At 38.9% G+C, this 248,927-nt stretch overlaps 3 protein-coding genes across 10 annotated transcripts; all 3 read right to left on the bottom strand.

Annotated features, from left to right (window-relative positions):
• Window positions 1-17,887: 17,887 nt before the first annotated feature.
• STON1 (stonin 1) lies at window positions 17,888-70,232 on the bottom strand. The gene is made up of 4 exons (XM_036263210.1): window positions 70,198-70,232; window positions 27,946-29,922; window positions 22,746-22,948; window positions 17,888-19,223 (listed from the first exon to the last, which is right to left on the bottom strand). The coding sequence occupies exons 2-4, from the start codon at window positions 29,873-29,875 to the stop codon at window positions 19,149-19,151; spliced, it is 2,208 nt and encodes a 735-aa protein (XP_036119103.1). The 5' UTR covers window positions 29,876-29,922; window positions 70,198-70,232; the 3' UTR covers window positions 17,888-19,148.
• A 7,015-nt stretch (window positions 70,233-77,247) lies between these two features.
• On the bottom strand, window positions 77,248-139,861 carry PPP1R21 (protein phosphatase 1 regulatory subunit 21). Of its 4 annotated transcripts, XR_004959668.1 has the most exons (23): window positions 139,662-139,820; window positions 130,270-130,338; window positions 126,806-126,952; window positions 124,917-125,018; window positions 123,603-123,767; window positions 123,373-123,431; window positions 122,333-122,427; window positions 117,814-117,866; window positions 117,166-117,315; window positions 114,590-114,691; window positions 114,416-114,504; window positions 111,644-111,780; window positions 107,140-107,232; window positions 102,721-102,848; window positions 99,906-100,058; window positions 97,217-97,309; window positions 93,134-93,373; window positions 89,982-90,014; window positions 88,135-88,251; window positions 84,966-85,064; window positions 83,537-83,665; window positions 80,909-81,066; window positions 77,248-77,343 (listed from the first exon to the last, which is right to left on the bottom strand). XR_004959668.1 is itself a non-coding variant. In XM_036262539.1 (22 exons), exons 1-22 carry the CDS (start codon window positions 139,716-139,718, stop codon window positions 81,037-81,039), a joined length of 2,340 nt encoding a protein of 779 aa, XP_036118432.1. In that variant the 5' UTR covers window positions 139,719-139,861; the 3' UTR covers window positions 80,409-81,036. The 4 variants fall into 4 exon arrangements, 3 of the variants coding, with proteins under 3 accessions (XP_036118432.1, XP_036118433.1, XP_036118434.1); XM_036262539.1 differs by lacking the exon at window positions 77,248-77,343 and having other exon boundaries at window positions 80,409-81,066; window positions 139,662-139,861; XM_036262540.1 differs by lacking the exons at window positions 77,248-77,343; window positions 139,662-139,820 and adding an exon at window positions 133,720-133,921 and having other exon boundaries at window positions 80,649-81,066.
• Window positions 139,862-170,425: 30,564 nt separating this feature from the next.
• FOXN2 (forkhead box N2) lies at window positions 170,426-232,532 on the bottom strand. 5 transcript variants are annotated; one of them, XM_036262870.1, is made up of 6 exons: window positions 232,411-232,532; window positions 202,020-202,573; window positions 188,339-188,445; window positions 185,607-185,671; window positions 172,481-172,549; window positions 170,426-170,998 (listed from the first exon to the last, which is right to left on the bottom strand). In XM_036262870.1, exons 2-6 carry the CDS (start codon window positions 202,557-202,559, stop codon window positions 170,475-170,477), a joined length of 1,305 nt encoding a protein of 434 aa, XP_036118763.1. In that variant the 5' UTR covers window positions 202,560-202,573; window positions 232,411-232,532; the 3' UTR covers window positions 170,426-170,474. The 5 variants fall into 5 exon arrangements, with proteins under 5 accessions (XP_036118763.1, XP_036118761.1, XP_036118762.1 ...); XM_036262868.1 differs by lacking the exon at window positions 232,411-232,532 and adding an exon at window positions 221,262-221,325; XM_036262869.1 differs by lacking the exon at window positions 232,411-232,532 and adding an exon at window positions 212,762-212,876.
• Between the last annotated feature and the right edge of the window lie 16,395 nt (window positions 232,533-248,927).

Here is a 248,927-nt window from a genome sequence, read left to right as displayed (position 1 = left end):
ATCTTTATCATTTTAAGCAGTTAAATTTGGGGATAATTTGTTACATAGCATGAGGTAACTAATATAGGGCCCATTATCTGATTGGACTGTGACTAGTGAAAACTTGGTTTTCTTTCATTGTAATCTCAGCATTTAAAGTTTTATTGAATACCTTCATCAATCACAGGAGCATTTGAAAAGTATGTAAAGGATTCTTTTTTTTTTTTTTTATCCTCACTCGAGGACATTTTTGCATCCATCTTCAGATAGAGCAGGAGGGAGAGAGGGAGAAAGAGAGAGAGAAACATCAATGTGAGAGAGACACATCGAGTGGTTGCCATCCACTTGACCCCAACCAGGGCCGGGGACAAACTGCAACCGAGGTACGTGCCCTTAGTGGGAACCAAACTTGGGACTCTCTGGTCCGTGGACCAATGCTCTAACTGCTGAGCCAAACAGGCCAGGGCTGTAAAGGATTCTTTATAGACTATTATTTGATGGCATTGACACCAGGTTATCATCAAACAAGCAGACTGTTATAATCGTGTAATGGTCACATTTCTTTTGTCAATAATTCAAACAGAGGGAAAATGTGTTCATTCAAAAAACACTTTTGATGTTAAAATCGAAATTTCAAGATTCCAAAGCCTCAGTGAGGCAATTTTACAGTGACTATTTTTTATGTTAGTAAATAGAGAATGAAAAAGGAATGCTGAGTTTTGGCCCTTCTCTGAGTACTGAGTTCTTTGAAATTATACCTGTGGTGAAGCATAAAACTCTCCCCCAACTTCCCATCACAATTCAGACCATCAGATTTTCATGTTCTCCTGCTTTGTTTAAAGACCACAGTATAGCCCTGGCCGGTTTGGCTCAGCGGTTAGAGCGCCGGCCTGCGGTCTGGAGAGACCCGGGTTCGGTTCCCGCTAAGGGCATGTACCTCGGTTGCAGTTTGTCCCCGGCCCTGGTTGGTCGTGCGGGTGGCAGCCACTCGATGTGTCCCTTTCACGTCGATGTTTCTCTCTCTCTCTCTCTCTCCCCCTCTCTCTCCCTCCCACTCTGTCTGAACAAAAATATGGAAAAATGTCCTCGGGTGAGGATAAAAAAATAATAATAATAATAAAATAAATAAAGACCACAATATACATTTAATATATCACTTATGAACAATACCGGTTTATTAAGATTTGCTTAAATGTTACAAATCAGATTAATTTCTTTGCATTCGTGTATGTTCTTATTACTTTTGCCTAGAGGTTTCAATGATACTATTACAAAAGTAAAGAAACAACTTCATTTTGCTTATTGTGAGAAAAGGCCATATGTATGAAGTCCTTTCTTTGAATAAGAATTTTTCTAATCTGTTTTAGAGGTAGCCCATTATCTTTAACATATTAAATTTTACAATCAAATTCAGGGCATTTCAGTAACTGTATAGACTCGAAATAGTATATTTATCACTAATGAAAAATACAAGTTAGTCTATGAGCATATGGCTTAAGGCAGCAAATATTCATAATTAGTTTCTGAGCATTTTGCAACCAAGGCACTAAACCCAGCAGTATTGTGTTTCTCTGCCTCTGTTTCATCCTTCACATCTTCCAGGAAATGAAAATCCTGATAATCTCTGCCTCACCTTGTAACTATGAAATAGTTACAATGTTGGTAGTTCTGATTTATTTATACACTGCACTTTTGTAACATTTTCCATTTTCTAATACAACTCCAAAGTCAACTTACATTATTTGAACATCAGATACTATTCCACCATGATGAATCCCTCCCCCTTCCAACCCCAACAGGATTTCAATTAAAATGCCCATGTGACACAATGCTATGGCCAACTGGTGACTATCACACAGTGAAACACTGTTAATGATCACATTATTGCCTATTTTAAAATGTTTAATATTAAAGAGATGTATACATTGTGTACATATGAAAATTAGTGATTACAATTAACTCATGGAAAGTATGGCAGGTGACTTCAAACACAATTTTCCCCATGGCTACTTTTTCAATATTCTCATCAGGGTCTTGATAAGGATTCAGTAATTTCCTAGCTAACAAATTATTCCATTTTCATTTCTTTAATCACAATGTGTATAATCATACATGAGCATGAAATATTAGCAAAGATAATGTCCATTGTCTCCAGTTAATTTTCCAATCTAAATTTCTACTTAGAGAAGATGGAGGTAAAGACCAATAAACTGATCTTAAGGCTCTGACCTGGAAAGGACCAACCAACTTTGTTCTCACAGTAATTGTACTTTACTTTTTTCCTAATTTTTCTCATTCTATAAGAGGTAAATGGAAGCATCTTGCATATTCTATATCTTAGGTTATCCTAGGTGTTCCAAATATCAGGAGAGGCAGGGACAACATGGAACAGACACTTCTTCCCATTCCTTCCACTAAGTACAGGTGAAAACTCTGAATATTACATCTAAAACAATCATAAGAAGACTCTGAAAGGTGGAGAGAAGAACACAGAGCAGTTAGGAACCTCACAACAGAAAGAATGATACAGCAGTCAATTCCCTGGTTTTCTCTTTGCCTCACGTATACTGGACTGGGTGCTGGTGAAGCTGGCAACCCAGAAACAGCAATGGTCACAGACAAAAAAGAACAAAAGCCTTTTCTCTAGCCAAAGGACCAGGAAAGGGGTCGCAAGACAGAAAACTTTTGGACAATAACTGCTCTACTCCAGTCAAACACCACAGAAAGAACTGGCCCCAACCCAGCCCAGTCAGCAAAGAGTGGTAGAGAGTTTAGAGTTCCAATTCTGCCCAGCTGCAATATGGTGCAGCCATCCCCACAACGTCACTGGAGATGCAATGCCTGGACTTGTACTCCACCCTGCTATACTGAGGCATCCACACCACCTGCTGGGCTGGTGGTAGAGATGACCAGAACTTTCATTCCTGCCCAGTGCTAGTGAGACCTCCCCCTGCAGTGTCAGTGGAGGCCCTGTGAGAAGGAATAACAAGTATCCCCGGGGAAGCCTGGTGGGGAGCTTGAACTTCCACCCTCCCCAACAGTAATAAGGAGCTCCTCCCTCCCTTAGTGTATTAACAGACATTGAGCCAGAACCTGGCCCTTCACCTCCACCTGACAACAGCAAGATGGCACCCACTATCCCCCACTGGCCTGGTGTCAAAGAAGACCCACTAAAACAGAAGATTTAAATAAGATACAGAGTATCATAATAGCCAAAATGTGCAGGATACAAATGAAAAGTATTTGTCATACCTAGAACTAGGAAAATCTCTACTTGAATAAGAAAAAAATCAATAGAAACCAATACAAAGATGACTAAGATGTTGAAAGTATCTGACAAGGATTTTAAAAGAGCCTCATAAAATAATTTAACAAGCACTTTAAACAAATGAAATAATAGAAAGTCTGAACAAAGAAATCGAAGATATAAAGAACCAAATGGAAACTATATACTGAAAAAAATGCAATAACCAAAATTTAAAATTCAATGAATGGGCTTGTTATAAGTTGAACTATGCCTCCCCGCCCCCCCAAAAAAGATATGTTAAAGTCCTAATTCCTTGTACCTCCAAATGTGACCTTATTTGGAAATAGGGTCTTGCAGATGTAATTAATTAAGATGAGGTCATACTGGAATAGGGTGGGCCCCAATCCAATTTGAATGATGTTTTTATAAGAAAAGGACAAAGACACACAGAAAGACAGCCATGTGACAACAGAGTCCGTGATTGAAGTGATGCGTCTATAAACCAAGGAACACCAAAGATTGCCAGCAAACACCAGAAGCTAGAAGAGGCAAGGAAGAAATTCTCTCCTACAAGTTGCAGAGCGAGTATGGTTCTGTCAGCACCTTGATTTCAAACTTCTAGCCAAACTTCAAACTCAAGGCAATAAATTTCTGTTATTTTAAGTTACCTAGTTTATGGTAGTTTATTATGGTAGCCCTAGCAAACATACAGGCTCAACAGCAAAATGGAGATGACAAAGAAAAGAATCAATGAACTTGAAGATCAAACAATAGAAATAACCCAGTTTGAACAACAGAGAGAAAAATAGACAATTCAACTCTAAGTGGATTTCTCATCAGGAACCATTGAGGCCGGAAGAAAGTGGCCTGAAAGAAAAGAATTGTCAACTCAGAATCCCATACTCAGTGAAAATATCCTTCAGGGGGAAAAAAAATATCAAAACATTCTCAGATGAAACAAAACAGACTATTTGTCACTAGTAAAACCACTCTAAGGAAGTTTTTGAAATAGAAAATAAATAATAAAAGAAGGGATATCAAGAAGAAATAAAGAATGAAAAGTAAAAATATGGGTAAGTATAATAGACTCTCCTTCTCTTGAGTTTTCTAATGTATTTCACTGTTGAAGCAAAACTTATAACATTGCCTCATGTGGTTCTCAAACTCTATTATCAGTGGGGGAGGATAAAGTAAGGTAAGGTTTCAATTCACTGGAACTGGTAAAAGTGTTTACTGTGATAAGCTATGTATGTATAATGTAATACCTAGAGCAACCACAAAGAAAAGCTACACAAAGAAATACATTAAAAAATACTATAGCCCTGGCCAGTTTGGCTCAGCGGTTAGAGCGTCGGCCTGCGGTCCGGAGAGACCCGGGTTCGGTTCCCGCTAAGGGCACGTACTTCGGTTGCAGTTTGTCCCCGGCCTTGGTTGGTCGTGCGGGTGGCAGCCACTCGATGTGTCCCTTTCACGTCGATGTTTCTCTCTCTCTCTCCTTCCTCTCTCTCCCTCCCACTCTATCTGTACAAAAAATGGAAAAATATCCTCGGGTGAGGATAAAAAAATAAAATAAAATAAAAACATTAAAAAATACTATAGACAAATCAAAATGGAATTCTAAAAAATGTGCAAGTAACCAACAGGAAGGCAGGACAAAGAAAAGAGAAACAGAACAGAGGGAATAGACAAAGCAAAAAGACAGACACAAACCAGTGTTGGCAAAAATGTAAAGACAGTGTAAAATAGTACAACTCTTTTGGAAAACAGTTTGGCAGATTCATGAAAATTTAAATATAAATTTACCTTATGACCCAGCAATCTCACTCATACCCCACAGAAAGGAAAACATATGTCCACGCAAATACTCATAACATGGATGTTCATAATAGCATTGTTGATGATAGTGAAAAGTTAGGGAAGACCCAAATGTCTATCAATTGCTGAATGGGTAAATAAAATGTGGTATAGCCATACAATGGAATGGAATATTATTTGACAATAAAAAGGAATAAAGTTCTGATATGCACATGAACCTGGATGAACATGGATGAACAATGTGATGAACCTCACAAACATTACACTAAGTGAAAAAAGCCAGAAATCATTGTGTGATTGATTCTATTTATATGAAATGTCTAGAAAAGGTAAATAGAGACAGAAATCAGATTAGTGGTTGCCTGGGGCTGGGATGAGAACAAGGAGTGACTGAGAATGGGCTTGAGGGATCTTTTGGGGGAGATGGAAATGTTCTAAAATTGATTGTGGTGATGGTTGTTCAATTGTGTGAATATAATAAAAACGATTGAATTATACACTTAAGATAGATGAATTTTATGATATATAAGTTAGTCCTCAATAAAGCTATTAAAAGGTCTCAGGAGAGGCTCTCCTCTTTAGGGTAGACTTAATTTTTTTTTTTTTAATTGTGGTAAAATACAATGTGAAAATTGCCATCTTAACAATTTTTAAGTATAGTTCAGTGGCTTTGATTATATTCACATTGTTCTACAACCATCCCCATACCTCTTTTCATCTTACGAAACTGAAATTCTATACCCATTAAACCATAACTCCCCATTTTAATATGAGGTTACATTTTATACTTATGTGGGCAGGTCAAGGGAATGAAGCACCTTCTGCAGCTACAGAATGCATCCAAAACACTTGGAACAAGGCAGGTATTCTTATTTCACAACCAGAAATAATACTGACTTTAACAGATGTTAAATATTAAATGAAAAACACAACTCCTGGTACATAGTAAGTATTAAAATGCTAACGGTGCATTCTCTTCACTTGAATAGCTTTCACAAAAAAGATTAAGTCGCCCTGGCTGGTTTGGTTCAGCGGTTAGAGGATCGGCCTGCGGTCCAGAGAGACCCAGGTTCAGTTCCCACTAAGGGCATGTACCTCGGTTGCAGTTTGTCCCCGGCCCTGGTTGGGTTGTGTGGGTGGCAGCCACTCGATGTGTCCCTTTCACATCGATGTCTCTCTCTCTCTCTCTCTCTCTCTCTCCCTCCCTCCCACTCTATCTGAACAAAAAATGGAAAAATGTCCTCGGATGAGGATTAAAAAAAAAAAAAGGTTAAGTGAAATTTAAAACAAACATTATAACCTTTTCAACCCCTTGAAGATATGTATTTATTAAGAAAATGTGTATTTGTAATTATGTGTGATAGACTTTAGATGTCTTAAGGACTGGGGCTGTGTATTAGTCATCCTTATGTGTCCCTGAGTTCCTAACACAGTGCCTCCAATACAGAAAGCATTCACTAAATCTTATTTATTTGAATTTATTTACTTGTTTTTAAATTTTTTTCTTTATTGATTTTGGAGAGAGAGGGAGAGAGAGAAATAAAAACATCGATGAGAAAGAACATCTATTGGTCGCCTCCTGTATGCTCCTCACCGGGGATTGGGCCCACAACCTGGGCATGTGCTCTGACCGGGAATCAAACTGGTGACCTCTTGGTTCATGGGTCGATGCTCAACCACTGAGTCACACTAGCCGTGCTGATTTGAATTTCTTGTTAAAATGCTATGAAATGGAATTTCTAGCCCATTTGTGGGGGGTGGGGGGAATTAGGGACTAAGATGCATCTATCCTTAAAAGAAGCAGTACATTGACCTTAATTCATCCTGTCATTTTTTCATTCATTCAGTATTTATTATTTAACATATAGGTCATAAGCTCTGGCCTAGGAATCATCACCTACCACCACCTCTACATTTGGGCCTCTTTCCAGAAATTGGGAAATCACTGTGAGCAGAGCCACCCCAATCAGAATTCCAGATGGGGAAGAGGGAAAGGTGAATACACAAGCAATTACAACATAAGATTAGTACTGAAAATCATTTAGGAGGAACACCTAACCTGAATGGGGAGAGCGCTTTCTGCAGTGGGATCCATAAACTCTGATCTGCGGGATGAGTAAGGGACAGAGGAAAGGGGCCGGGAAATGTTCCAGGGAGGCAGAATGTGGGGCACGAGGGAGAATGGTGGGTTTGAGGAAACGAGAACAGTCCGGTTTGGCTAAAAGACGGAGAACCAGGCAAGCGTGGCGACACTAAGGCTGGCTGGTAATACATGCCAGGTCACTGACTGCAGCGTGGAGCACGGGCTGGAGGACAGCCACGCTGGCAGCACCGCAGTGAGAAGTCCGTGGGGTTAGGAAGATTGAGCAGCCCTGTTTGGAAAGGCTGCCGCAGAAGCAGCGTCTACAGGGAAGGACAAGATCTACGTTACTGATGGATATGCTTTCCTGGCACTCAATCAAATAAGGCAAACAGGCAGAGAGGCGGAGACCCGAAGGGACTTGAGGAAGTTCAGACAGAAGGGGACAGCACATCCACGGATGGAGGAAAAGGCAATAAAAAGAGGGCAACAAACATCATCTTGTTCACAATTTTACCCAAGGCCACTTCTGGTCCCAGTGTGAGTTTAATATAGAATCTGTCCTTTTCCACAATGAGTACTTAGCAAAGCCTTTGAAAAGTGTTTCAGAATATCTCAAAATTATCCACTGGAGAGGCAGGCTCTTGGCATTTAACAATGCCACTGTTCAAAGATGCTCTTTCCTTGTCCTTTTCATGGCACTTGACCTTTCGGTGGAATTCTCTCTGAGTGGTGTGAAAATATCAAAATAAAACCCTACAGAAAAGGACAAGCACTGCGACTGGGTGCCATCTCCCACCCACCACGCAGCCACTCACAAATCTGAGGTGTCTCTCAGAGATGAGAGGCAGAAAAAGAGACTTGATTCTATAGTGTTTACAAGTGGGTTTACCAAATCAGAACCTTTATTTCCTGTTAGAGGGAATTAATAACGTCACTTCCCAAATCACAAGCGTGTCTTTGTTTGGGTCAGCATAGTTGATATTCAATCAAGCATTAGTATCAGTAAAGAGTACATAAATTGAAAGACACGACCAAAATATTCAAGAAATAAAATTAGCGCTGGCCAGTGTGGTTCAGTTGGCTAGAGCATCTTGCCATATACCAAAAGGTGGCGAATTCCATTACCAGTCAGGGCGCATATCCAGGTTTCAGGTTTTGATCCCCAGTGGCGGTGTGTGGAGGCAGCCAATCGATCTCTCTCTCTCCCGCCCTCCCTCCCCTTCTCTCTCTAAAAAAAGCAATAAAAATAAACAAATTTTAAAAAAAGAAAATTAAGCCCTGGACAGTTTTGCTCAATGATTAGAGCATCAGCCCACGGACCAAAGAGTCACAGGTTCAGTTCCAGTCAAGGGCACATATCTCGGTTGCAATTCAGTCCTAGCCCTGGTCGGGGTCATGCGGGAGGCAGTTAATTGATGTGTCTCTCTCACATCAATGTTTCTCTCTCTCTCTCTCTCTCTCTCTCTCTCTCTCCCCTCCTTCCTCCCTCCCTCCCTCCCACTCTATCTGAAGAAAATTGGAAAAAATATCCTCAGTTGAGAATTTAAAAAAAAAGAAGAAAATTAAAGTCAGTCACAAACACCCACCCTCCGTGAGAGGGTGAAAAGTCTCTGAACCCAATTCCATTTCTAGAAAAGAAACTAAGAAATAATACCTTGGATATATAGGTCTGCCTGCATCTGTACCTATAAACTCTGCCTTTCTGCCACTGCAATGAGTGAACTTTTCATGCCCTTATCTAAATCAGCCCCTCCAATAGCACCTCCAATCCCATCCCCTCATCTACTCAGAGATATAGCCCTAGTATTTTCTCTCTCTCTGTCTTCTGCACCATCAGTTTTCCTTACACTACTGGGTAGTAGCAGCATGCAGAGATAGCCACCACCCAGTGGTACACAAGAATGGGGAGGGACAGTCAGTCTTGGGTGCAGGTAATAATAGCATGCATTGTCTGTAAAGAATTTAAATACAATAATGAAACTGACTAACAGTCAGCCTGCTATAATCACCATATGCTGGCAGTTCTAAGCCATGTCTGAAATAAAATGTCCCCCAATTTTTTTATTGGCAGAGTATTCTAAATAATTGCCAAATTGCTGTTGTTTTAATGCACATGTAAGCTTCAAATCAGCACATTCTAATTTCTCAGCATTTAATAAATAGTGTCTTCTATAGAGAGGTTAATTTGACAACTCAGTTATACAGTTAGACTCAGGACATATGTGGATTCAGATACACATGTTCACTTCGGGAACACCTAACGGTCCAGAATCGTGCAAACGTCGTTCAGGTGCAGTTCTTGTTCCCTCCCCTTTGCTACTACACATTCCTGTGTTTAAACCACAGATTCAAAATAAAGACTGTAAAGATAAGAAGTAGAACCTGAGTTACTTCAACTCTGTCATTTTATGTGACCATTTGGAGTTGCTATTTGTGTCTTTAAATTTTTAAAAAGTGAAATAGAAAGCGAAGGGCAAGATATAATATTTTTGCTTGGTAATTTTTGTTTGGTTACTTTACACATGAAATATTTATTGTATTTGAGTAATAATATCTTTAAAATTGAAGTTTATTCTTCTATTTTAATCACTGTTTTAAAACTAAAGAAGAAATAAAAAGATAAAACATTACATTAGCAGATGCTTAAATTGTACCTTTTGCATATATTTTTATTTTATTAAAATTCACTTGTTAGTTACTGGACAACTACTTAAATAGAATGTTATTACACTAAACTATAACAAAGAACTGAAGTACAGACTGTTAGGTAAATACAAAAACTATTGACTCAATAGTTGTGGTTTTCTTTTTATCCTGCAGAAACTTAGGAGGAATTTACAGGTGTTTGCAAGATTGTGGAACCAGCAACTAGTTCATAATTATTCTAAATTTCATAACAAAATCTAAAGTGAGATCTCCCTACCAACATGAAATAACATTGACCAGTGAAGCTCAACCAAGAAAAAATTTAAAAGCAAAACAAGAGGTGACTGAAGCAGTGGCTGAGTTTATAGTTAAAGAGAACTCTGGAGCAATGCAAGCTGGCACATCCAAAGCACACTGTGATAGAAGCAACACGAGGTTCGGATGGCATGGGGCTGAAAGATGACAAGGTCCCTACGTCTATATGCATGGACAGTGAGGAAGAGAAGGAACATCAATAAGATTAAAAAACAAAAAAAATGGAGAGATGCTAGTAAACACCAAGACTAAGACTTTTCGGTCTTAAGCTGGGAGTGGTGTTAAAAAAGATCTCATCCGCCCTGGCCGGTTTGCTCAGTGGTTAGAGCATCCGCCTGTAGTCCAGAGAGACCCAGGTTCGGTTCCCGCTAAGGGCATGTACCTCGGTTGCAGTTTTTCCCTGGCCCTGGTTGGTCGTGTGGGTGGCAGCCACTCGATGTGTCCCTTTCACGTCGAGATGTTTCTCTCTCTCTCTCTTCCTCTCTCTCCCTCCCACTCTGTCTGAACAAAAAATGGAAAAATGTCCTCGGGTGAGGATAAAAAATAAATAAATAAATAATAAATTTAAAAAAAATATCTCATCCTCACCAGCTACTGTACCAATGTTCTTATTTACAATAAAGCTCCTCAAAAAAGCCAACTACTCACTATCTCTACACCCACTTGAGTTGTCTGTCAAGGTCACCCACAATTTCCATCTTGCTAAATTCAATGGTCAATTCTTAGTTCTCCTCCTACCCTATCAGCAACATTTGAGGCAGCTGATTACATTTACTCCAGCTAGCTACTCATTTTCAGTCTCCTTTACTGAATCCTCCTCCGCTTCCTGACCTCTAAACCTCGGAGTCCAAAGGCCTAGTTCTCAGACCACTTCTATTCGTTATATTCACTCAGGTAAGCTCATCCAGTCTCACAGCTTCTAATACTTATATCTCTAAACGTTACATCTCCAGCCCAGTCCTCTTCCCAATTACACACCCAATTGCTACCTGCTGTCCCTACTTGAATGTCTAATAAAGCGTCTTAAAGTTAATATGTCCAAACCTGAATTCCTGATCTTTCCCCCCAAAACCTGCTCCTACAACAGTCTTCCTTTTCTTCATAAAAGACAGCTTCATTTTTCAGTTGTTCAGGCCAAAATTCTGGGAGTCATTTTTGGTTCCTTTCTTTCCCTCAAGCTGAGAATCTCATCCAATCCATCAGTACACCTAGCACCTCTGTATGCCCGATGGGGTCTGAGTCCAACCATTCTTCATTTCCCATCACCATTCCTAGTTACCATCACCTCTCACTTGAGTTATTGCTAAAGCCTGCTATCTGTTTTCTCTACTTCTGTCACTGTCCCCCTTCTATGGCCATAGCATCATCTTAACATGTGATTCAGTTCATGTCACTCCTTCACACAACACCTTCTAGTGGCTCCTATCTCTCTTGGAATAAGGTCTAAAGTCCTTACCACAGCCTAGAGCCAACATGATCTGCTCCGCTCACCTAGCCACGACCTCTGTCATGTCCCCCCAACCATCCTCCTTGCTCACTCTGCTCCTGCCACCCAGTAGCCATCTGCCTGCCTTGCTGTTCCTCCAGTAGGCTAAGCACACTGATTTCAGCACCTTGGCAGTAGCAATCCTCTTGGGACACACTCTATGTGTCCTTGGTGGCTTGCTTCCTCACTTCTTTCCGGTGTCTGCTAGAATGTCATCTCATCAGAAAGGACTTCTCTGACCAACCTATCTAAAATCGCACTCTTTTGCCACTCTGATGCTTCCCCCATGCACTGCAATGATCACAACTTGATATCTATCATCTGACTTCCTCCACTATTCTATATCCCTGTGAGAATAGGAATTTACTGTTGGTAATTGCTTATCCTCAGTGCCTAGAAAAATGCAGACACATAGTAGGCACTCAGTAAACATTAGAATCAGCAACACAGTTATTTGGAACAATGGTCATATAGCATTTTGAGGTAATTCAAGTTCAGGCAGCCAATGTCTTAAGCAAGCTCTATTCTTCCGAGTGTGGAAAACACCTTTAGGAGTGCCTTATGTGTTTAGCCACATTCATAGACTTACTCATGCTATAAGATTTTGGGAGGCATATTGTTCTAACAGGCTGTATAAAAGAGATCCACCTGGAAAGATTTCTGACGGGAAGATAGCACCCACCTTGGAAAGACAATGCTCATTACTGATTTCTGAGGACTAAGAGTGAGAGGTGGCATGAAATTTTCTCCTGAAAGCATATATTTGCTTGTTCTTACCTAAGAATCTGAAAGTATAATCCTAGGCTGAAGCTTTTTGGAGACCACATTGACCTTGATACATGCAATAAGAGCTCAGAAGTCAAATAGGATGGATTCATTGTAATAGTTTATAAATCTTTTAAGTAAGCAGATTAAAAAGTTTATTAACTCTCATTAGAAAAAGTGTGTTTGAAATCTGTTGAGAAAAAAGGCACTATTTTTCTGTGCCTAGCCAGTACTTAGAAATGTTTAGAGATAAGCATGGTATTTAAATCTCCGGGATGTATAAAATTGTATTCAACAGCATTTTTAGACAAAGCATTACGAATACTTTTAAATGTTTGTCTAGTGCATTAATTTTAATTATACTCCACTGGACTTACAATGCTTTGAAATGCTTTACAAAATGCCCCCAAGATCTTGTATTAATCATTATACAAGCACCACAGAATTCAAATGCAGTTTCTAACGCTGAGGAGCAGCAGCTTGCATGTGAGCGCCCTCTTCTGTTTCCAGAGTATACCGCAAAGTGCCTTACATGGAATTCACAGTTCTGGGTAGTACAAAATGGGCTTTTCAGGAAAATGTCAACACACACAATCATGTTTTTTAAATAAATTATCCTCCCACTGAGGGTTGGAAGGCTTTTCTGGAGCAGATACAGGAGGGGAAGATAAGGGAAAAGTTTAAATCCCAGAAATCTAATGGTGATTTGCATTTCTTCACCAGAAAGTCTCATAGAAATGAACTTCATTCAATCTTTTAAAACATAGCCTTGGACAGTTTGGGGAATGACTTACCTAGATCTGGCTGGCAATATAAAGATAAATGAGATCTTTAAAGTATGTATATATGAAAAGGACTAAGGACAGATTTTTAGCATTCATAGTTAGGGGCTAGGAAGAAGAAGAGAAACAACCAAAGGAGGTAAAGAAACAGCAAGGATATAGAATGAGGGACTCCAGAAAGGGGCCGTTGAATAAAGTCAAGAAATAGAATATTTCAAGGAGGGGAATGAGTCAAAAGTAGCAAAAGGCAACTAAAGATCAAAGAGAACGAGAACTGAGAAAAGGCTCATCTTTTCCGTCCTTGGCGAAATATATAAGGGTAATAGTTTCAAGCATAGAGATGGGGAAACATCATTTGTTTTCTAGGAATAACTGATTCCTAGGAAGAAAAGATTCCTTTTCTTTACAGATAAAACGTGACTTTAAAACCTGCAACTTCAGCCCTGGCTGGTTTAGCTCAGCGGTTGGAGCATCAGCCTAGAGACCAGAAAGTCCCGGGTTCATTTCCTACTAAGGGCACGTACCAGGAAAAAAAAACAAAAAAAAACCTGCAACCTTATCTGTTATTTTTGTAACTCAACTATTTACTTTCTGACCAGCAATTCTGCCTTGCTGTAAAAATTAATTTACAGTCAAATTCATATTTAGATACCAGTTCAAAGTAGAAACGTTTACAATGCAACTGTAACATGAAAAATATTTTGTTTCATATACACTGGGAAAATATGTAGGTAATTAGGTTGTGCCATCAAGCATCATTAAATATTGGCCATTTCATAAGGTTTAATCCGATACACCCAACCCTATGCCTTAGGACCCTGGGAAAGGACATAAAAGATGCTTGGAGTAGAGTAGCTCCAGAGAGTGGGAGGGGTTGGGAGAGACAGCAAAATCGAGTGTACACAACAGGGGTGAAGTTGAGACAAAGCAGGAAAGAATTGATGGATGAGAATTTGAGGAATTCTGTTACAAATATGATCAGTTTTAGGGTACTTATTAATCCTTTGTTGTTCCTTAGAAATTAGAGCCATGCCCTAAAACAGTGCTTAATGATCTGGCCTCTATGAAGTTTTATTTCATAATGCAGTTTTGAAATTTAACTTTGATATCTACATCAAAGTTAAATTTCAACACATGGCAGTGAGGGGAGCAGAGTCTGCAAACCCAAATCATGCCTTTTGGGGGGGGACAGTGATTATTTTTTAAATTTGTTTTTATTGATTTTTAATTAATTTTTTAGAGAGGAAGGAAGAGAAAGATAGAAACATCGATGTGAGAGAGATATATCAATTGGTTGCCTCCTGCATGCCCCCCACTGGGGACCGAGCCCACAACCCAGGCATGTGCCTCAACCAGGAATCGAACCAGAACCTCTCAGTACATGGGATGACGCTCAATCCACTGAGCCACACAGGTCGGGCTTAAACTGATTTTTTATAAGAAACTATTTTAAACTTGTTATTTTTAAGAAACAAGACTCAGGAATAACCTCTGACCTTCCCCCTGCCTAAAATAATTTAAATAGAGGACCCTCTCCAGGAAGGGAGCTATTATCATAGATAATTATAGTTTGATATGACCTATGTGTGATGGACAGGGAGGAATCCAGCAAGTCCTCCATCCATTGTTAAAGTCCTCTGTCCATTGTTAAAGATGGCCCAGCAAACATTTGCTTTTCATCTCCATGTGAACTGCCTTCCTCCCCACTGGAGTTCCAAACCAGGACCTCAACTGCCCAAATTGTCCTTGGTTCCAAATTCTTATGGAACCCATAAGTACATAGGCAATAAACTTGGTTGTTTTCTCGTTAATCTGCCTCATCTCAATTTGTTTAGAAAAATTTAGAAGAGTAGAAAAAAATTATTCTCTCACCGTTCACAGCAGCTTTTTCATAAAAAGGGCAGGTAGGGAGGTTGTTAGATTGGTTTCTATTTAGAGCTGATTTATCTTCACATCTTTTATGGCCTCTCCCTTCAACATACACCTTATCTGATATATATTCTGCACAATTATATAAAAAGTTTTCCGAACTTTTAAAAATTTGTTTTAGCCCTGGCTGGTTTGGCTCAGCGGTTAGAGCATCGGCCTGCGGTCCCGAGAGACCCGGGTTCGGTTCCCGCTAAGGGCACGTACCTCGGTTGCAGTTTGTCCCCAGCCCTGGTTGGGTCGTGCGGGTGGCAGCCACTCGATGTGTCCCTTTCACGTCGATGTTTCTCTTCCTCTCTCTCCCTCCCACTCTACCTGAACAAAAAAATAAATAAAAAAAATAAAAATTTGTTTTAAATGCACAACATATCTATAATACTAGTTGCCATTTGAAATTCTTTAGAATTCTCCTGTGGACAAAGTTTGTCCTGTTGTCAGAAAAAACTGTGAAAGGCTTTGATTAACAGGAGTCCTACCTAGATCATTTGTCCAGGGTATCAACCCCTTTCATTGTCTTTGCATTATTTTACAGCTCTGTATGTTTTAGAAAACTGATAATACACATAATATGAGTCCACACAAATGCAAATTAATTGTGGGGCAGTAGGGGAAATTGATTATTGATTATCGCCCTGTGGATCAGTTCATTTTACCTCTATTTGGAAATTCATTTCAGAATTCCTTTTTTCCTACATGTCTCTCTGCTCTTTGAATCCTCCTTGGAACCAGCTGCAACATCTTAACAGTTCCCTGATAAGATAGTGAGTTAAGTAAAACCTTGGGCATATACTCACATTATTTCTTTAGGAGCATAATGATTATATCCTCTCTTAAAAGTCATCTTTAACATCACAGATTATAGTTTGGTGGTGTTATTTTTCCAGGATGTGCCAAGATGTCATGTTCACTGACTCCTTAAACAGAAAAGCAGTATACGCTTGCCTGACAGAGAGTCAATTGTTTAAGGTTATTGAAATTGATTTCACACCTTTAAGAATATAGTCCCAGACCTTGCAGAAGAAGATATAAGTCCATCCACAGCAAGAATCATTTGAAATACATCTTTAATTTTGAAAAGTCAATATGCAATCTACCAAATACTTTGTTACACAATTATTAAAGCTCAATTTGTTATATATTTGTGTTGCTATGACATAAAGTAATATTTTAAGTAAGATATAATAATTATTAAGGAAGGATTTCTAACTGAACTTATAAGAAAAGGCTATATCATAAGCACAGTTTCAGAAGGAAGAAAACTAAATCCTAAAACTGTTTAATATATAAATCAGGTAAAAAACAAAAACAAAAAACAAAAAAAACAAACATAATGTCCTGGTCAGTGTGCTTCAGTGGATAGAGTATTGGCTGAGCACGGAAGTGTTGCAGGTTCGATCCCTGGCTGGTTGGGGCAAGTGTGGGAAGCAACCAATCAATGTTTCTCCCTCCTTCCCTTCCACTCTCTCTAAAAATCAATGAAAAAAATATTCTCTGGTTAACAAAAAACAAATACAACCTTTATTTATGTGTTGAAAAGTATATTTTTTCATACCTTTTTAAGTGAATAAACTATTTCTATTCCCATAGAAAGAGAAAATGTTCTAAAATTCAGATCTGTACAATTGATCAAGTAACCGTCAAACCATTAATCCATTTACACAGTTAATATGATCCTTTGGTAAGGCAACCAGACCTGAAAAATTAGAGCAGGACCACTAGTCAGAAACTGGTCAAGTCCTTGGAAGCCTGATGTGTTCAATAAAATGACTGACCCCTAAAAGGTCAAACTCAGAAAGGATTGACCTAAATTACCTAAATTAAAATGCTGGAAACCCTTCCCAACCTTGAAAGCAGGGGTTTTTCTTATTGTAGTTATTGTCTTTAAGATCATCACTTACTTTCTAGTAAAGGAGATTCTACTTCTTAATTTGTAAGTTTAAGTGGACCCTACCTGAGTTTTTACTTCCAGCACCAAGGTCACAGCTGACCTTCTGCCATTCTGAGGTCAGAAGAATTGTATTAAAAAGCCTCTCCTCCCTCCACAGAATGTTAATTTAGCGCTAAGTAATGAATATTTAAGGATCCTAATAGATGTGCAAATTAACAATTATGCCATAGCACCCCACTGTTAACACTATCAACCTTTGCATTGCAGCAGAAACTCCACTTGGCTTTAGTCAGCAGTTTGTTACTGTTTCCAACACTGAATCTTGAGATGCTCCTGACGGCTAGGTGGCTGGTAAATGAGTGACCCCAGCAGTGAGGCAGTCACAGAAACTGGGCAACGTATGAAGCACAAGAAGTGATTAATTGAACCCTTTGCTGACATTATTCTGAGGTGTAAATATTTATTAAGTTCAACTGAATCAGACTCTGAGTTCTTTATGGGCAGAATGCCACAAAACAGATTTGAGAAGAATGGCAGTAATTAACCCAGCTGCTTCTCTGGGATCTGCAGCAGCATCACGTCCAGCCGCCTCCATATTTGTGTTGAGCAGACCGAAGTCCCTCCAGAATGTGCTGCACCGATGACGGGGAACGATGGAGGATTTGTTTTTCAATGGCGCGCACACAGATTTGCCCTCCTATACATCAACAATGAGTCTCAAGCATATGATATTATGAGCAATGCATCAAGTAGAGTTAAGAAGAGCAATAACAATTCATTTTAACAGTCAACTTTTGCCTTCCTTGCTGTTACAGCAAAATAATGAAAAGCAATAAAATCTGCTGATTGATACAAACCATCATACATGTTCGTTTTAATCTGGTTTTAGAACAGATTACAATGAATGTAACACAATATTAAATAAAACATAAGATATAAAATCTGGGCTGACAAATAAATGTTGTTGGGAAGAACATTATTATATCAGTTTTGACTCAAAACAAATCTAGTAAATAGAGAAAAATACCTCCTAATCATATTGTAGACTCAACATAAATTGAAGGTGTGTTAATACCAAATGAAGGACTTTGTTTTTCAGACTAAAAAGTACCTAGAATATAGATTTCATAAATTTTAGAATCTGACCTTTCACTATAAACACTGAAAGGAAATTATAAACAAATTATAACCACTAATGCTACTGGCTTTTCATTAGAAATCAAACATTTAGCTGACTGACGATCAGAAATGTCAAAAATCTAGGGAAAATAACTAGTGTGTTTCATTTAAAGAAAAATACCCTAAATTTAGTAGAACTGGCATAAAACAATCATGAGTTAGACTTCTACTCAAGAGAGGCTTGTATTAATCACAAATAATACTTTATCAAAATACATTCTCAGAGTCTGTACTTTTGGGAAAGAATATTCATGAACTTTAAACATTCGTCTTTAATGTACATAAATATTTTAATGAGTACCCAATACTGGGATTCCATTTTAAAAGAAATCTCTCCAAGCAAAAGGCAATAGGTCTTAGTAACTTGTACTAAAATGTGTATATCAACAGAAATAGCTTCTTTGCAACACGCACCAGAATACAAATGCATGTGGAGAACAATAATGCCATGAAGGAAAGACAGGTACCAAATACAGCCCATGATGACTCGCAATGTGGTAAGAGGACAGATTCGTCCACGACTCCATTTTAGCCTGTGGTGTCAGCATCATACTATACCTGGCCACATTTCAGAGATAAGCAAGTGGGAAAATTAAGTAATTTGGTCTATGTTTCTTTTGATTGCCTCACCCTTCAGTACAGGTGCTAACATAGCAAGAAGAAATAGAAACTGGAGGATAATAAATATGACAAGTCCAAAGCACAAAATAATAAGCCAGTGAGTAATCAAAAATCAAAAACCCGTTAGCCAAACTGGCGGTTGGGTCACACACTGAATAACAGCACCTTTGAGTTTCAATAGGAAGCAGAAACATCACGTAAATTATAGACACATTTTGGATTAAACTCCTGGGGAAAAAAACATATCAAATATAGATTGTTTGGTTTCAGGCCTAAACTTCTCTAAAACACAGCCACTGGACCTGTCCTAAGCCCTCTGTTCAGAAGTCATTTCCACTACACAGTAGCAGAGCTGTGTGTGGTTTCTATAAATTACATATTTGAAAATGGGTCGTCAGCATTAACTCTTGCTACTCCTACTGAGTTATGCAGTCACCAGCTTTATCTGGGTCTTCTCCATCGATTTTAATCCACTTCTTTTCTATTTCAACCTGTTATGCAAAAGCAAAACATGGGCAGCATTAACAAATGCAACACAGCACAAGCACCTGTTCAGTCCCATTTCATACATGAGGCAAAGGCTGCAGCCACATCACCCTTTGGACACAGACACAGCCCTTCCATCCTCTCAGGCTAGCTCTGCAGGGAGGCACTCTCCTCTCCTTTAGGCAACAACCCCCACCCCCACCCAGTCCTTCTCCTTCCATCTATAATTTTTATAGATTTAACCATCTAAGGTTAAATCTTGAAAAGAACTAAAATTCTCTCCTCTTCTAAGATATGTGTGTGTGTGTGTGTGTGTGTGTGTGTGTGTGTTGTTATTAATCCTCACCCGAGGATATTTTTTTCTTTCTTTTTTTTTTTAATGTTTTTTGTTGATTTTTGAGAGGAAGAGACAGATAGAAACATCGATGTGAGAGAGAAACATTGATCAGCTGCTTCCTGCACGCCCCCTACTGGAGATCAAGCCAGAAACCCCGGCATGTGCCCTGACTGAAAATCAAACCAGGACCTCTAAGTCCATGGGCCGATGCTCAACCCACTGAGTCTCACTGGCTGAGATGAAGGGAGGGATTGAGGGGGAGAGAGAGAGAGATCGATGTGAGAAAGACACATCAACCGTTTTGCCTCCCATACACACCCAAGACAGAGCCTAGGATCAAACCTGCAACCGAGGTATGTGCCCTTGACCAGAAATCAAACCCTCGACACTTTGGTGTGTGAGCTAACACTCTAACCACTGATTCACACTGGTCAGGGCAGTTAAATGTATTGTTTATAAAATGTATACAGAATACATATATTGATAAGACAGACCTCTGGCTAGGCATGTGATCAATTATACCCCCATATAATAGATCCAAGCTTTGGCCCACCTGAGACTTATAACACTCCCCAAATAATCTCCCCAATAAACTAATACAAACTAGGTTACAAGCTAGTAAACTAGCTCGGCCAAACCATCTGCCTGCCCCTTATCTTTTTCATCTCAAGTGTTACTTTCCCCTGGACCACTCTCAATAAGGAAGCCCCCATCACTCTCAATACTATTAACCCATTTTATTCTCTCCTTAGAATCTGTCACTATTTGAAATTATATTATTTATTCGTTTACTGATTATTTTTTGTTCCCCCACTAGATAAGCTGCATGAGGACAGGGATCTATTTCTTATTCACGCTTGTGTCCCCAGCATCCAGAGCAGCACCTGGCATTTTGAAATCACTCAATAAATACTTATTAAATGTAAGGTAACATTTTGAAACCGACTGCCACCAAGTGCAGATCCATTAATGCTATTAATGCTATTAAACTAGAGACTTTATTACATAATTTTGAGCTGTCCTCTAAAACTATGAAACTGGCACATCCCGTGAATAGGAAACAAGGTACGAACAAAGTCTCCGAGTGCACTTGACCCACATTTCAGTCACACATAATACTTATACACCTAGTGTTACAGGTCAGGTCTCCCAAGATGCAAACTCTGGGATGGAGAGTGTTATGCAGAAAGTCCACTGGGGAGAGCTGTTGGGGTGGGCACCTGTTGGGGAGGGGAGGAAAGAAAGCAGAACAGGAAGAGGGAGAAGTTGGGCTACAATGAGGTCACAATAAAGGCTTCAGCTGATCCCCAGGGAGAGACTCTGCAGAGTTACCAAGCTGAGGCAAAAGGGTCTTCACACCCCCGCATTCACCAGTCACTGGACGAAAGCTGCCCCAGGAAGAGGTCAGGACCTGGAGCTTTCTTTAGCCAGGGCAATTCCCAGCTGCTGGGGGAATAAGTGCTCAGGTCTCCAAGGGGCTGCGCAGGAGAGCAACCACCCATCATTCATTTACTTTATCATCAACAATAACAAGGAAAATCACTGGATCCAAACATATACACTTCTAAACAGATGGTCCAAAATAAAGAAAAATCCTGACATATTACTGTATTATTGAACCACCAGTTGGTGTTTATGAGTAGAAAATCAGAATGGCATTCATCATAGCTGAGATTCAAGCAACATAGATTTCAAAATGATATTAGAAAGTATAAAATGCTACTCATGTGCAAAACAAAAAGAAAAATACATAAATTCTAAATGGAACCACCTGCTTGTTATTTGTTGTTTATGTTTTCTGGCTTTGGAAATATTTTCTAATGAAATAATATATTTGTAAACAAAATCAGTAATATATCACCATTTCAAGATACAATGGGAGCCCTGGCTGGTGTGGCTCAGTTGGTTGAGCATCGTCCCATGAACCAAATCGAACTGGTGAGTTCGATTCTCAGTCAGGGCACATGCCTGGGTTGTAGGCTCAATCCCCAGTGGGAGACACGTAGGAGGCAGCCAATTGATGTTTCTCTCTCACATCAATGTTTCTCTCTCTCTCTCTCCCCCTTCCTTTCTCTCTTTAAAATCAATAAAAACATTTTTTTAAAAAAAGAAAGAAAGAAAAGATACTATGGGAAATATATGGCAAAGGTTATCTCTATATCTACTAACTTCAAAGATGAGAAGGAAAGCCAGTTTGGAAACAGGTGCAAATGTATGTCACTCTTTCATTCACCTGGCCTAAGAATGCAGAAGCACTGATGGCGAACATTTAAAATTGTTGTAATATCCCTGGCCAGTTTGGCTCATCAGTTACAGTGTCGGCCCATGGACTGAAGGGTGATGGGTTCGATTCCCAGTAAAAGGCATGTACCTGGGTTGCAGGTTCTATCCCTGTCCCCAGTCGGGGTCATGTGGAAGATAACCAATCAATGTGGCTCTCTTACATCAATGTTTCTCTCTCTCTCTCTCTTTTTCTCCCTCCTTTTCATTCTTTCTAAAAAGAAAAAGAAATCAATGGAAAACTATCCTCAGGTAAGGATTAAAAAAAACAATAATAGTAAAAATAAAATAAAATTGTTGTAATAGAGCAACTCAGCATTTCCCAAGGGGTGCTTCACAGAATACTATTTCAGAAGATATTGATATATGTTTTACATACACATACACTTGCACATGCCCACAGAGACCAGATTTCATAATCAATAAGCTGGGGAAAACTGTTAAGGTTTAACAAGTTTCTTGATTGCAGAACTTCTCAGAGCCTTTGTTTAACATTAATTTAGTGTACAGCATTCCTGAACTTACTTTATCCTTGGATACATGTTCCACAGCACACATATTGGAAAATGCTATTCTAATTTAATTTTTATTATAAATATGCTTCTGAAATGTTAATTCATTTCTAATGCCCTGTTTTCCATTGAAAGCTGATTAAGTATGTGGCACTATGTGCTCAGGCTCTTAACATTCTCTAGAACTGAGGGGACAAACTAGGATCACTGATAATCATAAAGTTTCCATGGTTGAGCTCTTTTCTAAGTCAAATACACACACACACACACACACACACACACACACACACACACTCATACATATACATGGTCACATAAGAGGGCAAAGCAAATATTTAAAATCAATCAGGTCACAGCTCTAGAAGCCTCAACAGGAGCCAAAGAGGTTTGGGACATACCTGGATGTTGTAGCAAGCTCGCTGATGAATGTGTTTCTGTGGCTGAACATCACTCTCCACCCCCAAAGACCTGACCTCTGTCCTTGAGGCACAGGTGTCAAGCATCCCAAACTGAACAGTAGCAAATGGGTACCAATCAGAGGGAATTTCTTGGTCTGATCCAAGTTCTAGTTTGTATGACAAACAATGGGGATGATCGGGACCTTGAAGAAAAAATCAAATTGTCAGTCAAAGTATTTCAATGCCATCAAACATTTCTCTTGACTGTAAAAGGCTCTCATCCCTCTCTTTAACAAGTAATTCCATTAGCACTATGGCAGTGTGAATTCCATTTGAACAAAATACCACCAGAATTCACAATTCTGCACTAACTAGGGGGAAATCTGCGATTTTTAAGTACTAGCTTTAAAACAAATACAACTTTATTACTGTATACATGCATATATTAACTCCTAAAAACTGTTTTCAGTTAGAAGTACACTAAGTTTCTTTAATTAAAAGATAAGTAGTACTGCCCTGGCCGGTTTGGCTCAGCAGTTAGAGCATCAGTCAGGGGGCCAAAGAGTCGCAGGTTCGATTCTGTCCAACAGCACATACCTTGGTTGCGGTTCAGTCCCTGGCCTGGTCAGGGTCCTTCGGGAAGCAACCAATCAATGTGTCTCTCTCACATCGATGTTTCTCTCTCTCTCTCTATCTCTCCCTCCCACTCTGTCTGAAAATAGATGAAAAAATATCCTTGGGTGACAATTAAAAAAAGATAAATTATATTTATATTAAGTATCATTATTTGGCTACCACTGTGTAGGATCTGTAAAAAAAAAACTCTCATAAGCAGACTGAATAAGCTCTTATACTAATTCTTAATTAATTCATTTTCTTACTACTTTATTGATTGATACTTAATGTAAAGTTAAACTTCAGCCTAATTTAGGTCACCTTATTAAAAATTCTGATTTTTTTTAAGTTAAACCTAAAGAAATTTTACTACATTTCAGAAAATATCCTATGCCAAAAATTCCTTCTTCAGAAGAAGAGATTTTAATACATTAATTTCCACTCATTCTTCTTAAAGCTTTGATGAAAACAGATGTACAGTGTTGGGCATATTGGCTTTCAATGTTTCAATCTAATATTTGTTTTCACTTAATTCAATGTGTCATTTATTGAGCATCTATTCTATGCCAGGCCAGGCTCTGTGCCAGATGCAGGGATATCAATTAAATGCAAAAATTTTAAGTGTAGTCATGTAAAGTACGTGTGTGTGTGTGTTATAATGGAGTAAAAAATATTTTCATTGTAATCACTATAGTAACTCCTTAAATGTTCCATGATTCCGTTGTACTGTCCATAGCATCTACATATCCAATGCAGCTATCTTTACTTTAAAAAATATATGAGGTGAAAGTAATTTCAAAGCCAGATTAAATTCCTATAGCACTGACATCGCTTCAGAAAGAACATTTTCATCAGAATATAGCTTTAGGCACAAAAACAAGAGTTTAAAGGATTTTCACTTAATTCTTAAAAGATAAATTGCCTTTCATTCCTTACCATCTGTTTCTTGTAGAAAGACTAATAGAATTCTAAGGTTGTAAAGGCCTTGAGACGTCATCAATCAATTAGCCGACAGAGGCTCACTAGCCATCTGCAGCACTTACACGTAGTGGACCACCGTGGCCTCTGAGGTGTTCTAAGCCACCCAGATCACTGCAGGCAGGTGACAACTTTATTCACACACACATATACCCAGGGGAGATCCCACAATCCACTACCGTTCCTACTCTTCTGCCTGCGGTGAGGATACAGTAAGTTCAAACTGAATTCAGGAACTTGTATGTCCTTTATGACACACAGTGGTTAAGAATACAAACACTGGACCCAGATGGCCCAAGGTCCAGTCTCAGCTCAGCTACTTAATAGCTGTGTAGTCCTAGGCAAGTTACTTGATCTCTCTGAGCCTCAGCTTCCCCATCTGAAAACAAGGGTGATGGTGATGATAACAACATAAACCTTATAGGATGGTTGTGAGGATTGAACAAAGCAGTCAGCAGACCTACAGCACTAGAGCGGTGGTATACTACAGCGGCAGAGATAAAATTACTTTGCAAAGTACTATTCAATTATAAACCCAATATTATTATCTAATTAGTATAATGTTGCTAATGAAGTGACTGTGAATGCTACGCTTTTAGAGCTAAAAATTATACTAGAGATGACCTAATTTGGTATTCACGTTTTAAAAGAAAAAAACCTCTTTTGGAATATTTTGCAATCAAAATTACCCAAGTTGAAGACCTAGTACTCCAAAAAAATGTTAGAAACAAACCTTTCTCCTTGCTTTTCTAAAAAACTGTTAAAAGGTAAAGGAGCCCTGGCCAGTTTGGCTCAGCGGTTAGAGCGTCGGCCTGCGGTCCGGAGAGACCCGGGTTCGGTTCCCGCTAAGGGCACGTACTTCGGTTGCAGTTTGTCCCCGGCCCTGGTTGGTCGTGCGGGTGGCAGCCACTCGATGTGTCCCTTTCACGTGGATGTTTCTCACTCTCTCTCCCTCCCACTCTATCTGTACAAAAAATGGAAAAATATCCTCGGGTGAGGATAAAAAAAAAAAAAAAAAGGTAAAGAAGAGCATTGTTCCTTGAGGTTTCCTGGCATATTTTCCTTGACTTTTAAAAACTAAATACTCTACAATGTTTAATAACATACTGCACCTTTAGACTTTGATCTCCGTGAGGAGAGGTATCATGTCTGTCCCTAGGACAATGTCTGGCACGTTGGGGGCTTAATGAATTTACAAATAAATGAATAGAAGAGGAAAATCATTATTTATCTTAGTACTGACCAGCAGGGGGCACTCTCAGGCTTTGGTAATTGTTATCTCTCACCATCACTTTCTCAGGACAGGGAATGCAAATCACACCTAAATAAGTCTAGTCTTGAACCAAAATATTTCCCATCTGAAACAAACTGTTGAGGGTATGAATGAAAAGAGAATGATGCCAGTGGAGAAGGAGAAAGCAACCGATGTGCTGGTGACAGAGAACAAAGAGAAAAAGTAAAGGCAAACTGGGAAACAGAGATACAGTAGATATATTTGTTAATTGACCCTCCACCACTCCCTCTGCTTTCTAATCCGGTGCCACCACCTATACCTCCTTTGGTTAACCAGCAGTTCTCATTTGTTCCTTCTTTTCCTCTTCTTCCTTTCTCCCCCCACCCACCTCTTTCCCAAACCCCCAACCCCCCAAACCCCCACCAAAGCCTGCCCTCGGGAAAGGCTCCTCTGTTCCTTTGCTGTCACCACACCTTAGTCTGATAGAACTATCTGAGCTTCCTGCCCAAGGCCAACTTTTGTTGTAAAATGAAAAACCTGCCCACTCTTAAAGAAATATTAAGCATTGACATGCTAGGAGAAGAGACGTTTGAGGGTCCAGCAGCCTTTCCCACTTCCCCTGGAATCACATGTATGTGAAAAAGAAGTCAATCCTGACCTCAGAATTCCCCAGGAAGGAAAGATATAATTTTTTTTAAATTTGCACCTAGTAGACTAGTTTTTATTTCTTTTTCATTTTCCAATTTAAGTATTTTTTTTCCCCTAACAGTACATAGGTTTTTCAGAAACTAACTTGGAAAGGGTAAAGTTTTAAAGCCTTTTTTAAAATCTGCTGTTCTCTAAACACCAATTGATTTAAAAATCATATAGAAAAATAGAGATGTATTCTAAGACCCTGTTATTCTATGTGTGGTCTGTGGGCCAGCAGCATTGGTATCACCTGAGAACATGTGTGAAACACAGTTATCGGGCCCCACCTGTTGAATCACAAACTACATTTTAACAAGGTGATTCATGTGCACACAAAAGTTTGAGAAGCATTGCCTTGGACATAGATTTCCTCCCCACCCAACTTTATTATTCCTATGCTTCTTCTCCCCCAGAGGCAAGTTGCCAGGCACCCTCTCACTCTTTGTATTCCCGCCCCCACCTCCACAATGATGAAGGCACAAGACAGGACCACAGCATCCCACCTGCCAGAGCCACACCCTGCCCCCTAGACTCTACCTAATACAGTCTATTTGCCTTTTCCCTGGGCCTCTTCTTTGCACACAGACCTGATCTGAACAAAGCAGTTTTGACCTCAAAGGATTTATTCAGTAAATTATCAATGGAATGCTTGTAAAATGTTGTTCTGTGTGGGCCTGGTGCTATGAACGTCTTCAAAAAGAATTCCCAAAGACCAAGATCAAGTCCAGCCCCCTCTCTGGGAATACCCACTCTTGTAATTGTTCTTAGTGAGCTCAACTGCTAGTAAATACAGGTACGAGGGTAATAACAGAGTTCTAGAGACACAAGGACAGACAGCGCAGGGAGGGATGATCTCTGCCTAGGGGACCATAACAGGTCCCACAGGAGAGCTCCCAGGTCAGTAGTTCTCAACCCTGGATGCCTGGGAGAGCCTTTTATCAGCATCCATACCTGAGCCTCCCCCTGCCAGAGAGTCATGGTTGGGATGAGGCCTAAATATGGTATGATGTTTTTAAAGATCTAGTGATTCTAGGGACGCTGACAGGAAGCCAGGGCTGGGAAACAGACAGATTTTAAAAGGAAGAGTGATGACAGGAGCCAGGCTATTTCAGCTAATGGCACCACTGCCGACCTGTTCGCCAAAACCAGAGACCTCAGCCTCCTCCCCCTCTCCCTCCCCCAGGCCCACAGGTAATCTGCCATTGTCTTGGGGTAGCTCTTCTGAACTTCCTCAGCCATCCTTCACCTCCCCAGTGAAAGGCAGTCTTCTTTCAAACCGCATGGAGCAAAACTGAAGGAAGAAGAGGTACTGGCTAAGAAAGTGAAAATGTTCAGGTATACTCATGGATGCAGGTCTTTACAGGTTAACTAGGGAAGCTAATGTCAAGAAGTCAACTACAAATTTTCCCTCGATGTCACCATCTACAACTAAATCCTAGTCTAGGATAATATTTATGATATATATATTTTTAATTTAAAGTTAAATCTATCTGGTAGAAACAGGCCCCAGAGGATGAAATCAGCGAGCTTTTTAACTAAATGTCCCATCTCCCACCCAGCAATGTATAAGCAGTCCTCAGCTGACTGAAGTTACCATCTGCCTCAGCCTGGTTTCAGTCCAAGGAAGATGAAAACATTGAAGCTATTTCACATCAAAATCAACTCAGGGTGTTGAATATTTACTTGAATGTTTATCAGGAAGCCGGTCTATCTTCCATACCACGGCTCGGTAGGCACTCTCATATTTCGCTGACCCCACAGTGACCTGTATGACAGGTTCAGATTCAGGTTCATGCAAACTCCCCAGACATGCCCGACGGTTCATTTTGGCTTTCAGGGACTTCTGCCTCTGAAGGTTCATGGTCCAGAGAGCCTTGATCCACTGCGATGGGACGGGAAAGTGTATCATTATGTTGTCACAGGACCGCAAGGAACTGGCATGGGATGACCTCTGAAGCAATGGGGCCATGTTGACAAAGGCCTGAAGCTCCACATAGGCCCCCTGGACAACCACCATGGACTTCAGGGAAAAGGGAAGATCTTCCCCATTATACAGAGTCTTGAAACGCATCAGCTCAAACCGGCAGGCATCCAGAGGCAAAAACTTAATGATTCTTGATCGCTCAAATTCTTGTGCTTTCACACACTTATGAAAATGATATTCAAGAATATCAATCCCCTTCTTCTCTGGGTCTGTTTCAAAGTAGTGTTCATTTCGCTTCTGCAGCTCAAGATCGTTCAGTGTCAAGAAGCACTCCGCACTCCCGTTCACAAAGCAGAGGCAACACACCTGCGTTACCACAGCACTTTCAACCAACCTTCCTTCTTCTTTAGTGATTTTACCCCAAAAGTTGTCCACAATTTCAAGGGAAATTTCTTGTTCCTCATAATTCTTTTTTGGTTTTGAAGCCGCTGGCAGCTTCAGCAGCTCCTCCTCCACCGTAGTCAGAAAGTCGAGGAAGTCGCGGTACTCTGTGGACCCCAACTTGAGCATCTGTTCTATGTCTGGCTCATGAACGACTTCTGTCTTAGAATGGTATTTTCTTTTTTCTGTGTAAGACACGTGTTCAATCTTCACAGTATGGATTTTTCCCGCCACACTGAAGTTCTCAAGTTTGGGTTCAGAAAGCCTGCACTGTGGATCAAGCTGCAACTCTTTAAATGGTTTTTCTAACCCCTTCTCATAATACATTTGTAAAATCCCTCCAGGTAAGACTTTTAAAAAAATGGGTCCCCACTGACGGGAAGACATCATGTTCTTCTTCTCAGGAATTCTCAGCATGAAAGACCATCCAGGTTTGGGCTGACTCCTGAAAAGCGTGTGGGGGACAAAGGAAGAGGCTGTATCTTCAGCATACAGACATTGCATCGACAAATTTCCAAATGAGTCTTGGTTCTCAGCTGATTGGAGATGTTCAAGCTTCTTACAGATGTAGTTGAGTGAACACTGATTTAAGCTTTTTTGATCAATTGGCATTTCTTTGTCTCTTGATGGGAACCCCTTTCTACTTCCTGCAGGGTCAAAGGTGAACTGGGAAGCACTTCCTTCTTCTTTCCAAAATGGACTTGAAAAGGCACAGTCCTCCTGAAAATACTGAAACTGGAGAGCATCGCTTTGGAGACCTGGGCTTTCAGCCTGCGGAGAACTAACTCCATCTGGAAGGTCCACTTTGGGAGCTGGAAGTGTACATGAGGTGTCACTGGGTAAGGAAGCATGGGATAAACATGTTGGTTTAGTAGGCGATACAGAAGAATCTGCTCCAGGAGTTGTGAGTGGACTGTTTGAAGATAATTCTGGAATAGGATAAAGCATGTGAGTCCCTGCTTTGGGGATGCCAGGAATTCCTGGGAAGTCTTTGGTAGGTGTAGAAAGAGGAGAATTACTTGGAGGTCCTGGACTGAAGTAGAAGTCTATGATGGGAGAGGGGAGAGGGGTACTACTGGTGGAGGAAGACCCACTGGGTAATTCCTTAGGACCGGAAAGGTTCAGCTTAAGTCCATTTGGCCTACAGATGCCTTGATTCTCCCGAGGAAAATTCTTTGACTTTTGAGAAGACTGAAATGCAGGGTCATCATCAAATGTGACCCAGTTGCCTGGGTTTGTAGAACACATCTTCGAAATCAGATTGTGATGTTGTCAATGAGTCAAACGTGTTGCCTCTGTTAAAGGAGAAAAAAGAAAATAAGAATATAAAATGAGGAAAAAATTTCAAGCTACTAGAGGTCTTTAGTTGTGAGAAATACTTGGATTTAAAAGCATCCAGATTTACAGATTAACTGGGTTTAAAGAAATGATTAAAAACTGTAACAATTTTGATGGTTGAATGGATTTAAAAATATAAGATCTAACCATATGCTGTGACAAGAGATTCATTTTAGATTTAAAGACACACGTTGACTGAAAGCGAAAGGATAGAAAAAGGTATTCTATGCAAAAAGAGAGCAGAGATAGCCATACTGATATCAGAAAAAATAACCTTAAGTCAAAAGCTGTCACAAAGGACAAAGATATTATATAATGATAAAACGGTCAACTTACCAGAAAGATAAAACAATTACAAGTATATATAAACTCAACACCAGTGCACCAAAATGTATAAAGCAAACATTAAAATACTAAATGGAGAAATAGACAGGAAAACAATAATAGTAGAAGATTTCAATACCCCACTTTCAAACAAATAGGACATCCAGACAGAAGATCAATAAGGAAATACAGAACTTGAACAATGCTATAGATCAAATGGACATACCAGACACATACAGAACATTCCTTATAACAGCAGTAAAACACACATTCTTCTCAAGCACACACAGAACATTCTCTAGAATAGATCATAGGTTAGGCCACAAAACAAGTCTTAACAAATTTATAATTAAAATCACACCAGGTATCTTTTCCTCACGCACACACAAAATCCTGGATATCAATAGCAGAAGGAAAATTGAAAAATTCACAAATATGTAAAAATTAAACACTTCACAGTGGGTCAGAGAAGAAATCAAAAACAAATTTAGAAAATATCTTGAGACTTCCGGTCAAGATGGCGGCGTAGGTAAACGGTATCACGTCCTCCCACAACAACATCAAAGTTACAACTAAACTACAGAACAACCATCATTCAAAACTGCCTGAAATCGAGCTGAATGGAAGTCCTACAACTACGGAATTAAAGCAGCAGCCCCACCCAGACAGCTCCTTAAAGGGCCCGCGCACGGACTTATGGGACTCTCTCCCTCTAAGCTTGGAGGGGAGGCGGCTCGAGGGGCACCAGAGACATACAGGGAAGAACAGTTTGAACTGTTTGGCACTGGAGCGAGGGCTGGAGAGGGGGCTTTCTCCAGGAAGGGTGCTGTCAGAGGCCTTTGTTCCTTTGGTGAGCCCTTCCCTGGGGCGACACAGAAGCCATATCTGGGACTCCGGCAACCTGGCTCACACGGGTAGCCCCGCCCTGGTGACTCCCTGAGGCCCTGCCCCACCCAACTTTCAGGCCCACCCAAGCTGTTGCCACTTGCTTAACCATAGGATCGGCCTGTCTTGGATCCTGCTTCAGGTTTTTCCTAAATTCTTTCAAACAAGCAGCATCTGGTCTCAGCTAGCCCCATACCGCTCGTTAAGTAATACGCAGAAACAAACACAGAGAGGCAGCCAAAATGAGGAGACAAAGAAACAGGTCCCAAATGAAAGAACAGAACAAAACCCCAAGAAAAGAATTAAGCGAAATGGAGATAAACAACCTAACAGATGCTGAGTTCAAAATACTGCTTATAAGGATGCTCAGCAAACTTAGTGAGGGCCTCAAGAGCATAAAAAAGGACCAGTCAGAAATGATGATGCACAGTCAGAAATGAAGGAGGCATTAACTGAAATAAAGAATAATTTACACAGATTCAATAGTAGAGTACGTAAATCCAAGAAGCAAACCATCGATTTGGAATATAAGGAAGCAAAAAACACCTAATCAGAACAGCAAAAAGAAAAAAGAATCCAAAAAAATGAGGATAATATAAGGAGCCTCTGGGACAACTTCAAGCATGCCAACATTCGCATCTTGGGGGTGCCAGAAGGAGAAGAGAGAGAACAAGAAATCAAAAACCTATTTGAAACAATAATGGCAGAAAACTTCCCTAACTTAGTAATGAAACAGGCATACATGTCCAGGAAGCACAGAGAGTCCCAAACAAGATGAACCCCAAGAGGCCCACACCAAGATACGTCATCATCAAAATGCAAAAGGTTCAAGACAAAGAGAGAATCTTAAAAGCAGCAAGAGAAAGGCAGCTAGTTACCTACAAGGGAGTTCCCATAAGGCTGTCAGCTGATTTCTCAAAAGAAACTTTGCAGGCCAGAAGGGGGTGGCAAGAAATATTCAGAGTGATGAAAAGCAAGAAACTACAACCAAGATTACTCTATCCTGCAAAGCTGTCATTTAGAATCGATGGCCATATAAAGACTTTCCCAGACAAGAAAAAGTTAAAGGAGTTCATCACCACCAAACCGTTATTATATGAAATGATGAAGGGTCTTTTTGAAGAAAAAGATAAAATATATGAACAAACAAAATGGCAATGAATACATATCTATCGACAATGGAATTTACAAACAAAATGAACAGGCAGAACAGAAACATTCTCATAGATACAGAGAACATTTTGTTGGTTGCCAGATGGGAGGAGGGTTGGGGGAATGGGTGAAAAAGGTGAAGGGATTAAGAAGTACAAATTCATTGCTAGACTGACAGACCTCAAAGGGAAAGGGGTTGGGGAGTGGGAAGAAATAAACCAAAGAACTTATATGCATAACCAATGGACACAGACAACAGTGTGGGAAAAGGCAGGAGGGGGCAGGAGTGGGGAGGAGGGAGTCAATGGGGGCAAAATGAGGAACATCTGTAATACATTCTACATTCAACAATAAAGATTTAAAAATAAATAAATAAAAAGAAAAAAGAAAATACCTTGAGACAATAATTAAAAGACAACATGCCAAAATGTATGGGATGCAGCAAAAGTGGTACTAAGAGGAGAGTTTATGGTGGTAAATACCTACATTTTTAAAAAATCTCAAATAACCAACCCAACAAGCAAATAAATAAAAAAAACAAAGCTCTAAGTTAGCAGGAAGAAAAGAATAAAGATAAGAGCAGAAATAAATGATATAGGCACTAGAAAATAGAAAAAAATCAATAAAATATCAATCGACTGGTTGCCTCCCCAACCGTATGTGCCCCAACACCAGGGGTGGAACCCACAACCTGAGCATGTGCCCCAACTGGGAATTGAACTTGCAACACTTCAGTACACAAGACAATGCTGCAATCAACTGAGCCACACTGGCCGGGGCAAAAATTCAACACCTTTTTATGGTAAGAAACCACTCAACAAACTAGGAATTGAAGAAAATTACCTTGCCCACCCGATGTGGCTCAGTGGTTGAGCATTGACCCATGCACCAAGAGGTCACCAGTTCAACTCCCGGTGAGGGCACATGCCCAGGTAGTGGGCCAAATCCCCAGTGGGGGGCAGGGTGCAGGAGACGGCCAAGGCCAATCGATGTTCTCTCTCATCGGTGTTTCTATCTCTCTCCTCCTCTCTCTCTCAAATTAATAAAGAAAAAAAAAATTAATGAAAGAAAATTACCTCAACATAATAAAGTTCATTATATATAATATTCATTTTTGAAAGACCGAAAGCCTTTCCTCTAAGACCAGGAACAAGACAAGGCAAGGATGTCCACTCTTGCTACTTCTATTCAGCACAATACTGGAAGTCCTAACCAGAGCAGAGGCAAGAAAAATAAATAAAATGTATCCAAACCAGAAGAGAAGAAGTTACATTATGTCTGCTTGCAGATGATATGCTCTTAGATACAGAAAACCCTAAAGATTTCACACAAAAACACACACAACATGTTAGAATTAATAAGTGAATTCAGCAAAGCTATAGGATACAAAATCAATATCCAAATGTCACTTATATTTCTTTATACAAGAAATTATCAACCCAGAAAGGAAATTAATAAAATAACCCTGTTTACAATAGCATCAAAAAGAATAAAATACTTAGGAATAAACTTAACAGAAGAGGAAAAAGAATTCTACATTGAAAACTACAAAGTATTATTGCTAAAAGAAATTAAAGACACAAATAAATGGAAAGATATCCCATGTTCATGGATTAGAATACTTAATATTATTATGATGTCCTAGAAGAAAACACAGAGGAAAGGTTCACAAAATTGGTCTTGGCAATGATTTTCTGGATTTCACACCAAAAGCAAAAGCAATAAAAGCAAAAACAAACAACTAAGACTACATCAAACTAAAACCTCCCGTATATCAACAGAATGAAAAGGCAATCTACAGAATGGGAGAAAAGATTTGCAAGTCATATATCTGATAAGGAGCTGAATAATATCCAAAATATGTAAGGAATTCCTATAATTCAATAACAACAAAAAATAACCCAACTTAAAAATGTGCAAGACTTGAATAGACATTCCTCCAAATAAGACATACAAGTAGATAACAGGTACATGAAAAGATACCCAATATCACTAATCACCAGGGAAATGCAAATCAAAACCACAATAAGTTATCACCTTACATATGTTAGGATGACCATTACTGCAAAGAAAAGAGAAGGGAAGGAAAGAAAAAGAAAGGGAAAGGAAAAGGAAACAAACAAACAAAAATAACAAGTGTTGGCAAAGATGTGGAGCAATTGGAACCCCTGTGCACTGTTGACAGGAATGTAAAATGAAAAACAAAATAAAGGTTCCTCAAAATTTTTCAAATAGAACTGCCATATGATCCAGCAATCCCACTTTGGGATGCTTATCCAAAAGGGTTGAAACAGGATCTTAAAGAGATATCTGCACTCCCACATTCATTGCAACATTATTCACAATAGCAAAGAGGTGGAAACAACCTAAATGTCCATCATCCAATGAATGTATAAAGAAAATGTGGGCCCTAAAATGTGGGCCCTGGTCGGTTTGGCTCAGTGGTTAGAGCGTCAGCCTGTGGTCTAGAGAGACCCGTGTTCGGTTCCTACTAAGGGCGCGTACCTCAGTTGCAGTTTGTCCCCAGCTCTGGTTGAGTCATGTGGGTGGTGACCACTCGTTGTGTCCCTTTCACATCGATGTTTCTCTTTCTCTCTCCCTCCCACTCTATCTGAACAATATCAAAAAATATCCTCAGGTGAGGATAAAAAAAAAAAGAAATTAAAGTGGTATATATAGGTACAATAGAATATTATTCACTCTTAAAAAGGAAGAAAATTCTGACACATGCAACAACAGGGATGAACCTTAAGGATATTATGTAAAATAAGTGAAGTAAGCCAGGCACAAAAAGACAAATATTGTATAATTCTACTTATATGAGCTATCTAAAGTACAGTTGTGCAACACTTATCGACATTTCAGTCAGTGATGGATGGCATATACTGTCAACAGAGTAGAATGGTGGTTACCAGGGGCTAGGGAGAGAGGGAAAAGGGATGTTGCTGTTCAATGGGTATGGAGTTTCAGTCATGCTAATATAAAAAAAGTTCTAGAGATCTCCTGTACAACAATGTGCATATAGTTAACAACATTCTACCATGTGCCTAAAATTTTGTTTAAAAGTTGTTTTTATTAAGTGCAACACTTTTGAATCATTTCAAAAAGTCTATTTGAATGACTATTATGTAGCCAGACCCTGATAATGGTCTAGAAAATACAGGAGGAGTAGATAAAACCCAATTTATAATGAACTTATAACCCATTGACAGCCCCAAAATAGGTAATGTTTACACTTAAGAAGCATTTCAAATTCATGATCTCACTTATCAAAATGACCCTGAGAGGTGTACATTATTATTCCCATTTCATAGCAGAGACTACTTGGGTTTAGAGTCATTCTCTACAGTCATCCAACTGGTTATAAGGCAGAACTAAGATTTTTTGTTTAAATAATAGCTTTATTGACATACAGTTCACATACATAAAATTCACCTTTTTTTATTTTTTTAAAGTTATTCATTTATTTTTTTATTTTTTTATCCTCACCTGAGGACATTTTTCCATTTTTTGGTTCAGATAGAGTGGGAGGGAAAGAGAAGAAGAGAGAAACATCGATGTGAAAGGGACATATCAAGTGGCTGCCACCCGCACGACCCAACCAGGGCCAGGGACAAACTGCAACCGAGGTACATGCCCTTTGCGGGAACTGAACCCGGGTCTCTCAGGACTGCAAACCGATGCTCTAACCACTGAGCCAAACCGGCCAGGGCTCACCCTTTTTAAAAAAAAAAAAGACAATTCGGTGATATTTACTATAGTCGCAGAGTTGTGCAACTATCACCACTACCTAATTCTAAAACATTTCTATCACCCTCCCACCCCAAATAAACCCTGTACCTATTAGCAGTTACTCCCCAGACCCTAGAAACCACAAATCTATTTTATTTTTCTGAATTTGCCTAGTCTGAACATTTCATATAAATAGAATCTCTACAACACATGGCCTTTTGTGCTTCCTTCACTTAGCATCATATTTTCAAAACTCATCCATGTTGTAGCACATATCAATCAGTACTTCATTCCTTTTTGTGGCTGAATAATATTTCATTGTGAAGATATTCCATATTTTGTTCACCGGTTGATGAACATTTGGTTTGTTTCTATTTTTTGGCGATCATAATACTGCTATGAACATTTGTGTGTAAGTTTTCCATGTAATCATTTCTCTCGGGTATATATACCTAGGCTTGGAAAGAACTCGAATTTGAAAACAGGTCACTTCATGCAAATCTAATACAACATAAGTTATTGAAATTATTCTAATAACATCAGAGACGACGAGCTGTGTAGAACACAGCACTGCCCTTAAGGTTGGCCACTCAGGATATTCAGTGGTTAGACTAAAATCTTCTCTGAGTTTCTTTCCAATTCTAAAACAACGCTATGGTAGTTGACATTCAGTTAAATTTTTTTTCAAAAGCAGAAATTGTGTAACCACTGGGATTTCTGACCAAACTTTCCAAACTGACAGAAAGTAAAATTTCATAAACTCTACTGGTGTGAAAACTCAAAACCCGCTGGAATAAAGGCCATGAGAAAGGCCCGTTTTCCTCCCTCCAGCCCACCTTCTCGCCTCCCCTCGTGGAGATGAAGGCTCAGCCAATGCAATCACTGGAGCTTGGAAAAGAGCCCACACACAGGGGGAGACGGCGTGGGGCTCCTCTGGGGACAGTGCGCGCTCAGTGTTGTCATTTGCTAAATCCACACATTCCTGAAGGCACAAAAACACACAGTGGAGCAGCAGCCCAGGCCAGCTGGCTTTCTGGACAGCATTTCACTGTCACTGTCCTGGGGCTGGAGATGCCAGAAAGCAGGTTCCATTCTGGGCGGGAGGAGCGCTGTCTCAAGGGACTCGCCAGGAGCCTCAGAGGCAGGAAATCAGCAGCATTTTTTATGGACCCATCCCATCTCACCCTCTTCAGAAGGAATCCAGCCCAAACAATACTTCTGTAGGGTGGGAGATCGTGTCAATATTTCCTTTATTTGGGTTTATTAGAAAGAAAGAAAAATTAAAAACCAAGAGAAGAAATAATTCAGCTTCAGACTGACTCCTATTCTGATCTATACCAAATGTTCTGCCTCATCCGTTTTTCATGGGTAGCTTCAAAATGTGGATATACTGGTTTCTTCAGATTTTTGCTTATTATAGAAAAAAGAGGAGACCGAAAAATGGCGGCGGAGTGAACGGAGCTACACAGACCGTCTCCCAGAACCAAACTGGAATTACAACTATAACACAGACAAATCGACGGGAAAAACCAACAGAAAAGCAGCTTGCGAGGACCATACAACGAGGGACACTGACTGACTCCATCCCGGTAGGCTTGCGAAGGCGCGAGACGGGGCTGGGAGCGCACGGTCGGCAGCTCGGCAGCGGCCTGAGCTATAAGCGGCGCCCGTGGGTTACACTCCCAGACGGCCCCGCAGCGCAGCCGGGACAGAGGCTGAAACAGCCACAGCCACTCACCTTGGGCTCCGGCGGAGGGAGGGCGGACTGGACTGGAACTGTGTCGGGACACTCGGGGTTTGGAGGGCGCTCGGAGCTTTGGCTGAGTGCAGCCACTCGGGACCTCTCCACATTGCTCCTTCCCAGGGCTCTGAGGAGAGGCAGCAGCCCCTCCCTCGGAGATCCAGCCCCACCCTGTGGGCCATTGAAGTGCTAATTGAGGCTCACTAACAACCAGCATCTGCCCCACCCTCCTGAAAGCCCCTTGGCTGAGCACCAGAGGGAGTTTTTCAATCAACTGACAACCCAAAACTGATCAATTAACCTAGACTGCTAGCCTCCAGGCAAAAAGCTAGAGGATAACAGTACGTTTCCTGGGCTGGCAACTTTAACCAGGAAAGTAAGACTTGACAGTGGTGTTCAACGCGGGTCCTCCCTCGCTCATCTAAACACAGGAGAGGGAGCCACAAACAGCAGAACACCAACACCCACAGGGAGAACTTGACAGGCTCCAAAGCCCACAGTGATAGCTAAAATGGTGAAACACAGAAACAGAAGCCAAATGAAAGAGCAAGACACCTCCACCGAAGATGAGATCAATGTGGAGCAATTAGGCATGTTAACAGAGCTAGAATTCAGAGCCATGATCTTGAGGAAGCTGAACAGCATGAGTAAGGACATAGAGACACTGAAAATAAGCCAAATGGAAATTAAAAACCAACAAGAAGAGATAAAAAATGACATATCAGAAATGAAAAACACATTGGAAGGTTTAAAAAGCAGAGTAGGGGAAGCTGAGGACCGGATCAGTGAATTAGAAGACAGGGTAGAAAAAATCAACCAATCAGAAAAACAAAAGGAAAAAACTATTAAAAAACAGGAAGACAGCTTAAGAGAACTATGGGACAACTGGAAACGTAATAATATTCGCATCATAGGAGTCCCCGAAGAAGAAGAAAAGGAGCAAGGGATAGAGAATATATTCAAAAAAATAGTGAGAGAAAACTTCCCTAATTTGGTGAAGGAAGAAGGCATTCAAGTTCAAGAAGCACAGAGAGTCCCAAGTAAGAAGAACCCAAACAGGCCCACACCAAGACACATAGTAATTAAAATGCCACAAATTAAAGACAAAGAGAGAATCCTAAAAGCAGCAAGAGATAAGCAACAGGTTACCTACAAAGGGAACCCCATAAGGCTCTCAGCTGACTTCTCACAAGAAACACTACAGGCCAGAAGAGAATGGCATGAAGTAATCAAAGTCATGAAAACCAAGAATCTGAATCCAAGACTACTCTACCCAGCAAGGCTATCATTCAAAATAGAAGATCAAATAAAGAGCTTCCCAGACAAAAAAAAGCTAAGGGAATACATTAGCACCAAACCAGCACTGCAAGAAATGTTAAAAGGACTGCTGTAATTAGCAGTAGAAATGGGAAGAAAAATAGAACCACACTAAACAAAAATGGCAATAAATAAGTACATATCAATAATCACCTTAAATGTAAATGGATTGAATGCTCCCATAAAGAGACACAGAGTAGCTGATTGGATAAGAAAGCATGACTCATCTATATGTTGTTTACAAGAGACCCACCTCTCAACAAAAGACTCACATAGGTTGAAAGTGAAGGGATGGAAAAAAATTTTCCAAGCAAATGGAAAGCAAAAAAAAGCTGGGGTAGCAATTCTCATATCTGATAAAATAAATTTCAAAATGAAGACCATAACTAGAGACAAAGACGGCCACTACATAATATTGAAAGGATCTATCCAACAGGAAGATATAACCTTGATAAACATATATGCACCCAATATAGGAGCACCAAAATATATTAAAAATCTTCTGGAGGACTTCCAAGGAGAAATCGACAACAATACAATCATAGCAGGGGACTTCAACACCCCGTTGACAGCACTGGATAGATCCTCTAGGCAAAAAATTAGCAAGGAAACAGAGACTCTAAATGAAGCACTAGACCAAATGGATTTAATAGATATCTACAGAGAATTACACCCCAAAACTACAGAATACACATTCTTCTCAAGTGCACATGGGACATTCTCAAAGATAGACCACATGATAGGACACAAACTAAATCTCTACAAGTTCAAGAAGATTGAAATCATATCAAGCATCTTCTCAGATCACAATGGCATGAAACTAGAAATCAATTGCAACAAGAACATGCAAAGACATTTCAACACATGGAGGCTAAATAGCATGTTATTAAACAATGAATGGGTCACCGAGGAGATCAAGGAAGAAATTAAAAACTTCCTGGAAACCAATGAAAATGAACACACAACAACACAAAATCTATGGGATGCAGCGAAAGCAGTTCTGAGAGGGAAGTTCATAGCACTACAGGCCTACCTCAAAAAACAAGAAAAATTTCTAATTGACTGTCTAACCTCACAGCTTAAAGAATTAGAAAGCAAACAAAAAGAAAACCCCAGAGCAAGTAGAAGGAAGGAAATAGTAAAGATCAGAGCAGAAATAAATGACATAGAGACCAAAAAAACAATTCAAAGGATCAATGAAACAAAGAGCTGGTTTTTCGAAAAGATAAACAAGATAGATGGACCCTTAGCTAGACTCACCAAGAAACAAAGAGAGAGAACCCAAATACACAAAATCAGAAATGAAAGAGGAGAAGTAACAACCAACACCACGGAAATACAAAAGATCGTTAACAACTACTATGAACAACTATATGGCAACAAATTCAACAATCTCAGCGAAATGGACAAATTTCTAGAAACACACAGTCTCCCAAAACTATTCCCAGAAGAGATAGAAAACTTGAACAGACCAATAACAACTAAGGAAATTGAAGAGGTAATCAAGACTCTCCCAGCAAACAAAAGCCCAGGCCCAGATGGTTTCACAGGGGAGTTTTACCGAATATTCAAAAAAGAACTAACACCCATTCTCCTCAAACTATTTCAAAAAATTCAAGAAGAAGGAAGACTTCCAACCACATTCTATGAGGCCAGCATAATTCTAATTCCAAAACCAGAAAAAGACACTACGAAGAAAGAAAACTACAGGCCAATATCCCTGATGAACATAGACGCCAAAATCCTGAACAAAATACTAGCAAATCGGATCCAGAAATACATCAAAAAAATTATTCACCACGACCAAGTGGGATTCATTCCAGGGATGCAAGGCTGGTACAATATTCGCAAATCAATAAACGTGATACACCATATAAACAAAATGAAGAATAAAAACCACATGATCATATCAATAGATGCTGAAAAAGCATTCGACAAAATCCAGCATCCATTTCTGATAAAAACACTCAGCAATGTAGGAATAGAGGGATCATATCTCAACATAATAAAGGCCATATATGAAAGACCTACAGCCAACATCATACTCAATGGACAGAAACTAAAAACATTTCCATTAAGAACAGGAACAAGACAGGGATGTCCACTTTCGCCACTCTTATTTAACATTGTACTGGAAGTCTTAGCCACAGCAATCAGACGTGAAGAAAAAATAAAAGGGATCCAAATTGGAAAGGAGGAAGTGAAACTGTCATTATTTGCAGATGACATGATATTATACATAGAAAACCCTAAAGAATCCATCAAAAATCTATTAGACTTAATAAATGAATTTGGCAAAGTAGCAGGATACAAAATTAACGTCAAGAAATCGACGGCATTCTTGTACATCAATGATGAGCTCACAGAAAGAGAAACGGAAAAAACAATCCCATTTACCATCGCTCCAAAAAAATTACGATACCTAGGAATAAACTTAACCAAAGAAGTAAAGGACCTATTTGCAGAAAACTACAGGTCATTGAAAAAAGAAATAGAGGAAGATATAAAAAAGTGGAAGCACATACCCTGTTCATGGATTGGAAGAATTAACATAATTAAAATGTCCATACTACCCAAAGCAATCTATAGATTCAATGCAATCCCCATCAAAATACCAACGACATATTTCATAGAACTAGAACAAATACTTCAAAAGTTCATATGGAACCAAAAAAGACCCCGAATAGCCACAGCAATCTTGAAAAAGAAGAACAAAGTTGGAGGGATCACAATACCAGATATCAGGTTATACTACAAAGCGACTGTAACCAAAACAGCCTGGTACTGGCACAAGAACAGGCATATAGACCAGTGGAACAGAACTGAAAGCCCAGAAATGGACCCAAGGCAATACGCTCAATTAATATTTGACAAAGGTGGCAAGAGCATACAGTGGAGTAAAGACAGCCTCTTTAATAAATGGTGTTGGGAAAATTGGACAGCTACATGCAAAAAAATGAAACTAGACCATCAACTTACACCATACACAAAAATAAACTCAAAATGGATAAAAGACTTAAGTGTGACCCGTGAATCCATAAAAATTCTAGAAGAAAATGTAGGCAACAAAATTTCGGACATCATACGGAGCAGAATTTTCACTGATACATCACCTAAGGCAACAGAAATAAAGGAGAAAATGAACACATGGGACTACATCAAACTAAAAAGCTTCTGCACAGCAAAAGAAACAATCATCAAAATGGAAAGGCAACCCACTGTATGGGAGAACATCATTGCCAATGATGTATCAGATAAGGGGTTAATTTCCAATATATACAGAGAGCTCATACAACTCCACAAAAGGAAGACAAAGAACCCAATTAAAAAATGGGCAGAGGAGCTGAATAGACACCTTTCCAAACAGGACATACAAATGGCCAAGAGACATATGAAGAAATGCTCAACATCACTAATCATCAGAGAGATGCAAATTAAAACAACAATGAGGTATCACCTCACACCTGTCAGAATGGCCGCCATCAACAAATCATCAAACAAGTGTTGGCGAGGGTGTGGAGAAAAGGGGACTCTAATACACTGCTGGTGGGAATGCAGACTGGTGCAGCCGCTATGGAAAACAATATGGTGCTACCTCAAAAAATTAAATATTGAACTTCCATTTGACCCAGTGATCCCACTGCTGGGAATATACCCTAGGAAGCCTGAAACACCAAGCAGGAAGAATATATGTACCCCCATGTTCATAGCAGCACTATTTACAATAGCTAAGATCTGGAAACAGCCCAAGTGTCCACCAGTAGACGAATGGATCAAAAAGCTGTGGTACATATACACAATGGAATACTATGCAGCGGTAAGAAAGAAAGATCTCTTATCCTTTGAGACAACATGGAGGGACCTGGAAAGTATTATCCTAAGTGAAAGAAGCCAAGCAGAGAAGGACAAATACCACATGATCTCACTTATATACGGAATATAATGAACATAACAGTCTGAGGAATACAGTAGACCCAGACACATGGAAGTGGGGCACAGACTGACATCCCTCAGAAGAGGGGATGGGGGGTGGGGGGGTGGGAAGGGATAAACCACAGAACTTATATGCATGTATGCATGACCAATGGACATGGACAACTAAGCCGGGGACAGGGTAGAGGGAGGGTGGGGTGGGGGGTGCCAATGGGGTAAAAAGGTAAAATATCTGTAACAAAAAAATAAATAAATAAAAATTTCAAAAACAAAAAAAAAAAAAAAAAAAAAAAAAAAAGAAAAAAGAAATATTTCCATAAACCAGATTTTTAAAAATCAATGACATTACTTTTTAAGTGACCCCTGAACTTTGGAAAGTACACCTTGCAAAATTGCTCCTACCTTGAATGCAAAAATCTATGCAAAGTACACTCTTCCCCCCATGCAAGACTCTTCCATAGAAGGCACTCAGCAAATGTAATGTCAGTTAAATGCAACCAAAAAGAAGTCTGTATTGTGCCCACGAGAGACCAAACCTTCACCCCAGTTTAAAAGGCAGGAATTAGATGCTTCTCTGGAGTGAGTGGCTAAGAGTCCAGCTCCAAGGTCAAGGGCAGGTTTGTCTCCTGTTGTGCTCCTCTTTCTCTCCATCTCTATCCTAGCTGCCCTTCTTTATCAATATTTTTTACACTCATTTCCATTTCTCTCTTACCTCTTTTGCCCCTGTCCTCTCTATGACCTCATCTTTGTAGTTTAACCTCAAAGCAGCAATCCATCAGTTTTCCCAATGTAAACAACTAGAATCAACTCTATCCAGTGCTTTCCTTCTCCTTCCTTCCCTCCTAACCATCCCCACTCCCATCTGGGGCAGGAGGCCACATCCTGTCCAGAGCCTTGGCCCGTCCAAGGCCCACTGGGTCTCAGGAAGGGATAAGAAGAGAAAGCTCAGAGTCTAGAGGTCTTTTGGTCATCAGCAAATTCACCCCATCTACTTCAAGACTTTGGGATCTAAAAGTATTCAAGCAGCAGCATCTATTTAACCTCAGTATGTTTTTTCTGCACTGCAATTTGAGTAGGATCTAAATATGAATCTGTGCCTCCCAGAGGGCCCTGAGTCCTACCACTTACAGAGCCTTTTCACAGGAAACATCTCATTTAAATTTTATGACAATGCAGAGTGGACCACAGCATTTGAGAGCTTTCTCCAAAGCCCAGGATTCAATTAGTGCAGAGCTGGGAACCCAGGACTCCTGGCACCGAGTCCCCAGCTGCCTTTCTCTGAAGTAAAGATCCTCTAGTTCAGCCTGGCTGGTGTAGCTCAGTGGCTGAGCATCGACCCATGCACCGAGAGGTCACCAGTTCAATTCCTGGTCAGGGCACATGCCCAGATTGTGGGCCAAATCCTCGGTGGGGGGAATGCAGGTGGCAGCCAGTCAATGTTCTCTCTCATTAATGTTTCTGTCTCTCTCTCCCTCTCCCTTTCTCTCTCTCTAAAATCAATAAAGAAAAAAAATACTTTTTTAAAAAAGATTCCTCTAGTTCAATTCCCTGGTTTTTTCCTCAGATGTGGATTCCATCCCATCCTACATGCCCTAGTTCTTCCAGGGATCTGTTTTCAGTCAATCTGGATTATTCAGCAAACTTGCAGAATACAATTCCAGACAAAAGTCAGAGACAGGGCAAGACACCAAGACTGAGTGGGTGACAGATAGAAAAGGAAGCTGGGTTATGGTAGAAATTTCTAGACATCGATCTCTGAAGTTTGAAGGTTTCTAGGGGAGTGTTGGCTTCCCCTGAAGACTACTGGACATTCTTTTTACCTCCCTATTTTCAAAGCAGCATCAGAATACACTGAACTCAAGATCCGGCTGAGAGCAGAAGCACATGCCTACTCTCACTGGTAATAGCAAGGATATAGGTAGACCATGGTTTCCAGCCTCTTACAACACATGTGACAGATGGCATTCTGAAGCCTAGCATCCCTTGGATGTACCCAGGTTTTAACAACTCCCAAAACTATTTAGGGAAGCCTTAAAATAATTAATTATCCCCCCATGCTAAATGTTGAATCAGCAAAGGAATGGCCCAGGCCACGGCCAACATGAGAAAGTTCCTGCATTCCACCCCTTCCTTCCATTTAAGACATCATACTGGAATTCTTAAAAGTACTATGGAGATTATAATAAATGTATTCTAAATTGTCTTAAAAATAAAATATCTCACAAATAGCAACACCTTAAATATTAATAATACCACAAATTACTTGCAATAGGCCTATGAATAAGACACACTGGTATGAAAAAATGGTCTCACCAAAAAGAATTTGGGGATAAAAATTTTCAAGTTAGCAAAGAAAAGAAAAAAATCATATAGTTCTTGAGAGTCAGAGTGAAGCTTTTCCAGGGAGGGATCATGTCTCATTCATTAGGGCATTTTCCACATTGCCTTCAAATGTCTGACACAAGTGTTCAGCTCAAAACATTTTTCATTGAATCATTTTAAACGGTCTATTCAGTTTTCCACAAAGTAAACCTCTATACTGCCCTCCCCAGTTCAAAGAATCACTGGATTTTAGACTGAGGCAGAAATTGGAAGTATTCTGTTCAATTAACCACCCCAACAAACATTGACCAAGACTACGTGTGCATGGTGTGCTAAGAGCTCTATGTGCGTGATCTCATTTAATCCTTACAGCCTCCTTGGGTAATAATATCATCATTTTGTAGAAAGGGAAAGAAGGCTCAGAGAGGTTAAGCTACTTGCCTGAAGTCATCCATCCAGCCAGGCAGATCTGCACTGTGACCAAGTCTATCTGATCCCAAAGTTCATGTTCAGTACCATGCATCACCCTAAAGGTCTCAAGAGATCTGAGGACTGACCGTGTTGGTGTCCTAACGGCCACTTCCAAGTACTTCCCACCACTCCACCCTTCCCTAAGGAGAAAGCTCCAGGGTAGAAGCCACCATTTCCTGGAGCTGGGAGCTCTCTAAACTGGAAGGGTTCTGTTGTTCTCACCTGAAAGAACCTATTTCTCCACAAAGCCCACCACACCTGGGGTGTCAAAGCCCCTTGGACACCCCAGGCTGTGAAACCGGCAGACTCTGAACACTTTTCCCCATGACTGCTCAAGAACAATAGTTCATTAGCAATTTGGGTCAATTCTGAGACTGGCTTTTGTCATTCAGCCAGCCCTATTTCCTGTCCCTTCTTGTCTGCATCAACTGGCCAGCCCACCCTTAGTGATGAACAATTTTCCAGACTTGCTGCCCAACAAATGCATTTATGTGCCACCTGCTGTTTGAGTGGCAATCTTGGAAGACTAATTCCCCAAACTTTGTGTAACTCCCTGCACTGTCCATTCCTCCCATGCCAACCCCCAACCCCTCTCTTCTCAGTTGTCTACTGCTGCTGCTCTCTGAAGTTTTCCTTTGCTTTTCCCCAGAAACCATTTAAATAAAGTATAAGTAGGAAGTTCTACCTTATCCTGCAGATTGTCAAAATCGGATTAGATGTGCTTGGTTGTTGAATCAGCATTCCAGAAGACTGAAGACTGTCCCCACTTCAGAGCATTACCTGTGGAGAACACCACCCTCCAGGATGACCCCAGGTTCAAGCTCTTCTGTACTGCGAGATGCTGGGGGAGGACTGTGCTAACGGGGTATTCAGCAGAGAGCGCTCAAGGAAGCATCAGCACGCTGAGCAGTAGCCTCCTGACATGAACCCCACCAGAGCTGGCACTGTGGAGCTGACTCCTACACAAGCCACATGGACACATCTGGATCCTCAGCGAAGCCCTCGCCTTTGCAGAGGGCTGAATTTAGTCCTTTATGCCTGTGACTTTTTTGCTCTATAACAATGCTGCATAATCTAGAGAAAAAATGTCTTCATGTCAGTGTCTGTGTGGTTTCCTTGGCTGTCCCCCAAATAAGGAATTCTCCAATCCTCCTCAGTGCTGGACTCCTCAACTGCCACGCTGAAACGAGTCTGGAGATGCATTTGTAAAGCCTCCCTGATGTTTTGTATGGTTAGGAGTCTGCAGAAGTTACCCTCCTTGTTATTTTGGGATGTGTACCCCAGAAACAAGGCCAAAGTCAGGAACAGCCCATGCATCCATGAAGGATTTTCTTAAAGCTGTGCTATGAAAATATTTAAAATATCATTCCTATAAAATGTCTCCCTTTAAAGGGAAAACTAAACATTTGAAACAGAAAGGAATCATAAGACAACACAAAACCCTAAGTAGGATGAAAACTCTTGCAGCGTTCTTACCTTAGCTCATAGGAGGAATGCCCACTACATGTACTGGATGTATTATTAACACATATGTTCTACAATCCATAACATTTAATCACAAACATGTGTGGTATTTAGTTCAGCTCTGTGACAGGAAATACCATTTGTAAAATATTAAACTACAGCAAAACCTATCCAGGCCCTCAAATATCATCTGTGCTGCTTCTAGCTGAGCTCCCCAACCCCACTGCTCCCCTGTGGCACTTAACCTCCACTTCTCCATGATGAACTTGGTTCCCAGCTATTATTTTAACCTTGTTTTAATAATCTGCTCATTTCCTAAATATAGAGGGTAGTAGAAACAGATACCAATTCAAACTGGCTAGCCCCAGGAGACAGTCTTTACATGAACAAAGAAAAGATTTAAGGTTGGGTAGGCATTCTAACTTCAGAATTTTATTCTTCTCACCATGAGTTTCTGTTTGTTTTTTTTGTTTTTGTTTCTTTAATAAAGCAAGTAAGAATTCATTGGCCACAGCAAAAGCTGTGGGACGTTTTCGATGGGACGTTTATTAAAACTGGGGACAATGAAACGAAGACGGGCTTAGCATAGAAGAAGCAACAGGAGAGCCTAGGCTGGTCTGCTTTAGCTCACTGGGAAGTCAGAGAAAAGGGGGCCTTGGAGACAGCTTCAGGGAGTTAGCCAGGACAAGCTGCTGCTGCCCATTGCTCCCCTGGTTGCATGTCTCATGGAGTCCCTCGGAGTTCAGGTGATGGGTGCTTTCAGGGGAAGGAGAGGGGAAGGGACTGGCACAGGCATGCTCCCCAGAGGGAGAGTGCACCACCATGACAATTTTATGGAGTATCCAAACCAGGTTCATGTCACTGTCATAGATACTATGGAAATTTGTTAAACAGAGGTCTCTGGGCCTCAGTTTCTTTATCTGTAAAATGGTGATAATATTCGTTTCATATGCATATTACTTCATAATAGGCACTCAATAGATAGAGTAGTTTTCCTTCCTCTTTCTCTCCCTCCTGTTTCCCATCCCTCCAATTCTAGCCTTCAGCAAGAAATAAAGAGCCCAGATTCTGGAGTCTGCTTTTGCATCGGGCCAACTTGTTACAAATCCTTTTCTGGAACTCTGTCTCCATTCTGCCTGGCCTCTGCCCTATCCCCTAGATGGGATCTGTGCCTGAATCCCTGCTCAGAGCTTCTCCTTGAAGACAGCATCTCCCACAGTGGAGAGAATAGTGTAGGAAAAAAGACCCACGGTCAAAGGTATTTGAGAAATTCTCGTTAAACAAGGTTTTACAGGTTTCTTTGTGGCAATCCTCGCAAGGCCTGCAGGATGCTCATGTTTGCATGCGCTCCAGGAGGGAGTCACAGGCAGCTTTCCTTATGGAAAAGACACATATGGAGTGTGCCTCAGGACATCTGGAGCTCGCTCCTCTAAGAGAAAGGACCAGGGGCTAGAGAACACATAGGGCTCTCTTGGCCTTTTCATTCTGCTGCCAGCTTCTCTGCTCTGACCATGAGGACTGGCTCCTCTGGGTTAGTCTCAGCTTCGTGCTCAGGACAAGCAGCAGCCATAGGTTCTTTCCCTGGGACACCAGCAGTCCTCACAGTTGCTTTCCCAGGCAGGGAAAGAGCTTCCAGAAAGGCCATGCCAAAGAGCTTCCAGAGAGGCCATGGCTGGAATGAACTCTTGCCTTTGACCTCCAAATACGCAAGGGCTTCGTTCCCTAGGGCATCTTCCAGGAATTGAGGACAACATCTGGCAGCTCCCTTCCTGCCCCTCTGACTGTCAGCACTAACTTCCCACCCCCAGGTGCCCACCCCTCCTGGCTAAGGCAGGGAGACCAGCAGGGGGCTCAGACCCTCCCACAGGATGGAACTCTGGAATACTGCAGGATGCCCAGTGCACTGTGCTTGGAGCCACGGGGCCACAGCCTCTCTCTCCACCCTCCCACCCCCCCAGTCCCAGCTCCTAGTCATCCACCCCTCTGAGACCCTCCTCAGTCTCCCACTATAGAGGGTCGGGGACGGAACTGTGCACCCAGCACACTCCGCAGCCAAGTCTTGTTCAAGCTGTGAAGGAAGGAAACTACCTTAACTGGGGTCTTCTTTGTGCTGGACACAGTTCTGGGACTTATGGTCTCAACCAGCCAGCCATCTGCCTGGCCTAAAGGTCTGCTCTCCATTCTCAGGACCTACAGGTGGCAATATGGGAACCTTTTGAGGCACGATTAAGAGGAGTTCCTCCTTCACAGACTCCTGGCCTCTGGTCATGGCAGAGACTCAACCACGAAGACAGAGAGCCCCAATGTCTAGAGAACAGGCTTTCATGCCAAAGTCACGCAGCCTTAAATCCCAATTCCTTTACTTATTAGCCCTGTTGCTTAACATCTTTTGGCCTCAATTTTCTCATCTATAAAGTGAATATAAATAACACCTACTTGCTAAGGGTCAAATACATTAATGCTGAATTAATAAGTAAAATGCTACATAGTAGGCACTCAAAAGGGTAGTAGCATTGTGCTTACAAGCACAGGGCTCTTGAATCTGCATTGACCATTGCTACCAGCCTGGGGTGCGGGGGATAGCAGGCAGGGCCAGACCTGCAGGGGATGCTGCTGAGAGTCCTGGGGTGCCTATGCAACCCTAGCAAGAGAAAATCAAGGAGCAAGCCCTGGCTGTGCTGAATTGAGGTGTGAAATTACTCAATCAAGCAAGTCAGCACAGCACCTGGAGTTGTCAAAATAATCAGAAAAAAAGAGCCAGACCAAAACTGTCGTGCATGTGGCTGACACGTAAGGGGAAACCTGAAAGCCTGGGACCATACTTGTCACCCACAACCCCAACTCAGCATCACTCAATGCCACTGGTCTCAACTAGAGTGATTTCACTCCCAGGAGACATTTGGCAGTGTCTGGAGACATGGTTAGCTGTCACACCTGGGGGTAGGGAGTGCTAATGGCATCTAGTGGGTAGAGGCCAAGGATGCTGCTGTACATCCTGCAATGCACAAGAAAGACCACCCGGCCCCCACAACAAAGAATCATTCAGCCCAAAACATCTCTAGCACCGAGGATGAGAAATCCTGCTCTCTGGTGAGAAGGTCCACAGGCTGAGCGTGCCTAGCAGGGTGTCACCCTTCTGCATGTGTCTACTTTGTAGACAATGAACTGGAGGCACAAGGTTGGCAATCTGCCTGGGTGGCACACCCAGAAAAAGGTGCTGTGAAAATTAAACGCAGTCTCGAGCCCAAATGTCATGCTCTTTCCACTAAACCACAGTGACTACCAGGGTGGGAATCAGAACAGGAGAGAATGCAGATAAAGGAAGATTTGACAGGACTTGGACACCAAAAGTGATCTAGAAAACAGGGGAAAAGGGGAGTCTGGCACTTAGAAAAGTGGAGACGTAGGAGAGGCACGAAGAGGAGCAGGTCAATCACAGGTGAGTCAAGTCTGAGGTCCACCCCAGCAAAAATATCTACCGAGGAGCTAAAACACGAGACCATACCTGGAGAGAAAACCAGAGGCTGCACCTGTGTAGCTGGAGGATCTTTCTCAGATAGGGGAGAACTGAATACAGGAGAGAATGGGAGAGGCCACAGGGCATTCAAAGCTAAGGACCCTGCCGTTTTACAGGAGGAGGAAGAGAAAGGGAGAAAGTAAGTCATAGAAAAATGCCTAGGGAAAACCAGGAGATGCAGGGACCCACAGGCAGGAAGCGTGTTTTGGTGGGTCCTTAAAGAGCTAGGGAGGGTGGAGACGATGGAGACAGATGATCTCTAGGTTGGGGGCAGTGACAGGACTGGGGCAACTTCAGCAGAGGGTAGGGATGAGGCAAGGCTGCCAGTCGGGAAGCAGAGGAAGTGGGGATGCTGAGGACAAGAGACAGAGGCCTGGCTCAGCTGTCCATGTCTTGGCAGCACCGCCCCTACCCTCCAACCCACCAATTCCCGGGTTTCTGCTGCTCTGGAGCGGAGTTGTTTCCCGGTGGACTGGTTTCTGGCAGCCCTCGTAACAGCCTGCCTCTTTGTACCCTACCTACCTTCTGGTCTCAGGAGCACAAAGGGACCCCAGGGCTTCCCACTCTCCGAAAAATCCTGCCCACCCCCCTACAGGGGGCAAAGGGGAATGAAGGGGGCAGACAAGGGAGCCCTCGTGCAGGCTGAGGGCCGGCAAACAAGGCCTGCTTTCAGGGCTGCCCCTGGTATTTATATTCCTGTGGGTTCCCCGTGGGAGAGCAAGGCACTCCGACAGAAATGAGAAAGGGCATTATATTCTGAGGGGCCCCCAGGGCTGGGCTGGGGTGTGGGACCCTGCGGTTATTACATGGCAGCTCCTGCATTTTGGTTCTGAATTCTCAGAGGAAACTTATGAAAAAGATGTAGGAGAGTTAGCTGAAGGGGCTTGGCTCAGATCAGGCACCTAAAATATGCAAATCTCCTTCCCCTCTTCCCTGCAGGCCCAGACCCTCCTGGCGATAAGTGTAAAGTCCTGGAAGGTTAAAGGACTAGAAAGAGGGTCTTTCTCTGGATTTAAATATTTAGTGAGAGGGTGGGGGGAGGGGGGGCCAAAATTGGCCACTTTGCTATGAAAACTGGTCAAGTAATTTATCTTAATTACCATGTAACTGCTTTTAGTGTTTTGAGAGGAGGCAGTAGCTAAACAGCCCAGAAAGAATATTTAATGCTTTAAAATGTGATTCCTACCCACACACTTATAGTGCTGCGTTTAGATTGGAATGGTCTGCGTGAGGAGTTAAGGACCAACGTCTGCCAGGAAAGGCCCTCAATTCCTTCACGTTGGATGTGCTGGGCTTTGCCGAATGTCTTCCAAATGTTCTGGTACAGATTCTTGTATCACACAGCCGCTGCTCATTCATTCAGTGAATAGTTACATTGTCTTCTATGGGCTGGGACCTGAGTGAAGCACCATGCAGATCACAGCAACAAGACCTGATTCACTGGCCAAGTCCCAGCCCAGCCACCGACTAGCTGAGCAACAAGGGGCATGTTACTTTAATTCCCCCACCCTCAGGTCCTCAGATGTGAAACGAGGACAATAGTGAACGTTTAGAATTTGTTATGAGCTGAACTGTGTACCCCTAAAATTCAGCCCTAACGCCTCAGAATGTGACTGCATTTAAAGGCAGGGCTTCTAAAGAGCTGGTTAAGTTCAAATAGGCTGGGCCCTGAGCCAGTCTGACTGGTATCATTGTAAGAAGAGGTTAAGACACACAGAGAGACCCAGGGAGACGAACACACAAAGAAAAAGCCATGTAAGAACACAGTGAGAAGGTGACCACCTGCAAGCCCAGGAGAGAGGCCTCCGAGGAAACCAGACCCGCCCACACCTTGATCTTGGACTTCCAGCTTCCAGGACTGTGAGAAGTACATTTCCGTGGTGTGAATCAGCCAGTCTGGTGAGCTGTTACCACAGCTCAGGCAAAGTGAGACGGGGTTCTTCACATACTAAAGTAACATCTGTAATTTGGCAGATGCAGGGGGAGATCAAAAAAAGGCTGTTGTTACTATAGAGTCCTGTTCCTAAGGTGGTAGAAAAGACCAGAGAAAACCAAAAATGACAGACAAATGTGCTGTCTCCTGTGCTAAAGTGCACTGGGAGGTTCAGAGAGGACAGCCTTGGCTCAGAGGCAGGGAAGCTCATGGGGAGGGGCACCTGCTTGGGCAGAGACACGGGGCAGCAGATGAGGCTTCGGTGACCACACCCTCTGCTCATGTTTCTGTGCATTTGGGTCACGTGCCAGTTAACACCAGCGTAAGGGAAATTCTCCCGCCTGGCTTCATTCCCTCCACTAAGAGAACACGGGAAACCAGTTACGCACACGTGGATCATTGATAAACAGGTCTCCTCTCTGGCTGCCCAAACTGGGCCATAAGCCACAGAGACAACCTCAGATCAGGGCTGTGTGCAGACCCCAAATCAAATCCATTTTGGTTTATCTGTGGCCAGTCCTAGCCTGTCACTGACCAGCAAGCTCACCTGGAAATGTCTACATCACTGTGAATACAGAGGCAGGAGCCTGTAACTTACAGAAAACAAAAACATACTGGCCTTGATCCTAGCCATCCCTGGAAACCCCATGAATGTACATGTGTAGAAATATGTTAACAACTTGAGCAATTCCAAAAGTATGGAAAGGTTTTTAACATGATTTATGTAGGTCCTGTTTACAAACCGAGTATAAAAGATCAACATTTACTTGGGCTCTTGGTCTCAAATGCAGATATCACAGACAAAAACAATTACTTGTGTTCCTAACTCCACAAGGGGTGCTTGCAAAATAGTTGTGAATTTCACTGCAAAGAACTTTTCAATTAGTCTGATTAGAAATACGTTTAAAGTTGCAAATGAATGGATTTGCCAACTAACATTCTCAGCGATGGGCATTAGTTTATATTTAAATTTACAGATCTCTAAGTCTCAACCTGGGGCGATCAAGCCTATGGCAGACTGACCTCCTTTATCCCAACTGTGAGTACACATTTAAATGAGTCAATCCCCAGCCTGCTCAAGGAGCACCCCAGGTGCCTCTGCATAGCCCTGCCCAGCAAGGCCCAGGAGCTCAGGACAGATCCCGCCCAGCACAGGAAAGGGCACACCTGGCCTCTACGATGCTGGCAGGTCTCCACTGGATACCACCCAGGGCTCCACTCTCCCACCACACCCATCTCTCCATCAGACCTTTGTATTACTGCTCACAGAACTCAGAGGTGCCACAGCTGTTTGCCCAGCCTGGGAGCCAGGAAGCCAGTGTTTGGGAGGTTTTGTTTCAGCTCTCTCTGGCTCTGTATGTTAAAAACAAAGGCCTTCCAAGATCTACCAATGTAGGATCAATTCTTCTGAAAGGGGTCTGCAGAGAAGTACCTGCCTGAGACTTTCCTACTTAAACTCTTTAGGACTCCTGCAACCTGCTTCAGGCTGGAAGTTTCTGAAATGTAACCCTGTCCCTCCTCCCTTGAGAGAGAGATGCATTTCATTTCCCTGCCCTTGAATGTGGATAGGACTGTCACTGCACTGATGGACATGATGCGGCTAAAGTGACAATGTGACAATTCTGGGCATAGGCCAGAAGTAACCTAGAAGCTGCCATTCCCTGCTTGTCAGAGTCCTGAGCCACCATAGAAGAAACCCAGGTTGCACAAAGGAGCCACATGGGAGAGTCACACCAGGGCACAGTCGTGGACATCATGAGAAACCCTAAGCAAGAACCACCCAACTGAGGCCAGTCAACCCACAGAACCAGCAAAGATAACATGAAATTGTGGTTTTAAGCCTCTACATTTTTTTGTGTGGTAAAATATACTTAAAGATAACATTTACCCTTTTAACCATTTTTAAGTATCCGGATCTGTGGCATTAAGTAAATTCCCATTGTTGCAACCATTACCTTCCTCCAGCTCCAGAACTGTCATCTTCCCAAACTGAAACTCTGTCCTCAGCCAACACTAACTGTCCATTCCCCTCCCGAGCCCCAAGCAACCACCCTTCTACTTTGTGTTTCTATGAATCTGACTACTCTAACTACCTCCTAAAAGTGGAATCATTCAATATTTGAACTTTTGTGACTGGCTTATTTCACTTAGCATGTCACCAAGGTTCATCCATGTTGAAGCATGTGCCAGAATTCCCTTCCTTGTTAAGGCTGAAAAATATTCTGTTGCACATGCTATACCGCATTCTGTTTATTTAGTCACCCATCAATGACAACCTCTGCGTTGGAGGGGTAACTGGAGCAGTGGGCAATGCGGCCCCAGGAAAGCAGGGCAAGGCTCCCAAGGCATATGTTAGGACCTGGTGAGGCTGGCAGAAACACAGAGTGCCAGGGCATTAACCCCCCACGGAGGTGACAGGCCAGTGATCCAGGCTGGAGCTCCCAATAGCATTTGTCACAGAGGCTGGGTGTCTCCTGGGGTCTCCATTCTAGGCTGGGAGCAACCTCCAGGGAGGGGCTGGCAGGATCTTATTCATGCCTGGGAGCTCTGCCCTGACACAAGCTCACAGGCCCAAAAATGTTTGGTGAATGAGTGAAAAATACACCTAACACTGAAGCCAGGTTCTGACTTATTCCAGGGTTTCTTACAGGCTCCTGTAAAACAAAAAAAAAACAAAAAAAAAACCGTGTCAAGGGAAGCACAGAAGAGCAGCTGCTTCTGGCTGGAAAGGAGAGGGGATGCAGCAACAGCAGGGTATTCTCACAGGGAAAAATGTATGGCCATGCCCAGGTTTCCAGGGAGCTCAGGATCTCCATCGAAGCACCCACCGGACCAAGGCAGCCCAGCACAGGCCTCATCTAAAGGTGAGGAAGGCACTTTAGGAAGGGTGTGCCAGGCAGCAGGCTGAGCCAACAGAATGAGGCCTCTCAGGGATCATCCTTGCTCAGCTTGTTGGGCCCAATTCCCAGGGTTCAGCGTCATAGAGCTTCATGCCCCCATTACAGGGGCATGGGCAGGGCTTAGAGGGTCTCTCTGTCATGATACAGGATGCGGGATGTAAGAAAGAGAACATATCTGAGCCCTGAGAACTTTGGAACGGCAACCTCCCTCCACTGCCAGAGGACCCAGGTTGGTTGCCCTGTGACTCCAGTCCTCTTACCCATAACCACTTTCCATAGGAAATCCAACCCACTCTGCCTGCTGCTCCACTTGGCCACATAACTGAGGTGCCCGACACAGGTCAGGTTGCCCCAGGGCACAGACAGCAATTCCAAATCTAAGACAAGGACTTGTTTTTGGTTGACTTTAAGTCTTAAAGAGTGAATGCCAACCATATGAATGCCCACATGGCGGCTGAACAAAAAGGGCTCAAGGTGTGTTTCAACTCTGCATTGAGGTTGTCTGGCCTCTAAAGATGAAGTGAAACCTTAGGCAGTAACTCCAAAAAGGAGCTTTCCCTTGTTTCTCTTCAAAGCATCCACCTCGACATTGGGAACTGCTTACCATATGGGAAACAGAAGCACCAGTAAAGGAACCCAGAAAATATGGATTTTGGACTTAGCTCAGCGTCTAAGTAATCGTAGGACTTTGAGCAAACCAATTGCCTCTCTGGGACTCAGTTTCCTAATCCATAAACAGGAAAATACTTTGCATCCCCACTGGTTATATACATTAATAAGAATAAATATAAGTGAGGTGATATAGAGAAAGATATAGATATATATAGATACACATACACACATATATGAGGTCCTCATAAGAAAAACTATAAATATGTTAGAGATTTACTTATGTTCAATGGGTGCTTGCTGATGTTTGCTGAATAAATAGATGAATAACCCAAAATTATAACAAGACTCAGATTATAACCAGTGTCCCTCTCCACATTTCAGAATCCCCAGCTAGAATATCTACCAGATCTTCGAAGGCCACCTCTCCCCTCAGGAGGCTGAAGCCAGCTCGCCCATGTCTTAACAACCAACTCACCAAGCCCGCTCACTTCTCTCCCAGCTAACCTTACATTCTCCCAACCTGCTGGCTCTGGCTGACGTTCAGGGTCCGAATCTATCCTACTGGTCCTGCCCCAGCCCCTGGCCCAGCTCCCATCTTCAAACATGACATGAGACTGTCAAGCCCAGAACCCTAGGTCTCCATTTCCTTTGACACTAGATAGAAAAAACTCATTCCCTTTTCCTAATTTTCCTGAAGCATGGGCCAAATGTAAGATATGTGGACCAGGAGGTAGCATGTCTGCTCATGGTCTCCTCTACCCATGACCTTCACCTGCAAAATGAGGCTCACATGGGCTCTTCCACCTCAGTGGACTCTGGGGAACATCATAAAAAGTGAGGGACTCAAAGTTTCTTTGAAAAACAAGAAGCACTCTATAAATTCCTTTGCTCTCATCACTCTTGCTTGTCTACTTCAGTGTGATCTCAGACTCTGATGTCTAGAGGCCCAGGACTGGCCCGAGTAAATTTTTTCAGTACAGTGCACACACACACAGAGAAAAGCTTGATGATCCTGGTGGCTCCATTGTTACGAGCAAATGCATGTGATCTCCAGGACAAGGGCTGGGAGGGACGTTGTCGGGAAACCCTGGCTCTGCCAGTAAATTAAATGCATCACTTAACCTCTGGGCATTTTCTTCCTCTGCATAATGAAGCTGACAAGCCACCCGCATTCCTATTCACCAGGTTACCAGGAAGCCAAAGAATTTGAAAAGAAAAATATTGGAAAGGAAAAACAAGTAGAAATGTAGTATTCAGTGAGCACAAGAGTTGAGAAAGAGACATGGGAAGAAAAATGACCAGGGAAAAGAAACATAAAAAAGAGGGAGAGCGAGCATTTGGGTGAAATGGGAGGCTCTTGAAAGGCAAAGATGGAATGCCGTGGAAGTTTCCAGTACAGAAAATGTCCCCCAAGTGGAGAGTCACCCTAGATTAGAAGATTTACCACCAAGGCATCAGAAGTTCAACTCCAGTGGAGAAAAGGAAATCAAGTCTGTCCCTCCCCTGAGGTTGCATGAGCACATACCAGAGGAACTGAGACTCACTGATGCTTGTACAGATCAGCTCACAGCAAGACAGATGAGGAATTAATAGGTCCATTAACTGTAAAAAAAATGTATAATGTCCCAAGAGAGACCCTGGCTAGGCCTCATGCTGGCCCATGCGGTCCAATTCAGGGTGCTCCACTTTAAGGGGAACATTCAAAGACTAAAGAGTTCTCAAAGTGTAACCGTGCAGAAACTCCATTTCTTTAACATGACCCTTACTCCTTTCTGTTATCTACCACCTTCCTTAATCATTAAGCCCTTAGGACATCAGATTCTCGTATCAAACTGTCTTAAAAACTATCTGTTGACCCACAGAAAAAGAGTTTGGTTGCACTAGAGATAGTATCTGGATTTCAGTTGTGTTTCAGCCCCAGGCCCATGAAAATGGAAAGACCCTACAGACCACACCCTTGTGAAAGAGAACAGTGCCATGGGTGACATCAGGACCTGATGCAATGATCAACTATTTCCTATCCTGGCCCCAACCAATCAGTAGACCCCAGGACTCCAATTCCTCAACCACAGTGATTAATGATTTCCCCCCTATATAACCCATCTCCGAGGAGCCAGGTCTTTTAGCACTAATTTAATTGAAACTCTTGACTTGGCACCATTTCCTCAATTAATAAACCTCTACTTTCCTTGCTGCAAACTCCTATTTGCGTTTGATTGGACTTTGATGTGCACAGATGAACAAACCCCTTTAGACTAGTAACAAAAGGGTGGCTGAAGAAGGGCTCTGAAACCTGAAAGAATTTCCCTAAATAAGATTTGGAGAGCAACTGAGAAGCAAAGGCTCTCCTAGAATCAGAAGAAAGCTGTAAACATCACCTAGCCCAACCTTCCCAACTGAGGAATCCAGGTACAACTCTGCGGAGGAATTATCCAGCTGCTGCACAAACACTTTCAGCAGTGGAAACCTCATTACTTTACAAGCAAGTTCATCTCATCATTTGGACAGGATTAAACTCTTCTCTCTCCAATGAACCCCAATTTAACTTCCTCCTGGCTTCCATCTACGCTCTGGGGGATACAGACTAAGTCTAAACACCCTTTTACCTACCTGCCCTTCAGACAACTGAAGCTCGTCTTGATGACTTGCACTAGGTCTTCCCACAGATGCTCCTGGGAGGGGGACACATTTTCAGCTTACCCCTGAGAGCCCAATGTCCAGCTCCCTCCCAAGCTCCTTTCCTGGGTATCTGGCCACCTTTGACCTCAGACTGACATGAGACACTGACTGCTGCTCCCGCCTGGCTCAGGGCATCTCACCCTGCGTTTGCTTTCCAACTAGGTCCTGGCCTCCTGCCACAGTTTGGAAAAACTCTGGTCCATCTGCTGGTTTCAGCTTTGCTGCTCTGCCCAGTGCTGGAGGGCTTGTCATGAACATGCTCCATGATGAGGCTGAAAAATGAGTCCCACATTCATGCCACTTAATGGAAAACAGCTGTTCGTTTGACTTTAGGCCTTCTAATAAAAATGGAATCTAGACTATTCAATAGGCATTAAATACCTTTTCTAACACCTCATATGACAGATGAGAAAATAGAGGTCCAAAGAGGTAAGATGATCCACTCAGGGAAACAGCCGAGAAGATGAACACGAACTCTGACCTTTGATTTTCCAGTCCACATTCTTTCTATGGTGGTTAAGAGGAAGCAAGGCTACATGGGGGCTCTCTTTTTAAGACATTTTGGAGTAAATTTTCCATAGTTTGCATGTATATGCACATGTCTTTCTTTGACTCAACAAACATTCACTAAGGACCTACTATGTACTTTGTAAAGACTCTCAGTAAGATTTCAAGCTTCCCATAGGGATCTACATCTTGGTGTGTGTGTGTGAGTGAATTGATTCTTGCATGCATGCGAACATTCACCCGGCAAGGATAACTGAACACCCTTAACACTATGTATACACTGGTGCAAGTGAAAACGAAACACAGTTCATTACCCCAGGCATTCTCTGTCTAGCAGGGACAATTCGCAAATGTTATGTTAATGTGACAAAGCCAAATGCAGGGCACTGTGGCACTTCATTAAGCCAAATAGTTAATTAAGTTGGGTGACAGTGATGGTGGCCATGTCCACAGTTGTGGTAGGGGAAATAAAGCTGCTGGTCCTGGTGGTTTGAAAAGACCTCAGGAAGAGCGGGCTTCCAAGCTGAATCTTGAAGGCTGATATGAATTGACCAGGCAGAACAGTGGAGACAGGAGTGTGTGCAAAGACAAGAGGGCAGGAGAGAGCCTGATCCTGCAGGTAGAGGGGCTGGAGCCAGGAGATAACAAGGGTGACACAGTGAAAGAGGCAGACAGGTGAGTGAGGTACAGAAGCCCTTCTGTATCATGCTAAGCAGTTTGATTTCACCCTAAAAGCAATAGGATTCCGTGAAAGAATGTAGAGAGAGAATAAACAGGATCGGATAAGAATTTTAGAAGGAAAGCTCTCACAGTGAAGGATGCACTGGAAGGTGGTGAGGCCAGGAGCAGGGAAGAAACCAGGGTTAAACCTGATGGTTCTTGCCCACACACACTTAGTTTTAAAGTCTGAAATATAAGGGGAAGAGGGATTGTTTTCCATGCACATCTCTTATGGCATGGGACAATTTCCCCAAAGCTTTGCAGAATGACATCACCTTCATCATTCTCCACAGTGACTGGATGGCACAAGAGTGATGTCAGCCGTGGCATCACGACTAATGGTGATGTGTAGGACCTCAAACAGAGCAGCCGCTCAGTAAGTGGTGGCTGAATGCATGAGCCACATATATCAAAAAGAGATGGGGGTAGACAAGCTCTAAACAAAGTAAGTTCAGGGTCTCAGAAGCATGAATAAGTCCAAGCAAGGCAACAGAGAAACAAGACAAACCAAAGTTCCAGGTGGGAAGGGGTTGAAGACACCAGTTCTCCCCAAGAATGGAGGGTTAAAGGCACAGACAGAATCGGAAACCAGTCAAGAAGCCAGCACCTGTCTCAGTTGGGGTGGTCCATGCAGTGCCCTTGTTGAGAATCCAGGAAAGATGCTCCCTCTGGCAGACAGACAGACAACAAGCAGGACACAAGCGGCGGAGCTTGCAGCAGGGTTCCCACCCACGAGTGGCCGAAGCCTGTGTATGTGTGTGGAAGGGCACGTGCGAGCAGTTAAGGAGAAACATCGGTGGGAGAGGGGAATGTGTGGGTGAGGAGGAGGCAGATCCTGACAAGCAAGGTGTATCTAAAGCCAGGTAAATCCCATCCCGTGTGGTACAGAGCCATTCCTACTGGGAGTGTACAGTCAAACGATGAATGATAAAGAGGATGAGGTCGGAAGCCTTTCCTTAAGGGGGAACAGTTCATCTAGGCAAGTTTGAGCCTTCTTAGAACTGAAGGATTCTGACATTATCACCCAGTTCCCAGGAAAGCCTGATCTTTTTTCCTCCAAGATAACTTTTCTAAAACTCAAAAGCACCTGACTGCCAGCATGCTACTTAGCATGACCCCAACTAGGCATCTTCCACTGAGTTCACGACCCGCAGAGGAACTGGCAATTTTCGCAAAATTTATGAGGTTCTGCTTCAAGCCACAAACGAGCAACAGGACTGCAGCTGTATTAGAGGAGGTTCTCGGTTATAAAGACATGATATTAGAGCATTTCTCTGTGTTTGTATTAACACTAAACTAAGGCCAACAAAAGCAAGGTTTGTAGCATCAATTACCATCTTCTAGGCCCTCCAAATTGGCCTTGAATATGAGTTACCATGAGCTAGAAAAAAACATTCAAAGGAATGAGCAGAGGCCAACGTGTCAGTCCCATCTCCGAATTTCTGGGCCACGGCTGTTTTAAATTAGATTCTCAGTGCTGATTCCATGAAACTCTTGGCTTAGTTCTCCAATGGAAAAGTTATTTTTATGCTCTGAGCCACAGATATTTATATAGAGGCACATCCATAATTACAATTATGTTTTGTTTTCATGTTGCTCTTTTCCTCTATTTAAGAACAGTGATAGCTATCATTATCATTTCGGATAAGACACTTGCAAAAAGCTCTGGGCCAAGAACAGATTACACAGGACCCAGATAAACGGATATAAAATAGGCAGATTTTAGGTCTTGGGAAATCCTCAAGGAATACCTTCAGTTCTACTCACCATGGCTGCCTCTTCTTTTGCAATTCCCTACCCACCCAATACCCTCAATCATTGCTCAGGGCCTTAAGGATCCCTCCTGGGGAAACCTAGTCCCAGAAGTCATTCTGTTATTTACTCCTTACATTTGCTCTCTGGGGTCCTGCATTTAAAATGTTATCTTCAATAATAAAGTTTTTATCTTCTTAAAGGAAAGAGCACCAACTAATAGAGCAAAGAGATATTTCTGGTTACGAGGAGCATGGTTCTTAAGTAACAAAATAGTTATTCTATAGAACAGTTTGATCAATAGTCTAGAAGGGACTACTAAGGAGGTGATATAGAAACAAAACCAAAACGGCGGTCCAAAGCTTTCAGGAAATTCATCCAAGAGAAATCTAAATTGATTACCAAGGAAACAAGAGATATCAGGAGGTGGCCTCTTTGTAGATGTCTCACTGATTAGACCTTCTGAAGCAGGGGCGGGGAGATGATGGGAGGAAACTACATTTGTGAGCATTAACATATGCCACACGTTTGACCCATATTACTCCGTTATCTCACTTAATCTTCAAAACAGTTTCTGGGGGTAGGTTTCATTATTATTGTATTATAGAGAAGGAAATTTAGCCTCAGAGATATGAAGCAACTTGCCCCAGGCCACTGCTATAGTCTAAATGTTTGTGTCCCCTTCAAATTCATGTTGAAATCTTAACCCCCCACCCCCACCCCCCGCCAGGTGAGGGTATTAGGAGGTGGAGCCTTGGGGAAGTGATTAGGTCTTGAGATTAGAGACCTCATAAATGGGATTCGTGCATTTATAAGAGGCCACAGAGCGCTAGCTCACCCCTTCCACCATGTGAGCACACAGAGAGAAGACAGATGTCTGCAACCAAGAACAGGGTCCTCATCAGAACCATGCCAGTACCCTCATCTTGGACTGCCAGTCTCCAGAACTGTGAGAAATCAATTTTTGTTGTTTGTAAGCTCCCCAGTCTGTGGTACTTTCTGATAGTAGCCTGAACACACAAAGAGAGCCACACAGCTAGTTAGTGGCAAAGCTTGGATTCAAACCTCGATCTTCCTGACTCCAAAGTCCTCTTCTTTTCCATTATCACATAGGGCTGATGTGAGGGCCAGAGGAGAAGGCCAAGAACAATTGCTGGTTTGGTTTCCTTAAAAGAACAGGGTTTTTGAGGAGGGTATGGGGAAGATATATGTTTGTATAGATTTTTTTTATATGTTATAAACAGGCTTTGCTGATATCAATCAACATTCCCAGAGATGGCTGTCAATCACCTGTTGAATGTAACCCTCTCTGTACTACTAGAGACACATGTAAACACTCAGGCAAGCAGAGAGAGAATATCATCCCCATGATCAGAGGAAACAGGAACCTCTCCTCAAAGGCTTTTTTTTTCAACATGAATGTGAGTAAGGATTCTGGTTGGTCATGAGAAGGTTTTATTTAATCTACCACAGAGAATCTAAAGTACAGCATTTAGGGACTGGAGCAGTGTGTTTGGGAAATTCAGAACTCTTCTAGACTGAGAGCAGAAACGCAAATTCATTAACAAGCATTCGTGAGATGGGGTTGTCAAAAACCTGACACACATACCTCTTAAGCAGTGCAGATAATTTTACAATAAATTACACCAAACTTTTAAGGAATAGTCTTTATCCCTTAAAAACTGTTTAAGAAAAATATACATTAAAGAGAAAAAGCTACCCAACCTGTTGATCAGGCTAATATAAACTTGACACCAAATAATATAAGAATAATATCTTTAAAAAAAATTTTTCTTTATTGATTTTAGAAAGAGAAGAAGGGAGAGGGAAAGACAGAAACATTGATGAGAGAGAATATTGACTGGCCGCCTCCTACCTGCCCCTCACTGGGGATTTGGCCCACAACCTAGGCATGTGCCCTGACCAGGAATTGAATTGGCGACCTCTTGGTGCATGGGTCGACGCTCAACCATTGAGCCACACCAGCCAGGCCAGAATAATGTTTTTAAAGAGAAAATTATAGACCAATTGTTTCACTTATAAACATTTACAAAACTCCTAAATAAAGAATTTGCAAATTACTTTCCACAAAGAATGTATTACTTTCCATAAAAGAATGTATCTGTATATGTATATATATGCAAGTATGTTTCAACATAATTAAATATACTCATATAGCCCTGGCCGGTTTGGCTCAGCGGTTAGAGCGTCGGCCTGTGGTCCTGAGAGACCCGGGTTCGGTTCCCACTAAGGGCGCGTACCTAGGTTGCAGTTTGTCCCCGGCTTTGGTCGGTCGTGTGGGTGGCAGCCACTCGATGTGTCCCTTTCACATCGATGTTTCTCTCTCTCTCTCTTCCTTACTCTACCTGAACAAAAAATGGAAAAATGTCCTCGGGTGAGGATAAAAAAAAAATATATATATATATATATATATATATATATATATATATATATATATATATATACAGTGATACCTCGGTTCTCGAACGCCTCAGTTTTCGACCAAATCGGTATTCGACCAGGAGATTCGAGAAACTTTTGTCTCGGAATCCGAACAAATATTTGGAACTCGAACTTCCGAGATGAGCCGAGTTGAGCCGAATGGCGTTCATTCGGCCCAGCGCGCCTTGCTGCGTCATCAGTGTGAGTGCAGAGAGAGAGTCACGCTTTGTGGAGTCACGCTTTCCTATTGGGTTTCATTGCTTCGGTTCTCGAACAATTCGGTTCTCGACCGTCCTCCTGGAACGAATTATGTTCGAGAACCGAGGTATCACTGTATGTATATATAATATATATATATATACTCATATATATTACATTTTAATATTATGAAAGAAAAATATGATTATCTCATATAATTTACATTAAGGCATTACAAAAAATCAACATTCAGTCATGATAAAAATTTTAACTTGTTAAACAATATTAACACAGGAAAAGTCCTTAATTTTATAAAGACTATATACCAAAACCTTAAGCAAACTTCATGCTTAATGAAGAAACTCTAAGAGCACTCTTCATAGACAGTAGGAAGAAAAGGGTGCCCACTGTTATTACTAAACATTGTACCGGAGCATCTATCCAATGCATTGATACAAGAAAAAGATATGAGTCAGAAGGAATATAAAAAAAGACAAATTAATGTTTTATGATTGTCTACCTAGAAAATTCAAGAATATCAACACATAGATTCTTAGATCTAATAAGAGAAATCAGATGGAATGCTGGATACAAGATCAAAATTCAAAAATCAGGAATGTCTTTATGGGCCAGTAAATAACCAGTTTGAAAATATAGTAAGGATAAAAGATATGTAAAATATCAACAAAACCTATTGGATATAAATACAGCAAAAGTTGTGTTAAGAGAATTATAGGGGAAATCAACAATCATTCACCTGAATAAAAGGAGAAGACCTGATATTGTAAAGATGTCAGTTCTCCTAGAATATAAATTGAATGCAATTTTAATAAAATTCCCAACAGGATATTTTGTGTGTGTGTACATGTGTGTGCATGCGCACACGAACACGTGTACACAACTAGACAAACTAACGTTTAGATGAACTAGTAAAAATCAAGAAAGCCAAAAAATCCTAAAAAGATATAAAAGTAATCATAATAGTTCATAATTATTGTGTGCTTCTTTATATGGTAGGCACTATTCTAACATTTCCTCCTCACAATTATCCTTAAAGTGTATACCAGGATCTATTTTACAAACCAGGAAACTGAGAGTAATTAAGTAACTTGTCCAACATTACTTGATACTCAGGAGAAGCAACAGATGCAGGATGATAAAGGTGTAGTATCTTCCAAGTACTGAGGAGAAAATAATTGAGTCCAGAATTTTACACTCAGTCAAACTCGTATTTGTAAGAGCAAAATAAAGACATTTTCTGGAATACAAATACTTTAAAGTCTACCAAAGACCTTTTATGAAAGAACTTCTAACTTTATGTTGACATGAAGAAAAATGAACTCAGAAGGAAGGAGTGGGTGTCAGAAGTAGCAGCCTCCAAAACACATTGAATGAAACAAAACAATGTTAAGTAGATGAGAAAACTGGGACTCAATGAAAAGCATAGGTAGGAAATAAAAGGTGTGTAACAATATTATTAGTTATTAAAAAATAGAAGTCATAAAGTCCTATACCTATGCTAGAAGTGGGCCACTGAGTTGGACCTGTGCTTCCTTTTGGCCAAATAAGAAATGGAAACCATCAACTAAAGGATTCGCAGCATCCACAAAACAAAACAAACAAGTTGATCACAAGAACTTTTCTTGGCACTGTGACCAGAAAGACATTTCTCATATGGGAAATGTCTTTGACTCTTACATTTATTTTTCAATAAAGAGATGATTTAGATACATCAGCCTTCTTGAAATCTCTGCCTTGTAGAATAGAAAAGACAAAGCTTCCTTCTGCAGGTGTATAATATGAATGATCAGGTGCTTTAGAAAAGCCTATCCTTCTGGGATATTTAGGTGTATTTCTGGAAGAGGACGGACAAAGTGACCTCTGGAGTCCTGGTTGCCTGTGAGGGCACAGGGTGGTACAGGATGTGGGCATTTTTTTCCCCAGAGCTATCCCAGAATCACTCACACTGAATATTTCCACCTCCACTACCCCAGTTCATCTTACCAACATATGGGATCACCCATATAGCCAATCTTCTTAAAAATAGTTCATTATTGTATTTTCACAGTAATAAGCATCAAAAAGCAATTAGCTTTCCTCCCCCTCCTCCTTGTTCCACGGTAAATCCTTGACCTTCCTACTCTGACATTCCATAGAACATGTTGGTAAATGGGAGCCTAGGAGCTTTCCCTAGGTCTTTTCTACCCATCACACTCCCCAGACAATGCCAAGAACAGTGTAAGCCCATACGGGCAGAACTCTGAAGACATAATTTGCCTGATCTACTTAAACATCCTGCCTTCTACCAGGAATGCTCCAGAATCTCATGGGGCTCCTGGAACTCCAGGCTGGCTGGGAAGCCTCCAAGGAATGCTGATATTTATCGGTACAGCTGGCTCCCAAGGGAAGGTGTACCTCTGGCTAAGTCTGGAGCAATTCCCAAGGACTTACAAAGAGAAGTGAGAGTGGAAGAAAAGAAAAAGAAAAGGGAAGTGACAGTGGGAGATGGGAGAGATGGGGAACAGAGGCATTTACAGTTAATCAAATTATCAGTTATTAAAGCACAAAATACTCTCCCTCTTCCTTTTTCTATTTTTTTCTTATAATTAAAATAATGATAATAATACATGTGCAGGGAGATTGTAGAGAGTAGGGTGGAGATGCATAGACTTTGGCCACTGATCTGAATTCAAATGGCACACAGTGGCTATGCGTCCTTGGCAGATTACCCCTCTGATTCTAGTTTCTGAATCTGGTATCATGAGAATAATAATGGTACATACTTCAAAGAGTTTTTAAATGAAAAACCATATGTATGTGCTTTATACTCAATAAATCTTAGCTATTACTATTGTAAAAAGTTAAGAAATGCAGGCAAGCACAAAGAAAATCAAAAGCACCTATAATCACACCATTCATTTCACTGCATACAATTCTAATTTTTTTTAATGTATTTTTAAAGAGATTACAGTGCTTTCTATTTCATAGCCTGCTTTTAACATTTAACATCATACCCTACGCATGTCCTATATAATTCAATATTCTTATACAATATGATTTTAAAAGTCCACATCCTTTTCCTTTGATTTATTTTACCTCTTAATGACACTTGCCCTCCTTCCTCTCTGCAGGCTCCACACTTTGTGTATTTACCTCTCATCTGACGATTCAGATGGATCATTTGCTGATTTCCATTTGGCTTGCTGGAGATGCAGCCTTCATCTCACCATCCAGAACACCTGCTCCTCAGGTAAGGGACACATTGCGAGCACTCATTTTATCCCCAGTGTCCAGAGCAACCTATTTGGGGCTGCACAGTAAACCCTTGTGACTTACGGCAAACCACCCAGTTTAACAAGATTCCATGAAGCGTTTATGAAAAGACTGAACAAGGTAGAAGGCGAGTTCTCTCCAAAAAGCATAAGGTTGATTTCTGGGGCATTGAATACACAATTAAAAATTCTCAGGAAAAGGAAGAGACTGAAGATTTTTATCTGAGTACATTGTGTGTGTGTGTGTGTATGTGTGTGTGTGTGTGTTGATTTTTAGAGAGAGAGGAAGGTAGAAGGGGAGAGAGAGAGAGGCATCAATCAGTTGCCTCCAGTATGTACCCTGACCAGGGATCAAACCCAAAACCTGGGTATGTGGTGCCCTGACCAGGAATCAGACCAGCAACCTTTTGGTGCATGGGACAACACTCAACCAACTGAGCCACACCAGAGAGGGCTGAGTACATTGTTTTTCTAAGCAACAGGGCAAAACAAGTTAAAAACTTATGAGCTTTCTTTCTGAATGGAAGTCACAACACTTCCTTATCAATGACACATTGAGACCACAGTAAAACTTTACTACTTCATACAAATGGGAAACAGTCAAACTCAATCAGCAGAGAAAGGGGAATTACATCATTTTTTAAATAGAGGAGCTTATTTCCAATGAATTTTATTTTTTTAAAAACTCATTTCCAAATAGTTCAATATACCTTGACCCGTTCTGATGGGTTGTTCAGAACCTGATCTGGTACATATGTTAACAACCACATCTATCGTTTGTATAGAAATGGGAATGGCTAAAGTTCTTCAAAAGTGTGTTCTCCCTATAAACAACAAAAACTTCAACACCCCCTAGGATCATGCCCACTCTTTGGGAAAGATTTTCCTTCCTAGGTCATGTGGAAGCAAGCCCCAGCTCAGGCTGCCCCCTGCTGCTCCAGTTCTGAGTGGGCAGAGGCTTGCGATATCAACCCAGATCAACCCTCCCCCCAAAAGACTCCAGATTCCAGACTTGATCTGTCCAGACCCATCTGAGAATTAACAAGTTCCGTCTAAGCACCCAGAGAACTAGGCCTGTCATGGAAACACTGATTCAACCGTAATTAGAACCGACATAAAACCACACAAATGAACTAAACATTCTTCCACCCAATTGGAGTCAAGTTGAAGCAACAGCCTCAAGAGTAAAAGAAGTGAGTCTGTTTTTTCTTTGTGGTCCTGCTCATTTCAGCCTATTCCACTGCCTTGTTTTTATAACTTCTGTTTATGAGAAAGTTGGAGTGGGGGAGTTGGGAGAGAGACTGAGAGAGACTGAGAGCTAGCAGGAGGGGAGAGAAAGCAGAGGGAATATGCCAGGGTGAGGAAAGCCAACAAACACTGTGGTTTTTGTCTGGCAAATTAAAACTTCTAGCCCCAAGGAGGCCATAATGGTCTGTTTGGGGTAGTCTGAGAACAAGCCACACTGAAATCCCATCTCCCACTGAAAGTGTGGAATGAAGTCTTCACCTTCCAAAGAATACTTTGTTTTTCTTCTGTTTCTTTATTTTTTCTTAGGTTTTTTTTTTCCCCAGAATTAGAAAGGCTAATTACATAAAGTATCATTATTGGAAAAAAAAGCAGAATTGAATAAGTTTTTTAAAAGGTGCCCAACCAATAGAAACAGTATAATCCTAAGAAGGAATATACTGTATTTAATTTCCCCATGGACGCACAAGGTACAGTGTGTGGGTCCCAGGAACCCAACACCAAATCCCAGGGACGGCCGTTCCCGCAGGAAATGTCTGGGCCAGTGTGGAGGGCACTGTGGCTGTCGCCCGCTGGCTTGGGTCATCGCCTTTTGAGGCTGCACAGGGCACCGGACCGGAGACACCGGCAGTGGCCGGAGCCTGGGGACAGGAGCCCCCACGGAAAGGAGGGGCAGAAGCGGCAGCAGCACGAACAACGGGCGCCAGGGGAAAGGAAGGTGAGGGTCGGGGAGCCCCCGAGAGAGGGCGAAGGCCGGAGGCCGGTGGCCCAGGTCGGAGGGCCCCACCGTGAAGGTTTGCACAGCCCCGGCCCTACCCCCAGAACCGAGCCTGGAGTCTTCTTTGCTCAAGTTTTCTTTCTCTTCAGAGCCGGACCCAGGTCACAGTAGCCCCGGAGCTGAGGTGCGGAGGGGAACCCCGTCGGGGCCACCCCGCGGGCCCTGGGCAGCTCGGGGGCAGCGAGAGCGGTCGGGGGGAGACGGGGCACAGCGCGCCCGGCCGCCCAGGAGATGCCCGCGATCCGGGCGCCCGCGCCCCCCGCCCGCAAACTTTCCCCCACCCTGCAGAGGGGGCTCCCCCGCCTCCCTGTCTGTCCCCTGGGGCTGGTCACTCACGGACAGCGCAGCTGGGGCTCCGACTCCGGCCGCCGCCATCCACACCAGGACGAGGGGTGGGAGGAAGAGGGAAGGCGGAGGAGGAGGGGGCGGAGGGGGCGGAGGGGGAGGGCCTGGAGCCGCGAGGGGAGGGGAGGGGAGGGGTGGGGCGGCCACTCCTCAAGGACTATCCTGCCTCCCCCACCCCCGCCCCGTCCCCTCCGGATCCCCCTTCGCTCCTCACTCGCTTCCAGCCCTGGGTCCCCCAACGTTTTTCTGGTGTCTAATTCTCCATTATGTTCCTCCTGCTGAGTCTCCAGCCCCCAAGGTGGAGGAGAGGGTGCTCCCTCCAGCAAAAGTGAAGGGCGAGGGGGGTAGTATATGTTACCTTATATGTCCCCTTGAAGCAGATGGCTGGCACCCTTGGCAGGTCTAAAGCCAACCTACATCCCGAGAACCTTGTTGTCATCTCTGAGTAATAAGATAATGGGGTGGGGGGACCCCTTTGTGGTCATGCTTTCACTTTGCTTCATTGAGATTTTTTTTTTTCTTTTGCTTGTGATTAGGGGAACTGCAGAATTATTTTAGAAGCTTCTGATTGCTTCCTTTTCCTTCAGAAGTGCGACCAGCCCTGGTGGTAGAGTAAGATGAACCGCAAAGACGAAGCCTCACCTTCTTGGATGGATCAGTACTCTGGAGGAGGATGGGATGGCTTGGTGAAGGGCCAAGCCGTGTGGATGGGGCCGGAGATGCATCTTCACAGTGGCCTCCTGTGTGCTGCCGGCAGAGTACAGATGAGAAGGGGAGTTGTCCTCTGAGCAGAGGTTAGGGAGTGGCTTTTAGCCCTTACTCCATCACCTTCTGGGGTGATTCTGGGCAAATCTCTTGGCAGCTCAGCCTCTTCCAAAAGTGGGGCTGCCTCACTGGTAGGGAATCAGAATGAAGAGATCTGCTTGTGCCTTTTTTTTTTTTATCCTCACCCGAGGACATCCTTCCATTTTTTTGTTCAGGTAGAGTGGGAGGGAGAGAGAGGAACAGAGAGAGAGAGAAACCTCGATGTGAAAGGGACACATCGAGCGGCTGCCACCCGCACGACCAACCAGGGCCGGGGACAAACTGCAACCAAAGTACATGCCCTTAGCAGGAACCGAACCCGGGTCTCTCAGGACCACAGGCCGACGCTCTAACCGCTGAGCCAAACCGGCCAGGGCTGCTTGTGCCTTTTAACCTGGAAAGACACCCAGCCCCAGGGTGGGAAGCTTGAACTGGGTTTGAGCAGACTCAGAGGAGAAAGGAGGGCATTCCGGCCCTGGGTCATGGGGTGCTTCGGAGGCTGGCAAGACTTAGAGGAGGTGAGAAATGTTTGGATGGGAATGTGTAACGACATTAAGCAGAAAAAAAGGAAATCCATGAAAGTTTTTAAGCAAAGGAATATTTTGGCCCAAGTTACTTTGTATTCCCAGAGGCTGGCAAACGGACAGGCACCAAAATCCTTGTGGCCTCAAAATGGTGACTGAGGAATACTAGTGGAGCAGTCTGAAGATGAACTGTCTGGAAAGAGAGGGCTCAGGAAGGGATGAGAAGGCCCTAGAGAACATCTCATGCTGAAGAGCTCTGCCTGGATAGTAGGAAGGAAATGAGGGCTTCTGAATGCAAGACAATGTGATTCTCTTTTAAATGCTCTTTCAGGTATTTGACTTTGGAGTTCCTTGTGGTGAAATGAAAAAGATAATTCAGTATCCTACTCAACCTTCAACCAGGGTTTAGAACCTGTGCTGAGGAATACGAGGAAGGAAACATTCTGAGAGGGCACAGTTGAAGTCACACAGCCAGGATCTAGTTAGGGTGTTTTTATTCTCAGATAAAATTTCTAATTGTGTTTACCCTTAAGACACCCTAAACAAATGGTAAAAGGCATCGGGTCTGCCTCCCTTCCCCACTTCCTCCAGCTAGCTTCCCAGTGATGGTCAAGGGTTGAGGAAGGGTAGGAGGGAGACTGGAGAACAGAAAGTCAACTCACTGATAACTTTACAGAGACACTTCTACAGAACCAGACAGGTAGTAGGCTGAGTCAGGCTTTTTGTAAGGAGCTGAGAGAGGTGCAGAGCAGGAAGGACAAAGGAAGAAAAAGGCAGAGGAAGGGAAGAAAAAGAGGGGGCCTTGACCCCATGCCTTCTGGTTCAAGCTCCAACTGAACCTCCTATAACCTGTGTCCAGCCGGTGGGTCTCCTAAGGTGGCCAGCCCATCTCAGAAAATGCCACAGGTTACAACTGGAGAAAGGACTGACTCATTCAAGAAACAAATACTTGACAAATAGCAATCATCATTGCATTTAAACAGAGTTCTGAGTGCACCATTTAAATTCTATCATCTTTTAATAAGCAGTATGCCCTTGATTATTAGGTAGCCCTTCTAGTGAATGAAATCTCTTTTGGAAACTTTGACACTTCTGCAAAGCAAATAGGTCTATAATTTTCTAAAGACCAAATAGTTGGTTGAAAACCATTTATCTTTTGCCACCCCCTTCTGTGTGATTCAGCGTTGCCCCAAAGGTTGCCACTTTCATGAACGCAGATTTCTTATAATTCCATCACATATTTCCAAAGGATCCTTTCTTGGCATTGTCTCTTTGTATTAAAATCTGCTGGTACACAGCTCAGCCTGGCCTCAATTAGCTAAGCCATGACAGCCGGTCATCATCAGCTGTGACCTCATTTTACTCCAGTTCCTACTCTTTTCCTTGCTCTACACTAAGTAGACCTTCAGATGATATAATTCTCCTTTTTATTAACAGGTCTCTTTCCTGGTAGCCTTGTCATGGAAACCATTTAGAAGTTCCACACTGTTTATTAAGGGGTCTCCAAAGTGGCTACAGATACAACCCAGTAGATTATTGTGAAATGCCTCAAAACTCAAATCAGCTGAGGCTGTTGGGATCAATTAATATAAATTCAAACCAGTTTGCAGAAATGCCTGATGTGAAAGAGAATATGGCTGGGAAAAGTGAGGATTTCAGAGTTAGGACAAGCTTAGCCCTAAAGGCTTGATTAAGAACATTCCTCTCTAAAAACTTTACAATTAAGTCTCTATTTATATTGCAACATCCATTCAAGACAGAGTGAAGGCTTTTGAAAAGCCATATTCCAAAAAAAGATTACAGTGTACAAATGGCTTCAACAAAAGTGAAAATTAAACAGGAAAAAAAAAATCACCATTTTAGAGCCATGATACATTCTGGCCTGATGTCTGAAGCACACACTCTTTCTTTCTTTCTTTATTTTTTATCTTCACCCGAGGACATTTTTTCCATTTTTTGTTCAGATTGGGAGGGAAAGCGAGGGAGGGAGAGGGAGGGAGAGAGAGAGAGAGAGAGAGAGAGAGAGAGAGAAATATCGATGTGAAAGGGACACACTGAGTGGATGCCACCCTGACCTAACCAGGGCCGGGGACAATCTGCAACCGAGGTACGTGCCCGTAGCGGGAACCAAACCCGGTCTCTCTGGACCGCAGACCGACACTCTAACTCTGAGCCAAACCGGCCAGGGAGGGCCACACACTCTTTTCAAACTTTTCCATCAGGAAACCTGAATACTCTTTGGATAGACATTTCCAGACATAAATAAAAAGCCATAGCTTCACTGAGAATATCAACTGAAATCAATGATATTTAGGGGGATGATCCCTTAGTTCAGAATCACCCATGATTGGCTATCCTTTGTCCTGGAAATGGGACACTTTTAGGTGTGGCTCGAGCTACAGTGACTATTGCTATTGGCCAGTCCCTTGGCCTGCTCTCTAAAATGTCTCCAATCAGTATTTACTGAACATATACTATGTACAAGACATTCTGCTAAGCACTGTTGGGAGTAAGGATAAAACATGGTTCTCACCTCACACATCTGTAGTTACTTAGGAAGATGGCATACATGAAAATGACTACATGAGATATGTTGACAGTTTAAAGTAACAGAAGTGCCCTAAAGAAATACAGGAATGCATAAGAGAGGAATATTCTTTAGAATCTGAGCAAGATGTGACATTTTTTTTTTGCTAGTTAACTGTGTTGATTCTATTCGTGGACCTATGTGTGTCATCGCTTGGCTATTCCACTGATGTTTAGGGAGCACTGAGTTTGAGTTCAGAGATCATTAAAGTCCTCAAAACAAAACAAAACACAAAGGTTCTAAGTGGGGGAGATGCCTTTTGAGGCCCCTACACCTACAATAGCCTCCCTCATGTTTTCACCTAGGAGTCAGTTCTTCTAACCCTCTCCTTATGAAAACAGTTATTCTAATGCTCTATAGCCCTTTTCTTTCAGGTTTCGAAGAGCCATAATGGGTTTTCCTGCTCTAATGCTTTGACTGCCAGCTAATTTCCTAATTTGGAGCTAATTACTAAACTGCTTAAAAATTTAAAGCATGGGTAACCACTTACTGACAAGCTTTCCATTTATCACCATGGTATCTGAGGACATGGCCCTTACCCAAGAACAGAAGCTTCCTCTTCTATCACAGAACAAACTAGTCCTTGTCAGTGTGGCTCTGCCAGATGGTTTCTTAGCCATCATCTTAACAAGTTCAAGTTACAGAGTTTGAAGCCTTTCAAGAGCTGGGAGCAACTTCCAGGGTTAATGCTTCAGAAAACGAAATTTTAAACTGCATATTTTTCCCTCTGGGGATTTTTAGTATAAAAAGGGCTTTAATTCATGGTCATTTGGTAGGAGCCTTTTGCTCTGACTTTTTTGGTCACTTTCTTAGCTAATTGGTTCCTCGTTTCACTTATTTTCTCTCCCTTTTTTTGTTTGGAAATAGTGCAGCTGAGTTTTTGTTTTATTTTAATGGATAATGAACTGGAAAAGTGTTCATGTTGTTAAAAAGTATGTTAGCCGAACTGATAGAGTTAGTCTCTTACCAAAAGCAATGGAAAATCCAATTTCCAGCTTTGAAAAGTGAGCAATAAATGCTTGTAACAACATAATGGTGGGGAGAGGGGTAATGTTTAAAAATGCTATCACAAGACACATGCTGTTTATTACAGCTTCTAAAGCTGTGCCTGGAAGGTCTTATCCTTTCACCCAGTCCTGCTTTATAACATAATGTAAACAGTGCCCCCTGGTGTTGTGCACCCAGCTAACCTATACCCCCATCCTATTACAGAACCTTTTTTCCCCTCATCTGGAATTTCTTATAATCCGGACTTTAAAAACAAATATTTTATATATGAAAAACACAGGAATAAACAAAAATGTTACTAGTTGAACCTCTCTTAATAGAGATGTGTGCACTTGATACTTTTCCTCATTTTCCAAACTTTTAACGAAGAATCTGTAGTATATAAAAGAAAAAGTAGGAAATGTCATTTCACTATGTTCTCAAAATCCCACCTTCTCCAGGAAGTATTGCATGTTACTTAAAAGTCCTTTTTGGCTCAGTGGTTAGAGAGTGTACCTGTGAGTCGCGGGTTTGATTCCGGTCGAGGCTATGTACCTCAGCTGCAGTTGGCCCTGGCCCTGGTCGGGTCATGCAGGAGGCAACCAGTTGATGTGTTCCTCTCACGTCAATGTTTCTCTCTCTTCCCCTTTCCCTCTCTCTCCCTCCTTCCTACTCTATCTGAATAGAAAATTATCCTTAGGTGAGAATTGAAATAAAAAAATTTTTAAGTCCTTTTTCTTTTTTTTGCTTTCATTCCTATGTGGACTTCAGCAAAATGAGTCCCTACTCTGTGCCTAGACTGAGAATGACCTCACATTTGCTTTCCAAGCCACAGAGAACTAGACAGATAATAGACACGTCTTTGCAAGGTGGGCTGCAATGGCAAGCAGAGGGACAGAGCAGTCGCTGGAAGGGCACGTGCAGTGTAAGAGGGTTAAGAGTGAGAAACACTGTCCGGCCGGTGTGGCTCAGTGGCTGAGCGTCGACCCATGCACCAAGAGGTCGCAGGTTCAATTCCTGGTCAAGACACATGCCCAGGTTGTGGGCCTGATCCCGTGGGGGGCATGCAGGAGGCAGCCAATCGATGTTCTCTCTCATTGATGTTTCTACCTCTCTCTCCCACTCACTTCTTCTCTCTCTAAAATCAATAAAGGAAAAAAAAATTTTTTAAAAGAGTGGGAGACACTGATGCCCAGGATGGTGAGGAAGGGAGATCCCAGGATAGCAGCAGTACTGGTGGCCTAGAGAGCAGGTCAGCCTGGAACAGGTCAAAGGGCTCTAGGAGACTTTTTGAAGATGAGGTTGGCTGAACACCCAACTGAATCTGACCACACTGAGAGGAGAGTTATACTTCTAGAAGAGAATTTAGGAATAAAGTAACATAGAAAACACAGTAGGTTAAAAATTTTTAAAGACAATCCTTAACTCCAGGGATAAACAAAGTTGTAAATGAAAGGAAAAGTAATCATCCTACATTATATGACTCAGCTATGAACAGCACTTGAATAATAAAGTAGGTACTGAATACTGACCTAATCAAAATGTTGATGTAACTAGTTTGAAGACAGGAAAAGAGAAAGTCTAGATGTGTATGAGTGGTGGGGAGGAGGAGGCAGCTGAAACACAGACAAATCCTCATCTTCCAAGTGTGAATTCATCTGATAATGCCCATCAGGAAAACATAGGTAACATGCTTTTGGGAACCAAGGAAACAAACACCAAAACTGAGTGCAAGTGGTTCTGGGAGCATGAAATGGAGGGGGTGGGAAGAATCAGGAACTGTTTTCATTGGTTTTACCTTGTTTTTTCTTTGTAATAGTAACTTTAGAACAGCTTGACTAAAGTTTGGTAAAAATCCAGCAATTTAATTTGAAAAAAGTGTAGCCTTTATGTATCATCTCTCACTGGCTGCTCTGTCTGAGACAATCCAGGGCAGGATGGACAACCTATGGCCGTCTGTAATTATGCATTTATGTGATCACTTTGTTGTCTCACTAGCAGGCTGGAAGCTTCAAAGGCAGCCACCATGCCTGTTTTGCTTATCACTGTCTTCTTAGGACTGAGCATATAGCAGACACTCAACACATACTTGTTGAATGAATGATGAAATGGATAAGACAGGTTTAGAAATCAGCACTCACCATGTTTTACAAAGATATGCATAACTGAAGTATTCATAGACAAAATGGGCCAATATCTGGAAACTGTCTTAAAATACTCCAGGAAAAAGGAAGTCTGGAAATAAGACAAAACAAGATTGATAAATGTTCTTAACAAGCGATGGGGAGATAAGTGTTTGTATTCATCTCTCTACTTTTGTGTATGTTGGAAATTTCCTTTTAAAAAAAGAAATTACAAAATTTGTACAGAAAGAGGACTAAAATAAAGGGGCAGCATTATGCATAAATATATTAAATTCAGAGTTCAGTAATTAGGAAGGTTTGTATAACAGGGAGTATGTAAATAAAAATGAAGCATCGAGGAAGGAATAAAAGCATGTCAAAGGCAAACATTGTGCCAGCCCATTAGCCCAAGAAGCTAACTAAAAGCTGATTGAGGCCTGGCCAGTTTGGCTCAGCGGCTGGAGCATCGGCCTGTGGACCAGAGAATCCCGGGTTTGGTACCCACTAGAGGCACATACCGAAAAAAAAAAAAAAAAAAAAGCTGATTGAAAGAAGAGGTGAGGGCTACTTAATGAAGACATGGAAAGGGAGAATTGAATGAAGTAATGGAGTAACTGAGAAATTAAATTTTATCCTCCAAATATATGGAGCCTGAGGAACAGAACTGAATGCCCCAACTGAAAGGCTCATACTACAGTATGAATAATCCAGGCTCTGGAATCAGACTAGCCTGGTTGAATCCTGGCTCAACAAGTACTAGCTGTATGACTGTGGACAAGTTGCTCAGCCTCTCTAAGCCTTAGTTTTCTGTCTGTAAAATGGGGATAGTGACAGCATGAATGAGAAACAGTTATTGGAGGTTAAAGTGAAAGACTACATGTCAAGTCTTACCAATGCCTAACTATGGTAACTGGTTAATAAAAGATGGTTGTTATATGCCTTGGGAAGGGATTCTGCCAAGAGGACAGAGATCTTATCAGTTAAGTTAAAAAGGAGTAACTGTGCCAAGAAACCAACTGCACCCTTTATAGTCTTGCCCTGTCCCTCAGCCCTAGGAAACCTCCCAAGGTGCAATGACCTCACAGTGCACTGGCCAAACAGTCCACAGGTCCTGCCTGCAGATCTACAGGGCCAGACACCATGCAGGGTAACAGGGGGGCTAGTCTGGGAGCTCTGGCAGCTCACAGCTGATGGGAGACACAAACCTCGGCCACCAAAGCAGAGAGGGAAACAATCCTAAGATTCACATTGTCTGAGAGAAAAACAGGCCCATCGTGCAGGAAAAGTAAGACTTTTCCTGACCTAGAGGTTTGAGGGTTTTCATAAAGGTAGACGGACAGTACACTGGATGACTGGAAAAGAATGAAGAAAAAGTGAGAGAGCCGGAGTGGCTCAGTTGGCTGAGCATCAGCCCGTGCACCTTTGGTTTGATTGATGTCTCTCTCTCTCTGTCTCTTTAAGCATGTTCTCAGGTGAAAATTTTAAAAAGAGAGCAAGAGAGAGAGGGTCAGCTGTACCTGTCTCACATGCACACACCACTGCTAGATGGTGCCCAACAGGCAATGAGCAGCCATTTGAAGGCTTTCCATCAGGTTTTATGCTTTAGAAAGATGCTCTGTAAAAGGGGTGGGAGGTCTGGAGTACAAGAAAGAGTATTCCAGATATTAGGTAGCCAGGGTTCGAGTTAAGATATCAAGTGAGGAGCAGTTAGAATTGAGAGATTCTAACTGCAAAGGCAGGAAAATTCAGTAAGATAACCAATAAGATGTGCAGAAGAATCAAAGGTGATTTCCACATATTCAGCTTAAGTTACAACTAGGTAGCTAGTTGCTCATTCCTCAATCTTCTCTTTTAGTCAAGTTTGTCCAGGCCAAAATCCTTGTTCATTTCTAACTCCTCTCTCTCTCTCTCGCACTCCATATCCCAGCCAATCAGCATTCATTCAACAAATATTCACTGAATGCCAAGCAATGTTCTAGGGACAGGGAATACAGCAGTGCAAAACCCAACCAGAACCCCTGCCTTCAGGGAGCTATATCTTCTAGAGGTGGAAACAAGTCATCAATAAGATAAATAGGCAAAACATACTATTAAATTATGATAAGTATTGAGAAGTAAAATATAGCAGAGGAGAATGATAGAAATACAGAGGAAAGGAGTTGCAATGTCGGCAAATCCTATTAATCCTTTCTTCAAAATATATCCAAAAACAGACTTCACACAACTTCCACTGCCACCATGGTCTAGTCCACCATCATCTCTCAACAGTCTCCTATTATTTTCACAGCCTCCTGACTGGACTCTGCTTCCACCATTGCTCCCCTACAATCTATCATAGCGGCTGGAAACCTTAAGTTAAGATGGAGCTAATCAGCAAGGTTATTTGGTTTCCCTCACAGTGCATGGGGGCCTAGGCACAGCTGCAGGGAAAACAGCTGGTCCAGTTGACAGAGAACTGGAAATGGGCAGGTCACAGAACACAAACCTGAAGGGCTAGGAAGAATGGACGCAGCTGACTCACCAAAGATCCCCAAGGCAGGATCCAAACACTTCCATTACTGTGAAGACTGTGCGTAACAACTGCCTCTCTATGACATACAGCGGGGGATTTGGGGCAGGGACCAAGGGACCAGCTTTTGTGCTGAGCACAGAGAGAAGCCAGTGGTGAACTCTCAGGCAAACCACAATAAAACACTTTGGAGGGTGATTAGCAGCTGTCTAGAGAAGAGGCTCAAGGGAGATGGAGCTGCAGGCAGGAAGGGTGGGAGGTAGAGAGAAAGGGGTTTCGGATTGAATCAGTTAATCTGGGGACTTGGACATGGAGTGAAATGGGCCTGTGCAAGCAACTCAGAAGAAAGAAACAATCCATATATTTAGGGCTGGGGAATGGACATACAGGACAGACATCCCAGAGGTATACAATGGAATGATACAATGTTTATAAAATAAACCAAGCAGAGCCTGAAAGGGCTCAGGGTCCTAGCTTGAAGTATAGTTCAAAGTACCTCTCAAGGCAAAACTCAAAGCCTTAATAAAGGATTAACCATACAATTATATTCCAATTTGGGGGATTAGAAAGATTACATCTAAATCAACTGGGATTTGGCAAATTTTGTAAAGCCTACTCTAATAGGTTTCCGTTTCCTTTATCAAATTTTCATAGAGAGACTGAAGGTTTGATATAAGTACGAATTTATTGACATCAATTTCCTTAAGCTATTATTCCAACACAGAGAGGGTACTAAAGAGCTGAAGACAATGATAATAAACCCACAGAATCTGAAGTTTACAAGGCCCACTCCGAGAGAGAGAGAGAGAGAGAGAGAGAGAGAGAGAAGGAAAAAGTCTTCAAAAAGAATCTGGAAACTGCTTTCAATCATAGCAAGAAGTAATGAGTTTGACAATGTAAGCATTTTATCCAGAAACATATATCTATTCCATAGATACCAAATTATTACCATATAATAGAGTTTGAAAATATACAAAATATCTGTTGTTCTTACATACTGAAATTAAAACCTAATTTTAAAAAGTGCACAGTAAAAACAGCGTAATGAAACCTACAATATCCATGGTATGTATATAGTTTTCCATTGTACTGTCAACATCAAATTGTGTATTTGCCTTACTGGTTACAAATATATTTTCAATGGTTCAAAGCCATTTACAACACTGACTAGTTCACAAGGTCCAATAATACTCCAGCTTCCTGAAGGCGGCCAGCACTGGACGTGGAGTCTCGGCCCTGCAGCTCCCTGCAGCAGTAGCAGTTCTGGAAAGAAGTCACCAACCAGCTATGTGTAAACTATCGACTCTTGTTCTTTTTAGAATTTCCCTGTATAAAGAAAAATATCAACAATAAGAATACAAACTTCAAGAAAAATACTTCACATAGTTTATTGACTAAGCTGTCTGGAAGCTATATTTCACTTTGAACAACTTTAGCTCCCAAAAGGAGAAAAGCTGATGACCTTGCACAGCTAACTTTTATTCAGTAATCACAAAACAGTTTATTACTTTTAATTTTCCCCACTCTTTAAGTTCATGGACCCTTATCCTCCTGGGGGCTGAGGACAGGCAATAAAGAAAGAAAAGATAGCTATCTTAGATTTAACAAACCAAATATTCTTTCTGTTCCATAAAACTGAATAAAAATTTTAGCCGAAACATATTTCTTTGTTGTTTAAATAACTATCTTTTAAAGGTCTTATCAGAGCAAATGGCAATGATTTTTCTCTCAAAAGGAAGCTTGGACACTGGTTGAAAACAAGCTAGAGGGGAAGATGTCTTAACTTATTCCCAATTCCCTCACATATGGACATTTGGACTTTCCAGTTTTGCATAACTTTTCTTCTTTCTGGAAAAGTTCTCTTTTTAGAAAAACATTCTAATTAAATTCCTATACTTAACTATTAGATAACAAACACATTCTTTTAATGTAAGTGGGAGATGCTTGCAGAATACAAACATTAAGAGCAAGATAATGGCAAGCAAATGGTTTCAGGATGTTTACTTGGTATCCAGTAGAGACAATGTCAACTCAGCCATAAGATAATGCTTTGGAAATCTGAATTACTAATGGACAGGAAGAGAAAAAAAGCCATAGGGATCATGGAATAATCAAAAGAAGGTTAACAATATATACTATAAAGTGAAGAAGGGTCTCTAACTCAGTGTTTTATAAATGACAGGTATTTTAAGGACTAGATTAATAAGTTCTGAGAGGGCCTGAAAATTCCCTAACTTCTAAGGTAGCAACAATGAGCTCTGCTATACTCAACATTAACCCTTCTCCAGTCAGAACAAAATGCCTTCTATAGCTCTGGAGTCTGAAGTTTCCCTGCTACTTTCTTCCATGTGTTAGGTGCTAAAACAGGCTTTCTCATATTGCTCATTCTAATGTACATACTTTATACATGAGCTGGCTATCACCCTGCTGCAATATCAAGAGGCCAAAAGGGTTAAAGGAGGCATTCTTTAAGAGGACCAAACCCCACCCCCTACCTCTAAGCTCAAGTTTCCTGAAGCACAAGTAACTGGAGAACCATAATCAAAGCCACATTGGCTGGTTGCAATCATCACAAGATGTCCCAGAAAAGCCCTGGTCGGTTTGGCTCAGCAGCTAGAGCATCGGCCCACGGTCCAGAGAGACCTGGGTTCAGTTTCTGCTAAGGGCATGTGCCTGGATTGCGGTTTGTCCCCGGCCCCAGTTGGGGTTGTGCGGGAGGCAGCCACTCGATGTGTTCCTTTCACGTCGATGTTTCTCTCTCTCTCTTCCTCCCTCTCACTCTATCTGGACAAAAGTGGAAAAATGTCCTTGGGTGAGGATTAAAAAAAGAAGATGTCCCAGGAAAGCATCAGAGACACTCCCCAAAGTAGCCAGAGGCCAATCAATATCATGGAACTACCCTGAGAAACAAAAGTATAAAACGCAGATTCCAATACATTAACATGATATATTTTCCAAGGAGATGCTAACTAAGCAGAATGCTGTCCTGCACCACCACTGGCTGATGCTAAAATAAAGCTATGGTGTATGCATCTCTATTTCCTTCCCAGCGCCAGCATGTAGCAGGAATTCAATAAATGCCTGTTAAATCAATAGGGGCAGCCATGGATTTCAAAGAGCATGGGCTGGAGACAGTATATCCAAGCTGGTGGTGGTACAGTATTGTCTGAGTTACCAAAATGTGCTAAGTATTTGAGATCATGCATGGAACCAAGTCTCGGGCCTCCTGAAACCTACTTTTAATGATATGTAGATATGCATTTCAACATAAAAATAATGCCAATATCCAATGACCCCAGCCTGGAGGCTTTATGTGAAATGAAATCAAAGGAACATTTTTGAATTAAAAGGACAAGACATTCTTAGGTTATATGAATATATATGAAAATACATTTGCTAAAGAGGGTTACTCTTTAACAGTACCATTTTAAATTTGTATAAAAAAGAGTAAGCCCAATCATAAACCTCCTAAAAGTCCCCTATACTTATATAACAGTAGCATTGATGCAAAAAAAAAAAGGACACAGTATTAGGGCCTTACAGGTCAGACCTTCTCTCAATATAACTCAAAGAAATTTAATTTTACTTTTGGATAAGAGGACAAATTATATATATATAATATATATATATATTATATATATAAATTATATATAATATATATATATATATATATAACAAGTTATAAACACTTTAAATCTCTTAACCCTTTGTTCCTGAAATGCACAGCAATGAAATACCTTACATTAAATACATTAAGTATTAAATATTATACTGTAGAGAGCCTACCCCCCCTTACCTTACTGGACATCTTTAGTGTGTCAATCTCTTCTCTTTGTTTAGACAATGTCTCATTCATGCTGCACAGGTGGTCACTCATCATACTTAACTGATCTTCATAACTCCTCTTGGTAGTTGTGAGTTCATCCTAAATGGCAAAGGGAAAGAGGGGAAAAAAAGAAAAAATCAAAACCCTACCAGTTATACCACTCTGAGGGTTTTATAATTTATTTTTTAAATTTTGGAAAAGCAACTTATCTAAATGACCTATAAAATCAATTAACATGAAGGTTAAGCCAAAAGCCTAACAAGAGAGCAAAGTTAAAAGAAATGGGGAAAAGGTGTTTCTCAGCCTTGAAAATGTTGAATGTCTTTGCAAAAATGAAAGCATTTCCTTCTAGGCCAGGTATAAAATTATCACAGAGAGATGATCTTTTCAAGTCCCCTCTAGTGAGGTAGGGAAGTATGTTTCTGGTACCATTCCGCACGTGGATGGCCCACAGCCCTCCAGGCAGGAACCTCCTTGAAAGAAGCACCGTCCTTTTTGTTCCCATCTCTCAGCCTCTCGTCAGCCCTTTAAACTCTAATCCTGTGCTCCCAGTTAATCTAATAAACTAATCTGAAACCAGGAGGAAGTGGGTGTTGCTCTGCTAATGTGTTTTTTCTTTGCCTGTATCATGTTTATACTTAACAGGAGCTTTCTGGAAACAAAGCTTTAAAACAAAGCAGTAGTTAAGGAGAAATATTTTGCAGCCCTACCTTTCAGTTCAGTAAAGAGAAGGAACAGAGTAAAAGTAGGGTGACAGGGATTAATAGGGAGGAGGAAAGGACAAAAGGTATGGATCATACTACCACATATGTGGAATGAAAACATGCTCAGTGCTTCTGTAAAATGCAATAAATACCAGTATTTTAATCCATAATTGGCAACTTTGACATAAGCAGATATTCTGTTGACTCAAGAAGGGTGACACTTTGTGACTAAAATATCCCATTATTTATCATATACTTTGAAATAGTGTTGGATAGTTTGGGAAGTTGGAAAATGTAAAGAAGTTGCATAACAAGTATAGAGAGATATAACTATTTGCATTAACTATTGCATACATTTCATATTAAACAAATAATGACATAAAATTCAGCTAAAATGTTTGTATAATGAATTACCTTGTTTATGAAAATAAAAGTAATTTTACTTACAAAAAAAGAAATGTTGACTACAAAACTATTTAAAATTAAAATCAAGTCAGAGAAACAAACAATACAACCACATTTTGCTTTACATAAGTAAGATGTTACTTTAAAATGAGTTAGAAATAAAGTGGTTAGAAAAATGTGTGTCTAGAGGTCGATGCCATTACTTTAGGAAAAAAATGCTGACTTTGCTGCCTAAGAACTTTGAATGAAAAAACACATGAAAACTGCTTAGGTAACACTTATAAACTCACTTGTAGTCTGCTGATGTTCTGACTGGCTACTTTCATCTCCTCTGCCAGTGTCTCTTTGGACTTTTCGGCCAAGGCCAGTCTTTTAGAGAGTGCTCGGCACTGTTCAATCAGAAAGCATTCCATTATCACAGGGAGCATTTCCCAAAAACAAATTTACTTCAGGGAAGATTATTAGAAAACAATCCCCCAAACCAAAGCCCTTCCTCCTTCCACCCCTCCCTCCCTACTTTCTTCCACAAATATCTGCAGAATACCTCCAGGCCTTATATCAGACACTAGAGTACACATAAGGAACATGTGGTCCCACTCTCATCATTTTTTAAATAAAATCAAAATGATTTATTATTGAATATTCTTAAAATGTATAAAATCCTGCAGCTCTGAACAAGAAACAGAGATATGGCACCAATGAAATAAGACATCACTACAGATCCCACAGACTTTTCTAGTGTCAACTTAAATACAAGAGGTAAACTGAGGCAAACTCCAATGACCAAAATTTGAGTATATATGGAAACAGCAGAGGAATTGCAATTTGGGACATGCAAACTATAGCAAGCTACAGGTGAATTCACTGAGGAATTGGGGCAAACTAAAGACATGCTAGGAGTGGGTGGGAAGCTACAGTCCAAGCAGAAACTGTATTGTCTGGAGGATAGAGAGAAACTCTTGATGGAGGGTCATTGATCAGGGGTTGTTTCAGTTTTCTGTAAATCAAACATTTATGGGAAATCAGTCTTTAAATTTACTTTACCTAAGAAACCATATGTGAGACTCCCCATTTCATATCCTCCAGTTCTGTTTTAGAATAAAATCTTTTCACAATAAATATGTGTACCTTATGAAGAACGTAATCCAAGTGAGATAAAATGGACTTATATCCAAAATTTATTTTCCAAGACAGCCTCAAGAATAGATTGATGTAGTTACATTTGTTTATTATTTTCTTTTGTTTCCTTTGCCCAAGGAGATATATCAGAAAAAAATATTCCTAAGGTCATTCTCATCATTTTAATAAGGAAACAGAATGTCTATTAACCCAAGCTCATCAATGTTTTATCCTAACTCTAATCCAACAACCAGTGGTTACAAAACATAAGAAGTTTTTACATTTACCCAGGATTCATTTATACTCACTCTGGAGACAAAAAGGGAAGTGGTTATTTCAAACATTATCGAATGGTGTCTGACCATGCAATGTGGATCCTAAGATACTTTTCTTGTGTTTTAAGTCCTTTATTAAAGACTACATTACAGGAACAATAAAAGCTTTACAGTTCTACTCTACAGATTACGCTCTATCTATATGTGTGTGGGGGTGGGGTGGAATGTGAGAGCAGTACTGTAAAGATCCCAACTGCTTTCTTTGGGGGTTTACCAAACCAAGGCTATTCAGACACAGAAGAAAAAAGAAAAAATCTATTTCACACTCTTACATTCTTGTTAAAGAGGGAGTATAACCAAACTTTCTGATAAGGCCAAGAGACAGACAAGGAGGATCTCTTGAGACACATTTGAATGCTGTGTCGACATCAGATGCTCAGACTAATCATTCCAGTAAAGTCATATGGGGTCATCACTTCCTGTTTACAGATGAGGAAAAACTAGGACAATTTAAAAATTCTTGTATCACAATTGTGCTGAAGACATTTACTAAAACCAGCAAGTCTCTTGGAAATAAAACAGCCTCAAAAATCCCCATTCGCCCAGCCAGTGTGGCTCAGTGGATTGAGAATCTTCCCATGGACTGAGAGGTCCCAGTTCGATTCCCGGTCAGGGCATATGTCCGGGTTGTGGGCTCAATCCCCAGCAAGGGGTGTGTAGGAGGCAGCTGATCGATGTAGCTCTCTCATATCAATGTTTCTATCTCTTTCTATATAAAAAAATAAATAAAAACATTAAAAAAAAAAACCACCCATTTCAGGAAATTTTAGCCAATCAAATTAACTGCCCTCTGTTAACCAAACAAATGTGCACTCAGCACTAAACCTGAAAAAGAGGGAAAGAGTTTTACAAGGCATGGGGCCTCATGAAGATAATAATCAACTCTGGGACAGCAGCTCAGAAGGCAGTCAGGTATCCAAATAAGGACATGATTTTGTGCTGCACCGCGTGGCTCAGATGGTAAGCACTCCAGCAGTTCTGTTGTAAGTCATCCAGTCCACTGTCCTCCCCCTTTTCTAGAGCCCTGCAAGCTGTCATTATTGATCTACTCATCCAACAGGTATGTAATGGTTGCTTGTGAACAACACTAAGCTAAGCACATCATTTATTTTAGTAGGAAAAAAGAAGCAAAGCCCCTCTCCACTTCCAGCAACTGGCCACCTATCAACTTCTCCATCACCATAGTTAATGGAGAAAATCACAAAGTTAGGTCCCAATAAAGGGTGTTGTCTTTTTTTTTTTTTTTTTTTTTTAACAATTACAGCATTATAATTCTCTGACATCTACAGCTGATCTTTTAATATCAAGCTTCAAATCAGAGACCTTACCAGTATTCTTATGTTAGTAACATCCACTCTACCTTATCATTTGTTTCTTACTCTTTGATAGCTGTACTTTCTTCCTTCATTTTCTCCCCCTTCTAATCAATGAACTGTATATAATTTTATTCATTATCTTGCATAGTGTTTTTCCAGTTCTCTCTGGAAAATAAATTACTTAGTGAGAAAAAATGAAAATGTAACAAAAGTAAGATGCTATACCTTTTAAAGTTTGAAAAGGTTATATTTGTGTCACTTACAGAAACTCATTTCAACAAATTGTCCTTTAGAAACTGAAAAGTATTTTTTTAAAAAAGGAAAAGGTATATTTTGTTTTTTAATTTTCCTATATAAAAATTCCCTCGCCTATGAATGGTACCTGCCTAAAATTCTCTAAAACAACGAATCTATAATAATAATATTTCAAAACATACATGACCCTAAAAAAAACTACCTATAAGTCACAACTATTTTTTAGTAACTTGGAAATAACAAATCAGTCCCATATTTACTGAAATGAAAACTTTGATTGGAATGTAGACCCACCAATATGAATTCTAACTAAATTCTTATGAATGAAAAGACACTGAGTTCTCTCTTCTGGTGAACAGCGGAGACCAGGACAGTGACCTAATTCCTGAAGGGATAAGGAATAAACCACCCAATCTAATTAACAGTCCACTCACCTCAGCATAAAAATGTACTGACTTACTGTCAGCCAGCTGCAGCTGAGATGTCAGTTCCACTATCCTTGCCATGTAGTGATTTTTAATTAAGTCTTCACGAGATTCCACATCTGGAACCTAAATAGTGAACACATAACTAAATAAATGAAAGCCAATGAGATGAAGCAGTTCTGGGAAAAAAAATTAATATCACTTTAGGATACAAAGAGACAATATTTTGTACATTTTCATTTGAAATTTCATGGGGGAATCATAGTTTTCCTACCCCTCAAAGCAACTTCAGCCCTGGCCGGTTTGGCTCAGCAGTTAGAGCGTCGGCCCACAGACCAAAGAGTTGCAGGTTCAATTCTGGTCAAGGGCACATACCTCAGTTGTGGTTTGGTCCCCAGCCCTGGTTGGGGTGGTGCAGGAGGCAGCCAGTCGATGTGCCTCTCTCTCACATCTCTTTCTCTCTCTCTCTCTCCCTCCCTCCCTCCCTCCTCTCCTCCCTCCCACTCTAACTAAGGATAAATGGGAAAAAAGTATCCTCAGGTGAGGATTTTTAAAAAAGCAACTTCAGATAGAGCAGGTAAATGAATTCTCCAAATTTCTTTTTTCAACATCTGCCTATCTCAGAATGAAGCTGTGGCTTCTAGAGAACAGAGCAGAAGTGAGGTATTAATTGGTTAGCCCCTGGGGCCATGTTCTTCCATCAGCTTTCATTAGCCACAAACCTGACTTTCAAAATTTCCATGTGTCTGACTCCTATGTCCTCCTCTAACTGGAAGAGGGCAAGAAAAAGGGAACATGTATTGAAAGCCCCTAAAATCTGAACATTCTTTTCTTTTTTTTTTTTTTTTTTTTATCCTCACCTGAGGACATTTTTCCTTTTTTTGTTCAGAATAGAGTGGGAGGGAGAGAGAGGAAGAGAGAGAAAAACATCGACGTGAAAGGGACACATCGAGTGGCTGCCACCCACACAACCCAACCAGGGCTGGGGACAAACTGTAACCAAGGTATGCGCCCTTAGCGGGAACCGAACCCAGGTCTCTCTGGACCGCAGGCCACTGAGCCAAACTGGCCTAGGGCTGAACATTCTTTCCCCGCAACATTATCTTAAAACAGCTCTAATGCTCTTAAAGATATTCACCAGTTAAACTATTTCTATAATGAACAGTTATGAGCCTTGTCCCAGACTATTATTTCTTCTAGTTACTCTAGCAAAGACATACTATTCAATTTAGTTTAAAAAATACATGCATAAGTCCAAGATTACCTGTAGTAGAAGGCCAATAAGAAAATCAAAGAATTTATCAAAGGACCTAAACTATATTTAACAGCGTACCATATTAAGTGGTAAGCTGAATGACTTCAGTTTCCTTTTAATGATTATTTATAAAGCTATAGCTTATAATATTTCACAATTCATATGTGCAAACCTATGTGACAAGCCAAATCTGACCTGGGTTCATTCATTGGAGGGCTGGAAACAACCAGCGAGCACACTGGTCATCAAGGCCCTGAAAAGCCCTGCTTTCCCAGCCTGCCCACTGGGAGGGCTAAAGGCTCTCAGCCTCACCCAGCATGCCAACAAGCTGATGCCGTGCACAAGCCATGTTCAAACCACACCTTGTCAAACTGCCAAATCAAGTCATTCAACGAAGTATTTACAAAAGAGGCTATAATTTGTTGGTGACAGTTAAAATAGAACCAGAGAGATCCACTGATGGAAGGGGAAAACATTGGTTTCACATTTGCTAGAATGGTCAGAAAACACAATTAGACAAAGCTGACTTTTGTAAGACTTTGTCAACAAACATGCAGCTAGATATTTACTAACAAACAACATGATGGCAAGCACACATTACCTCACTGTCAGACGTCCTGGTTAAAATCCCAATCTAGAACATAAGAAAAAAATTCTTTAGAATAGACTTTACATTTCAAACACAATAGTTTAAACACGTAATATTTTCTTTTCTCAGTTCATACTTTAAAGTATACTGGGACTGGAGTAATAGAAGATCAGCATCAGACTGTGCTTTGCTACAAGAAAGCAGTACTTGCAGCTAGGTAACCACATTTGCTATTTCTGCCATAAGGCGGAAATGGATAATGATCATCACTGTTTCCCCTATCAAAATGCTGTTAGTCATTTTCATCAATGAAGACAACAAACTGGTAAGAGAGAACAGCTTTTGACTCGCCTTGTGATTTCTGTACCTATTTCCAAAGCCGTAATCAAGATGGTGACCATCATAACAGGACATTCCAAACAGAAAAAAAACAAACAAACAAAACAAAAAACACTAGCTGAAAATTCAAAATAAGGCAGAAGAAATACATTTGAATACAATGTTATTATGACATCAATAAGTATTCACTTCAGATTTAAATCAATGAAAATGTAATTTTAGACACACTGAAGTGCTCCCAAGGTTTTGAAAGCTTGGTTTTGTGATCAAGACTTCAACAACAGACAGTCATTATTACTAGATTCAGGTTACTATTCATGTGCTTGGGCATAAAAACTTAAAATCTACTGGAAACTCAGTTTCAATGGAGTCTGTTAATCAGAGATGACACCCAATAAACAGTTTTCACAGATTCTAAATAATCAACTCAAGAGTATCAGCTGAATGTGTACTAATGAATGTTATGCCCACCTAGCTGTAAATGGTCTTTTATGAGACTTTTTTAAAAAAAGCAGAGCCATAATTTTCTACTCACTGAAGCAGGAGTATCAATTAGTCTTACCCTTTCAGTTAAAAACTGTTTATAGCAACCTGCCAATCATTTAGTTTTATATATTCAAATATTACTACATTTGGCATCCATTCTGCCTCTCCATCCTCACCCCCTCATTCCCAAATTATGATTTGAGAATGTGGGACAGCACACAGCTCCTCTGCACAGATGTCTATCCAACCTCTTATTCGTTAGATTGAGAGCAACTAAGGAAAGCAATAGATTCAATCATGAAAAATGAAAGAAAGCCGACCATATCTTGGGTCTCTAATCCTGACCATCAAAGACCATGTCCAAAACCGTGGAAAATGTGACGCTCTCAAATGTACCTTAAATGAGGGGATAATAAGAAAGGCTGAAAAGCAGAAACATCAAGGAAGACAGAAAGACACCATCTCTCTCTCTTTTTTTAATTTGTATTTATTGATTTTAGAGAGAGAGCAGAAGGTGGGGGGAGAAAGAGAGAAACATATTTGTTGTTCCACTTATTTATGCATTCATTGGTTGCTTTCTGTATGTGCCCTGACCAAGGATCAAACCCTCAACCTTGGAGTATCAGGATGAGGCTCTAACCAATTATGCTACCCACCAGGGTAAAAACACTGTCTCTTTTTATCTCTGTTGTCTCCAGATCATTTTTGGCAGGAATATGCTATGTGCAAAGGGAAAGACAGTTCTATGGTGAGCCCCTGTCTTGGCTTGAAATAGTCTTCTCCTGCCTTGGACTCCACCTCACTTTTGAATACACTTATGTTATTCTTCTATGACGTCCTCCCTGAGCCCTCCAGAGACCTTCTCTGTGATCCCACAGTGTGCTATATTGGGCTCACTATCAGTTTACCTGTGAGTATGGTGTCCATTCAAGTCCAAGCCCTGAGAAGTTTGATTTATGTTTTTTGCTTTGCTAAAACTTTTCATTCTTTTTCTCTCCCTTATATTTTATTACACAAATTTTCAAATATACCAAAAGTTGGGGGGTATTAAAAAACATGTGTATAACCATCAACTACACTCAGTAATTAACACTTCGCTGCATTTGCTTTATTTGTGTGTACATATTTATTCTGAACAATCTAAAAGTAAACTGCAGACATTACAATACCTTACCCTAAGTACTCTGGCATTTATCTCCCAAAATTAAGATATTCTCCTAAATAATCATACCACTATCACACGTAGAAAAATTAACAATAATATGAGTTTTTGACAATGTTAAAGTGCAATGAATCAAATTGGTGTGCATATTTTACTATCAGTTATGCTCCGAATCAGATGCAAGTTAAATATGAAAGCGACCATGACTTGTTCTTCAATAGCATCAGTGAGCGATGGGATCAAGTACACACCTTAGGACAAGGCCTTCAAGAAGCACTATGGATCTCCTCAAGTTCTTTGAGAAATGCTTGTGAAAACACACTTAATAAGACCTTTCTGATTATGAGGGGTGTTTTTTCTTCTTAATTTCTCTTTTCCTATATTTTCTTTCTTTTTTTTTATAGTAGACAGAATATTATATAATCCAGTGGTTCTCAACCTTCCTAATGCCGCGACCCTTTAATATAATTCCTCATGTTGTGGTGACCCCCAACCATAAAGTTATTTTTGTTTCTACTTCATAACTATAATTTTGCTACTGTGATGTCTTAGGCGACCCCTGTGAAAGGGTCGTTCAACCCCTAAAGGGGTCGCAACCCACAGGTTGAGAACCGCTGTTATAATCAGAAATGTCTCTCAGAGTAACTTTGAATTCTATTAACTCCAAAAGAGACATTTCTATATCACAGCAATTAAAAATAAGGCAAGAAATATTAAGTTGCAAAATAACCTGCCAGTGTATTGCCTTACGAAATACAATTAATCCGATGGGTCTCTGTATTAAATGTATGTCATAAAGCTTTATAGTGTCTAGAAATATACCATACAATTGATTAAAAATAGTATTTGTGGTCATTTCTATAAAGAGCTAGGCATTTACTCCTTGATCAGAAACATAATTCCACTTTATAAATGTTTCTATGGAAAACCAGAATCATCTTAAATTTGACTTGTTCTATCTTTTCCAAGAACAAAACCCTCACCATGGCAAAGTCTCATGTAAAATCAAAGGGAATTTAATAGAGATGGTTTCTAGAGGAGGCATCTGCTTACCAACCTACTTTCTCTAAAGCATACAGATTACTCCTATTATAAACTGACATGTAATTTAGATGGCTAACACTGAACACTAGGTTAGACCCTTACCAGCTAACATTTTAAAACAGACAGCACTTACCAGGCTGGTGCTGGGAACTGGCTCCTGCACAGCCCCAGCTGTTTCTTCCTGACCTGAAGCATTTACCACAGAGGCATCTTCCTGGGCCAGGCCAACCACCTGCCTACTACTTGTACTCTTCAGTTTCTCTGCAATTCTCTGGTTTTCTTTCTCTAGCTTGATTTTGGCTAATTGTGCTTCCAACATCCAATGTTCTTTTTCCTGCTCCAGTTTAGAAATCTTCTCCAAACTCTGCTGAACCTTGAAAGCAACAGAGAGTTCTGTACCTTAGAAGATAAAACTTAGTGGTCAAAAAAATACTTTACAGAATGGAATGTAAGCCAAACTATCTCACAGAGGTAAAAACAAATAAGTCTGATCCTGGAATTGTGAGAAATGTAGTCAACAGGATATAGAAAGCACATCCATAAATTAAGAAATTGAGCCCTGGCCGGTTTGGCTCAGCGGTTAGAGCGTCGGTCTGCGGACCAAAGAGTCCAGGGTTCAGTTCCCGCTAAGGGCACGTACCTCAGTTGCAGTTTGTCCCCGGCACTGGCTGGGATCATGTGGGTGGCAACCAGTTGATGTGTCTCTCTCACATCAATGTTTCTCTCTCTCTCTCTCTTCCTCACTCTCTCCCTCCTGCTCTATCTGAAGATAAATGCAAAGATGTCCCCAGGTGAGGATAAAAAAAGAAAAGAAATTGAACTATGGTAAAATAAAAACTCTGTATTCATTGAAAGGTATCATTAAGAGAGTAGAAAGGAAAGCCAAAGAATGGAAGAAGAAGCATGTATTCAATAGAGGACTAATATCCAGAACATATTAAAGCACTTCTATAAATCAATAAGACAGACAACCCAACAGAGAAATGGGAAGAAAAAAGACATGAATAGACACTTGAACAAGACTATAAACATAAAAAGAGGATACTCTAGCCTTGGCTGGTATGGCTCAGTGGTTAGAGTACCATCCTATACACCAAAGAGTCTCGAGTTCGATTTCCGGTCAGGACACATACTCAGGTTTCTGGTTCAAAGACTGGTCAGGGCATGCACATGAGGCTACTGGTTAATGTTTCTCACATCAATGTTTCTCTCCCTCTCCCTTCCTCTCTCTAAAATCAATGACAAACATATCCTCAGGTGAAGATTAAAAAGAAGGTACTCAATGTCACTATTTAAAAAAAGCAATTTAAAACCACCCAAATGACTAAAAAATTTTTTTATAAAGTGAACAAATTGAGAAGTACAAATTGATAGTTACATAATAGTCACAGATATAGAAATCAAAGCATAGAGAAGATATGATATGATATGATATGATATGATATGATATGATATATGATATGATAGCTATGTATGGAGCCAGGTGGGTACTTGAGATATCGGGAACCACTTTATAAAGTATATGATTGTCTAACCACTATGCTGTATATTTGAAACCAATACAAAATAATACTGAATGTAAACTGTAATTAAAAAAAAGAAAATACAAAGGTGGGCATGTTTGTGGGGTAACTGTAATAATCATATATATAATGCTGAGAGGAGTGAAATTTGGGACATTGGAAAACTGTTTGGCAGGATCTTTTAAAACTCAACATATCATATCCTATGACCCAATAATTCCCCTTCTAGGTATATACCAAATAGAAATGCATGCATGTTTACCAAAAGACATGTATAAGAATGTTCATAGCAGCACTATGACAGTCAAACACTTGAAACAACCCAAATACTCATAAACAGTAATAAATAATGTATATTTACACAATAAAATACTCAACAGCAACGAAAATGGACAGATTACAACTATGTATAACAGATGAATACTACAAATGTAATGCTGAATGAAAGAAGCCAGACCTAAAAGGGCATACACTATATAATCTTACCTAATAAAAAATTCAGTATCAGCCCTGGCCAGTTTGGCTCAGTGGTTAGAGCGTCGGCCTGCGGTCCTGAGAGACCCGGGTTCGGTTCCCGCTAAGGGCATGTACCTCGGTTGCAGTTTGTCCCCGGCCCTGGTCGGTTGTGCGGGTGGCAACCACTCGATGTGTCCCTTCACATCGATGTTTCTCTCTCTCTCTCTGTTCCTCTCTCTCCCTCCCACTCTACCTGAACAAAAAATGGAAAAATGTCGTCGGGTGAGGATAAAAAAAAAAATTAAAAAAAAAAAAATTCAGTATCAGGCAACAAACCTAATGTATGGTGTCTGAACACAGGATAACGGTTATCTTTTGGGTAGAGGAAAATAGCAACTGCAAAGGGGCAAGAGGAAGGCTTCTGGGGTCCTAGTAATGTTTTTTAATGGGTATATCTTACATAAATAAATAAATAAATAAATATTCTTTTTTGTTTTATTTTATCTAGGTGCTGATTATATTATTTCATTGGGTATATATTAATGACCTATATACTTTCCCTTAAGTATATTATACTGCAATAAGAAGTTTAAAAGCGAATTATCAGGTCAAATAAAAGCTTGGGAATTACATAAAATAAAATCTTATCATGAATTCCAAATGCTTTACCAACTATCATGGTTGACCAATCACCAAGCACCAGGCACTATTCAAGTACTTTCCTCCTTTTATCTACCAAGTCCTCCTAACAGACCTACATTTCTCATTTCCCAAAGAGAACTAAAACTCCCAGCAGCTAAACCACCTGCTAAATTAACAAATAGCAGAGCCAGGATTTGGGACCCCATCTGTCTTATTCATAAGTCTGATTCTTTCATTATATCACACTGCCTCCCATTGGCTCAATTAATCCTTACAAGACCCTGAAAAGTAGATATTATCTTCACTCTAGAGAGGCAGGAAGTAAAACTCAGAGTGTTTATCAGACTAGCCTGCAGCTGGTCAATGACAGAGTGGGAAAAGCAATAGCTCTGAAGTCAGGTAATTCTTTGTTGCTGTTGTTTTAATTCTATCTTTTCTTTTTCTTTAATTTTTTTCCATTACCGTTTATCACCTCTAGGCCCTCTTCCACCCCCACACCCCACCCTCCAGTCCATGAGTCCTCTCTTTTGAAGTCAGACAATTCTGCCATTTACTAGCTACTTTGGGTAAAAACTGCTTCATTTCTTTGAGCCTTGTTTTCTTCACATAAAATAAGAAAATCAAAACAAATTCTTTAGGCATTCTACATTTTATTATTTGTCTCAGGAATTCTGTTTTTCAGGAATTATTCTGTGTATGAAATTTTTAGTTCCAACATTACAGCGTACAAATATCAAAAAGATAAGTGAAACGTGTCCAATGAAAATAAGGTCAGCACAGACAAAATATTGTCTCAGATGAATCTGTGTTGTCTTTAGAATAAACATTTCCAAAACTAAAAGCAAGCCAGTGTTAAAGTGAATAAATCTCTGACAATATTTAAACTGGTGTCATTTTGTACCAACTTGTACAAAGATAGTACCTCCTATCTTCATATACCCCCAAATTTGATCTACCAAGTGAATATTAAAATTTTTTCATTCCTGCCCTGGGAGGTTAGGCTCAGCAGTAAGAACGTCGGCCTGCAGACTAAGGGGTCTCGGGTTCAATTTCCAGTCAAGGGCATGTACTTGGGTTGATCCCTGACCCCAGTTGGGGTCGTGTGGGAGGCAACCAATCTGTGTGTCTCTATCACATAGATGTTTCTCTCTCTCCCTCTTTCTCTCTTCCACTCTCTCTAAAAAATCAATGGAAAAATATCCTCAGATAAGGGTTAACAACAACAAAAAATAACTTCATTCCTGTTCATTTAAGGAAAAAAAGTAACTCATGGAGTCTCTAGCCCCTCCCTCCTTTGCTTTGTTATTTCAGACATTTAAATCAAGTGCCTAAAGAACTGATCATCATGGCCAAAATGTGTTGGTATTACTTTACTGCGATTATAACAGTTGAATCAAAATCAATTTAAATTTAGAGTACAAAGAAATATTTTCAATGCATTATGCTTACGGTGCGTTTTAGCATGTGTTAAACAATTAACTTTACATGTTTACTTATATAGCCTTTTAAATCACCCTATGTATGTTAAAAACCTTTTCCAAGGGGTTTATCATTTATGCTCTTTAAGAAGTACCATGATTTTCCAAGGGCCATACCTGCTGTGCAAGGCCTTCTCGACTTTCGGTAGAGCTGAGAAGGACCCGGCGGTTCGCCAGTGCTTCTTCATAAGGCACAGACTCTGAGAGGGGCTATGGGAAAAGCAGCATTAAAACATTAAGAACAAGATCGTATCAGCTTCCTGATCCTATATACACAAATTAGAATATTAAATGGAGTTTGATAAATTCAGATGTATGCCAAGACAGACTATTTCCTTTAATACAAGTGAAAAGAAACTTCTTTAAAAAAAAAAACAATGAAGGTGAACTTGTCATACCAGTTACAAGCTACATTAATCCATATTGACTTGCACCAAAATAGAAAAATAAAGGAACAGAATAGAAAATCTAGAAACAGACAAAAGCATATACAAAAATGTGTGACAAATGTTACATTTTTAAGTCAATGGAGAAAGAATAGCTTGAATAAATGATACCAGAACAACCAGCTAATAATTTTAAAAAATAAGTATTTAGATCCCTATTTTTGCACCTCATATCAGAATAAATGAATTCAAGATGGACTGAAAATCTCAAGCTAAAAATTTAGACCACAAAAATACTGGAAAAATATATAGGTGACCATCTCTATAATTTTAGGAAGTGCCCTGAGTTTCTAAAATTCCCCTGAGAATCACCATCATTAAGAAAAAGACTGGTTTGATGACATAAAAAGTAAAGCTTCTATTCTGAAAAAGCAGTACAGATATCTGAGGAGAAATATTTACAATATAAATAAGAAATTAGCCCTGGCCAGTTTAGCTCAGTGGTTGGAGCGTCAGCCTGCGGACCAGAGAGTCCCGGGTTCGGTTCCCGCTAGGAGCACATACCAAAAAAATAAATAAACAAATAAATAAATAAATAATTAAAACCCTTAATATAGAGAGAGCTTTCAACCCTAATTAGGAATATTTATTTAAAAACAGATAAATCATTTAAACAAAAAATTAATAGAATATTCACAATAACATTACAAAAGAATGTTCCACTTCTATAATAAAGAAATTAAAATTAAAATAACAATGAGAAGTTTCTTGTCTGAGGTTAACAAATATTAAATGTATGGGTTAAATTTGTACATCTAGTAATGGTAAACTATAAACAGGTAACTTCCCTAAAGTGTCAAAATATGAAAATGTGTCAAAACATGAAATATTCATAGACTTTGAACCAGCATTTCCTTTTCTAGGAATTAATCTTAAAGATATAATTAAAGCAATTAGACAAATATAGGGAAATAGGTAGCCTTATACATTGCTAGAATTTTAAAGCAATATAGCTAGCCACTTGTAAGGGCAATTTGGCAGTAAATATTAAAACTTAAAATGTGCAAATCACACAACCTAGAACATTCCACTTCTAGGTTCCATACACATGCCCAAGGAGTCATTTGTAAAACTATCCATTGCAGCATTATCACAACACTAAAAAAACTGGACCCCACCTAATGATCACCAATAAGGGAATACTCAAATGAACCAGAGAATATCCATATTACAGAATTCTATGCCATATTTAAAAGAAATATAGTAGCCACCATGTGTAATGATACAGACAGATCTCTAAATTATATTTTAAATGAAGAAAAAAGCAAGTTGCATAATGAAAAATGACTTTAGGGTGAAGAAAAAGAAAAGTCTATCTATTATATATTGTCTATAGGTTTATACAGACGCATAAAGTGCTCCAAAAGAGTCTGCAAGGTTACACACCAAACTGATAAAAATATATAGTTACCTCTAGAGAGGAACTAGAATTAGAGATTATAATTAACCTATAATGTTCTAATGTAATATAAGAATGTATTTATACATTATGTATAACTAAAAGTTAAAAAAAAATAAAGAGAAAAAGGTAAAAACAAATGCACAAAGTCACATGTGCAAGAATACCCACTACAAAATCGTATATAACAGTGAAAACTAGGAAAACAACCTAAAAATCCACTAGAATTGGATTAGTTAATTAAATTACTGCACATTTACAGAATGAAATGCTATAAATGAAATACTACAAAGCACTAAAGGAGAACAATTTATATTTACAAATATATATATTTTGATATATAAAGATATCCACACTATATTACAAGAAAAAACAGACTTTAAATCAGTGTATGTATCTAGATAGACTGCTTTTTATAGCACATGTGTTTGTCTGTGTGTGTGTGTGTTGTGTGCATGTATATACACACATTAAAATTTTTTCAGATATAGATATAATCTAACAAAGTTAAGAATAGCTAGTTTTGGGTGGCAGGATTTGGAGTGACCATGATTGTCTTCTTCATGTACTGTTGTTGTATCTTCTGATTTCTTTTTGCAATGACTGTGTATTCTTAAAATATTCAGGTAACAATTATAAATGTATTCCAAGTATTTTTCTGTTTCTAAAAGTTTAATATTTTCTGAAGTTTGACACTGGCTGCCTGGATGCTTCACCCTAAACAATTTACTAGGCACTGGGGACATGAGTCCAACATGGTTTATGCATATATCATATATGAGGCAAGGTTTGGGTCTGTTACCTCCTCCTCCCCAAAGAACTCCAAAACCACCAAACACCTGTGCCCCCAAATTGTGTAAAACCTAAGTACTATAACATAAATTGTGGAAAAATTCTTGCCATTCTCTGGAATTATTCTTGATTTTCCCACTGATTTAAATGTTAACAGAAGCTCACAAACCTTTCTCAAAGCCTTCATATAGGCAGCAGCTTTTTTCTTGTACTGTAACATGCATTCGGCTGAAAGAGGACTAATGAATCCACTGGCTGCCTTAGGCCCATAGCTCAGTGAAGCAATGAAGAAGTCCACATTGTTGCTGAAGAAAGATGCAATCTAAATGAAGTGTGACAAGAAGATAGGTTTTGTTTTCCAATAATATACCTAAAATATATAACAGCTTTCAAAGCAGAGTTAAAAATATTGAGAATGGAAATCAAATCTCAGCACCTGCCCAAAAGCCCACATTTATTTACTTGAGAATGCCTAGGCAATTATTTATAATAAAAAGACCTATCAGTATAAATACTGAGACTATACTTCTGACAGGTCTTAATCTAGACAATTTTTATTCTTCCTGAAAACCAAAACTGATTCTGATTTATTCAGAATATTTCTAGATGATGTTCATGAGTTAATAACCTCATTAACTCTGCCACTGTTCTCAAAATACACATATTTGGGTTTATACATTCCACTTGCATTTTAATTTTAAATGTTTCATATTCCAACATAAGACATGACACAGGCATCTTGAATATGCGATCTCTGCTTAAATTTAACTCTGTAAATCTCAATTTGTACATCACAAATAGAAAAGATTGAAAATTAAGTAGACCCTTGTCATTAACTGACTTAACCTTTATTAAATCTACATAAGGAGCCACGAAGATCCATAACTGTAACTTTGCTGAGCCATAATTTTGAATCTACAGTGCCATATGAAATGGTGGTATAAATAAAAATGTCTAAGAAAGTTCTTAGCAAGAAAAAGTCAAGTCTTGGATACCTTAAAGAGTATTCTATTTTGATAAATAAGAAAAAGTGACTTATGAAACAGTATCCTATATTGGCAAAAATTGCTCAAAAAGTAGGCAATTAATTACTAATGGTCTGAAAGGTTATATTATTCATTAATAATTTATTTTGTCAAATGAAATTCTATGTTAGGTAATATTCAAGAAAATGAGGATGTAAAACTCTTGAGCTACATATTCCTTATGAATGATATAGACAATTCTATACCCAGTGTTTGCATCTAAGCCATGGTAGTATACAGAGAGGTTTATTCTCTTTCCTCTTTCTTATATGTCTGCATTTCACAAATATCTTTCATATGCATGTTATACTTTCCTATTGGATTTTTAAAATTACAAACAATAAAATCTATTTTTATCAAATCACATAAGCTTAATATTAAGCTACCACAACTAACATTAGTTCAGATACTTATTTTAGTTAAAAACTATTTATAAAAAATTCAGACTGAAGATCAAATACATTTCCTTGAGACAACATTTTAAGGTTTTAGGCAAAGCAAATCTAAAATAAGCTATGAGTATACAGGTATTTAATTCCAGAGTTCTCATAAAAAGTGGCAAATGCAGAGACTCCAGTAAAATGCCAACATTCTGTTTTTATGGAATTTGTCTTAACTGAATCAAAGTTAGAATCACCTTCAGAAAGCTTCCAACATGCCTGCAGATAAAAGCATTAAAGTAGAGGCAATGGATATGGTCTTCTGTCTAAGGACTCCTATAGTCACAGATCTGTGAACTGACAGAACCAAAAGAAAACACCTTTTAATTATGGCCCTAAACTATAGCAAACTGTCACAATGACCTATCTGAGTTTGGGGAAGATGATACTGAATATCTGACATAATCTATGATCATTTCTGATTAACTTAAACCACTGGAAAAAAAATTGTTTCTATTATGGTCAACCAGTCAGAAAAATAATAGTATATAAACATGGAGAGAGATTAGCATTTCCTTGAGAAATTATATTGAGTCTGTTTAAATAAATGGGCCAAGATAGTCCTGAATATAGTCCTTACAGCTTTATACATAAGGGTAATAATGCTCATAAAGAATTCTCATTAAAAGCATTGATGATAGCCATACACATACATTCTTAGAACGTCACTTCTGCTGAAACTAGATAGCCAAGATAGAATGAGTTTTAGAGAAACTGTACTTTGGTCATTTTATAATAATAATTAAGTACTTAATGACCCAAATGATCATTATCCAATATTAATAGTTCAGTGAAAAGATATATGTTGTAGGCACTTTAAAAGTACTTGTTAAGGCCCAGCCAGTGTGGCTCAATGGTTAAGCATCGACCCATGCACCATGAGGTCGCCATTTTGATTCCCAGTCAGGGTACATGCCCAGGTTGTGAACCAAAATCTCAGCGGGGGTGGAGGGTGAGGATGCAGGAGGTGGCCAATCGATGGTCTCTCTCATTGGTGTCTCTATCTCTCTCTCCCTTTGCTTTCATCTCTCTAAAATCAATAAAGAAAAAAAAAGTACTTGTTAAGGTACAAAACCACAGAGATAGCATTACCACAAGTATTACCAAAACACAACCAAAAAAACTTGGAGGGGGAAAAAAATAATTTTTTAATTTTTCTATTTATTTTTCTTTTTTTCTATTAATTTATATTAATAGTTGCTTTTCTTTTTAAATAGCAGACCTTAATAAAGACAAGGGTCTATATATTGAGACCATCTAGAATCTTCAAATCATCAAATAACTCATTAACACATAAAGAGTAAGTAATCCCTTTACTCATTACAAATGCTTAACAGTAACTACCATATAGTTTTAAATATTGGCTAGGGAAAGGAAAAGGGAGACAACTTTATTTTCTAAAAAGTCTGATATTCCAAAATCCTTTCACAGATCAATTTTCATATGTCACTCAAGGAAGAAAAAAAAGGAGCATATTTAAGAATTGAATGTAGTGTCAATATAAACCAGAGAAAAATACCTTTCCTGCTCCATTTGTTAATGCCACTACTGATGACAGGATACAGTCATTCGTTGTTATGAGCTTCTGTGTTGCTGTTGGAAGTTCATGCTCTATTGTAGCTTTTTGACTATAATGTTTGGAAATATCTATAAAAGCAATTGAATGAAAACTCATTACTATCTATATACAAGTGGCACATAGATAACTAGCCTGTTATCTTCTCATATCTGTTTTTACAAATTTACTAAAAAAATGGTCCTAAATATCAGCATTGTGCTGAATATCAATTAGGTCACAAATCCACATGGAAAGAATAGAGAGCAAGCCCTGAACGGTTTGGCTCAGCAGTTAGAGTGTCAGCTCTAGGCTCTAGGACCAAACAGTTGTGGGCTCAATCCCCAGCTCTGGTCGGGGTCATGCAGAAGGCAACCAATGGATGTATCTCTTTCACATCAATATTACTCTCTCTTTCTCTCTCTCCAGCTTTCACCCTCCCTCCCTCCCTCCTTTAGACTCTCAATAAACATCAATGAAAAAATATCCTCGGGTGAGGATTAACAACAACAATAAAGATAGAGAGAAGTGAGGGTTTCTTAACACCATCCTGGCATCTCTATTACAGCCACCAGCTTGTACATCTATGTCCCTCACTTGAATGTTAGCCCTTATTCTACTGGTGGGTAAATGACCCTGACCAAATTTATCAGTTAAAACCCCTGATTTGATAGCCCAGTAGGCACAAATGAGAATTTATCTTGTATTTATATAAGCAGACCATGAGGATGAAACAGAACAGCCAACAGAGGCACAATGGTCCCACGGTCCTTACTAGCTAGTTTGCTAGCACACACTCTAGCAATGAGCAATGTCTGAACAGCCAAATAAGGGTTGGATACTCCAGTGTCTGGCTACTGCCTCCAGTCCAAGAATATTACAAGCAAAGTCTGGGGTTAGAAAAGGATAGAAGAGAAGCTTAGATATAAACATGTTAAGACAAACAGCAGTAGGTGAAACTGGCCAAACTAAGCTTGGAGTTTTCTGGGTCTCGGAAGTAAGGGAAAACAGAAGAATTATTAAGACAACATTGCTTTACAAGGAAGGGTAATTATATTTTTAAATAAAAAAGTATTTACCATGCAGCCTCCTTTGGAATTTTTTCAAAATACTTTAGTTATACAGCATTATCATTACCAAAAAAGCTAAAAATAATTAACACAATATGAAAATTAACTTTTTTTTTTTTTTTTATCCTCACCGGAGGACATTTTTCCATTTTTTGTTCAGGGAGAGAGAGGAACAGAGAGAGAGAGAGAAACATTGATGTGAAAGGAACACATCGAGTGGCTGCCACCCGCACAACCGACCAGGGCCGGGGACAAACTGCAACCGAGGTACATGCCCTTAGCGGGAACCGAACCCGGGTCTCTCAGGACCGCAGGCCGACACTCTAACCGCTGAGCCAAACCGGCCAGGGCTGAAAATTAACTTTTATAGCAGGTGTTCATGCAGACTTTTGTTTACTGAGATTCAAGAAATTTAAATAGTAAATAATTAAGAGGAAACAAGACTACTTACAAAGAACTGGTATTTGAGATATAACCTGATATAATCATGATATTTTAGTACAAAATTACTGTAAATTTTATGAATAAAAGTATTTTTAGTAAAATTTTAAACCTAGGTATTACTTTATTTATATATTTTATACATACATATATAAACTTTCAATTTAATATAGTTTTATAATTATAAAAAGTTACAGCCAGTTTTCCCTATTGTTAACATCTTACATTACTATGGTACAGTTGTCACAGTAAAGGAACCAATTCGTACATTACTATTATGTCTAATATAGTCTTAAAAATAAATTATTATTGCCCAGCTAGTGTGGCTCAGTGGATTGAGCGTCGTCCCATGGACTGAGAGATCCAGGTTCGATTCCCAATCAGGGCACATGCCTGGGTTGTGGGCTCGATGCCCAGTAGGGGCATGCAGGAGGCAGCCAATTGATGTTTCTCTCTCACACTGATGTTTCCATCTCTCTCTCCCTTCCTCTCTTTCTAAAAAATCAATAAAACCTACTTTAAAAAATAAAATAAATAAATGATCATTCTCTGTATATTCATAAGATATCTAAGTGAATAAAAATTGTACTGGAATGAACATTTTTTGTATACTGAAGTTGCTAACCCCCTAACAAGACTGTCTATACACCACAGAAAGTTTTATTTAACACTTTACAGTAGGTGGACAATGCTATAATACAACTTGGTTGGTAGGTAATCTTGGTTGACTGGTAGGTGATTGAGATACTTATAAAAGACATACAGTACTAAGAACACTTATGTAGCTTCTATTTGGATCAATGCTGCTATAGTTTGACAATCCAACTGGTTACTCGTTATTCAGTCCAAATATTTTAAATATTTAGGGTGCTCTTTGATGTTAAATTTTAACTGCAAAAAGAACGAAGAAATCAAAGATTTACTTTTCTTTTAAGTTTCCTATGGGTCTACCTGCTTTAGACCTAAGACTAAAGATCAACAATTCTCACTTAGAATGTTCCGTTAAAAGATTAATTCACTCCTATTTTAAATCCATGTAGGATACACACTTTTTATAAATCTCCCTGTTTTTACACTGAGAAGAGCCTGCCTGCCTGCCTGCCTTCTTTCCTTCCAGCTTAGATCAAGCAATTACTCAGCGCAAAGCAGGAAGGGAAGATTTGAAACAAGAGTTGTCTTAAACACAAAACTTCTTGTGTTAATGCCAGTTAATGCTCACTCTGAGTGTTCATGAGAGATACACACTAGTCCTCCAAGCGAGGTAAAGAGATGTGAACTGTAAACCCAGCAAAAGACCCCATAATCTTGCCCACCATCCTTCATGTTTCCCTATATTCTCTCTTTATGTTATGTTCACTTTCAAGGACAGAAACAAGTGGAGGCACAAATGGGATTTAGGGAGCCTCTGTTCTTCCCATAATCTCTGTCAGTTCATGCCAAATAATAACAGTAACATTCTTGGACTTGTACCACTTAGCATCTTCTCAATATTATGTAATGTATGAACAAAAGCATCTTTAGAAAGCCCTGTATATTATAGATTAAAATAGAAATAAAATTAAGATTTTTTAATGTAAATTAAGCTTTAAGACCCTTCTCCTTGGAGAGCTACCTTCCACTGTTCTAGCCCCTCCTTCACAGGAATGCTGGAGAAAACTAGTAGCAAGAACAAATCATAGTATCAGCACAGAAAAATTTAGAAAACAAAACCAAAAACTCTCTAGCCACAGAGCTACTTGTGGTTTCAGTGGCCTAATTCTAGGTTAAGTAAAATTCTAGAATACAGACCTACAGCTAACTCTGAACTCCCCAAAACAACGCTGCACAGGGAAAAGGGACCTTAGGTTTCCTACAAACCAGACTGGGTTCTGCAGGGTTGAGTTGACTATTGTCACCTACCACTAAGACTGTCTATTCGAGCTGTGGTTCCTGAAACTAGGGCTAGCTCCAGAAGCAGGATGACAAGCCACAGGAAGGACCACTCTTCCTGTAGTAAGGTGGTGAGACTAAAAATGATTCCCAGTGCCATAGGTTATATGTCAATCTACAGAAGGGCCACAAGAAAACCTATCTTATGCATGCCACCCAACACAATTTACGTTTTTAAAAATATTTTCCTGTGACTACTAATTGGTCACTAATTGTTAACTAAACACGACAACAAATAATCTATGTACCTGTGCCATTTCTAAGTCTCTAATAACTGCTCCCACCTTTTCCTCCTTTCCCTACCTCAGTCAGTCTTCAGATGAACAGAAAGAAGAAGAAAACCTAGAAGCAGAGCTATAGATTAAAAATTTTCAGGCCTCTGAATCACATGCTAAGAAGCATATGAAATGTTTTTCAGTGCACTATAGTCTTAGAAGCAACTGAAAACCAACCAAAGCTGAAAAACAGACCTTCATTTCTTGAGGCTCTGCTGAACAAAATAGGACTTAAATGGGCACTTTACACATAAAAATGCACAGGTTGGTGGAAAGTTAGTGCATTCTTTCTGGGAACGTTAAACCTTGGTTTCCTCAATTCCTTTCATGCTTGGGCTCTAACAAGTGCAATGCATTTTGCTAAATGCCTCTGAACAGCATGTCTGGTTTGATAAAATTCACACACCTGCCTTAAGTCAGTGTAATGTATTTTTGGCTAACGTACTGTGCACAAGGGTTTCTCTTTAGCACTTTGTTTACCTTCAGAAATGAAGCAGATGGGAAAAGCAGAAGGCAGTGAGCTATGCACTTCAATATAAGCCAAATGCTACTAAGCCTCTATCTGGGGTCTAGTAGCCTTGGCAGTATTTGTTTAAATCTCATTCAGGCAGATCTGAGAAAGTGGGATGAAGGTTTTAAGATTATTTATGTTCTTTTTCAAGCCTCACCTTTCATGACATCATGAAATCCATGCAGAGCAGCACCAACATTTGTTAAGACGGAACTGTAGTTTGTTCGAAGGAGTCCATCTGGCTCCGTACCTAGGAAACCAAAATCACAAACCTAAGCATTTTCCCAGAAGACTTCATCTGAAAAACTGACAGCCTACCCTCTCTCTCAACTTGTGGGAAGAGAATGAAGACTGCTTGTGATATGTTGAAAATAATGGCACTTAAAATCACTGCAGACACATTCAGATATAAAGGTTATAAATATAGATGCATCTAATTGAGCTGCATCCCCCATGTCCACAAATATTTTTAATGGTTAAGAATCTAAATTAAATTGCTAAGCAGGATTATATCTTTCAAGATTTTTTTAGGAAATGAAGGTCTCTGTGATTTTTCACCTTGTTACTATATAACACATTTCTCATTTTATTCTTTCCCTACATATTATTTTTTGATAAGCATCACTAAAAACACTATTATTAAAACATCACAGAGTTCCATTTCTGTCATGACAGCATGAGCAGCTGTACAGATCCGCTCTCCAGAACTAGTAAAAAATATTAAAAAGCAACCATTTAAAATTCTGGAAATGATCCTAAAATCATGTAGCAAATGATGAAACATTTACTCAAGAAAATCTACACTAATTCATAAGGACAGTGAGAGTCTGTGGTATGTGAACCAAGACCCTCTCCCTTCCTCCATCCCTCCCCCCACCAGCCCATAAACTAGATATCTCACTCCAGACTGGTACAGCCAAGAATACAGAACTCCCTCTCCCGAACTTCCAGCTAGAGGACTGCAGTTCTCACCTTGCCCCCAGGTACCTATTACTGAACATGACTGAGAGATGGGGGGTCCCTTCGTTCTCCCAGGCCCAAATCATAGAATGGAGGCTCTCCCTGGGTATGGTCCTTCTGAGAATCTGAGGACCTGATCACCTTTGCCCCAGCTCATCAACAGGAATTCTATGCTTAAAGAGGCGAGCCAAGGTACCAGAGGGGCTGCTGCCCTAACCCCTCTACCAAGTGTTCACATACTAATGCAGGGGTGTCACTCCGAGAGAAGTATATCCCTATCCCCAACCCCAGCTCCAGAACTATGGCTCAGAGATTTAACCCAAGTAGGAAGCAGAGATTAAAACAGAAAGCTGTGAATCTCTTCAGAAAGGAACTGACTTAATTTGCGGGAGTGTGGAGGGGTTCAAGACTAAGGACGAATGTTCTAAAAAATGATGAAGCTGGTAGTGAAAGCAATTAAAAGGAAATTTGCAATTCATTAACAATACAGGCTAAACTGTAGGCTGGTTGGGTTTACCAGAGAGAACTAGAGAAAGATACAGCTAAGAGCTCTCCTAGGTTCAGAATAAATCTCAAACACTATCTCAAAAACTGTACCTGTTAGATATATGCTAGATCTATAACTATACCTACAAAAGAGCCCAGATTTAATTAGATCAGTCTTTGCATCAATCTATGCCACCCCCTCCCCACCACCCCTCAAGGCATTGTTAAAAACAGAGCTGCACCAACAATTAGTGGAGCTTAAAACTGGGTGTGATTAAGGAAGGAGACAATACAAGGTAGCCCTACTAAAACCACTGTCCTCCCAGGGTGACTGTGCATGTACCCAAGTCTGAGCCCACTGAGAAGCAAATCAGGGTGCAAAAATTATACTCTGAAAACTATAAAATAATGTTTAAAAAATTACAGAAGATCTACATGTTCATGGATCAAAATACTTAAGGTTGTTAAGATGATAATACTCCCCAAGGCAGTTAATTACCTACAAGGGAGTTCCCATAAGACTGTCAGCTGATTTCTCAAAAGAAACTTTGCAGGCCAGAAGGGAGTGGCAAGAAATTTTCACAGTGATGAAAAGCAAGAACCTACAACCAAGATTACTCTACCCTGCAAAGCTGTCATTTAGAATCGATGGCCACATAAAGAGTTTCCAAGACAAGAAAAAGCCAAAGGAGTTCATCACCACCAAATCATTATTATATGAAATGTTGAAGAAAAAGGTAAAAAATATGAACAAACAAAATGGCAATGAATACATATCTATCGACAACTGAATCTACAAACAAAATGAACAAGCAGAACAGAAACATTCTCATAGATATAGAGAACATTTTGTTGGTTGCCAGATGGGAGGGGGATTGGGGGAATGGGTGAAAAAGGTGAAGGGATTAAGAAGTACAAACTGACCCTGGCCGGTTTGGCTCAGTGCTTAGAGCGTAGGCCTGCGGTCCAGAGAGACCTGGGTTCAGTTCCCGCTAAGGGCATGTACCTCGGTTGCAGTTTGTCCCCAGCTTTGGTTGGTCGTGTGGGTGGCAGCCACTCGATGTGTCCCTTTCATGCCGATGTTTCTCTCTCTCTCCCTCCCATTCTGTCTGAATAAAAAAATTTAAAAATGTCCTTGAGCGAGGATAAATAAAAAAAAAAGAAGAAGTACAAATTGGTTGCTAGACTGACACAGCTCAAAAGAAAGGGGGGTTGGAGGGTGGCAAGAAATAACCAAAGAACTTAAATGCATATATGCATAACCAATGGACACAGACAACAGTGTGGGGAAAGGCAGGAGGGGTCGGGAGTGAGGAGGGGTCAATGAGGGGAAAATGAAGAACATCTGTAATACATTCAACAATAAAGATAAAAAAGTAAAAAATAAAATAAAGAGAAAGAAAAATTTTTTTAAAAAAAGAAAGAAATCCATACATCTATGGTCAACTGAGTCTTAGCAAGGGTGCCAAGACTAGTCACTAGGAAGAGAATATTCTTTTTAATGAATGGTGCTGAGATAACCGGACAGCCACATGCAAAAGACAAGCTGTACCCTTGCCTTTCACCATATACAAAAATTAATTCAAAATGGATCAAAGACCTAAATGTAAGAACTAAAACTATAAAACTCTGAAGAAAATGGGGGTTAAGTCTCCATGACCTCAGATTTGACAATAGATTCTTAGATATAACACCAAAAGCACAAGCAACAAAAGGTAAACAAACTAGACTTCACAAAGTTAAAAACTTTTGTGCTTCAAAAGACACCACCAAGAAAATGAAAAACTACCCCCCAAAATGAAATAAAATATTGTAAATCATATATCCAATAAGGAATTTGTATCTAGAATATATAGAGAACACTTACAACTCAATAATAAAAAGACAATCCAATTGAAAAGTGGAGAAAAGATCTGAATAGAATATATACAAATGGTCAATAAGGACATGAAAAGATGCTTGACATCAGAAATCACAGAAATGTGAATCAAAACTACAATAAAATACCATTTCAAAAAGTCAGATATCACTAGATGGCTAAAATAACAAAATCAAATAATAACAATTGGTAGGGATGTGGAGAAATCTTACATTGCTGGTGGGAATAAGAATGGTGCAGCCACCTTGGAAAAGAGTCTGGCAGTTCCTCCAACAGTTAAACACACAGTTACCATATAACCTAGTAATTCCACACCTAGGTACACACCCAAGAGAAGTGAAAAGATAGATCCACTCAAAAACTTGTTCATAAATGTCTACAGTGTCATTATCAATAAAAGCCAAAAAGGTGAAAACAATGCAAATATCCATCGACTAATGGGTAAATAAATAAAATGTGGTATCTCCATATAGTAAAATGTTATTCTGCAATAAAAAGAAATACCAATACATACGACAACTTGGATGAATCTTGAAGACATTACACTACGTGAAAGCAAGCAGTCACAGAAGACCACATATAGTTCCATTTAGATAAAACATTTGGAATAGGCAAATGTAAAGACAGAAAGTAGACTAATTGTTGCTTAGTGCTGAGGAGGAGCAAAGGAAAAATAAGAGGGTAACAGCTAAAGTGTACAGGGTTTCTTGGGACAATGAAAATATTGATTGTAGAGATGGTGTACTTATCTCTGAATATACTATAAACTAATGAACTGTACATTTTAAACGGATAAGTTGCATGATATGTTAATTATATCACATTAAAGCTTTTACAAAAACAAACAAATAATAGTACCAGTAAAATCACAGCATTTTTAAAAAAACATCACTTAAACTGAGGTCCATTCAATTACCTAAAATACCTTTTTTAAGTTAGATCAAATGGAAACGAGTAGGATTTTTACTACTAAATCTCCCCTCCGTTACTTGTTGTAAAGTTATTACAAATTATTTTGTTTTGCCCATCTCCATTTAAAAAAGAGGAAGGAAAGAAAGAGAATTAATATTTAATGCGTGTCTTCAATGCCTGATATTGTGCATCCTTATTTTAACTTAATAATCACATTTACCTCAATTTTATAAATGGGAAAACAGGTACAGAAAAGTAAGGTGATTTTCCCAAGTTCATAAATGCATAAGGGGCCGGAGGATTTGAATCTGAGTTTTTCTGATTCCAGATCCTATGTTCATCTCACTCACCCAAGCTAAACCATCTCCCTTCTCTGGCTTCTTTAAGTTCTTCAAGTTGAACCATGAGTGACAAACATACTCACTTGGCAAGGCGAGAAGGCTGACATAAGTCTGCAGCTTCTCAAACACAGCTGTCATCTTTTTCATGTCCTGAGACAGCTCTAGATTCCTGGCTCTTAACGCAGATGTACAAAGGGAAGATTCACATTCTTCTTCTAAACTAGGAATGGGTAGATATTTTTAAAGTGAGCATCCTGAACATTTTCAATTAGTTATAAGAAACCATCTAAATTCTCAAGTAACTCTATCCAAAGACAGATTTTACAAAAAAAAAAAAAGTTTTTATCTCCTTTACAAGGTTTCTTTTTTTAAATCCTCACCTGAGGAGGATATGTTTTTTTTTGAGAGAGAGAGAGAGAAACATCGATGTGAGAGAGAAACATCAATCAGTTGCCTCCCGTACATGCCCCTACTGGGGATGGAATCTACAACCTAGGAATGTGCCCTGACCAGGAATCAAACCCACAAGCTTTTGGTATATAGGATGACACTCCAACCAACTTAGCCACCTGGCCAGGGCTAAGGTTTCATTTTTTTATACCACGATATATACACCTTCTTGCTGCAAATATCAATGGAGTAGCAGAGGACTGAATGGAAAAAAGATAAAGGCAAGTGTCCATTATCTTTTCATCCTGAGAGCAGCACAAAAATACAAATATTTTCAGGAAAAAAAAAACTTCATAAACTGAATTCCTAAGGAGAATTAATTAAAAATGAACTAGCAGAGAATCGTTAAGAACTTTTTTTAGTATAGTAAGTTGCAAAAGCCATATGGATTAGAAAAGACAATCTATAGACTCAAATCTAAAAATGGTTAATATTCAAATTAACAAATAAATAAGAATGGTTACTATTCATAAAATACACTTTTATTTTCAATTTTACATGGTTACTGTGGAAAATTAAATTATGTTTCTTAAAATCCACGTGAATGCAACACTTCATAAAAAAATGTTTCAGGTGATCAAGTAAATGCTTTTTACACACAACTAGAGAAGTTATTAGCACAGAAATGATTAGCATATCCATTTCCTTGACCTTGTCACTTCTTTTCTACTTTATTTATGGCAGACAGCTTCACTGAATACTAAGCCCATGTACTACAAAAGAACATGTCATCTTGTCAATTAAAGTGGTATTTAAACCAATGACCAAAAATTTGCCTAGAAACACATATACCTGATGAGGTATGGCTGAAAGCATATGAGATGAAACAGTCCAAGAACAAAAATCTTAAATCGCCCTGGCCGGTTTGGCTCAGCAGTTAGAGCGTCGGCCTGTGGTCCAGAGAGACCTGGGTTCGGTTCCCGCTAAGGGCACGTACCTCGGTTGCAGTTTGTCCCGGGACACGTCGATGTTTGTCTTTCTCTCTCTCCCTCCCACTCTATCTGAACAAAAAATGGAAAAATGTCCTCGGGTGAGGATAAAAAAAATCTTAGATCAAGAAAGAACTTATCCAGTCTTTCTAAAAATGTAACAGTGAAAAAATAAGAGAAAATAAAAATGTACAGCTGTTTCAAACAGTAAATAACACTTTGCAATGATTCTAAAAGAGATACTTCTTAAAAAGAAGCCAAGTCAATAAAGTATATTCAATGTAGTGTTATTTAAATTTCTAAAGTCAATTTTCAAAAAAACTTTAATAATACTAAACCATAACAATATGTAAGGATATGAAACTACAATTCATAATTATTAGTTTGTCATAATTCCCTGATTCCTAATATTCTGTCATATGCACAAATCACAGAATTTAGTTAGTGAAATACCTTGATAGGTTAGAATCAGGAATTGAAAGTATCAAAACTTTCAAGCAGTATTACCAATTTTCCAATTACATGAATTATTTTCTCTTGCTTTTCCAAAAATATTTAAGGTTACTAAATGACATATCCTATAGGGACTAGAGTAGACCAAGATGGCTTCTAACGTGTATTAATTTTTTTAATAATCAAATTTTATATTTTTGAAAAGCTAAAACCTATTACTTTGATTTTATAAGAACTTATAAACTATAATTACTTGTATATTTTTAAAATCAGTAAGTTTACATATTTTCCAAACCTTAGTTGACATACATGTATGTTCTTATTTCTCTTATGTCCCATTATTTTTTTATATTTATTTAAAGGCTAAATCCTAGGATGAAAGATTTAGAAGAATTAGAAGTCTTGGTAGTTTTGGAACACAAGTATCAAAACTTTCAAGCAGTATTACCAATTTTCCAATTACATGAATTATTTTCTCTTGCTTTTCCAAAAATATTTAAGACATAATATTTAAAGTTACTAAATGACATATCCTACAGGGACTAGAGTAGACCAAGTTGTTAGTTTATAACTTAAATTACTACTAATAAAAACAAGAATATACCATTTCAAAGAAACCTAAGGATTACAGATCCAAATGTAGAATTAACTATGATAAATCCCACGTAGATATATATACTTCAAAAAAATAATAAATACCCCAAACTGAAATATTTCTTACAGTAAATGTCATTCACAATCACTGAAAATAACGATTCATACAGTTTTATGTGGTTACAGTAGTAACTACAGTATAGAACTACTAAAACAAATTTCTAGTTGACGGACTGCAATTCGATTTTCTTAAATACAAGTTTACACTGCTCAAGCCATGATTTTCCTTTTCCACAGAAGTCCAAATTGGCTGTGGTATAGAAAGGTCAGGAAGATCACAAGAGAAACGTATCACTATTTTATTAACTCCAGCGCAGGTCAGGTGGCACCCCACAATTCCCCAAACTCCCTGGCCTTGAGGGTAAGTACCTTTTTAATTGGTAAGGAAGAATCTTCCTAAGAAAACGTATGTAAGAGGTTAAATGCTCTGAGAAAGTTTTCAATTTCACAGTTGTCTCCTAGAAAAGAAAAACAATTTCAAGGTTAATAATATTATTTGACAAAGAGGAGCTCCCGCTTCCAGAAGTAAAACAAGAAAATTACCAGGACAGTCACAGTATCTTCAGTAATACTTTCAAATAAATGAAGCATTCCTTCCTCAAGAGGGCGGACATAGGATGCATTTTCATGAAGGTATTGTGAAAACTAAATAGAAAGGAAGGAATTGAGTTAGATCACTGAAAAATAATGAATACCAACATATTTGTAAATAGACCCACTGAGTTATAAACTTAAATTCTTTTACAAACTTTTTTTGGGGGAGAAATATGGCTTTAATACAGAGACGCTCCCCTCTAACAGTCCCAGGTACTATCCCCAAGTGCCCATCCCAATACAAACTGAGGACTGAGAAAAGGGGTGACACAGTTATTAACAACCAGGCAGGGGAGGAAATGGGGAAGGGATACTGCATTAATAAGCCAGCCCCAGCAGGCCCTCTTCCCTAAACACCTGCTTCTCTCCATAGGGGTGCCTGAGTTAAAAAAAAAAAAAAAAAGATTTGAAAATCAAAACTCTAACAGTATTCTGTGCTTTGTACTTCATTTTTTTAACAGGTCTATTGAGTACAGCTTCTTATTTTTACTGCATATAACATTCAGGGTTACAAGTTCCACCAATGTAATTATTATCAGAAAGAGTATATAAAAACTTTAATTGATACTTTAATATTTACAAAGGATTAATTCAGCAGGAAGAATAGATTCAGAAAAGATCCTACGGGCATTTAAATAATTTAAAAGCAAAAAGTTAATTTTCACTTATGAAATACTTCAGTTATCTAAGTATTTAATGGCTCAAATTTTGACTTCTCAGGATAGAAATATAAGGTCTCACACTGCAGAAATATGATTCAATTGGCCCTACTAAAAACTATTCAAATATACGGCCCTGGGCAATTCACTTAAATCTCTTTGGGCTTTGATCTTCAGAGCTGTAAAATAAGATGAACTCTAAGCTTACAGGTGTAAACTTCTACTTTAAGATTCTATAAACAGGCCCAAAATTCTGGCCATCTTTTAACCAATAGTTTCTGAATCTCCTTCAATGTTACAGACTTACTAGGACTGAGGCCTTTCTTTCACAGACCAAAGCACCACAGGTAAAATATTGAGAAATATATAATTTTTCAAAGTAATTAAGTGTTTCAGACATTAAGATAAAATTCCAATAATGGACAAAGAACCAGTATGGAGTAGAAAATATTTTTTGATATTACAGGAACTATAAAAAACATATAATTACATTAAAATGTTGCAGTACTGTTTTCCAGGTCTTCTAATAGCTTTTTCCCACAGTAATTTTATTAAAGAGCATTTCAGAGACCCAAAATTTAATTTTTATGAACTGTAAAAGATTTGTGGAGTCATACCAAAACTGATAAAAGGCAAGCACCTACTAAAGCTTACTAAATGTAAGGCATAATAATGATTATGGGGGCTAACCTTTATTACATGCTGTTCTTAATGCTTTACATGTATAATCTCATTTAATCTTCATATATACATATTACCTGTAAGGCAGGTACTCTTATGCCCCATTTTATTTTTATTTTATTTTTTTATCCTCACCCAAGGACATTTTTCCATTTTTTGTTCAGATAGTGGGAGGAAGAAAAAGAAAGAGAAGAGAAACATCAATGTGAAAGGGACACATTGAGTGGCCACCACCCACACAACCAACCAGGGCCAGGGAAAAACTGCAACCAAAGTAAATGCCCTTAGCGGAAACTGAATCCAGGTCTCTCTGGACTGCAGACCGACGCTCTAACCACTGAAGCCAAACCGGCCAGGGCTTATGCCCTGTTTTAAAGATGATGATGTACTGAAGCACAACAAGGTAAACTGCCCAAGGGGACAGATCTGACTGCACAGGCCAAAACTTTGCTATACTAATGTAAATGAAACTTAGGGGACCCATGGATATAAACACAATTCAAACCCTGGAAATACTGTGTGGTGCACAAAAACAAGCTGGGAGGAAGAACAGGGTAAGCAGGAAAAATGGAATGACTCATTTCAGGCTGGCACTTAGTGCACATTTATAGCAAGATCCCTCAACTTCTTCCCTGTGGGGATGGCCCTGATGATCGCTGCCTCCTGCTGTTCATGGCTTTGTGCAGCATCCTCATACACTACAGGGTTAGTCTGGGTGATCAATACAATATGGCAGAAGTGACAGTATGTGAAGACACCCATACTTCCTATGCTTTCCTACTCCATGATTTTGCTCAGGCCTTTCCCTCGTCTAGGGGCAAAAATACCTATCCCACTTTTCTCCTTCTATTCAAATCATGTGCATTTTTCAAAGCTCATTCAAATTGCCAGACTCTTTCCCAGACACTACCACTGACAGCAATCTCCCCTTCTTAATGACTTAATATTGCTTACTGGCCATAACCACTCACTCACACAAAGGTCTTTTAATAACTCTCCTAGTATTTAATTTCCTGAGAATCTCCATGTTTGCTATACTTTATCTTGAGGGTAAAAGACTAAGACTTACAGTTTTTCCCATGCCTCCCACAGTGCTTGGCTGATGCACAGGAAGTTGTCTGAAAATAAAAATTATGTTTCCCCACTTGTTTGGAGCAGATAAAAGGTATCTTGAGTTAAGTTTACCTTCTGATTCAACGGAGATATAGTGTCGATGGCAGAATCCACAGGAAAAATCTGAATCCTCTGTTCTGTGTAGGTGTGAAAGTTCAGAAGAGCCTTCACAAGATCTTGAACGAAAGCCAGGGCCTGCCCAGCAATGTCTCTCATCTTCAGCTTTAAAATGAAAAATATACAATTCAAGTCAACCATCAAATTATCATTCTCAAACCACTTTATTAAGCCTGCTTTTGGAGAAAACATTTTAATTCTAGTATAATTATTCTTTGACTTAAATTTATTTGCTCCTACTTAAATTTTAATATTCTCATCTAAGTAAATAAGAAAGCCACCAGTTTTGGCAAACACACCTCCTCCACTTTACCTAGACCATTTAATTGCAACGGCCACCAACCTAGAAGAAAAGTATGGCTCACAAATTAGTGCATCCCATAATTCAGCTCTAATGTTATCAGACAAGAGAGAGAGCAAAAACAGATGTTATATATTCAATAAACAGCAAGTTACACAATTTTTTTAAATGTATGAAAAAGTAAAGCAAAAGTTAAACACAATAATTTAGTGCATTATACAGAGGCCCAAACAACTAATTCTTATTTCTGAAAAGTCTGACATGCACATCACTGAAAAGGAAAACATGTACTCCATCTTTACCTGATGTCTCCTATCGTGGAGTGGAACATTCAGAGCATTATACTGACTATATTCTACAAAACAAAAATAAATATACATTAAATCTCTCATTTTACATTTACAGAAAAACAGCTTAATCACAAAATAATGAATGACCGGCAGCATAATCAGCTTTATGTAAGAATTTAAAATGATTGAAGCCAAAATCACACTATAAGAGAATAATGGAATTTACAGATAAAGTAATACCACTAATATTTTTTTACCTTTAGGATAAAAAAATACTTTTAAGCCCTGGCCGGTTTGGCTCAGCGGTTGGAGCGTCCACCTGCGGTACAGAGAGACCCGGGTTCGGTTCCCGCTAAGGGCGCGTGCCTCGGTTGCAGTTTGTCCCCGGCCCTGGTTGGTCGTGCAGGTGGCAGCCACTCGATGTGTCCCTTCACGTCGATGTTTCTCTCTCTCTCTTCCTCTCTCTCCCTCCCGCTCTATCTGAACAAAAAATGGAAAGATGTCCTCGGGTGAGGATAAAAAAAAATACTTTTAAAACCCTGTTTTTCTGTTTCTAAGAAATCCTTCCAAAAACGTCTTTGGGGGCCTATCAAGATTACTTAGGGCCCTGGCCGGTTTGGCTCAGCGGTTAGAGTGTCCGCCTGCGGTCGGGAGAGACGCGGGTTTGGTTCCCGCTAAGAGCACGTACCTCGGTTGCAGTTTGTCCCCGGCCCTGGTTGGTCGTGCGGGTGGCAGCCACTCGATGTGTCCCTTTCACATCGATGTTTCCCTCTCTCTCTCTTCCTCTCTCTCCCTCCCACTCTGTCTGTAAAAAAAAATGGAAAAATGTCCTAGGGTGAGGATTAAAAAAAAAAAAAGATTACTTAGGGCCCTGGCCGGGTGGCTCGGTTGGTTAGAGTGCCATCCCATACACCAGAAGGCTGTGGGTTCAATTCCTGGTCAGGGTACATACCTAGGTTGTGAGTTCCATCCCAGGTCAGGACGAAAATGAAAGACAACCAATCTCTCTGTCTGTCTTTCTCTCTCTGTCTCTCTCTCTCCCTCTTTCCCTATCTCCCTCTCTTCTTCTCTCTAAAATCAATAAAAACATATCCTCAGGTGGAAATAAAAACAAAAAAGATTACTTAGAAAGGCTCATGATGTTCATGTTATCTTCAGTCACTCTTCTAAAATACCCTGCACACAGGTGCCATACTACACTGATCATTCAAAAATACTAGTTTTCATCCTATAATATTTGAGATCTATCACTGTCTGCTACTGCTGATCCCAGTGTCTCAATCCTAACTTTCCTGGGTTGGTTTTCATATCCTTCTCACAGTCCTCTCTACTCTCCAGTCATTAACCTCTGACAGCTTGGACTCACACTTCTTGGACCTCCTTATTTTAATGACCTTCATCTCTGCACACCATTTCATCCACTCAAACCTTCCCTCCTCTGCCTGTTTCCTCATTCAGAATGACCCCAATGCCAAAATCTGATTCAGAAAGTCCTTATGCCATTCATATCCAATTCTCTCTTACATCCCCATTTCTATTAAATTGGTTTGGTCTCCCATCACAACCACAGTCTCTATTTTACTATCAAGTCCTTTCTGAGCCTTGCTTGCTTTCCTTCCCAACCTGGTCCATCATTTTCAACCATGCTCTTGCTAACACAAACCAGATCAGGGTCCACAATAATATATTCTACCTAACTTAAGAGGGGCATCAGCATTACTCAACAATCATGATTTCATGGCTGTATTTTTATCATACTTCCCATGATTTCTACTCCAAACCTTTTCCATTTTAATCCCCTCTCTTCCTCCCTTCCTCTGCCTCATGGATAGGTTGGCTTCCCACTATGATGACAAGAAGACCAGAGCCAAAGCACAAGGGGTTCTTACACTCCCCACCCACCACCTTAGAGCCTATGGCTTCACATATCCTTTCCTCAGCTAACCTCCCTCCTGGCCTCTGATAGCTCCTTCTGACCCTCTCAGGATCTAGTCCATCAATCACCTCCTCCTTACATCTTCAAAATCACCTCATTACAAAAAAAAGCATTTACTGCAGCATGTTTAACTCTATCTCCACTGTGACTTATTCCCCTTTACTTATATCATTCTTAATCCTCTGCCCTCGCCCACCCCCTGCACACACAACCTTTGCTTTTACTCTGCTAGAGTGATGAGCTCCCACCCTTTCTCCTTTCCTTCATTCCTACTGCTCAAAAACCAGCATGTCTCTGCCTGTTACTCAACATCCACTCCCCTCTCACCTTTGTGGTAGCAACCTGGTGTTTCCCCTGCATGGAAGCGCTTCTCTCAAAAGCAACACTAGTCCTCTCAAAGTCACCACACTGTCATCTGCCTTTACTGTCATTACCCTCCCTGACCTCTCCAAAGCAGTGTGTAGAACTGACCAGCACCACCAGGTAGAACACTCTCTTCTCTGCTCCTATCTCATCCCGTTTCCCCAGCTCCTCTCTACTTCAGCCCCTCCCCTTCCTGATCACTGTGAGGGAGAACTTTCTAAGGACTCTGCACAGGTCTCTGCACTTTGTATCCCTCTTTCCCACTACTCCCAATAGGGGGGTTCATCCATCCCAAGAGGGTCAACATCATTTGCTCTCCAGATGCTTAGGCTTTTATTTATAAATACATACTCCAATAGGTAAATAGATACACAACAATCTATCTGTCAGAATATTAAACAACAAAGTTAACCTTATCATCTTTCCCATAAACCTGCTCATTTGCTTTTTTTAATTCTATCAACCACACCACATCTTTCCACCACACTTCTCCTCCTTCTCCCTAGACCTCCCACTCTCTTGCCTCCTTGCACCTCACTGACAACTCAGGCTCAAGCCTCCATAACAGCATATCAGGATTATCACAATAGTCTGGGCCCCTTTTCCCCATTCCAGGGTAGTCTACACTCTTGCCAGACTACCTTTGTAAGTATGCAAATCTCATCATGACGTTCCTGGATCAAAAGCCTCTCCAACAATCCCACTGCCTTGTGAATTAAGTCCCAAGTCCTCTGCCAAGAACTCTGGGTCCAGTCCTACCCACCCTTTCAGAACTTACCCATCATTGCCCTCTTTACTAATTACTGTCCAACAGCCATGCAGCACCTTTTGTCCTACGGACCACACTCCATGCACTTCCCTTGGCTCATACTCCCAAATCTCTGCACAATAAAACCTAATTGCATATCCAGGCCCTGCTCAAAACACACATGTTCCAAAAAGCTTCCTCAGACAACCCCACCAGCAGTGATATGTCCATCCTCTGAAACCCAGGAGGTTCTCTATGGAATAGTTTAGCTTATACTTATGACATTTCTATACATTATCCCTACTGATCTATAAATTCTTTGATGGTAGAGATTTTTATATTATAAATTTTTGCATCCCCTATGCTCCCTACCTTTCTGGGCACTCAGCAAATTATCTCTAAATATTTTGGAACTAAAAGAAATAACCCACAATGACATAAGAATCTAAAGAAGGGTGCCAACTAGTATTGGAAAAAGGAAAAATAAACCCAAAGGAGATTCAGAAGGAAATTATTAGAACATGATAAGTAATTTATACAAAAATTAAAGGAAAAATAAAATGCCAAGGTTTCAAGTTTGTGGATCAAAGTACATTAGTGTATTTACATTAATGTAGAAACTAGAAACAGTTGTTGTTTTCAGAGGAATTTAGGATTTTGATGCAATAATGACATATGCTCATTTTAGTGTTAGATCAAACTGCTGCTTTTCTTCGGTGTCTTTTCTTTCCCCTATTTTTAGGTCTTCCCTAAAAAATATTTAAGGGAAGTAAAAAAGTTAATTTCAATCATGTGACTGTAAAAAAGAAAATGTGTACTTTTTTAATATAAATGTCACAATCCAAACAAACATTTTCTTTGCTTTCAAGGTTCTGACTTAAATCTTGTCCAAAGGTTACACCTATAATACATGTAAGTTGAAATTTTTTCAGTCCTTTTTGTTGCTCTTGGCTATATAAATTACCCAATTATTCCCAGAAGGAACAGGAAGCAGGAGTTACCCAAATCAGCACCCTAACTATCACTGGGACTGTCCAAGGGGTAGGAGCTATCAGGCTGACAAGACCCCCCTCCCACCCTCTCCCTCGGCACCATGAACAACAGCTTTTCTTGTATAAACTTCTGGGTACTTTGTGTGTACGCTGGTTTTTACCTTGGGATATGCTACATATACACAATAAAAAATGTGAATTTAGGCTTTTTCTAAAAAGGCTGGCTCTAGAGTAGTTATATGACAATTTAAAATCTCCCTATGAAAAAGGAAAAAGAAAAAATAGGTGGAAAAAATGAACAAGAATTTTAAAAATAAAATAAACCCCTCTACAAAATATGAGGGTCAAAGCTGATGAAAAGAACGAAAAGAAAGCAACTCTCTGTTGGGCCAGTGAGGTTTTTTGCCAAAAGATTAGAAGTTATTCTAATTAGTTGGCTACTGCAGAGAAGTGCAAAGTTACAAATAATGAAAAGTTGTACATAATACCTACTTGTATCATTAAAAGGTACTTTTTCATTGATGATTGATAAGGATTCCTCTAATCTACCTGACAAATCTTCATGAAGATTCTTTAACTGTAATTGACTGAAAGAAAAAAATACAAAACCACATTATCACCAATCAGACAGTGGATCTTCATTTGCTTGTTAGGTCAACAGCTGGTATTAGGCCTGATATCTAGGATACTCTCGGTAGGAGAGAATTATTAAAAGATGAAGATAAGAAAAATACTAAGCCCTGACTCTAAAGCCCTTGGGACTTCTGTCCAATGATGTTGAAGTTGGGAAGAATTTATCATAGTCTCAGTATCTTATACAATTTTATTTCCCCAAGCACAAAGTCATCTTGGAGTCATTTCAACATCCTAAGTTTTCTCTTTACAACACATACATGTTTGTTAAAGTATTACAGTAAAGTTTTTTCTTGGGTATTTTATCTTTTTTTTCCCTTTGGCTCAAAATTGGATAACTTTTCTGATTCTTATTTAATTATGAGGTATACATCTACACCAAGCAGGTAATGCTACTAACTAAATTGAAGAAACTCACTTAACTGATTCTATTAAAACCTAAAATATTATGTCATTTACCAAATAAATGTGGAGTATGCTTTTACCACCCATCGATATGTAATATTTTAATATTTATATATATATATAACTTAGATCATATAACTTCCATTTTATTCAAAATGGACCATTCAAAGGTTGGTACAGTGATTATTGGTCACTTTTCCTGCCTGGGACTACGTTTAGTATAGTCTGAAACAGAAAGTATTCAGTCCTTAGTATAGGAGACCCAGAATGCTATCTGCATGGCCCAAAACATCTGCAGGCTGAGGACTAATGCACAAGCCACTCTGCCAAGAATGTATAAGGCCCCAGAGATAACAACCCAAAAGGACCCTGGAGATTACCTACTCCCATCTCATTTCAAAGGTGAGAAAATTAAGACCCAGGAGCTGCTAAACCAAAATTCAGGTCTTCTGATTATTACTTCAAGGCCCTTTGGGATTCACATTTCCACATACCAGTCTTCTGTTCGAAGCCGACATTCCTTGGCCTCCTTTTCTAGAGCCTGAGATTTTACCTGAATTTTAGAAGAAAAAGAAAAGCAGATGGGTCAGACTTCAGATGAGGGCACACTTAGGAGACACTACAGGCAACAGTCTCACCTTGAATGACTATGTTCTATAAAGTACACAATTTCCAAAAGCCTTGACTATTTCTTAAAATGCTCTCACTTTATGTTTGGGCTTACTTCTAGTTTGGCCTTGTCATTCTGCAGTCTCTCAATGGTTTCCATGTACTTCCGCGTCAGGCCATCAACCACGGCTTGGTGCTGGGCCGCCTCCGTCTCCAGAGTGGCCAGCCGACTCCTCAGCTCTGCTTCCACATGCTTGTGCTGCTCATCTGCTTCAAAAAACTAAAAAGAAAAGATCATTTTCTTGTCTCACAATATCATAATATTTACAAATGAAGAGAAAATCAACAGCAGTGACTATTCATTGAGCAATTTCCATATGGTTCCGTATGCTCACTATGAAACACCGGCACAGGCATGATCTCATTGAATTCTCACAGTACATCAGAGGTAGTGTTCTTGTTAGACCTCCTCTATAGATGAGGAAACGGGAGCCTAAAGGGGCTCTATAACTGTCAAATGTCTCACAGCTAAAATGTAGAAATGAGATTGGAACATAGATCTACTCCAAAGGCAATACCTCCTCCTTCTCAGTCTCATGAACTTCTATTTCAATTTCTGGCACACAGATAATTCAACTGCCCAGGGTATAACTTTTCTACTGGGCTAACTTCCATAATTAAATAATCAAAATTCAAATAGATGTTATTCCTAAAACAGGGAAAGCTCTTTTCCGTAATGAAAATCCAACACTAATTAGTAATTATGAATACTTAACAGAAAATGTACTGAAGTCAAAAGTTCATTTTCAACATTACCAAAGACTGAGAATTAATGCATATTTACTTTCCACTGTTTGACTATGTTCACCATTTCTCTCTCTCTCTCACACACACACACACACACACAAAATCAGGAAGCACAGTTGGATACACTACACTATGGCTCTTACAATATGCTGAATGTTTGGAGGCAAAGACTGATTATTCAGTATTCCATAAATATTTGAGGGCCTGCCTGTCCTAGGGATAGGCATACAAAACTGACATGGTCTTTACCCTAACAGTCATAATAGACAAACAAGTGAACAGTAATGCATTAAAAGGCAAACACTACTTACTCATAAGCCCCCATCTAAATAATTCATCCAATCATTTCCTATATAAAATAAATAGTACTCAGTATACTTCTATATTGTTGTTATAAAGTTATTCTGCTGTCCTCAAAACAAATGTATACTTCGAAACACAAGTCCATATTAAGATATGAGATTTGAGAAATTAATGACAGTAACATATTACCTAGCAACCATAGGAAACATTAAAACACCCATTCATACACAGAACACTCTATTTTGCATTGGTTTTTCCACATTCCTGATCATATGACCCATTTTTAAATTCATATGGAAAAACAGAAAGATCTTCTCACTTGTATGTGTAACCGCTCATTCTCTTCTATCTTCTTTTGCAGATCTTCATCAAAGACACTCTTCTGCTCTTGGCTCAACTGAGAGGAAGAGTCTCCACTTTTCTGATGGAAAGAATAAGTTATGTCCACATAACTTTCATCCTTTAGAGAAACATCCTAAGGTACATAGATTCTCTATCACCTTAGTAGCTTGTCTCTTCTACGTGTTCACCATTCTCAATCAATCCTGCAAAAGGTATACAGTCCATCATTTAACTTTTCCTATGTGACACAAGTTGGAATTGCAAATATTGCAATGGGCAGGAAAGCTTAAAAAAAGAGAGAGAAAAAACAGATAAAGCTCGCTATTCTTTGCAGATGAACTCAGGAGTAGTTCTGTTGGAAGAGAAGACCCAAAAAGCTAATGATGTAAATATGCTAATATCATTTCAATTTTATTTTTTGGTTTGGGAAATGACAGTTTTAGCAATTCCATGAGTCTAAGTTGTTAAACTCCTCTAAGATAATGTAACAAATTACTTAGCATTCACAAAGATAAGTTTATACAAAAGTTCACATAAATTTCTTATTTAAAAAACATAAAAGCTGTTATAAATAGAAGAAAAAAGCTCAAAGATTATGAAAAATACCTTCCTTTTGCCTTTTTTTTTTTTTTTTTTTTTTACCAATATTAACTTTTCCACATAGAAGAATAGCACTATTTAAAAGAACCAATAATGAACATTTGTTTTCATGGAATACAAGAACTGAGACTATTCAAGGGACAAGCTAACAATGAATCTGTGTTCAGACATCAGTCACTACTCTTCTCTGCCTTTCTTGTGCCCTCACTCCTCACTTCAAATGAAGCACATACTGATCCAGGGTGAACCAATGATTAGAAAACTCTTTGAAAACAGAGTAGCTAAATTAAAAATATAGTAAACATCAAGTGTGTTTGGGACACGAGAGGTACACAAGAAACTGCTGAATTATATACTCTGTGTCCTCAGTGCTTCCAAATTTGGATAGCTTTAATTAATATGATTTCAGAAGTGTTACACCAGAGCCTCTGCTAAACATCCCTGGGTGGGGATCTCACTAATTTGTAACGCACCTTTCAAGTACAGATGGCTATTCCTTCCCAAGGGTCTTTCAGAATTTCCAGAGCATGTGTATTTAGAAAATTTCCCAAGTGATTCTAATACATACCTGTTTTTCCCTCTCTGTTCCCATTTGAAAATTACCACTCTACAGAATTCTTCCAAGTAGGGGAAATGCATATGGAAAGGCACTAACATAATTATGTGAATTGCCCGTAATATGGCAAATACAGTCCTAGGCACTTTTACATAATCCCATGCCACAACAAGAGTATCATCCCCATCTTGCTGATGGAGAAACTGAGGTTGCAAGGCTTTAAAATCTGCCTGGTCATACTATTATATATGGCAGACAAAGAATTCAAGCCTGGGCTTTACCCAAAGTCTGCACTCCTCCTGCCACACTGTGCTGCTATAGAGTTACTGTGGGTCTTCCTTTTCCCTTCTACAACTCTATTATTACTGCCTCACATCTACATACTTGGGGATGCTGTTCCACACACACACACACACATACACACACGACTTAAAAATTCAATCACTAGCCCTTATCCTTAAAAAAATGCAACTTCTTAAAGTACCAGATCATCCATCTTAGAGCAGTTAAGAATTTTGCTTCACTAGATAAACCATAAGGGGAAAACATTTTTTTACATCTTTGGACAAGAATACCAAATTGGCCCCATAGGAATAAAGAGTAAGAAAAACTATCTACAGCAAACTTACAAGCTGAAGATATGTAACTGCTACTTTCACATGTCTGTACCTAATGACAAGGTTACACTACCTTGCTTTCATTTGACTTACTTTGTTTTTCTTGCCTCGGGGTTCACTTAGAGCCAGTTCATCTTGAAGTAGTTCTACCCTCTTGGCAAGCTGCAGATTTCGAAATGTCAAACTGTCCATTTCCTGCTGTAGTTTTCTCAATGATTGATCCTTCATTTTCAGTTGCTCCTGTATCAAAATGAAAACAAACTATTCTTTATAATTTAGCCTGAAGGTTTAAAAATAATAATAAAAAAATTATTCTTGTTTCACCAAAATATAATCAAAACCTCTTGCTTTAGAGAATTCAAGTTGCAGTTTATCATTCCAGTTCCTATGTTTTTAGCTGTTTTGTGGCAAAATCATTTTTTGACCAAACCAAGTAAATTTTGAAATAAAGAGTCTATACACTAAAGTAAGAAGTTAGTCATCAATTTAAAGTAAAATATTCACAACTATCTGTTGTTATATAATGTTGTTATATATGTGTCTGGCAGTGAGGAGACACAAAGCCTTAGGCTACAATTTTATAACTTGAATATTTAAAGAGAATCTCAGACTCAATTGATGACACCCTTCAGTAAACAAGAACAGCCAAAACTATAATTGTATTCATTTTTTCTATAAATCCTCCCTAAATTTAAATCAGTTAAAATGAAGTCTTTTCAATACACTTAATTTTGCTTTAAACTATTCTGATTTGTCGAAGATAAAAATCATTGTTATCCTAACACAGGAATATTTTCAGCTGCTGTTCTACATCAATTCCCTTTAAAGTTAAGTGAAAATAGAAACAAAATCTAAACAACATATATTCTGCTGACCATTCTGTATTATTTATATCATAATGAGGTAAGAAAATGGAAAACTAGAGAAATATTTAGTTTCACTCTATTTTTGAAAAATATTGTAACTACATTTTATTTATGACATTCTATAAACTTTGTGTTCACTGGTAATAAAACACAGATGGCCATATGCTACTATATATTTAAAGAACTGTACTTTTATTACTTTCATTTTAAAACTACTATAAAGCTAAGAAGAGGTCAAGTTTTAATGAATAGGTGATTTAAATATATTGAAACCACAAATTAAAAACCATAGGCTGGTGTCTGCAATCTACTGACATTATTTATATGTTGAGAGCAGAGATAGAGTAATAGAATAATGTTTCAAATAAGTAGAAAAACATTGTTTTCTTTTAATCCTCACCAAAGGATATTTTTTCAATTGATTTTTAGATAAAAATAGGAGGGTGGGAGGAGAGAGGGAGAGAGAAATCAAATCGATGTGGGAGACACATCGATTGATTGGTTGCCTCCTGCACAACCCCAACCAGGGCCAGGGATCAAACCCACGACTCTTTGGTCCAAGAGCCAATGCTTTAACCACAGAGTCAAACCAACCAGGGCAACATTGCTCTTTTCTGTTGTTTGTTTAGTAGCTCCCTTTTGTTTTACTTGAAGTTCAATAGTAAACTTAGTTCTACTCCATGTCCAAATTATCATGTATTTCAAATTAAAGAAATGCAAATCAATGAAAGTATATTATATCTACAACTCATTGAAGAGGCAACCCCAATATGATCAAAAGCCTACTATAACAAAAGACATCCTAACATTCCTATTGGGTTGAACCAGAAAACTGCCATTCTTACTGTAATTATAATGACTACTGCAATGAATAGTAAAACAAAAGTTATTTACATCCTTATAATTAGTTAATCACTAGCTAACTAATGCTCCAACTCCATTAACCAACCAATCATTACTTTAAGAAGACATCTATCCCAACCTCTCTGTAAATCCTAGTTTGTGCAATGGGAACAACAATAATGTTATCTGCCCTCATAGGTTTATTGTGAAGACTAACTGAGCTCATGAGCAAAATGCCTGACACAGAGTGAGTGCTCAATAAATAGAATCTGCTATCAACATCACCACCATCAACACCATCACCACTACCACTGAGTTAATCAAACACGACCAGTAACAGGAGGGTGTCAAACCAAGAGTGAGCTACAAAGATAAGCTAGGAAATACTTTCCCCAGTAACAGGTTTTAAACATCATTAAGAGAGATACTGATAATTTCTTCAATGATTTGGGCAAAACAATAATTTGACTAACAAAGGATGATTAAAAATAATCATCCTGGCTTGGGCACAGAGAGCTTTGAAAGTGTAGCTAAGGTATTCTGAACCATCTCAGCCCTGAGTCTGTGGAATAGCACCTGAGGAGGGAACACTCTCAAAAGACAGATTTCTCTAGTGTAGGGTCCGACCCTGACTAAGTAAAAAGACATGCTTCTGGGTCTCAGTTACCTGAATGGAAGTAAGTAAGACATGTCACTGGTTAGGGGCTACTCCAGAAAGAGATAAGGATGAAGGGAATCCTAATCCTTTTGGACTAAAAAAGGAGCAAGGAAGAGAGCAAAAAAAATGAGGTAGGCAGTATACAGGAGTGGGCAAAAGAAGGTTTACAGTTGTAATACAAATAAATAATGCAATAATTAATAAATAATAATACAAGAATAAACTGTTTCATGTACTCACAACTGTAAACCTACTATCCCCCCATCCCTGCGTTTAACTGAAAATTGGCCAAGAAAGAAGCCAAATCCCAGAATTGATTTATCCAATTAAAAATATCACTAAGCAGCCCTGGCCAGTTTGGCTCAGCAGTTAGAGCATCAGCCTGCAGACCAAGGAGTCCTGGGTTTGGTTCCCACTAAGGGCACGTGCCTTGGTTGCGGTTTGTCCCCAGCCCTGGTTGGGGTCGTGTGGATGGTGACCGCTTGATGTGTCTCTCTTACATTGATGTTTCTCTCTCTCTCTCTTCACCTTTCTCTCCCTCTCACTCTATCTGAAGATAAATGCAAAAATGTCCTCGGGTGAGAATTAAAAAATACCACTAAGCAATATTTATTACATGCCAACTAGAATGAGGTAGAAAAAAATTACTTCATCGACTACATATTTCTCCCCTCAGTTAACAAAGGTGCTGATGGTAAAATGTGTCACTTAAACAGAATATCCTGATTAACCCAAGTTATTACTACTAAAAAGTTCAACCCAAAAGCAAGATTAATGGACTAAATGATTCACACTTTCAAATCCATTTGTTAGGGGACAACCATCTGCTGAATGCTAAGGATATAAATATGAATATGACATGGCATTCCTCAGAGTTCTGTCAGTGATCAAAACTGATAAGAGGCCCTATTAATCCAGATAAATTTAGTTAAATAAAGGCCTTGATGTATAAGAGAAATGTATTAAAGTCAAATAAATATATTATTTAATTTTTAGCTAAGGAAATCAAAGGACATAGCATTCATACTGAAGGAAGAAAGTTAAACACAAAGAAACTATATTACTCAGCACTATTCCTAGAGAATTAGTGTCAGAATTGGGACTTTAACCCAGAAAACCAGCTAAATTCCCTGCTTGAAGCATCACCACTCACTCACTTAACCTCACAACACAAATATCCTGTTGCATACCTTTAAAGCAGCAGAATTTGCTTGTTCATCCACAACACCTTTTTTCAGGACCTGATTCTGAGCCCGAAGCTGAAAATAGAATAAGCAATAATTAATTTTTAATTTAAAGCAATCACTTATAGCAAGAAAAATCACTTACCATTACTTTACAGTAATCATAACACTGTGTAACTATCTTCTCACATATATATGAGAACAAAAATATTAGCCCAGAGGAGGATAGTAGGTATCATCATTCTGCCAAAGATAAATTCACAGTGGCTCAGCTGCCTAATGACATAAAACACATAATCTGTGGCAAAATTGAGACTAAATCCAGACCTCTCAACTTCCAGCAAATGGTTCTAAGAAACCAAATCACCTCCCTAAATAAAAACTACTATTTTCCTTGAAACTCTGCCATACCATTGGACCAATTATGGAATAATAATTCTATAGAAAATCAAAGTGTAGGGCATAAACATACCCAGCAGGACACTGTGCCTTATATTAGTCATGCAAATGTCATTAAGAATGGCAAACCTGTTATGAAGCATCAGCTGAGGCAGTGTACTGAAAGCAACGAAGAAGCAGGCTCAATTTAGAAATTAATAATAACAGCAGCTAATATTCCAATGCTCATTACATACAGTACTGTCCTAAGTGTTTTACATATGTTTTTACTGATTTTTGAGAGAGAGAAGGGAGAGATAGAAACATCGATGTGAGAAACATTGATCAGCTGCCTTCTGCATGCCCCCTACTGACCAGGAATCGAACCAGGACCTTCCAGTGCATGGAAAAATGCTCAATCCACTGAGCCACACTGGCCGGGCTATTACTTCATTTTTAAATCTCACAACCCTATGAAGTAGGTATTATATTATCTCCATTTTATAGGTGAGCAAACTCAAGTACAGAGAAGTTAAGTGGCAATGCTTAGATTCAAACCCCAGCAGTTTTGACTCCAGAGTCATAAAGCCATTAGACAATATTAGTTACTGTTTTATAAAGCTACATATAAATAAGAAAAGCAGTGGGCTGGAGTGGTGGGGGAAGCCTTTGAAGAGGTAAGATTTGGGCTATTTTTTTAAAATGTTTATTGATTGATTGATTTTAGAGAGAGAAGGAGGAAGAGAGGCAGAGAGAGAAAGAGAAACATCCATTTGCTATTCCACTTATTTATGCCTTCATTGGTTGATTCATGTAAGTGCCCTGACCAGGGATCAAACTGGGATATACAACCTTGGTGTATTTGGACAACGCTGTAACCAACTAAACTACATGACCAAGGCTGGGCTATTTTTTTCCATAGTTAATTTTTTTAAATTGAGTATATACTTATTTTATATAAAGTATACAAATAAAAAATTATACAGCCTGATAAATTTATATTTATGTGTATGTCTATATAACCATCACTGGCAGGGTTTAATAAGGTAAAACTTCAGTAGTAATCCACTTGGGTAGAAAGAGGGAAGTTCTCAATCAGGATAACACAGAGCACGGAAGTACCAGTGCAATGTAGCCAAAGCAAGAAGTTTACGGACTAATAATCCAGGGATTCAGTACCGGGACCGTGAAAAACCTGGTTCTTCTCTGAGAAACTAAACAAATGGGACAGTTTATCAATAAGATTTTTTTTTAATTTATTTCTAATTCTGCATTGCTCAGATCTGTCTCCTGAGAAAACAACTGGCCCTTTTATTTGCCAAAAGAATAGGAATATTTTAATATTAAATCTTAAACTGGGTATTTGAAACTTAAGAGAAAATTTAGCTAAGAATTTAAGAAGAAAAGCAGGAACACTGCAAGATATTCAGTTTGAGCAAAGAACAGGCTCGAAGATGAGCTTCTTCTATTTTTAGGCTAAAAATCACAGTTCACTACCACAACAAAAAAGAAGACCCAAATCTTGTTCTGCCACTTTACTAGACAATATAAACTTGGAAAACTGAATTAACCTTTCTGAGCCTCAGTTATATGGTCTTTAAAATGGGTAAATACATCTCTGCTATCTTCTTCTGAGGTTGTTATGAGAACCAGATAAAAATTATGTAAAAACACTTTCTAAACCATAAAATGCTCCACAAATGGAAACAGAGCTCTTATTTTACTAGAATGGAATATAAGGGAAAATAGATATATTTATTATAGTTTGCCTGGTGTAAGACATTGCACTAAAATGATAGGGGGGAGAGAAAGAAGTAAAAGAAGTGGTCCCTGGCCTTGGTCAGGAAGCTCAATTGGTTAGGGTATTGCCCTGATATATCAAGGTTGTGGGTTTGATCTCTGGTAAAGGCATATGTAAGAAGCAACCAATGAATGCATAAATAAGCGGAACAACAAATGGATGTTTCTCTCTCTCTAAAAATCAATAAATAATATTTTTAAGAAGCAGTCCCTGTTTTCAAAGAGCTTACAATTAGAAGACAAGATGAAAGATAACTAGCAATCCTAGTATTTTCTGCCTAAACAAATAAACAAAAAAAAGTTGTACAGACATTAAATTCTCTAGAACAGGGATTGGTAAACTAAGGTCCACAGACCAAACTGGCCTGCAACCTATTTTAAAGTTTTACTGGAACACAGCCACACTCATTATTTACATGTCTATGGTTGCTTTTGAGTTACAATGACAGACACAAGTAGTTAAAAATCATACGGCCCCAAGCCTAAAACATTTACTATTACGCTAACCCAAAAAGTTTGGGGAGCCATGACCAGTTTGGCTCAGTGGTTAGAGTGTCGGCCCACAGACCAAAGAGTCGCAGGTTCGATTCCAGCCAAGGGCACATACCTCAGTTGTGGTTTGTCCCCGGCCTTGGTCTGGGTCATTCGGGAGACAACCAATGTGTCTCTCTCACATCGGTGTTTCTCTCTCTCCCTCTCTCTCTCCATCTCCATCCCTCACACTATCTGAAGATAAATGGAAAAATATCCTCAGGTAAGGATTGAGAGAGAAAAAAAAAAAGTTTGGGGACCTCTGCTCTAAAAGTTCAAAAGAAAGAAATACCACTTTAATGTTGACTTCCATCATGTAATATTTTACTTTCTAAGCAATATCAACATACTCTTGGATCCTGTGTTACCTAGGTAACAAAATTCAATAAATACTTTCAAACCCAGTTAGTCAAAAGGCAGCAATACTACCTGGGCATCTACGTTTCATTTCATACCCTTGTCCTAACTTTGATCTATGTCTTCTTGATGTAGTATTTAGAAGCTCCTAGTAACTGCTTCAAGGACTAGAGATGAAGCTTGAAATCTGCTGAACTGTAAATTTTCTGTAGGCCTAGAACTAGAGCAAAAAAACCACAAACAAACAAAAAACGAACCTCACTGGTTATAATAAAAAATGATTTGGATTTTCCTTTCAAAAATATTGTTTGCTAAGTTAGTGACAATTCAAACATGGTTTCAATGAAAGTGTTTAACAGAAAATGCAGCTTTTATAAATATTTAAAATACCTTTCTACTATTTAGTAGGTAGAAAAGGATGACAATGATAAACGGCATTCTCCATTGCTGTTAATTACACTTTGCAGCATTGGCATTTTCCTGCATTTCAGCATCACTACTGCCACACTTCGGCATTACTGAACCAGCAGCCTGTCAAATGTTGATACTGCTATGATCAGTCTGGTCTTTTAGAATCTATTTCTCCTCACCAGCATTTTCCACAGTAAGGAGGCAAATGCACATTGTTCCTGTGTTAGAAATAGATATAAGATCATCAAATGGTCCTTAATGCCTCTACGAGATAAGTGTGGAGACTCCAATGCACATGGACATAACTAGAATCTCCATTAGGACAGGAAAACTTTCCAAAAGATGATATTGCCTGTTTCTAGCAGCTGTGCACCAAGCTCTTCCATTCCGTTCAGTAGAGAAACAGTACCTCTGAATCCCAACTCTGAAGCCCTCTTAGTCCTTTTACCCCTCAATTTTTCATTGTCTGGTAATCTTTGATTAGCTTTACCTTTACTCTGAAAACACAGCCCTTCCTTATTCTGACCAACCAAATCCCAGCTGTTCTTCCAGGAGCTTACTTCCTACCTCTGCTTCTACTTCCTCCATATATTTTTTTCTAACCACTCACTGTGCTCTCCACTACAGTGAGCTTACCCCTCAGTTCCTTGGCACTTACTAGTATAATAACAAGACACCTCTTACTAAACTGTTCAGTTTTAATTTTACTTGTAAAATAGTAAATTTTACATTTACTAATTCATGTATGATTTATGATTAATTTATTATTTCTCTACTCATCTCCCATCTGCCAACTAAACTATCCTTCTTGGTAGAGGCGACAGTATAATTCCTTATATCTCCCACCTACAATGAAAGCTGAATTCCATGGATAGAGAAGGCACTCAATACATTTTATTGATTTATTTGTTTATTTTTGTTAATCCTCACTATTTTTTTTATTGATTTTTAGAGAGAGTGAAAAGAAGGGAGGGAAGGAGAGAGAGAGAGAGAGACACCAATGTGAGAGAGACACACTGACTGGTTGCCTCTGCATGCACCCCAACCAGGGTCAGGAATCAAGCCTGCAACCCAGGTACCAGCCATTGACCAGGACTTCAGTGCTTAGGCCGACGCTCTAACCACTGAACAACACTGACCAGGGCAATAAATTTTAGGTAATCAAATTAAGTACCATATGCAAAAGGTATTTAAATGTAATGCATTACACAACTACAAAAGACTGTCTTTACTTTAACAGTCCCTAAGACCCTTCTCCAGATGATTTGAAACTCATGGTCCTATTGAACACTAAGCATCCTCAAAGACCTTGAGCCTAACTTTCTAATGACCAGTGTTCAGACTTGTTCTACATAACTTTGGTTCTGGGACAGCCCAGCTGCAGTCAGGTTTATCACAAAGCTGTTTCTCTAAGGACAGAGAGCGTAGTGGTGAGCCAACTATGATGTCTTTCATGCCACTCTGACTATCTGTGGTGGGATAACTGGCCCAAGATTAGGGATTTACAACCTTTGATCAAAAACTGTTGGAAGAGTTTGTGGAGAAAGAGAGAAAAATCAACTATATGCATATTCTCATCTAATCCTCAACAATTTTCTATGTTAGAACCACTCTCTCATAGCCGTTTTCATACAAATTTTAAGATTTATGTTTTACAACCCTATAAAACCATTATTTAAACATAGAAGCTTTTTTTCATTATAAATCAATGTGTGCAACAGACAACCCAGAGCCCATTCCTAAGCTTTACTAAACCCCTGATTTGCATCTTCAGTATACTGAAGTCATTTGCAGACCCCAGCTACAGTATCTTTGGCCTTGCTGATCCCTAAAATTCCTTCCAGATCTAATATTTTAAGTATTTCAAAGTATTAAGAATACCACTTAGTGTTTCTACCTACCTACTTGTTCTTCACCCAAAAGGCTGTGGCTGTGTAGTCTATGTATTAGTGGCCGAGGTTACTTGGTCACTAAGGCAGGAAAAAAACCTTCTCTTCTCAGACCTGCAGTTAAGTAGAACCCTTTCTCCTGCTCCTGCTACCATGAAGGCAAGGAGACTCATTACAAATTCCCCAACCTCAACCCTTGGAGTCTAGCTGCCCATTAGTGACTGGATGGGTAAGTCAAGTGAATCAAAGAGGAAGAGGAAGACAACTCTGTCTTTCTAAGGCCTTCCTATTCAAAGTGTGGTCTGTGGACAGGTGCAACAGCATCACCTGGGAGCAGAATCAGAGGCCCCACCCCAGACCTACCAAACCAGAATCTACAGTTTAACAAGGTCTTCAGGGGAATCACATAGACATTTACATCCATGATGCACTGATATAGGAGCTAAGCAAGCACTGTCCAACACATGCCTACTTAAATTATTTGAAATTAAGTAAAATCTAAAATTGAGTTCTTCGATGATACTAGTTACATTTCAAGTGCTCAAGAGCCCCACATGGCTAGTGGTTAGCCTACTGGACAGCACAGATATAGAACATTTTCATTCTTGTGGAAAATTCTATTAGATAGCCCTGAACACAAAGCCGTTTTCCAATCCAACTTTAGTAGTCAACCCTATACATCAGGGGAAATAAAAATAAAGCAAACTGATATTTGATTTTAATCCAGTCCAGCTCCTGAGTCTGTTTCTCTTACAGGAAGGGGTAAGAAATCAGGTTTCCAGGCCCCACTATCTAGAAAGCAAACACACAGAATCACAACTGACCTTTTGTCAATATGAGTAGCTCTATAATAAGAGCATAAGTCTGAAAATTTCCCAAGGTACTATCCTTCGTAACTAAAAGCATCATCAATTGCCAAATAAACCATTAGAGAAATAATAGATGTTTGGTTTTCCCATTGGTTGCTATTGCCTTGAAAAGAGTTTTCAAAAGATCATCTTTGAGCAAAAGCTCCTTTACTGATATCATTCCTTTAGCAACAGTTCTCAAACTCCGGCGTGCATCCAAATTACTGGAGAGGTGTTACAATACAGACTGTTGGGTCTCACCACCAGTTTCAGATTCAGTGAGCCTGGGGTTGACCCAAGAATTTGTGTTTCTAACCTGTTCCCAGATCTAATGATGGTAATCCAGGGGCTGCACTCTGAGTAACACAAACTTTGGAAAGACAGAACTTGCAACTTGCTTACACACATAACATGGTGCCAGGCAAGAGTGCAGGAGCGCCTGCAAAGAAAGCAGGTTGAAATCAAATGAACCTGGACTGAGTGCACTTAGCCTCTCTTCTCCATAATGAGATATACCAGAGCCTCAGAAGCAGAGCAGGCTATGGAAGAAACACCAAGTAAGGAATAGTCTTCGATTCTTCATTAACAATGTAGTAACTGAGGCCTTGATTAGCTTTCCCTCCATCTCAAAGAGGTACCCTCCATCTATTACCTACTAACTCCATAAACCTCTGAAAATCAGCTTCTATACACCTTTCTCCTCCCCCAAACTCTATTAAACCTGAAATTTTAAAAGCCTCTGGTGATGTTCGCTTAATTGCCCAAACCACCAGGGTCTTCTTTTTTTTAAAATATGTTTTTATTGATTTTTTTATTTGGGGGAGAGAAACACTGATGTGACTTTTAGTCAGTCCATCTCCACTAGAAACTTTCAGCAATTACCCCAACATTAGTCACCTCTTTACTATGTGAATAAGTTAACTTTAATGTGCTTTACAACCCCAAAATCCTATGATTGCAACTAATCTTTAATTGACCCCTTCACTTTAAATTGGTTAATCTTTCTGCCCACCCTCCATTGTCAGTGGCAGTTATGTTCCTTCATCTCAGAACATCAGGGTCAACTCTCATTCTTCTTCCCTCACTCACCGTGACTCCCTGAATAAATGAGACCCAAGAATGAGCACCTCATAACATTCTTCATATCTGTCATAAGTTTAGTGCTATGCAAAAAGCCGGCAGTCAGCAAAGAAGTTAAAAAGTATTTTTTAACCATAATTCCTAAATCTGGGCCCCTCTCTCCATCTCAACTGTCACTATCTTTATTTAACCCTATATTATTTTCCCCAAAACTATAAAAATAAGCTACAATCTGGTCTTCTTTTCACCAATCTTTTCCTACTTAAATCCATCCTCCAAATAGTTACCAGTTTCCTTCCTAAAAACCTTTGATGTTTCTCCATTACTCAAAAACCAAAGTTCAAACTTCTTATTTGACATACACAACCCTTCATGATCAGTTCCAAATTACCTCTCCAACCATATTTCATCATCTCTGCCACATATCTTAAAGTGCTTTCATGTCGGTGTACAAAGCCTCTTCCCTTTGCCTAGAATGCTACCATCCTCCCCTCCCCCTTCCCTACTCCACAACTAGCATAACTTCTACCCTCACCTTCCATTTCTTCTGTGCTCCCACTGAACTAACACCTGTCATAGTGTATTATAATTACATACAATGTCTGAACATTCTATTAGATGGATCTCCTTAAACTGGAACTCTGCCTCACTCAACCGACTCTGACAAACTGTTTACAGGGGATACATAATAAGTGTCTGTTGAATGAAACAGCTTAAATATCCAAAAGAACAAATTACTTCAAAATTTTTATTACTTTCTTCGGGAGGTTATACAATTTTTCACCAATGCAGTCATTGCTCAAAACATTGTTAAAACTACCTTTTGCCAATTGGAATTGTCTTCTGAGCTTGTTTACTCTCTGGAGAAGAAAATCAGTCCCCTTACTTTATTATACTCATGAAACATTTTCACCCCAAAACAATAAAGCCAAGTTTGTGTCCTACTGCCATCCTCCACCCATCCCACTTCATCATATGTATTTGTTCCAAATAACTTCTGGCCCTTTCAAACAAGAAACTGTTCCTTCAAAGGATGAAAACTGTCATCACTGACAGTGCCGCAGGCTCTTAAGGCAATTTCAAATGGAAATGCAAGAAGTTGTGCCAATGGCAGCACCATTGGAACAAGTGTAGTATCTCAAAATCCTCCCCCCTCCCCCTTTCAATGGTGAAAAGACTAGTGTGTATGTTTAGGCATGGGTTTTATTTTTTAATTTCACCTTGCTGAATATTTGTTAAATGAAATCATAATAAAAAATAAAAAAACGTGTCTCAGCTTCTCCAAATTGTCAAAAGGGGGCTATATCTTTCCATTGCCCCCCATGAATGCCACGATCACTGAAAACTTGGCTTAATGACTTTTAAATCAACTTCAGTAGATGTTAAGAGTCCACTTTTATGACTTAAATAGAATATTCTTAAAGCAGAAACACCCTTCCCAGAAGCAGCCCTTTTCCAAAGAACGGGTTCCATCATTTAAAAGACTTATACTGTAAATACGACAAAGGGACGTAATTCAACATGTATTGAACACCAAGTGGGTGCCCTGTCCCACTCCAGGTGACTGAGAGAAAAGGGCACAGCCCTAGGACTCAAGCTTTCAAAACCACTTCCACACATCTTGCTAATCACTGAATACATCGTAACCACCATGCCTGGTGAAGCAATTTACACGCATGACTCTATTTACCCTCCCGAATTGAATCGGGGCAGATAAATCTGTCCTCATTATCCCTGTGGGAAGGTTGAAAGCTTGAGGTTCCCCATCACCGAACTGGGAAAATTGAGGAAGCAGCACCCTCCCGGTCAGCACCAGAGGCAGAAGCCAGGATTTCTGACATCCCAGTCCTAACCCGCTAGTTCAGTGAAAAGGAAGACTCAAACTCCTGCTCCTTCCCACAGAAACGCACACGACCACAGACACAGCCCGGCTCCATCTCTTGGGAGCGGCAGGAGGAGACCAGGCAATCATGGACAGCTGAGGCGAGGAAGAGAGGTGGGGTGAGCTCACGTGCTCTCCCCGCGGCACCCCACGGTCCCGACAACTCAAGGCAACCCGAGGCCGCAGGGCCGGGGACCCTCTATCCCCGCCCACGATGGGTACCTTCGAGTACTCCTGAGCCAGCTTCTGGTACTTCCCCTGCAACTCCGCCGAGGCCATGGCCTCCCCCGCCCCGGCCAGGCCAGGCTGCCCAGGCTGTTCAGCCCCGCCCCCCGCCCCCAACCCCAGACTCGCTCCCGTGTAGGGCTCAGCCAGCCCTGTCCGCTTCGCCACCGCCGCCGCGCCTCCTCCTCTACTTCCGGGTTCGCTCAGAGGCGGAGCGACTGCCTAGGGCGGGGCGACGTCTTAACGTCACCGCCCCACCCTCCCGCGCCCGAGCAAGTGCGCGCGCAGCCTCGCTGGCTCGCCTGGATTCGGCCTCTAGGACCTGGGAGCGCCATCTTGACGCATGGTCCAAGATGGCGACTTAGAACGGAGAAGGAGAGTCAAAAAGGGAAGAGAATGATGAGAGTACACAGAATGGGCGGGGGACAGAGGAGAGGGGCGTTGGTTGCGAAGGGCTAAGGACCGGAAGAAGAAACATTCTAAGCGTATCAAGAATTCTGGCCTACCCCCTGTCCCCTCCCCCGCTGCTTCGCATAGCAACCGTCTGGCATTTGATGGTTAGTTACATCTTTCAGACCGTGCACCCAGAGAAAGACTTCTGTATTCCGCTCTCTCTTTATCCGGATACGGTAGCACTGGACATGCCCTGCATTGAAAACGCTCAGACCTCCCCCAGATTCATGACACTTGCTGCTGCCACCCTCCCCTGCCTCACACCACACAAACCTTTATTGTCTTGTCTTTTAACATTGAGGTTTCTTTGTGTTCTTTCTCTACCAGTTCCACCCGCAGTCCCATACGCACACATCAGAGCCCGTTTAAGTGGATTGGGTAAAACGTCGTTAGAAATTTTCAGGAATGACTCCTGCCATGCATGCACGTAGGATGGGCGTTAATGACAAACTGGAGAATTGAAACAAAAAATATTCTGCCCGAGATATTTTATGCCACTTTTGCTTAAATTAAAAGCCTACCTCAACTCATTTATTAAATAATATTTGAGGCCCTATTATTATACGTTAGATGTTGTTCTAGGCATTACATTTATTGCTACACAGAAATGTTCATAAAGGAATGAAATTCAGAGTATACGTTTGCCATAAATTACAACTCGGCAGTTAAAACTGGTAACCTAGATCTGTGTATATCAACATGACAAAGCACTATATTTAAAATCAAATTGCGGTATACTATAGCATGAAAAATACATTTAAAAAGCACAAAAGCCCTGGCTGGTTTGGCTCAGCGTTAGAGCATTGCCCAGCGCACTAGAGAGTCCCAGGTTCGGTTCCCGCTAAGGGCGCGAACCTCGGTTGCAGTTTGTCCCCGGCCCTGGCTGGGTTGTGTGGGTGGCAGCCGCTGGATGTGTCTTTCTCACATTGATGTTTCTCTCTCTCTCTTCCTCCCTCTGTCACTCCTGCTCTATCTGAAGATAAATATCCTGGGGTGAGGATAAAAAAATAAAAAGCACAAGCAATATTTGGATTGTTCATAAACATGTACTAAAAATAGGGTACACATCAAATTCTGGATAGTGGCTGCCTCTAGTGAGAAAAGGAGAAAGGAATGAAATCGGAGAACAAAGGAGCATAAACTTTATTTTTATTTAATTTTTAAAGTAAACATGACAGGATGGTAACACTCATTATCTAGGTAGTAGATCCAGGGATGTTAGTTATATCGGCAATTTAGAATGCTTGGGGAAAAAATAGAATGCTTGACATTTTCCATTATTAAAAAAAAAACTGTTGTACTTCCCTGGTTTCTTGTTTGGCTATGAATATGCCTGGGATTTTATAGTGAAAGGCTGAGCCTGTATGCATGTTTCAGCCATTGTAATGTGTAAGAGAATTAAAAACATTTTAACATGTTTATATTTTTTTAATTTGAAAATTAATAGCCACGACCTATTGTTCAGCAAACTTTAAGAACACCACTTTTGCTTGAATTACTGTTTGAATTGCTTTTATTACTATTATTATTATTTGTTTTCCATGGCACCATCAAGCAGCAAAATTAAACATTGTATGTGTATTTCTGAGGTTTGTAATATAATGGAATTTTCAATAATTTAAAAATAAAATGACATCTCAGAAATAACATTCCAAAGGACAGTGTGCGGTTTTGGCTATAGAGCCTGTGTAAGCTCATTTTACTGAATTGAGAAATTTATTTTCCATTTCCTAATCTAGTTATTCTGTTTGCATTGTTTTCAAATCCCAATTGATAAGTCTGAATACATTAAAATTAAGATTCTCTTCCTCAAAGACACCATTAAGTGAATGAAAAGGCAAGTCACAGAGTAAGAGAAGATGTTTGCAACATATATATCCAAAAGAGGTTTCATCCAAGTATATAAAGAGCTCTTAAAAATCAGTAAGAAAGACAGGCAACCAAATAGAAAAATTGGCCAGAAACTTCAACAGGAATTTCATAATATACAAACAGCCATTAAACATACAAAAGGGTGTTCAGTTTTTTTAGTAATCAGGAGGAAGTGAAATTAAAACCACAGTGAAATACCATGCACACCCACACAAATGGCTAAAATTAAAAAGACTTGCAAGTGTTAGTGAGGATATGGAACAAGATAAACTCTCCTAAAATGTTGGTAGGAATGTAAACTATAACAATCATTTAGGAAAAGAATTTGATATTTTGACTCACCTGAAAAGATACACATTCGTGATCTAGCAAGTCTACTCTTACATATACTAAAAAAAAAAGTGCATATATTCACCAAGAATATTCATAGAAGTATTATTCATAAAAGCCAAAAAATGTTTATCAACAGAATAGAGATTGTACATTCATATTATGGAACACTAAACAGCAATTTTAAAAACTGAACTATAGCTACAGTTAACTAATAGATAAATCTGAAAAAATAATTCAGAACAAAAGAAGTCAGGTCTGAAAACAATTATATTGTACAACTTTGTTTATATAACAACATTCAAAAAAAGACATTAACTATAGGGTTCAGGGATGCATGCTTGGTATTAAACTAGAAAGAAAAATATGTAAGTGATAACCATAAAAGTCCGGAGCTTAATTACTTTTTGGAGGGAAGAGGGGGTAACTATTGGGCTTCAGAGGTGTTGGCAATGTTCTAATTCTATGTGATAGTTACACAAGTGTTAACTTTGTGATAATTCCTCATAAGATATATTTTTGTTTGGTGCACTTCTTAGTATGTGTGTTACATTTCACAATAAAAAAATTTTTTTATTTTGATTGTCTCATATGCTTTCCAGCAATAGTTCCTAACCTATAAACAAAGTATACTTTGTGAGGGGTGGTATAAATTAAGGGGGCTTGGAGTTATTGTAAATATGCAAGTTTTGTGATGATCATTAAAGAATTTAAAAATATTGTTTTAGGATTTTTTTTTTTTCAGTTGTAAGTGTCAGAAACTAACACTAGATTGCACTGGGAAGGGGAAATTTACTAGGCAGATGTATGGATAGATGACAGAACAATAGGAAGAAAAGAGGAGCTGCAGGACCTCAAGTAGAACTTAGACCAGGGATCCTAAGGCTTCTGCAACTTCCATATTCTCTGTCAGTGCTATTTCCTGCCTGGCTACCTCTACTTCTGCTGAGTAGCAAGCACCCAGCCCCAAGGTCCTGAGCCTCTTATCTCACAACTTTTCCTCCAAAGAGGAACTAAGTTACTTAGTTTCAGTTTGGAAAAATTCAAGGAAGTCTCTGCTGGCCCATGTTGGGTGAGGTACATCCTCAGTCAGTCAGCTTGGGCATAAGGTTTCAGCCACAAAGGACAAGCAGGTCTGCTGAAAGAACCCCCAGGTGATGACCAAACCAAGAGAGACTAGGTCATGTTTTCCTCCAATGAAGACTTCTGTGCCAGGTTAAGCAAGGGACTATTACCATACAGGCCAAGAGGGCCAGAAAGCAGCACCAGAACCTGCTTGATGCAGATCTAAGGTCCCCTGCTCTGACCTCAGAGGCACAGTGTCCTCTCTACACTCCCAGAAGTCATCTTGCAAGGTGAGAGGGAGAGGACAACACTCAGAACAAATAAGCATTTTCTGAAAGGAGGGACTGTTGTAAACTAAAAGAAAACTGTTTGAGAAGACTGGAAAATTATCAACTGATAAATTAGGCTTTCCCCTTTCAATGGAGACAAGACTGAGGAAGACCAGATCTATCATAGAAAAAGGAAAGGTCCCACTTTCTCTGTACATCTCAGCATAATATGAGTCAGTTATGGTCACACAGCACAAGCAAGAAAAAGTTTCGGTTTGTAACATTCATACTCTGTCCTGAACAATAAAAGATCTGGCATGCAACAAGACTTGAGGACTTCCTTGGGCATGGTGGAATAATAATGGACAATTATTAATCCTTTTAACCATTAGTTCAATGTTGATGAATCAACTATAGATATAGATATAGATATAGATATAGATATAGATATAGATATAGATATAGATATCTTTAAACAGAAATACACCTAAAATAAGGTATCGATCAGTTGAATGAGGCTCACAGGAACCTAACCCTTTATTTTCCCTAGGAGCAATGTTATTCACTAATTCAGTGTTTGTGGTGATTTTCTAGAACACAATTATGCAAATAATAGGAATCTATTATATATAGATAGAGAACAGTGTGGAATTTCCCTTGGTCATACAGTCATCAGTTATGCCATCGGGTTACTTAGACAATATTGTCAGTCTCTGAGTGAGCATCATTTCATGGTTATGTGTTTTCCATCTTTGCATACATCTGAAAATCAAGAACGTCTTTCAAGCTTCAAAGCTCTATCTTCTGAAATCATACATTCTACTTCATAATAACCCGTGGGTATGTAGCAGCTACCACAGTGATATCAGAAGACCAGCTAGCCCCACCAGCATCTCCCCACACGGTCATTAAGACAAGTAAACGCTCAGCCAGTGTGGCTCAGTGGTTGAGCTGTTGACCCATGTACCAAGAGGTTGCCAGTTCAATTCCTGGTCAGGGCACATGCCCAGGTTGTGGGCCAAATCCCCAGTGGGGGGCATGTAGGAGGCGACCAATCAATGTCCTCTCTCACTGATGTTTCTTTCTCTCCCTCTCCCTTCCTCTCTCTCAAAAATCAATAAAGAAAAAAAAATTTTTGTTTTTAAATTACTAAGTAAAGATTTTCTCTGGCCTGGTTTTGCAATTCCCAAGTCTGGTCACCACTCTTGATTACTGAGATAACAGACAACAAATAGTGTTTATATAAGAAAAGGATTAAAGAAGATAACTTGTGGGTCTTCTATTATGACAATATGTCATAATAGAAGGCCCACAAATTATCTTCTTGGCCTTGTTGTTATTTATATTTTTATTCCTTTGGGAAATGCCTATCACTCTACCATGAAATTAAAAGAAAGGGGGGCAGGGATAGGAGAAAAAATTTTTTTGCACATGATTTTCCTCTTGTGCAGCTAGCTCCAAAGTTCAGGTTTTGTAATGAGTACTCAGTGAGGCAAAATGTGTAGATTTGCAGCTTTGAAGAACTCTACTAAAAGTAGAAATTCTGGACTTTGAGGTTTTGCAACTCCTTCCTTTGGCCATGTCCTCAGGCTTTGCCTGTCTCAGTCCAGCAAGACAGAAAAATGATAATCAGGCCCAGAACCCTGACATACCTTGTACAAAGTCACACAGCAGACAATGGCAGAAGCAAAACTAGAACCCAGGTCCTTCACCTGTACTGCAGACTGTATTTTCTCTGTTAAGTGCCACATGTGGAAAACCCTTTACTATTCAGTTTAAATGATCAAAACGTAAATAAGTCCTAGATTGGGGGGAGGATGCCAAAAAGTGATTTATATTCCCTGATTCTTGTTTGGACTTGTCCCTTCATGAAACAGATACCACTAGAGCAGTTTAAAGGGAAAGGGGCAGAAGCAACATGTTAATATTAATTATCTTGATAACCTGTTAGATGTTAACCTTGATAATCTATTACACTTTTATATTAAAGTTGCATTTTCTTAAGCATGGAGCCTTCTCTTTCTCCATTCTTCTGCTCTTAGGTTCTGATTTTGCTCTTTCTAATGGAGTGTTGGCCTGTAAACTGGATGTAAAACAAAGGATGTGTATTGAGGAATAATGGGTGATAAAACTAGATATGGAGGGACAGGATGTACTGGCTTTTAAGTCTGGCCTTTTGGCAGTGGGTTAGAAGAGGCAGAAGAGGTGGAAAGTAAAGATTTAACTTTCACATTTCTGAAATTTCACTGCTGAATTCTACAGTATGGGCATCCTTTGTGTGCGTGTGTGTGTGTGTGTGTGTGTGTGTGTGTGCACCCTTTTGTGCCTGGCTTAGTTCATTTAGTATAACATCTTCAAAGTTCCTCTATGTCATAGCATGTGTCAGAATTTCATTCCATTTTAAGGTTGAATAATACACCATGTTTTATTCATTCATTCATGCATAAATGAACATTTACAAAATAACGGTAGTCCTAATGGGTACTAAGTGGTATCTTGTTGTGGTTCTGATTTGTGTTTCCCTAATGATTTGTGATGTGGAACATCCTTTCATGTGCTTATTGGTGTCCTTAATTTTTAAAGATGCTTTACCATTACCCATTGTTTATTTGCTTACTCTATTGCAAATTTCACCAATGTTATTCCTTGCCAGTATCACACAGAGGGGCAGAGCAAGGGCACAGGCCTCTCTGACTGTAAGAGGACAGGCTTGTATAGCCTTTCTCCACAGCTCTACAAATAGTACCAATGATCAGGCCTCACCTGAGGCAACTGGTCTACCTAAAAATGGCCTCCTAATTGTCCTTCCTGACTCCAGACAACTCTCCTTCTTGCCACAGATTGCTAGCTTCATAAGATTAAAAGCAGCTTCTTAGTTCCACAGAAAAACAACTGGGCCCCACTTACCTTTCCCACACTCTGCTTCTCTGGTTGTGATTTTCAGTCAGCTTTCCCAGCACCCCTCTGTCTCTGTGCACACCCACTCTCTTGCTCTAAATGGCTTCCCTGCTGCCCACTACCTGGACAAATGTTCCTCTACAATCATTAACTCCTTTCTGTTGTCCTTTCTCTAATGTCTTTTATCACTTCAAAAATCTGAACCATTATTGGTACTTATTTTCTTTAAAGTGTGAATTGTCTATTATATTATATTTAGACATGTGCCATCAACTAAACTGCAAAATCTTGAGTGTGAGAACTGTGTCCTAATCAGCCCCTCAAGGCAAAGATCATTTGAAACCATTAGATGAAGGGTTGATGGGGCAGTTTACAAGGGAGATGAGGCTGACACACCCCGGACTCACTGATCAGTCTTAGTAGGGCAACCAAGCCACATGTGCTTTCCAGTGAGATGTAGGATGAACTACACAGCACCACGTCTGAATCATTCTTGCCAAGGTATTTAAACTGAATCTCATTCAGGATCAATAAGTAGCTTATTTAAAAAATATATATATGTTTTTATTGATTTAGAGAGAGAGGAAGAGAGAAGGAGAGAGAAACACCAATCAACTGCCTCCTGCCAACTTCCTCCTGCATTCCCCTTACTGGGAATCGAGCCTGCAACCCAGGCATGTGCCCTGACCGGGGATTGAACCGGCGACCTTTTGGTGCATGTGACAATGCTCAACCCACTGAGCCACACCCGCCAGGGCTAGAGCAAACTAGTTTATAGGAAACCCAGGATTAAAGGGACAAGTTAAGAGCCACCACAAGGAAGCTGATGGAAATATGCAGAATGTAGAACTATTGGCCAACTGAAAAAGTGGAAGAGCAGGGAGTGCTTATGAGAAGAGACTTGGGGTTTTCTTACAAAATTAAACATACTCGTTCATTGTGAACAGTTATTCTACTCAGGGATATTTACCCAAGAGAAATGAAAACACATATCCATGTAAAAAATGATACAAAAATATTCATTGCAGCTTTTTAAAAATAATATCCCAAATCAGAAACAATTCAAACATCCAGCAACAGGACTGTACATAAGCAAATTATGATACATGTATACAACAGATACAACTCAGTAAAAGGGACATGCAACAACATGGATGAACCTCAAAAACACTGTGCTGAGCACGAGAAGCTGTTTACAGAAATTTACATATGGTAGTGAAAGAAATCAGAGCAGTAGTTGGGGGTGAGGAGAGAGTTGACCGTGAAGGCACAGGAGGAAAGTTTCTGATGTGATGGATAGGTTCTCTATCTTGATAAGGATATGGGTTACTTAGTATATGCATTTATTAAAGCTCACCAAACTGTATGCTTAATTCCTGTGCATTTCACTATATAGGGTGGGCAAAAGTAGGTTAACATTTTTTTGTATGGAAAATAATATAATAAATAATAATACAATAATAAATTGTTTCACATACAACTGTAAAACTACTGCCCCACCCTATATATAAGGATAAGTTAATTAAGAAGAAAGGAGTGTGGAGGGAGAGATGGAGATAGATGTCTCCAAGGGATTATTATTTTTTAGATGTGATAATGGTATGTAGTTATTAAATAAATGCCCAGTTTTTAGAAATGCATTCTGAAGTATTTAGGGTAAAGTGACATAATGTTTGGGTTATAACATTTAAGGGAAAAAAGCAACTAAAAGTTAATGGTATATATAAAGCAAGAATGACAAAATCTTGATAACTCGAGAGACAGAGTGGTGAGTAAATGGGGATTTATTGGTTTTGTCTCTGTTTTAGTGTATATTTGGAAACTTTTGTAATAAAAAATATTGAACTGCCCTATGTAAGCAAAGAGAGAATGTAGTACCCAGAATGTAAAAGCAGAAAGTATATGGAAGCTCTCAAGTTCTGTTCTCTTTCCTTATCAGAAATCAATTCTCCCTGTTTTTTTTCTGCTTTGGCAGATTTTTCACTGTTGATTAAATTCACACATTCCAAGATCATGATTACAAATGGATTATAGTAATCACTTTAATTTTATATGGCAACCAACAAATATTTATTGAGAAATAACCATTAATATGCCCTGCTGAGAACTTTCCATAAACATCCTCTATTCTCAGTTATACTCCTACCCAGAGGAATTGCTCACTCAGCAGAATGGTTCTCTCTGCCTGGTATAGTTTCATATTACCAGCAGGCGGCGCACCCTCCCCGAATTTGCTTTAGGAAAGATAATAATCAGATGCATAGTCTGAGTAGCTGGTTACGTCTTGGCGCACCCGTGACCAGTGTTTGTAATTGTTTAGGCACGTCTCTGGTGACCTCATCCCATTACACCTGAGTCTTTTTGCGGAAACAATTAGCCTGTTTGAACAGAACAGGTAAGGCAAATTAGTAACTGGAAAATTACTAAGTCGTTCTACAGGACCTGTTGGAACATCCTGTTTCCTCGAGGCTTAGAGTTTGGGTGTGGACTCTCTTCTTGGTAGCTGGGAAAGGAGACGAGTCACTGCTCTCCACAGGATGCAGCCCCTTCTTTGTCCTGGGTAGGCAGAGCAGGAGTAGAGCAGCCCTTCCTAGACCTGGGCTTCTCTGGGACAGAAGAGGTGCCCTCCAGTGACCAGCTCTGGGGCTATGAGATACAGCTTTCAGAAGCCTCTGTGGTGCAGAAGACTCCAAAGCTGTGGGGGGACTGCTCCAAACTGCCATATGCTCAGCAAACCCCAGGAGCTGATTTTCCTGTGCCCTCCGGCTCCATTTGGCCATGTGCTGAGAGACCAGTGGGTTCCAGGCCATGTTCCTGCTCCAGGAGCAAGGCCTCAGAAGACACAGGCTAGAGAGAGGAGGACAAACGGAGGACTCTCTCTCTGATCCTGCTACTCCCTGCTCAAGTAAACCGTTCAGTGAGAGTGGGAAACTTTGAATGCTCCCTGTGGCTTTTAGAGTAACTTCCAGTTATAAAATAAATAAGTACAAGGCCTGCACAGTCTGCCCCCTCTTATCTCCTCAAACTCATCCTGACTAATCTCCCATGTTCCTTGCTGTCCAGTCAGCATGACCTCTCAGTTCCTAGGCTGCCCTGTGCTTGTCAATATGTTGCTTCCTCTGCCTGATACTCTCCCCTACCCATTTCCCCTCCACTCTTCCAGCTGACCTCCTTCTGGAAGAATTCTTCCCAGACCTGAGTTTTTTCTATAAAGCTTTGCCACAAACCATAATCCCATGCTTCTGATTCACCCACTGGACTCTAAGCAACATATAAAGTATTTCCAGAATACTTTTTAAAAAATTTAAAACACTTAACACACCCATCACTACCCCAGTGGTGAACTAGTACATGAAGATACTAAAGATTCCTGTCTGCCGTGTACCCCAAAGACCCCAAGGAGACATGGAAACAGTCTAAGTGTCCATTACCAGATGAATGAATAAAGATGTGATGCACGCGCGCACGCACACACACACACACACACACACACACACACACAATGAAATACTATTCAGCCATAAAAAGGAAATCCTGCCCTGGTCGGTTTGGGTCAGCAGTTAGAGCATTGGCCTGTGGACCAATGAGTCTCGGGTTCGATTCTAGTCAAGGGCACATACCTTGATTATGGCTTGTCCCCAGCCCTGGTCAGGTCATGTGGGAGGCAACCAGTCTGTGTGGCTCTTTCACATCACTGTTTCTCTTTGTCTCTCTCTCTCTGTCCCTCCCACTCTATCTGATGGGGGGAAAAAAAAAAAGGAAATCCTGCCATTTGTGACAACATGGGTGGACCTTGAAGGTATTATGCTAAGTGAAATAAATCAGACAGAGAAAGACAAATATTATAAGATCTCACTTATATGTAGAATCTTAAAAAAAAATCAAACTCATAGAAAAAGAGATTAAATTTGTGGTTACCAGAGGTAAGGGGTAGGGATAGGGGAATTGGATAAAAGTAATGAAAAGATACAAACTTTCAGTTATAAAATAAATAAGTACTAGGGATGTAACATATAACATGATGACTATAGTTAACATTGTCATGTAGTCAATTTGAAAGTTGTTAAGAGGGTAGATCCTAATTAGAATTCTTATAGGGAAAAAAATCTTTTTTTTTTCATCTCTGTAAGATAATAGATGTTAACTAAACTTATTGTGGTAACAATTTGATATTATATGTAAGTCAAATCATAATGCTGTACACCCTCCAAAGCTGTGGTGTTCTGGTAAATTGGGTCTCAAAAAAGGAAGCCTTTATTTTTTTTATCATTTGCCAATTTCTGTGGTGTGAATATTCCCACCATGGCCTATTCCAAGCTCCCCATGTGGCTGAGGTTAACTGTAACATCCACATCTTTCAACTTAAGTAACACTTTAGTTAAGATGTGTGACGAGAGGAAAAAGGACTAGGTCAGTACTTGGTGCCTGACACAACACAAACAACACGAAGCCCAATTTATCTCTTACCAAAGCTGTGCTGGGCCTTCCCATGAAGTCCAAACCCCACTCACACCACAGAATCCAGTTATTACTTACTCAAGTGCAGTCTTGGGTTGTTTTTTCATACTTATAAGGTTTGTTTCTCCAGTTAGCCTGGAAGTGTGAGCTCAGGGGATGACCTAGCCAAGGCTGGACTCTCAGAGGCAAGGGATAGTTACTGTTCTCAGATAATGATCCAAACCTCCAAAGCAAAAAAGATGATGATCACCTTTCATGCTAAAGCTCTGAAGAGAGCATTCATCCATTTCCACTAGAATTTGACTCTCCATAAGCAAATCGGACTAGAAGAGTGTATGTGTGTGCCTGTTTGTAGGTGTGTCTTTATTTTTGAGGATATAAACATATAACTATCATTTACTAGATGCCTACTAGGTACCAAGAACTTGATATTTTCATTGAATCCTCACAACAATCCACTGAGGAAAATGTTACAATGGACTCTGATTAATAAATCTGCTATAAGCTAGTGGTGGGAATGACATGCAACTTTTTTATGTATTTTCTCTTTGGAGATGTTCAACGATTTTTACAGCTTGGTCAAATATTTTCCACTTTACCACTTTTATGAGGTTGCACTGTCTGTAATTCAGACTAAGCTATGCATGATAACCAAGCTCAGTAAGAAAAATACAAATGCATTGCTGCATTGAAACATTTTTAATGAACAGTGCTATTAGCTGTGAACAGCTCTAAATCAAAAGAGTTTACTGAAAGAAAATGTTCACTCGAGTAACTATAGATTGTGAAAAATGAATCTTGAGCAAAGAGCAAAAAAAGAATAATAATAATTATACTGTTTCAAATGCTTATGTGTGTGCTTCTTTGTTAACTTGTACTAAACTTTCCCTAAGAACACATGTTACTAAATGCCTCAGTTGCTACACTGACACTCAGGGAAGCAAAGAGACTTACCCAGGGTCACATAAGCTGAGTCTCTCAACTCCCTCTGTCTGCCTCTTGCAGGACAGGGGAAGTCATGCAGGGAATCCAGCTATCTCTGCTCTCCGGGTGGCGAGCTGGGGCTCCTTGCAGTTCAGGTTGGAAATCCCCAGGAAACAGTCGTCATAAACCAACCCCAAGCCAGAAGCAAATGAGGATGAGTCTTTCAAAAGAAGCTGCTATTTCAGAGCTCACATGGGATTGAGGAGTGGGGCATTGCTCACCTACCCTCATTTCCTTTCTGGACCTGAGCACTTTTCACAACAAAGGGGTTTTTTTAAGAATGAAGATTCAAAAAGGTAGCTGGAAAAGAGGCCCTGGCAGTCACAGAATAGTCATCAGGCACACACTTCACTTACCACATCTTCAGAAATGACACTTTCACTGGTGTTTGGTTTCTGTTGTTCTGGAAACAGCCATCTCCCAGCAGACCCTCTCCCAGGCATCTCCTGAGGAAGATGGGCAAAGGGCTGGGGCAGGAGGCTTGATCAAGATATTTCCTAACCTGAAGTGAAAGTGGCTTGAGATTTATCAGGGGAGAAGGTGAAGATTTAAAACAACCTGAAACTCCCTGGCTGGTTTTCTCAGTGGTTAGAGTGTTGGCCACGGACCAATGAGTCTGAGGTTCAATTCCAATCAAGGGCATGTACCTTGGTTTCAGTTTGTCCTCAGCCCTGGTCGGGGAGGCAGCCAGTCAAAGTGTGTTTCTCTCTCTCTCTCTCTCTCTCTCTCCCTTTCTCCCATTCCATCTGAAGATATGTGGAAAAATGTCCTTGGGTGAGGATTAAAACATAAACAAACAAACAAACAAATAAATAAATAAAAACACCCTGCAAGGATTGGTTATATTTGCTTGTTTTATACCCCTCTTACTAGGGATTCAAGGAAGCAGGCATAGCTCCTGGCAGAGTTCTACCCACAGAGTAGACAGTCAAGCAATGTCTGTGGGATGGAATGGAGTGATGTGATTTTAAGAGACTTGTAACATTTCCTCCCCTCAGTTGTGTTACAGATGAGGAAACAGACACAGAGAGGTTAAATTACTAGCCCAAAGTCACAAAGCAGCTTAACCACTGAGCTAGCCCTGGAGCTCCTGGCCATCATCCGCTCCAGCTATCTTCCCAGGAGGATCCCATTTGCCTTGGGTTTGCAGAGTTCTCCATTCCCCGACTTTGCTGGGCCAGCTCCATAAGGGACACTGCTGCTTTGTGTTGCCCTCGCTGGCACAAAATGAAATCAGGTGGTCCCCATTCTTCCTGTTCTACTCTGCCAAATCCATCTGAACACATTTCCTGTGCACAAAGCCAGCTCTTCAATTATCTGCTCCAATTAAAGAGTGTGAGATGTGGTTAATTTAGTCACTCCAGTGGGGTGACCAAGGTGGACTGGCTGTGCTACTGCAGGTCTCCTTGGTGGCCTGGGTTGCGCTGTTTCCCCTGGCACTCTTCCCCTACCCCCAGGTGGCCACTATGGTGCCTTCACCTCCCTTCTCCTTCCTTTCTGAGTCCCTAGAGTCCCAGAACTGTGCCTTGTTCTACTTCCCCCTCTATCAACAGACCATTCTCTCCTAATTCTGTGTCCTCTGATCAACTAATGTGTACAGAGTTGTCAGTGGTAGATCACGGACTAATACTCAAATCTCTGAGAGATAATTAGCTCTCAAATAACACTGCACATGAGGCATCTTCCGCATTGATGCCCAAAGCCAGACTCGCCACAAATGAACGTAAAAATCATGCATGTTTTGCTTTGACATATGGACCCTAAACACTCAGCTCCCTGTTGCCACTCCTTTCTGCCTCTTAGTACCAAAGTGAAGAGGCAGACAAAGACTGAGTGTAAGTCTAATCAGTTAGGACAATGGGCCCTGTCAGGACCAATGCCAGCCCTCCTCCCCTCTTTGTAGAGCAAGTATTATGATTCTATGATGAAATATATAGATAATAAACCTACCCATTTATACCTTTTCAAAAAGTAAATCAGCATAACATCTTGACTGGAAAGACTCAAAGGAGAAATAAAAGGAAGGTAATTTATAATAAAGTAATATGTATTTCAATATGGAAATGCATGGGTCCAACTACCTTAGAAGATAAAGGAAGGAGTTAAAGGCTGTAATTATTCATACATTCACCATGAATGGGACAACTATAAACATAGATCAATACAGGTATGTTATATTGTGTACAATTAGTGTTATGGTTGGTGATGTAATTTTGTAAATGGTGAAGAAATCTTAGTTCCAAAAAATAAAGGACAAGATTTCTTTGTTTTACCTGGCAGTTGTATTCCTGGAAAATCAGGTGTGTCTGAAATAATGCAAAAAATATTTTGTTTATATGTTAGGTTCAAAACACAGGTAGTGCCCTGGCCTGTTTGGTTCAACAGTTAGAGCACTGGCCTGCAGACTGGAAGGTCTCGGGTTCAATTCCTGGTCAAGGGCATGTACCTGGGTTGAAGGTTTGATCTCCTGAGGGAGGCAACCAATTGATGTGTATCTCTCACATTGATGTTTCTTTCTCTCTTTCTCCCTCATTCCCTTCTATTCTATCTTAAAAAAATCAATGGAAAAATATCCTCAGGTAAGGATTAACAAAACAAAAACAAAAAAACAAGACACAGGTAGTTATAAACAATCTATTGTTGTTGTTTTAAATCTACATGAACATCTGGAACAGGACATCTCAGCCTCTTACCTACTAAATACAAGTAGTGCTCCCATTTATTGACAACAAATAAATACAGCCTCCTTCCCCCAAAAAAGAATTTCCAAAATTCTCCTAGAGGGTAGTTCTGTACCCTTAACCCCACGGGAAGCCATTCCATTAGCAATTACCTTTGGCCTCTACTAAAAGTCCTTAAATGACGGTAGCTTAAACAAGATAGGGGTTTGTTATTCTCGCAAATAAAATAAAAATCTGGAAGCAGGTACCATTGGGCTGGTTTGTCCAAAGCTATCTTTTTCTGCTATTACATTCCTAGTATTGATTTCCACTCTCGTTTATGGTCACAAAATGGCTGCTGGAACTCCAGCTATTGTGTCTGTGATCTGGGCAAGAAGAAAGAACACAGGAAATCAGGAAGACTAAAGTCACCCAGTGAATAAGGCTCCTTTAAGAGTGTTCCTGGACGTCTTATTCAACAACTTCCTTTCTATCTCATTCGCTACCCCATCCTGAAAAGAAGCCTGGACATGTAATTTTTCAGTTAGGTGCTTTACTGTGTTCAATAACGTTGGGTTCTCTAGTGGAGAAGCAGATAAAATGGACATTGGGTAGGCAGCCCCCCATCTCTATCATATTGTTTCACCTACTGACAATGTCCAGCAAATCTGCTGTAGCCCAAATGCAGATTCAACCCACAGGTCCTAAGAGAGGTAGGCGATCTTTGGGTTGCTTAGGTCAGGGCCTCCAGTTTATATGGGCTTCAGTTTTTCGTCAGCTATTCCATGCAAGGCAGCAGGGTGAAGCCTCCTCACAATGATCTATTCTGACTAGATCCTGGTACTGAACAAATCCAGGAACAGTAGACCTATCTGAGAAGGGGCTCAAAACCCCAAATCTAGCTGACCTTTTAGTATGAGATATCGAAATGACAGTGGTTTAAGCTTCCCACATTTGACATTAGTCATTCAAATGTATGCATGTGTGTATGTTTTCCAGAGTTTGTGCCAAGCCCTCTAGAATTTCCCTAGGGGAGTTCTGTTCAGCTTCACAAATATGTATTGCATCTACTGCATTTCTCTGGCTGTGTGCCAGGGATGCAAGATGAAGCCAACAAAGGCTCTTCCCTGGAGAGTCTGGGCATGGAAGAGGGGGAAGGAGGGAGGGAGGTGTGGCTGAGAAAAGCCACTGCTGGCTAATGTGGTCAGTGCAGTGGAAAGGGATGTACAGGTATTGTCTGTCCACGCCAGCCAACAGAGTGCCATACTTTGTAGGGGCTCAGTAAATATTTGTATTTTGACTTGTAGCTCTTCTCTGTGGTGCTTCTCTATTCTATTCCAAGCAGAGGCTTCCTGGGCTAAGGAGTTACCACTGCATCTGTTGCTGAATGCCCTGTTTTTCATTCTATTTTAGTCAACTGTGCCCTAGAAAAAGTTTCTGAAATATGTTTTATTTTCAACCTTGCAGAAATCCTTCTTGGGTTGAAGCTGTGCCAAAATTCTTGGAACTGGGAAATATCCAGAGATATGCAAAGATGATAAAAATAATCTCTGTACTTGGAAATTCCTAACTCTTCCTTAGCCTCAAAATCCCTCCAGAAGGCAATTTAACAACAGTTTTCAAAATTTTAATGAAACAGTCATACCCTTTGACCCAGCAATTTCTCTTCTAAGAATTATACCAATAAAATAATTAAGGATATACACAAAGAAATGAAAATGAAGATATTTGTTAGGGCCTCGTTTATAGTCATGAAAGCTTGGAAAGTACCTAGATGTGGTTGTTTTCAATGTATTCTAACCAATAATAGGAGGACAATGAATAAATATAGTACATTCCATACAACAACACATTGCATCCACTTGAAAATGATTCATTTAACAATTGAGTATTGATTACCTGCTATGTATCAGACACTCCTGTAAATAGAAGGATACATTAGTGAATAGAACAAACAGTGTGGATCTCACAACTGGTTACGTGCCATAATTATATTTATTGACATTAAAATATGTTTAGGATATATTGTTAAATTAAAAATTCCAGTTACAAAGGTATTATTATTAATAATAGTAATAGCTAACAATTATATATAACTTTTATTATGAGCCAAACATCATGCTAGAAGCTTTATATATTGTCAATTTATATAAGAATCTGGGTATGATCCAACACTTGTTTAAATATGCTTTTGTATTTGTTACTATTGTGTTGAATAAGACAGGGCACAAATGCAATAATAAAGCAAGTGTTTCCTTTCTTTCACATTTGCCTCAAACCCACTCTCTGGATTTGTCTTTTTCCCGTCCCTGGATAACATCTCAGGCAGGTCTCAAAACTTTTCTGGTCCCTTTCAATCGACTGGACAACCTTGCTTCGAAAATTAGAATGGCCAGCACATTCTGAACTTCCCTCCACTCAAAGGGAACCTCCTCCTCCAGGCCAACTGCTTTGAGCTTGGAATCCTGGAAGGGTTAGTGGTTGCTGTCTCCCTCTAATAGGTCCTCTTCTTCCCTTCATCTCTGATTCCTCCAAGGCTGGGCCCCTGGAGTGGGACTGGGGAAAGACTTACCCGTTCCAGTGGAAGGTGTACCTTTGCAGCCTCTTCCTCTGGCAGGTGTCTTTGCAGGTTGATCTCAAGATTCTTTGTTAAGAATGAGATATTTCCTCTAGCTGGAAGCTCCTCGTTCTGCCCTCAGCCCATGGGATTTCCAGCAGTCTCCCTCACACTAATCCACTCCTGGGCCCTTTGCCCTCCCATGCAGAAGTGTTCTTGTGTGGTTTCCATTTAAAACAACACAGACCAACTCCCTCCTCAGGTCCACACGGCCTGTGGTGAAGCTCAGGCACATTTGCCTGCCACTGTGGAAGTACAGCCCCTTTCTCCTCACTGGCAGGCAGGCTGAGGTCCAGCCACAATCTCTCACCTATAGGCTTCTCTTGGCCAAAGGAGTACCAGTCCCCAGACTCCAGGAGGCACATGCCAAGCTTTCTGAGTGGGTCTCTGGAAGACACTCTCACTTGGCTTGGGATGAAGAGAGGCGCTCCTCCTATTTCCCTGGGAGTGGGGACATGACCCAACCCACCAACAAGCTCTCCATGAAATTTTCTGTCACTACTCTTCAACTCTCACTTTTATAGACTAGAGGGGTAATTGCCTAATGCTGGCAGAACCTGTCCTATTGCCTCTCAATCTACCCTGCATAGGTTGCATAGGAGACATAGCACCTCAGTTTGGATGTTTAGGATGTAGGATCCTTGGGCACCTGTTGTATTGTTATCAGCTTTTAGGGTATGAGCCAAAAGCAAGCAGAAAGACTCCAATTTTAACATCCAGTTACATACATACATATATCTGAAAGTTTCACTTCAAAATGTTATCAGTTATCTTTGAGTTATGGAGTTACTTTCCTCTTCTTCTTTTTTTTTTTTAATCTGTACTTTATTTCTACATGTATTGCGCATATATTAAAAGAAAAGGAATTCTGCCCTGGCCGGTTTGGCTCAGCGGTTAGAGCGTTGGCCTGCGGACCAATGAGTCGCGGGTTTGATCCTGTCAAGGACACATACCTCAGTTAGGATTCATTTCCGGCCCTGGTTGGGGTCGTGTGGGAGGCAGCCACTTGATGTGTCCCTTTCACGTTGATCTCTCTCTCTCCCCCTCCCTCTCTCTCTCACCCCCTCTATCTGAACAAAAATGGAAAAATGTCCTCGAGTGAGGATAAAAAAAAAAAGTAAAAAAGAAATCTTAAAAGGAAAATATTCTTTCACATGCAAAAAAAAAAGGAATCTAGACTAGACCTTATACCCCTCACAAAAATGAACTCAAAATAGATTGCAGACCTAAATGTAAAATTGTAAAACTCCTAGATTTCATAGAAGAGAATTTAGATGGCCTTGGTGATGACTCTTAGATACAATACCAAAGTCATGATCCATGAAATAAATAATTGATAAGCTGAGCTTTATTAAAATTAAAACCTTCTGCTCTGTGAGAGACAATGTCAAAAGAATGAGAAGATAAGCCACAATCTTGGAGAAAATATTTTCAAAAGACAATCTCATAAAGGACTGTAATCCAAAATACACAAAAGAACTCTTAAAATCCAACAATAAGAATTAAAATAACCCAATTAAAAAATGGGCCAAAGACCACCCTAACCAGTTTGGCTCAGTGGTTAGAGCATTGGTCTAGGGACCAAGGAGTCCAGGTTCTATTCTGGCCAAGGGCACATGCTTTGGTCACAGTTCGTCTCCAGCCCCAATTGGGGTCGTGCAGGTGGCAACCAGTTGATGTGTCTCTCTCACATCGATGTTTCTCTCTCTCTCTCTCCCCCTCCTACTCTGTCTGAAAATAAATGTAAAAATATCCTCGGGTGAGGATTAAAAAAAAAAAATGGGCCAAAGACCTTAATAGACACTCCATCAAAGAAGATACACAGACAGCAAATAAGCATATGAAAAGATGCTCCACATCACATGTCATCAGGGTAATGCAAATTAAAACAACAAGATACCACTACATGTATATTAAAATGGCCAAAATCTAAAGCACTGACACCACCAAATGCTAGTGAGCTGTGGAACAACAGGAAGTCTCATACATTATAGACGGGGATGCAAAATGGTACACTTTGCAAGACAGTTTGATGGTTTCTTACAAAACTAAACATACACTTACAATACTGATCCAGCAATTGAGCTCCTTGGTATGTACCCAAATGAGTTGAAAACTTATGTCCATACAAAAACCTGCCTATGGATGTTTATAGCAGCTTTATTCATAATAGCCAAAATTTGGAAGCAAACAAGATGTAGGTGAATGAATAAGTGAATTGCAGTACATCCAGACAATGGGATATTGTTCAGCACTAAAAAGAAATGAGCTATCAAGTCATGACAAGACATGGAGAAACCTTACCTGCATATTCTAAAAGAAAGATGCCAATCTGAAAAAGCTACATACCCTATGATTCCAACTCTAATACATTCTAGAAAAGGTCAAACTACGGAGACAGTAAAAAGACCAGTGGTTGTTGCCAGGAGTTGGTATGTGGAGAAGGGATTAATAAGTGAAGCACAGAGAATTTGGAGAGCAATAAAAATACTCTGTATAACGCTATAATGATAGATACATGTCATTATTAATTTGTCCAAACCCATAGAATTTACAATATAAGAGTGAATCCCAAGGTCAACTATGGTCTTTGGATGATTATGCTGTATCAGTGTAGGTTCATCAATTTGTAACAAATGTACCACCGTAGCGAGGGTTGTTGATAATGGGGGAGGCTACACATATGTGAAGAAAGGGAATATATAAGAAATCTGTCCCTTCTCAATTTTTTGTGAACCTAAAACTATTTTTTAAAAAATAAAGTCTTTTACAAAAGGAAAACATTTTTCAAGAAAAAATTGTTTATGTACACACATTTATTTTCTATTTTTTCTTGAGTCAGTTTCAGTAATTTGTGTCTTTCTAGAAATATGTCCTTTTAATCTAACTTACCTAATTTATTTGTATACTGTAGTTCAAATATTTTTAAAAACATAATTCTTTTAAAATCTGTAAGGTTTGTAGCAATGTCCCTATTTCATTCCTGATTTCAGTAATTTGTATCTTTTTTTTTCTCTTGGTCAAACTAAAAGTTGTCTATTTTTTTTTTTAAATCTTTTCAAGGAACCCGCTTTTGATTTCATCTTTTTCTCTGTTGATATTCAATTTATTTCCACTCTTATCTTTGGGTTTAGTTTGCTCTTTCTTTTCTAGTCTTTTAAGGTTTAGTTTACTTGCTCTTCCTTTTCTAGTTTTTTAAGGTAGAAGTTTTGGTTATTGATTTGAGCCCTTTCTGTTTTTTCTAATATAGGCATTTAACCATAAATTTCCCTCTCAGCACTGCTTTAGTTGCATCCTAAAAGTTTTGGTATACTGAGTTTTCGTTTTATGTATTTATTTTCCTACTTTTCTTTTGTTATCCTCACCTGAGAATATTTTTCTATTTATCTTCAGATAGAGTGGGATGGAGGGAGAAAAAGGGAGAAAGAAAGAGAGAAAGATTGATGTGAGAGAGACACATCAACTGTTGCCTCGCACATGACCCCGACCAGGGCCGGGATGAACCATATCTGAGGTACGTGCCCTTGACTGGAATCAAACCCGAGACTCATTGGTCCACAGGCCGGTGCTCTAACCACTGAGAAAACCAGCCAGGGCTTCCTACTTTTCTTATAAGTTTCACTTTTTAAAAAGCTTAGTTGGCCCTGGCCGGTTTGGCTCAGCGGTTAGAGCGTTGGCCTGCGGTCCTGAGAGACCCGGGTTCGGTTCCCGCTAAGGGCACGTACCTCGGTTGCAGTTTGTCCCCGGCCCTGGTCGGTTGTGCGGGTGGCAGCCACTCAATGTGTCCCTTTCACATCAATGTTTCTCTCTCTCTCTCTGTTCCTCTCTCTCCCTCCCACTCTACCTGAACAAAAAATGGAAAAACGTCCTCGGGTGAGGATAAAAAAAATAAAAATAAAAAAATAAAAAAAAAATAAAAAGCTTAGTTGGCCCTGGCCAGTTTTGCTCAGTGGTTAGAGCGTTGGCCTGCGGTCCAGAGAGACCCGGGTTCGATTCCCGCTAAGGGCATGTGTCTCGGTTGCAGTTTGTCCCCGGCCCTGGTTGGGTCATGCAGGTAGCAGCCACTCGATGTGTCCCTTTCACATCAATGTTTCTCTCTTCCTCTCTCTCCCTCCCACTCTTTCTGAACAAAGAATGGAAAAATGTCCTGGAAAAATGTCCTTGGGTGAGAATTAAAAAAATAAAATAAAATAAATAATATAAAATAAAATAAGAGCTTAGTTGACCAGACTTAAATGAATGAAATGGGAGGATAGTCTAGATTCAATAGAGCTAGTAGTGCCCTTTAGATGGTGTCCTACCCTGCCATGATATTTTGGCTGTCTAGGCACCCTTTGGGATTGGTTTGAACAATGGATTGCTGTTTTACATTTCTATTTGCTGCTTAAAATTGCTCTCAAGGCTTCAAACCCCGTTCTGTTCACTGGTTCACATGGCTATAGCCACCTACCACTTCAGTACTAAAATACAGGCAAATCTACCATGTATCAAAAGCTTTGAAGATTTAAATGCTTTTTCGTGTCTATTTTTAAAATTTTACCCTTTTATTCTCTCAACAAATATTTATTGAGCTAAGTACCACACCAATTACTGGAGACACAAAACTCTCAAGACCATTTTGTTTTTCTTTTTTTTTAGTTTGTTTTTAACATTGGGGACCATATTAAAATACTTTAATTAAATTCATGAACTTTAAATGTATCCATTTATCCATACTTGTACGTGCAGGAATTTGGAAAAACTCTCCTCCACCCCTCATTCAAAGGATTCTAATAAGTTATAGACATTACAGAAATCAGACAGTTTGTTGATTTCTTTCCCCATATACTTGATTTTGGCTATACAAGGCTGAAAAGTTTCATTTAGACATGTTTCATAAGGAATCTCAACATTCTGCAGATAAACAAGGACATCAGATTCAGATTCATTGGGTACACCTAGCCAATTTACAATACTTAAATGCAAACAAGGGGCACACAGACCAGGAAACAGACCAAATGTTACAGTGTAATAGTGCTATGTCCAGGAGTTTAGGGATCATGCAAGGGGGATGCCTAGCCAGAGTTTTGGGGTCAGAGAGGAAATGACCTCTATTGGGATCTGAATGTTGCTTGGAAGTCAGCTCCTGAAAGAGGCCAGGAGTATGCAGCATACTATGCCACAAAAAAGGGTCACACAGATTCTGTTCAGTTCAGCAACTGGACTTGTCTAAAAAACACACACACTATTTTAGCTTACATAGTGGTTGAACCCATTGGCATCCCTGACTTTGCAGTACTTCTACCCTTACCCTGTCATTGTTTATGAGATAAATTCTAAAAGACTTTTTTTTTTTTAAGAAACAAGCCAAAACAATTTGAACAAGATGATTCTGTAAACCCAGTTTGGAAACAATAACACCAGTCACACCTGGGTCTGTCCAGCTCTGTGCTAAATTCTCTAGCATAGTCAAGTGAAAAAGACGAAGGATAATATTGTAGAACTTCCTGGGTAGTTAGTAATATAAGCTGTATTTGCAGATCCCCCCACCCAAGAGCTCATACAGCAATTTTGTGCAAATTAGGAAAAAGCATCCCTCCAGGCAGACAAATTATAAAACAGCACCCCATCAGGGCAACAAATTAGATAGACACTGCTGGAATAAGGGTGTGTCTTGGCCTATAGAGCACAGGCTGATTTCACCTCTACTCACCCCCCCACCCCACCCCCATAGCACGACTTTGTCCAAGGCACAGACTATACACCTGTGTGACAGCCTGGCTTATGGGGAGCAACTGATTACAGTTCTAAACAAACAGGATATAATTGTGTGGCTTATATTGTGACCCACGTGAAAGAGGTTTTAACATTTTCTAACTTTGCCAATATTTTAGAAAATGTTTTCAATGACAGTTTACATTCAATATTATTTTTATTAGTTTCAGGTGTATAGCATAGTAACTCTACCAGTTTTTCCAAATCAAGGAATGTTCTTAGTCCTAAAAAGAATGATTCCTCACATTGCCTCTAGAAACATAGCTTCAGGGAAAAAAAGTTGCATTATTCATATCAGTCCTTTTGTCCAGAGATTACTGCCGTATCAGCAAAAACCATGACAGTGTGAGGGTTAAATGTTTGAAAATTCTCTTCCACTAAAGGCTGGATCCTGTTGCCTAGTGACTGCTGGGTTGCTCGCTGCTGTCACTCACCTTGTCTCCAGAGAGTTATCCCCCACTCTCATAAGGAAGGTTATGATTGGCCAAAGGTGACATCATAGCACTTAGAGGAACAGCATCTCTTTGTGAAGACAGCACCAATAAGATGACTCAAGAGTTGGTAGGAAAGTGTTTTGGTTCCTTTGTTTTGTTTCTTTAATATAGAGCTAACTAACAGATGAAACATTTTTTTCATTTCTTGCAAAGCCGATTTTGCAGGTGTTAGTAGTGGATTTTTGCCCACAAAAAATATCCCTTGACAGCATATGGATTATTTTCACATCCATTTAATCAACACTAGCCCAGCCAAAGCCTGTTCCCCCTCAAGCACTTGGTCAGCAATTGCAAAGCTGAATAGATTACAGGCAGAAAATGACTACCCCGAAACTCATTATCACACCATTGGCTGCAGAGTGAAATTTCACACAAGGCAGGTTCTTCTTGGTGCTTATCTGAGAAGTACCTAAAGTGGTTCCAAAGCATCAGTTTCAAGGACAGCCCTATAAGAAGACTTCAGGACACACACATAAGGCTTCAAAAGAATTTTAAAAATTGATTAAAGTTGAAAGCACATTTACTTTTAAAAGCAAGCAGTTGGAGAAATTTCATCCATTTTAGATAATAAACAAACATAAGCTTTTGGATTACTTTTGAAATGTGCATCACACATTTTGGCATTGCTTTGAAAACCAAGCCTAACAGTCTATTTTTTGAACTGACTTGAGCTACAGAACAGGTGTACTCTTCAATATTTCAGCCATTGAAGACTAGCTATGTGATTGGAGTGTCGGTTGCAGATTCATTATGCCAGGCTGCTATATTAAATCATCTGCTAAATTCATTCTTTTCTTGGTAAATATTCGGTATACAGCATAGTCACAGCTGGTATCATTGAATAATTGCTTCCAATTAATGCTCTATTTTGAAAGCTGCAACACCATATAAAGCTTATAGTTAAGCTGGAACAAAGGCAACCCCTCCTGAGAAACAGAATAGAGTGAGAATTCCTTTCTGCAATTCTACAATGAGAGAGGGGGAGAGAGGGAAGGAGGGAAAAAGGGAGGGAGGGACAGAGAGAGAGAGAGAGAGAGACTAATAAATTTTATATGGCCTGGCTTTTACCTCCACTGATAAAAGACCCTGCAGTGTGTCAGCTGAAATATGTAAGTACACTACTGCCTCTCCCAGGAGCAGACAGAAAGTATTTGAATATTGTAATATCTTGTTTCAATAATCAACATTGTTCTTAAAGTGAAGTAAAGCTGACCATACGTTTCCTGGGAAAAATTCATCTATACCATATGAAAGATAAATAGCATTTATACAGAATAAAGTTTCAAGGAATCACTTATTCTCAGAATTATCATCAAACACATTCAGGAAAAACTAATTTCATAGAGAATTTCCTTTAAGAATTCAGACTGGTGTGCAAGTGAAAGCAGAAAGCAGGTGGGAGTTCTTTAAATGAAATCTTAATAGATATGAAGGGAAAGTTCTGCTGCTGACATGCTTCTTAGCAATAAATTATGCTGTTCTAGATCTATATAGTGTTATAAGTTGATTAAGATTCTGTTTTACTTTTACTTTACCTATTAAGAGATTTACTATTGTAAACAACAACATGAACAGGGTGCAAGCAAATATGTGTGACCTTTGCCCTAGAGGGAGCCATTATCTTTATTATCCTGGATATCAAACAAACCTGTCTTCCACTTTTGGAGGGAGACACTCACTCTCTATTCTCTGGTTGTTCACTATACAACTATCCTTGAAAATATAAAGTGTGGCTCAGTTGGTTGGAGCGTCATCCCATGTATCAAAGGGTTTCAGGTTCGATTCCTGGTCAGGACACATAGTTGCAGGTTCGATCTCTGATGGGTCTATATAGGAGGCAACTAATTGATGTTTCTCTTTCCCTTCCCCTCTCTCTAAAAACAAAAACAAAGCCCTGGCCGTCTGTCTCAGCACTGAGAGCATTGGCCTGCGGTCCAGAGAGACCTGGGTTCGGTTCCTGCTAAGGGCATGTGCCTCGGTTGCAGTTTGTCCCTGGCCCTGGTTGGGTCGTGCGGGTGGCAGCCACTTGATGTGTCCCTTTCATGTGGATGTTTCTCTCTCTCTCTCTCTCCCTTCCACCCTACCTGAACAAAAAATGAAAAACTGTCCTCGGGTGAGGGAAAAAAATATATTTTAAAAACAAAAAACAAAGAAAAAAAAAATCCCATATCCTTGGGTGAGGATTAAAAAATAAAATCAAATGTTTAGAATTTATTGGAGTGACACTGGTTAATAATACTATATAGGTCTCAAGTGTACAATTCTATAATACATCATCTGTATATTGTATGGTATGTTTACCACCCACCAAATGGCTATCATTTTTTAATGACTGTATTTCAAAGGGATGCTTTGAAAGGAGGGCTTAGAGAGGGTAGTGGGAGTTTAAAATCAAGATGGTTATCTTACTTATTTTAAATAAACAACTCTGTGTAAATAATACTATTTAAAAGATCAGTACAGAACTTCAATGGGGAGTGGGGGGGGGTAAAAATCAAGATGTTGGTTGTGGACTATTCCATTTTACAATGGATGCTTCAATTTTTAAACATATGGTATTTTAAAATAATCTTAATAATTTCATATTCTATTCAATTTTGCTTAGTTGTGTTTCAAAATATCTCATATATATGTATGTTAATGAGAAAAGAAGTTCAACTTTAGGATGAGAATAACTTAACATTACTTTAGCTTTCAGTGAAAGATGACATGTATAAACAGGAAAAACAATACTTAAAAAAAAAAACAGACTTAATTGAGACTTTATTTTTCATCTGTATATAATTCCAACTTTGTAACACTAAAATAGAAAGTATTTGTGTGTATAGGAGTATGAGCCGCTGACATCTTCACTACCCACCCCCCAAAAAACAGAGAAAACAGAAAAATGTTATAAAACAAGGTTTATTCTGCAATACTTTATCATAATGAATTGCATCTCTTTGGTAAAAATAAATTTTATAAACATTTTAATAATCAGAGATTAGATACAAAAACTAAACATTTGTTAGGTTGTTTTTAATATGAGCAAAGACTGGCAACTGAGAAGGGGTTCACTTGGACTGGTCATCTACTGGCAGTTAAAACTCAAACTCAAGGCAATTTTCAAGCTACATTAGAAAAGAGGATAAGGAAACAGTATTATTCAAATTTCTTGAATCAAATAACATTCTTACACTTTAATTAAAAATAAATAAGTTACAAATGAATTGGCAATTATACATTTTTATACACTATATGATGGCAACATAATACTTTAAAATTAAGCACTTAGTTTAATAAGAAATGTACAACACTTTAAAAATAAGTTTTGACAATGGCACTGGCAGTTAGATGCAAAAAAAAAAAAAACCTGTTTTAAGAAAAAAATGGCAGGTATAACATTAAAATACTCTACTTTGTTTTTCAATAAATATTTTGACCACATCATTAACATATTGAAGTAAACTTTGTTTAAATCAAAGCTTACACATTTCAAACAAAAACTACAAAATATTCGTAAACCAGAAAGCCTCAAAGTTCTTATTTAAATGCTATGATCTTCACAAAAGGTTAAGTTACTATAGTATTTAAGACTATTGTCTTTACAGATTTGTGAAGTATTCACATCTGTTGCTTAAACGCTAGGAAAGGCCTCCTGATTTACCAAGACACACACATTCTCTCTTTAACACTTTCTCTAGCTTTGAATTCATGCTAATATATGTTTAACTGACCATCTAGTATGAACCCTTTATCTAATGTCTCAGAAAGTAGCAAAAGAAAAAAATATATATTCTAAACTTTACTATGTACAAAGAAACCTAAGTTAAGAGAAGTCATGCTGGCTATAAGAACAGGAAAAACTCCAAGGTGGAAAAAAGGTGATCCACCAATAATGAGCTTTTCTGTGAATACGAGTAATGTTTTCTTTTTCTGACTTTGAAAATAAAATAAAATATTAACTAATTTAGTAATATATTGCACACATAAATTTGAAAAATATATAGTATTCAAGAAACACTGATTCTATTTGGGATGTGAAAGATGAAGACTGTGTTGAGGCAAAACTTTTATTAGGGATCTATTTATAAACTGGAATTGGTTGTAACAATTTATATTGATGTAAGGCAAATTATAAGTTAGCTTAAATCACAGTTTTAAAATACGTTAGAAAATATTTACTTCTCCAGGATTGTTTTCATTACAGTAAAATTTCTTGGTGATACATTACTGGAAATAAAATTTCCAGTCCATAGGACTTCAAGTGACTTTCCTTAACTGAGTGGTTATTAGTGATGTTTTTATCTCAATACACCTGAGAAATGGGGTCATAATGTCAATGGAAGTAATAATAGGGGACCATATTTATAAAGAATCTTCACCTTGAAAATAACTGTGTTGGTAAATCAGCAAAAGGGAAGTTAGGCACTGAATTCTGTATAAGAGTTAAGTGTAAAATATTGTGTAACTTCTTCCTATTAGTTTTTAGTGCAAAAGTGTCTATTGCCCTTGCTAGTGATAAATATAACTTCAACTTTTATATTTGTGGAAAGAGTATATGAAAAGAGAGAGAAAATCAAGTTTAAAGAGTTATTGTTATTTATATTAAGACAAAATAATTTTGAAGATCCATATTAGAACTAGGAACAACTCTCCCCACTCCTTATCTTAGACCATTTTCCTTTACTTACAAAGAATAATTATCTAATTAATGGACAGGAACCAGAGAGAACATTTTTGGTACAGAATTTCAGTAGAACAAAACAAAACTGGATCCAGGTCATTGAAACACTGTTACTATGGTATATGCAGAGGGCCATGGTAAACAGTTTAAATATATTGTTACTAAAATGATGTTTTATAATCTGTGTACTATTTTACACTGTGGTAAAGCAATTTTTGCTATTATATTCACTGTCTACAGTACAAGGTGTCAACTTGGGTTAACCACTTTCAGTAGATGTGACATATATGAAGAAAAATCCAAATACCATATCCTGAATACTTAAGGACTATTTTCATTATCAGCAAATTTAAAAATTACCAAATTTCATCGGCACCAATTCTATTAATGTAGCTATCCAGGTTCAATTACAGTTAACACAGAAACAGAACAGATTATATTAATGTTGTTACCCCTGGCTTAAATTCTTGACAATTGAAAAAGACATTTTCATTATGCTTCTCATTTGACAGTTTTGCCCTAATAAAATTTAGAAGTTAAAATATTTGTCTCTTAAAAAAAAATCCAAGAAAATGCTTTATAGTCAGAAATAATTGAAAGTAACAAATCAAAATCATAAACTTATGTATGTATATCTACATATGAAATTATCAGAAAATGAAAACAAGATCATTGTCTATGAAACAGGATGCTGGAAAGCTGCTTGTGAAAAAATATATAAAGAATAAGTTTAATTTTATTAGTATCCCTTATACCTTCTGAATAATATAGTCAAACTATACAAATGATATGAAAAAATGTCTCATACAAGCAGATTTGTTCAAATACTTAAAATGCCTAAGTCAATGCACATTTGGAACTGTAATATATAATCTTTTAGCATGGATTAATGGCACATAATAGGTGTTATACTGCTTCCTCAAAGGGTATATTGTATAAGATTTAATTTTATATAAATTTTGAGATCCATGAAGGTATTTTGTCTCTATAGTTTTGTTACATCCTTCTTAATTTAACTGGCTATACATACAAATTTAATTCATACAAAGCCTAGACAGGAGTTTTTTCCTAAATGATCTACCTTTATTTATGATAACACAAGTAATAATATTCAAAATATTTGTACTAGATTACACTCCATTCCTACTACAAGATTCTCAGAATGGCCTGGCTGGTGTGGCTCACTGGTTGAGAATCAACCCATGCACCAGGAGGTTGCCGGTTTGATTCCTAGTCAGGGCACATGCCCGGGTTGTGGGCCCAATCCCCAGGGAGGGGCATGCAGGAAGAAGGTGGCCAATCAATGTTCTCTCTCACTGATGTTTCTATCTCTTTCTCTCCCTCTCCTTTCCTCTCCCTCTAAAATCAATAAAGAAAAAATATCAAAAAAGAAAAAGATTCTCAGAATGTAGTACATTTAACAAGCAAATGAAGATTCTCTTATTGCAAAAGTGTGTCAAAATGAGTGTTAACTCCATAACACACTCTATGGCTATATCCTCTCATTGGATAGTTCCTATTCAACAGAGATAGCTAGTGGCTAATATTTAAACAATGACTGCAAAGCACTCTGGGAAAGAATAATCCAGTAAATGCTATGCAGTACCTGGGAAGTAAAAACTTTTCAAATATTATATTATAAGAGGAATTGGAGTGTTCTTAGATGAAATTATACCACAAAATGGCCTTTTCTAAATCTTATAAATCTTTGCTGTACTGATCTCTGCCTATGTAACCAAAAGGAATTTTCTAGACATCTAGGGTCTTTTCCAATTTATATCCAACTTTGTCATGCTTCAACAACAAAAAAATTATGACAAAATAAAAATCCAAATCTTATCCTACGTGGATTGCATGTGTCAGGAGACGAGTATTTGAGAAAGACATCAACAAAATTTTCAGCTAAATCAGCAGTTAATTACGGTTTGAAACAGAAAATAGAGTTGCCAATTATTACATTTTGACATACTAATAGAATAAAAGATTTCTCCTACAAGTTTAAGACAGAAGCTTTGGATTTTCTAATATAAAAATTTCAAAATCTTGGAGACACATGGCAAAAATTATGCTTTTAGAACTTCACATCTTATTTATGGTTGGCATGATCCTAACAGCAAATATTTAATAAAAATTAAAAAACAAACAAAAATGTTTTAAAATAAACAAGCAATTAGTATCCCTCCCCCACCCTAAAACAAAAATAAGTCCATATGGCTTTGATATCCCTTGTAAAGAATTAAGTAAAAGAGTATTGCCACACTTTAAAATAATTTCACACTAATAGGTATTTCTATTTTTTCCGCTGCTTTTGATTTTGTGTCTTTGCAGTACTTATTAGGGAGCCAAGACATGTACGAATTCCAGCAAGGTGGAGCAGAGATCCAGCTGCCTCTTTGAGCTCCTCATCAATTTCTTGACATGACTGTTTTCGCATCTTTTTACCTGGCTGCCCCTTTGCAGAGGTATCTGCACAAGCCCGTGATGCAAAGCCACTGTCACCAAGAGGATCATCTTCGTAATCAACGTCTGTATCTTCTTCACTGTGAAAACCTTCACTGCCATCACTTCCCACATGACTACTCTTTGGGATAAATTCATATACCTCATCCACAGAAGACAGGGAAGACACACTAGACCTGGATGCACAACGCTGTGTTACCGTGCTATTTGCACTGTAATTGTGGTCTTCTTTTGGATCAATGCTGGTGGCTAAAGAATCACTCTCTTGTAGTCGCATAGCACTGGGATGATTAAATGCATTGCCATAATTCCTTTTTTTTTGCATTGCTGTTTTAAGAGAAAGAGGCTTCTCGCCTGTGGGAAATGAAATATCCAGTAGGTCCAATGCATATGATTGCAAAAACAGACCATTTAAAACAACTACGTATATCATTCCTGAATAGTAAGTGCTGTAGATTACGAATGTTTTTGTAGGTTATTATTATTTTTTGAACACTGACCATACCATTCTGTTAGTATTAATACATTTCAGAATTACTTAATTACAGGAAAAATATAATTATTTTGAACTGCTTCCACAGAATGCCTTAATATGTATGTCATCACTACTTTGAATATACCACTACAATGGTTTGCTAACCATTTCCTTGTTGATATTTGTAGGTTGTTCCCAATTTTTCACTACAAGTAACACAGCAATGAAAATCCTTCTAAATGCCTTTTCTCACACAAATATTTTTCTAGGAAAATACCAAAAAATGGAATTAGTAAGTAAAAGGATATACACATTTAAAGTTACAATTGGTATTTACAAATTGCCCTGAAAAATGGTTGTACCAATTTATATCCTACAGTGGATGACAATACTCAGTTCTCATATTTAACAGTTAATATTATAAATCATTTACATTTCTCATAATTCCATGAGCAAAAAAGTATCTCAATAATGTTTCATACTGCATTTCTTCGATTTCTAGAGAATTTGCATATCTTTTCAAATGCATGTTGTCCATATTCATTTCTTCCTGAGACTCACCTATTCATATATTTTGCTGGCTTTTCTGTTGAACTGGTTTCTTATTTCTTAGTTGTAGAATCCTTTTAAATACATATACTCAAAGTAATCCTTTCTTTTACATAGTAAAAAAATGTTCTCCCAGTGTTTTGGGCTTCTTTTCTTAAAGATATTTTTGTTGTTGTCAGAACTCTAAAATTTTGATGTTTAGTTAAATTTACCAATCTTTTCTTTCATGGATTTTGTACTTTGTACCTACCTTAAGGAAGACTTTTCCTGTTCCAAGTCTATGATTATACTTTCTTATTTTTACTTTTAAATTTGCAAGTTTAATTTCTATATATACCATTTATTTCTTCCTTTCTTGGTCAATGTAACATGATCTATCATAGCATTACCTCAATCTCTCAAATGCTCAATAAAGAAATGAAAATATAAACAGGAACTAAATTATTCAGATAAATACACAGCTGGAAAGAAAAATTTTGCTATAATATTTAAATATCTTATTCTAAATTATATACATATATATTTTAAATTCTCACCCAAGAATATTCTTCCATTGACTTTTCACATAGAGTGAGAGGGAGATAGGGAAAGAGAGAGGGAGAGAAACATAGAAACATCAGTGTGAGAGAAGACACATCAATTGGTTGCCTCTCACATGACCCTGACCAGGGCCTGGAATTAAGCCCGATACTTTGGTCCACGGGGCAATGCTCTAACTGCTAAGCCAAACCGGCCAGAGCTCTAAATTATATTTTAAAAGGCATTCACAAAAATGTATTAAAAAAAAAAAAAAAAAAAGCATAATTACTTACATTCTAAAATTCCTTGTTCTATAGAAGTATTTAAAAGCATCATTGCAGTGGCAGCATCAATATCAGATTCTGAAAAAGGAGAAAAGTGACAATGCTAATACTTTGTATTATAAGTATTTGCATGCACCCATAGGTAACCAATGTTAAGATTTTGGTGTATAGTCTTCTAATTAAAAAATTGGTAATGGAAGGAGACTTTAGGGTGGTGAACACACAATACAATATACAGATGATGTATTACAAAATCATGCACCTGAAACCTATATAATTTTATTAACCAGTGCCACCCCAATAAATTCAATACAATTTGGAAAAAAAGTATTAAACAAAATGAGGCACATATTTTGCAATCTGCTTTTGTTCACTTAAAATTATGAATAGTTTTGTGAACGGTATTGTATAAAGGAGGATTGAGAGGTACTAGAAATAATAAAAGTTCTCTTCTTTAATTATTTACAGTGAAAATAAAAACCTGAACTTCACTTCAATAAGGTTTGTTCTTAAACAGACTAAATTACCTAAGAATGTACATTAGGGCATTATTACTTTTTAATATTTTTACCTTTTTAGCATTTAAAATATATCCTTACCTATGCATATCTGCAGTTATAAATTACTGCATTAATTACATGCTAGTTATAAAAATAAAAATATATGTAATTGGTCAGTCTAGACTATGTAAATCTACAAAAGCTAAATGAATAATTATTGCTGGCACAAAAATATTAGTATAATTACGACTAAATGATGTCTTTAGTCACAATTATATATAATCCTATAAGTACTATAGATGTATATAATACTCAAGAGGTCAAACATAATTATAAATATTCCATAAGAAAAATGAGCTTTAAAAAACTGGTAAAACCAGCAGGTTCTATCCCAGATAAGATCATTTTGTTCTCATATCTATTTTTATACTTAAAGGTCCTTTCCATCTTAGTGATCTATTAGTCTGAATAATTATAATGGAATAAAAGTGAAGTGGTGGTATAACCTAAAATGTGAAAAAAAAGTTAGAAAATATTTAAAATCTTTACAGTATACAGGATAACTTTAAAATAACACCCAGACATGTAACTTCCCATTTCCATCTCAAAGTTGGAAAATTTTTATTATCCCAAAGTTATTATTTGAGATAATAAAGTAATAAAGATATTGACTTGTTTTTTTCCCCAACTTGACTGTAAATTCTGTAAAGGCAGGAAATGTTTGTTATTGACTTTAATAAACACGCTTAAGCAAATCAGAAGATGGTTGTTATGAGGGAGCACATATTAGAGCTCTTTTCCCTTAAATAAAATGTGATCTCATGAAACAGAGTCTCTACATGAATGTCTTTCCAACTAGACTGTCGGCTTCTTTAAAGTAGGAACCATATCTCATCTTCTGTCTTCCACAATGCCTGGGAACAACAGTAGATCCTTAATAAATGTGTAAAGAGTAAGTATGTTACATCTTTGCCCTCCTTTCTATAGATTAAGCTGATGAGTGTCACCAAATAACTAACATCGAGTACTTTCAATGGTCTTGGCATGTTTTTGATTTTTTAAATCCTCACCCGTGGATATTTTTCTATTTATCTTCAGACAGAGTGGGAAACAGAGAGAAACATCGACATGAGAGGGACACATCGACCAGGGCTGAGGACAAACCGCAACCAAGGTACGTGCCCTTGGCCAGAATAGAACCTGCAACTCCTCGGTCTGCGGGCCGACGCTCTACCACTGAGTCAAACCAGCCAGGGCTGGTCTTGGCATGTTTTAAGTATTATTAACTCATCTAATCCTCACAACTTTATGATATGGGTGTTACTAGTATTTCCATCTTAAAGATGAGAAAACCGGGACAGAGGAGTCTCTAGGAATGACAGAGGTAGAATTTGAACTTCAGTATTTTACCTCCAGAACCCAGGCCTTCAATTTTTACTCCATCATCATCCCTTAGTACTTAGTAAGGATCCATAATTAGAATAGGAATCCTGCAGAAAACTATAGAATATACTGGAAATTCTTTACTGTTATTCATTCAATAAACTGAGTGTCCTGTTATGAGCCTTACATCATTCCAGGCTGTGAGAATATAGCAGAAAACAAAACAGAAAAATCACTAATCTCTCAAAACACAAACACAGTATGCCAGAGAGTCATAAGCACTAGGGAGAAAAATTAAGAGGAAAGGGAGATACTGTAAATTTTAATATAGTGGTTAGGGAAGAGAAGAGGGTAATAGTTAAGATAAGACCCCAGAAAAGTCAGAGAATAAAGACATGTGGATATCTGAAGGAAAAGCAATTCAGGCAGAAAGAAATGAAAGTAAAAAAAAAAAAAAGGAATCAATAATTCCTGCATGCCATAGCCAAGAGGCTAGCTTTAAAACAAAGACCTTTCCTATTTCCTGTCTTTTAGAATGAGACCTGACTACAATTTTGATAGAGTTCAGTATTCTAACATGTTTTTGAAGACAAAAAGGTACAGCCGCTAGCCCATATTGTATCTCTGCGTGAATGGAAAAAAAGCAACTCTGACTCCAGGTGAATGCTTTCCTGCATCAAGGCACACAGTTTGAAGACTGGAGTGTGGGCTGGATTTCAGACCCCACTCATTCCTTAGCCAGGTGTCCTTAAGCAGGGCACAACTTGTATGACATCATGCCAAAGCAATAACAGAGATTTTCCTGCTCCATAAAATACTTTTTCTTTCAATAGAAAAAGGTCTCCCCTCCCCTCCTTTATTTTATCCTCACCCAAGGACATTCTTCCATTTTTTGTTCAGACAGACTGGGAGGAAGTGAGAAGAGAGAGAGAGAGAGAAACATCGACATGAAAAGGACACATCGAGTGGCTGCCACCCACATGACCAACCAGTGCTGGGGACAAACCGCGACCGAGGTATGCGCCCTTAGCAGGAACTGAACCTGGGTCTCTCTGGACCACAGGCCGACGCTCTAACCACTTAGCCAAACCAGCCAGGGCAGGTCTTCCTTATTTCTAATTTTAGATAGATAGATAGATAGATAGATAGATAGATAGATAGATAGATAGATAGATAGATAGATGATAGATAGATAGATGATAGATAGATAGATAGATAGATAGATAGATAGATAGATAGATAAGACAGATAGATAGAAAGGAGGTGGTGTTAAGGGAGCAAATCTAATACTAAAATTCATTATATAATGAAATGATTTCAGAAAATTCATAATCTTATAAACATGACATACAAAACCTTATTACAATTTAGTATATTTCTAACGACTTCTTATAGTAAACTTCCATCACAAGTCAAGGACTCACATTTCTGAACACTATACCTAAAACTAAAGAAAACTGATTAACAGGCTTATCCTGGCAATATAAGTAAACTGCATGAACATCATTTCTTCTCTTAGTTGTTGAATATTTAAAGTGGTAACAAAACGAGGTACTGCTTCTGTAACAGTAGAACAACAGACATATTCCTTACATACATTTATTTCTTGTAGAAAATTTATTATAGCCTAATTAATTTGAACTCTCCCCATAAAATTAACTTTATAGAACCAAAACTTTATTTACAAAAGAATTTTATCTACATCTGATTTGTTTGGTTTAGAACATTTGTAAGTATACTTCCCCATAATGCCTTGCCAATTAACTCTAACTCTGATTAAAAGTTTAATTTCACTGTTAAAATAAATATGTACTACAGAAATAACCCATAACACTTGGTAATCAAGAATACCTGATTATCAATGATTTGCCCAAGATACAATCTTGAACTTCTTGAAACAAAAACTCTCTGTGCAGGCTTTACAACAATTTCTTTTTAATCCTTACCCAAGGACATGTTTTTATTGATTTTTAGAGAGATAGAAAGGGGGAGAGAGAGATGTGGGAAAGAAACATTGATCAGTTGCCTCTCGTATGCAGTCCAACTGGGTATTGAACCTGCAACCTAAGTATGTGCCCTGACCAGGAATCGAACCCGCCACCTTTTTGGTGTATGGGACAATGCTCCAACCAACTAAACCACCTGGCCAAAGCTACAACAATTTTTATTTATAGTGCCCAATCTGACTTGGTATTAAAATTAAACTGGAGACGTATTTGTTTATTGTCAGAATGAAAAACACCTCATACTGTTATTTTTTTCATTGATAAGTACTTACACTATTTTAAAGGTGGTTGTATATAAAACTGCCCTGGCCGGTTTGGCTCAGCGGTTAGAGCGTCAACCTGCGGTCCTGAAAGACCCGGGTTCGGTTCCCGCTAAGGGCGTGTACCTCGGTTGCAGTTTGTCCCAGGCCCTGGTTGGTTGTGCGGGTGGCAGCCACTCAATGTGTTCCTTTCACATCGCTGTTTCTCTCTCTCTCTCTTCCTCTCTCTCCCTCCCACTCTATCTGAACAAAAAATGGAAAAATGTCCTCGGGTGAGGATAAAAAATAAATAAATAAATAAAACACATACTATTAGCTACATTATCTAACATATCCAGTTCATGAAGAACAAAATTTTTGTTTTTATAAAGTCTTTTGTATATTTTTTTCTGACAGTACTCAAATAAATAATTCATTCCAGCTGAAAGTTATTTGTCATTAGAACCACAAGAGTAATCCAAATAGTGATTTAAAAAAACAACTTAGTTCAAAGTCATATTATTTCCCTTTTTAGCCTTCATAGTTCTGATTGGCGTTCAAAACATGCTACTGATTTAATGACTGGTTCAGATAAATTTTTGTCAGTAGTATTAACTTGAACATTTCCTTAGCCTTATGCTGGGAAATTATTAATAGTTGAAAAAAATTTAAAAGGCACCAGTTTTAGCCATGTGAAATTGAGGATTATAGGACAAATTAACAAGTTTCTATTATCTGATTCTCAGTCCATTTGCTTAAGAAATAATATGAGAACAGTAGAGGCAGAATTTAAATGGGCATAAGCTCAGCAATAAGTATAAGAGGATTTATTGCCTCCATCAAAACTAACATACACATTTACAGAGCATCCAAATGGAGATGATGTCTCTTGTGATTCTTTAAAGATTCTTTAGGAGAGCAATTTCAATAAATTACCAACACTTTAAGCTGCCTGGACCATAGCTTTACTTTCATTTCAATGAAGATACAAATTATGCTACTTTGCAACCTTAAATTTGAATTTAGATTTGCACTTAGCCTCTAACATTATCATTAACTATCTAAATTTTCTATCTGCTATAGTATACTAGTGCTTATGTATAAATACTAAAATCTGCTAACTGGATTTCCATTTTTGTCTGCTTTGTTGTTCACTGATGTATCCTTGGTAGCCTAGAATAGTGTCATACATACAAGTGTGCTTACTACATACTTTAAATAGGTGAATTTACTACAAATGTACAGCACACCAAACACTGACTAAAAAAGGTTTTGTTTTACTGTCTTAGTATGAGATGTGCCTCCTGCTACCAATATTCTAATACTTTAACAAAGATACTAGCACATAAAATTAGTCATTTTAAGGTGAACAAGAGAGACAACTAAACTTTAAAATTTTATTTTTATATGTTTTTATTAATTTTAGAGAGAGAAAGAGGAAGGGAGGGAGAGAGAGAAACGTCAGTCAGCTGCCTCCTGCATGCCCCCTATTGGGGATCAAGCCTGCACCCCAAGCATGTGCCCTAACTTGGAATCCGGAATCAAACTGGTGACCTCCTGGTGCATGGGAGAACAGTCAACCAACTGAGCCACATCAGCCAGGGCAAGACAGCTATACTTTAAACAAACTGCTGTACCCATTTTGGCTGATACTGGTTTCTGAAGTTCCTAAGCCTATCTTCGGTTACTCTCTTAAGTGTCTAAATGTAGCTTTAATATAATGTTTAGAACGATGTTTCCATTAAGTGATAGATGAATCTAATACTGGATTCTAACATTTGAGCCCATAAATGGCACCTAAGTAATCTTTACAAAAGTGATGTCACTTCATTCTTTAAAGCCCTTCAGCAGTTCCTCCAATGTCTCATACCTGGTAGGAGTGCAGGCTCTGAAATCAGAGTTCCTTCTATACCACTTACTAGTTATGTGACCTTGAGAAAATTACTTAATTTCTCCAAACTTTAGTTTCCTTATTTGTAAAAGAGAGTAACAATAAGTATTAAATGAGAATGCATGCAAAGCAACATAGTAAGGAATTTGATGCTAACTAATGTTATACTTACAGGAAAAAGTTCAAACTCATGTTAACTAAGTTCTCCTTGATTTGGCTAATGCCTGCTTAAACTTCTACTTCATCTGTTTGGTTCATGCTAAATGATCACATCTGCAGTCACCAGACCAAGGCTACGTGGTCCTCTTCTACATTTCTAGGCTTCAGTCTTACTCATCAACCTTTAGTTCTTAGCAACTGCATTCTACCAAACCTCTACCCAAGGTTAAGTATTCCCCAAACTCTTCAGCCCAGCTCAACCATCACTCCTTCAACTCTAAGAAGCCTTCCCTGACTTACCTCTAAGCTTAATTTGCCATTCACTTTCTTTTCCCCCAGTGTACTCTACACAATTCTAGCCAACCTTCTTCAATTAAACTGTATGTTTTCTGAGATCAGGACCTGGGACTCCTTCATCTCTGTATATCCTAAAGTGCCTGGCACTATGTAAGACCTCAACAATTAGCCCAGACGGCTTCACTGGGGAGTTCTACCAAACATTCAAAGAAGAACTAACACCCACTCTTCTCAAACTATTCCAAAAAATTCAAGAAGGAAGACTTCCAAATTTTTTTTATAAAGCCATCATAATTCTAATTCCAAAACCAGAAAAAGACATTACAAAGAAAGAAAACTACAGGCCAATATCCCTGATGAACATAGATGCCAAAATCCTTAACAAAATATTAACAAATTTAATCCAGCAATACAGTAAAGAAATTATTCATCATGACCAAATGGAATTCATCCCAGGGATGCAAGGCCGGTATAATATTCGCAAAGCAATAAATGTGACATACCATATAAACAAAATAAAAGATAAAAACCATATGATCATATCAATAGACGCTGAAAAAGCATTTGACAAAATCCAGCACTCATTTCTGATAAAAACGCTCAGCAATGTAGGAATAGAGGGATCATATCTCGACATAATAAAAGCCATATATGAAAGACCTACAGCCAACATCATACTCGATGGGCAAAAACTAAACGCATTTCCCTTAAGAACAGGAAGAAGACAGAGATGCCCACTTTCACCACTCTTATTAACATAGTATTGAAAGGCTTAGCTACAGCAATTAGACATAATAAAAAAATAAAACAAATCCAAATTGAAACTGTCGTTATTTGCAAAAGACATATTGTACACAGAAAACCCTGAAGACTCCATCAAAAATCTACTAGATTTAATAAACAAATATGGCATGGTAGCAGGATACAAAATTAACATATCAAGAAATAAATGGCATTCTTATACACCAATAATGAACTCACAGAAAGTGAAACTAAAAAAAAAAAAAAAAACAATCCCGTTTACCATTGCAGGGAAAAAATTAAGATACCTAGGAATAAACTTAACCAAAGAAGTAAAGGATCTATTTGCAGAAAACTATAGGACATTGAAAACAGAAACAGAGGAAGATATAAAAAAGTGGAAGCAGACTCCGGTCAAGATGGCAGTGTAGGTAAATGCAGTATGGCATCCTCCCACAACCACATCAAAGTTACAACTAAACGACAGAACAACCATCATTCAAAACTGCCTGAAATAGAGCTGAATGGAAGTCCTACAACTACGGAATTAAAGAAGCAGCCACATCGAGACTGATAGAAGGGGCAGAGGCGGACAGGCTGGTCCCACACATGTGTGCTGGATACAAATCAGGAGGACACCTCAGCTGGGAAGGTCCTCCCTGAGGACTGAGGGGTCCCCGGCCCACACCATGTGCCCCACTCAGGGTTCCAGTGCCAGGAAGAGAAGTCCCCATAACTTCTGGCTGGAAAAACAAGCAGGAACTGAGGCTCAGGGAGGCTGAGGTGGCTGGAGCCCCAGGCAGGTCCTCTTAAAGGGCCCGCGCACAGACTTACTCAGACTCTCTCTCTCTAAACTTGGAGGGGAGGCAGCTCGAGGGGTGCCAGAGACATACAGGGAAGAACTGAGCTGTTTGGCACTGAAGCAAGGGCTGGAGAGGGGGCTTTCTCCAGGACAGATGTGCTGTCAGATGCCTTTGTTCCTTTGGTGAGCCCATCCCTGGGGCAGCAGACAGGCGCCATATCTGGGACTCCAGCAACCTGGCTCTAACTGGTTGCCCTGCCCTGGTGATTCCCTGAGGCCCCGCCCCACCCAGCTTTCAGGCCCACCCAAGCTGTTGCCACTTGCTTAACCATAGGATTGGCCTGTCTTAGATCCTGCTTCAGGTTTTTCCTAAATCATTTCAAATAAGCAGCATCTGGTCTCAGAGATCCCCATACCTCTCATTAAGTAATAAACAGAAACAAACACAGGGAGGCAGCCAAAATGAGGAGACAAAGAAACAGGTCTCAAATGAAAGAATAGAAAAAATCCCCAGGAAAAGAACTAAGCGAAATGGAGATAAGCAACCTAACAGATGCTGAGTTCAAAACACTGTTTATAAGGATGCTCAATGAACTTAGTGAGAACCTCACTGAACTTAGTGAGGGCCTCAAGATAATAAAAAAGGACCAGTCAGAAATGAAGGATGCACTAACTGAAATAAAGAATAATTTACATAGATTCAATAGTAGAGTACGTAAATCCAAAAAGCAAACCATTGATTTGGAATATAAGGAAGCAAAAAATGTCCAATCAGAACAGCAAAAAGAAAAAAGAATTCAAAAACAATGAAGATAGTGTAAGAAGCCTCTGGGACAACTTCAAGCATGCCAACAATCACATGATGGGGGTGTCAGAAGGAGAAGAGAGAGAACAAGAAATCGAAAACCTATTTGAAACAATAATGGCAGAAAACTTCCCTAACTTGGTGAAGGAAACAGACATACAAGTCCAGGAAGCACAGAGAGTCCCAAACAAGATGAACCCCAAGAGGCCCACACCAAGACACATCATCATCAAAATGCAAAAGGTTCAAGACAAAGAGAGAATCTTAAAAGCAGCAAGAGAAAAGCAGTTAGTTACCTACAAGGGAGCTCCCATAAGACCGTCAGCTGATTTCTCAAACAACTTTGCAGGCCAGAAGGGAGTGGCAAGAAATATTCAGAGTGATGAAAAGCAAGAGCCTACAACCAAGATTACTCTATCCTGCAAAGCTGTCATTTAGATCGATAGCCATATAAAGAGTTTCCCAGAAAAGAAAAAATTAAAGGAGTTCATCCCCACCAAACCATTATTATATGAAATGATGAAGGGTCTTTTTGAAGAAAAAGATGAAATATATGAACAAACAAAATGGCAATGAATACATATCTATCGACAGTGGAATCTACAAACAAAATGAACAGGCAGAACAGAAACATTCTCATAGATACAGAGAACATTTTGTGGTTGCCAGATTGGGGGGGGGTTGGGGGAATGGGTGAAAAAGGTGAAGGGATTAAGAAGAACAAATTGGTTGCTAGACTAACAAACCTCAAAGAGAAGGGGGTTGGGGGTGGGAAGAAATAAACCAAAGGACTTATATGCATAACCAATGGACACAGACAACAGTGTGGGGAAAGCAGGAGGGGGGCAGGAGTGGGGTGGAGGGGGTCAATGGGGGGAAAATGAGGAACATCTGTAATACATTCAACAATAAAGATTTAAAAAATAGAAAAAAATAAATAAATAAAATAAAAATAAAAAAGTGGAAGCATATACCTTGTTCATGGATTGGAAGAATTAACATCATTAAAATGTCCATTCTACCCAAAGCAATCTCAATGCAATCCCCATTAAAATACCAATGACACCAGACATCAGGTTATACTACAAAGCCATTGTAATCAAAACAGCCTGGTACTAGCACAAGAACAGGCAGATAGATCAATGGAACAGAATAGGGAACCCAGAAATAGACCCAAGACAATATGCTCAATTAATATTTGACAAAGGTGGCAAGAGCATACAGTGGAGTAAAGAGGCTGTCTTTACTGGTGTTGGGAAAATTGGACAGCTACATGTAAAAAAATGAAACTAGACCATCAACTTACACCATACACAAGAATAAACTCAAAATGGATAAAAGACTTAAATGTGACTCATGAATCCATAAAAATCCTAGAAGAAAATGTAGGCAACAAAATTTCAGACATCATACGCAGAATTTTCACTGATACATCACCCAAGGCAACAGAAACAAAGGAGAAAATGAACACATGGGACTACAAACTAAAAAGCTTCTGCACAGCAAAAGAAACCACCACCAAAATGGAAAGGCAACCAACTGTATGGGACAGCATAATTGCCAACAATACATCAGATAAGGGGTTAATTTCCAAAATTATAGAGTGCTCATACAGCTCAACAAAAGGAAGACAAAGAACCCAATTTAAAAATGGGCAGAAGAACTAAACAGAAACCTCGCCAAGAAGGACATACAAATGGCTGAGACATATGAAGAAATGTTCAACATCACTAATCATCAGAGAGATGCAAATTAAAACAACAATGAGATATCACCTCACACCTGTCAGAATAGCTGTCATCAACAAATCATCAAACAACAAGTGTTGGCGAGGGTGTGGAGAAAAGGGGACTCTAGTACACTGCTGGTGGGAATGCAGACTGGTGCAGCCACTATGGAAAACAATATGGTGTTACCTCAAAAAATTAAAAATTGAACTGCCATTTGACCCAGTGATCCCACTTCGAGAATGTATTCTAAGAAGCCTGAAACACCAATCAGAAAGAATATATGTACCCCTATGTTTGTAGCAGCACTATTTACAATTGCGAAGATCTGGAAACAGCCCAACTGTACATCTATAGATGAGTGGATAAAAAAACTGTGGTATATATACACAATGGAACACTATGCAGCTGCAGGAGAGAGAGAGAGATGTCTTATCTTTGATAAGACATGGAGGGACCTGGAGAGTATTATGCTAAGCAAAATAAGCCAATCAGAGAAAGACAAATACCACATGATCTCACTTAGTTGTGGAATATATGAGCAAAATAAGCTGATTAACAAAACAGACCCAAAGACATAGAAAGGAATATGGTTCAGACTGCCAACCTTCAGAGGAGGGGTAGTGATGAGATAACCAAAGAACTTATATGCATATATGTGAAACCAATAGACACAGACAATAATGCTGGGGTGGAGGGGCGGGATAGGGGGAAGGGTGTCTAGGGGGATAAAAGGAGAAACATCTGTAACAAAAATAAATTAATAAAAATTGCAAAAAAAAAAAAAGTGCCCATTTTTAGATGTTACATGAGGCCATAAAGAAAAAAAGAAAACAATTACTCATATAATAAATGTTTCATCTTTCAGTGTTGTATTTTTCAAACTTTTCCTTAGAAAACAGTTTAAAGAGAGAAGTAAATATCCTCAGAAATCTTTAAAAATGTCCTAAAGCAACTTGATTTAAATATATATTTTCTTAAGTTTTTGTGAAGTTGTTTGTTTTTCTCTTAAACCCCACGAGAATTTTATATTCTATTTCATGACAGACCTGCATTTGTTTTACTCCAGAATACCAACCACCCTCCCCACCATGTTACTTATTACTAGGGGAAGAGGCCTACGACTTATGAATATAGAGGTGAACAAAAATAAGGTGTTAGTAGCACTGGGGAGATGATGCATAATATTTACAAATCATTAAATGAAAGAGAAGTACCTACACTCTAATTATAAAAAAAGGTGATTGAAACTATCAGGAGAAACTTGTGAAAGTTTCTGCTCCCTGCAGGAAAAAAACAGAATTTAGATGGAATGGAAAGAGAGTAAGACAAGATTCTAAATAAACCTCCGAATTCAGAAAGAAAATGTTCTCAAAATATGTATATAAACTGAGCCTGAAAGAATAAGGGTCAGAAATTAATGAGGTAATAAAAAGATGAAAGAAGTTTCAACAATACATAAATGTAAAGAGAAAGAACATTTATCCATCAGGTAATAGATAAATAGATAATTACCTTACGTTAAAGCCAGAATGTATCTGAAGTGGACTCCATATCTGTTAAACTTCTTTGCCAACTTCTCTTAAGCTTTTTCACATTCTCTGCCTCCTCTATTTTTATAGCTTAGTGTAGTTTCAAAGAAATAATATGTCTCTGATACACAGAAATGCTTTTGGTCTGTGAATTTCTATTTTCAAAAATCATAGAAATTTCTCTAGGCTCCAAAGCAACAAAGTAATTTATGTTAATAAATTACTAATGTATAATATAAATTATGAGTAGGGGGAAAATCTCACTAATTCAAAATTTTTATATAGTTTCAAAGAGAATTTAAAAAAATTTTTAAAGTTAACTTATTGTCTTCTTCAAGTTCTTTTAACTTAAATAACCTATAAAAAATACTCTGAACTATATTTAACTCAGGGGTTGGCAAACTTCTGTAAAGGGTCAGTAAGTAATATTTTAGGCTTTGTGGACCAAAAGGCAAAACCAAGGATACAATACAGAGGTTTCTGTTGCCAACTACTTAACTCTGCTGTTCCAGAAAATTTCCACAAGCATGGAAATATTATTTTTATTTTTTCAAACACTTACAAGTATAAAACCATCCTTAATATACAGGCCATACAAAAATGGTTGGCAGGCTAGTTATGTTCCATGGGTCATAGATTGCCAACTCCTATTCTAGCCTAAACCGTACTTGAAAAGATAACTCTCTACTGATAATAGTACTGAGAAATATTTCCCTATTTTCAAAGAAAAATACACATAAAAGGAAGTTAAAATGGGATATAAAACTGTATATAGTATGAGCCTAGTATTGGGAGAAAATATATGTCTCTGTGTGTGTGTGTGTCTATGCATGCACACAAACATGTCTACTCATGTATAAAGCATAAAAAGGACCAAAGCAATTATATAAAATGTTAACAACAGAATAAAGGGTTTTGGTTTCTTCTTTGTAAGTGTTTTTATTTTCCAATTTTTCCACAATAAACATAATTGTTTTATAAATAGAAAACCAATTTTTAATCCTAATTTTTTATCTGAGTTTTTATGATTTAAAATACTGATCTTACACATACCTTTGAGGGTTTGCACCTGATTCTGTTTGAGTACAGAGCTTAAGTAGTGAGGTGATAAAGAGCCACTGAAAAATAAAGAGATAAGACACATGTGCTTATAAAAATCTTAAATTTTTTACAGAAATTAGTCACAAACTCAACTAATTTCTAAAACAACAACAACATAAACCCCACAAACTATTTTACCTTGTTTTCTTTGTTTAATACTACTCAGTTTAGAAAGAGTCTGCCAAAGCAGAAAGAGCATAATATCCAAGATTAAATTATAACTATTTTCATGTTCTTAGGCAAAATAATTAGTCTTAAAGTTAATTTCTTAGCTTCTTTCACCTGTAAAATAGGAATAACCAAACCTCCCACATAGGGTTGCTCTGCTAATGAAATAAGGACAATGCATTTAAAATGCTTAGATCAACAAGCAATACATAATAGTTACTATTTGGTGTTGTATTGGATGCTTAAATTTGACATTATGTCTCTCTATAGGTGTTACCACAAAAACGAAAGTGTTTATGTCCTGACTGGTTTGACTCAGCAGTTAGAGTGTCAGCAGTTGGAGGGACGGCCAAACGGTCACTGGTTTGATTCCTGGTCAAGGGCACGTACCTAAGTTGCAGGTTTGATCCCCAACCCCGGGGTCATGCGGGAGGCAACCAATCAATGTGTCTGTCTCACATGGACATTTCTCTCTCCCTCCCTCTCCCTCCCTTCCACTCTATCTGAAAATCAGTGGAAAAATATCCTTGGGTGAGGGTTGACAAATAAAAAAGAAAGTGCTTATGAAAACAAATGTTTAAGGAACACTGTATGGTGATGGTGCAAAACAGGTTAAGATCCTGATTTTATTAGTAAATATCATTATCACATTCAACTTTCTATATTCATAAAGAGATGACCAATTTCTTTTTAATATCAAAGATTAAAACATTTTTGGAACAAACTACTTCTGTTTTTTGGAGTTTGTGATAGTATAAGAAATCTGTTTTCTAACTAAATTAAAAGTCTATTCCCTGTTCACAGTTTTACATACACTATCTCATTCTCCTCCTCAGAATTACCAATTATGATATGAAAGGGCCATACAAAGGCATATCAGATGAAACTTCCATTTTGGAAAATAATGAAAATGAGAAAATATTTCTAAAAATATTAAGGTAATGTTTTAAGATAGAGATTATAACCTTTATTCCGTCGCTGTTTTATCTACCTATTTTTAAGCCATAAAATCATCTTTATTTGATAGTTAAAAATATAAATAGGAAAAGGCAACATATCAAAGGCACAATAAAATGTATTTTTGATGGTATACAAAAAACTGTGCCAATTCTCCCATTTAATCTTTAATTAAAAAAAATATAGCATAGCTAAATAAAACACATAGTGACCATCACAGAACTTACCATTAGTTTCTAAATTATCATCATTTAAAAAAAAATATTTTTTCTTTATTGACTTTAGAGAGAGAAGGGAGAGAGAGAGACAGAAACATCGATGAGAGAGAACATCGACTGGCCGCCCCCTGCATGCCCCCCACTGGGGACCAGATCCACAACCTGGGCATGTGGCCTGACTAGGAATTGAACCTGCGACCTCTCGGTGCATGGGTCGACTCTCAACCACCAAGCCACACCGGCTGGGCAATTATTATCATTTTTTGAATATAATAATTATCCAGATAATAATTAACTGGAACATAAGCACCAAAATTAACTAATAAAGACAACTCCTAAACAATGAGGATATAATCTGATTTTCAGATTTCATTCCTAAGAATAATAAACCACTCAATAGCTCTTGTTACAATAATCCTTTTACTTACTAATATGGTAAATAAATCTAAAATCTCTAAGATTACACACACACACACACACCTTTATATATAAATTTCAGCTTTAGATGTAATACTTTTTTACTGTATTTCAGCTGCCTCTAAAAGTTATCTAATAATATTTTAAGAAACTAGTATATGAAATGGTGATAATTGTTGTAGCTGAGAGTTCATTATAACTTTCTCTCTACTTTTGTGTATGAAAATTTCCATTTATTATTTTATTAAAGGTTTACAATTTTTTCAAAAATCAAATGAACCATTATAAACAACTCTTAAAAGTATCTTGACAAAATCTGGCACTTTTAACTCTAATGAATTTACATAATAGAATTCAAAAAGATTCTGAAGGCTTCTCTAGAAAATGGAAACAAAATAAGATTTAAGGAGGTCTTATTTTCAGATGTGACTTAAAATGGGAAAGCTTTAAGACCAATAGGAGTCACTGAGTTTGAAAACAAAAGACAAGGAAATATATTACAACTGTATTTACCAGCACAAACAAAACAAAATGTTACAATGACAAACTGTTAATCATCTTATTTAAAATTTTTAAATATACTTTTAATTTCCCACATCATTAGGTCAACATTAGTATTGCAGACAATTAAAATGATTTAACCTTTTGTACCTAAACTAACAAAACTTTCTTTAGAGTTTAGTTATAATATATTCAATAATGACTACATTTTTCAGAATTTATGTTCTTACCTATCCAATATCCTGTTTCCTAATAACACAAATTAGACTGTAAGTAAAATTGCCTTAGGCTAATGTCTTATCCATAAATAATTCTCTATACAATAAAAAAAATGTCAAACTCCTAAAACTTTGTTGAGTTTCTCCATCTCATACAAGAAAATCTTATAAATCACCACTGACACTTATATGGAAGATCCTGTACCTTTCTGGGGATGTTAATGCTGAGGGAAAAGGTTGCTTCTTCAGTGCTTGCATAAGGTTGGGCTTATACTCTGGATCAACACACCATAAGGAACCTTTCCCATTAACCTAGAATAAAGTACACAAGAATTAATAACCTGAAACTTTAATCTGTGAAAATGATACAATCCCAAATTATGGAGTGAAGAGCATGGAGGGGGCTGTACAAAGTGGCTCTCCATGCGTTAAAATGTCAATAAATGTTAGCCATTATTACTGTTATTGAAAAATTAAAAAGAAAAGGAAACTTTCTATACATCATTTCCCCAAAACTGTTAGGGAATATATCAATTAAATGAGGCATCAAAGAATAATTCTGATTTTTTAATGGCATTAACAGCAAACAATTTAATGAAAAGTGTGGCGAAAGTCTCAAAACGTCAGTGACTGAGATATGAAAAAGATTCTTGTAAAAAATATAAAAGCCCTGGAGGTGGCTCAGTTTGTTGCTGCGTCATCCCCTACACCAAAAGATCATGAGTTTGATTCATAGTCAGGGCACATTCCTAGGTTTTGGGTTTGATCCCTGGTTGAGGCACATACAGGAGGCAATAAATCGATGTTTTTCTCTCTCACATCGATGTTTCTCTCTCTTTCTCTCTCTCTCAATATATCCTTGTGTGAAGATTAAAGTATATATATACGAGGAAGAAGCATCATTGCTTCCCTCAAGATGATTTAAGTTTCAACATTTGAGGACTTCTGGATAATATGGCAATGAACACAAAAACCTAGATAGAATCTAAAAATAATGGAATTTATATGATTCCTGGAAACTAGAGAAACGATAAGTAAAAGTGCCTACTAAATTACAAATGGTAGGTGCCTGAAAGAAAGGCTACCTGATCTACAGTTCCCATAATTCGAAGAAACAGCTTATCAAGAAGATAAGTAAACAAGATACCTAAAGAACCTCATAAATATTATCTAACCTGCAGGGGAAAGGCCAGGCTATGAGATAATTCCTTGGAATAGGTTTCAAAATGCTGCATATTATACCTCCCTCATACTTAAATCAGACTACGTATTAACAGATTAAACAATCTAAACAGTCCTGCTATAATGAAACCTGCTTATGTGGTGTCCCAAAGTTATTTGGCACAGAACCTCTTTCTCCCAGATACTATTTAAGGAGTTAGTTTTCTGTAGAATACCTATGAGAAAAACTGATGTAATTACTGAATTCTTATAGAATATACTTTCCAAATATTAATGGGGGGGAAAAACCTACGAACATTGATTGGGCCATGAAGAAAAATTAATTCCCCTTTAAAGATCACAATTTTAGACTCCAATAAAAAAGAAAATAAACATTAACAATTCCATAACAACAAAGTTCTCTGACCACTTGGAAATTTATAAACACTCCTAGATTAAAAAGCTATCCAAACTACAATTGCAGGTTATCTATAAATAAAGGGTATAAGAAACACTGTTGTATCAAAACTAAGCAGCTATGGCCAAAGCTCTACTTAGAGGGAAATTTACATTCTCAGATACTTTCCTTCTTTTTTTAAAAAAAAATATTTTCTTTATTGATTTTAGAGAGAGGAAAGGAGAGACAGAGAGAAACATCAATAAGAGAGAACAATGATTGGCCACCTCCTGCATGCCCCTCACCGGGGATTGGGTCCACAATCAGGGCATGTGCCCTGACCAGGAATTGAACCAGCGACCTCTTGGAGCATGGGTTGGTGCACAACCAGTGGGCCACACGAGCCGGGCAACAGTTTCACTCTTAAGGATTGAAATATCTGAAACAAATTTTTGTTACATCTACGGGGTGGGGAAGAGAAAAATTATACAATATTTCATCATGTAAATTTTTATATAAAATCATATAAAAAGAAAATTGAGCCCAGGCTGGTTGCCCAGTGGTTAGAGCATCGGCCTGCAGTCCTGAGAGACCTGGGTTCAGTTCCTGCTAAGGGCGCGTAACTCGGTTGCCGTTTGTCCCTGGCCCTGGTTGGTCATGCGGATGGCAGCCACGCGATGTGTCCCTTTCACGTCAATGTTTCTCTCTCTCTTCCTCTCTCTCCCTCCCACTCTATCTGAACAACAACAAAAAGAAAAAATGTCCTTGGGTGATGATAAAAAAAAAAGAAGAAAATTGATAAATATATAAACTAAAAATTAGGAAAAGAATAGAATTGATAAATAAATTCAAGAGAGTATTTAAGAAACCATCAATATCCTATACACAGTAGTTGAGCTAGTCAAATGAAATAACTGAAGGGGCCTGGCTGGGTAGCACAGTTGATTAGAGCATCATCCTGATACACCAAGGTTGAGGGTTTGATCCTAGGTCAGGGCACATGAGGTGTCAGCCAATGAATGCATAAATGGGTGGAGCAACAAATCAACGTTTCTCTTTCTCTTTCTCCGTACCTCCCTCTCCCTCTCTCTCTCTCCCTCCTTCCCTCCCATTTTCTCTAAAAAAAAAAATCAATGGAAAAAGATATCCTTGGGTGAGGATTAACAACAACAAAAAATAACTCAAGCCCTGGCCGGTTTGGCTCAGCGGTTAGAGCATCGGCCTGCGGTCCAGAGAGACCAGGTTCGGTTCCCACTAGGGGCATGTGCCTCAGTTGCAGTTTGTCCCCGGCCCTGGTTGGGCCATGCGGGTGGCAGCCACTCGATGTATCCCTTTCACGTCAATGTTTCTCTCTCTCTCTCTCTCTCTCCCTCCCACTCTATCTGAATTTTAAAATATGGAAAGGTGTCCTCGGGTGAGGATTAAAAAAAAAAATAAGTAACTCAAAAACTTTAGGAACTATCATATCACCCATTCACTCTTCCTTCGAGATAAAACTTTCCTATTTCCTTAGCGGAACATCCCTACCTGCACATACTGAACAGAAGCCCAACTACATGCATATTCCTACAAATGTACCACATTTACACAGAGCTTACACACAGAATTCCACAGCTACACAAGGAGGAAGTCCAAAGGCAATCTCATTCACTTCCCCTGAGCTAAACCCAAGCTAAACACTATCTGTACAGTGGTTAAGAGAGCAAACCTTGGAGCTAGACTGCTTTACTTTAGAAACTGGTTCTTATCACTTAAGAGCTGTGTAACCTTTAGAAAAATGACTATGTTCTTTGTGTATTAGTATGCTCAAAATATATCTCTATATAAATTGTACCTACTTCAAGAATTACTATATTATAAAAGTGCTTAGAACACTTCCAGATACATAATCACTCAATAAATGTTGGCTACTACATATTTTTTTCTCTACAAATGTAAAAAAATAAGTTGTAAGTATAACCTGTCCCCTCTCCCACCATGTGATGTACAAAACTTTCTCAGATCTCAGAACTAACTCAGGAGATTAGTGAAATACAAACTATTAATTTGTTTTTTATAGTACACTTTTTCTATTTCAAAAACCCTTTCTTTAATTTGATTTACATTAACAATTACTTAGACAATAAAATTTACATGGTTTCTGTTTCCCTGCTCCTTGTTGTTTGTATAAAATATTTTATAATATAAGCTATGACAATTGCTGAAGATTTGATGTGACGAATTTCAGAGTGCTTCCATTTCCCAAAATCTTTTCCAAGGTATTATTAGCCTATTACTGAGGCTCTTTTGTCTTTGAATATCATGTCATAATTATTATGGTAGAAAGACACAATGAAAGAACACTTCTGCAGGTTTAAAAACTGAGGTCCTAGCCCTGGCCTGTTAGGCTCAGCAGTTAGAGCATCAGCCAGCAGACCAGAGTCGCAGGTTCGATCCCAGTCAAAGACAAGTACCTCAGTTGAGGTTTGTCCCAGGCCCTGGATGGGGTCGTTTGGGAGGCAAACCAGTTGATGTGTCTCTCTCACACTGATTTTTCTCTCTCACCCCCCACCCCTTGCTCTATCTAAAGATACAGAAAATATGGATTAAAAAAAAAACACTGAGGTCCTGGACACTTTATTGATCAGCTATGTGATACTGAACAAATCATATCTCTGAGTCAGTTCTCTCATGCATAATTTACCTATAAAATAAAAAACCAGGCCATTTAACTGAGTTGTGATGAGATTCAAAGAAGGTAATTTATACATGAGTGACAGAGATTCAAAATAAGTGAATACTATGGGGTTATTCTGAAATTGGCATACGTATATTAAGAGTTTATATGGTTTAACAACAGTATACTCCTATTCCTTTACTTCTAAGAGATGAGGGAGTTTTAAAAAATTAACAGTAAGAACAAAGTCAATTCTGAATAAGAGGCAAAAGGTAGTAAAGAATAAGAGATAAACTAAATTTAGAAGGAAAAATGTTCCTGTCTTAGGAAAAGTATGGTAATTGAATATAAGGTAGTTTTTAACATCCTAGCAATTTAAATGCATAGGAAAAGAAAAACCATGAGTGGCATATCACACTGTATTATAGAAAAAAATATACCATGTATCAGGCAAAAGTTTTTTTTTTAGTCTTCAGCGGCAAGATATCACATGAACTATGGTAAACAAGTATTTGAAATTGTTTGTTTTTTTTTCCCCAAAGGAAGTTAAGTTTTACTAAAACATTTTTAGATTAAACAATGGAACTTCTTAAATTAGATATATATCCAGTCACTTGGCCCAAATGATAAATGTTTTGATAAGGAAACAAAATTATAAAATGTTAGCACCCACAACATCCTTTGCCCCCCAAACCACTCTAGTTTCATAGAGAAAAATATATCATATATTATTTTTCATACATTAAGACAATTACTTTAATAATTCTAGCCATGTTTTATCTTGGTATTCCTGAGATTACACTCCTAGAAACTATTTAGTTCAAATTTACTTTTCAAATGCTATTGTGAGAATTGCTAATTGTTTTGATAATGGTAATATCGCTATTTCCTTGAAACAGCAAATTAGAAGAACTGGTACTGAAAACTTGCAGTTCAGGGCAGTTAAGTATCTTGAATAAGGTCTCCAAATAACAGTCTGGTTTATGTTACCATGGCAGCACTTCCTTTCACTGGTCTGTTCACAAACTCTCAGTAACAAGAGATAAAACTATGTATTTGCTAATCTGTTTTAGAGTCTACAGCAAAAAGGAATTTATTTTTAATTAACTCACTTAAAAACTCTGCCTCTTCCTTATTGTTCTTGGGTGGTAGAACACAAATAATAAAGTTTTAAAAGTTAAGAACTGTTTTAAACTCAATTTGCATAGAACAAGATAAATCTTTTGTGCAATGAAAACAGGAAATGCGTATTCTCTCGCTATTATGCATTTTGGAACTTTAAGGCTTCAGAACTTATTTGGTCGAGAACCAATGAAGGTTTTGAAGAAATGAACTGAATTTTTAAAAGATTTATCTTAATGGAAGTTGTAAATAATAGATTGAGAGAAGAGGCAATGTTCACTATTAATGAAATGTTCTTCTTCCGTACTTGCCCTATACATTTTAGTAGAATTCCCCCTCCTGACTACCTTTTCAGTGGTTTTTAGAACCACTGAATTAAAATGAATTAACTAATTAGAAATGACATTCATAACTCTTGCTTATAGCATGAACTTTTATAGTGGTTAGCATGACTTTTTCCCCCTGGGATTCAGCTATTGAAACAAGTCATCATCATGCAAATGTACAGAGTAAAATGTACTAAACCAGGTAAAATGTCGAATTTCATATTTCCCAGCTAAAATTCCACAAGTACAATGTTTTATTTTGGTTTTAAAAAATTTAGGAAAGTAGATACAAGGCTTGGATGTTAATGTTTACATCATTAAAATAAAACAAACAAACAAAAAACATGTCTAACTTTTGTAATTTTAAAATCCTGAAGCAGAACAAAACAAAGCCAAGATTTTTTAGACCTGTCTTTTGAGAGTAGTAACTATGGTATGGATGATAGAGGGGAAATCTAAACAGCAGTTATACCAACTGATTAGGTATCATTTACCACTTTGTAGCTTGACCTAGATCTTGCCATCTTGCTTTCTTTTCTTTTTATTAATCCTCATCCTCAATATGGTTTTACTGATTTTTAGACGAAGAAGGGAGGAAGTGAGAGGAAGAGGGAGAGAGGGAGAGGGAGAGAGGGAGAGAGGAGGAGAGAGGGAGAGGGAGAGAGAGAGTGAGGGAGGGAGAGAGGGGGAGGGAGAGGGAGAGGGAGAGGGAGAGAAACATTGATGAGAGAGAGAAACATCGATCGGCTCCCACACAGGTCCTGACCAAGGATCGAATCCAAAACCTAGGTATGTGCCCTGATTGGGAATCAAACTACAAACCTTTTTTGGTGACGGGACCACACTCCAACCAACTGAGCTACCCGGTCAGGGCCATCTTGCCTTCTTTTTGAGATTATCATCTCAACGTCTAGTCATTAGAAAAGTGCTGTCAAGGCTGCCAAATTAATTTCCAACATTTAATGGAAGTAAGTATAACCTTTGACAGATTAGAAGAGAAATACTATCATTTTGAGGTACTGATTTAGTTAGTATTTCATAAATTTAAAAATCATAAATTTTCCTAATCCTCACTTTCTGTGTCCAAATTTCAGACATTTAAGCAAAGTGGTCTATTAATTTTTGTGAAGACTATCACCTATGATTTCCTTCCCTCCAATCTGATTTGTGGTGATAGCTTGATAATCTTGTCCCAATAATTAATCATTTTTATATGTATCCTTGTATTCTTTATTATCGTACAACACGACTTCTTTCTCTTTATCATACTCTCCCTATACTCTGGACTTTATGCTTTCCTGTTCACTAGGTCTCACTTTCTTAATTCCTTTCTTTCTCTGAGCATTCAAAAACACTCAGGTTAATTATATAAATAATGCATACATTAAAAAATTATAGACAAGCCCTGGCTGGCATGGTTAAGTGGTTATAGCATCGACCCATGCACTGAAGGGTCTCAGGTTCAATTCCCAATCAAGGGCACGTACCTGGGGTGCAGGTTCAATCCCCAACCTCAGTTAGGGCACATGCAAGAGGCAACCAGTTGATGTGTCTCTCCCACATCAATGTTTCTCTCTCTCTCTCTCTCTCTCCCCTTCCCCTCTCTCTAAAAATCAATGAAAAAAAACATCAAGTGAGGATTAACAACAACAAATATAGACAAGAACAGGTCCCTTTTGATCACTACCACAATCATACCACACTGAACATTATTCCACAACTTTTATTACAAATAATACCACAGTGAATTTTTTTTTTTTTTTTATCCTCACCCGAGGACATTTTTCCATTTTTTGTACAGATAGAGTGGGAGGGAGAGAGAGGAAGAGAGAGAGAGAGAAACATCGACGTGAAAGGGACACATCGAGTGGCTGCCACCCGCACAACCAACCAGGGCCGGGGACAAACTGCAACCGAAGTACGTGCCCTTAGTGGGAACCGAACCTGGGTCTCTCTGTACCGCAGGCCAATGCTCTAACCGCTGAGCCAAACCGGCCAGGGCTGAATTTTTTTTTTTAATCCTCACCCGAGGATAGAGTTGGAGTGAAGGAGGGAGTGAGGAAGAGAGTGAGGAAGGGGAGAGAGAGAGGGAGAGGGGTAGAGAGAGGGGAGAGAGAGACAGACAGAGAAAGAGAGAGAGAGAGAGAAATATTAATGTGAGAGAAATACATTGACTGGTTGCCTCTTGCACAACCCTGACCAGAGCTGGGGACCAAACTGAAACTGAGGTACGTGCCCTTGACCGGAATTAAACCTACCACTCTTTGGTCCATGAGCCAAGACTCTAACCACTGAGCCAAACTGGCCAGGGCAACAGTGAATATTCTTATATACATCGTCTTGCATGCGAGTATGAATGTTACCCTAGGTGAGAAATCAGAATCAAATCCACTAGATGAAAGGATATGCACATTTCTAATTGTAATAATTTCTGCCAAGTTGCTTTTAAGTACAGTCATACTAATTTACACTCATTTGTAATCAATGGTATGAAACTATTAATATTGATTTATTTCTCCATGTCAGCTTCATCTAATTTGGTACTAGCAAACATTTAAAATTTTTTTATTCTAATAGGTAAAAAATAGTCTTTTGTTTTTTTAATTTGTCTGTCCCTGATTAACAGTGAGGATGAACATCTTTGCATATGTTTATAGCCATTTGTATTTCATCTTCTGTGAATTGCCTGTTCACATTCTTGCCCATTTTTCTAAAAGGTTTTCTTTTCCTTATTGAATTAGTGTGCTGCTGATTGTAAACATCTCATCAACCTCACATACAATGTTGGTAGCTTGAAACTGGCCATGATGGAAATATCTGTATGAAAATCTGCAAAAGCAGAATTCCTCACGCCCACCCAACTGTTAAACATTTCCTAGCACACCATTGATTATATTTTGATCCTATTCTTTTGGTTGCTACTTGTCCCAATGAATTCTTCTTAGCCAATCATTTCCAAATTTTCTGCAACATTTGACACTATTGCTCATACACACTTAACTTCCTTGGCTTCCATTACACTCTTCTTTTCCTAGATTTTTCTACTGAAAATCAATGCTGACTTCCACACTTAGAGCTTTAATCTCACAACATCACCACTACTCCTGTAGCATATTTCTAAATACCTAGTAGATAGTTCACCTTTTATGTCCCACCATAAGTATAAACACAATCTAGAAAGAATTAAGTGATATAACTAAAAAATAAAATTTAATGATGCACAATGGAAAAGACATATCCAAAATTTCCAACACTTTCAGTCATCTGAAAGGAAAGTTAGAGTGGGGCTGGGTGAATACGCTTCCAAGATGACTCACTCACATGGCTATTGGCGGGAGGCCTCATCTCCTTGCCGCATGGATCTCTCCATAGAGCTACTTAGGTGTCTTTCATATATGGCAGCTGGCTTCCCATAGAACAAGTTATGCAAGAGCCCAAGATGGAAGCCATAATTTTTATGACCTAGCCTCAAAAGGCATGCTCCCTCATTTCCACAATATCCTTTTGGTTACACAATTCAGCCCTGGCCATGAATGTAGACTCTACAAGGCCATGAATACCAGAAAGCAGGGTTCATTTAAAGGCCATCTCGAAGGCTGACTATGATGGAGATTGATCCTTTGAAATTACTGAGACTTTTTTAATGGCCTACTACATAGTTGGTCTTTGTAAAATATTCCATGTACAGTGCAGAATGTGATACACATAGCAATTTGTTACATGGCAATAAATAACTAATACAACTTTCTCTAAGTTAGCTATAAGATGATCATATATCCTAATATCTTGCTACCCAGGATGGACTAACAGCATCAGGATTACCTGGTAGCCTGTTAGAAATAAGAGCCTCATTCTGCACCCTAGATTTGCTAGATCATAACCTGCATTTTAACAAGATCCTTAGGTGATCAGCTGGTACATTTAAGTTTGAGCAGTACTATCCCAGAAAATATTTCAGTCACCTAAAAATATAATGACTTACTCTTTATCTTTTATTTCACATAAGAATAGACTTCTGCTGCCAATTAAGGTACAGTAAGCCGTAAGAGAACATCACTTCCAGCCTAACAACAACAAACCAAAATAATCTACAAAATCATAATTTTATGAGTCCATCTGAGAGCTAAAGCTGCAAGACAACTGAAAGAACTGAATTCTAAACTGTGACAGGGCCCTGTCAGGAGAGAGAGAACATGCGAACTGTTTTACCGTTGCAGAGCATGGAAGAAATGGTAGTCATAAAGAAGGTAAAAAAAATATATATATTCAAAATTTAATAAATTCTTAAAAGTCAAGTGTGAGCTAGCAAAATAAGTTTGCATCCCTGGCATTCCCAAATAGGAAAAGAGTCTGCGTCCACTAGCCAGCATTTTTTCATGGGCCTCCATCCTGTGCTCCTGAGAAAGATTGTAGACAGGGTAGGAGACCTAAAAGAGACACTCTTGGAAATGAAGATAGATGTACAGAATCTGCCAAGGCCAGCTCATCCATGCTACAGGCCCTAAATGAGTGTAAGGTGAAATCAGGTGTCCCTATGGGATAGGCACAGAACCTTCCTACACTCTGGACAAAGCTCCAATATGAAGCAAAAGCTGTCTGTTACTGAGAGGGAGACAAAATACCCTACCTACCTCAGTCTCAGGCAAAGAATGACTGCTGCTAGAAGAGAAATACAAAATTGAGCTATTTTCATACATCACTGACACGAGGCAATGTGCCATGTGTCATTAGGAGAATGGTAGAAAATCTGCTTGTGTCCAGATCCTCCAATGACACAAAAGCACAAATCTGCTACATTGAGAAAGGAAAGTGGTCACTTACTTATACCTAAGACATCCCACTGATATTAGCAAGTTTACCCACCATAATGGGAATAAGCAGGAAATTGGCCTGAGCTCTGGAGCAGTACGGTCCAGTAGGACTTTCTACAATGACAGAAATATCCTATATGTATGCTGTCCAATATGCCAACACTAGCCACGTGTAGATAATTAGCTATTGATGAATGCAGTTCTAGACTCCACTCTGAGTAGATGGGAGAGATTATCTGCTCCTGGAGTAGGCATGAAATACCCACTCACGAGTCACAGGCATAAGAAGCTACTTAAGACTAAAACTGGAATAGAAAAACTAAAAAACTCACCTTACACAAAAGCTTTGCACCAAGTAATAAGCAATAACAATCTATGGAAAGGGCAAGAGCATGAAAAGAAATGTCCTGTCCCCAAATGTGGTGCAAGATGAAAGATGAAGGTGAAGTAGAAATGCTGAGAAAAATCATCTGATACTCCAGTTCTCACACTAAGCACAAAGTATTGACAGTTCATCTCTGTAGGGATTTAAGGCCTGTGGTATGCTGAAGGTAACTATAAAAACAACAAAACCCAATCCCAGTTCAATTAACTAGATTGACCAATACCTGTTCACTCTAACAACCTGATAGAAGTATAGGCATGTCTATTTCTGGGTAGAAATATTATTTACCTCAGCCTCTACCATTCTCTTACACTGACATTCAATCCAAAATTATGAAACACACACAAAAACAGGAGATAAAACAAAAATCAGACCCAGAGATGGACTAGATATTGAAATGATCAGATATTAAGAGATAATGAGCATGATTAATATATTTATGGATCTAGTATAAAATTTTAGCAAAGAGATGGAGAGTATTTTTTAAAAGGCAAATACAAATGCTAAAATTAAAAAATATGACTCTGCCCTGGCCAGTTTGGCTCAGCTGTTAGTGTCGGCCCGCAGACCAATGAGTTCTGGTCAAGGGCACATACCTCAGTTGTGGTTCATCCCCAACCCTGCTCAGGTTATATGGGAGGCAACCAGTCGATGTAGCTCTATCATGTCAATGTTTCTCTGTCTCTCTCTCCCTCCCACTCTTATCTAATGATAAATAGAAAAATATCCTAAGGTGAGGAATAAAAAAAAAAAAAGATGAATCTTTTACCAGGTTTATCAGCAGAACGAACACAACAGAGAAAAGAGTAAACCCGTACAAAGATCAATAAAAAGTATCCACATTGAAATAAAGAGAGAAAAAACATGAAAAGGAGCAGAGCAACTAAGAGGTGAGACAACAGCAAATGGTCCAACATGTTTTTACTTGGAGTCCCAGAAGCAGGAAGTGAGCCAAAAGAAATATTTGAAGAGCCTGGCTGATGTGGCTCAGTGGTTAAGCGTTGACCCATGCACCAAGAGGTTGCCGGTTCGATTCCTGGTCAGGGCACATGCCTAGGTTGTGGGCCCAAACCCCAGTGGGGGGCATGCAGGAGGCAGCCAATAGATATTCTCTTTCATTGATTTTCCCTCTCCCTTTCTCCTTTCCTCTCTCTCTAAAATCAATAAAGAAAAAAAAAATATTTGAAGAGATAATGAGCAAAATTTTTCTAAATTTAATGAAAGACAACAAAACACAGATCCAAGAACTTCTGAAAAACCAAAGCAAGATAAAAATAAAGAAAAACAAAAACTAAGCAAATCATTGTCAAACTACTGAAAATTAGTGATAAAGAAAAAAATCTTAAAGACAGTTAATAAAGAAACATAACAGAGGAACAAAGGTAAGAAATAAGCAGACTTCTCATTAGAAACTATGAAAGCCAAAAGACAGGAGCGCAACACCTTTAAAGTACGGTAGTTCCCCTTTATCTGTGCTTTTGTTCTCTGAAGTTTCAGTTGCAAAAATATTCAATTGCGTCAGCCATTGACATCATTTGCTGTTGACATCCAACCACTGAGACTGTCATGGTTTGATAATCCAGATCACCTAAAGCAGGTGACCTTCCTCTGACATATGGTCAGAAGGTCAATAATAGCCTAGAGCTATCAGTGCCTACATTATTCATCTTACCTCATTGAACCCCGTATGCATTTCATCATTTCACATCATCACAAGCATAAGGGTGATTACAGTATAAGAAGATATTTTGAGAGAGAATAAGAGAGAGGTCAAATTCACATAACTTTTATTACAATATATTGTTACAACTGTTCTATTTTATTATCAGTTACTGTTAATCTATTACTGTGTCTAATTTACAAATTAAACTTTATCATAAGTAAGTATGTATAGAAAAATACAGTCTATTCATTTATATAAGGTTCCATACTATCTGTATCCACTGGAGATCCTGGGACATAACCCAGAAGATAAGGGGGACGGGGGGCACTACTATACTTAAGGGAAAAAATTACCAACCTAGAATTCTATACCCCTCCTCCACAGAACAGTTGAAAAAATATTTCATTGATGGCCTGGCCGGTTTGGCTCAGCGGTTAGAGCGTCAGCCTGCAGTCCAGAGAGACCCAGGTTCGGTTCCCGCTAAGGGCATGTACCTCAGTTGTAGTTTGTCCCTGGCCCTGGTTGGGTCATGTGGGAGGTAGCCATTCAATGTGTCCCTTTCACATCGATGTTCCTTCCTCTCTCTCTCTCTCTCTCTCTCTCTCTCTCTCTCTCTCCCCCTCTCTCTCTCCCTCTCCCTCTCCCTCCCTTCCACTCTATCAGAACAAAAGATGGAAAAATGTCCTTGGATGAGGATAAAAAAATATATATATATATATATTTCATTGTTACCATTCCTGAACCTCAAGAAATGTTAAACTTCTCCAGAAAAAAATGAATTGATCCAGATAGGACATCAGGATTAGTCAATATTTTCTGTAAAAGTCTAGATAATAAATGAAAGTGGTATAACATTATTTGAAGGTAGATTGTGATAAAGATATATATACTGAAAACGGTATAGTAACCACTAAAAAAATAAAGTAATAGCTAATAAGCCAATAGTAGAGATAAAACTGAATAATAAAAAAATAATCCAAAAGAAGGCAGAAAAAGTGGAAAAAAGGGGAAAAAAACCAGACTGAGCAAATAGAAAACAAATAGTATAGTAATAGGTTTAAATCCAACCATATCAATTACATCAATGTAAATGGTCTATAGTCCAATTATAAGGCAAAAGTTCTCAGACTGAATAAATAAGAATAATATTCTGATAGTTAGAGAAACACTACAGAAACTAATAATAGAAAATTAGAACATTAAAAACACTAATTTATGTACCTATGGTAGACTGAAAGCAAATAATGAATATAATTAAGCTAAAGTAATCTGACTTGGCTGTTTTTGTCTTCCTTTGATTTCCCCTTATTTTAAAGTCTCCATGTTAACTCTCCCCAACCTCCCTCAAATGTTCGTAACACTGACCTTGCCATGGCTTCTTTCCACTTTCTGAAAACATTTATTTAGGGACAGATTATGTCGAACAGAATTCTTCCAGCCTGTTGGTGCAGTAGCAAAATATGGGAAGCGGTCCAGAATCCAGCTGTAAATTTCTTTGACAGGCAAACATTTATTTGGAGAGTGTTCTATAGCCATATAAATGAGAAGACTAAAAGAGTATGGGGGCTTTGAAGTTGCTGATTTTTTTTCTGGGTTCTGGTAGCAAGATGGTCCTAATGATGGCACATCATCTCCTTCTATGTCATACAAGGGACTAACAACTGGAAGACCTTCACTTCCGAAACTGAAGTTTGTTAGAAGATTAGTACTTTCATGAAGCCAGTTCAAATTTGTGAGTTCATCATCTGCTGATTCACCACTGTCCATTAGAGTGGCCTTTGGCTTGGCAGCATCAACAGCTTCAGGCAAGCTTCCCATTTTGTAAATCTGGCTTAATCCTGCAACCTTTTCAGCTCCTGGAGTTTCAGCTCTCTTTTCTGGAGTCATTCCAATTATTGGACCCATTTACTCTTACAGTTCTGCAACAAAGGAAACAATTATCAATCAATGTAATACTTAAGATTCTTAGGCTTGTGGGAACATAAAATACATATTTAAATATCCCCATATCAGAGAAATTTTGCAATTTTCCCACATAATATTTAAGCACAGTATTTGAATAATAAAGACACTGAAAATTACAATATGAGAAAGAACTTATTTCATATTATTTGAAATGGTTGTAGATAAAATGCAGCATTATAGTACCATATATATGGGTGACATAAACAAAATTAACAATGTATTCTGAGTAATTATTAAAGTCCCTACCCCACAGTAACTGCTTAATAAGTAATAGTTATTATTAAAAAGGAACAGACTGTTTCTTTAAATTATAAGACTTTATAATCTATGCATTTTAAGGATCTATGTTTTTACTATAATAGTCATACATAATATTGCTCAATATAGAATAAACAAATTCAAAATATCGCTTAAACAGTAATTCCAAATAAACCCTTTCCTCAAATCTAAAATATTTACTATAAACCATTTCTAATATTTTTATATTATATTATATAAAGATAACATTTCTTGTTCACTAAATTCATTATCAGTAAAATTATATTTACTATAAATTATTCCTTTTGCAAATTCTAGTATTTTTATATCTACATTCCATATAATCTCAGTAAGTACTGACTGAAAGGCTGACAGTCTCTGAAATGTTACTCTATTTTGAAAGAGAATAAAACCATTTGTAAATTATCTGTTTTTTCAAATGACTTCTCTTTTGGTTTTTAACACACTTCAATTCAAAACACTTATCATGGGAGAATAACTGACCAAAGAGAAATGTGACAGAACTAATGTGCTATTTAATTCATTTAATGATTCATAAAATTACCTCATTTCTGAATTCAGTGAAAAAACTTCTATGTTTCCATTAGTCTAGTCAATCTACTTATGCTTATATAACTGCAATAAGAGAAGTACACCCAAAGTTTTACTTTACTTAGAATATAGCTGTCAGGTTATTCCAAGAATTATGAAAATCAGTCAATTTTAGATACAGAGCCATCATTTGGATTCTGGTAGCTACCAGTAGATATAGTCTTAGTGCAATCAATTATCAACAGCATTAGTTAATAACTTGGGAGCCAGCCATTGTGCTAGACACTACAAACTGTATGTATCTCAAGTAACCATCAATTAAACCCTATAAAATATACACTATTATCAACCCAATTTTATAGATGAGGACAATGACTCAGAGAGGCTGAATATCCTCTTTGAGGTTGCCTGGTTAACAACTGGAAATGCCAGAATTTAAACCCAAGCAGACTGACTTCAGAACAAAAAATCTAACCACTACATTATCCTGGTAACAGTATATACACATCACCCAAGAGTACCAATTACCCAATCCTGTCCATTTTAAATTTTATCATTGTTCTCTCTATATCCAGTTCCTAACTCTCTCACATACACCTATATCTATAACTTCACACACCAAGACACTGTAAAAAGAAAAAGATCAAACTATAATTAGATATCCATTTCAATAAATAATGAAAACCACACGTAAACATATGCACATGTACACATATGTGCACACAATATTATTTCAGAGATAATATCCTGTCCTATGTAACTGACCAAATTGTTCATTTACCACTTAAGTTTCTCTACCCATAGAAAACTTTAGAAATGTGATGGATGAGAATTAATTTGTTGAAGAAAGTCATTTCCTTTAAAAAAAAAAAAAAACTTAATATTTAGTGTCCAAAGAAGGAAATGACTAATATAGTGGGAGGGAGAGAGAGAAACATCAATGCGAAAGGTACACATCTAGTGGCTGCCACCCGCACGAACCAACCAGGGCCGGGGACAAACTGCAACCGATATACGTGCCCTTAGCAAGAACGGAACCCGGGTCTCTCTGGACCGCAGGACAACGCTCTAACCAGAGAGCCAAATCGGCCAGGGCAGGAAATGAGTAATTTCTAATGGTCCACTTTTGCCTTTTCACCTATATCTCCATTTACCTTCAATTATTTACATACAGAAATTAGGGAGTAGCAAATACCACTAACATTTACTGAGATTTTACTATATTAGAGACACTATGCTATGGGCTTTGAAATGCATCATCTCTATTTACTCCTCCCTACTATTTAGCTCTATGTTACTTTTGTATTCCTAATGAATCTTAACAAAATGGTGGGCATGAGTAAGCAATCAAATCATAATTATTTCAAACTGAAATTTACTAATAATCAACACATATGTCTACTCTGTACCATGTGCTGTGTCACCCTACTTCAGGAGTTATTTATTTTAGAAACAAATCCTTAATGCTAGGAAACATTCTCACTGGTAACAATCAGAGAATTGAAATTTACTTTATAAATAAGGAAATAGAAATGAAGTAAGACATTTGCCTAAGGTTCTAAAACTAATAAAAAGTAAAGTCAAAATTATAAACCAGGCTGAATTCAATACATTTTTTTGTCCATTAAAGTATACTCAATCCCTTAAGGAATGTATATTTTAGCAATACTACTTAAAACAAATAGATTCTGTTGCCCTGGCTGGTTTAGCTCAGCAGTTAGGTCCAAAGGGAAGGGTCTTGGGTTTGATCCCTTGCCCTGGTCGGGGTCATGCTGAAGGCAACCAATCAATGTATCTCTCTCACATTGATATTTTTTTCTCTCTTTTTCTCCCCCCTCTTCCTCCCTTCCACTCTATGTAAAAGTAAATGGAAAACTATCCTTGGGTAAGGATAAACAAACAAACAAACAAAAGATACTACTGACAGATATGAGAACATATGGTAACAGAAATGAATTTAGGTGATTGCAAATACACACAATTCCTCTGAATATCATGTTTAGAATAAAGTCTTATTATTTTAAGATATATGGCAATATTATGTCATTAAATATGTCAAGGATTACACAAAGTATATGGCTAAGAAACTAAAAAATCAAGTACTGCCTGGCAGGTATGGCTCAGTGGTTAAGTGTCGACCCATGCACCAAGAGGTTGTGGAACAAATCCCCAGTGAGGGACATGCAGGAGGTGGCCAATCAATGTCCTCTCTCATCTATGTTTCTATCTCTCTCCTTCTCCCTTCCTCTCTCTCTAAAATCAATAAAGAAAAAAAAATTTTTTTAATCAAGTACTGATACTGAAAGGCTAACATGCTCTTAGATTTGAACTATCACTGTATTTTCAAGGAGAGAAGAGGAGTTTCTAAACTCATTTCAGAATACTTTAGAACACCATCCCCACTTAGAACACTAATTCCACCACAATAAATAGGCAAATGGTCTTTCTCACAAATAGGTATTTAAATAGAAAAAATATATACTAGAAAATATTTACCTTCACTGATGATTACAGAAATGCAAAGCAAACAAAAATGTGATATTGAATATGACAAGTAGCACCATACCTAGCATGTAGTAAGCACAGATACCAGTAGTAATAAAAATAACATTATCTTTGCCCATATTAGTAATGGTTAAAATATACACACACACATACACACAAAATTTGGGGCAAGGACCTCAGGCCACTTTGGACACCTGTCTGGCAATATGCACACAAAATTATTAAAAATGTCATATTCCTTGACCCAGTAATTCCACTTATGAGTTAATTCAGTGAAATAATCCTATGTAAGGAAAAAGATTCACTCTTCTCTTTCTCCCTCTCTTCTACACAACATACACTCACCCACACAGATGTCTATCCAAGAATTATGAAAGATAATAGAAAACTATAAACAACTTACATATCTTATTATAGAGGAATAGCTAGGTAAACTAAAGTACATCTATTGAATATAATATTTAGTAGTCATTAAAAATGACTGTCTTAGCCCTGGCCAGTTTGTCTCGGCAGTTAGAGCGTCGGCCCGTGGACCGGAGAGTCCTGGGTTTGGTTCCCACTAAGAGCATGTACCGTGGTTGCAGTTTGTCCCCAGCCTCAGTTGCAGTCGTGTGGGTGGCAACCACTCAATGTGTCTCTCTCATATCGATGTTTCTCTCTCTCTCTTCCTCCCTCTCTCCCTCCCGCTCTATCTGAAGATACATGCAAAAATGTCCTCAGATGAGGATAAAACCAAAAAAAGCTATCTTAAAGACCACAGCAATAAACAAAAATGCTTTATTAAACACTGATAAAAAAGACTTCTGGTCAAGATGGCAGTGTAGGTAAACACGGTACTCGCCTCCTCCCACAACCACATCAAAATTACAACTACTAAACTACAACACAAGAACCATTCAGAACCGCCTGAAATTGGCAGCTTTCTCCTGGACAACATGCTGGTGGAAGCTGATGTTGCTTTGGCAACCCCTTCCCTGGGGCAGCAGACAGCCGCCATGGCTGGGAGTGCAGCACCCTGGCTCACACTGTCTGCCCCACCCTAGTGATTCCCTGAGGCCTTACTCCATCCAAGCTGTTTCCAAAGTCTTTACCATAGGACTGGCCTGTCTTGGATCCTGCTTCACAGTGTCCTAAAATCTTTCAAACAAGCGGTATCTGGTCTCAGCAAGCCCCATACCTCTCACTAAGTGGCCCCAGGCCTGGCATTAGAAGCAGCTAGCCTTGGATCACAACTTGGCTTTTCCTGGGCATCTCCAAGCCCAGGACAAGAAGCAGCCATCTGCAGATCACTCTGTAGCTTATGCTGGGTGACCCCGGATAGAACACAGACAGTGGCTGGCCTTGCCCCAGAGCCAACACACCCAGTAGACAGCTTCAGACCACATCGAAAAACCACCACCCAAGCACCTCCACAAGTGACACACTCAATGAGCAGACTCAGTGGGTACCAGAGCCCTGATGAAGTAAGTCTTGCTCTGTGTGTTGGGCCCCTACACAGCTGATCCTCCAAGGTAGTCAGAGGCCAGTGGTCAGTGGGCACAGCCAGTCCTTGCAGCTGATCAGCCTGAGCAAATCCTCCCAATGAAGTGCCAACAGCAATCAAGACTCAATTACAGCAAAAGGGTATACAGTCCACAATAGGGGTGCACCTTGAGGCCCAGCTGGGATGATCAGGGAGGCTGTGCCACTGGATCCTACAGGACACCTACAACAATAGGCCACCCTCCAAAGCCTAGGAGACATAGCAACTCTACTTAATACACAGAAACAATCACAGGGAAGCAGTCAAAATGAGGAAACAAAGAAACATGTCCCAAATGAATGAAAAGAACAAAACTCCAGGAAAAGACTTAAACAAAATAGAGATAAGCAATTAATCAGATGCAGAGTTCAAAACACTGGTTGTAAGGTTGCTCAAGGAACTTGGTGAGACATTCAAGGAACTTAGTGAGAACATCAACAACATAAAAAGGAACCAGTCAGAAATGAAGGATGCACTAACTGAAATAAAGAATAATTTATAGTGAATTAGTAGGAGTAGGTAAAGCCAAGAAGCAAACCATCATTTTGGTATACAAGGAAGCAAAAAACATCCAATCAGAAGAGCAAAAATAAAAAAGAATCCAAAAACAATGACGATAGTGTAAGAAGCCTCTGGGACAACTTCAAGCATGCCAACAATCGCATGATGGGGGTGCCAGAAGGAGAAGAGAGAGAACAAGAAACTGAAAACCTATTTGAAACAATAATGACAGAAAACTTTTCTAACTTGGTGAAGGAAACAGACATACAAGTCCAGGAAGCACAGAGAATCCCAAACAAGATGAACCCCAAGAGGCCCACACCAAGACACGTCATCATCAAAATGCAAAAGGTTCAAGACAAAGAGAGAATCTTAAAAGCAGCAAGAGAAAAGCAGTTAGTTACCTACAAGGGAGCTCCCATAAGACCGTCAGCTGATTTCTCAAACAACTTTGCAGGCCAGAAGGGAGTGGCAAGAAATATTCAGAGTGATGAAAAGCAAGAGCCTACAACCAAGATTACTCTATCCTGCAAAGCTGTCATTTAGATCAATAGCCATATAAAGAGTTTCCCAGACAAGAAAAAATTAAAGGAGTTCATCCCCACCAAACCATTATTATATGAAATGTTGAAGGGTCTTTTTGAAGAAAAAGATGAAATATATGAACAATAAAATGGCAATTAATACATTTCTATTGAATCTACAAACAAAATGAACAAGCAAAACAGAAACAGACTCCTAGATACAGAGAACATTTTGTTAGTTGCCAGATGAGCAGGGCCTGGGGGGCTGGGTGAAAAAGATGAAGGAATGAAGAAGTACAAATTGTTAGACTGATGAACCTCAAAGGGAAGGGGGAGGGAGGGTGGAATGAGATAAACCAAAGAACTTCTATGCATATTTGCATAACCAGTGGGCATTGACAATAATGTGGGGAAGGCAGGAGGGGGGTGGGATTAGGGAGGAGAGGGTCAATGGAGAAAAATGGGGGGACATCTGTAATACATTCAACAATAAAGATGAGTTTAAAAAACTGGCAAAAAAATAAAAATATACAAAAAGCTAACAGTAGTTTATATTAGTAACTTGGTAATTTTTTTGTTTGTTCTTCTATTTTCCAGTATTTCTTTAATGTGTTTCTTCTTTTTATAATTTAAACTTAAAAAAAAACTTAAGGGGGAAACAGTTGTGCTAGATTATGTTTAGTTGTATTTCCATTTCACAAAAAAATCAACTCACAAAAAGGTTACAGAATTATCAAAGGCCTCAAGTCAAAGACAAAAGCCATCTCATATTCTTAGTACAGCCTATTATATCACCAAGCATTTCTGTAATACCAATTAGCTTGTGGGTAAATAGAAGAATGATTTTACTATAATGTGGAAATCACATTGGTTTGTACATGATTTTTCCCAGCCTATGTTTCTGCACTACTAAATAAGAGCTGAACTCAAAATAGGCTAACACAGTGGAAAGCCACAATTTGCTGAAAATACAGTACTGTACCCAATTCTCATTCAACACATATTCTTTCCTTTTGGCACAGCTTGGCCAGATATATTTTCCTCAAAGTGCTTAATGAGCTCTCTTCTCAAAATTTTATGCATTTTACTCTGGCTCCCATAACCCTATATTTTCAACCCTTCCTTGTACACATGTCCCTCAGGCTAGTTTCACCTTTTTGTTTAAGTCCCACATTGACTGTACTACTTTTTTTATTTGTAAAAAATTTAATATATCTTTTAAAATATTCTAATATTCTTATTAATATTTATTTTTGTTAGTGTTCTGGTTACCAAATTTCAGATATTTTGAATGAGTTAGCCCAGTAGTTGTACAGGATTTTAGTATTTTTCAGAAATATTTATATGTAATATCACAACAGAAGGGCCTGTATATTTCACACCAAAATTAAGAAAACTTTATGTTTTATTTACTTGGAAAATTCTAGTTTTATAGCAACTACTTTTTTAAATAAACAGAAACCATTCAGTAGCAGATCATTAACAATGTGTATGAAAGTTTGCTTCATAAAGCAAAACAAGTACAGAAATAAAAGAAAATCTGGGCTAGAGATTTAACATTTCCTTTTCTTAATCTTTTAAGAACACTTCAACAAACCATAAATAATTGTTGCACATATTAAATGTCACTCAAAATAAGCATTTACCACCAAGAGAATTTAATGTGGTATTTGAAAAAATGTACTAGAATTTCTTAGGTCTATAACTATCATAACCCAACTAATGAACACACCCACTAATAAACCAATTTCTAAAACTAATAAGACATTGCTACCAAAAAAGGAGTTACATAAACATATAAGACAATTTTAGCAAAATACACATTTGTGTTCAGACTCCAAATCTTCTACATTTCAGAACGAACAGAGTTTCTTCTCATAGAATTTTAAAAGTGGAGAATTCAAATAAACCTAGTATAATCTCTCTGGAACCATCTAGAGCTTCACTGTAGAAGGTCCATGGCAGAAGGGCTCAGGATTCAAATGTACATTTTTTTCATAGCTGTGCAGCTCATGCATCTCTCAAAGGTATCTGCATGTTATGTTCACTGTTACAATGATATTCTACTCTAGGACAAGAAAAATAAAATTCCATATTGGAATTCTTAGATCATTTCACAAAAGGTTAAAGGAGAGCACTTTTGCTTAGGTTGGTATTAACACTGGTGTGAGAGGAGGTGTGAGAGGAAATGCATGACAGAGACTAAATAAGAGAAGGAAAACTAAAGGCACAGAATTATCTAAAAAAATAAAATGCTATATTAGAGGTGTTGCCCAAAATAACGAAGGAAACTCCTCAATACAAAATGGTAGTTATAACCACTTGCACGCTTTATCATTCCTTCTTGAATTTCAGACTTTCTATGACCACTTTTCTTCTATTTAAAAAGTGGTCTGCAGGGGTTGGTGGGGGAGAGATAAACCACAGAACTTATATGCATGTATGCATGAACAATGGACATGGACAACAAAGCTGGGGACAGGGGGAGGGGGGAGGGGGAGGGAGGATCAGTGGGGGGGGAACATCTGTAACAAAAATAAAATAAAATAAATAAAAAGTGGTCTTCTAGAGAACTTTAAGATTTTATTTCCTTGAGCACGTGTTTGTTTAGCCCTTGTTCTTAAAAGATATTTTTGGTAGCTATAGAACTCTAACTTGAACTACAATGAGTCATAGTTGTTGGATTTATTTTCACTGAGTATATCATTTTGTGGTCTTCTACTTCCATTATTGTTATTGAAACTTAATAGTCCTTTGAAGGTGCTCTGTTTTCTCTAAAAATTTTCCTTTCATTAACCTTTTTATTTTCCATTTTGTTGTCTCTTTGTGTTGTATTCTGGATCTTTTTTTTTTGTCCTCACCAAGGACATTTTTTGCATTTAGCTTCAGATAGAGCGGGAAGGAGAGAGAAACATCGATGTGAGAGAAACACATCCAATGGCTGCCACCCACACAACCCCAACTGGGACCAGGGACAAACTGCAACCCAGGTACGTGCCCTTAGCAGGAATCCAACCCCGGACTCTCTGGTCCTAACCGCTAAGCCAACCCAGCCAGGGTGTATTCTGGATCTTTTCAGATTTATCATTCATTATATTGTTATAACCCAGTGCCATTGACCTAAACTCCTAGAGGCCTTCACAACAACCAAAGGGGTTGTCAGTTACTCATCTACTGAAGAACATTCTTCACTAACTAACCCCTGAGTAATCGCTAACCCCGGGGTAATAACTAACCCTTGAGTAATCCTGGGCTTGGCGCCAGGAATAATCTATTGAAAACATCTTAACCTTTGAGATGTCTGGGAAACTGAGTAACAGGTAATTAACTAACCGCTAAATTCCGCTTCTGTAACATGCTTGCTTACACGTAGCACCCCCCTTACAAAAATCCTATAAAAAGGAGCCATTTTAGCTCTCCGGGGCCGCAGTTACTCCTGTGTGGGACATACTGCAGGTGCCTGCGGACTTAGCTCAATAAACTCCTTTTATTAAACCCCATCTCGGCGTCTGAGTTTGGTTGATCTCCTGGGTTACAACAATATAAATTTTTCTTCAATGGGGTCTGTTTACTTTTATCTATCCCTTAAATTTTAATTTCAATTACTATTTTCATTTCTAGAACTTCTGAATGTTTTACAAAGTGTTTGCTCTTTTCCTCATTTTTAAGTTTTCACTGAACATATTAAATACATTTATTTTATATTTTACCTCTGATAACTCAGAGATGTGAACTATCTGCAGGTCCGATTTTTCTGATTCTCTTATATTGTGCTGTTTTCCCTAGACAGTTTATAAATTTTTATTATAAGCTAATCATTTTCATTAGAACCTTACTAATGGAAATTATTTGATGATGATTTGTGTTGCTTCTGTCAGGCTCCTGGAGTAACATTCCAGGATCCTTTTAAATTCTTAGCTTGAGGTTTAGTGTGAATTCAGGATGCAAACCAGTGTGAGGGCTGATTTGTGGTAATAAATCTTCAGCAGAGATATTATTTTTCCCATTAGCAGAAATAATCTAAAAAGATAACTTTCTTTGTTATCCTTGGTGAGTTTAAGGAAAAGAATTTCTAGATCACTCTTATACCTAGAATGTATAGCCCTATGGAACTCCAAATTAATGGGGAAGATTATTTCCTGCTTGATGTTTTGTCTTGGCTGAGTCTGGGCTTTGCTTCTTGCCTGATCCCTGAGACCAACAAGGCAAGGAAAACAGAAAAGTTCACTAAATTTGGTAAATACCCTCAAAGCAACAGCCAGCTTCAACACTTAGCTTACCTCACTAGGTTTCCAATTAGTGTTCAGTCTAAATATTCTTTACTTTTGTGCATTTTACCCAGCATTTTGGGTTCTTTTCAGCAGAAAGGCTGGTCCAGATATTTAGTTCCCCATGCTGCTGAAAACAGATATTTACATCAGTTTCTGATGGCAATATCTCTAACATGCATTATCCTAGATGCTAGAGCATTGGTTCTTAAGTTTCTTTTGCCTCAGCACACTTGAGGAATTTGATTTACTTATGTCAGTAAGAGCTGCTCATTATGACAGTGATTCCCAACAGGAATTAGGTAGAGAACATTTCCCTGGAGGCTAAGATGGTTATCACAAACTCAGTGCAGCCCTGGCCGGTTTTGCTCAGTGGTTAGAACATAGGCCACAGATCAAAGAGTCACGGGTTTGATTCTGGTCAAGGGTAGGTACCTCGATTGTGGTTCGGTCCCCAGCCCTGGTCGGGTTGTGGAGAAGGCAACCAGTTGATGTGTCCCTTGCACAATGATGTTTCTCTTCTCTCTCTCTCTCCCTCCCACTCTTTGTCTGAAAATAAATGGAAAAATATCCTAGGGTGAGGATTTAAAAACAAAACAAAACAAAACTCAGTGCAGATTTTTAAAAAGAGGGTGCTTTCATCACCTGTAAAAACCATACTCTTTAAATACAGCAAAGATATTCTAACTCCTTAACTATGATTCAGTCCATCATTATAAACACAGACCTGATAAAGAGTAATATTTATATGGGCTACTAAAGTATATAGGACTATTTACCAGTTTATCAGTGTTTCTCAAATCAGGATGTCCCGAGGATGTATTCCGGGGACCACTAGTTTTATAAATTTTCATTTTTTGCTTTCACATCAATAATAGTATAAAAATATATTTTTACCATTTTCAAAGAGAAAAATGAAAAGACTTAAAACTACATGAGGAACTAAAGTCAGTGATTCTTAAAATGGGATCTATAATTTACTTCCATAGAAGGGATCCATATATTATTCAAGTTTAGAAATACTGTTCCACCCTAAAGGCCTCACATTTCTATGCTTGAGTTACTAGATTAATCTTCTTAGTTCTATATCCTATTCATTTGTACTGTAGTCACTGTAACTGACTGTACAGGTTTATAACCCCTTATCTAAAATCTTTAAGGGCAGACACATTTCAGAATTCAGAGTATATTGGATTTTAGAAAGGGGTTACAATGCAAATATGTTATATGATGTGTCAGTGAAGTCTAATACAGAACCCCATAATAAACATGTTAATATTTCTGCAGCAAAATGTATATTCACACGAAAAGGGGGTTAAATAAAGACCATCAATAGTTTTACATCAGTTCAGATCATGTTTTACCAATAAATAAGAGAAAATTTTTGGTTTTCAGAGCATTTTGGGTTTCTAATCATTTCTAATACAACCATTATTTGCTATAAACAGGAAAGCTAGATAAATTTTATTAGAATTTAATATAAGATCACAGTAAGATCAGATAAGAGTAAAAAGCTCACCTTAAGGGGTATAAATTTAATGCAAAAACTTTGTAATTTTTTCCTCCCAGCTATTTAGGAGCCTTTTTTTTCTATTTGTGGTTTAATAGTGTAAGATACAGAATACATAAGCTCCTGATAAGCAGAAAATACACTGTATTATAAATTCTAAAATGTCAGAAGTACCTAAATGTATATAGCAATTCAAAATACATTCAAAACCATCCTGGCCGGTTTGGCTCAGCGGTTAGAGCGTTGACCTGCGGTCCAGAGAGACCTGGGTTCGGTTCCCGCTAAGGGCATGTACTTCGGTTGCAGTTTGTCCCCGGCCCTGGTTGGGTCATATGAGTGGCAGCCAGTGGATGTGTCAATGTTTCTCTCTCTCTTCCTCCCTCTCTGTCTGAATAGAAAATGGAGAAATGTCCTCGAGTGAGGATGAAAAAAAAATTTAAAAACTACATTCAAAGCCAACATATTAGCCAATAGCCAAATTAGATGATTATTACTGTAGAATGTCTCTTCAGCTAGCAATATGGATAAAGGGTACAGAAAGAGAAGTATAAGAAATGTTCTATTGCCCAGCCACACCCAGCCGGTGTGGCCCACGGGTTGAGCATCAACCCATGCACCAAGAGGTCGCTGGCTCGATTCCTGGTCACAGCACACTCCCAGGTTGTGGGCCCAATCCCCAGTGGGGGACATGCAGGAGGCAGCCGGTCAATGTTCTCTCTCATTGATGTTTCTATCTCTCTCTCCCTCTCACTTCCTCTCTCTCTCAAAAATCAATGAAGAAAAAATATTTTAAAAAAAAGAAATATACTATTCAGAATAACCTCTTCTGATACTTTTCTAAGAAGCTTCAAGATGAAATCTCTTACTCCTACTAAACTCATGGCTCTGTTGTCAAAGTTGTTATATTATATGGTGAAATAGTATACAACTGTAAAATGAAAGGCTTCTTTGAGAAAGAAATTAATATATTTAACACTAGGAGATATTAAACAGAAACTTGAAGGGGCAGTATATTTAAAGTTGTGAAGAATAAGCAATTTCATATTGTAAAAAAACATAAAAGTGCCCTGGCTGGTTTGGTTCAGTGGTTAGAGCATTGGCCTTTGGACCAAAGAGTTGAGGGTTTGATTTCCGGGTCAAGGGCACATACCTGGATTGCAGATTCAATCCCTGGCCACAGTAGCGGTTGTGTGGGAGACAACCAATGTGTCTCTCTTACATCAATGTTTCTCTCTCTCTCTCTCCCTTCCACTCTATCTAAAAATCAATGGAAAAATATGCTCCGATGAGGATTAACAAACAAACAAAAAAACCATAAAACTAAAATCTAGATCATTATTCTTGATACCATAATCACACCTGGAGGCAGTGAAGCTAAGAGTTAAGAGCATGACCTGTGAGGAGATATTGCCTAGGTTCAAATCCCAGCTCTGCCACTCAATAGGCTATAAGACCTATCAATTTAGAATTCAAATAGTACCTACTTTCTTAAGATTGTTAGTAAAAATTAAATGAAAATAAATAGAAAGCATTTAGAACAAAGGTAGAGAGTAAGTATTCAATATATACTAGCTATACAGGTGATAATAATTATTATAGCTATTAATTTTTAAAATTATTAGATTGCTTCCTAAAGTAATAAATTTATAAATGTTGCATCTTTTAAATAAAAACAATTACAGTACAAAATTACTAAAAATACTTTGTTTCAAAGTTTGAACATTTAAAGAAAAACTTCTGGTATTAAGGACGAGTCTCCCTCACAACCAATGACATCCATTGGCAAAGCAAGCAACTGAGATCAGGTCTTCTCAGAAAAGTGTTACAACAACAGTTTCATCATTTTCTTTATGATGTTACTTTCACTTCCTTACTCTGTTTGTGTCCATGCCCTTTATTTCTTAGGTTATGTCAATATCTTACCCAATGATGCAACATGACAGAACCCTTCAAATCTTTCTAGCTAACATAATAGAGAAGAACTTGCCCTGGCCAGTGTGGCTCAGTTGGAGTGTTGTCCAGTACACCAAAAGGCTGTGGGTTCGATTCCCAGTTAGGGGACATACCTGCTAAAGGATGCTGCTGCTGCTGCTGCTGCTTCTCTCTCTCTCCCCCCCTCTCTCTATATATCCCTCTCTCTAAAATCAATGACAACATGTCCTTGGGTGAGGATTTAAAATGATAATATAAAAAAACTTAAATCACATAAACTTTCAGAATTTTTTTTTAGTATTTTATTATCTAGTGACCCCCTCCTCTGCAAAGTCTAAATCCCTTTATTTACAGCTCTGGCTGATAATATTTTCATACACACACACAAATAAAGAAAATACATATAGCAAATATAATGCTATAATCAAAACAGGACAAAATATAAATACCTACATATACAGTTACATCCATTTGTATCCAACTAATTCAGAATCTACTATCCTGTTACAAAATTCTTATAAAGTTAAAATAGTCAAAATACTCCAAGCCAGTTTGGCTCAGTGGATAGAGTGTCGGCCCAAGAACCAAAGGGTCAAGGGACAGATTCCTGGTGAAGGGCAGGAGCCTGAGTTGCATGTTTGATCCCTGTCCCAGTCAGGGTCATCTGGAGAATAGCCAATCGATGTTTCTCTCTCTCTCTCTCTTCCTCTCTCCCTTCCACTCTATCTAAAACCCTCAGATGAAGATTAACAAACAAATATAATAGTCAAAATAATAATTTTTCTCTACTCTTAAGACATTACTTATATTGTAAATTTCAGCATAAATCTAAAATATATTACAAATATGAGTTCATGAATATACAATTTAATGACAAGAAAGCAGGCTTTCAGTCCAGCAATTTTCAGGAATATAAAAGTTTTTTTAGTGTATACTTCAGTAAGTGATATATAATTGCAATTAACTCAAGTTCTGTTAATGATGTTCAATGCTTTTAAAAAATGCTTTTATTTTTTCTGGTTAGAAGATTTAATTTAAATAAAGTAGCAGGTAAAGACTTTCTGCTGTCAAAGTTACTAAAAGCCTGGTCTAAATTACTTCCTCCAAAATGTAGACACATCTATTTGTTAAACATTCCACTTAAACTTTTTATTTTTTAAGATTTTTTAAATTGATTTTTAGAGAGAGAAAAGGAGAGGGAGAGAAACATCCATGTGAAAGTGAAACATTGATGGCTGCCTCCTGTATGCTCCCTACTGGGGATCAAGCCTGCAACCCAGGCATGTGCCCTGACTGGGAATTGAACCAGCAACCTGTCAGTGCATGGGACGATACCCAACCAACTGAGCCATACCAGCCAGGGCCCATAAAAATGCTTTTCAAATTATATTATGGAATCTCTTCATGTTACATTTTTCAATTTTAATTAAGTTTTTATCTTACCCATATTATAATTCTTAGAGCCCTAAATCTCTTATTATTTGCAAGATACATTTTTCAAATATTTTTCTTTATTGATTTTAGAGAGAGAGGAAAAGAGAGGGAGAAATAGAAACATGGATGAGAGAGAACATCAACTGGCCACCTCCTGCATGCCCCCCACTGGGGATGGGGCCCACAACCTGGGCATGTGCATGGGTCAACGCTCCACCACTGAGCCATACCAGTTGGGCGTAAGATAATTTTTAATTGTTAAAAATTTATATTTAATCCATCATATTATCAAAGAGTTCTCATTAGATAACAGAAAAATAGCACTGAAAAAAGAGTTAGATCAAAATAAAATGATAGTCAATTTTTGATATCCCAAAGCAAATTAATTCCAATTTATTTTTTTCCTTGCACCCTGAGGCCAATCATTGAATACTGCTTTCCTCATTACCTAGAAAGGGTAAAAAAAAAAAAAAAATCAATTCTGCTGTTTCTAAAAAACTTTTTATTACACTGGCGTGAAGAAGAACCATGCCACCTATTATGTTCTACTGGAACTGGGAAGAAGTTGAAACTAACATTTGAACAGTTTGTACTGAGAGGCCCTAAAGACTTGTAGGCAGTCCCATGCTTAAAACAAGGAATTTCTAACCATGAACTATATGGCAGCAAGTGACTTACAGATGAAGTTGTTTCTCATCCTTTTCACCCTACTAGTCCAGCTTCCTACTTAAAATCAGTCTCATTATAATTACTTTAAACATCTGAATTCCTGAAGTATGTGACAAAAGATGATGATTTTTTTGGTTATATTTAATTAAATCCATTTCCAATTTCTAATTCTGTCATTTTATGTGGCCTTAGGACATTTAGAAATTTTATTTTTATTGACTTGCCATTTTACTTCCCACCAAGAACTTAATGTCATTGGTAAATCATACAATCTTACAAATGTCAAAAGAGACCAGAGAACAGACAGACCCCACATCTCAGATTTGTGGCTTTCATCCAATCGCTTTAAATTAACCAATATTAAAAACCATCTGATTAGGACTAAGACACCCTAGTAAAGGGAAATAGGCATTCACTTAATTCAGATCACTAAACAATATTTTTTTGTAGAAACGTATCTATGCCAGAGCTTGGCATACCACAGAAATACAAAATATTTGTGCATTTTATTAAAACTACCAATCAAGCCCTGACCAGTCTGGCTCAGCGGTTAGAGCGTTGGCCTGTGGTCCAGAGAGACCCGGGTTCAGTTCCTGCTAAGGGCATGTACCTCAGTTGCAGTTTGTCCCTGGCCCTGGTTGGGTTGTGTGGGTAGCAGCCACTCGATGTGTCCCTTTCATGTCAATGTTTCTCTCTCTCTCTCTCTCTCTCCCCTCCCCCCCCCCTCCGTCCCTCCCTCCCTCCCACTCTATCTGAACAAAAAAATGGAAAAATGTCCTCAGGTGAGGATTAAAAAAAAAACAAAAAACTACCAATCAATTACCTCAGTTCTTTACTGTAATTCCAGCACTGTCTGTGATTAAGATATACTATACACCTGGCCAGTGTGGCTCAGTGGTTGAGCATTGACCCATGCACCAAGAGGTCGCCAGTTTGATTCCTGGTTAGAGTACATGCCCAAGTTGTAAGCCAAATACCCAGTGGGGGGTATGCAGGAGGTAGCCAATCAATGTTCTCTCTCATTGACGTTTCTATCTCTCTCTAAAATTAATAAAGAAAAAATATATATACACTATACAATAAAATTTCCATTCAGTTCCACTCCCCTTTACTCACCTACAATCTCTTTAGGAATAAACATTCATTTATTCATTCATTCATTCATTATCCTCACCTGAGGATATTTTTACATTTGTCTTCAGACAGAGTGGGAGGAAGGGTGGGAAAGAGAGAGAAACATCGATATGAGAGAGACACATCGATTGGCTGCCACCTGCACAACCCCAACCAGGGCCAGGGAGGGACAAACCGCAACCAATGTATGTGCCCTTGGCTGGAATCAAACCCAGGACTCTTTGGTCCGCAGGACGACGCTCTAACCACTGAGCAAAACCGACCAGGGCTGAACCATTTTTATTTATTAATTATAATAAGGTACCATTTCTCAAGACTGGAAGCCACTGCATTATATTCCTAGATTTTTTCAACAGTATAAAAAGCTTATTATAATAAGCTCAATATAAAATATTTTAGCAGTTTACAAATACTATAATTTTCTAAATCTCGAGTTATTTTTTTTAAAAGGAAAACAATTTTCTTCTTGTTAGTTTATTACATTGATAGCAAAAATAAAGTGTAATATTTATTGAGTACACACTATTTGCAAGGCTTTGTGTAATATACCTAACAAATGCTAGAACTTTAAAGATATTCCATTAACTTAAAATATGTTCATTTTGGTAACCCTCAGCTTAAAAAAAAAAAAGGACATATAAAAGGAAGAAACTCTCCTATTGAGTTAACAATACATTGCTTGTTTTGATTAAGATTCTTAATTATAAATACTGTCCATCCCATAAAACCCAACTCTGAGATTAGAAGGTAGATTCAAATCCCAAATGTACTGCAAAAAGACGTATGTTTGATTATAATGCTACAAGATGTCATGTATCCAGGACAACTGAAGCATTATGCTCTCTTAGGAATAAAACTGCCTCTTGGTCATAGATTTAGGTGACACAGCATGTGATCCATTGTCTCTGAACAAAAAATGTGTGCAGCTGCATTTTCCAGCCACGAAATGGGGGTGGGGAACAGAATACAAAAGGGTCAAAGATTTGTCTCATAGGGAAATTGTTTTTCAAATAGGGGTAAAAAAAAAAAGAGAAAGAAAAAAAATTTTGAGTGGGGGAAAAAAACCTTTCTCCAACTCATACTAAAAGCAGAAAACACTAAAATCTGGGGGAGAAAAATCTGTTGTGGTAACCTTCTACTGAATCCACTTTACTCCTACCATAACTTGTCCAGATACATTGTGTAAACCATGGCTTAATGCCACTTCTATCTAAAAAATTTTATACTATTTGTACACAGTATATAGAGTTCCCCATACATTGTTGCAGCATTTGCCTCCAAAAAATACAAAATCCAAAAAAAGTCTCAACTGTTCATCAGTTTCTTGGGGAAGTTAAAATGAAGCAATAGCTTTGTAAGTAAAAGAAATGAACATATTTGCTTCTAAGCAGTAACAAACCAGATATTTTTTGTATAAAGACCAAACACTTCTTTACAATGAATTCCTAGTACATATCTCTGCCTTTCACCAGAGAAATACTAATTTAAAACAGCAGTGCCACAAAAGATCTAAATTGAGTGAAAAATTTCTCTAATAAAAAAGTAGTTATTTCTCATAAATGTTTAAAAAAAGTTGGTGACAATAACTTGTAAAGTTATATCAGTATCTAAAACATAGCACTAATTACCTTACATGCTATTAAATATAATGATAGAAAAGAAGCACTACTAGTTCTCAGAGTAAATCTAATTTAGAAAACCATCTTATCAAACTTTGGGATAGCAATCAATGTGGTGTCCAAACAAAAATATGTTGGAGGCTGAAAAAACTTTTTTAAATAAAATTTTAAAAATCACTAATGGAATCAGAAGAATAACATCTGTGCTACAAACCATATAGTAACCAGTTAGCCAGCCAGCCAGCACTTTGGTTCTTTGAGAGCCTTGTACTCTGCACCTGAAAAGTAATGCAGAAAGGAACAAAGCTTCAGAAAGTCAAAAAATCTAATGTCCCAGAGTACAAAGGTAAATATAGTTGGCATTCAAATACAAACAGCTGGTATTCTTTGTCTCAAAATTTATTTACGTGTAAGATGATTTTCAATGCCTTGAACATAAGCCATAATTAGTCAATCATGGAATAAATCTCTCAAAGCCAATTAAATTGTTCCACTGAAAATAAGCATTTTTTAAAAGCACACTCATGGTCAGAAATACCTTTATTTAATAAAGGCACAAGGCATCTTACCAATAAGTCTCTGGTCTCAAATTTGGAAAGCAAGAGTAAAACTTAGTACAGTAAAACTATACTGGTTGAGCCCTGGCCAGTTTGGCTCAGCGGTTAGAGCGTCGGCCTGCGGTCCGGAGAGACCCGGGTTCAGTTCCCGCTAAGGGCGCGTACTTCGGTTGCAAGTTTGTCCCCGGCCCTGGTTGGTCGTGCGGGTGGCAGCCACTCGATGTGTCTCTTCACGTCGATGTTTCTCTCTCTCTCTCCCTTTCTCTCTCTCCCTCCCACTCTATCTGTACAAAAAATGGAAAAATATCCTCAGGTGAGGATAAAAAAAATAAAATAAAAAAAAAATAAAAATAAAAAACTATACTGGTTGATTTAATATACTGATTTTATATGTAGTTCTAAAACACAAAACAAAAGTATAATTAATTTAATACAGAAGTTCAATAGGACTAAACTAACCCTATATGTACACTTAATGAAGTAAAATGTATTTATGCTAAACATTATTAAAGATATTTATGTTATTAATCAGATGATCTCCAGACCATTTTAGAAAGTAACACTTATCCTAATAAACACTCAAGTTTCTAAATGAACTCACATGGAACATAAACTAAATTCTAAGTAGCCATATTAACTGCAGCTATATAGAGCTTAGTCATCTAGTTGTCACTATGAGGAGACAAGATCAGCAATACAGTGGACATCAGTTCTACTTGATGATATAAAGAATACAGGGAAAATGGCTGTTTATCTTCTTGGAGGTACCTAAATGTTTGTTGTGGTTTGTGTGTGGGTGGGAGTTTGTTGTTGTTTTTTTGGAGATACCTCAATGTTTGTAGTGGTTTGTGTGTGTGTGTTGGGGGAGGGGGGGAATTTGTTGTTGTCGTTTTGACCTGTTGAGTTTGAGATGCCTGTGAAATACTTTAGTGGAATGAGCATTTGGGATATATGTGATCTAAAGTTTAGGAGATAGGTATGGTCTGGAGATGGATTTTGGAGTAATTATATCTGAAATCTGCCCATCTCTCTCGATTTTCATGGCCACACTATAGTACAGGTCAACATCATCTCATCTAAACCACAATGGTAGTCTACATGAATGGTACCCACTATGGTTCTGTTCTGCATAAACATACACAGCAGCTCTGACATCTTCCTAAACTAGTCTCCCTGCATCTATGCCTGATCCTCTTAATTTGTTCTCTAAAATGTAACTAGGCAGTAGTTCTCAACCTGTGGGTCGCAACCCCTTTGGGAGTCTAACGACCTTTTCACAGGGATCGCCTAAGACATAACAATAGCAAAATTACAGTTATGAAGTAGCAATGAAAATAATTTTATGGTTGGGGATCTCCACAACATGAGGAACTGTATTAAAGGGTCGCGGCATTAGGAAGGTTGAGAACCATCTTACAAAATGCAACTCTGACAATGTCCCTTTTCTGCTCAATCTATCACACCTCAGCTTTAAAAATCTTAAGGGAAGACTTCTCTAACCTCCCATACTAAAGAGGACCCCAAATCATACTCTTCCATAATTTCCTGTACTTTTTTTAATGAATTTTTTTTTAGAGAGATAGAAACATCGATGAGAGAGAACATCAATTGGCCACCTCCTGGGCATGTGCCCTGATGGGGAATCGAAACGGCGACCTCTTGGTGCATGGGTCGACACTCAACCACTGAGCCACATGGGCCAGGCTTGACATTTATTAAATGAGATAGATGGTGGGACTTTCATTCTACAATAATCTAGATGCTATTAAAGAACTGAAATTCAAATACTACTAGCTTTCCTGCAGTTACATACATGGTTAAGACCTACATTTCCTACAGATATGTACATTTCCTACATGCCTGAGTGAGTGTGTCTAAATTATGTACATATAATTAATGTAAAGGTGAGAACTAATATTTTCTTACATGTGTCATTTTTAAGTGTTTCACTAGTATTAACTCCCTTAATTTTCATAACCACCTTACCAGGTAGTTGCTATTATTCGTGTCCATTTCTATATGGAAACAGATACAGAGAGATGAAGTGATATGCCCAATATCACACACCTTGAAATGATACAACTGGGATACAAGCTCAGGGAGTATAGCTCCAGAGTTCACATTCCCCTACTACACCAGCTGCAATCCTACCTAGCTTGCGTCATAAGGACAAAAGAAAGACTGACAAAAAGTATATAATACCATCAATAAATCTGATTCAATATCTACATCCTCAAGCTAATTAGCTCAATTCCAAATTAGGCTAATCCTGTTAAAATACTTCCGGTGTATTTCTCTATTTATATGCATGCCCCTGCTATTCTAACATCCGGACTGTCTACTTTGCTTACCACCACTCAACCAAAGCCCTAATATTTAAGATCTAACCCAATGACAGCTCCTCCATGTAATTCCCATCCAAACATCTTTTAGAGACTTTTTTTCTCTCTTCTGCTCTGTTCCAACTGCATGTATATATCCTCTTTTATACTGTAGTTTTTTGTCTCAATAGCTCAAAAGAAGCAATAAACGTAAATTACTTTATAAACACTAAAGTTCTATACCTTATAGAACACTTAATCCAGACTAAATAAAAAAATTAAAAAAAAAAAACAGAGAAGAAGAATAAAAAACAATGGACACAACACCCCTAACCAGATTGCTTCAAGCAAGTACAGCCTGGCTGTAACTCGCTGCCACCTAGATTAAAAACGCAAAGAAAAATTATACCCAAATTATACAATAGCATTAAGTTTTCTTCAACTAAAGGAAGGATACAGATATATAGACACACACACACACATATTTTTTAATCCTTACCCACAGATCTTTTTTCATTTATTTTCAGATAGAATGAGAGCGGGGGATAGAGAGAAACATCAATGTGAGAGAGACAAATGGACTGGTTGCCTCCACATGACTCCTATGGAGCCAGGGATCGAACCTGCAACCCAGGTATGTGCCCTTGACCAGAACTGAATCTGCGACCCTTTGGTTGGCAGGCCGAGATCTAACTGCTGAGCCAAACTGGCTAGGGCTGAAGGAGATATTTTTGGCAAACTATACATTTAAAACAAACAAACAAACAAAAAAACCTTGATGCCCTGGCTGGTTTGGCTCAGCAGTTAGAGCGACGGCCTGCGGTCCAGAGAAACCCGGGTTCGGTTCCTGCTAAAGGCGCGCGTACCTCAGTTGCAGTTTGTCCCCGGCCCTGGTTGGTCACGCGGGTGACAGCCACTCGATGTGTCCCTTTCACATCGATGTTTCTCTCTATTCCTCCCACTCTATTTGAACAAAAAGTGGAAAAATGTCTTCAGGTGAGGATAAAAAAAAAACCTTGAGTGACATATGATACCTATTTTAAAAATATTTACTGAGCAATTAACATTCAAGTAAAAAATACTATGCTAGCCAGGCCCATGTGACTCGGTGGACTGAGTGTCCCTATTTGATTCTCCATCAGGGCACGTGCCTGGGTTGCAGACTAGATCCATAGTAGGGGGCGTGCAGGAGGTAGCCATGCAATATTTCTCTCACATAGATGTTTCTATCTCTCCCTTCCTCTCTCTCGGGGAAAAAAAAAAAAATCGATAAAAACATATTTTAAAAAATAGTATGATAGAGACTATGTTTTCCATTCTGCTTTGTGATCTTTTCACTTCCTAAATTTCAGTTCTCCACTTAAGAAGTATTACTGATATACCATTAATAAACCTCGATCAAGACTGTAGAATCTATCCCACCCAATCCCACTGCTCAAGAGGTTGGTTCCTACTCTCTGTGTCCCCACAGTACTCTCGAATCTATGTCTAAAAGAGTAGGTCTAACATTGCTATTCTTTACTCACATGTACCTGATTCCTAACACATAGTAAGCGTCTGATACTTGCCAAATGAGTATCTTCACCCTGTACAAATTATTTAAACCTTTTTGTTCTTCTAAACATAAAGAGAATGTCCCATTAAGCTTTCTAATTATTTTGTATTTCTGAATTATCTTTATATAAAGGAAAATCAATGAATACAATTCTCAAAACTCTAGCCAATCAATATTAAGCTGTTAAACCCATAATTTAGGAATGGTCCTAGGTGTACAAAATGCAGGTTAGTTTTTAAATGCTGGAAATAGCTAAAGCATTAAATGTCAAAGCAATTAACACTTGTATATTTGCAACAGAAGGGCAATCCCACGACCCTTTATTGTATTCTGTACTCCTTGCTGGGGACAGAACAAGATGTGAGCATCTCATTCTGGCAAATATCCTTTTCTCAAAGACTTCATGTTACACTACAAAGAATATAAATTTTGGCAGTCTGACAAACTTGGGTTCAAATACCCAGCACTGGATTTACATAATGTCATTATCTGTTTCTTTATCTACAATAATACAACATTTCCTTAGGGTTGTTACAGGAATTAAATTATATACTCATGTGACTAGTATAATACCATGCCAGAACATAGTAGATACTCAATACAAGGTTTTAACTTGTGCTATGATTATTAATAAATGTTGTTCAATCAGCATAGAGGAGGAAGCATTTAAACTGAACTTTTAAGAATGGATGAGTTACCCTGGTCAGTGTGGCTCGGCTGGGCCTTATCCTGTGCACTGAAAGGTTGCTGGTTCGATACTCAGACAGGACACATGCCCAGATTGTGGGCTCTACCCCCTATAGGTGGCAAGCAGGAGGCTGCCAATTGATATGTCACTCTCACATGGATGTTTCTCTCCCTCTCTTTCCCTCTCCCCTCCTCTCTCTAAAAGATAAAAAAATAAAAACAATGGAGAAGTTGGACAAAGGCATGGGTCAGACAAAATGAACAGTAAAATCTTAATTTACAAGAAATTTCTTCCCCTTTTTTCTGTATTTCCTCTTTTAAGATAAAGAAACAAACTATCAGGGTATGAGTTTATCAATTTCCTCAATTCTCTACCTCCAAAGTTATTAATATAATTTAAAATTTTATATTAACTGTGTCAAAATTCTAATTTAAATATTAAATTATGCTCAGTGGGCTGTACAATATAGTGTGAAAGGTATAAATGTACTAATACATTTTAGAAAGCATTTCAATAAGAGATCAAAGTAAGAGTGTTGTAGTTAACCAAGTTAACTAAAAAAATTAGCTGAAATCCTTACTCAACAAGTCTTTAGTCAAATTTTATTCTCCAATAAAAATGGCATTCTTGCCCTGGCCAGTTTGGCTCAGCGGTAGAGCGTCGGCCTGTGGTCCAGAGAGACCCGGGTTCGGTTCCCGCTAAGGGCACGTACCTCGGTTGCAGTTTGTCCCCGGCCCTGGTCGGTCGTGCGGGTGGCAGCCACTCGATGTGTTCCTTTCACGTCGATGTTTCTCTCTCTCTCTCTGTTCCTCTCTCTCCCTCCCACTCTACCTGAACAAAAAATGGAAAAATGTCCTCAGGTTAGGATAAAAAATAAAAAAAAAAAGGCATTCTTTAATTAGTAATATTTCCAATAACATTCCTATTGCCAGAATCACTGTTTTACTCTTCTATTAATTATAAGTGACTTTTCCCTCCAAAAAAATTTATCATCAGTTTCAAAATTTTGATTAATGTTCTTTATTTCCCTCGACCTCATTTTCTTTTTCATAAATAAATAATCACAGCCTCTCATAAAGAAGAGAGCTCAGGGTCTCTGTTCTTTTCCTAATGCATTTTCCCTAGCACACCTTTCAAACCATCTCTCTGGGGAAAAAAAAAACCTTATAAGTGGCTGAAGTACCAAATGCCTATTAAAATTACTATCAGAAGCCAATAATTTTCTTATAAAACCTGTAAACTTTATTAGATATTAAGATAATTAATAGTAATTAAACTGTCCTAGTAATTCCACAGTAATACCGGCTTATGGAGAATCAAAGTAATTTTCCATTCTCTTGTGTTGGTACCAAAAAGGCGGTTATTTTTATGGTACGTATATTTAACCTTTATGATAACAGCATATCTTCTGACTACTTAAGAGCTTTATTTAGACTTTTAGGCCTTCCTTACAGTAAAACTGGTGAAATCTGAATAAAGTACATAGTTAATGGTAATGTAGCAATTTTGTTTCTTTAGTTGTGGACAAATGTACCATAGCAATGTAAGATGTTAACAATAGGAAAATCTGGATAAAGTATACTCTGTGTACTATCTTGTAACTTTCTGTAAATGTAAACTATTCTAAAAGAAAAAGTTTGTTTAAATAAAAATATATATATATTAGGGTAAGGGAAGTAAGGAATACATGAATCAAAATCCCTTGGAAGCAAATGATAAGCATTATTTTGGTCCCTTTATATTTGGTGCTAAAAACAGAGATACCGTGGAAATAAAGTTATTAATAAAACAATACCATAGTTATCATATAAGTCTATAGTATTATTATGAAGTCACATATAACCAAAGCAAATGCCCCTTGAATTCTTGTTTCCCAAAATGCCATTCTTAGTCTTCAACACTTCAATTATTAACTGTATTACAAAAATTCGTAACATTAGCTGTCAGTTCTATACTGACAATTATCCCACACTTCTAACTTCTAGTCACTAAAGGTAAAACTCAACTTGATATCTCCCACTCACCTTACATTCAACTAACTAAACTCTCCATCTTTGTGATGTTCCCCTTCTAAATCTTCTCAAAGTTATTAGTTTTTTCCTTCAATAGATCCCTCTCCTTCCCATTCCTTTTCATTCCCACAGTTAATAATTAGTCCTACACACTTCTGTCAAATAAATCTTCCTCAAATAAGAATTTTATCATATATTTCCAAGCTCAAATGCCATCTTTTTGGGGTACTAAATCATATTTAAATTCAGAAGTGATGTTTTAAAGGCCATCCATAATTGGTTATTCTTTTGTACCCTTCACATGTAAAGAAAGACCTTTCCATCATCTCTCTACCTCAAACCATAAGTCCCGCCTTTCCTTTATTCAAAAAAATAATCAAATATTCACTAAGCATATAACATATATCTGAGAAGACAAGACTCTTCTGGGTGGGTCAAAGACTTTATCATCTTCTTGGGGATGATAAAACCTAAAAAGATAACTAACAAAAGAATATGGGAATTTGTCTATTCATGGCTATATCCTCAATTCCTATAACAGTGCCTAGCACATGGTAGGTACTAAAAAAAAAAATTTATTAAATGAAAACAAGGCAGTACCGAATGTTACAGCCCAAAAGAATTATATGCTACTAGAAAAGAGAAAGAATGTTCAGTTGAAGAGATAAAGGCAGATCTAAAATTGTACTATTCTAAGACTTTCAGGGCAATAAAAATTTCAGCCAAAACTCAAGCTTGAGCAGATCTTCAGTAAATAATATGTGTGTAGGTGCATTTAAATAGAAAAATGTTATATCAACAAGTAAAAAAAGAAAATTGGTATACCAAGTTAAAGTAGTGAATAAATAGTTCCTATAGGTCAGTGGAAGTTAAGATGGGAGAAGACAGAAACCAAAGTTTGAAAAGTCTTGAGAAGAAATTTGGTATTCATGCTTGATATAAAGGGTTTTGGTCATTAGAGTGATACAATCTTCAGGAGGGTTGATCTAATGGGAGTAACACATTAGAAAGCAAGAAGCTTATTTCTTTAAGAAGCCTCCCCTATCTACTCAAATGCCTAGTTTTCTCCTCTTAACTCTTACAGTACCTGTTTGCACCATACAATTTAACTCCTAACTATATCATCTAACACTGTACACTATTATTTTCACATGTGTCCATCTAGTCTCTTCAATCTGAGAATAGGGATCAAAAATTAGGCCTCTTTTTCTTTCCTAAGAAATCAGCAAGGCACTGGGCCTTCACAAGTTTGTTTTTGGAGGACCTTTTTGCTTTTATGCAAAACCCAGGTACAAGTGAAAAACAACACAAGTAGCTAAGCCATAGACTTACATGAGAACAAGACTAAGTCTTGTTTGGACAGCAGTTTTTTTAAGTTTTATTTGATAGTCAGATCCCATAATTATTAATGTAGTTATCTTCCAGTGTGTTTTCAGTGCTTTCTGCTTTATGTATTTCATGATTTCAATTATTTTTCTCTCTCACCTAACCACTGCTCTCAGTGGTCAGGACACATTTATTTCTCCATCGAATTATCTTTTCTGCACTAAAGCCTCTCTGTTATATATATATTTTTTATCCTCACCCGAGGACATTTTTCCATTTTTTGTTCAGATAGAGTGGGAGGGACAGAGAGGGAGAGAGAGAGAAACATCGACATGAAAGGGACACATCAAGTGGTTGCCACCCACAAAACCCATCCAGTGCCGGGGACAAACTGCAACCGAGGTATGTGCCTTTAGCGGGAACCGAACCGAGGTCAATGCTCTAACAGCTGAGCCAAACCGGCCAGGGCTCTCTGATATTTTTATTTGTTAACTTCATTGATTAAGAACCATTGTTATGCCCTGGCCGGTTTGGCTCAGCGGTTAGAGCGACGGCCTGCGGTGCTGAGAGACCCGGGTTCGGTTCCCGCTAAGGGCGCGTACCTCGGTTGCAGTTTGTCACCGGCCCTGGTCAGTCGTGCGGGTGGCAGCCTCTCGATGTGTTCCTTTCACATCGATGTTCCTCTCTCTCCCTCCCACTCTACCTGAACAAAAAAATGGGAAAATGTCCTTGGGTGAGGATAAAAAAAAAAAAAAAAAAAAAGAACCATTGTTATGATGTAATTAAAATTCTAATAAATGTTGCTGCTATAACTTCTCTACACATTCTAAATATTTCCTGTGGTTTAGCACTCTTCAAGTAAAACCAATTCAAATAAAAACATGTTACGGAAATAATGAAACATGGAACATTAGTAACCAGAGATTGTACTTAAATTCTAAAATGTTCCAAACACTCTAAAAGTTTGGATTTGTGGATATCCAATCTTTTGACATTTAATTTTTATGTATTCTAAAAATTAAATTTCATTCCCTTAAAATAAAATCTGTTCATGTTAGCATTCATGATTAATACCTTTCCAAAATATAAAAGTTTAAGAAAGTGCACCTACACAAATCAACCGAGTATTTATTTCATCCCTAAACTAGTTTCAATGGATACACACACACACACACACACACACACACACACACACATCTTTTCAGGTCACAACTTTTTTGTAAAAAGAAAAAAAATTAGATTCTTATAAAACTATCACAAAGAAATCCTCCAGAATGTGATTATTTCTGATTACACCAGAACCTTTCATTAATGGCTTTAAAATTCAAACGACCCCCGCACCTCCCGGGTGGAAAACTCCATAATGTACCATTCTATCCCCCACCACTCTTTAATGGGTATCTACTACTGCTGAGATTTTAAAGATGAATCATCAAAACGGCAAAGGAGGGCGAAAATGTCAATATATACCTTACAAGGACTACAAGGAAACAGATAAGTCTTACGATTAGGACATGTACAATTCAGCTTTTTCCACTTCCCCATCTCAGAAAACACCAAAATAAATGTGGACGCAAAGCTACAGCACGGATACAAAGCCCCTGGCTACCAGCGAAGCCTCAGCCCTAGTGGCGCTAGGACAATCTCTCCTACTCAGCCGGCCACGTGGCTGTCACAATTATAAAGAGGCCGGGAGAAACAGCGTAAACTAACCATAAATAGATAATCGCCCTTCTCCCCCCACCTCGGAGTTCGGGTAAAAGAAGGTGTATATCATTTCTTTACATATAAGACTTTTATCTTGAAAGTAGAAAACTAAATACAGAGGCCGCTTTAAGGAGACTTTAAGTAGAAATCGGATCAAAGAAGATCCCAAGAGTGTGGCCCCAATGAACTGGGTACCCCAGCTCCCGTGAGCCACGGTGGGAAGAGGCATTCCGAGAAAAGGTAAAGGGGTGAAGTTGAGTAAGATGGAGCACTATGCACCTGGACCGCTTTCCCCGGACTCCACCGCCCCCCAGGTTCCAGATTCGAGGCTGCGGCTGCGGTGAAGCGAACTCGGAAGGCTCAAAGCCTCACGCACGCCCTCAAACCTCACGCCCAGGAGGGAGGGCGGGCCAGGCAACCCGGCCCCGAGAGCAGGCGAACAGGAAGTGTCCATATTGCGGCGATGAAACACCAACTCCCATCCCACCTAGACAGCCACCCTCAGAGGCCCCGGGGTGCCGCTGGAGGAGGGGCCTGAGGGTGCAGGGGTCGGCCACCCCCACATCCGGACCCGAACCTGTCCACCCCAATGCCCCGCCACCCAACTGCCGAAGTTCACTCCGGGCGGCGCCCGACGCCTTCCCGGACACGGCTCGGCCGGGCCCAGCCAGAGTCCGCCTGGGGCCAGACGAGGACTCCACGCCCCGCACGTCCCGCTCCACGCCAAGCCAGGCGAGGGGGCTGTGCAAAGACTCCTAGTGGGCTTGGGGCAGGCACTTTTTGAACGGCAGAGTCTCCCCAGGCTAACCCGAAGTGTCCTCGGGGCCACCTCCCAGCCTTTCCAGAGACGGCACCCCTCGCCCCGTTTCCTCCGCGCAACACCCGCTCCCGGGCAGTCCATACCTTTCAGTAAAAACTCGGAACTCCGAACTCCTCACGGGCCGCACGCCTGTCAGTTCGACACCCCCGGGGAGCACACACACAACCTAAGCCGCGCGCTGGGTAGATCCCCGAGCCGGCGCCAAATCCTTAGGACAAGAATGTCCGGCGCGTCACAGGGCAGCGGCCTCCGGGCCCCACGCCGGGCGCCGGCTGCACGCGCTGCCTGTGCCCAGGAGTTGCGCCGCGACCCGGGCCGGGGAGCACGGACGCCGGTCAGCGCCGGCCAGAGAGGGCGGCGTTCCACCCGGGACTCACCGTCAGCTCGGCCACCACAGCGGGGAGGCAAGGACCGGGTAGGGGAAGACACAATATGGCAGAGCACCGCAGCTGCTCCCGGCAGCTTCCAGCAGCCGCCTCCGGGAAGACTCGGCAACGAGCAGGCAGCGGCAGCTGCGGTGGCGGCCGCGGTAGCACCACATCCCCCTCCCGCTTGCTTCCTCCCGCTCCCTCCGCCCTTCCCCCCGCTGCCATAGCAACGTGGCGCCAAGGAGATTAGCCCCGCCCCTCCCTCCAGTTCCCGCCTCCCGCAGCGTCTCCCGAGGGGTTCTCAGTCCGCCTCTTCCTGTCCCCTCCCACCTCCTACAGAAGGGCTGGCCTCGGGACTGCTGCCCAGAAGGACGGGTGGGGGAAAAAGGGATGCGGTACCCGGAAGGGCGGGGCTCTCACGGAAGGTAGGGTGGAGACGTGGTGGGCCAGTGTGGGGTTTCGGGCTGAGGAGAGGCTGGGGAAGGCGGGAAAATAGAAAGGCCTCGCCTGTCCCCGGAAGGACCTATAGGAGTTCGGCGGGGCGCAGCGCGGCCGCTGACTGGCCGAGAGGGCGCGGGGCGGGGTGGGGCGGAGCCAGGCGCGGGGGCTGTCCCGGCCTGCCGGACTGAGCTGCCCGTGCTAGGATGGCTATGGCAGTCTCCCACTGCCCGGCTTCTGTCGCTCTCCCCAAGAGCCTTCCGCCATTGGCCAGGCCTTTTGAAAGCGCTCTGAAGACGATAAAGCATGAATATGAACGTAGAGTATTATTACCCTTGCTGACTGAAATTTTATGTGGAAACAGCTCAGCGTATTTGTGGTGGAAAAAAAAAGACTTTGGAATCAGAACCAAAATTTAATGAGCATAGCGTTTACAGAGTGCGCACTAAGTGCTAGGGACGGGTCTAAGTCCTTTACGTGCATTGTCATAACCATAACGCTAACAAATAAAATAGGAGATAAAATATAGGAGTGCCCAGTTACATCTGAACTTCACGTAAAGGTAGAATAATTTTTTAGGTAGAATATAAAATGTTGCATTAGGGATATTCTTTCTGATTTCTTTTGTTTGCTAAATCTGCCAACCCTATTCGAACCCTCACAAATACCCACTTTACAGATAAGGAAACTGAGGCTTAGAAAAAGAACCTGTCACATATAAAGGAAGTGGCAGAACTAAGGCTCTATTTTACTATCATTTGATACTGATAATTCAACCTTTGAATATCTATATCCACATCTTCAAAAACTAGAGTAGTGATACCTACCTCACAAATGTGTTGAAAGGATTAAAAGAAGGCATATGAAAAAGACCTGGACAGTGACTGATTCACAGTAAGTACTAATAGAAGTTTATTTCCTTCCTGAACAATGAATGTTAACTGGATATTCACTATATGCCAGGCTATGTGTGTAAATGAGCTGAGCACGGGACAAGCTGCCTACTGGCAATAAAACAAGCCCAGCTGTGGGGATGACAGAGATATAAAAGAATTAATAGGCATCAGGATATATATAAACGGAAGTTTGATCCCCTCGTTCTACAAATGAAAACACTGCATTTATATGATTTGTCCAAAAGCATTTGCTAGCTCCATTTGATTTTCATTACACTGTCCAGAAGAGCCTCATAGCTGCATTCAGAGTAAGAGACCACAAGACAAATATACAGTGCTCTCCAACTGGCCCAGCTTGTATGGCTCAGTGGTTGAGCCTCGACCCATGCACCAAGAGGTCCCTGGTTCCTTTCCTGGTCAGGGCACACGCCCAGGTTGTGGGCCAAATCCCCAGTGAGGGGCATACAGAAGGCAGCCAGTCGATGTTCTCTCTCATCAATGTTTCTCTCTCTCTCTCCCTCTCCTTTCCTCTCTCTCTCAAAATAGAAAAACAAACAAAAAACAATGCACTTCAACTGAAGCAAGAGTTACTTCATTTTCTCCCTTCAGATCAATCACTGTTGCCCTCTCATATGGAAAAATTAAAGGAAATTCCTAAAGGAAGAGTGTACTAGAAAGGGAGCAGAAGAAAGATGGAAGGGAAGATTGAGAGAAGGTGGCCTCTGGAGAACCACAGCCTCCCCAGAACTCAGTCTTTTTTTTTTTTTTTTTATCTCCACTGGCCATTATAATGGTGGCCACTAACATAATATAGGTTTTCATCTTCTTACAGATTATTGTACTAATATCTTACTTACATATTGAACTTTAGTTTCTATTTTTCCTTCTAATTTATTTTAAACTCAGGTGACCAAACATTCCCTCTCAGCTCTAGAAGGATGTCAGAATTTGAGAGCTGGAAGTTATATATACTTTAGAGATATATCATCCAGGAGCCAGATCTATCATGGATGAGAAAACAAATCCAGAAAAGTTATGTAACTTGTCCAAAACCACATAATGAATCTACTGCATTCTCATTCACTAAATTCTCTGCACTTATCCTTTCTACTCACTGATTCATCTCAGAGAGGCTGGGTTCATTTAAATAATCTCTGTGGGTGAAGTTCAGGTCTCAGGAAATCTGTCACACTTAGTTTAGAGTCCAGAGACACTTGTATACTTAGAGGCTTTTTTAGAGGACTTTGAACACCTACCAAGGGAAAGCTCTGATTAAAAATAATTATGATTCAAAGTGAATAGTTTTTTTCCAGGAGTTTATAATAGTAAAAAGACCAGGAAATGAGAACTTAACTCTTTTTTCTTTATCTTAACCTTTTATTTTTAAAAAGTTTATCTTTATTGTTAAAGTATTACAGTTGTCTCCTCTTGTTTCCCATATTGACCCCCTCCATCCTGCTCCCACCACTTCCCAGGGTTTCACCACACTATTGTCTATGCCCACAGACTGATGAATCGCAGAGGAAAGTGGGGAGGGGGGCAGGAAGAGATTAACCAAAGAACTTACATGCATATATGCATAACCCAGGGACACAGATAATTTATCTCTGTAGTAAAAAGAGGACCTTGGCATTTAAGATCTCTTATGAAGCAGCGTTATTTTTCCAGAATACTTTTTTAAAAATATGTTTTATTGATTTTTTTAGAGAGAGAGGAAGGGAGAGGGAGAGAAACATTGATGAGAGAGAAACATCAATTGGCTGCTTCCTGCACAGCCCCTACTGGGTATCAAGCCCACAACCCAGGCATGTACCCTGACCAGGAATGGAACTGGTGACGTTTTAGTCCATGGGTCAATGCTCAACCACTGAGCCACAATGGCTGAGCTTTTCCAGAATACTTTTTTTAATCCTCACCTGAGGACGTTTCTGCATGTATCCTAAGACAGAGTGGGAGGGAGAAAGAGAGAAAGGAAAAGATTGATGTGAGAGAGACACATCGAGTGGCTACCACCCACACGATCCCAACCAGGGCCGGAGACAAACTGCAACCAAGGTACATGCCCTTAGCAGGAACCGAACCCGGGACTCTCTGGTCCGTGGGCCAATGCTCTAACCACTGAGCCAAACAGTCCAGGGCTCCAGAATACTTTAAAAGAACATATTTGATAATAAACTTTATTGGAAGGCAAATGCATTAGAAAATATATTGTTTAAAATGCCCTCACGTTTAGGCTGAAAAGTGATAGGAACTCAAATATACATGTTTAGAATTTAAATGTATTTATCATTGTATTACATGTATTTAACAAAAGCCTTTTTATCATGAATTGATAATTCTAAAAATAACCAGTTTACCAATAAGGAATCTAGACTTCAAGCCACTTGATGTCAGTGGCCATGTCTTTCTCATCTTTGTAATCTAAATTCTTGGAACAGCTTTTGGAATAGAGGTGATGTTCAATTCTTATATTCATATCAGTAAAAGTATTCTTGCTAGTGAAAGAAGTAACTTTCCTCAAATTACATAGTACCAAGACCACCATAAAGTATTCCTAAGTAGTGATCTGCCACCTGAGCTAAAAAAGTAGAATCGTGAATGAAAGTTGAATTTTTTTTCTTTAAGGATTTTTTTTCATTGTACTTTTAAGAAGCTACTACCTATATTTAATATCTACATTTCTATATGCCCTGTTATTGGCAGTAATATAGACAAATCCTCCTACTCAAGACACTAGAAAAATTCAACAAAATATTAAAAAAATATCATCTCAAAGGCATCAGACAGCTTACAAAATAGGATTTACCAGGCCATGATCTGAGGAACAATTGAAGCCCAGGGAGGTCCATTTATCCATTCCATAAAGGACTGCTGAGAGGATGAGCAGAGATGGGGGATGACAATTAGAATTCAGGGTATGCTAAAAGGGTGGGGAAGGAGGAGGAGAACTCTGTTGAAGCCCCATTACTTTGGATTGGGAATCCAAATGGCTAGATCCTAGAAATGAAGGGGCTACATCTATTTTAAATAATCTCAATTCCAAGATTGGATTCAGGCCATTCCTTTGAGTTCCTATCCTCAAGTACTTGGCAGAAACAAATAAAATTCTATGTGGAGGAAAGTAATATCATTTCTATAAACAATTTCACAAATACAATGTCTAGTACACAATAAAAAATAATCAGTCACCCAAGGAAACAAGAAAAACATAGCAGAAACAACACAGAACAAAAACAAAAAAAGTGAAATTATCAAATGCAGATTTAAAAATAACAAATGTTTTCTATGTATACATAAATAAAACACAAGATTACAAATTTAGGCAGATAACTAGAAACTTAAAGAAATATCAGATGAAATTTTAGAACAATGAATTCACTAATTGAAAATAAGAACTCAATGCTATAATAGCACATTAGACACAAATAAAGATGGATTTAGTGAACTAGAAGATAAATCATAAGAAAATATGCAAAATGAAGCACAAAGAAGAAAAAGGATAAAAAATACAGAAAACAGGAAAAGCACACGGAAGATACCGTGATAAAGTTTAATATACACATAAATGGAACTCCAGAAGGAAAGAAAGGACTGTACTGGGCAGAAATGATATTTGAACTAATGAATCTCCATCAGGATAAATTTTTTTAAATCTACACAGTTGACACATAGACATGTCATGAAAAAAAAACCCTGCTAAAATCCCAAGACAAAGAGAAAAATCTTAAGAGCAGCTAGAGGAAATAGAATTGATCTTTAAAGAAACAATAATTAAACTTACAACGGACTTTTTAAAAGAACTATCTGAAGCCAGAAAATGATAGAATGATTACTTCAAAGGCTTGAAAGCAAACTATTTTAAGAATGAAGGTAAAATTAAGATAGTTGTAAACAAACAATATAGAGTATTTGTCACCAGCAGATTCATAGTGTCATTCTTTAGGCAGAAGGAAAACGATCCCAGTTGTAAAGTCAGAGATACATGAGGAAATAAAGATCAATCAAAATGATAAATAATGTAGGTAAATAAATGAATATTGATACTGTCTATTTAAAACAATGATAGTATGTCTTCTGCATTTAAAAATACATAGCAGTGGTGCAGCTAGTGTGGCTCAGTGGTTGAGTGTTGACCCACGCACCAAGGGTTCGCTGGTTCAATTCCCAGTCAGGACACATGCTCAGGTTGTGGGCCCTATCCCCAGTGGGGAGTATGCAGGAGGAGGTCAATTGATGTTCTCTCTCATCAATGTTTCTATCCCTTTCTCCCTCTCCCTTCCTCTCTCTCTAAAATCAATAAAGGAAAAAATATTTTTAATAAAAATACATAAGCAGTGGTATAAAACTCAGGAGAGGGTAAATGAAATCAAGTGTTCTAAAATCCATGCATTGTCTTAGAGGTTGGAAAAAATTATAGTTAATAGTAGATTCAGATAAGTCAAGAATCCATCTTGTAATCTCTAGAAGAATCACTAAGAGAATATTAAGGGACTATTTGTATTAGTCAGGGTTCACCAGAGAAATAGAACCAACAGAATGCATGTGTGTATATATAGATAAAGAGAGAGACTTATTTTAAGGAATTTGCTCAAGTGATCATGGAGGCTTAGTAAGTCCAAAATCAGTAGGATAAGCTAGCAGGCTGGAGAACCAGGGAAAAGTTACAGTTTGAGTCCAAAAGCAGTGTTCTGGCAGAATTCCTTCTTGCTCAGGGAAGGTCAGTCTTTGTTCTATTAAGGACTTCAACTGATTGGACTGGACGAGCCCACTCATATTATGGAGGGTAATCTGCTTTACACAAAGTCCATTGATTTAAATGTTGATCTTATTTAAAGACACACACATTCACAGAAACATCTAGAGTAATGTTTGAACAAATATCTGTACACTGTGGCACAGCCAAGTTGACACAAAATTAATCATCACACTATGCAGCTTTCCATCTAAAAAGAAGAGAAAAAGGACAAAATAATAATAAAAAGAAATCTAAATGCAAGATAGGAGAAATATGAGGACATATAACAGGCAAGACAAATAGAAAATACTTAATAAGATGATAGAGTTAAACCCAAATATGTCCCTAGTTACAGTAAATGAAAACAGATCCTAATTTAATGAAAAAGATGGTTTTGGTTGCCTATTGCTATGTAACAAACTACCCCAAACCATGTAATATTATCCATATAATATTATCAAAAGAAAGCTGGAATAGCTATATCAATATTGGATTAAGTGGACTCTAAGACAAAAAGCATTACTAGAGATAAAGATTCTTCATAATGATAAAGATTTAATTTATCAGGAAGATTTTAAAAATTCCAACTTTTATTACCCTAATAACATACTACATAAAGCAAAAATTGTAGCACTACAAGGAGGAATACAAAATTGATAATTTTAGCAGGAGATGTTAATATATTCAGTTACTAAAATTAAAAATAGGCAGACAAAAAATTCAATAAGAATATAAGTCTGAACAACACAGTTAGCAAAGTTAAGTATAAAGGCATGCTGAGTACATTTTTACAGTCCTTTACATATGAACACATTTATCAATTTATATTATTTCTGATTTGGCTCATGAAATTGGAAGGAACATCTGAGGATCCTGAGCCTTCAGGCTGATGAGAACCTATCCCTATTTTATAGATTTAGTATTTACCATATGTATCTTTACTTTACTCATTAAATAAACATTAAGTTCCTACTATGTACTAGATCCTGTACTTAGCAGAGATGAAAACTACAGTTAAAACCACAGACAAATCAGAAAATATAATGTGGTATTATAAGTGCAGTGATAGAGCTTTATATAAGGAGCAATAGGAACCAAGTCCTAAATCAGCCATAGGAGATTATGCCTGAGCAAAGTTTGAAGAAAGAAAAGAATGTGGAAGAGAAATGGCAATGTGGGTGGGGGTGGAGAGTAGAAACACACTTAGCAAAGCCTAGTTGTGTGAGAGCATGACTGTTCATCAGAGAACTGTCAGTCACTTGGAATGTATGAAGTATAAAAGGTTGTTGGAGTTGAGTTATCTGGTTGCAAGAAACTGAATCTCATGCCAGTTGGCTAAAATAAAGGAGGAACAAATATAAAAATAGGCAGGGATTATGTGAGACACAACTGTGAGAAGCACAGCTAACATTACGAGAAGTCTTGTTCCCCTTTTTCTTTCTCATAGTCTGATTTCTAGTTTTAGCATTTCTTTGTATGTCTGTTTCATTTCCTCTGCAGACTGGCTTTTCTGCTAACTTAACTTCTTGCATGTGAGCTGTCCTAAATAGTGGTCCCAGGTCGCCACCTCTGAACCCTACCCAGTTTGCCCAACTTTCCAGTTTAGCAACCTACAGTTATTACTTAACTCAGTCTCAGGATCCCAATTCCATATTCCTGGGTACTATAATCTGACTGGTAAAGTTTCAACATACATGTAGATCAGGGGTCAGGAAACTATGGCCTGGGTGTAGGGGTGGGCAATCTGGCCTGCCTTCCAAATTTGTAAGTAAAGTTTTAAGGGAACACAGCCCCACACATTCATTTACATATTGTCTATGGCTGCTTTGGCATTACAAAGACAGAGTTGAGTAGTTGTGACAGAGAACCTATGGACTGCAAAGGTGAAAATATTTACTATCTAGATCTTTACAGAAAAAGGTAGTTGACCCCTACATTAGACATTTAGATGTGGAGATGTATGGTTGTACAGAGGCTTAGTGGGGATCCACTCTAGTAATTGCTCTGAGAGTCTTTTGCAGAAAAAGGATAATATGAGAAAGAGGCAGCAGAGGAAGTATTTTGAGAAAGGAATTGTTTGAAAGCTCTAACAGGAAAAATAATAATCAGTCTCAAGTATGCACTAAATTTTGTACACAACGGGTGAAGGAGTGTAAGACAGTTACTTCTTAATCTGGAGAAGTTCATTAAGATGCTAAATTTAGGAGAATGTGTCACCCTAACTACCTTTAAATAACTCACTTGTGGCAAATTTCCCAGACCCTGCACAGTTAGCTGTTGCTGAGACAAACTGGCTGAGGCACAATGTTCACTTTACAAAAAGATTTTTAAATGCATGTCCAGAAGATTAAATGTTATTTACCTTTCAAAAGAGAGAGAGAGAGAAAAGAGGACGTGAAAGAATGAGACAGATAGATGGAAAGACAGAAGCAGATAGACTGAGACTTGGGTAGGGGGAGATGAAATCTAGAATTTACTTTTGATAAACTTAAGATGACTGGGGAGAAAATTTTCCATAATCAGTCTTTGGTCGAATAGAAAAATGATTTGAGTTTGAAAAACCTTAGCGCTTGCCCTGGCTGGTTTTGCTCAGTGGTTAGAGTGTCGACCCGCAGTCCAGAGAGACCTGGGTTTGGTTCCCGCTAAGGGCACGTACCTTGGTTGCAGGTTGTCCCTGGCCCCGGTTGGGGTTGTGCGGGAGGCAGCCACTTGATGTATCTCTTTCACTTTGATGTTTCTCTCTCTCTCTCTTTTCCTCCCTCCACTCCATCTGAACAAAAATGGAAAAATGTCCTCGGGTGAGGATAAAAAAAAATTAAATAAAAACAAAAAAACCCTTAGAGCTCATTCTAGTCCTTACTACTCAAAGTGTTATCTGAACCCACTCAGCAGCCCTGGCATCAACAGGGAGTTTATTAGAAATGCAGAGTCCCAGGCCCTAACCCAGAGCCACTGAATAAGAATGTGCATTTTAAAATATCCCACAGGTGATTCATATACACATTAAAATATGAGAAATTAAAGCACTGAATTAGAATAGTTGTTTTTAGAGCTTTCAAAGGAGAACAGTTTTGAGGTTATTTTGTTTGAATGAAATCTTACCTAGAGCCTAATTCTATTAAACAGATCAAAGTGGACCTTCTCTGGTTGAAGATGGGCAGATGCTGAAAGGCAGAGAAGGGCTAGAAAAACCTAGGCATTTGCATCCAGTGTTCCTCAAGGAACAGTTTGAAAACCACTGATCTAATAGCATGAGCAGGGTAACACCCGAGTTTTCAGGGCCAGGCTTTGTCAAATTCCCAGGTCCTCTCCTACTTCCACTTCATTCTACCTTTAGAGACTTGGAAATTTTAAAGACTTGGAAATCAGTATTCTAGATCTCTTCTCTCAGCTTAAAGATGGGGAAACTATGACTCAGAATACGACCAATGAAACTCCATTAAAACAGGCTCAGTTAAAACTATACATATTGCTAACAAAAGAAGCTGCTATAAATTAAATGTTTGTGTCTCCCCAAAATTCAAATGCTGAAATTTAATGCCCAATGTGATGATATTAGGATGTGGGACTTTCGGGGAGTGATTAGGTCATGAGAGTGGAGCCCTCAGGAGTGGGATTAGTGCCTTTATGAAAGAGATGCCATAGAGCTCCCCTGCGCCTTCTACCATGTGAACTTATAGCAAGGTGATGGCAGTCTGTGAACTAGGAATTGGGTTCTCATCAATCACCAAATGGTGGTTTCTAGTCTATAGAACTGTGAGAAATACGTATTTGTTTTCTATAAGCCACTCAGTCTATGGTATTATGTTATAGCAGTCTGAATGGACTAAGACAAAGGCAAACCTAAAGCTTCAACAATTCTTAGGGAACTAAAAGGGTTCAGAGCAGGCCTCCCCAAGATTTGCCACTTTGGAAAATGAATTATTTTGAGCTGAAGGCAATTTTGACCCTCTAGGCTCACAAGAAACTTTTACCTCTCCTTTAAGTTTGCAGCCTTACCCATAATAAAAGTTATCACCAGAAATAACTTTTTATGACACATCTATATGGCAAACTTGTAATTACTGAACATCTGCTCTTATCATCCTACAAATGACCTTTCTCCACTCAGAAGCCCCAAGGTACCTTACCTCATTCTTAGCTCAGAATGCCATATCCTCATTTTAACTTTCTGTCTCTGTCTCTGTCTCTGTCTCTGTCTCTGTCTCTGTATATGTATATGTATATATGAGATATCTGATTCTCTCATGTATATGGGGTTCCTATATATAGGTATGTAATTAAATTTGATTATTTTCTCTCTTAAATTTGTCTCATTTGGTTATTAGACAGCTGGAAGAACCTAGAAGGGTAGAGGAAATTATCTTCCTTCCTCACCAGACAAGAATTTGCTAAAATTCCATGTCCCTTCACTGGTTCTTCTTTACTTAGCAATCAAGTGGAGAGAGTCTGAGCAGTTTTTCAAAAGTACTAGACTTAGGGAGACTCAGGTTTGAATCCTGGCTTCGCTGCTAACTAGCCTAGGCAAAATATTTTAATATTTTCTTAGCCTCTTCATGTATAAAATGAAGATAAAAAATTTCAGCCTCAGAGGGGTGTTGTGAGGCAAATGTATGTGAAACAACTTAGCACATGGCCTGGTGAATAATAATTGCTCGATAAATATTAGCTACTATCAATATTATTTTTAAATGAACAATGACTAGAAAGTTAACATGATTCAATTTAGAAATTGCCTTAAAGAATTACTCATGTGGACTCTAGTACACAGTTGGTGGGAATGCAGACTGATACAGTCACTGTGGAAAACTATGGTGTTTCCTCAAAAAATTAAAAATTGAACTGCCATTTGACCCAGTGACCCCACTTCTAGGAATATATCCTAAGAAGCCTGAAACACCAATCAGAAAAGATATATGTACCCCTATGTTCATAGCAGCACTATTTACAATTGCTAAGATCTGGAAAGAGCCCAAGTGTCCATTAGTAGATGATTGGATAAAAAAAAAAAGCTGTGGTACATATACACAGTGGAACACTATGCAACTGTAAGAACGAAAGATCTCATATCCTTTGAGATGACATGGGGGGACCTAGAGAATATTATGCTAAGCCAAGTAGAGAAAGACAAATACCACATGATCTCACTTATTTGTGGAATATAATGAACAAAATAATCTGATGAACAAAACAAACCTGGAGAGGTAGAAAAGAGTATGGTTCAAACTGACAAACCTCAGAGGAAAAGGCCAGGGATGAGATAAACCAAAGAACTTATATGCATGTATGCATAACCAATGGACATAGACAACAATGCTGTGGGGCAGGGGGATTGGGAGGAGGGTGTCTGTGGCAGAGAAAAGAAGAAACATCTGCAACAAAAATAAATTAATTAAAAAAAAAATTACCGACTGATTCCAAAATGGCCGTGGAGTGAATGGAAGCTACACAGACCATCTCCCAGGACCAAACTGAAATTACAGCTAAAATAAAAACAAATTGTCAGAGTAAAATCAACAGAAAAGCAGCTGGACAGGACTATATAATCAGGGACAGGAATACAGGACACTGAATTACCTGGTAGATCTTCAGAGGTGCGAGAGGACAGGCTGGGAGCCCACGGACAGCAGTTGTTTTAGCTGTGAGCAGCTCCCTCAGGGTTAAAATCTCAAGTCAGCTCCACAGTGCAGAGGGCTGGGTTAGAGCACTAAATTAGCTACAGCCACTCACCTGAGCTCCAGCTGAGGGAGAGCAGATTGGACTGGAACTCTGTGGGGACACTTGGGATTTGGAGGGTGCTCAGAGTTTTTGCTCTGTCACAGCCACACAGGACAGTGGCCATCTTGCTCCTTCCCGGAGCTCTGGGGAGAAGCAGCAGACCCTCCCTCAGAGATTTAACCTCACCCAGCTGGGCCAGAGAAATTCAAATTGAGGCTCATTAACAACCAGCATCTGCCCCACCCTCTGGAAATCCTCTTAGGCTGAACACCTCAGGGAGGTTTTCATTCAGCTGAGGGCTACAACCCAAGGCTCATCAAGTACCCGAGACTAATAGGCTCCAGGCAAAAAGCTAGAGGATAACTGAACATTTCCTGGGATTGAAAATCTACCCAGGAAAGTAAAACATGACAGTGGGTTTAACGTGGGTCCTCACTCACTCATCCAAACCCAGTAGAGGGAACCACAGACAGCAGAACACCAACACCCACAGGGAAAATTTGGCAGGCTCCAAAACCCACTGAGATAGCCAAAATGGTGAAACAAAGAAATAAATCCCAAATGAAAGTACAAGAGAACTCTACTGAAGATGAGATAAATGAAATGCAGTTAAGCAAGTTATCAGAGGTAGAGTTCAGAGCCATGATCTTGAGAAAGCTCCACAGCATGAGTAAGGAATTCAACACCATGAGTAAAGATATAGAAACATTGAAAACCAACCAAGTGGAAATGAAGAATGACATAGCAGAAATAAAGAACACATTGAAAGGAATAACCAGCAGAGTAGAGGAAGCTGATGACTTAGATCAGTGAATTAGAAGACAGGGTAGAAAAAAATCAACCAATCAGAAAACCCAAAGGAAAAAACAACAAAAAACAGGAAGACAGCTTCAGAGAACTGTGGGACAATTGGAAATATAAGAGAATTTGCAATCATAGGAGTTCCAGAAGAAGAAGAAAAGGAGCAAGCGTTAGAAATATATTTGAAGAAATATATTTCCCTAACTTGACAGAAAACTTCCCTAACTTGGTGAAGAAAGAAGGCATTCAAGTTCAAGAAGCACAGAAAGCCCCAACTAAGAAGAACCCAAACAGGTCCACACCGAAACACATAGTAATTAAAATGCCAAAAAATAAAGACAAGAGAGAATCCTAAAGGCCGCAAGAGTTAAGCAGCAGATTACCTACATAGGAACCCCCATAAGGCTATCAGCTGACTTCTCAACAAAAACACTACAGGCTAGAAGGGAATGGCATGAAGTAATCAAGGTCATGAAAAACAAGGATCTGAATCCAAGACTACTCTATCCAGCAAGGCTATCATCAAAATAGAAGGTCAAATAAAGAGCTTCCCAGACAAAAAAAAAGTGGGGGGGGGGTTGGGGGCTAAGGGAATACATTAGCCCAAACCAGCACTGCAGGAAATGTTAAAAGAACTGCTGCAAGTAGTAGAAGAAATAGGAAGAAAAATATAACCACATTAAACAAAAATAGCAATAAATAAGTACATATCAATAATCACTTTAAATGTAAATGGACTGAATGCTCCGATCAGAAGACACAGAGTAGCTGATTGGATAAGAAAGCATGACTCATATATCTGTTGTTTACAAGAGACCCACCTCACAATAAAAGATTTACATAGGCTAAAAGTGAAGGGATGGAAAAAAATCTTTCAAGCAAACAGAAAGGAAAAAAAGTTGGGGTAGCAATACTCATATCTGATAAAATAGATTTCAAAATGAATGCCATAACTAGAGACAAAGAAGGCCACTACATAATATCGAAAGGATCTATCCAACAGGAAGATATAACCTTGGTAAACATATATGCATCCAATATAGGTGCACCAAAACATATTAAAAATCTTCTGGAAGACTTTAAAAGAGAAATTGACAGCAATACAATTATAGCAGGGGACTTTAACACCTCATTGACATCACTGGATAGATCCTCTAGACAAAAAATTAACAAGGAAACAGAGACTCTAAAGGAAGTGCTAGATCAAATGGACTTAATAGATATCTACAAAGAATATGCCCCAAAACAGCAGAATTCACATTCATCTCAAGTGCACATGGGACATTCCCAAAGAGAGACCAGAAATTAGGACACAAACTAAGTCTCTACAAGTTCAAGAAGATTGAAATTATATCAAGCATCTTCTCAGATCACAGTGGCATGAAAGTAGACATCAATTGCAACAAGAACACGCAAAGACATTTAAACACATGGAGGCTAAATAGCATGTTATTAAACAGTGAATGGGTTAACAAGGAGATCAAGGAAGAGATTCAAAACTTCCTGAAAACCAATGAAAATGAACAACAACAACACAAAATCTATGGGATGCAGCGAAAGCAGTTCTGAGAGGGAAGTTCATAGCACTACAGGCCTACCTCAAGAAACAAGAAAAATTTCTAATTGACTATCTAACCTCATAACGTAAAGCATTAGAAAGCAAACAAAAAGAAAACCCCAGAGCAAGTAGAAGGAAGGAAATAGTAAGATCAGAGCAGAAATAAATGACATAAAGACCAAAAAAACAGTTCAAAGGATCAATGAAACAAAGACCTGGATTTTCAAACAGATAAACAAGATTGATGGGCCCTTAGCTAGACTCACCAAGAAACAAAGAGAGAGAACCCAAATACACAAAATCAGAAATGAAAGAGGAGAAGTGACAACTGACACCACAGAAATACGAAGGCTCATTAACAAATACTATGAACAATTATACGGGAACAAAGTGGACAATCTAAGTGAAATGGACAAATTTCTAGAAACACATAGTCTCCCAAAACTGAACCGGGAAGAGATAGAAAACTTGAACAGACCAATAACAACTCAGGAAATTGAAGATGTAATCAAGACTCTGCCAGCAAAAAAAAGCCCAGCTCCGGATGGCTTCACAGGGGAGTTTTACCAAGCATTCAAAGAAGAACTAACACCCATTCTCCTCAAGCTATTCCAGAAAATTCAAGAAGGAAGACTTCCAAACTCGTTTGATGAGGCCAGAATAATTCTAATTCCAAAACCAAAAAAAGACAGTACAAAGAAAGAAAACTACAGGCCAATATCTCTGATGAGCATAGATGCCAAAATTCTGAACAAAATACTAGTAAATCGTATCCAGCAATACATTAAAAAAATTCTTCACCATGACCAAGTGGGATTCATCCCAGGGATACAAGGCTAGTACAGTAGGTGCAAATCAATACATGTGATACACGACATAAACAAAATGAAAGATAAAAACCACATGATCATATCAATAGAGACTGAAAAAGCATTCAACAAAATCCAGCACGCATTTCTGATAAAAACACTCAGCAATGTCGGAAATGGAGGGATCATATCTTGACATAAAAAAGGCCATATATGAAAAACCTACAGCCAACATCATACTCAATGGGCAAAAACTAAAAGCACTTCCCTTAAGAACAGGAACAAGACAGGGATGCCCACTTTCACCACTCTTATTTAACATAGTACTGGATGTCTTAGCCACTGCAATCAGACATGAAGAAAAAATAAAAGGGATTCAAATTGGAAAGGAGGAAGTGAAACTGCCATTATTCACATTGACATAATATTATACATAGAAAACCCTAAAGACTCCATCAAAAATCTGTTAGATTTAGCAAACAAATTTGGCAAAGTACCAGGATACAAAATTAACATCAAGAAATCGATGGCATTCTTATATGCCAATAATGAACTCACACAGAGAGAAACTAAAAAGCAATCCCATTTACCATTGCAACAAAACAATTAAGATACTTAGGAATAAACTAAACCAAATAAAGTAAAGGACCTATTTGCAGAAAACTGTAGGACATTGAAAAAGAAATAGAGGAAGATATAAAAAAGTAGAAGCACATACCTTGTTCATGGATTGGAAGAATTAACATCATTAAAATGTCCATTCTACCCAAAGCAATCTATAGATTCAATACAATCTGCATTAAAATACCAATGACATATTTCACAGAACTAGAACAAATACTTCAAAAGTTCACATGGAACCAAAAAAGATCTCGAATAGCCACAGCAATCTTGAAAAAGAAGGACAAAGTAGGTGGGATCACAATACTGGATATCAGTTATACCACAAAGCTACTGTAATCAAAACAGACTGGTACTGGCACAAGAGCAGGCATACAGATCAATGGAATAGAACAGAGAACCCAGAAATTGACTCAAAACACTATGCTCAATTAATGTTTGACAAAGGTGGCAAGAGCATACAATGGAGTAAAGACAGCTCTTTAATAAATGGTGCTGGGAAAATTGGACAGCTATATGCAAAACTTACACCATACACAAGAATAAACTCAAAATGGATAAAAGACTTAAATGTGACTCATGAACCAATAAAAATTCTAGAAGAAAATGTAGGCAACAAAATTTCAGACATCATATAGCAGAATTTTCACTGATACATTACCTAAGGCAACAGAAAGATAGGAAAAAATGAACACATGAGACTACATCAAACTAAAAAGCTTCTGCACAGCAAAAGAAACAACCATCAAAATAGAAGGGGAACCCACTATATGGGAGAACATAATTGCCAATGATACATCAGATAAAGAGTTAATTTCCAAAATATATAGAGTAGTCATATGACTCAACAAAAGGAAGACAAGGAACCCAATAAAAAAAATGGGCTGAGGAGCTTAAATAGACACCTCTCCAAATAGGGCATACAAATGGCCAAGAGACATATGAAGAAA

Source organism: Molossus molossus, unplaced genomic scaffold (assembly GCF_014108415.1).
Source record: "Molossus molossus isolate mMolMol1 unplaced genomic scaffold, mMolMol1.p scaffold_m16_p_15, whole genome shotgun sequence".
Lineage (NCBI taxonomy): Eukaryota > Metazoa > Chordata > Mammalia > Chiroptera > Molossidae > Molossus > Molossus molossus.
The sequence above is the reverse complement of the archived record's forward strand: the minus strand, read 5'-3'. Positions and strand labels throughout refer to the sequence as shown.

What these genes read in the sequence shown, in the direction of transcription:
- STON1 (XM_036263210.1), bottom strand. Translation starts at nt 29,875, where the DNA reads ATGTGTTCTACAAACCCAGGCAACTGGGTCACATTTGATGATGACCCT. An exon ending in GCTTCCTGATAAACATTCAA is followed by an intron (nt 22,949 to 27,945) that starts GTAAATATTCAA and finishes TTTTTCTTCAAG; the next exon opens with GTCCCGATCATCCCCATTGT. An exon ending in GAGCTTGCTACAACATCCAG is followed by an intron (nt 19,224 to 22,745) that starts GTATGTCCCAAA and finishes TTTGCATAACAG; the next exon opens with GTTGAAATAGAAAAGAAGTG.
- PPP1R21 (XM_036262539.1), bottom strand. Translation starts at nt 139,718, where the DNA reads ATGGCCTCGGCGGAGTTGCAGGGGAAGTACCAGAAGCTGGCTCAGGAG. An exon ending in CAAATTCTGCTGCTTTAAAG is followed by an intron (nt 126,953 to 130,269) that starts GTATGCAACAGG and finishes ATTTTGATACAG; the next exon opens with GAGCAACTGAAAATGAAGGA. An exon ending in TATCTCCGTTGAATCAGAAG is followed by an intron (nt 114,692 to 117,165) that starts GTAAACTTAACT and finishes CTTTCTATTTAG; the next exon opens with TTTTCACAATACCTTCATGA.
- FOXN2 (XM_036262870.1), bottom strand. Translation starts at nt 202,559, where the DNA reads ATGGGTCCAATAATTGGAATGACTCCAGAAAAGAGAGCTGAAACTCCA. An exon ending in TGGAAAGAAGCCATGGCAAG is followed by an intron (nt 188,446 to 202,019) that starts GTCAGTGTTACG and finishes ACTTTATTCTAG; the next exon opens with GTTAATGGGAAAGGTTCCTT. An exon ending in AGAACAAGGAATTTTAGAAT is followed by an intron (nt 170,999 to 172,480) that starts GTAAGTAATTAT and finishes CATTTCCCACAG; the next exon opens with GCGAGAAGCCTCTTTCTCTT.